Source organism: Coffea arabica, chromosome 4c (genome assembly GCF_036785885.1).
Source record: "Coffea arabica cultivar ET-39 chromosome 4c, Coffea Arabica ET-39 HiFi, whole genome shotgun sequence".
NCBI classification, from domain to species: domain Eukaryota; kingdom Viridiplantae; phylum Streptophyta; class Magnoliopsida; order Gentianales; family Rubiaceae; genus Coffea; species Coffea arabica.
This window is the reverse complement of record NC_092316.1, coordinates 4,370,285-4,594,819: the sequence shown is the minus strand read 5'-3', so window position 1 is coordinate 4,594,819 and position 224,535 is coordinate 4,370,285. Positions and strand designations below refer to the sequence as shown.

General features: G+C 37.5%; 29 protein-coding genes, 1 long non-coding RNA gene and 1 other non-coding gene across 73 annotated transcripts; 20 read left to right on the top strand and 11 right to left on the bottom strand.

Annotated features, from left to right (window-relative positions):
* The first annotated feature begins 2,633 nt into the window (after positions 1-2,633).
* Positions 2,634-12,313, top strand: LOC113739677 (protein BONZAI 1). 3 transcript variants are annotated; one of them, XM_027266965.2, is made up of 16 exons: positions 2,637-2,973; positions 4,247-4,294; positions 5,895-6,043; positions 6,131-6,179; positions 7,590-7,646; positions 8,058-8,246; positions 8,334-8,468; positions 9,188-9,249; positions 9,338-9,440; positions 9,516-9,630; positions 10,653-10,729; positions 10,819-10,956; positions 11,071-11,235; positions 11,558-11,671; positions 11,831-11,924; positions 12,133-12,313. In XM_027266965.2, the coding sequence occupies exons 1-16, from the start codon at positions 2,824-2,826 to the stop codon at positions 12,225-12,227; spliced, it is 1,740 nt and encodes a 579-aa protein (XP_027122766.2). In that variant the 5' UTR covers positions 2,637-2,823; the 3' UTR covers positions 12,228-12,313. The 3 variants fall into 3 exon arrangements, with proteins under 3 accessions (XP_027122768.2, XP_027122767.2, XP_027122766.2); XM_027266967.2 differs by lacking the exon at positions 9,516-9,630 and having other exon boundaries at positions 2,634-2,973; positions 9,361-9,440; XM_027266966.2 differs by lacking the exon at positions 4,247-4,294 and having other exon boundaries at positions 2,636-2,973.
* Positions 12,314-16,302: 3,989 nt separating this feature from the next.
* LOC113738580 (ethylene-responsive transcription factor ERF114-like) lies at positions 16,303-18,086 on the top strand. The gene is made up of 2 exons (XM_027265824.2): positions 16,303-16,766; positions 17,328-18,086. The coding sequence occupies exons 1-2, from the start codon at positions 16,625-16,627 to the stop codon at positions 17,909-17,911; spliced, it is 726 nt and encodes a 241-aa protein (XP_027121625.1). The 5' UTR covers positions 16,303-16,624; the 3' UTR covers positions 17,912-18,086.
* Positions 18,087-27,789: 9,703 nt separating this feature from the next.
* Positions 27,790-30,667, bottom strand: LOC113738803 (mitochondrial import inner membrane translocase subunit PAM16 like 1). 2 transcript variants are annotated; one of them, XM_027266072.2, is made up of 5 exons: positions 30,409-30,667; positions 30,077-30,141; positions 29,593-29,680; positions 28,162-28,292; positions 27,790-28,082 (listed from the first exon to the last, which is right to left on the bottom strand). In XM_027266072.2, exons 2-5 carry the CDS (start codon positions 30,077-30,079, stop codon positions 27,960-27,962), a joined length of 345 nt encoding a protein of 114 aa, XP_027121873.1. In that variant the 5' UTR covers positions 30,080-30,141; positions 30,409-30,667; the 3' UTR covers positions 27,790-27,959. The 2 variants fall into 2 exon arrangements, with proteins under 2 accessions (XP_027121873.1, XP_027121872.1); XM_027266071.2 differs by having other exon boundaries at positions 30,383-30,665.
* Positions 30,668-31,077: 410 nt separating this feature from the next.
* On the bottom strand, positions 31,078-34,200 carry LOC113740106 (uncharacterized). 2 transcript variants are annotated; one of them, XM_027267619.2, is made up of 4 exons: positions 33,888-34,200; positions 33,598-33,735; positions 32,240-32,866; positions 31,078-31,672 (listed from the first exon to the last, which is right to left on the bottom strand). In XM_027267619.2, exons 1-4 carry the CDS (start codon positions 34,023-34,025, stop codon positions 31,358-31,360), a joined length of 1,218 nt encoding a protein of 405 aa, XP_027123420.1. In that variant the 5' UTR covers positions 34,026-34,200; the 3' UTR covers positions 31,078-31,357. The 2 variants fall into 2 exon arrangements, with proteins under 2 accessions (XP_027123420.1, XP_071901728.1); XM_072045627.1 differs by lacking the exons at positions 33,598-33,735; positions 33,888-34,200 and adding an exon at positions 33,397-33,580.
* Positions 34,201-34,941: 741 nt separating this feature from the next.
* On the top strand, positions 34,942-40,260 carry LOC113739712 (glycine--tRNA ligase, mitochondrial 1-like). Its single transcript, XM_027267022.2, has 9 exons — positions 34,942-35,219; positions 35,701-36,083; positions 36,275-36,392; positions 36,966-37,160; positions 37,317-37,541; positions 38,000-38,059; positions 38,142-38,222; positions 38,600-39,005; positions 39,887-40,260. The coding sequence occupies exons 1-9, from the start codon at positions 35,040-35,042 to the stop codon at positions 40,102-40,104; spliced, it is 1,866 nt and encodes a 621-aa protein (XP_027122823.2). The 5' UTR covers positions 34,942-35,039; the 3' UTR covers positions 40,105-40,260.
* A 315-nt stretch (positions 40,261-40,575) lies between these two features.
* Positions 40,576-43,366, bottom strand: LOC113739713 (floricaula protein-like). The gene is made up of 3 exons (XM_027267023.2): positions 42,925-43,366; positions 41,863-42,227; positions 40,576-41,024 (listed from the first exon to the last, which is right to left on the bottom strand). Exons 1-3 carry the CDS (start codon positions 43,364-43,366, stop codon positions 40,656-40,658), a joined length of 1,176 nt encoding a protein of 391 aa, XP_027122824.2. The 3' UTR covers positions 40,576-40,655.
* Positions 43,367-49,762: 6,396 nt separating this feature from the next.
* Positions 49,763-54,098, top strand: LOC113740349 (pentatricopeptide repeat-containing protein At5g50990). Of its 4 annotated transcripts, none has more exons than XM_072045624.1 (5): positions 49,764-50,173; positions 51,089-52,623; positions 52,752-52,910; positions 53,078-53,284; positions 53,669-54,098. In XM_072045624.1, exons 1-2 carry the CDS (start codon positions 50,032-50,034, stop codon positions 52,603-52,605), a joined length of 1,659 nt encoding a protein of 552 aa, XP_071901725.1. In that variant the 5' UTR covers positions 49,764-50,031; the 3' UTR covers positions 52,606-52,623; positions 52,752-52,910; positions 53,078-53,284; positions 53,669-54,098. The 4 variants fall into 4 exon arrangements, with proteins under 4 accessions (XP_071901726.1, XP_071901725.1, XP_071901724.1 ...); XM_072045623.1 differs by having other exon boundaries at positions 52,752-52,966; XM_072045626.1 differs by having other exon boundaries at positions 50,036-50,173; positions 51,109-52,623; positions 52,752-52,966.
* A 126-nt stretch (positions 54,099-54,224) lies between these two features.
* Positions 54,225-57,250, bottom strand: LOC113740351 (uncharacterized). Its single transcript, XM_027267955.2, has 6 exons — positions 56,818-57,250; positions 55,997-56,258; positions 55,867-55,903; positions 55,612-55,717; positions 54,609-54,719; positions 54,225-54,527 (listed from the first exon to the last, which is right to left on the bottom strand). The coding sequence occupies exons 1-6, from the start codon at positions 57,022-57,024 to the stop codon at positions 54,396-54,398; spliced, it is 855 nt and encodes a 284-aa protein (XP_027123756.1). The 5' UTR covers positions 57,025-57,250; the 3' UTR covers positions 54,225-54,395.
* A 5,214-nt stretch (positions 57,251-62,464) lies between these two features.
* On the top strand, positions 62,465-66,737 carry LOC113740175 (probable beta-1,4-xylosyltransferase IRX10L). The gene is made up of 4 exons (XM_027267700.2): positions 62,465-63,008; positions 64,476-64,864; positions 65,156-65,397; positions 65,836-66,737. The coding sequence occupies exons 1-4, from the start codon at positions 62,897-62,899 to the stop codon at positions 66,347-66,349; spliced, it is 1,257 nt and encodes a 418-aa protein (XP_027123501.1). The 5' UTR covers positions 62,465-62,896; the 3' UTR covers positions 66,350-66,737.
* A 1,012-nt stretch (positions 66,738-67,749) lies between these two features.
* Positions 67,750-69,278, top strand: LOC113738742 (uncharacterized). Its single transcript, XM_027265998.2, has 4 exons — positions 67,750-68,141; positions 68,238-68,296; positions 68,694-68,811; positions 69,002-69,278. The coding sequence occupies exons 1-4, from the start codon at positions 67,912-67,914 to the stop codon at positions 69,078-69,080; spliced, it is 486 nt and encodes a 161-aa protein (XP_027121799.1). The 5' UTR covers positions 67,750-67,911; the 3' UTR covers positions 69,081-69,278.
* An 821-nt stretch (positions 69,279-70,099) lies between these two features.
* On the top strand, positions 70,100-73,168 carry LOC113738626 (chromophore lyase CRL, chloroplastic-like). 2 transcript variants are annotated; one of them, XM_027265865.2, is made up of 9 exons: positions 70,100-70,538; positions 70,635-70,684; positions 70,927-70,987; positions 71,098-71,133; positions 71,405-71,455; positions 72,054-72,146; positions 72,523-72,627; positions 72,751-72,843; positions 72,957-73,168. In XM_027265865.2, the coding sequence occupies exons 1-9, from the start codon at positions 70,326-70,328 to the stop codon at positions 73,092-73,094; spliced, it is 840 nt and encodes a 279-aa protein (XP_027121666.1). In that variant the 5' UTR covers positions 70,100-70,325; the 3' UTR covers positions 73,095-73,168. The 2 variants fall into 2 exon arrangements, with proteins under 2 accessions (XP_027121666.1, XP_027121665.1); XM_027265864.2 differs by having other exon boundaries at positions 70,177-70,538; positions 72,748-72,843.
* Positions 73,169-84,383: 11,215 nt separating this feature from the next.
* Positions 84,384-85,912, bottom strand: LOC113740032 (uncharacterized protein At4g14100-like). Its single transcript, XM_027267520.2, has 2 exons — positions 85,213-85,912; positions 84,384-84,791 (listed from the first exon to the last, which is right to left on the bottom strand). Exons 1-2 carry the CDS (start codon positions 85,700-85,702, stop codon positions 84,613-84,615), a joined length of 669 nt encoding a protein of 222 aa, XP_027123321.1. The 5' UTR covers positions 85,703-85,912; the 3' UTR covers positions 84,384-84,612.
* Positions 85,913-86,361: 449 nt separating this feature from the next.
* Positions 86,362-89,400, bottom strand: LOC113740033 (succinate dehydrogenase assembly factor 2, mitochondrial-like). Of its 4 annotated transcripts, none has more exons than XM_027267522.2 (7): positions 89,010-89,400; positions 88,846-88,928; positions 87,849-87,966; positions 87,671-87,766; positions 87,437-87,563; positions 86,825-86,893; positions 86,362-86,738 (listed from the first exon to the last, which is right to left on the bottom strand). In XM_027267522.2, the coding sequence occupies exons 3-7, from the start codon at positions 87,953-87,955 to the stop codon at positions 86,592-86,594; spliced, it is 546 nt and encodes a 181-aa protein (XP_027123323.1). In that variant the 5' UTR covers positions 87,956-87,966; positions 88,846-88,928; positions 89,010-89,400; the 3' UTR covers positions 86,362-86,591. The 4 variants fall into 4 exon arrangements, with proteins under 4 accessions (XP_027123323.1, XP_027123322.1, XP_071901723.1 ...); XM_027267521.2 differs by having other exon boundaries at positions 88,846-88,894; positions 89,010-89,151; XM_072045622.1 differs by having other exon boundaries at positions 87,437-87,551; positions 88,846-88,894; positions 89,010-89,151.
* A 694-nt stretch (positions 89,401-90,094) lies between these two features.
* Positions 90,095-94,007, bottom strand: LOC113738564 (uncharacterized). Its single transcript, XM_027265803.2, has 4 exons — positions 93,702-94,007; positions 92,211-92,469; positions 91,784-91,978; positions 90,095-90,965 (listed from the first exon to the last, which is right to left on the bottom strand). Exons 1-4 carry the CDS (start codon positions 93,794-93,796, stop codon positions 90,570-90,572), a joined length of 945 nt encoding a protein of 314 aa, XP_027121604.1. The 5' UTR covers positions 93,797-94,007; the 3' UTR covers positions 90,095-90,569.
* A 4,862-nt stretch (positions 94,008-98,869) lies between these two features.
* On the top strand, positions 98,870-102,910 carry LOC113740105 (uncharacterized). Of its 5 annotated transcripts, XM_027267617.2 has the most exons (6): positions 98,872-99,263; positions 99,756-99,885; positions 100,085-100,954; positions 101,093-101,248; positions 102,271-102,531; positions 102,617-102,910. In XM_027267617.2, the coding sequence occupies exons 3-6, from the start codon at positions 100,112-100,114 to the stop codon at positions 102,749-102,751; spliced, it is 1,395 nt and encodes a 464-aa protein (XP_027123418.2). In that variant the 5' UTR covers positions 98,872-99,263; positions 99,756-99,885; positions 100,085-100,111; the 3' UTR covers positions 102,752-102,910. The 5 variants fall into 5 exon arrangements, with proteins under 5 accessions (XP_027123419.1, XP_027123418.2, XP_027123416.2 ...); XM_027267618.2 differs by lacking the exon at positions 99,756-99,885 and having other exon boundaries at positions 98,870-99,263; positions 102,271-102,537; positions 102,617-102,719; XM_027267615.2 differs by lacking the exon at positions 99,756-99,885 and having other exon boundaries at positions 98,877-99,263.
* A 2,284-nt stretch (positions 102,911-105,194) lies between these two features.
* On the top strand, positions 105,195-107,938 carry LOC113738764 (uncharacterized). The gene is made up of 4 exons (XM_072045618.1): positions 105,195-106,040; positions 106,586-106,741; positions 107,037-107,300; positions 107,609-107,938. Exons 1-4 carry the CDS (start codon positions 105,195-105,197, stop codon positions 107,741-107,743), a joined length of 1,401 nt encoding a protein of 466 aa, XP_071901719.1. The 3' UTR covers positions 107,744-107,938.
* A 1,828-nt stretch (positions 107,939-109,766) lies between these two features.
* LOC113739675 (calcium-dependent mitochondrial ATP-magnesium/phosphate carrier protein 2-like) lies at positions 109,767-116,302 on the top strand. Of its 4 annotated transcripts, none has more exons than XR_011812935.1 (4): positions 109,767-110,831; positions 114,556-115,447; positions 115,566-115,656; positions 115,768-115,881. XR_011812935.1 is itself a non-coding variant. In XM_027266959.2 (4 exons), the coding sequence occupies exons 1-4, from the start codon at positions 110,387-110,389 to the stop codon at positions 115,958-115,960; spliced, it is 1,512 nt and encodes a 503-aa protein (XP_027122760.2). In that variant the 5' UTR covers positions 109,777-110,386; the 3' UTR covers positions 115,961-116,302. The 4 variants fall into 4 exon arrangements, 3 of the variants coding, with proteins under 3 accessions (XP_027122761.2, XP_027122760.2, XP_071901716.1); XM_027266959.2 differs by having other exon boundaries at positions 109,777-110,831; positions 114,556-115,338; positions 115,768-116,302; XM_072045615.1 differs by having other exon boundaries at positions 110,645-110,831; positions 114,543-115,338; positions 115,768-116,302.
* Positions 116,303-121,116: 4,814 nt separating this feature from the next.
* TRNAS-AGA (transfer RNA serine (anticodon AGA)) lies at positions 121,117-121,198 on the top strand. Its single transcript has one exon. It is a non-coding gene; the product is annotated as a tRNA-Ser (tRNA).
* A 72-nt stretch (positions 121,199-121,270) lies between these two features.
* LOC113739674 (pentatricopeptide repeat-containing protein At5g61800-like) lies at positions 121,271-123,198 on the top strand. Its single transcript, XM_027266957.2, has one exon. It carries the CDS (start codon positions 121,575-121,577, stop codon positions 123,171-123,173), a length of 1,599 nt encoding a protein of 532 aa, XP_027122758.1. The 5' UTR covers positions 121,271-121,574; the 3' UTR covers positions 123,174-123,198.
* A 50-nt stretch (positions 123,199-123,248) lies between these two features.
* LOC113739676 (sucrose nonfermenting 4-like protein) lies at positions 123,249-130,741 on the bottom strand. 7 transcript variants are annotated; one of them, XM_072045616.1, is made up of 14 exons: positions 130,604-130,741; positions 129,705-129,816; positions 129,483-129,570; positions 128,741-128,890; positions 128,445-128,663; positions 128,277-128,336; positions 126,910-126,999; positions 125,664-125,801; positions 125,322-125,463; positions 125,051-125,224; positions 124,687-124,750; positions 124,512-124,581; positions 123,565-123,661; positions 123,249-123,476 (listed from the first exon to the last, which is right to left on the bottom strand). In XM_072045616.1, exons 2-14 carry the CDS (start codon positions 129,770-129,772, stop codon positions 123,385-123,387), a joined length of 1,452 nt encoding a protein of 483 aa, XP_071901717.1. In that variant the 5' UTR covers positions 129,773-129,816; positions 130,604-130,741; the 3' UTR covers positions 123,249-123,384. The 7 variants fall into 7 exon arrangements, 6 of the variants coding, with proteins under 6 accessions (XP_071901717.1, XP_071901718.1, XP_027122762.1 ...); XM_072045617.1 differs by lacking the exon at positions 129,705-129,816; XM_027266961.2 differs by lacking the exon at positions 130,604-130,741 and having other exon boundaries at positions 129,705-130,405.
* Positions 130,742-141,940: 11,199 nt separating this feature from the next.
* On the top strand, positions 141,941-143,545 carry LOC113740445 (uncharacterized). The gene is made up of 4 exons (XM_027268073.2): positions 141,941-142,097; positions 142,202-142,341; positions 142,749-143,033; positions 143,237-143,545. The coding sequence occupies exons 1-4, from the start codon at positions 142,080-142,082 to the stop codon at positions 143,313-143,315; spliced, it is 522 nt and encodes a 173-aa protein (XP_027123874.1). The 5' UTR covers positions 141,941-142,079; the 3' UTR covers positions 143,316-143,545.
* A 722-nt stretch (positions 143,546-144,267) lies between these two features.
* Positions 144,268-145,737, top strand: LOC113740444 (phospholipase A1-IIdelta-like). 2 transcript variants are annotated; one of them, XM_072045613.1, is made up of 2 exons: positions 144,418-144,603; positions 144,696-145,737. In XM_072045613.1, exons 1-2 carry the CDS (start codon positions 144,555-144,557, stop codon positions 145,667-145,669), a joined length of 1,023 nt encoding a protein of 340 aa, XP_071901714.1. In that variant the 5' UTR covers positions 144,418-144,554; the 3' UTR covers positions 145,670-145,737. The 2 variants fall into 2 exon arrangements, with proteins under 2 accessions (XP_027123873.1, XP_071901714.1); XM_027268072.2 differs by having other exon boundaries at positions 144,268-145,737.
* Positions 145,738-150,474: 4,737 nt separating this feature from the next.
* LOC140005166 (uncharacterized) lies at positions 150,475-153,876 on the top strand. 2 transcript variants are annotated; one of them, XR_011812934.1, is made up of 4 exons: positions 150,475-152,412; positions 152,513-152,686; positions 152,758-152,808; positions 153,245-153,876. It is a non-coding gene; the product is annotated as an uncharacterized lncRNA (long non-coding RNA). The 2 variants fall into 2 exon arrangements; XR_011812933.1 differs by having other exon boundaries at positions 152,758-153,876.
* A 2,353-nt stretch (positions 153,877-156,229) lies between these two features.
* On the top strand, positions 156,230-160,038 carry LOC113739673 (calnexin homolog). The gene is made up of 6 exons (XM_027266956.2): positions 156,230-156,523; positions 156,635-156,704; positions 158,057-159,183; positions 159,271-159,342; positions 159,437-159,550; positions 159,660-160,038. Exons 1-6 carry the CDS (start codon positions 156,428-156,430, stop codon positions 159,804-159,806), a joined length of 1,626 nt encoding a protein of 541 aa, XP_027122757.1. The 5' UTR covers positions 156,230-156,427; the 3' UTR covers positions 159,807-160,038.
* Positions 160,039-164,919: 4,881 nt separating this feature from the next.
* On the top strand, positions 164,920-171,137 carry LOC113740323 (PIGF/3-ketodihydrosphingosine reductase fusion protein). 9 transcript variants are annotated; one of them, XR_011812932.1, is made up of 11 exons: positions 164,920-165,213; positions 165,460-166,518; positions 167,195-167,382; positions 167,491-167,556; positions 167,674-167,716; positions 168,221-168,272; positions 168,660-168,708; positions 168,936-169,003; positions 169,125-169,233; positions 170,167-170,385; positions 170,710-171,137. XR_011812932.1 is itself a non-coding variant. In XM_072045610.1 (11 exons), exons 3-11 carry the CDS (start codon positions 166,467-166,469, stop codon positions 170,278-170,280), a joined length of 741 nt encoding a protein of 246 aa, XP_071901711.1. In that variant the 5' UTR covers positions 164,920-165,192; positions 165,345-165,427; positions 165,498-166,466; the 3' UTR covers positions 170,281-170,652. The 9 variants fall into 9 exon arrangements, 8 of the variants coding, with proteins under 8 accessions (XP_071901711.1, XP_027123714.1, XP_071901709.1 ...); XM_072045610.1 differs by lacking the exon at positions 170,710-171,137 and adding an exon at positions 165,345-165,427 and having other exon boundaries at positions 164,920-165,192; positions 165,498-166,518; positions 170,167-170,652; XM_027267913.2 differs by lacking the exon at positions 170,710-171,137 and having other exon boundaries at positions 165,460-165,678; positions 166,435-166,518; positions 170,167-170,652.
* Positions 171,138-183,896: 12,759 nt separating this feature from the next.
* LOC113739672 (ribonuclease TUDOR 1) lies at positions 183,897-191,101 on the bottom strand. The gene is made up of 17 exons (XM_027266955.2): positions 190,852-191,101; positions 188,995-189,160; positions 188,541-188,615; positions 188,331-188,444; positions 188,136-188,240; positions 187,716-187,922; positions 187,402-187,617; positions 187,218-187,325; positions 186,831-187,001; positions 186,537-186,734; positions 186,103-186,459; positions 185,788-186,018; positions 185,517-185,705; positions 185,355-185,432; positions 185,073-185,267; positions 184,555-184,932; positions 183,897-184,444 (listed from the first exon to the last, which is right to left on the bottom strand). Exons 2-17 carry the CDS (start codon positions 189,142-189,144, stop codon positions 184,256-184,258), a joined length of 2,961 nt encoding a protein of 986 aa, XP_027122756.1. The 5' UTR covers positions 189,145-189,160; positions 190,852-191,101; the 3' UTR covers positions 183,897-184,255.
* A 3,684-nt stretch (positions 191,102-194,785) lies between these two features.
* LOC113740154 (uncharacterized) lies at positions 194,786-202,148 on the bottom strand. 5 transcript variants are annotated; one of them, XM_072045606.1, is made up of 14 exons: positions 201,576-202,147; positions 200,262-200,335; positions 200,072-200,180; positions 199,767-199,991; positions 199,571-199,653; positions 199,394-199,494; positions 198,964-199,087; positions 198,726-198,880; positions 198,401-198,537; positions 198,142-198,312; positions 197,845-198,069; positions 196,723-196,956; positions 196,276-196,426; positions 194,786-195,097 (listed from the first exon to the last, which is right to left on the bottom strand). In XM_072045606.1, exons 1-13 carry the CDS (start codon positions 201,735-201,737, stop codon positions 196,289-196,291), a joined length of 1,938 nt encoding a protein of 645 aa, XP_071901707.1. In that variant the 5' UTR covers positions 201,738-202,147; the 3' UTR covers positions 194,786-195,097; positions 196,276-196,288. The 5 variants fall into 5 exon arrangements, with proteins under 5 accessions (XP_071901707.1, XP_071901708.1, XP_027123465.2 ...); XM_072045607.1 differs by lacking the exon at positions 194,786-195,097 and adding an exon at positions 195,484-195,776 and having other exon boundaries at positions 201,576-202,148; XM_027267664.2 differs by lacking the exon at positions 194,786-195,097 and having other exon boundaries at positions 196,073-196,426; positions 201,576-201,884; positions 201,972-202,146.
* A 1,914-nt stretch (positions 202,149-204,062) lies between these two features.
* Positions 204,063-207,877, top strand: LOC113739979 (inositol polyphosphate multikinase beta). Of its 5 annotated transcripts, none has more exons than XM_027267430.2 (4): positions 204,063-204,308; positions 205,912-205,956; positions 206,213-207,149; positions 207,547-207,877. In XM_027267430.2, exon 3 carries the CDS (start codon positions 206,215-206,217, stop codon positions 207,127-207,129), a length of 915 nt encoding a protein of 304 aa, XP_027123231.1. In that variant the 5' UTR covers positions 204,063-204,308; positions 205,912-205,956; positions 206,213-206,214; the 3' UTR covers positions 207,130-207,149; positions 207,547-207,877. The 5 variants fall into 5 exon arrangements, with proteins under 5 accessions (XP_027123231.1, XP_027123232.1, XP_027123234.1 ...); XM_027267432.2 differs by lacking the exon at positions 204,063-204,308 and adding an exon at positions 204,337-204,355; XM_027267431.2 differs by lacking the exon at positions 205,912-205,956.
* A 134-nt stretch (positions 207,878-208,011) lies between these two features.
* On the top strand, positions 208,012-209,055 carry LOC113740102 (germin-like protein subfamily 3 member 4). Its single transcript, XM_072045605.1, has one exon. It carries the CDS (start codon positions 208,362-208,364, stop codon positions 209,028-209,030), a length of 669 nt encoding a protein of 222 aa, XP_071901706.1. The 5' UTR covers positions 208,012-208,361; the 3' UTR covers positions 209,031-209,055.
* A 380-nt stretch (positions 209,056-209,435) lies between these two features.
* Positions 209,436-216,714, top strand: LOC113739978 (uncharacterized). The gene is made up of 13 exons (XM_072045602.1): positions 209,436-209,771; positions 209,921-210,061; positions 210,420-210,543; positions 210,664-210,803; positions 210,895-211,039; positions 211,361-211,539; positions 211,661-211,904; positions 212,519-212,605; positions 212,760-212,905; positions 213,316-213,423; positions 213,762-213,850; positions 214,812-215,359; positions 216,327-216,714. The coding sequence occupies exons 1-12, from the start codon at positions 209,703-209,705 to the stop codon at positions 215,311-215,313; spliced, it is 1,974 nt and encodes a 657-aa protein (XP_071901703.1). The 5' UTR covers positions 209,436-209,702; the 3' UTR covers positions 215,314-215,359; positions 216,327-216,714.
* Positions 216,715-217,249: 535 nt separating this feature from the next.
* On the bottom strand, positions 217,250-224,084 carry LOC113739669 (respiratory burst oxidase homolog protein C). Its single transcript, XM_027266953.2, has 12 exons — positions 223,142-224,084; positions 222,831-222,993; positions 222,617-222,665; positions 222,239-222,352; positions 221,674-222,099; positions 221,181-221,567; positions 220,937-221,032; positions 220,715-220,830; positions 220,291-220,393; positions 219,507-219,580; positions 218,653-219,230; positions 217,250-217,990 (listed from the first exon to the last, which is right to left on the bottom strand). The coding sequence occupies exons 1-12, from the start codon at positions 223,725-223,727 to the stop codon at positions 217,881-217,883; spliced, it is 2,802 nt and encodes a 933-aa protein (XP_027122754.1). The 5' UTR covers positions 223,728-224,084; the 3' UTR covers positions 217,250-217,880.
* Between the last annotated feature and the right edge of the window lie 451 nt (positions 224,085-224,535).

Genomic DNA, 224,535 nt, shown 5'->3' with positions numbered 1-224,535 from the left:
CATATATCATTCGGCTGGGCAAGATGTCAACACAAAAGATTTTCCAGCACTAAAGTCAGAAGATGGATTGCATTAAGCGTTGGAGCATCAAACCCAGGTATGGTTGGCACCACCAAAACTGTTTACTGTTACTTTTGGGTAATGACATGGCTAATTATTACTAGGAGATGCAAGGAGGGGGAATGCTTTCTGGCTTTGTGCTTGTAATTGAGAGATGAGATTACCATCCTAATGGGATTAGCACTACTACGCATGAAGACGTGTTGATTGATATGGTCAAAGTGTCATGCTTCACTTGCAAGCATTTATTGGTTGCTTCGCATGGAAAAAGTTGTGTAGATCTTTGGTTGTGCTCAATTATGACATCAAAACGAAAAACCAAAAAGTTAACAAGTCAGTCAGACAATTGCGAATTTGTGCTTGGTGATGCCAATTGCCACAAAGCTAAGGGAAAAAAAAAAAAAAAAAAGAAGAAGCCCAAATTGGGTTAATTAGAGAATTATTGTAGGCTATATGGATGAGACGACAATCACAAAATTGTAAAGGTTAACAGGACAAAAACATTTTGACAAAAGTAAAAAAGGACAAAAACATTAAGTTCTATGTACAAATATTGTCGCAGAGTTTCATATACACGCTGAAACTAGTTTGAAGAGAGGGATTACAATGACACAAATGTTTTTGGAGCTATAATGTTCTAATTGATGTTCTTTATATATATATATGTGTGTGTGTGTGTTCTGTGGTCAGCCGATGTCAACATTAGTTTGATTTTCTCAAAGGGCCAAAATAGCCTGAGAAAAGACTAGGCAAAGAGACGGAGGCGTCTAATTTTGTGTTTCCCAAAAGCTGGGCAACACTCATGGCTGACCCAAAAAAAAAAAAAAAGAAGAAAGATACGTGTGCTTTTGCAAGTTTCCAGAGTGGTGAAAAATTATTTTATCTTTGTGCAACTAACATATTATCGTTTTCTTTTGAAAAGTCCAGCAAAGATTAGTTCTGGACAATATATTTTTGTATATATTCTATTCATTATTATGTCTTTGGATAATATTTGGAAAGAATGCCCTGAAACTATTGTTACAATTATACATTAAAATCGATCCATGGATTAATATCAAGGGTTTAAGTTTGACTGATTGTTTGCTTCGTACCTCAGATTCTTTGTATTTGTATTCTTATAGATCGACAAGCTATGTATTCATTCTTTGTTTCCTTTGGAAAAAGACAATTAATTGGTTAGTTTGGTCAAAATTTGACGGGAGAATTTGGAAGAAGACAATTGGAAAAATTAGAATTCTAAGTTGGGTGTAAATTTAAATTTTGAGATAATTGTAAGTGGAGTATAGGTTATTGATCGTAAACTATAAATTTATTTTGAAAATGTATATATATATATATATGTATTTACATGTATATTCAGACATGTATATATATATATATTTACAAAAATGCACATCCTTAGTTATTAAGACGGACGTTACAATTCAATAAAGTACGCTTTGTTACAAAGATAATTTAGTCATTTAATAATAAATTTATTATCTATATTAATCGGTGAATAGTAACTCACACCTATTCAAAAATTTATTGAAAGTTACACTCATCATCTTATGAATTTTTTATTTTTCTATTCTCATTTTCTTAATTTTTTCTATTTTGAAATGCGATTAGGACAGCCTGTTCGTTTTTCTCGTGACGTTCATTGGTTAGGTCACGTAAACGAAAATAACACAATTAAGTGCATTCTTTACCCTGAAGGAGGTTCAGTTGTAATAGGATCTGCAGTAGAAAACAAAACAATTTGGTCAATTGACTTTCGAAAACATGCTGACCACTCCACTGGACACTTTTTGTAGTGGTCCGAGATTCAGCTAACCTAAACCAAGTTTGATGGCCAAAACATCCACCACCAAGAACCAGGGGTACAAATTAATTAGCCTATTTGACTCGAGTTCCTGAGTTGTTGAGTCAAACACTCCACTCCACTCGAGTTTGAATGGAAACAATCAAAATTCGATTTTTAGTCTAGTTGTGTATTTATAATATAATTTTTAATTATTTATTATAAAATTTATTAAAAATCAAATTTGAAGATTCGATTGAACTTATCTGGTCGGTTTTGAAGTCGAGTTCAAGTAAGGTAAAAATAAGTTCAAGTTTGAGTTCGAACTAAACTTTAAAAAACTAGACGAGTTCGAACTCGAGCATTTTTATTCGAGTAGCGTTCAAGCAATGCACATGTCGACCCCGTAACAGCTTACCGAGAACTCAAGAAGTTAGACAGAAGGGTATTTTAGTCCAAACACAATATTCATTAGCCAATTGAAAAGAAAGAACCAAGCTTGAACACCCCAACCAAAAATGTCCCCACGGGGACGCAATCCAGGTAATTATTCAACAAAATTAAATTGCCCCAATATTAATTTTTAAACACTACTGAAATGTAACGTTCCTTTCTTGTATTTTACTTTTTTTTTTTTAACGCGGAATTAGCTTTAGTCGGGCAACAATACAACATTTGTGGGCCACCCTATCCATCTTTTGTTTCTGTAACGCCCACAGCCTTTTTTTTTTTTTTTTTTTTTATTTTACTTGAAAGAAAATCTTCATGCATTAATCATTTTATTTTTTATTTTACTTGTATTTTTTTCCATCTAATTTCCCCTCCCTCCCCATGTATGTATACCTGAGTCCTGGCTACTTTTTCAATGACTATTTTCCAGTATTCTTCCTGGATAGCTGAGTAGAGCTGACAAAGCAGACAACCGTTGAAAAGTATTATTGGACTGAAAAAAAGAGGCGGCTGCTGCGGTGACGGAGATGGGGAATTGCTGCTCCGACGTTGCCGGCGGACAGTCGGCGGTCGGCGGCACTGCTTCATTTCAAGCTAATTCTTCCAACGCTCCCAACGATGCCGTTGATGCTTTTCTGAACTCTCGCGGCTACAAAGGACTTTACTCTCAGATCGAGGTTTCCTTTTAACTTAATCCAGAGTAAAATCAATAAATGCATGCGATTTTTTTTCCCCTCGCCTCTCTTTTATGTATCTGCATGTGAAATGAGCTGAGATAAGAGGAATGAGCAATGGAGATGCTTCGAAGTACAGTTCAATTGATAGTTATAATCTGTGTAATTTATTTTAATATTTTTTGGTTGAAGAGTTAAGATGAGAATATGTGATATTTTAGTAAATTTTTGGAGTTTAGGCGTTCCTTACTTGCTTAAGCATTGAGAGAGATGTTGCTTGACATGAAATGTCATTAAATTAAGGTGAAAGATTGCTATATTTGGATTATAGGCGAAAATGAAGCTTCTTTCAAAAAGTGTCAGTTTTGAATTGTTTTTTGCTATGTATATTCTGCCGTATTTGGAATGTGTAATAGTGACGGGAAACAAATTAATGGTAGTCTGTATGGGAATGGTTTACCGTATTGACAACAATATTATGATTCATGTATCGAAAAGTAAATGCAAATGCCACAGATTAGAATACAATGCACTAAATGGAAAGCCTTGTTAGTTGCAATCTTATTGAACTTCACTTCTTAATTTGAAATGGTGGCCTCAACTGATGATAACTGATATGGCCTGAAGCATGATTTGTGTGCTATAGTCCTTCCCTTTTGTGTGTCCATCATGTGAGATGACTGATTCTCCAGTCATTAACAAGGTAATTCCTAAGTTGTGTTGTGCATACACAATACATAAAGGTATGCCCAAGCAGAATGAATGGGTATCTAATTCTCCTCTAATTCTCTGCGGTTTAGCTTTTTGTGATAATTTGCAAGTTGGTCAAATTAGGTCAGGTAGAGTGTTGGCTTCATGCTCTATCTCTTGCGTAAAGCAGGTTTCCCCCTTTTTGGAGAGCAGTAAACTTGTACGAGCTTATGTGTACGAGTTTGTTTCAGTCTAAATGCGGTTGATGGCAAAAATCTCTTGCTGCTAAAAAGACTAACTTTTTGTTCGATGTGAACCATGTTGCTGCTATGTTACCGAGTAGAGTAGTGGTTCCACTAGTTGAGTCCAAATTAAACTTTTTACATGGAAGTTAAATATGATGAATTTTTTGTCAGTCTTACTAATTCTGCTTATTATTAATCTTTTCATTTAACAAACTTACTGGTAAATTAAAGCTCAGCAATCTTTGTAAACATCAACAATCAATTTTCTATCCTAGTCATACTTTTAGCTGTAATATGTTAAAGGTATCTCACACTGAGTTCTTGTTTCCAAATTTGTGTAGTTGTCTCTCTCTGCTACAAACTTGCGTGATCGGGATATTCTATCCAAGGTTTGTTGATCATTTCCTGACGTTTCATGATTATTAACGAATTTATGTTGGGTCTACCATACAAAAAAAATGCTGATATGCATTTGCTTAATATTTCTCAATGTCTCAGAGGTTTAGGAGCTCTATTTTGTACCTTTACAATTTTTGAAATCATTTGTTAATGTTTCTTCACAATGAAGCGCAAAAATGAATGTTTATAGCACTAAAAATTATTTAAAAATTGTCTATGATATCCAATGTAGTGGAGCTTGTCTTCTTTTGCATATCTTGGGATGTGGTTATAGGATGAGTAAAGGGAGGTTGGCCATGCTATATGACATAAAATATTCCTTTTAATTGATCACTTTTCATGATGAGCTTTGTGTAGCCTCTACTGCAGTATCTGCTAGCAGAAGTGGACCTATGTAAATTTAATATGCAATATTGATGCTTCCTGGCCTAGAAATTTTGTAGATATAATGTTATATGACACTTTAAGATACTTGAGGACGTTCAACTATTTAATCAGAGTAGAGAGGAACTTTCCAGCTTCTATTTGGATGCTGTATTTTCTTTGTGGTGTGTTAGGATAAGGGAACAATTGTCTGTCTTATAATGACTTGATAAATAATATTGCGATTGAGTTTGACTAAACTGAAAACCGAGGCATATCAATAAGCATAAGGGAAGTGGATATAATGTGGCCTGTGTTGACATCTAGATGTTGGAGAAACTGAACTAAGGCAAACACAGACTCTCTCTCTCTCTCTTTTCCCCCCTCTCAGGATTAGATTTTTGACGAGCACTGTTTTCGAGAAGACTGTCAAATATCTGAAGCTACCTGTATCCTTGCATTTTGTAATTCTTGTTCTGCCATGCAGTTGATATCAGGAAACTATATAAATCCCTAGATCAGGCAATTTGCCATCTATGGTTGTTGACATCAAACGATAATGGCTTTCCTGTACACTTTATCAAATTAAATGTGCCACATGTAATGTTTACCTTCCTTGTAATTACTGAGGTTGATGCATTTGCTAGCTTTCTGCCCTTGTTTAAGTTGTCAGTAGCAGAATTGGAGACTGAAAGATGCAAGATTGCACTTAAATTCCTTGCAATTGCACCTTGCACCCTTTTCCACCCATCTACTAATATGATCTCAATTCGCATTGAGAAGTTTAGTCTGCATGTATTTATGGTATGTTTGTTTCTATAATGGATATAATAAGGAAATATCTGATGCTTTTCCACTTGGTTTGGTCTTGTTTTGCTTAGCCAGCTTGGATGATTGACAAGCATAGCCAACTCTCATTTGTAAATAGTCGCTTAAGTTGCATATTAACTTAAATTATTCTTCTTTTGTTTGTGCTATCTAATATGAAGAAGTACTACTTCTCAATGATTCTTATGAATTGCACTCAACAATAGTGTCAAATTATGTTTTATACCAATTTGAGAGAGAGTCTGAAACCCCACACTCTTGTGCTGTCAACTTATTCTCTCAGATCTGCTGTTCTCCATATACCACTGAAATAAATCCTTTATTCACAAGCACAGTTGCTGGATTCAGGATTACCATTGTTTATCTTAGGTTAGCACTTACAGGCCTTGTTTTTTCCAGAGTGATCCTATGGCAGTTATTTATACCAAACAGAAAGATGGTTTGCTTCAAGAATTCGGTCGTACTGAAGTTCTTTTGAACTCTTTGAGTCCCAAGTGGATTAAAAAGTTCACTATTACCTACCAGTTTGAGATAGTGCAGCATTTAGTGTGAGTATGGCTCTTTGATCATGGATTTATGTCATGCAAGTACAATTTTCACTACTACGTGTACATTGATTGTAATCTTCATCACAGGTTTCATGTGTATGATGTCGATACACAGTTTCACAATATAGATGTAAAGGTATGTCATGCTGCTCCTGTAAAATTTTCTTCCAACAATTGAATCCTTAAGAGGTTTATCTGTTCTATAGCATGGCATGTGACTTGTTGAACAGTTGTTGATTTCATGTTTGCATACCCATTTTGAACAGTTGTTTTGTAAATATAACAAAGAGAAATAATTTAAGTTGAGGTATGGCAACCAATTAATTTGCTTCTCAATTTGGGAAATTTACCTGAAGCATCTAGATTGTTGAGGAAATGCTAGATTGTTGAATCTTGTAGACCGCGACTATAAAGCTTGTGTTATGAATCATCTGAGTTGCATAGTACATTTCATAAATCTTTTACTGGCAAAACACAAATATGATTTAGATCATATGTTGTGCTCTAGCCCACTAAAAAGGTGAACGGAAAGAAATAGGTATTCCAGGTGAGGTGTAAAATCATTAAAGTTAACATTTATTAATTTGCCATCAATTAGTACTAGTTTTTGAAGCTTGAACAAGGCCTGATCCCATACAGATGTATGGAAATGTGAATTTGAAAGCTTTTAGCAAGTGTGGAATATGAAACATCATATCCATTGCTCCTGGAGATTTTGCTCGATAAGGCTCAGGTCAAGTTGTGGCTTCTTTTTTTTAGCATTCCATCACTTCATGCTTGAAGAAAAGGAACTTACCGGCTTGCTTTGCTGAATGTTTTTCTTCTTTGTTGCTATTTTTTTTTCCTTTGTTGCTATAAGTTGTTAAACTGTATCAAAAATAATTTTCTCTTGTTCTGATACTGAATTTATTCTTTGAAACTTGTAAAGAAATATGCTAATGTATCAGATAACTAAAGCTACTGCTTGACTTTGATACAGAATGTTTACATGAGTCATTTGGATTGGGAGGATAAATTTTGAAATGCCTAAATCTCAACTGCAACGTATAGGAATGTTGAAATCCTTAGGTTAAGTAAAACTCTTATGCTACAACTTTTTTTTTTCTTTTTTCAGTGTAAGTGGGAGATCTCAAACCTGGGACCTCTCACTTACACTCCCTCCCACCATACCACCAACCCATCCTTCTCCCCTGAAGCTACAACTTTGGGAATGTATTTTTCTGAGATGAATCTCTTATAACCTCATTTAATTACAGCTGGGGTATTCAGGTCTTATTATGAATTGTCTACTTCATCACTGGCTTTTGAAGAGATTCTTATATTATCAGATAAATAATGAGTAGCTTCGCTTCTTTCTTGTCTGTTGTTCAACCAATTTTGAGCCTCACCCTGTGTTGGTTTTAGGACAATATCTTTGATTGTTGCTGTTGAACTGCTTCCAGAGAATATGAGTGCTGGGGATATATGTTGCTCATTTAAGTCAATGTCGTCTATAACGACAATGATACTATGAACACTACCTGTAAGTACTATTTGTCCTGTGCAGATGCTTAGGTTGGAGGAGCAGCAGTTCCTGGGCGAGGCTAATTGCACCTTATCTGAGGTGTAGATTGCTCACCCTTCTTAACAATCACTTTTTTACTTTAATATGCTAATTTGTAAATACAGTATTAAGTGTGAATCAGGTTCATGTGCATTGTAACTAGGGGTGCCATCTGTTAGTCATGTGATCTGTAGATTTCATGTCTGAATTGAAACTTGTTTAATCATTTGTTCAGTCTTTCAACTATCTATTCTACTGGTAACTAGAAAACCATGAATGTTTCCTGTAGATTTCTTGCAATCTGATCTTTTATGAAGTCGAAGTCGAAATTGCCTTCTTTATTTTCCATGAGCCAAGTGTAGCTCTAGATGGCTCATCATGGCCAATTAAGTACAATGACCTTTATTTAACCTTCTTTCTGATATTTGCAATGGAAGATTTTTGACACAATATCTTTTTGTGTTATTGTAGATTATCACAAGATCAAACAAGTCATTGACCTTAGACCTTGTAAATAAACCAGGATCTTCTGGTTCTGCTATTCCCAAAAAGCTTGGTCAAATCACTCTTTTTGCTGAAGAGAGTTTTGCATCAAAGACTACAACTGAATTGGTTCTGAGATGTTCAGACTTGGAATCTAAGGATTTATTTTCAAAAAGTGTATGAAGTCTGAGAACCTTTCTCTCTGTTCCCTTTTGGAGTATATCATGGTGACATGGTGAATCTGTTTAATGTGATGACTTGCAGGATCCTTTCCTTATCATATCAAAAGTTACAGAGAGTGGAGTAGCTGTTCCGATCTGCAAAACTGAAGTTTTGAAAAATGATCATAGTCCGAGATGGAAGCCAGTTTTTCTAAGTATTCAGCAAGCTGGAAGCAAGGTACAACATATTGTTTCATCAAGGGGCTGGAATCTGTGGTGGCTAGAGGAGATTTTCTTTTCACCACTCATTTAATCTTCTTCAAATGGAACAAAATGATAAGAAAAATTCAATGAAACATTTTATCCAACCTCATGGATAGCAGGCTTTGGTCATATTCTCTGTGGAGATGTCTACTGTATGAGAAAGCATGACTAGACTTTTGCTGTAATCTCACTTTTGTATTTCCTTATTTTGTCCTGGTTTTGCTGTGCTTAATATCTTCCTTAAGATTAAAAGTAGAAAAACATTACTGTCGTTACCCTATTATTCTTATAAGCTGACTTCGAATTTCTAATTAACTTCACATTTTCCCCTTGCTTCTAGTCTATGTATATCAGGGATATAAAACATCTTTAATTTGCACAAATATATGATATATCATCTATTTTTTAGGGGACACTTATATGCTTTTAACTTTTAAATTAGTTAAAAAAATTCTATGAAGTGAGTTATAGTATATTTTTAAACGTGATTGTTTACATTTAATACCAAAACTTTGATAGACAGCATATACACCTCTCTAGCCTATCAAACAATTACAGCCAGTGAGTTTGTCCTTTCTAGTCTATTGATGATTGAGACTCAGTGGACTAGCTGAGGCGTGCCATTAATCTAGTATTGGTGAAATTTTACTTTCTTCTGCATGCATCTATTCGCTGAATTTTCATCTAATGCAGGACAGCCCATTGATTATAGAGTGCTTCAACTTCAATGGTAACGGGAAACATGATTTACTGGGGTAAGTGGGCGCTTTCTTCTGTTGGAATCTTTTATGTGGTCTTTATAGAATATCAATTGATTTTGCTTGATTAATCCTTGTCATTCAGTAAAGTTCAGAAATCTTTAGCAGAATTGGAGAATTTGCATTCTGCCGGGACAGGATCAAATTTGTTCATGCCTGCTGCATTCGGCCAAAGTCATCCCAACAAGGTTAGAATTATTGATCCATGAGTTTTGTCCCCAAGTTACAGTAGTTGTTTTAATCACCGTGATAATCATAACCAGGTCCTAAAGAGCCAACTGTTTGTTGACAAGTTTTCTGAGAAAATCCAGCATACATTCCTTGATTACTTAGCTGGTGGTTATGAACTGAACTTCATGGTTGCGATTGATTTCACTGGTACAGTTATTTGCCTTCCTCTCATGCAACTTTCTCATTTGCCTCCTGGCATTACTTTTATTGGTCTTAGCTACAATGTAAATCATCAGCTATCTTGCAAACAATGGAGAGTGAATATTCAAGAAAGTGAAAATTAATGATGCCTAAGCAACAAAAATTAGATAACTGAGGGTCTGTTGAAGAAAGTTGATTTTAGCATTTCTTATTATGCATTGAGTATGAGGAAGCCAGGTGCTCTTTGATATAGCTAGTCCCAAGGCTGTAGGCCAATTAGGCTTTTCTTTAGTTTGGATGCAAACCTGATTTTTGTCTTCTTTTCTATTTTCTTTTGCGGAGGGTTCAGAGTGTGCTGTCAAACTCCCACGTGTTGAGCAGCACAAATTATAACTTGAATGTGTTGAAGTAAAGTTTTTCTAAGCATTCTTATAGTGTATTAAAGAAGAAGAAGCTAGGTGCCTTATATGGAACTTGGCACCAGGCTGGAGGAATTGTGCTTGTCTTCAGTTTGGATGCACCCAATATTGGTCTCTGTTTCATTTCCATGGGAGCTGTTGTGAATGTGTTAATTGTTGAAGGATGTTTTGCTTATTCAGTTGACTTTGTCAAATCATGTTTTTAAAATTTCTTTTTGTTGTTGCTAGTTGTCAATATTATCTTTACATTTCTATTGTAAAACCAATCAGGATGTCGAGGCACTTCAATGATATGGGTATTCAGTCTGTTCCACCTAATTATACTTTATCCAGATGGGACTAGGTTGTGTGCTGAATGCCTAAATGCTAATTTATGTCATTTCCATCCAAAATCTATTATCATATAGTAAGTTATAAAGGGAAAAGAAAGATAGCAAGGTTGCTTAAATCAATTACTGTTAACACCGGTAGTTTTGGATGACTAAAATTCACATACTTCACTTACCAAATTTTCCTTTTAATCTTCTGATCTGTTTGGCTTGGTTGGCATATATGGATGGACATTCAGATGTTTAAATACATACCTAATTCCTAGTTTTCATGTTTCAGCTTCAAATGGAAATCCTCGCCTGCCTGATTCTCTGCATTATATTGACCCTTCTGGACGGCCAAATGCGTACCAGAAAGTGAGAAACTTGTTAGTGTTTACAGAACTCTGGTAAAAATCATGGAATCTGAATGTATAACATACCTGGCTAGTGATAATCAATTTCAGGCAATCTTAGAGGTAGGAGAAGTATTGCAATTCTATGATTCAGACAAGCGCTTTCCTGCTTGGGGTTTTGGAGCCCGACCAATTGATGGCCCAGTCTCTCATTGCTTTAACTTAAATGGAAGCAGTAACTATTGTGAGGTAATTCTGCTGCAGCGACAATTGCTGCAGTGTACAGAAGTTTTCAGCTTCTTAAATGTCTTATATACATTTACCTTATCCGTTTGGATTTAGCATTGATTTTCCATGATATAGGTTGAAGGAATTCAAGGAATTCTGGCGGCATACATAAGTGCCCTTTATAATGTTTCGCTTGCTGGACCAACTTTATTTGGACCAGTCGTTACCGCTGCTGCACATATTGCCAGCCAAGGCGTGACAAGCGATCGAAGGAAGTACTTTGTTTTGTTAATTATCACGGTAAGAAACAGATGATGCTCATATTCCTAGCCAAGTAAAAATAAATATCAGGAAAAAGGTAATTCAATTTAGCTAATAATCATTTATATATCACAATGTGGTGTCTATCATTCTCGTATATATGGATATATGGTTGGGTTTTCTGTGGGCTAAATTTTCCTAATGTTACATCCCTCATTTAGTACCCTTTCTGGACTTTACTCTTTGAAGGATTTTATTTCCGGACCTACATATGACTTCGGTTCGTTTATGCCAACTCGTGTAATTTTATGTTAGACCGCTTCTGTAGATTTCTTAATTTGCAATGGTATACCCTTTTCAGGATGGAGTAATTACAGATCTCCAAGAAACTATAGATGCTTTTGTTAAGGCATCAGATCTACCTTTATCCGTCCTTATTGTTGGGGTTGGAGGAGCAGACTTTAAGGAAATGGAGGTGTGCCAATTTATTTATTTACTAATTTATTTTTGGGTTAGGTGTCTGTTATCCAAAGCAGTTCCATGAGCATTTTTCAGAAAAAAAAAGGTTCCATGAGCAGCAGCAGCTTATTGAATCATCACCTTTCAGTTCCTTTAATGGCCTGGTTTTTGTTAGATTTTGGATGCAGATAAGGAAAGACTTGAAAGTTCAACTGGCCGAGTTGCATCGCGAGATATTGTTCAGTTTGTTCCATTTCGTGATGTACAGAGTAAGTCATTGTAGCAGCTTCCGCTCTCTCTCCTAGCTCCCATACGGAGAGCATGAATTGAATCTTGGAAAAGGAGAAAGGAAAATAATTTTTCCCCCTTTTTTTTTTTTGTCATAGTTACCCATATTTCTACCTGATTGATTACCTTTTTCTGGAATTTCTTTTTCCAGTTTCATGTGATTTTTGATAATGTCGCATTGACTTGCAGGTAGAGAGATCTCTGTTGTTCAATCCCTTTTAGCAGAATTACCTTCCCAATTTTTGACGTACGTGAGATCTAGAAATTTATACCCCATTAGCTGAATATACCAACAATTGTACATACAAATGGATTCTCTTCAGTTACTGTGTCAATTAGTTTCATCTTCCAATGCAAATATGCTTTTGTATTCTGTTTATAACAAATTTTTTTTTTTTTTTTTGGGTTTAACCAATGGTTGTTTCATAAGCAAAGCAAGGGACGTTCATTTCATATAAGGGCTTCTACAATTTCAGTCTTGTCGGGATATGCGCAACCAACTGTGTGCTGCACATAATTTGTGTTCATGATCACATGTGTCTAAGACATTGCACAACCACGAGGTCGTACAGGTTTAGATAGATTTTCCAGGCTTTGAATGGGTCGACGAGAAAATTGGTGGTAGGGTGTATTGTATTTTATTGGCTCGTTAGGTATCTTCACCTTGTAATTGGGGACCACGAGGAGATCTTCGTGGCTGTGGGTGGAATAAGACTACACCAGCAACATCAACGCACCAAAGATTGTATAGGAAAGGAGATTATGCTGAAGCAAAATGGAATGCGACAGGGGAGATCTACGACTTCAAGCATTGGAGGAGCGCATGGCTTGTATTTGCCGCTCCTCCGTCACATCAGATGAACCAAAAATGTCTTTCTGGCGGTGCTTCCGCATTATTGACTGGCTGAGTTCTGTTTGTTGGTTGACCAGAGTCACACCTTCCCTCCCAAAATGCTGGAAGCCAAGAAGCACAGAAAACGTCAATAATTTCTATGCAATCAGTAGATTAGATTTTTTTTTTTCCTGCCTTGAAGCTAGGATTTAGACCATGGGGTGGACGCAAGAGAAGGGAAAACTGTTCCAGCTATTCTATTTTCGGCTTTGTGAGAGGTAATTATGCTCTGTCATTTTGTTCGTTTCTCTTATGGGAGGTTTAGGCTTTGCTTGTTGAGAAATTGAAATACATACATATATCGAAGTGATGGTCCTGATGGGGAAGCCTCCTGTCCCTCTCAACGGACGCTCGGGCTGCCATCAAGAACTCGAAAGTCCACACAATCTGGTCAAGGGCTTAGAGGATTGGGCAAATTGAATTCCAAAAGCTTGAAAGTCTATGCCTCCGAATAATTTTTCAGCAGGAGTCCAGTCCGTCCCTAATCATACCAGGACGACTTTTTCTTCTCACGAATTTGAAGCCACAGATTTTTCAATGCTTATAATTCGAGCCCCGTCCCCACCCCAAAAACCTCCAAAGGTAAACATCTTTCTTCGTCGGCCTCTCTGGCTCGTTCAGAACTCCTAATAGTCTCGTCTGACTTGAGCATTGGAATCATGTTGAGAGATTTTTAACTCTTTACCTCTTTCCTAATAGTACTGAGTGTTCGCCGGTAGGAAATTCAATTCGCTAGGTTCGTAGCCATTTGCTGAATGCTGCCATGCTACGCTTTGAGTCCGTAATTAGTACTACACTATCTCTTTAATTCAACCAAATACTGGAGTTCTGTACTCTGGTGATCAGGTAATGCATTTATCTTGAGTTTGGGCTCTACCTGTCCGGTATTAGCTTTTGCTACGAAGAAAGCAACTGGAAGATGTGCACGAGTTCTGGGCCCTCTCGAGCAAAATTTCAGACATATGAAGCGAGTGTTATTATAACAATAAGACGGTAAACGCCAACAAAGGTAAAATTCCATGCCAAAATTTTGCGTGCTTTTCTGATCAACCTTGCATCTCCGAGAGAGTATAATACTAGGAAAGAGTAGAAAGGGGATGCAAACTAAAAAGTCGTAATTTGTTTTTGCTTTGATACGCAAACAAAACAGAATCAGAAATCTCGAAAGTTTCTTGCTCAAACCAGTTTGCGGAAAAATTACCCCGTTCGATCACGTGTGCCGGCCTTTTTCAGTTTTCAACTTTTACGTCGTACACCCATTCTTGCAACTTGCAAGCAGCTGTCTGCCGTCACTAGCCCATTTCATTTTTGTCAGCTAGGATTATTTGCTCATTAAAAAAAAAAAAAAAAAAAGGCCAAGATGAAAATTAAAATGAACATCGATACCAAAAGATTGCCTCATAGATTAGGCACTTCTGAACTTTTAGCCGCTTCAAGTTCTGGACGATTCTTTCTAGTACTATTTTGTACATGGTTACGACAGTGGAATTTCTTTTGCTTTTGCTTAAATGAAAATGGTCTATGCTTATTACACGCAACCCTTTTTTTCTTTTTGGCTAGCTAATCTTTTATTACCATTTCTTTTCTTTGTTTTTGTTTTTGCCCCCTTGAAGATTGGCTGTCCTTGAGCAAGTGGTCAAAGTAATCAATAGGGTAAATTGACATTCTTGTTTAAGAGAGTTGTTTATTTATATATAAATTACAAGACGATATGGGTATTTTTCTCATCCTCATAATAATACGACAATCTCATGTGTCTATATACTGGAAAGCACTCTGATATATCAATAAATCTGACCCATCCACATGAAATTGATGACTTTTGCAACTCATCAATCAATCTGTCGCATGTGCTGAGATCGTTTACTTCGCTTGTTGCCACAATTCAAATAGGCAGTATGTAATTGAGCACATTTATTTATTTATTTATCGAATAATTAATTCTATAGATGAATGAAGCCTGCAAGTAATTCAGACCGCTTAGACACCACTTAATCAATCAGGTGGTACAACAAAATGTCCTTTTGTATATATATATATATATATGTGTGTGTGTGTGTTGAACCTGCTTTTTAATGTAAGCGAAGAAACAATAAGAAAATCACAACAAATGTCATCTATTTATTTGTCGCAATAAAATACAAACTTATAGATATGCTGATATATATTAATAGCTTGTCTAAGACGGATGCCACCTAACAGATTATTCGTCTTAAATAAATAAAAAATAATATTGAACCAATATTAAATTTGGATTTACTTGAGGCGCATTTCTTTATTTTCTTGTTCCTTCTTCTCGGTCAATTATGCTTACTTCCCGCTTTTGACAAATCTTTTGGTCAGTGCCGGAAGAAACAGTTAATTAACACACACAAACTGAGAAATGCTTAAATCTGTTCAAAACGTTGAAAATTCACATTGGACTTGCTGTTTTATTTTGAAAGAGAGGCACTACTTTAATCGGACAAAGCAAGAGATATAACGAAATTCTAATGAATTTTTTTATGTGCGAAATACTAACTAAATGTTGTGAAATGGCGTCCTTTGTTTAATTTGCATTAATCCTTCCTTAAAATTTTTGGGTCAATTTTTCATGTAATAAGTACCAAAAAAAAAAAACCCGCCAAGCTTTCATTGCTTCAGCGGCTATATTCGTTAATTAAAGCATTGATGCAAAAGCCTATCACCTTTTTCCCTCACATATATCAAATCGCTACAGTAATTTTTCCATGAAAAATGACGGAAAATGCAATCCAAACACACTCTAACTTTCCTTATCTCTCTCTCTCTCTTTTTTTTTTTTTTGGCTGAATTTGCATATATTTATTGAAGTATATAAAATAATGCTGGCACACCTCCTTTTATGAGTTTTATCTTCTTGCACACCGTTTGAATGTTTTATTAAGGCCAAATGACAAGTGTACGCGCCCTCGTGTGAATGGTTCAGCGGCAGCGCCTCTCACCAGTGAACCTTAAGGTCATAAAGTTTAAGTTTCCGTTCCGCTGGATTCCTCCGCGCATTTAACGTGTTCGGGCCGGGTTGGGGCGTCGGGCCCGGGCCGCAAGAGATTAATCGGGCCTCGTAAGGATTGACCCGAACACCCCTGTGTCGACAAAAAAAAATAAAAACAAGTGTACGCGTGGTGTGCACGACAGGACGCTAAAGGGCGTACGTACGTACGTGAATACGATCACCTTTAATTTAATAAAAATGATTAATAGTGTAAATCTTTTAGGAAAATAGAGAGAGTGTAAAATTCTTTGAGGGAGATTAATTACTAGTCAAATAAAATTTTAAAATGTTTGAATAGAACAATTATATAATTTATACATATAAAAACCAAAGCTTTTTTTTTTTCCTTCAAATATTGAATTTGAGGCAAATCTATATTCTTTTCACACTTCACTGTTCATTCAAAACTCTAGCTTCCTCTAGTAAACCCTAGGAGATGTTAACACTTTTTTCCATTTTAAAGTAGTATTCCACAATTTCCACAACTTTTCTCTCAAGCTTCTTGTCGGACCCTTTCTCCTTTATCCTTCTTCATTTGCGCATATAGCACCAATTCATTAGCAACCTTTCAACTATTGACTTCAGTCTCGAGAAGCCTTGTATCTCAATCTCAATTAAGGCACAACTGAAAGAAGGGTTCACAAAGGTCTAAAACGGTGGATCGAAGACATGGGAAGAGGCCCCTTTCATCCCGTGAATCGGAGGAGAAAGAGGAGCAACAACCGCAACACCAACATCAATTATTTCCTTTCTATTCAGCTCGATCCCAACATGACATGACTGCCATGGTTTCTGCTCTATCTCAGGTTATCGGGAGTACTGATAACAATAATTCTGTGGCTGTTGTTGGAAATTATCCAGCTCTAGCTGATCCTCAGCCAGCTCCAGCTATAGAAAACCGAGCTCAACAAGAACAAGGTACAAGAAGATTTTTCTTTGAATATGTTATTTGATTAAGAGCTAGGAGATAATGCTGTGCCTGTTTCCGATGTCCCCGACCACGTTTTTGTCGTTGAATGTTACGGGCAATTGGGGATATGATAATCGGCCATCTTCGAAGAAATATGGAAAGTTTTTTAAGGAAAATAATAGAGATGGGGGACGCACTGTTCTGATGTTGCACAGTTGCACTAGTTCATGTTGTTCACCATAATCTATTTTCTAGCATTTTCAAACACAAATCATTTTTAGCTGAAACCCTTGCTCTTGAGGAATTCATTTGACTTCTTTCAGCATAAGATATCAGATTTTAAGTTCCCTTACATTCATACTCATATTTCTGATTACATCTCTTGCGGATGTTAATTTGATTTTGCTTCTTTGTATTCCATTTCTCGCTTATGAATCATTCAAGTTTTAGTGCAACTATCTAAAAAACCAAAAGAAGTTCTAGTGCAAGAAGATGTTAAAGCTAATATATATATATATGGATGCAACACTTACTTTGTGGTCACATATGTTGTTGTATTACTATCGAAGGGAACCAGAGAAGAAGACACTATAGAGGAGTGAGGCAAAGACCATGGGGCAAATGGGCCGCTGAAATTCGTGATCCCAAGAAGGCGGCAAGGGTCTGGCTAGGCACATTCGAAACTGCCGAAGCCGCAGCTCTTGCTTATGATGAAGCAGCTCTAAGATTCAAAGGAAACAAAGCAAAGCTCAATTTTCCTGAAAGAGTTCAAGGGAAAACTGAGTATGGTTATCTTACAACTCGCCAAGACGCCAGAGTTGTAGCCGATCAGCAAGTTTCTCATTCTCATTCTAATCGATCATTTCCTCCTCCTCACGAGTATCCTCATATTCTTCAGTATGCTGAGCTGCTTAGGAGTGGAGATCAAAATAACTTGCATGATGAGGTGATCTCAAGTAGTGCTAGTAGCTTTCCTGGAGGGCCACTTGCTTCACAGTCTTCATCAGGTTCATCATCAAACATGTCATCTCAGGAACAAGGGCAACAGCAGTTTCTTCAGTTCCAATCTCCATACAACGTTGGAAGGACTTCAAGTTCCGGTAATTCGGAAATGTGGGAAGAGTTTCATAATAATACTTATGCAAGAAGGTAGTTTCAATACTTCAATGAATGTTCTCTAAGTTCACTTGGAGAATTGAAGTTGGGAGAATTATAAAATAACTCCATGGCTTCTTGTAAGTTTTCTTTTCGAGCATAAACTTGAGTTTTCGTGTTGTTTCCCGTTTATTTTCGATAAAGGTTCCCAACAATGTGTGTTTTGGTTTTTACTTCAATAATCTTCCGAAGTATATTAATAATTCTTGTTAAAGACTTCTGTCCAAAGATTAAAAAAAAAAAAAAAGAAGTCTTGTTGAAGACTAGAGCATTTTATAGACTCAGAAATCTCTACTATCAAACCACGTTTAGGTGAAATAGCCATTAATATTTTAGCATAATAAGTTTTAAGTATCTGTCATTCATATCATCTTCTAGAGCTTTTCTTAATACAAACATCTAAATATTGAGATAAGGGTTTGTATTGTTGGTAATTAGTATGCTTCTGGTTTGTCTAATCAAGGCAATAATGTTTGATCTGAATTTCATCTCCACTAATAAAATACATTACCCAAAAAAATTCTGATAATAAGAGGTATTATGTCAATTCTTCATGAACGTCATAGGCTGTTTCAGAAACCATGGAACGGTTTAAAAGCTTGATCATAAAGCCGGCTGATAGAGGGACACCAGAATTAATTAAATACCTCATGTTTTGGAGGACTAAACGTGGAGCTTTGAAATTCCCGTTGGACTCTAAGCCAAGGGTTCAATCAAATGGGATCTTCTATATTTCTAACTCTTAAACCCTCCTATATCTTTGAACCATGTGATGTAGCCGGCTAGCTCACTTCTGATTTTCTCATTGCATGTAATTCTGGATTCATTTTAAACCATATAATATGTTGGCATTGGCATCCTAGCTAGGTTGGTCCGGCTTTTTGAATTAGTCATAAATATTTTTTTTCCTCTCTATCTATTCATTGCTATTGCTACTTTAATCTAGTTGCATTAATCATGTATTTAAACCTAGCTAATAACAGCATTTCTGAAGGACTAGATTAGGTGATAAATTAAAATAGGCCATACATACCAATTAATCAATTGAACTTTGTTGACTGTCAAAAGTTCAACTGTTAATGCTGATAAACGAACAGCGCAAAAAAAAAAAATCAGTTTTGCTGAAGTTGCCCTTCCAGTCATAGAAAACTGCAGGTATAGTGTGTATTCGTTTGCTTTTTGAATGACAACAACTTGAAGTATCTTGGACTGCAGATAAAGTAATAGTTTTCTTCCCCAAATAAGTACTTTGATTTTTTATTAAAAAAAAAAAAAAGCGCCTTGATTTTAAATTTAAGGGTAATATGTATCATGTGAATCAAATCCAGTTATGCTGGTTGATACCTCGTACTGAAAAAAGAGAGACGTATGCCTAAAGGGGACAAATGATTAATTAGCTTATGTGATAAAGAAGTATATGAATATCCCAGTAATATTAGTTTAGAGCCTTAATTTTACATGGTTTTATTAAGCAAAAAAACATGGCCATAGCTTTTCCATAGTGTTTTTGGAGTACCACCTCGCATTTTGACCTTGTAATCGTATTTGTAACTCCACTTGTGTTCCATTTTATAACTCCTAATCGTTATAAAGGAAGAAAAGGCAAAAAGAACACCTAGAGCGCCAAAGAAACTAAGTGCAACTCAAACAAATTTTACCCAGAACACAAGCTCAAATTTTACATAGGAATATTAATTATGCAAAATGTAGACAAGGCCAACAGTTTTGAATGCTAGTTAGGCAGCCTTTGACTCTGATCAATCTTAAAAGAGGTTGCAACCTCAATAATAGTCATAGTATTGGCCTACCATCAAGTTGTATCTATACTATGTATGCAGAAGTTAACTAGCTAGTTTCCACGAGCAATTCAAAATTTCGAAACTTTACAAGAGCAAATTATTTTTCTGTGCCTTTTTCCATCATGTTGAGAAGGTTTCTCAGCCTAGCCTACGGTTTAGCATCCTCATAATCGATTATCCCTCCAAACACCCATATACACATATCTACTGCATATTATTCCTGTTGCTTGAACTATTTGAAAAAGGGAAAATTGCATAAACCTCCCTTGAGGTTTTTGACACTAGCACTCGCCTCTCTTGTGGTTTAGAAAATAGCACTGATCACCTTTGAACTTAAGGATTCTGTTGCAGATTCAGTCCATGCAAGAAAAGTTACCATTAAAAATTTGTTTTAAGGAGTAAGATGAGAAATTTATACCAAATTTTGCCCTTCATGCTGCTTGTCAAGTTGTATTAACAAAAGAATGATAATATATGAAAAGTTATTAAGAATTAGTAAAATTCAAGGGGTGTAAGTGCAATTGAATGACGTTTAACAACTATACATGAAACAGCGGTGGATACTAATGGCTAGTTAAATGGCTATATATCTAGATTGTTGTAGCAATGTTTATAAAGAATACACCTCGCTCTTAAAACTCTCTATTAGCAATGTGAATAGCTATTTGTGAGAATAACACAACTGCTTATGTTGTCAGCACTAATCATATATAATTAACAGCATATTTAAACATTACTAAAAGTTACTGAACATGAGATAAGCCTAGTTACAAGTAATTGGAAGTGCACACTAATAAGATAAAGTTGTCTTTAGTAAGTGAAAATTTGTTCATTAAGTTTCTGCAATTAGTTAGGGTATAAAAGTAAATTCATATAATTTATTGTTAGCAATAGGTCTAATTTCCTCACAGGGGAGGTCAGTGCTATTTTAGAAATTACAGGGGAGGTGAGTGCTAGTGTTAGAAACCTCAGGGGAGGTTTATGCAATTATCCCTTTGAAAAATGACCCTTTGTTCTAGAGTTTATTTCGTCTAATTTGTCCAAGATGCAAAAGTCTTCATGCTATAATGCCTTCCTTCGAATAGCCTGCATGACTGTGTGAATATATAGACACTCAAGATTCCATGCAAATTAAGCATGCATTAGAGAGGCTACGAGGAAGGAAGTCGAAAAAGGTTGGCCCTCTTCCACCAGTCCCATAAATTATACTAACCAAAACGCATTAACGTCTCTATATATAATGTCAGTTGGCACAAACATTACATTCTTGGTACTAATATAAAAGTATAAAACAACACTCGAAGAGTCAACTGTAGATAAATAATACTCACTACTCTATATAGGAACTTTGTTTATGGAGAACAAGATACAAGGATAGGTAGAAGATATAAAGAAACTTCACCTGGAAGGTTACTTTCAGATGCCCTTTTGTCATTTCCAAAGTTTGAAAAACGAGATCCGTAGATAATATATATTTGGCTTTGCCAGGCTGAAAGCTGAGTTCTGCGGAAAAGATTTCCGCACGATATGCTGACTACTTTAATCAGTGCTAGTTCTTAGATGCTAAGAGTAAGCTTGCAGCAAAGCATTTCATCCCCAGTAATCTTTATATACACTCCGGAACAAACGAACAAATGTGAAAATGTAGAAGGTTTAGTCAAGTGTTTGAAATTCCTTGAGGTCATGGAATTCGGCTTTGGTTGACGAACAAAATGAACTCAAAGCTAGAACTAGAAGCCAAATGTCGTCGCTATCGAAGCAGCCAAATATTCTCGGTGGTTAATCAGCCCACGCATGCATTTTTTGGTAATTAACTTTTTTGGGCGAAAGAATACAACCAAGTACGCGTTTGCTGAACAGCACGACTAATACGAAACAAACTCAAACTACCACTTATGAATACTACTGGGGGAGAAGAACCTGCGCAAAGAGCCAAAGTTTGGTGCCTGTGGTTAAAGTAAAGAAAATTGCAAGAAGGTTCAATTATTCATCCTATTTATCATCTAAAAACGATCAACAACAGAGATGAATTGAAAAGACTTATTGATAAGGTCAGCAACCTGGAATGATGATTTTCTGTTTCTAGGTTATTGATGAGTTTCTGAACTCTCCAACTGTTCGTTTTGCTTGTTAAAATTCGATATAATAATAATCGTGGATCATTGATTAGTTCTCCCTCGTCGAGATAAATTTACTTTAACATTTGTTTTGTTTGGGCAAGAGATTATTTGTGCTGTAACACTTCTTTAGATAGATGCAATACCTGTGCGAGCCATCAGGCTTCTTCGATTTGCAATATTCACGTTTGTTTGTGTGTAGCTTGTGGTCGGGACGCTAGCTACAAAGCAAAGCACCACCAGGCTACAGGTTATGTTTCGAGGAAAAGCTAAGGTTGTGTTTGGATTGCATTTTCCGTCATTTTTCATGGAAAAATTACTGTAGCGATTTGATATATGTGAGGGAAAAAGGTAATAGGGAAATGTGATCACGGAAAACGATAATATTTTCCGACGAAAACCTTCAATCCAAGCAAAGCCTAAGCTATTCATAAGATTACGAAGGACAAAGAAATAGTTTCAAGTATTCAACATTCACAAAACGGGGTAGGGGGTCTGTTATTATATTGGACATGAATGGATGTACGTGGAAGAACTTATTATACTTTGAAGGGCAAAATCTGCACGCAAAATAATTATGAGGGGCGTAGTACGAAATTCCAGGCACACTTTTTTCACGGACAATAATGTCTGATTTATTAATTTGTGAAAATCATTTCTTTTCAGTCAAGCGATCATTCATTTCTTGAAGGGGGCGGCTCACGGCTGCATGGTTTATTGTTTTCATTTGGTCGATGAAGTCACGATCATGGTTGACATGAAACTGGGAACAAGTTAAGTTGGCGTATTGGTTTGAAGACTTGCGTCTTAGTTGCCCTCCCACGCAGCCGAAATCAACTCTTTTTGTTGTCTCTCTTGATAACAGTAAGCGAGATCATCCAACTACAGATAAGATGTTTGAATTTGTTTAGTTGTCTAGCTTGACTTGGCTAATTAATCCTAACCCCAACCAACGAAAAATAGACAAGTAAAAAAAAAAAAAAAAAAAAAAAAGAAATTTGAATCTTGAATCTCATCATTCCTAGTCTCCTGTCGTTTATTTCGCACTTACGTAAATCAGGACGTGATTAGCACACGGGCCACCAATTATCATTTATCAAACACTTTGAATTCCACTAATCCGACAGATGGGCTTTGTGAAAAAAACTATATATCAAAAGTTGCCGACTTTTGAGGTTAAATTTGGAATTAGGTTTAATTAAACCATTTCTTGCTTCTGTTAAAAAAGGAAAAAGATCCCGGAATGATTTCTAGATTAATATCCATGTATTGAGTTTTATGAATAGTAATATGAAAGCTTCAAATATAAACACACAAAAATAACCCAAAACTAGAGGTACATTAACAGTCGATCACCTGCATGAAACCCGTGGGACACAGACTAGAGAATCAAAATTACTAACGTACACAACACTGGAGATGATAATCAGTAGGAATATATAGTACAGCTAGCTCATCATGAAATTAAAACAAAAGATGTCACTATAATTTATACTCAAATTCACTAATGACGTATTTTGATGATGTTTTAAAACTTTCTCAATCTTTAACTTTACAAACTAATATTTTTCTTGATATGAATAACGAACAAATCCTCATTCAAGGATCATTTTACGATAATCTATCCATTTAGTTCATCACAACATCAACTCATTAGCTGCAAAATTTCATCAAAAAAAAAAAAAAGGGTAGTCTTGACATGCATGATTTTGATGATCTATTGATGCTTGGAGAAATCAAACTAAGTTCATAATTAAGATCGAGGAGTGAACATATGGAGTCAAGAATTATAAGATCGTAAGGGGAGGTATCATACAGCACACGTAAAGAAAAAGAAGATCAAAATGAATACCGATACCCTACATGAGATAGCTGCAATGGTTAACGTCATGATAGCTTACTGTTTCTTCTTGGCCTAAATTGACACGTAAAATTAGCTATCCTTGTAATCTTTTTACTGAAATTAGCAAACTTAACGTATAAGCTAACCTCACAGGAGAGCCCCAAAAGACGCTAACTCTTGGAGTCTCCAATGAAACTTAAATCCTAAATTTATAAACTCCAACAGATCGATGTTGGATGCAAAACGGGGAAACAGGGAGCTATCCTCGTAATAATCTCTGTGTAATTTCTTATCCCAATTCCCACCAACCAGATATACAAACGACAAAAAAGGTATTTGATGCCTCACATTTTTCACAGATCGACACCAAGGACTTCACGAATATGAACACTGGAAAATGAAAAAGAAGGAAAAACAAGAAAGCTCGTGTGTACTTCATTCATCGTACTACTTCCACGAATTTATCAGTTTTCTTTCTCTTTCTTTCTTTATACTCTCAAGTGGGAAATATATGATATGAATAAGGACTGCTTTTGGCTGCCGTCTTCCATCATTCCGAACCACCTTTAGATTTTTGGCACCGCCCTAAAAGTATGTACAGCACACGTGGAATAGTTTGAAAGATGCAACTTTGGTAAAACTCCATTATCTTGATCAAAGGTGAAAAAGAAGTGGCAGCAGAAAAGTTTTTAACTGTTCAAGGATGTTATCTCGTGGATAACTACAGATCTAAACGTTCTGAGCAATGATTTATTTCTCTAGGCACCCACAGGCCGGGATTGGACCTTTCTGATATCTTGTTCCAACTGGGGATGCTTATTGTTTCACTAAAGTTGATTACGCATTGATCGTCTTCTCCCTTTTCACTTTTTCTCTCTCTCTCTCTTTTTCCTTGGCACGGGTGGAGGGGTTCTTCGAATCGAATCATTGAGCCGGGGAAGAGAAAGCGTTGTTGGTAAAGAAAGAGACACATCAACGAATTCAAGCAATGAGGCCTAATTTTTTTTCTCTCCTTTTGTTAGTTTTGAGTTTGCGAAGCGAGAGAAGGAATTCAATTGATATGAACGATGACACGACGAATTTTGAACATTAGAAATTAAATGAAGCCTATTGTTGACGTATAATTTTATCCTGACGGCGACGGCGAGAATATATGCAGATTCTAAAAATCAGGTAGTAGTATGACCTTTGCCCTCGGCGTCCTTTTTAATTATTCTTGTTTGTTACCTTTTAACTAATTAATTATAGCTTGACCACATGAGCCTATATAACTAGTATAAGGTCCCTTGGCGTCGAGTTGATTAATTCACCGTAGAAAGATAATAATATGATCAACTTAATTACCAAAACAAATCACCGGTGAAACAAGATTTGATACATCTGATAGCAAAGCAGAAGGTCCTACCTACTATTCTAGAATAGTTATTAAACTCGATCCAGCCCGATTCAGCAATAATTCAAATATATTGTTTTGCTATATAATGCAATCACTCACTAGTTCAACTATTGAACTCGCAATTGGATCACTAATGTATTCGACCGTTGACCTTACCGGATTAATGTCTGCGCCGGGTTTAATAATTATATGTTGATCAAGAAGTCGTCCAATTTCTCCCTATTTACAAGTTCATTTCAAGCCAAAAATCATTCCACGGTTATTTTTTCCCCTGCGTTGCTTGTTAACGTTAAGCGCAGCAATCTTTGTCCGCCCAATGGCCAAATCCCAGAAGAATAGACAACAAAGTGCCCTCGCCGGAAGTACCATTCAATTGCGATTTTTGTATCCCCACGCTGAAGACTTCTTTGCGGCTAGCGCCTAGCGGGACATATGCAAAATACTTTGAACAAGTCCAAGGAGTGGAAGAAATGAATGTAAAAATGATGGCCATGAGAACAGAGAAACGTGTAACATAAACATGATGACCAAGTTCTAACATGTTGTGACAATTATTACTTCGGCTGCTCGGCGCCGACTTCCTTTTAATGTTGTCGGGGCTCTGCCTTTTCAAACTTTCCGGCAGTCGGCGATGATGTTAGCCTTCCTTAATCCTCAAGTTTTGACTTATTTTTACATGGCATGAACGGTAAGTGAAAGAGTAGACGCGTTTCTACCAAATAAATAAATAAAGAAGAGTAGACACGTAACATAAACTAATGCTTGCTTGATTTTCAAGTTTTGTGAAAAAAAAAATTGTGTTTTCGAATATATTCACGTTTTGGAGATATTTTTGAAAAATTTTACTGTAACAGAATTTTTAGAGTATATTTTGAGATATTTTTAGAATATATTTTGGGATATTTAAGAGTAGTAGAGTTTTTAGAATATATTTTGGGATATTTTTTAAATATTAAAAAAAATTAAACTACTTTTTAGGGTACCGTTTAGAGTAATTTTTTTTATAGTATTTGAAAAACTAATTTTTCAAAAACTGATGGATCCAAACATTTGGACTGATTTTTTTGAGAAGGTAAAGGAAAGGATATGGAAAGAAAGGGAGGGATAAAATCTAGTTATTTTTTCTCAAAGCCGACGGAAAACACACCAAAATTCATGAAGATTTGAAATTTTCTAAAAAACTTATTATGTGTTTATAAATTTTCCAAAGCCCTTTCCTTTCCTTTTCTTCATTTACGTTCAATCCAAACAGTGCCTTAACAAATTTCTCAACTCCTTTTATTTTTTCTAATATCATACACATCATATTAAAAAAAATAACTGCGACGTTATTTTCTAGAAAAAGGTGGGAAAAATTTGTAATTCTAAAATTTCTAGAAGTGTCACCGACTCTCTTCAAAATTAGTTCAGCCATGAACTAAATTAGGTCAACTAAAATTTAATGTTTGTCAACTCTCACACTGATTGATGATTATGTGAACCCATTGAAATGATCGCTGCAAGCTAAAGCTCTTTCTTGCTGCTAAGAGAAAATTCAGACTTAATTTAAACGGGACAAATTTGCAGGCTCCTTTATAAAAGTCCACTGCAATGCAAATATTTCAAAATCAAGAATACAACCCGAGCCCGTTAATGTGGATCGAGAGCGTGTTAATGCTGGGCAAGGTCTTTTGAAAATTACCAACAATCAACTTGGGCCTCATAGAACGTCGCTCAACTTTGACCCAACGCCCTTTTCAAACAAAAAAAATCAAAACTTTGACCAAACACCAATGTGTAGGTCACTGGACCACTTTTGTTCAACTAGAGAGAGTCAGTTTCCTGGGCCGCCCACTGTAACGTGTGGATGAAGTTGGCAATTAGGTCCGGTCACTCACCAATAAGTGCAGCTAATCTACGCCATAAGCCATTCAACATTAATGTTAAATCTTGGTTTGATAATCTAATCCAATATTTAGAATTGATGAGTTCAAATGTTAACATGTTCACTTCTCACCTATTTTGATATATACACTTAAATATATCAAATTTAATACTTAACAATTAATAACTTAATATATTCAAAATTTAAATTTCAGTTTTTAAAATTCAGGTTTATCAAACGCACCCCTTCTTAAGCTCAAATCAATCCAACATGCTGCTTTGATTTCCGTATTAGCGAATTCTCTCCATTTATTTACACCCTATTACTATCACTTTATAAAATCATCCTATTACATCATTTTACCTTTTTTTTTTATTCCTTGATCAACGTACTGAAAATTAATATTTTTAAAAATATATTTTGATATTTATTTCACAAGAAATATTTGAATGGTTAAAAAAATCAAAATTATAATAAAATTTGTGATAATTAATGAAAGGACAAAACTTAGTCAATTTCCTACAAAATTTTATACATAACCATAGAAGTGCTAATAGATCATCAACGGTGTTGATTTTTTTTTTAAAACAAAAATTTCCAAATATATTTTTGTTAATAAGTAATGTAGAGAAGTTCTCTTCAATGCAATGGAGCCCTAAGTTAAAGATCGATCCTCGACTTCATCAGTGTAAAATACTCTAGGCTAATTTTGTATTCATCCTCTTTTCCAACAAAGTAACTGTCTTTGTTGCGAAGAAGACGTGAAACACTAGCTCAGAGCAAAGCAAATGGGCACAAGCCAGAACAGACAGAATCTGAGGCACAGCATTTAGATGGTGGCGTTAGGAGGAGCCGCGGAGGTAACGGATTCCAGTGTCATTCCTTAATATAAATGTCAAACCGGGTTGTGAAAAATAACACGAGGTAAACAAGGATGAACCCTTGAATCACTTGCTAAATGACCCAAGTTGAGCAGAAAGAGAATGGCTCATCGAGTTACGCTCTCCTCGAAAGCAAAATGACTCTCTTAACTTGGCCCCTGCGCTTTCATCTGCTCAATAGATTCCAAACATTCTTTGGCTCTATGAACCTTTGACTGAAGATAAAAGCTCCCATTTGTTGCATTTCTTTCAAACAGGGTATCATACTTCTGCAGGTGGAAGGAACAATGTCAAGCTAAAATGCAAAAGGATCACAACACAAAAAAATAGAATCAACGCAGTAATGACCTGCAAGATATCTTGCCACGATGAATTCTCTGCCACGCCAAGAATTTGCCTTGCTTCTGACTCGGTCATGGTTTTACTTGCTCTTTTGATGGTCTGAACTGCTTCTTGAGCAGCACCACTTCTTGAAGCGTCTGTTGTTAGTCAGGAACAAGTTATTCAACTATTTACTGTAGAAACTTTCCAAAGCAGGCAATAACAGTGCATGAGTTTCAACTTTCATGTATGGAATGATTATCATACATGAAATGCCATACTTCTCCTTTTCATGCTATGCTAGTCAATTTCATTAGCTAAAGTGACAAGAGAACAACACATTATCCTACTGGATAGATTCTTGTTAGTTCTGATCAACCAAACACCAACATGTAATGCAGTAAAAAGCTAGTATCTGAAGGTCTCACCACAAGATATCATAAGCAATGCTTCTCTAAGTAGGGGCAAAATTTCTAAATTGCCCAAAAATATATCTTCAGATTGTGAAGTTTTGGTTAACAATTTATTTCTTGCATCTAATATCAATAAGCCACTGAACCTGGGAAAGTATATAATTGTCCTTCAATTAGTGTTAGTTCATGATTATAATTTAACCTCTCCCTTCAGCCATTTTTCCCTTTTTAATTTCCTTTTCCAGTTCCACTCTGATACAAGAGCAAACCACCACCACCACCGGCAGCCCACCCACCAACCTCTCTCCCATCCCCACCACACAAAAGGTTCACCCTGCCAGCCCCCTATATACATTGCCGTGATGGCCTGCAAATCACCCAACAGCAAAGCAAATCTCAAAGAACTAACTTTAATTTATCAACCGTATTTAAAAGCCTTACTCCTCCCACCAGATTAGAAAGTCCGAAATGTTTCAAGTCAATAACATTCCATTACAATCATCAATTCAGATTCTCTTCCTCCTAGGGCTTTAATTGCTGACTTTATTGTGCAATAATGAAGCTCAAAAAGCACACGTTTAGATTTTCAATGAATACCACTGTGCTCTGTTATATAACAGGATTGCATTTGATTCCACCAAGTATACATTAGAATTGTGAACTCTACACACTACCACTTTGCTCAACCAAACTCTTCCCAGCCCTTGATATCCACTCCTAGCAAGTCAACATGGCCCTTCGGCACCTATAATTGCACTTCCAGAACAACCCCACTCCCCTCTCTTGCCCAGTTCCCCGCCAACGCAACAAGCCCCCCACATCATAAATCACCCAAGTTAGTAGCTACCATTATCAGAGGGAAGATACTACATCACTTTGAATAGTTCATTGACCTATTTGATACAAGAAAAATTGGGTGGCAAATTCTCTGGCACTAGTACGGCCTAGTTAAAACGCAGAAAAATATAAGCTGCAACCCATAACAACTGAAAAAAATATATATATATATATATATATATATATAAGCTGCAGAAAAGAAACTTACTTGCAAGTGCCTGACGATACGCTTGGACAAAAGCACGTGCCATTACTCCTGAGCCAATTACAATTAGATTTGCCAGAATTCTAGCTGCCTGCAACAAGAAGTTAAACGAGGTTGAAGTATTTGATATGTTTGTCAACAGTTGCTAGGAGCAAACAAGAAAATGTGGGTCGAAAAGGACATCGAATGTGAAAAGATGCACAAACGTGTGTAGCAAGGCGAACATAAAGAAGAACATTAATTAAGCCTTTTTGATGCATTGTGCGTTCAGAACTGGAAAAATTTTCACAAAAGTAGACACCTTCATCAGTTATTCAATTCTCTCAAATTCTGCTTGAAGCCAAGCAAAAAGTTTAACTCCAAAAACAAAATTATGCCAAATCTTTTAAATTCATGGTCAAAAGATGTTCATAAAGACATGCAAAAGCTAAACTACAATCAAGTAGAAAGCGAAACACATGTAAACAGAAGTCGGAATACGTCGTACCATCTTTTACGATTAGCAGAGCAAAAGTTCCAGTCTTGGAGAAATTGACCTCAGACACAAAGTACCTATAAGCAATGATAAAATCATATGTATGAGCTTGACAATATAATCTACTTTCTCCAAATCTCTGTAGCTAAAGAACATAATATTGATTCCACGATTAATGACATTCAAAGACCCCCCCCCCACCCTCCCCCCGCCCCACAAGAGAGAAAAAATATTTTTTGGTCAATTTTTATCAGCAGGATGAATAATAAAGAGAAAAGGATAATCAGAGTTTCTTTTTAAAAAATTTTCCTTTTATACCTAAAAATCAAGATTTAAACCCTCACTTGGGACTTGGAACCTGGAAGTGGAAGCTCCTGAGGGCTTTTAGGGAGGAAAACAAAATGAGAGGGTGGTTTGAGGAGCCAACTAAGTTGCTTGGTTGTGATATTGATATGGTGTTGGCGGTGGAAGGTGGCGGTTTGGAGAAGCGGGAGCGGAGGCTGCTTGAAACAGATGGCCAAAAAATGATTCTTAGGCGGCTCCCGCTGTGTGCCGGTTACCGCCAAGTCCGAGACCCTTTGCCCAAGGCACCCCAGTTCCCACGAACAGCCCATAAACGATTTCTTTTCTTTAAACAACTTTGGCCAAATGGTTAGCCATGAAAATCTGTTTTTGGAAAAAAAAAAAAAAAGTTACTTTATTAAAAAGAGAAGGCGCCGAGAGCAAAAGAAATTAAGCCAGCATGTGGAAATTGGGCTTGCTATGAATTAAGCTTTTAGAATACTCAGCTATTGGGCTACAAAAGTAGGCCCAACACGCTACTAAATAATCTCATTAGTATTCACACAAGAATATGGCAAAATACGAGTAGCGCCAAGAGTTCAGTAAACCCGGTTCAACAAGCGTGCCTAGTCAAATGATGGAAAGCTATTTGCTAAAAGAGGTTTTAGAGCATTAGGGGCAGGATTTGAAAAAAAAAAAAAGAAAAAAAAGAAAAAAAGAAGAGGGAATCATACTTGCCATGAATCTGATCATTACATGCTTCCGAGCAAATCAATATCAACCATAAGACGTAGATTCCAATTCCAAGTCATCCTACCATTAGAGTTTACACTTTACATAGAACATAAGAGAGTGCTGTTGAGGTGAAACAAATGTACGCTTAACTGCTTCTGGCAATCACTCTATTTACACTAGGTGAGAAAGAAAGGATAGCTTCCCAAGGAAAAGCCATGTTAATTGCTCCTAGATCAACCAACAAGCAAGGAGCCCAGCATCTGTTCAACCATGTGGTCAGGGAGTAATGCGCTTGCGTGACAGAACTTGATGAATTGTGGTTGAAGGAGAAGAACCCAATGGTGTCCGAAATTCGATCCTCGGAGTTTGTGGAGTTAGTCCTGCTAGTTGGCTAGTTTTATTTGGCCTGCAACTGATTGGAGATACTGCCCTTTTCGATCTAAGATATCTCTCACAGGTTCCAATGCCTAGAAGCTCCTTTGCTCCAAATGGACTGTCAGGTACTTGCAGTTTTCTTTTTTTCCTAAGTAGCTCCCACAGTAGCTTTTCATCCTTAGCTTGATCTTCCTCCGCATATAGAAGCTTCACGGACTAGATTCAGGGGAAACAGTTTAGGATTAGATCGTAAAAGACTATCCATACCATATACTCATGAAGCCCATAAAAATAGAAAGCATCAGAATACAGAAGGTACAATTCCCAGAGTACACTGCCTAAGCTATCTGCGTAACAAGTTGCTTCAGAGAAGATTACTGTCTAGCAATGTACAAAACCTACTTTCAGTAGAAATTGTCAAAACTAATGGCTTAAGGAAACCGACAATGTATGTATTTGATATGATGATGCTCGAGTAATGTGATATTCACAAATGTAAAGTCATAAAGCAGATGATAGAATATCCGTGTTAAACTGAATCAAAAGTATAGTTTGAATATTATGCTGTTCATAGTAGATTGAATGTAGAAAAAGGACATAAAAGAGTTCATTTTTTCCCATCTTTATGGATAAATTTTCTTAGTTCTTTAGCCGCATAATCTTGATTGGTAAAGGAGTTACCTTTACTATATGTTTTACTAGAGTGATAGAGTGATCATGATCTGAAATTTGCAAGGAAAGTATGCAACTTTAATGAATTTGGTCAAAGGAACTAAGGGATACCTTCTCAGAAACAGAATGTCCTCTTGAACCATCTTTTATTTCTGAAAGAAAACTCTGTTCTTCCTTCAACATTTCCATTCTTCCTTCAGTTTCCCTCAACTTATTTAAAGCATCGATTCTACTCTTTTCAACTGCTCTCACCCTTTTTCTTGCTTCCTCCAACTGTAGGCTTCGAAGCCTCATTTCTCCTCCAATCTCCTCCACCATTGCCAGCAGATTCGGACAGGTTCCAGTAACAACATCAGTTTTAAGTTCATTAACATACTGAACCATTGGGTTGCACATTTTATCACCCAGCTTAGTCATCAGGTTTTCCACTCCAATCTCCACTGAACCAAGGGCTGAATCAACATGGTCATACGTGATTTTCAGAAGCTTTACCATGTTGATAGAGGTGCCATTACTTTGACATGATTGGTGAGTGGCATAAACATATGCAACAGCTTGCTGAAATAATTTTTGGATAGATGCCCGTTGATCAGCAAGGGTCTGAAAGATGTCATCTTGGCTAGAATTAACCTGGGCCTCAATTTGTTTCAGAAGCTGCACTAATTGCATTAGCTGCAGTTTTTGTTTATGGATTAGCTCCTTGCATGCTTTGGTGGCTTTAGCGGCAACATTTAGTCCCTGCAAACAAATGATCAGTACAACCTACCAATTGAAACAGTCAACAAGTCGCCATCTCACATCAAATGCTATTGGATGGTTTCTTCACTAGAAAAGCAACCAAAAAGCTGAGAACTCGGTGTAATTTGGGACTGCAGTTGGATAATCCAATAACATTGAACTAACCATATTCTCAGTCTAATGCTTAACCTAATCAGTAATCCCTTTGCATAGAAAACCAATATTTTTTTCCTTTTTTGTTGGGGGGGGGGGGGGGGGGGAGGGGTTTGGTGTTGAGGGACGGGGGGAAGCTCAGGGATTATTAGGTCTAACAGAAATACTATTCAATATCCTAAGAAAGACAATAAGAAAAAGAAAGAGCTGCTTCAGAATGAGAATTCCATAGACAAAAAAACTCCCCTCTGCCATTAATTGTTTACATAGTCCTTCTTCATCGGAAGAAAAGCACACCAGCGATCAGCGAAATTCTTAGTAATCACAACAAGATGAACATTTTCTAACAGGAAGATTATGCCAAAAAAAGAGATCACCTCAAATTTACCAATCCTCAGGTTTTCATCCATTCCCCTCATAGCCACCACCAATCTACTGCATTTACGTCATACAGAAATTGAACAACACACAACACATGAAAAATTCACGCGCACGGGACCAATGTCCAATTTGATATGAGTATGCACTGAACAATCACGACATGAACAAATAGGAGATTAAAATTAGTATACTAATACTTTATAATTCGAAGGATAATAGTTGTTCTTATCATTGATAATAATGGAACTGAATCGTCCTTCGCCCGCCATTTCCCCGGTCTTCAATCCAACAAGCATCATCAATGGAACCGCCAGAGACGCAAATACATCTTCGGCCTTTGACAAGAACATAAATCACACACACACAATTCAGGAGGACAAAAAAAATATAGAAATGGAAGTCTTCCAGTATTTGAAAATGTACAGCACGAAATTTGAATTAATATTTGAAGTGTATGATCAGATAATGATAATCACGACAATAGTACTTCGATCAAACTGGTTCGGATGTGAGAATGGAGATGATTGAATGCGATTTTGAGCTGTTCTTGTTGAAAAGCAATTCGTGAGAGCTTCGATTGAAGATCGGCGATCGGAGAGGGAGACCTAGTTGTGGAGCGATGCATTTTGGCGCCAAAATCCTTAACGCTTGAACAGGCGGAGATTTTTTTTTTTTTTTATACCAAGCAAGTTAAGACTTTTGTGGTAATAAACTAACCGAAACCCGAGTAAACCATAAAAATCAATAACTTTTGTGGTTCCTCAGGAGACTAATATACTACCTCAACCCCCCTAACAGTCCCGATGTGGGACTGAACCCCCAAATAGGGTAGTTGCTACTAGGCCTAAACTTAGAACCGATTATACCAAGCAAGGCTTTAGTCTTTTTTACCAAGCAAGTTAAGACTTTTGTGGTAATAAACTAACCGAAACAGGCGGAGATTTCGGGTGAGATTAATTGATATTGGTTTTTTTTTTTTTTTGAACGCTGTCAGAGTCAGAGTTGGTATTTGGTAGCTGGCAGCTGGTACTTGTTAGCGTGAGTCGAGTCGTAACGACATCGTGTCACTTGTGTTTCTTTTTCTCTTTCATATGTTTTATTTTTTTTTCTTTTGGGATAATGCTTTATTGTGAGCTTTAAAAGTAACATCATTCCCAAAAAAAAAAAGAAAAAAAGAAAAAAGCTCTAACATTTAGAATTTCCAAATTCTTATTTTAGGAAAAAATCATTATTTTTTTCTTTCAAATAAGAGTCTACATAGAATAGAACAAAAAAGAGATAACTAAAAATTCTTTTCAAGTAGGAATTAAACTTATGAGCGCAAGGCAGGACCGCAACAAGATTCATGAATTCCACCACCGATTATTAATGCAGATTCGATATGAACCGGGACAGAAAAGCTTTTTTTTTTTTTTTTAAAGGGCAAAAAGCCGTTTCCAAAATATACAACTTTCTTTCCACAAGGTACAACACATTATGCAATACTAAAAACCCAAATTGCTTTTCAGTCTTTGTCTAAAGTCTAAAATATCTCCAACACTGACAGTAGTAATTTTTTCCCCTTTCTACTCAATTATCAAGTCCACTCTCGAGCTCTGAAATTCTCTCAGCTGAAAGAGAAGGAAAATAAAAGGACAAAATGGACGCTGCTCGAGAAGCCCACAACCGAGAAGCTTTCCGGCAGGCCGTCGTTAACACTCTCGAACGCCGTCTATTCTACATCCCCTCATTCAAGATCTACCGTGGCGTTGCTGGCCTCTATGACTATGGCCCTCCCGGTTGTGCCGTTAAGGCCAACGTCCTCGCCTTCTGGCGTCAGGTCTACTCATTTCTCTTTATTCGTACTAGAATTCTGATTTGGATGTTTTGTTATTCATTTAATTGTCTGCAAGACTGGCTTTTGAGGGCCAATTATGTCTCAGTTTTATGTAATCTGTCTGTCATGACCCAGATGAAATTTGAAATTTGAAATTTGAGTAGAATTCTGATTTTTCTTTCAAAAGTTAGTTCAACTAACTATAATTACGATAATTAGGATTGAAAAACGAAAAAAATCTATGGCTAGATTAGAGCTGGGAGAGCTTGGCTCAGTCGAGATTGGTTCGTCAACAAATCCAGCCGAGCCAAGCGAATGAATAAGCTCGGGTTGGATAAGCACACATTAAAGTTTAATCAAACCAAGCTGAGGCATAATATTAAGCTTGTTCCTCAATATTTTTTTTGTTTTTCCATTTTCGTTTTGGGCCTGGATTAAAATTGATGATTTTGACAATGGGTGTTGTGATTTTGAATAAATTCAGCATTTTGTATTGGAAGAGAATATGTTGGAAGTCGATTGCCCTTGTGTGACCCCAGAAGTAGTGCTGAAGGCATCGGGACATGTTGATAAGTTTACTGATCTTATGGTGAAAGATGAAAAGACTGGGAATTGTTACAGAGCTGATCATTTGCTAAAGGATTTCTGTAAAGAGAAGCTTGAGAAAGAACCTAATCTCAGTGATGAGAAGAAGGCAGAATTCAGGCATGTTCTTGCAGTTTTGGATGATCTTTCTGCTGAAGAGTTGGGTGCTAAACTTAAGGAGTATGGAATTGTTGCTCCAGATACCAAGAATCCTCTTTCTGACCCCTACCCTTTTAATCTTATGTTCCAGACCTCAATTGGGCCATCTGGAACGCTCCCAGGGTAAGAATATCACTAAAACTCTATGCCCCATTTTACCTTTATTTGTTTAGAGCTGCAGCAGATAATTTACAGGGTTTATATTACAAAAGAAAGTACATAGTTTCTTATTTGTTTGGCACTTCTGTTTCCGGGGTTTTGCTTATCTTTCTTTCTTAAGTGTTGTGAAAAAAATTTTTTTTTTTTGGCTGCAGTTATATGCGCCCTGAGACAGCTCAAGGCATCTTTGTGAATTTCAAGGATTTGTACTACTACAATGGGAGCAAGCTCCCTTTTGCTGCTGCACAGATTGGTCAAGCTTTTAGGAATGAGGTTTACAATCTTACTCTAAGATCTATTTTATCATATGTGTTATCATAATTGAATCACAATTGTCTTTCACCTATCATGTTTATGTCCTGCATAAGTCAAAAACCTGTTATGTTGGTTTTCTGATTTTTGAAAATTCTAAATTGACATCTTGAAGCTATAGTTGTCATGAAGAGAAGTGGTTTTCTTTCCTGCTATCCTTTTTTGTACTTAGTCATGCACATGCTCCTTGTAAAAGCATAGAACAGTGTTTTACAATATGACATTGTCATGGCAGTAGTAATTAGTTGTTGTCTAGCAATGGAGGTCAAAGACTGATTATACTTGTGGATTACTTCTAACAAACCACAATAAAAGCACTACAGGAGATAATCATGGTTGAGTACCAAGGAGGACCATAGACATAGGTAGACACGTATTATTGTTATTAGATATGATAAACTGATCAGTATTTGCCATCTATTGGTTAGATTTCTCGCCTGAGTAGTTTTCATGCACCATTTGCTTTTAATATATGATACCTCTTTGTTCAGAATTTGATTTTTAAGTGGTAGAGGTTGAACCATGTATATGCAGATTTCTCCACGCCAAGGTCTTCTCAGAGTCCGTGAATTTACACTGGCCGAGATTGAGCACTTTGTGGATCCTGAGGACAAGGCTCATCCAAAATTTTCTGAAGTTGCAAAGTTGGAGTTTTTGATGTTCCCTAGGGAAGACCAGGTGTCAGGACGATCAGCAAGGAGAATTCCTATTGGTGAAGCAGTTGCTCAGGTTAGTTTGAGAATCATCTACCTCAGACCCTCCCACTCTATTTTTGACTTTTTGCATTGATTTGAAGAGCTGAGCGTGTGCATATATGTGTAACCCCAAAGGGGCTTATACATGTGGTATACTCTGTATTAAGGAACAGTTACTGCTGTTTTGCAGGGGATTGTGAACAATGAAACACTGGGATATTTCATTGGGAGAGTGTACCTTTTCTTGACTTATCTTGGGATTGATAGAGATCGGTTGCGGTTCCGCCAACATCTGGCAAATGAGATGGCACACTATGCTGCGGACTGCTGGGATGCTGAAATTGAATGTTCTTATGGTTGGATTGAATGTGTTGGTATTGCTGATAGATCAGCTTATGATTTGCGTGCTCATACGGTGAGAATTTTTTATCGGTCATTAAGGATTTTTGTGGAATTAGAATATTCATTTCTTGAAATTCCCTTTGTATTGCAAACAGGAGTTGCATGAATGTTATAATCAGGAAATTGGCTTTGAATGATCAGTTTTAATCTGGAAATCTGTTGCAATCATTTTAAGTGTGCCATAATAATATGAACTCTCTATCTCACAGTCTGTTCTACTTTGCAACAGCATTTGTCTTCTTTTTTTTTTTTTTTTTTTTTATGATTTGCAAAGTTCCTGTACCAACTTTGACTTGTTTATCCTTGGTTATGGATGGCTTGGTGGAATAGTCTGACCATTTTATGTTGTATAAATGTGTTCTTGGACAATGGTGTTATGATTTTTGTTGAATGGAAGGACCTTGAAAATCATACCATTCTGAACTTAGCCGTTAAAGTTACATTTTTTCCCCTTTTTTCTTTCTTTGGCAGGATAAAAGTGGCGTCCCTCTGGTTGCACATGAAAAACTTCCAGAACCTAGAGAAGTGGAGGTCTCTCTCTCTCTTCACTTGCAAATTATTTTTGTGCTTCTTTTAGAGTCTCTTTATGAATTCATGTTACGTGCTCTTTCAGAAACTTGTTATAGCTCCCGTGAAGAAGGAACTAGGCCTTGCATTCAAAGGTAATCAAAGGATGGTGGTTGAAGCTCTGGAGGTATGCTTTGTGCCGTTGTGCATTAAGTTAATATAAGTTGATTTCTTTTGTACATGTAAGGGTGTCCCGCTTCTTGGTTGTCTTTTTGCCCTCTGTGTTTTCCCTGGTCCTTTTCTTTCCTTAACTGTTCATTTGTTCTTTTCACCTTTTGACTTTGGAAATGGGGCAAACAGTGATTCTGATTGGAGGAGCAGATTGTTTAGGTAAAGCATTGAAACTTTAGGTTCGTACAGAAGGGTGAAAATAATAGAAGATTGCTTTGCATGCACACTAATTTACTTTGTCACCATGGAACAATATTCTAGCAAGCATGGTGACTTAAATTTAAGGTTTTGCTTTGCTGGAATGATGATTATGATCGCTTTATTTCCATATAGGCCATGGCGGAGAAAGAAGCTCTGGAGTTGAAAGCGACCCTGGAGTCTAAAGGAGAAGCAGAGTTTCATGTTTGTACTCTTGACAGAGTTGTTACCATCAAGAGTAATATGGTGACAATCTCGAAAGAAATAAAGAAGGAACACCAGAAAGTTTTCACACCGTCAGTTATTGAACCTTCTTTTGGTATTGGAAGGATAATATATTGTCTTTATGAGCATTCCTTCTATACTAGACCTAGCAAAGATGGGGATGAACAACTCAATGTCTTCCGATTTCCTCCATTGGTAGCACCCATCAAGTGCACTGTGTTTCCACTAGTTCAGAATCAACAGTATGAAGAGGTTGCGAAAAATATTGCCAGGTCACTGACTGCTGCAGGGATATCATATAAGATTGATATAACAGGTATCCTCCATTGTCATTGATGAATATGCCTTATTTTGAAACTTCTTTATATTAGTATATGTATTTGTTATAGTATACTAAACTGGCTTTTACTTTATGCATTTACCATTACCTCATTTTAGTGGTTGCTTCTCCCCTTTTGTTGTTGAAATGTGAATGCCTGTAAATTAATGTTTTATCTACTTGTGGCTGCTTCTTGTTGAAGAGTTTTGCCTTGCACTTCTATTGGTGTATCTTGAATAAAGATAAGAAGAAAGCATGCATTTTAGAGCACATGAAATTAGTTAAATACCTTAATCGGTATAGATTAGGGGAAATATTGGTTTGTTTGGATAGAGTAGTATTATTTGAAATATTATTTGGAATAATTACTGTAGCATTTTTTGTGATATGATATATGTAAGATAAAAAGGTAATTGGGAATATAAAAATATAGGTTGGAAAATATGTTTATAATACAAGCGAAATATTATTTGAAAAAATGAGATATCCGTGCCATCTAAAATTGATGTTAGAGTTATGAAAGTCATCTGTTGATTTTCTATTGTATGAGAATACAGCCAAAGTGGATTTAGGAAGAGACTCGTTTTCTTCTAATCTGGTGGGCTAGTCCAACTTGTTTATTATTTTATCTACCAGGAGTCTAAGCACCATTGACCAACATTACTGCTGTGCCAAAGATTTTGTACATAATTTGCTGAAGCGCTTTTTAAGCGAAAGCCTGTAGACCTTTGTTAACTTGTAACTACTTCCTTACCATATCTACTGTTCAATAATTCATACCCTATGAGCACCTGGCATACGCATCAAGATTCTTATAGGGCATGACCCTTAATCACGCATTCATGCTATCCTTTTGTAAAATCTGTATGTTGCTGCAGGTACATCGATAGGCAAGCGATATGCAAGAACAGATGAACTTGGTGTTCCATTTGCTATTACAGTTGATTCAACGTCATCTGTGACGGTGCGGGAGAGGGATAGCAAGCAACAGATTCGTGTGAATGTAGATGAAGTTGCATCCGTGATCAAGGAGGTTACCGAGGGCCAAAGCACATGGGCTGATGCATTGTGGAAATATCCTACTCACTCATCCTGATTGTTGATGATTGCATGGCGAATATAGAGTTTGAAGCTCATTTTTCAGTAGTTAAAAACACACATGAAGACGTTATTATCTCAAAGACCTCATTCACACTTCTGAGACAAGTTTATTGAATTTTGAAACGAAATGTATCTTCCTTTTTCCCTGGCAGTTACCCTTTTCATAATTACGGTGGTGCAGCGCAGTGTCCAACTAATCTGCTATTGTTATTTTGACTCGAACACTGCATGATTATTCTGCGAAATCCTAGTGAACTCCCGAACAAATTTGTATGCAGGGTTGCAGACCGTACAGGGTTGGAAGAACGAGCCTAATATTACCGATTTTTGTTCAGCATGAATTTTGTGTAGAGTGGCAAAAGCAAAATTCAAAACGAATTTAAGAAGGGTTCACCCACACAAGCGTCAAATGATGTGCCATTTTTGTTTACAAACACACAAGATCGTCCCCCTTAATGAACTTACACGCTACTGAATTAGTTAGTTGACTAGACAAGCGAATCTAAGCCAAGACCTCCCAATTTCTTCAATCGCAAGCAAGAGGCCCTAGAAAGGCAGCTGGGCAGCGCCGCCGCCGGTGACGGAGATGGAAGCCGCAGCAGCATTGCTTCGTTCAGCATGGCAAAGTTGGCGGAGCTTGGTGGGAACATACCAGATGGAGAGCCGTGGATGTGCGTTAAAGATGGCATCAATATCCCACCCTTGTCGTGCTGCTATGGCTACGAGAGGCTTGTAACAAGCCTGCCTCCATGCTCCCACATTTTCTCCTCGCTCCTTGAAAGCTCTTCTCAGTGCATTGGACGCATCCTCATCCAGGCAGTGCAATGCATAGCAATGTACATAATGCCTCATTTTTGGCTTGTTAATGTAGCTTGCACCGGCCTTTTTCGCGTACCTGAACACCTGATTTGTCACCTGCATTTTGGACGATATGTTAGAAACCATATGCAATAGATGTGGGATCACGTTTAAGGCTTTCAGCCACTGCTTGCTTGGACTGAAATATGCCCCCTTCTTTTTATTCTTTAACTTAACTTATGGGATTCTACGTGGGTTTTATTTTTTTTTTTCCTCTCTTTGCTACGTTAAATGTGGAAAAGCTCATTGAGATTTCAAGATTGGCTTCCCTGTAGATGAATCATGAATGACTGGCTCAGTTCAAAAACATCTCTCTCCTTCATATGAAGAGCAGTTGGCTCAGTTTGATTACTTAGTGCTACAAATCGGCAAAGGCTAGCTAAGAAAAAGGAAATTAAAAAAAAAAACTCACTCAACAAAGAAACAAGCACTTCTGCCCCTATTAGTGACCTAAGCCCCAGACCATCCAGCCATCCAGGTGCCCATACATTAGACTGACACATGTGCAAAAGTAACCAAGACAATTCCCCCACCACAAGCAGCTGCATGACTTGTCAAATTCTCTCTTGGCCATCTATTTGCAATCCACCCAATTAACGAGGATATATTCATACCCCAGAAGCTAAAAGCCAAAAGCGTATGGGCGGGCCTAACCAAGTTAAAGTTTTCCTTCCTCCCAATTTCTTCACCCTTTTCTTTTTTATTCCATTTTGGAGTCTGGTGTGGAAGCAGAAGTGTAGAACTTTAACAAGTGTAAATGTCGAAGTACGATGGTTGCTGCTACATATTACATAATGCTTAACAATCAACATCTTGAGATGATTGTAGAATGTGTCGAGGCAGTCGAAAGAAAATGCATGCTGGATTTAGAATCTTGATGATGATGACTACTAACCTTAGTAGGGCATTTTTCACCTCTTTCTTTGGCAATATTCTGAACTTGGATCAAGAATTCACGACATTGCTCGTAGAGATGGAAGAGATAATCCAGTCCATTCTTCTTCCCTCGAGCCACCTCCCCAGGCTCTGTAACGATGAAGGGATGCTCACGTTGCCTCTCGCTTCCTCCACTACCATTTTCATCTTCCTCAGCTCCCTCACTTTCATCTTCATCCTCGATTGATGTCAAGATTTTGCTAGCTCTCCCCTTTTTCTTTCGTCCCTGCTTCTTCCCAACTGTCTCCCAAGTCTGCCCTCCTCCAGCACCGCTACCACTCCCCCCAGCTTCCTTCTCTTGCTGCACCGGCTCCTCAGACAATCCTACTTCCAAAAGTTAATGTCAAATATGGTCGGAAACCCCAAAATAAAAAGGAAGCTAATCATCAAATAGGATCTTCTCTAATGCTTAAATGCAGCTTTCATCATACGACAATATTTCAAACTTCTTTTTCTTTTCTCAAAAAAAAAATCCATACATAAATAAAACAGGAGAGGGTGGTGTCGAAGCAGCTGATACTCCGAGAGAATAACCCTTTATTATCCGTTATACTTGATTATTACTATTACTAACTTTTTTTTCTCATCTCCCGATAAAATACTACTGTTAACATTTTAAATCTTGTTTTCTTGTCACGTTGGCAGGAGTGTTATACTGTAAATAGTCGTAGTCTTGGAGTAAGGAACTCTGAGATCAGGTCATATCTGGACTGTGGATCATTACTTTTTGTTGCCCAATACAACTGCAAGTTCGGTGACAAATGTCCAAAGAGAAGAAAGTAGTTTTTCTGTAGAGGGCTGGAAGAAATAGTGGAAAGTATTTTAGATCATAAAATCATGATTCATGCATGCAAAATTGCAACCGAGCTACGTATATGTAAAAATCCCAGAAACAAAAGTAAAATTAGAACCAATTCGAAGCAAAGAAGCCTGAAAATTAGTCAAAATTAAGGCCGTGTAAAGCTTAAACAAAAAAAGACAAAAAAAAAAAGGATTAAAATGCTTAAGCTGGTACTCAAACCTTCTTGGGACAGTGCATCGAGGGTATTAGTAGTATCGCCAGTGAGGAGATGGCGCCGCCTTGATTCCTCCTCCTCAAGGCGTCGGCGTTCAGCTCTAACAGCTGCCTTGATTCCATATCTCTCTCCAACGAGTAAATCCCACCTGAAAATTTGAGAAAGGCTATTCATCATATCATCAAGCTCCTCATCTTTCATGTGCAAAAGGGTGTTCATAGTAAATCCCAATTCAGCTATCTTTGCAGCTGTATAATATCTTATCCCATAAGCTTGAAACAACTCCTCTAGCCCTCCGAGGCCTAACTCTCTTGGCCTCACGGAGTACATTGTTTGCGGCGGGGGAGGCAAGGCCGCCGCCACACCTTCAAGAAACCTTGTCGGTGGCGGCATGACACTCCTTGGATCCCACTTAAACAAGCTTGCCGAGAAGCCATCAGGGTCCATTAAAACATACACAAGGTCAAAATATTTGGACTAGTTTTGGTGTTGCTGGGGCTGGAGGTGGCGAAGGCATGAAGGCAAGGAGGAGTGGCTATAAAGACTACAGTTGTTGGGTGTGGGTTTCCGAAAATGCCCCTGTTTGATAGTTGTAGTAACTGAATGGCAATGTGCATTTGCTTTTGCTGTTGTATTGTGTTGAGTTGTATGCAGACAACGTACGAATTGTCTCCAGTGCGTTGCTCTGAGATTAATGTGCCTTTAGTGGTATGGATAGCATAGCAGGTCACTAGAATGGTTCTGCTCCAACTAGAATGTAACTCCACAGTTTGAAGCTAACCAGATTGCCTTCGCAGAATATGACAAGTTAGTAAGATTTCTTTTCTTTTATTTTACAATTTAGTATGTTCATTGCACTTGCCTTATTGAGGTTTCTCATAGTATAGTAGGCTACACTTCCCTTTGAATTTCATGAAAATTGATTTGTCATATAAACTCCCGTTTGACTTTCAATTGAAGTTTCTTTTCAACCTTTTTAAGTTCTGCACTCTTTATTAGTGTATCTTAACAGTTGCCACTTGGTTGGGGGTTAGGATAGACTAGGGACAAATGAAAGTTAATTTCAGTTTAATTTTGTTCTCTTCTTTAGCAAGAAAATTCAAACTTAGGTTGTTGATATGGTAGTTTCGTAGGTATCCAATTGTACATAACTTTGAGGCCATTGATAACTAGGTTCAAATGATGCATAATCCAGAAACTAGTGAGTGTCCGTACAAGTTATTGTGCGTTTGATAAAATTGAAATCTATAAATTGAAATCTGAAATCTGGAGTGTGAATTGATTAAGTTATTGAATTGTTAACTATTAATACATTTAACTGTATACTACACTCAGTGATAAGTTAATAGTTTATCACTTATTTTTAGGAGCAAATTTTGTCTATAAAATTTAGTGTCACTTAATCAATTCAGATGTTCGATTTTTTATTATTAAACGCGTTTAATTATGTCAAAATCTAAATTCATTAAGTTTAAGTGCTGAATTGGATTATCAAACAAGGCTTATAAGTTGCAAACAAGGTGAATTTTGGTAAAGTAGAAACTCGACTATTTTTGACCTAAATTGGCACATAACAGTTTCTAATCAATTGAGGAAAAGGTTAAAAATAGTCATCCTTTTGTACAATTTCCTTGTAGAGTATTATCTCAAATACTACATGATTTATTTATTTATATTTTTTTAGTAAATATCACTTTCATAAGATTTCGTATGCAATTCTGCAACGACTTCAGGATAGACAAGCCTAGTAGCTAGCTTGTGAAAACTGAAATACTAGAGCACTTAATTAAAGAAAGAAAAAAAAAAAAAGGCCAGATTAGATAGGGGTAAGTTTGCGAGTTGTAATGTAACATATGCCAATTATCTGATTAGCCTTCCCACATAAAGTTGCTTTTATATTCTTATCTCTGAGTTTTAGGTTTTCACACCTTCCCATACATATCATAACGTGTCCGGTGCTAATATTATCAACCCTTAGAAATGTATTGTGAAGGACGGAATACTCTTATTAAGGGATAATTTTGGAAACCTCTCTTGAAGTTTTTGACAGCTTCATTTAATTTTTTTGAGATTTTAAAAATTACATATATCTTTTTTGGAGTTATCATTTCAATAACAAAACTATTCAATGGTTAAAATTTTGAATGAGTAACCCAAATGCTCTCATGAACTTGTGACACAAGTTCATCTTACTTTCCTATAAAAAATTTTAAAAAGTTTTGGAACACGTATAATATCATAAACTCACTTTTAACCTTCATCTCTACTATTCTAAAACTTCCCCGTTCCTACATTCCAAAATCAATTCTACCATCTCCGTGACCACTACCACCATTGATCCCTAAATTTTAAAACTTCAAGTTAAAAAAAAAAAAAAAAATAGCACTATTAAACTCGATCAAAAAATTTTAATATAACACCCTATCTCTCAAATATTGGAGTACCAATACTAGCCCCACCTTTCTTAAACCTTCAACCTGCATCTTCTTCTATTCAGCTCTAGATCCACCAAGCAAAGCTAACATTAACTCATAATATGTTAAAATTGTGTTTAGGAGATAATTGGTTATTTTCATGAGTGAATTTTGTTTTCGTTTTGTTTAATGTCTAATTGTGTGAAATGGATTTATATGCACAAGATTAGAAGCGGATTGTTTAATTAATTGCACGAAAAATGTCGAAATGTTAAAATTATTATGGTCATTTTATAGGTTCAGCGGAAATAAGTGTAATATTAAAAATATTAAGGACACTAGGTGAAATTGTCAGAAAGGGAGGCTTCTGAAATTATCCCTAGTTTTAACTTGCATCCTAACAAAGAGACCAACTAATCAGCCCATTTCATTTTGAGCTGATAGAAACTGTTGGTGAATGTCGAAGAATCAAGTGAGGGAGACTCATTCGCTTTGATTGGGAAGAAAACATACTAGCTAGTAATTCCGAGTTGTTTCTTTTGAGTAATAAGTACTGTTCCTTGGCCAAGTAGAAGCATGGAGGCAAAGCACAGACTACAGAGAGCGTCAGATTTGCATCAGCCAACTCCATTTGCCATTGAGAAAAGAGAAGAGGCTGGAGCTCTCTCAGCCTCAAGCCCTGTTCAGACCTGCTCAGGCTAATCTTTCTGAAATGTAAATTAAAAGGCTGTTTTTTCGTACTTTCGAACAAGTCTTGCTTGAATGCTCTCTCACTTCTCAGATTGTGATGCCACAGAAGAAGCGAGCTTTGATTCGTTCACTTGATGAGTTCAGAGGACACTTTAACTAAAATACAGCATACCTCATTGATGGGGACCTGTCCATGTCCATGTAGAGATTCATAGCGAAGCTAATCTAATCAGTTGTGTTGTGGCAGCAGCAGCATGCCAGCATCCCTCCCTCCATCCTTCCCTATGCAAACACGTAGTTTCTCAAAATTTGTACTCTACTCAACCATTAGCATGAGTCCATTTCTCTATGCCCGAATCCATGACTGCCAATGAAACTATCCTTTGCTATTCATGTTACACATAAAGAGGGGGACAGAAATTATTCCTCATATATACTTGACACTGGTCTCTCTCTCTCTTTTCTTTTTTTTTTTTTTTTTTTGGTTTTGGGGATAATTTCACAAACCTCCCGTGAGGTTTCCAACAATTTCACCAAACTCTAGCTCTCTCGATTTTGAAAATTACACTTATTTCCCTTGTCCATATAAAATGGCAATACTAGATTTAGCATTTTAATTATACACCCTTGTTGGGTGTACAATATGCATATACAAAGGATGGGATTTATAATTATTTTTTCTTTTCCTTTTCTCTTCTTATTCCTTTTTTTTATATATATATTTTTGCTGGTGAAATCCTAGAAAACTATGAACAACAACTTTAAATGTTGAATTAGTGATTTTTTAAACAACTTTGAATGCCACCCAACTTTTATTTGTCGATCTTTTTTTTTTTATTATTTATCAAAAGGAACACTAACTCAAAAAAAGGTCAAAACTACTACCAAAATGTGGCAATTCCGACAATCTAATCCCTATAAAGCACCATTAAAAGCATTCTATCATAATGTAAATGTATTATTATAATTGCTTATCAGACAATAATAAATATGGTATTAAAGAACTTGACGCACTTTCCTCATATATATTTGTGCTAAAAGTTGCTTTGGAAAGTAATTAAACTTTATAAACTAGGGATATATATTTTGAGGTATTCATTTAAATTGTCGACCAAATCCAAGATTTGATTACAAAAAGTGTCAAATCAAAGGGGGTGGGTGTAACCTTTGAAACCCCAAGAAAGTTCAGCGAAATTAGCAAAAATTTCATAAGAGGTTAATGAAATTATGAAATTAACCCCCTTTTATTGGTATATTCAACTATTCTTTCCATATCCGCTATCAGCTCAGAGGAAGTGATGCGATGGAATTTAAAATACTAGTAACAGTTATGTTCAATCTCGACGAGGAAAGAAATTGTAAAATACGTGGCATAATGTTTTTGGACTTGCTTGAGATACTAAGTCACTCGTTAATGTGTCCGAAATAGCACAATATTGCAGTTTAACACCTACCATATAGTGTATATACAGCATAAGCTATTCTGTTGAATTAGATTATTCATTTGCATTTGCTCTACAACAACGGTTTCACTCCTATGAAACTGGCATGGGAGCACGTACGCTACTATGTGATGTGTTTCTACATTCTTGTTTTGACAATTATTTCTTTATAGAAGATGTTTGTTAGGTGGGATCAACGTGTTTGTGAGATTGCACAGTTTGCACATCCAGCCCATATTAGAGGGGAAAGAAAACATATATGTACATAAGTTTTTCAGGACAAGTAATGATCTAAGTTGTGCATTTGGCTACAATGGTGAGTGATGCTGTAAGGTATTCATTAGATAGCCTTCTACTTCTATAAGATCTAAGGAAATAAATATGTCAACTTTGTTTGACAAGCCATTTTTCATCAAAAAATTTATACGTTTTCCCTGCACATATTTTTCAATCATTTTTTTTTTATAAAACTCTATAGAAAATTGTAATTCAAACAGGTCAAAACAATTTATGTAACTGCTACATAAAACAGGCTATTTTCAATTGAATGTGATTTTAAGCATATTTAGGGAACTAAGTAATTACCTAAGTTGTGCATTTGGCTATAGTGGTGAGCGAAGTCGTAACTTGTAAGTGTGCATCATAAATTATTTACAAAATTTTATTTACTTCCATCATCAATATATTTTTAGTTATCTTTTTATCTTATATACATTATATCAAAAGGTCTTACAGTTTTTTTTTTTTTGTTTAAAAAAAATTATATCAAATAATCTACCATCCAAACACACAATTAAAGTTAAGCCACAGAATTACTGCTACTATATATTAGAAGGCATCAAGTAGTTTCTTTTTTTCTTTTTCCTTTTTGGCTAGGACGGGGAAAAAATTTAAATAGTTTTCGTTTTATTGCCAGTCCTAGTAGAAGGGTTTGGTCAACCGAGGCAGCCATTAAAGCACCCAATGCAATGTCGACACGTATTGATGCAGTCAGCGTACGGGGCCTCTAATCTAATGTGCTTTGTCCTATGTCTGTTTCAGTGGATGCACGGCCGGGGTTGCTTTTCAGAACGCTGCCGCAGCTGAGCTGCCTCTACAGTATCTGTAGTCTCTTCTCTTTATTTTGTTTGGCATTACTCTGCTTTTGTCTGACTGGCTTCTTTGGAAAATGGAAAATCAAAACAAAATTACTGAAACAAAATCAGGTGCTCTATATTTTAAATGTTGTACATTCTGAAGTGGAGATCTTTGGCCTGGATGGATTCTTTACCGTTTTCCTGTAAATTTAGGTTGTGTTTGAATTGCATTTTCTGTCATTTTTCATGAAAAAATTACTGTAACGATTTGATATATGTGAGGGAAAAAGATGATAGAAAAATGTGATCACGAAAAATGATAATATTTTTCGACGGAAACAAGCAATCCAAACAAGGCTTCCCCAGTGATTGGCAGGCAGAGAGGAGCAAAATCTTGTACAGTAATTTCTTTGTATTACTGCCTTCCTTCCGGAGTTGCTTTACTTACGAACTAAAAGGTTAAAACCAACAAAAGCAGTTAAAATCAAATATGCGCTTCGCTAAATAACATTATCTTAGAAGGAGCACCTAAATAACTTCCATAGTCAACTTTTGATCTTTTATCTATTTTACGTCTTAAACCGATCCCACAATAATTAAAAAAAAAAAAAGTCAAATTTTGATCATTTCATCTATTTGCTGCATGGTTTGAGCCGATGGGTTTAAGGGCAAAGATTTGAGGAATCTAAACAGTAGAAAGAGACTAAAGGATCAAAATGCGACGCATTTGTTATTAATTAAAGAATTAATTTCAGATTTAAAATAGATTAGAAGCCGAAAGAGTTGATGATTGAAATAGTTTAAAGGCTTCTCAGATGATTGAGACTTACGAGAGCCCAAAAGGAAGCCCATAAATTTGCCCTAAATGGTTTGCCTTATCATGGTTGGGCCAAGTGCTGCTTCAATGGGCAACTCCAAGTTTAGCAAAAGAAGTAAGAGAGCTTGAGAATCAAATCAAGAAGCTCCCCGTCACTGGACTAATGTCAAACTTTTTTTTTTTTTTTGGAAAAAAAAGACAATTCTAGTTGTAGAAAGTCCACATTGTATTTGGAAAATTTGTTTTTATTTGTATATTACTGTAACATTATATTTGAAAAACTTGTTAATGGTTCAACCTTTGCTTTTCTAGTTTACAATTTCCACATGTACAAGATAGGCCCACTTGGAGAGTAGTAAACATTTAAACCCACCCAGATGGGCCGGGAGTGCAGTCTTTCGTATCGGCCATTGACACGATTTCTTCAGAACTTGGACATTGCCATAAATTTGGTACCACGCTTTTAGATTTCATTTCCTACTTCCCCTTTTTTTTTTTTTTAGTTTCAAAGTAGATTGGATTAACCAACTTTAAAAAAATGGAGCTGAAACGGGGAGTAGGAACAGGAATTCAAAACAAACACAAGAACGAAGGGGAAAAACAGAATAAGAATGCCTGATTGATTGCAGTTTTTGACAAATCCGGCATAAATCTGAGGAGTAAAAAGTGAAGAATGATGATGACAAGAATAGTGGCTGGAAAATGGAGGTTCTCCATTTCATTGCTTCCATCGCAGTTGAACTACTCGGCCACTTTCATTTCAAGACCTCAACTGCTTATTCCTCCTGCACAACAATCTTATAATTCAGATACAGGTTTCTTTACTCTCTTTTAACAATTTTTGCTTTGTATTTTTTATTTTGAAAAGAACCCCTGTTTTCCTTTGATGCATTGGTCAGTGGTATTGTAATTGCTGTTAAATATTCAGTTTTTATGTAGTTAAATTGGTGCAAGTTTGGAATTGTATGTCAATTTTCTAGTGGGAATTCATTTCTTGTCCACCGAGGTTACTTGACTTTTTTTTTTAAGCTTTTCTAGTTGACGATAGATTATCATTAGTGAAAGGAAAAAGAAGCAAAACTGGATCTTTTTCCTCCCTAATCTCCCGCCCCTTTTCTTCTCCCAGCCAGAACAGAGTTCGAATGAATGCTGTGAGTTGGACACTGTGCTTTTTTCATTTTGTCCTTTCTTATTCACATGTTTGGTGGTGTTACAGTATATTGCTTTCATTTGTTGGCTCATTTCAAGAAGCTAATTTGGGATGAGATTACTTTCTCTATAGTTTCAATATTCCTTTTTTTTTTTGGCTGGGGGTGGAGGAGGAGAGATTGTTTTGGTTTATTCTTGAATTACGCAGGACTTGTGAATTTGCAGCTAGATATTATTGCAACAGTCAACATGTCTACTCTCTGAACGATATTCATTTGATTCAACTGACTACAATAGCTAAAATGCTGCCTGCATAAGATTAAATTTTGTTTTTCCTTGTAAATATTAACAAGAATCTGCATGTCGATATTGATTTTCCCTATTTACCTAGCAACTATATAATCAGGTGAATTTCTGATTGCCCATGTAAATTGTGAAACGTTTAAAGTCATGTGTTTCAGATTTTTGATATAATGTGTTTGACGGATGCAAAAAAATTGTTTCTTGCGTCATCTTCTGTTTTCCATTTTGTTGTCTTCTACTTTTGTTGACATTTAAAAAATTTTTGGTCGACAATTTAGGCTATCAGACACTTGTGCAGATTCTTGAAGCATGCAAGTCCTCTCATGATTTGAGAACTGTGATCGCAATGCATGCTAAGATTGTTAAACATGGGTATGGGATGTACCCATCTATGTTGTCATTGTTGATATCCATATATGTTACCTGTCAATGCCGCAACCTTGCTTGCGAATTGCAGAAGGAAATTTCGTACCGGAATGTTGATATTGTCTCTGCAAATTTAATCATTTCAAGTTTCATGAAGATAGGAGAAATTAATATTGCCAAGAAGATATTTCAGAATGTGCCTTCCCGTGATGTAGTCACTTGGAACTCGCTGATTGGAGGTTGTGTAAAAAATGCTTCATTTCAGGAAGCATTGAGTACTTTCAGAGAGATGTTGAGAAGACAAATTGAACCAGATGGATTTACATTTGCATCTACTATTGCTGCATGTGCTAGACTTGGAGCTCTTCATCATGGGAAGTGGATACATAGTATGATGATAGAGAAAAGAATTGAACTAAATTACATCTTATCTTCTGCATTGGTAGACATGTATGCAAAATGTGGGCAAATTAACACTGCAAAAGAAATTTTTGATGGTGTCCAACGCACTGATGTTTCTATATGGAATGCGATGATTAATGGATTAGCAATTCATGGCCTTGCTTTGGATGCTATTGCAATATTCTCAAGGATGAAAGGGGAAAATGTCTTGCCCAATTCAATAACTTTTATTGGGATTCTAACTGCATGTAGCCATTGTGGCTTGGTTGAAGAGGGTCGCAAATATTTTGATCTGATGAGAACCTTATACTTGATCCAGCCACAGCTTGAGCACTATGGAGCCATGGTTGACCTGTTGGGGAGAGCTGGACGTCTAGAAGAAGCCTATGGAATAATTAAGGAAATGACTGTCGAACCTGATATTGTTATATGGAGAGCATTACTCAGCGCCTGCAGAATGCATAAGAACTCTGAGTTGGGTGAAGTAGCCATTGAAAAGATTTCACATCTTAGTAGTGGAGATTATGTTTTAATGTCAAATATTTACTGCTCCATCAAAAAGTGGGACAGCTCTGAGGGGATGAGATACATGATGAAGGAAAACGGTGTTCGTAAATGTAGTGGAAAAAGTTGGCTGGAATTTGGTGGTGCAATTCACCAATTCAATGCTGGTGACAAATCACATTGTGAGGCTATTCTGATAGACAAAGTGTTGGAATCATTGATCCATAGAACCAAAATAGAGGGGTTTATGTCTGAAACAGACTTGGTTTTTATGGATGTTTCTGAGGAGGAAAAGGAGGAAAACTTGAATTATCACAGTGAAAAGTTGGCTGTGGCCTATGGGATACTAAAATCAAGTCCTGGGGCTGAAATTCTGATATCCAAAAACCTTCGGACTTGTCTTGATTGCCACTCCTGGATGAAAGTTGTATCAAAGCTATTAAACAGGGTGATAATTGTGAGGGACAGGATTCGATTTCACAGGTTTGAGCGTGGAACCTGTACCTGCAGAGACTATTGGTAGTCACTCTTGATTAAGCTGGTGAGGATCTGGTTCTTTGTTTTTCTTTTTTAAAGTATGGCTTGCACTTCCTTTTGTTTTCAGCAGGTAGGGTTGTAGGAAGTTAGTCTTCTGGAATGCATCCTCTGAGCTAACCCACATATTGCCAGGGCCATTATATTTGTGCTCGGACCAAGGAGTTGCCCTGGCTCTTCAGTGGATCTTTGAGATAAGAGTTCCTGATCGATTAATTTTCATGTTCTGCTGCAAAAGAAAGAGTAGAAGATCCATCAATTTGTCAACAACTTGTTGCGAAGTTCATCTGCAGGGTAGAGTGAAATTTTGCGGCTGTCAAGTTACATATTCAATTTAACATGTGAAAAAGGTTTTAGTGTGAGATTGTTTACATATCTTATTTTTGTCTATTTTAAAATGATTGTTAATCATAGATGGTTAAGCCTTTTTATTGATGAAATAGAGCATTATTTGTCTGCAGGTCAGCCTGGAGTGGTACAGCCATTCTGAATTTGCATGTTCTAAAGAGCCCAAATTATATAAAGATAAATGCTTGCTTAATCTGGTAGCTGACTCTGTAACATGAGCATCTGCTATGGAGAAGTGAAATAGATCCCCCAAGTTTGAAAATGGAAGCAGCCAAAGCGAAATAATGAAATGTTGCCAGCTTGAAAGGGCCTGCTTTTTGGTAAGTTACATGCTTCTTTTCCTATATATCTATTGCAGATTCTGGTTGTGTAGAATTAGTCTCAAATGGACTGATGAAAGTAGAACTCCACTGTTCGACACTCACACACATAGGCCACCCACACTCTGTGTGTGTGTGTGTTGCTCGCCCCTCTGTCCCGCTGTTGCCTGCTTTTTCTTTATCGACTGAAATCACCTAGAAGAATCAATGTGGAGTATGTCCAACAAATTGAATACCTACACCTTGCTTTTGTGTTTTTGGAACTATGGGCTTGTTAATGTGCCCTTCCATTTTTGCCCTTCTCCTTTTGCAATGTTATCTTGTCTTCTTTGAGCTAAACTAAATTGAAGCTTACTGTTGCCTGTTAATAAACTGATTCTGCAGGTCCACTGGAGTTGGACTAAATTTGCTGGTGGTCTTTAACCCCATCATGATCCTAGTGACACAAATCGTTTTGTCTCCTTGGAGAGTTGCAGTTTGCTGGAAATTTTTGTGCTTCTTTGGACCTGAGTGTGGTGTTGGTGTAACTGTGCAAGGCTACTTGGAATGTGCTGTTCATTTCTAATCCTGCTTTGTCTTTGTTGTCTGCAACTATATGGATTCACTGCTTCAGCATGATTAGGAAATTATAAACTTATGAGATAGATAGCGTTGAGGGCTTGGAAAACTAGGAGGATCCAATAGTCTAATCTTGTGTGGAGGATCAATTTTATCTTCTTCTTATCAAAGATTCCTCCTCGAATTCCTTTTTTTTTTTTTTTTAAAGCTTCTCCTTGAATTCTTAATTGGATAAACTGATCTTTCTTGTTGCTCATGCAGTACTACAGTTATTGTCGACCTTATATTTGTTCCCAATAATGAATTTTTTCCCTATAATTTTCTTACATATCCTTCCGATAAAGATTAAAAGCTGCTGGGAAACAAATTTTTGACTCAGGAATTATTTCATGTGAGAATGACGGTAATCCTCTCAGCCATGTGTTAAATCAAGTCACAAAATAGTTATAACCACTATTTCAAAGCAGTCATCAATCTTCCCAAAGAAAAATAAGTTGCAAAGACAAAAAAGAATAGGATGCTGATATTGGAAGTAGTGCTTCTAAAGGCATGATTATGTTGTTGGTTGGGCATCTTCATGGATGGGAAGCAGACGTAGTTTGCCTCCATAAGTTTCAGGAAGTTGGCTTTCATCAATGTCTTCAAGTAGAGTCGCCTTCAGCCGTTTGTCCTTCACAAGGATAATCTGTTGGAAAAAAAAAAAAGAGGATATCAGGTGATTCAGAATTTAAAGGCACAAATATCTGAGTGCAGGTCATTTGTGTACCTTTTTCTTGGTATTTTTGTCAATAAATGGGTAAAAAGCCTTCCAGACCGCCCTGAATATGTAAGGCACGTGAATAATCAACAACTTTCCAAGTCTTTCCGGGTAGTAGTCCTGCGATTGAACTTCGAAAGCAACTCCTTAGGTAGCCATTTTTTTTTTTTTTCGCAACGATAATATTTGTATAACTTACTCTAACTTAATATAAGAAAAGGGAGGAGCCGACAAGACGAGTTGACGGGAATTTCTGTCGGAGGAAGCCACAATTAAATGACAAGGGTGTCAAACCCTTGACCTTCCACCCCTACTAAGAGATTTATACCCACAGCGTAACAGACTGTTGGCACTCCTTAGGTAGTAACCATCACCGCATTTGTTGTCACAATTAATACTGACGTTTGAAATTTCAACTCGTGACCTTGTGTTCTTTTGCCATGTACAAAGTTTCCGTTAGTCAAAATTCTGTTGCTTGCCGGCCCGTGACTCGGGGGTTTAAGTTTAGGATTAATTTTCTATACATTGACAGTGTATATACTTTTATCATTAGATGCGTGATACATAATTCAAATATGAATTTGAAAATTAAATTTGACATATGTGTCGTATATTCAACCGTGATAGTATATACACCGTCAGTGTATATAAGATTTACTCTTAAGTTTAACGCCTCTGAGGCACTAATACTCTACTTTTTTTGTTTTTTTTGCCATTTTCAATCAACTAAAGTACAGCTACTAGGTTGAGGTTTAATTATTTTTGGTACAACATATTTCCGTTTTAGGGAACCAAGAGATAACGATAGATGCTATAGCTGCAGTGAGTTAAATCAGGGACAAGTATCTGAGACTGGTGACTTTGAGCGTGTTTAATAACCCCATTAAGTACTTAAAATTAATGGATTACGGTGTTTTCCTATTACGCAAATTGGGCAAGAGTGCCTTGCCATTTTTCTGAGTACTATAATTTATGCTAAAGAATGTGCAATAGTTATAAAGAAATTACTAACCTGCAAGATGGATAGAGCTCCAAGATAGGCACGGAGATCACTGTTACAGTACCCCCATCCTTGAAGATCTGCAATTACTAAGAACTTCTCTTGCCCGGGTGGCATCCTGTCATAGGAATCAAGAAAAAACCAAACATTATCCAACTGAATGATGATTTTTGCAGCATGGAAGTTGCCTGATTTGCTTTCTCGTTGCTGCAGTTCTTTTTTTTTTGACTAATAAACTTCCAGAAAGAGGCAAAGAGCAGTTAGTACCTGGAGCCCAATCTGTCCAAAGTGAAAACTACAAAACCTGGAAGTGAAGAAAACACATTGTAAGATCAAGGAATATTAGCATGTAAATCTGCTGAAGTCTTTTATTGGAGTACAAATGTAACCTACGTACGTTTGAACTCGTCTAGACCTCCAATTTCGTTTTGGAAATGTCTGGCTCCGATGAGTACAGCAATTGGTCGTCCCTTCTTATCTATTCCTTGCACGAACATCTTGTTCTGTGCTATTTCATTTGGAACTTCAGAAGAGGAAATGTGGCCACTGGGAACAAACATTCTTCTCCATTTCAGGCACTTTAGGAGCATATCAGAAGCTTTCTCTACGTCTAGATTCCGAGCACGAAGAAACCTTCGGATTGTTAGATCATCAACCTCCTGCAAAACCAATTCAAGATCAGCTATAATAAGAAAACTCCAGGTGATCACCAGCCCTAGTATATTCAAGAATGTCAGCATGTTACAGAAGAATAATAAGGCTTCTTTACGTCCTTTTTGAACTTTAGCTGAACGTTTCAAAGAAAATAAGGTCTCTGCGACTTAGATCAACTCTTTGTGATCCATTGAAGGAGAAAAGTATCTCAAATATAGGCCCCAGACTGATAAGAGTTCTTGAATTTTAAAGAGATTATCTTTTACAAAGATATAAGTTTGCAGTAGAGCAAAATGCCCCGGCAGGTTGGGTTGGGTGGTAAGGGGTAAAGGATCGTAAGATCTGTAATTTACCCCCCAAAAAAAAAGTGCAAAAGGTCTAATGAGCTAAAGATGAACAAGAATCAATGGTTCTTTTCTTTTTTAGAATCTAATTTAAAACCCAAAAAAAAAAAAAAGAATTCATTGACAGACAAATTAAGAATATGCTTTACCATAATGATGAAAAAGTGAAGAAAAACGTGCTTAATTAATTGCATGAAAGAGTAGTAACATGATGATGTACCTTGCAAGAAGGATCTTGATTTTCAACTACGGCTCTCACGAGGCAAACTTTGTTTTTCTCCACCTCATTGCTCTGATCACCACCTTGTTCGTCCACAGTACCATTAATATCTGCTTCTCTCATTTTTTGTTGTGTAGGAGGGTTGATTGAAGAAGCCTCGCCCTCCCTCTTCTCCACTATTAGACTATTTTTCCCTCCCGTTTCCATTGCCTTTTTTTTTTTGGCACCACAGACAAAGCTGGAACTGAAGTGCTAAGGTGTCCACCACCCAGGGAAGCATTTGCCACCGCTTTTTCCCATATCCATGTATATATCCAGACATGAATTTGAGGAAGAAAGGAGATAGTTCGATAATGATGATGTAACAGCTCATTAATGCTGCAATTGACTTGAATGAAGTTCCTGTTGGTGATGGAAATCAATAATTTTGTACGTCTACAATATGCAGAACAGTCAGCAAGTAATTGCCTGTAAATCAAAACAAGACACATATGCGCCCCCCTTCCCCAGAATTCCAGAAACCCATAAAAAAAAAAAAGCCAAAAAAAAAGGCCAAAGGTTTACTTGACTGAGCATTTTCAAATCGTTCTGTCAAATATATTTCCTATACATGTTTTAAGTATCTCCTACGTGGTTTTGCCAAATATAATTTCTTATTATTAAGTGGAAAGTATTTACCATTGAAAATGGATTTTGACACGGGGGAAATTTGACCTACAAAAATTTACACGAAATGGCCCTACTACTTGTACGCGTGACAATGATATGTCTAATTGTTGGTGTTGTGCACAAAATTATTGGAATTCAATGCTTCACAGCCCAATTAATCGATATGGTGTCGGAGGGTTGGTTTGGTGCCGTGACCATGAGGCGTCCAACTACTTGTTTCCCTCTCTCTTTCCTCAGCCATAAATTGCTTGGCCACAAGCCAGGGATGTGATGTAAGGTCTCATGTGCAATGGAGTATATATACTACTTCCTCCGTTTCACTTTGATAGTCCTGCTTCTTTTTTCACACAGTTTAAAAAAAAGCGATTAACTTTGTTAGAAAAGTAAATTTAGATTGCTATTTTTCTAAAATACCCTCACATTAAATATGATACAACTTTATGGGAACTTGAATTGATGGTAAAAAAAAGAATCAACTCTCATTAAATGGGGTAGATTTATAGTAACAACTACTTACATTAAATAAGGGTATTTTAAAAAAATTAAAATACAACTACATTCTTCAATTAGAAAGTTGACTACAATTTGGGACAGAACAGATGAAAAAGGAATACAGAAATATCAAAGTGGGACGGAGGGAGTATATACAATGGGCATGAAACTATGGAATCCTGCACTTGTGGAACGTTGACTCATGGACAAGTGCTTTTTTTTTTCCGTAACAATGATAATAATTGTATAACATGTTCTAACCTAATCTAAGAAAAAAAGAAGTCGTTGAAGAAAGTCGCCCGAAGGTGGTAGCCATGACAATTTTGGCGGACAAGTGCATTTGCTGTTTGTAGAAACTGCAAAGTTAGTGACGCAAAAATATCTTAGTAATTGTGACGGGGTTAGAAGTTTCATCTATCATGCAGTGCGTCCGCATGCATACAGGTTGGCTGGCTAACGTTGGGCTTCAAAGTTGTATGTTCGTGCACATCCTCGGTGATCAGTCAAATCCAAGTATATGGTAATTTAGAAAGCATCAACCCATCGTACACCACCACCATCTGGGCGTGTATGTATGCATTAATGAATCTTGATAGGTGGTACATAGAGAAATTTCTAAGTTTGTGATGAATTTTAAAAAAATTCTACAAAAGGGGTGATTGTGGCGAGGAATTCTGTCGGAGGGGTCTTCGCATTCGTGAAATGCGAGCTCAGGAGAGTTCGCATTTCACGAATGCGAGCTCTCAACAGAGCTCGCATTCCTGAAATGCAAATTTTTTTGCTCGCATTACAGAGATGCAAATTTTTTTTTTTTTTATCTACATTTTTGTTGCATTTTATATACTATATAACTAGATATGGTTTTGGGTTTTTCTTTTATATTGCACACCGACAAACAAGAAGAAGGATTAAGGAAGCATCTTTGATTCTGAAATTGAAAGGACAATGAAGCAAGTTTGGTCGTATCCCATTCCCATGGGGTGCCGTCAATGTTCATTTGCATCTGCATATACAGTAATAGTATCTATATGTCCCACAAGTGGCATGCATGCAGTAGTGTTTGATATTCATCTCTCCTTAATAAAACGAACACTTGTCACTCATGCACTCTCCTGCGCGACTTATAATATCTTCCCGACTTCATTTTGTATCCCTGTTAGTGTTGAGTTAGGTTCCATTTCCTGGCATTCCATTTGGCCTGCAGTCCGGGGGACATCTTCACTAACAACAGCAAGTAGGAATTGAATATACTTTTAATGCTTCTGGATTCCTAGCGGTTGAACTCTAGTCGTCCATGGACAGTGGGAGCTGGGTAGTGGGAGCTCAGTGAGCTCGCATTCTGAAAATGCGAGCTCATTGAGCTCGCATTTCCGAAATGCGAGCTCACTGAGCTCGCATTCTCAAAATGCGAAGACCCCCATTTACAGAAACCCCTCCAGGAAACGCCCTCGTTGTAGAATTCTTTTTTTTTTTCCATCACAAACTAAGAATTCACCCGTGGTACATATACAAAAATTTGATATTCAAATTGAAAATCAGATAATATATCATGGATTTAGAGTCATCAATATATATATATATACTGACTGTACAAAAAAGATTAAGTTATCAAAGAGTATGGAATATGTATTTGTGTCTACATCTTCCGAAATTGTTCTTCCTAAGTATGCCACAATAAAACTTTGCTACTTATAAGTCAGTAGCTATATATTTATAAATCAATAGTTATGGTTTTTGTGGTGAATATTGGTCATTACAAATAAAAAAATAAAATTTATCACAGCTGAACAGCTGCTTAGCTTTTTTGTCACATATTACCTTTTTTTTTTTTTCGCTACAGGTGAGGTTTGAACTCTCACCTACGATCCCTCTCTAGTGGTCACTGAGCTTTTTTTTTTTTTTTTTTTTTTTCACTAGCGGCACATCTAGCCTAGCCTAACCTACTCCTACTCCTAAGAGGGGGGACTTACTTTTTAAGGGAAGCGACTCTAGAGAGTGGGCCAATTGAGTCGGGAGAACCTGACGGAGACTTAATCACCATCTGACCAGACGAGTGCACCACTCATTCTCATGAATTTAGAACACTCCTCATATTTGAGACGGGAGGTAAGGTTTGAATCCTTACCTCCCATATTTGAATCCTTACCTCCCACCTCACTATATACAGCGGTGGCCACTAAGCTTAGTGGTTTTGCTGCCACATATTACAATGTGTCCAAGATTTTTACTGATAAAAATGGTAAAGATGCGGTTATCCATTGCTATCAGTAATGTCTCCGCTCTCAATGAGTTAAATCTGTTAAGAAATGCCCAGCTGGATTCCGCAATTCCAACAACCCTGTTTTTCTTCGGAATTTCCACTCAAGTACGTTAATTTCGGTCTATTTACGCAATGGTAATTTAAAGATCCGCTGCCATAAATAAATTCAGTCGACCATTTACTTTAGGCTCCGTTGGATAATTCAATTCAATACTTAAATTTAATGGATTTAGACACATTTGATAATAAAAAATTGAACATCTGAATTAATTAAATGATACTGAATTTTTTTAGACAAAACTCATTCCTAAAAATAAGTGATGATTTATTCACTTATCATTGAATGTGATACACACTCAGATGTATCTGATTTGATATTTAACAATTTAATAACCTAACGGATTTACATTTCAAATTTTAGATTTTAGATTTTAATTTCCAAATTTCAGCTTTATTAAACACTCCCTTAGTTCGAAAATCAGGAAACGGGAACTGTTTTGCCATACCGTGATATTTGTTTTCAGAGTTAGAAATCCTTATCTTTTCTTTTTTTTTTCTTTTGGCATCGATTGCACGTCTTTTTTTTTTTTTTTACCTTCAATTAATAGTTAACCCCAAAGAAATTACAGAAAAAAAAAGGGGGGAGGAGAGTGAAACTACATCACAAGTTGACACAACAAGCTATTCGGGCTTTATATATTATAAACCCACAGGTTTAAGTTAGGCCACCAATATTAAATCTGTACACTGTTTTTCATGACTCCGATCATGTAGCTTTATTTGGGCTGAAAGAAATATCTGTTGGGCTGTAAGAAAGTCTGTTAGAAGCCAACTGTAAGAAACCCAAAGCCTTTCATCTCATACTATAACCCAAAAAAAATCCAACATATGCTGCCGAAAACATATATATACTTTTTGCTTTTTGGAGAAGATATCTCTAATATTATATGGCATAAGCTAGTAATTTCATAATCAAATAATATATCTCTATAAATTTGAAAATTAGGATAAAACATTCTGAGTATTCTTGTTATTCTTTTTATCCTTTTGATGGTCCAGATGGAAACAATCAATAAATGACAAGTTCATATTAAATTTCCTGTTGATTGCCCCAAATATTAACTCACACTGATTATGACAAATTCTAAAGCTCTCTTGTTAAAAAAAAAAAGAAGAAGAAAAAATTCTAAATCTCTGCTAGTATGAGAAGTTTTATACAGTCATCATAGAGAGATTATAAGTTAAAAGTAACGAAAACATTATGATTTATGGTGCGAGGTGATAATGGTCTAATAATTAAGATTGAAATCTTAAATCTTAAATACGGGTTCAGATTTCCCTTTACCCTTTCTCATCTCTTAAATCTCACGTTTCTCCAACTAAAAAAGAAATTTAAAAATATGTAAAAAAAAACACACACACACACACACACAGAGTCTTCCATGGTCCAGAATTAAATTAAAGATGATCCTTGTATATGTGAAAAACATGCTACCCCATGGCTGAAGATTTTTTTCCCCCCCTATAAAACATCTCAATCAGAAACTACCTTGTATTCACCAAGCATTTTCAGACAATTTCCCTCTCCTTTTAAATCTCTTTTACAATTCTTTTGGCAGGTCAATAAATTTCGGGCGTTAAAACCAAAATTGGCTTTAGGCCGAACCACCGACATGTGATAGAATACTCCATTCCTCAACCTATTTACACTAACCATACCAATTTCGTCAAAATGTTTTCACCAAAATACTACAAAAGCAACAAAAATCAATGCCGACCCAAAAAAAAGAAAAAAAAAAAAAATTCAATGCATTCATTATGTATCGAGTATTTGCTTAAACATAATTGCCACAAAAATAATGCCAACTTCATTAGTGAGCAAACACATAGCAACCTTCAACACCAACACCACATGAAAAAGAGAAATAAGCAACCAAGTAGTAATAAGAATGAAGGAGATGGAATATTAAACTAGAAATAAACAGCAGAGCAGCCTTGACTATGAGCTTGGAGCAGCATACTTCGTAGCAGGGGGTTTTCATTGAAGTGGACTTCTTATCGAACCCAAAGAAAATGAAAAGCTCCTTTCATCAAATCTTCCCCGAATCATATGTTTATTAGCTGTATATTACACTAATCATCAGTAGATCTATATCCCCAGCAATAAATATAAAAGAATATATAGAAATACTACTACTCTATTACTCGTTTGTTTCCAGGAGTGTGTATTTTAACAGCTGCTTGGCAACCAACTCTAGACCAAACCAGTACCATCCCTCCCTTCCTAGTTCCTCCTCCAGGTCTTTCCCTGTTTCTTGAAGCAAATTTCTCACAAACCCTTTTCTCTATCAATTTCATTCCTCTGATTTTTGCTTAAAAAAAAAATAGAAAAAGAAATTGCAAGATTTCATTTTCTCTGTGGTGTGTCAAATCCCAATTTGCAAGAAAAGCCTTTCAACAACTACTTTGCCTAATGACATTCCAACTATTTCTTCCTCCTACTTGTTATTAAGTAAATTGATGCCGAGGCCTTTGTCTTTGGTCTTGGGGCACTTATGCGGTTAATAAAGGATTGATCTTTCTGGGCCATCCTAGGTTCCTCAGTTTTTTGTACTGATTGTTTTTGGAGTCGCAGATTTGAGTTGTGAAGAAAGAAAAATGAGGAACTGGAGATGGGGTTTAATTGGGATTGTTTTTCTTGCTTTTGTGATCAGAACTGAAGCCTGGAAGTTTAGCAAGGCTCAACATGAACACACTGAAAGAATTTCAGGTAACTAGAGTCCCGCCTTGGTTTGTTGAAAATTGTAAAAGGCATAAAATGAAAAAGTACTGAAGCAGATTTCTCTTCCTGTTCTTACTGGGAGGAATATGATGTGTTCATTTTCAGTTGGAATATGGCTGTTAATTTGGGTTGAGTTATCTCTGTGTACTGGATTTTGGTGGAATCATTGAATTTTAGATTGATATGGGTGTTATCTTGCACAGTTGCATCTAGGAATTCTGGTATGATTCCCAGTTGTGATTTACCATATTTTGTAGCTTTTCTTGTGAATTGTAGTTATGCCATTGAGGTTAAGAATTCATTGGATTTATGTACCTGTCCTTGTTTGGTATTGGGGTTATTGTAGTACTGGGATTTGTTTCACCTGCAAAATTGTCAGTTAGAAGTTGGCTAACGTTGGATAGATTTAATAGTGGGCAGGATGGTAGTGTAATGGGTTGGTATGTATGTGATTTCATTCTACTCAAGCATGTTTCCTTGATGGCTGCTGACCTCTGTTTGACAACGTTGTTGGGGTTTAACTCAAAAATACGGATCTATGTAATTATTGAAGCCAATAATCCATGATTTTGGTTTGCGTTGGCTATGTTTTAGAGGTACTTTTTGGTTATGCTGCTAAGGATTAAGGGTAAACACTGAAATTAGTAAATCTAGTGAACTAATTTCTGTAATATGGATGGTCTTTCTGGGGCTGAACAATGTTGTCATGTGATTGTTCATTTTGACCTAGCTAATGCTTCATATTGGATGCTCCTGGTACTGGTTTATATTGAATGGTAAAAATTGATCAACAAGCTATTATTGGTGTTTGGTGGTTTTGTTATAGATTGACACGCTAAGATTCCACTTATTTTAGTTGACCTGCAGATAGTTAACGACCACTTTTATTAAGCGCTACCCTTTGGCAGAAGGGAGAGGCTTGTTTCTTAAAACAGTCATCCTCCCTGGCACATAGCGTTGGTGTTATTGAGACTGAACTTGTGATGTAAGGTATATATGCTGAAATCTAGTAGGTGGTAAAAAAACCAGCTCTTTTCAAATATCACATGTTTCACCTGTAGAGAAATGTCGTAGGAAATCTTGGATGATGTGCTGCAAAACACAGTGGGTGTGTTTGTAGGAGATTATTTGTAAAAATTATTTAGCCTAACAGCATAGTAGTTTTTGTGATGTGATGTGTGTGAGATAAAAAGGTGATTGGGATTATCAAAATGTGATCGAAAATTGAGTTTATGATGCAAGCAAAATAAAATTTGGGAAATTTTTTTTCCAAATCTGAGTATCTCAACGATCCCAGGGTTTTGTCAGTTGATTTTTGTCGTTTTGTACATGTTTTAAGTATCTACTGGAGGGTCAGGAGCTGAAACTACATACTACATTCGTGGTCATGTTTCTATCTTTGTTGCAATATGACTGCTGTGTTTACTTTATCATACTTTTATTTTGAAAATTTAGGTAGTGCTGGTGATGTCTTGGAAGATGACCCAGTTGGAAGGTTAAAAGTTTTTGTCTATGAGCTTCCCAGCAAATACAACAAGAAGATCCTGCAGAAGGATCCCCGATGCCTCACTCATATGTTTGCTGCTGAAATATATATGCATCGTTTTCTTTTATCAAGCCCTGTTCGAACCCTCAATCCTGAGGAAGCTGATTGGTTTTATACCCCTGTCTACACAACCTGTGACCTGACTCCTAATGGCCTCCCCTTACCCTTTAAATCACCACGTATGATGAGGAGTGCAATACAGCTTATTTCTTCTAACTGGCCTTACTGGAATAGAACTGAAGGTGCTGATCACTTCTTTATTGTGCCCCATGATTTTGGTGCTTGTTTCCACTATCAAGTAAGATGTCTCTCCTTTTTTTGCCTCCCCCACGTTCCCAACTTTTGTTCCTCTTTAGGAGGAAAAAAGAAACAGTGGATGGAATCTCTGCTAAAAGATTTATGAATCTCCAAATAATACTGACAGCAGATTCTACTGAAAGTTATCTGGATTGTGTAATTTCTAGGGGGATTTGATATAATTATGATATTTTTTCAATTACATGAGAAATGACTGGTTGCGAAGGGGGGAGAAGATATTATATGATCTCTGTTTTCATCTGATGTTGACCATTATTTATGACCATGGCAGGAAGAAAAAGCCATTGAAAGAGGGATTCTCCCATTGCTTCAGCGTGCTACGTTGGTCCAAACTTTTGGGCAACGAAATCATGTTTGCTTAAAGGATGGTTCAATCACCATTCCTCCATATGCTCCTCCACAGAAGATGCAAGCCCACTTGATCCCTCCTAACACTCCTCGATCAATATTTGTTTACTTCCGAGGGTTGTTCTATGATGTGGGGAATGATCCAGAAGGTGGCTACTATGCAAGGTACCTCTCGCTATTGTGCATGTTAGTGTTTGCTTGTACGATTGTTTCAAAGTCAAGTGCTGCATCAGGTTTTCATAGTATTAAGCTTCCAGCAAAGCCAAAATCAGTGTGGTTTTAACTGAATAATTGTGTAGTTTGACTGGTGTCAAACTCCTGAAAACTTCACCCATGTCCTCCCCTCCGCCTCAAAAAAAAAAAAGGCCCCCATAAAAAGGGAGATAATAACTACAGAATAACTTAATAATCGTTTATCTGTAAAGTTTAGCAGGGGAGTTAAAATAGGCAAATGCAAAGAGTGAATAAAAATCGTCAATTTGGGCCAAGACATACCTAGAATGTGAAAATCTTCGCTCATAGCTTTTCAAGTTTTCTTAAGTTTCATGTGAGACACTGACAATATAGACTGAGATGGCTAAATCTACCTTTTCTTTTTGGCAGAGGCGCTCGAGCATCTGTGTGGGAGAACTTCAAGGACAACCCTCTCTTTGACATTTCGACCGAGCATCCAACAACCTACTATGAGGACATGCAGCGAGCTATTTTTTGTTTGTGCCCGTTGGGATGGGCCCCATGGAGTCCTAGATTGGTTGAGGCTGTAATATTTGGTTGTATCCCAGTGATCATAGCAGATGATATTGTGTTGCCATTTGCTGATGCAATACCATGGGAAGAAATTGGGGTCTTTGTAGCAGAGAAGGACGTCCCAAAGTTGGATACAATACTCACTTCAATCCCAACAGAAGTGATACTGAGGAAGCAGAGATTGCTTGCAAACCCTTCAATGAAGCAGGCTATGTTATTTCCCCAACCGGCTCAATCGCGTGATGCTTTCCACCAGATCTTAAACGGACTTGCTCGGAAGCTGCCACATGACAGGAGCACTTTCTTGAAACCCGGCGAGAAAATCTTAAACTGGACAGCAGGCCCTGTGGGTGACCTGAAACCTTGGTAGATGGTTTGACACTGATACTGGAAATTAGCGTGGCATTTCCTCCAACGTTGTTAGCACCCTTGCAGCTGTACTCACCTGCTGTTGTCATACTGCATCGTAGATTTTGATCTTGCAAATGCACGAGAGGTTGCATTTGTTTCTGAGCAGCGCATGCCGGAATTTGACAAATTTGGATGTTGCAGACCACAAACAACTCCCAAATTAATAGGGAATCAAGTACAGATGTGTTTATTCTTGATTTTTTTTTTTTTAACTGATCATCAATTCAGTGATTCACTACAGCGCACCATTTTCTTTCTCCCAAAAAGGAAGGGCCCCCAGTAGTTTTTTGATTCGTCCATGTCACTTCAATAAACCATTTTGGAAAACATTAGAGATTGAGATGGCAGCTAGGGACTTGATTTCCAATGACCCTTTGCATGAAATCTTCTTGCGAGCATGTTAGGCTAAGTGTATACTCTCCGCTAGCCTCAATGTCCGTCCAATGCATCCTGAAGTATATGAAATGTCATCCTTGATTAATTTCTACTTCTGCACAGAAAATTGTTAAGTAAATTTTGCAGTATACTCAAATGACGTGCTGAATTTAGACGACTAATCAACTTTTTGCAAATGGCTCGTAACAAATAAAAATAAGACAAGTCGCCTTTTATTTTTGGGCACTAAAAATTTTTTATCCACAAATGGAGATTCAAGAATCTGAGGCGGTGGACTTAATCGACTTGTTGTCAAAAGGAAATTGCTGATCCACTAGCAAAATATTTTATACACTGTGTAATCAACTAGTAAAACTAAAATTGGGATACTCTTGTACAGTCAAAACCAAATCGAGACTGTCAAGTTTGGGATAATTTTTCCCTTTATCTTCGATTATAAGCAACTCAAGTCAGCAAATTGTAATCATGTAATGCCAAGAAAATGGTGCACGAATGAATAGGGAGAACAAGGGATTAGCATTTAAAAGTCCAAAATAAATGGTTTAAGAAACCGATTTGAACACCACAAATTTTCAGGAGTCTTGAATCTCCAATTTTATACTATACATATTTCTCTAGCAAGGGTTGGTTGACTGCCAATTACAAGTTTAAAATATATAATTTCAGGATGAGATTTATCTTGAATAATAGAGTATTATTTGAAATAATTATTATACTATCAATTTTTTGTGATACTGTATGATTTATGTGAGATAAAAATATAAAAAAAAATGAATTAAAAAATATTATTGGATACATATTATTAAAAAAAAATTCTTGGATACATATTATTATTATTATTATTATTATTATTATTATTGCTTTGTTACGGGCTACGGGCTATGGGCTTGGGTGTTGGAACGTTGGAGAAGATAAGAAAGATGCAAAGGTGAAAAGGAGAACTTGTGTGGGGAGCATGACAGCCACACTTCACCCATTACGCAGTCTACTCTAATATTGACAACCAATTGCTACATTACACAAAATTTTACATTATCGCCTCATCTCTTCCTCTTTGCTTCCACAACTGCTGGGCAAAGACTCGACTCTCGCCAGAATTGGGAAGGAAGCTAAAGAGCAGTGGAAATGGCCCTGCAGCTACCCGCCAAGACCATACCCTCGCCTTCTTCTCTAGCCCCGACGGGCAATGCTGGCCTCCGGCGACCCGCCGATGCTTTTGCTCTCAAATCGTCCTTCCTCGCCCCTTCTCTTCACCTCCTGCTTCCTCCTCATCAAGGGTCCGGCGCTCCTGCAACTGCTCCAAAATTCTCCATGCGGGTTGCCTCCAAGCAAGCCTATATTTGCCGCGATTGCGGGTAATTTTATTTGCCTGCTGACAATTTTGTTCTTTCTCTGCTTTACTGAGTTGTTCTGTTACTAGATTGTAAATGCGATTTGTACGACATATGCAGGTATATCTACAGTGACAGAACGCCCTTTGAGAAATTACCGGACAATTTCTTCTGCCCTGGTACATTTTTCTTCATCTCAAGCTACCACATCCCTTTTATCCTGCATTATCAGATAATTGTCCTTTTCCTAAAGCTCTGAAAAATCGTTCGGTACTCATTTTATTCATGTTAATTTCTTTGTTCCCTTAGAATTTAACGTGATCCTTATCAAGGATTTTTCTTTCTGTGTTAGATGCTAATGAGGGTGGTAGTTGGAACAATTTTCGTCAGCAGACTGTCAGTAGAACTTAGAATGTGCACAAATTGCTTGTGCAACTTTTTACTTGCATCTTTTACGTACTTATGATTTCAAATTGGAGTTTAAAAATTTGTGGGCTTTTTGGAATGTTGTAGAAATGTTTTGTCCAGTCCTCTATTGGCAACACGACCATTGACTATTGAGACTGAATCTTGCAGTTTGTGGTGCTCCAAAACGAAGATTCAAGCCATATGTGCCCAAGGTGGCCAAAAATGCTAATGAGTCGGATGTTAGGAAAGCCAGAAAAGCACAGATTCAAAGAGACGAAGCAATAGGGTAAGCCATTGGGCTATGGATTTTCCTCCTTGAAGCTTGGTGGAATTGTAAAATCTTTAGCATTAACTGATTTCATGCTAATTTCTTGATTTCCTTCTTGGCTTTTTTTTGGTTTTGGTGGGGAGGGCGGGACTCGGGAGCAAGATGTATATGCTTACAGCCTTACACATGTTTTTTGTGGCTGTTGCAGGAGAGCATTGCCCATTGGAATTGCGGTTGGAATTGCAGCATTGGGTGGTTTATATCTCTACTTAAATAACACCTTTTAGGCTCAAAACACAGCAACACAAAAGTTGTGCTCAAACTTCTTGAGACTGGACCAGTTATTACTTTTCATTTCATCATTCAATATGGTAGTTTATTGGTTAAATCCATTGAGATAAAAAAGAATCCAAGAATGAGAGGACTACTTGGTTGTACTCTTCAACCTTTTTGTGCTTAATCCAGCAACGAAAATTTTGCCTCTACTTTACTGCCAATATGTTATTTTCTCTTGCTTTTAATGGCAATGATGATTTAATTGTAATCGTGTGCGTGATCGTTCACTGCCCGTTCAATTCATGGCAATGAATAGGAATCACATTGGAAATCAAAGATTACATCAACGCCAATCAATCAGTAACATTGCGCGAATTACTTAGATTTGAGAGTTTCAGATTTTAGCTTTATCGAACACATTCTAAATCTGTTACGTTTGAGCACGTATCAATGATGAGTGAATAGCGTATCACTTTTGGAGCAATTTTTGCTTAGAAAATTCAATTGGTTATCAAGGACCTTGTTTGGATTGCTGTTTTCCGTCGAAAAATTACGTCGTTTTTCGTAATCACATTTTCCTATTACCTTTTTCATTCACATACGTCAAATCGTTACAGTAATTTTTCCATGAAAAATACGATCCAAACACACTCCAAACGTGTCTGAACATGTTACAAGTGCTAAATTAGACCGGAGTCTGAACATGTTAAAATTTTTATTAAATTTAAATATTGAATTAAATTATTAAATTCAAGTGGAATCTAAACATATTAAATTTTTATTAAATTTAAATATTAAATTAAATTATCAAACTCAAGCGGTATCTTACTAGAATAAGGCCATACGTAAATACTTAAATTAGACGTTTCAACAAAAAAAAAAAATTTTTTTTGGAACCTTTTTGCCTGCACTAGCTGATTCCCCAAAACCCCAAAAAACCAAAAGGGAAAGGGTTAGTTTTGTCAAATCGTCTCAATTGAATATGTTACTGAATACTGATAACTAGTGGGGGTAGGTAATTTAATCTAATACTGCTAGTATTACTGCCAGTGACCAACTAGCCACTGCCTCCTCGCCGGCGTCCGACACTTTTGCCGGAGCATAATTTCTGTCCCCCTGAGATTTCCCCGAAAAAATTGAACTTCGAACTGACTATAGATTTAACAAATTGGAGATATGGATGAATCGATTGGTTGAGTTTTCACTGTAACTTACTGAGTAACAGAGCAAGTAATTACTAATAGTATATATCAGTGATGAGCACGGGTTCGGGTTCGGGGTCGGAGTCGAAGTCGTCGGAGCATGACTTCAACCCGAACTCGAGCTCAAACGGTTGGGGCAAGGCGCGGGGAGTGGTGCTTAAGTCCCTTGTGTTAATCGGAGGTGCCCTGTTGCTCAAACGCCTCACCAAGTCCACTACTCGCTGGGACCACGCTCGCATCGTAGCTCAATCCCTCGCCGGTGAAAAGGTAATCTCAAATTCTTAAGCTCTAAATTCTCAATTTTCTCTTTCAATTTTGGAAAATTTGAATTTATTTTTCTATTAAAGTTTTAATCTTTTTTAGTTTTCGAGGGAGCAAGCGTCTAGAGATCCTGATAATTACTTTAATTTGAGGTACAAATCCTTTCGTTTATTCATTTTTCGACATTTTGGGTTTTGCAATTGTTAGTCGTTGAAATTATTTGGTAAAATGATATTTGGAAAAATCTGTAATTGCATTTTTTTTCCTTTTTTCCAATTAATACACCTTATATATTTGAGTAAAAGAAAAGAATGAAAGAAAGAACTGAACTTTACTGGCAATTCTGAATGTGAATTATCAAATTTCTTATTTCTAACTAGAATGAGTATTTTAGATGGCTATCATGCCCAGCTGCCGAAATGGTTGATGGTTCGAAAGTTTTGTATTTTGAACAGGTTAGTATTTGGAATTGTGACTGGAGCTGTTTCAGTTGATGCTCTTGATTTTTCACGATATTGAACGTGTCAATTCCAATTATATAATGAGATTCTATTTGTTGTGGCAGGCATTCTGGAGAACTCCTCATAAACCATATCGCCAGGTTGATAAAGCGTGTATTTATTGTTTGTAAAACTTATTTCTGCATTTTGCTTATAGTAGACAAGCCCAGTTGCTCATTTCAAGAAATTCTGGTGGCTTTATGTCTTTGATATCCGAGCAGTTTATCAATTTGAATGCTTCTGGGAATTTTTGTTGCCGCCAAAGAAATGCTTCCCCAGTTTTCTTGCTCCTTTCTTCTTGGTTTTAGCTATAGCGGTTTAATTTTCTTATTGACATTAACTGTTCACTGAATTATATGTGGCCATTTCCAGAGATTCTACATGGTAAAGCCTTGCCCAAAGGAGATGAAATGTGATGTTGAGGTACTCTTAAAGTTTGTTTTTAATATTTATTCTTGGTACCTTTGTTGTTGCCACATTAAGCCTTAAAGAGTATAATGGTTCACTTGTTGAACTTGTACCATGTAAGCTAAGTGAACAGTTTTTGTGTGCATAGCTATTTGTTTAAGTGTCTAACTCTTGTCTTCAATTGATTACATTTGTTGGGTTAAACACAAATGCCATAGTTTTTTTGTGGTTGGAGACGATTGGGGATGTAGCTATGCAGATTATTTTATAAAAAATGACTTACAGGTAAGATGACAAAAGGTTTCAACTGTCGTATAGGGAAGAGACATCCAATGTATCAATATTCAGAAGCTTTAGCAGTTTAGCTGGCTGTCCACATTTTTTCATGATTTCTTGTTAGTTTCTGTCTTTTGCCCCCCTTGGAAAGAGAGACACTGAATGGGTGCAGGGAGGGGGGTTTGAAAGAGGAAGCTAAATAGCAGCTAGGATTCCAAGCTTGGGATTTTCGGTGCTACTTTACTAGCTAATAGTTTTCCTATTTTATTGAGTTTATAAAGAACTTAGATCTATCAATGCTAAAGATTTTGCCACGTCTCTTTCATACTAATTGCAGGTAAGTACACATGCCATCAGAGATGCCGAAGAGTATAAGAATTTTTGTGATCGCCCGAAGGACCAGCGGCCAGAACCTGAAGAAGTTATTGGGGTATGCTTTTAAGCAGATTTTTGCCAGGTTTATGAATTATAGATTATCTCAGCTTCTGATTGGCTACAAAGGCCTTAGAGTGAAATCTCGAAATAAATGAAGAAAATGTCTATATTCTATAAACAGCATAAAAAACAGGTTAACAAACCCCAGAATGTCATTGGGCTTAACTTCACTTTTATCTAATTTTTTCATTCAAATGGATATTTGAGGATCTCTTTTCCTGAAAAAGACGTCACTTTGTTATTGTATGACGCTGCCATTTCAATCTGACTGGTCAAGGATTTATATCTTCTCCAGCTCGATCTCTCTCTTGCTCTCTGATTTGAGGCCTTCTTTATTTAATTGTGGCTTTTAACTTTGATTTTGTATGAAGGACATTGCTGAGCATTTGACAACTATTCACCTCAAACGTTGCGACCGTGGAAAACGCTGCTTGTATGAAGGTTCAACTCAACCAGATGGATTCCCTAATACATGGGTATGAATCCCCATAATTTTTCTCAAACATAATTTTCTACAATCTGCATGTTATGTGTATCATGTGTTCGTCTCCTCCTCCTATATTTCTTTATAATTTTTAAAACTCATTGAATCTTAGCAGAATGGTGCGGCATACTGTACATCAGAACTCTCTGTGTTAAAGAACAACGAGGTACACATTTGGGATAGAGGCTATGATGAAGAAGGAAATCAAGTTAGTTTTCTTTGCTTCTTGAAATATTGTCCCCAAATGTGATTCCTTGAAAATGATGTTGGAAGCTTCTCTTAACAAATTTCCTTTGCCCAATTCTTTTAACTGATTTACAGGTGTGGGGTGCAAAAGGAGGTCCTTACGAGTTCAAGCCAGCTCCTGCTTCAAGTTTTGATGACATGTTCTCTCCCTTGAATTTTCCTCCTCAACCTTTAGAAAAGAGGATACAAGGTTCATTTGTCCTTCAAGAATGATCACTTGCTCTACAGAAGCGGAAAATGTAAATACAACTTCACATCCAATATATTAAGAGTTTCTCTTTTGAAAATTTTCCCTTGGGTCATGTATATTGTGGTCATCATGATTGTACGATGAGGAATGCCAATTTGATGAAGTAGTCAATCGCACTACGAAGTATAGGCATTGAGTCTCAAAGTCTCAATTTTGTGAAAGAAAGCATTTCGATTAGGAAAACAAGCTAGGAATGCATCGATGAGGTTTCAGTACTTGCTGGATAAGCCAGAATTCCTGGTTTATGCTGCTTTTTCACGTGAGGCAAGAGAACCGGTTTCTGGGCAACCACCTTTCAGGGGCCCGAGGGAGTTAGTCAATAGAAAATATGGATCACGGTCCTGCCTCATCTAACTGTTTCTGTAAAAGGGCCTGTTTTCTGGTTTGCTTGAATGGCGTCTAATCTTACGTCTTTCGTTAGAATGGACGCTCCAGGAATTTCAGTTGAGCTAATTCACATTAATCTCGGTATTAGTGTTGGAAAATAGAAAATTCAGTTATCTTCAAATTCCATGAAATCTTTTTCAAACTCCATGAATCTGATCTCCCGTTGCTTTTAGAATCTATCTCCTATCAACGCAACGTATAATGGTTAACCTCTAAGTCAGAACTTTTAGGTTCCCAAGTAGTGGATATAACGCAGGAGAGATCATCATCATCATCATGAGTAGTTCATTTGCAGAGCACAACAGCAGAATAAACCAGCAGCAGCCCTGCAACAGATTAAATCACCCGGAGGTTCGTGTCCATCGTTTAGACGACGACGTACGCTGTCTATGTCTAGAGAGGATCATTTCTGTATGTATACTATGTATGCTGGCGTTCTTTTTCGTTTGGTTGGTTCTCGTAATCGTTTGTGTTCGAAGGGAATCCTGAATTCAAGACCAGCTCCATGTTAGTTTCTCCTTTCAAAATATCCAATTCTCAGACGTCAACAAATTGGACCATTGGATTACTGGTCACAAATACCAATTACCTGAGTTCTACTATCTATGATGGTTTTGACGTACTGGTATATCTAGACAATGGGCAGTATCTCTGTGAGACTACGTATCCCGCATTTGAGCAAGGATCAAGGGAACAAACGAGTGTGATCATCATAGGACCAAAGGCGTGCGCGCAGGTTCTCACAGGTGCGGCTGCAGAGAATATCAATGGTGGAGTGGCCTATTTCGAAATCAGAATATGGGTTCGCTATAGGCATGCCATGGACAAGCATATGAGTTGGATTTGGCCAGGCAAAAATTGGAAGAAGAGCAACGTCCATTGCAAAAATGTGGAGGTCTGGTTTCCATCTAATGGCACGCAAGGCAGAATGGTAGGAAAAATGAAGCAATGCATACCATAAAATATTAACACTGAGGTACGCAAATTGTTATTAATATCTAGATTAGTGATGAAAACCTTATTCCCCGTAGCTTGTTATATATTTGTACATAAGTCAAATATATTGAATATGCACATTCATTCAATGCAAAAAAACACTTTATATTTTTTATTCACCAATTAAACGTCAACATACAAGTTTTAATATATTGTATACACTAAGAGTTCGCATTGTATGTGCTATCGTAACCAAAAAATATATATATATATATATATATATCTAATTAGGACGGTTGAAACTGGTAACCACGCGAAAACATTGAATATTTCAAATTAGTGCTGCTAAAACAATACTTCCAACCAGTTTCATTACTTTAAGTGGATGCGAGAGTTGTATTAGTGGATGTTTTATAAGAACGTTGTAAACGATTTATGATTTTAGGACATGCTCTGATCCTTAGTGATAATCAGAGTTGAACTCACATAAATTTTTTCTTGCCAAAAAAAAAAAAAAAATCTTAAGTGGATTAGAATTTAGGCACGCCCCGAGCTTGAGGGATTTTTAATAATATTCATTGTGCAATTGGAATTTGGCCTGGCCAGGTAACCTTTTCCTAGTCCACTACTAGAACTACTTTAGCTGTAATTGGATTTTCTTGTCAAACTAGGATTCGGGTTATTCTGAAATTCTATTAATCGAAATCTACCCTTATAATAATAATGCTCTATCTAGCTATTTTATTGTCGTACTTATAGTTCAACTCTCTCTAATATCTAGCTATTTTCTTGTTGCCGCCACCACCACCACCACCACCATCACAATGGGCAGCACAAGTACACAAAACGCATTCAGAATTACTCAGCAGCCACCTTCTTCTGTCGTCTATGGCATCCCTGTGGATGGTGCCGCCGCCTATAATAACCGAACTCCTAACCCCGTGGCTGGTGCCGCGGCCTACAATAGCGGAGGTCCTAACAATGGCAACTGCTGCTGTGGCTGTCTAGTAAAGCTTGTTTCAGCGGGTATTTGTTTCTTGTTTTTCCTTTGGTTGTTGAGTGGAACAAATTTATTATTTACAAACGGCCCAGAATTCTACGTCAGCTCAATGCTGGTTTCTCCTTTCAATGTAACCCAATCTGGAATAATAGCAGCAAATTGGAGCATTGGACTGTTAGCCAACGATAGTTCATACATCCTCGGCGGATTTGAGGTGTCGCTATTTTATGACAATAAGAAATATGGCGACAATAAGCAGTATCTTTGCGACGCTAAAGCTGCGGACCTTATGGCTTCTGGGAAAGATCCAGGATATCAGAAACATCTATTGGCAGGGCCGAAGGCTTGTTGGCAGCCTCTGACGACTGCAATTGCGCCCGAGGACATACGCAGTCAAGTCTCATATTTCGACGTCTATTTGGAGGGTCGCTATAGATATGTTAAATCCAACTTCGAACGGTCGTTTTGGCCTGGAAAAGGTTGGAGGAAGATCAGTCTCAACTGTGCCGAGGTGGAAGTTTGGTTTCCCTCTAATGGTACCCAAGGCATAATGTTAGGAGGGATGAAGAAGTGTGAGTAGTTTCTTTTTTAAATTTCATGCTCGTAACTTTAGTGACCAATGCTTGGTCGTTTGCTTCTTGTAGTTGATTATGGGCATCACCTTACCAACTGCACCTGATTCAAAAAAAAATATTTTTTTTATTTTTATTTATAGTGCTCGTAATGTTCTTGTTCAGAGTACTAATAATGTTATGTACATGAACATATTCAATTTTTTATGCTAAACTTTTTTTTAAAATTTTTATTAAATAGAGTTATGAGATATATGCAATAAACGATAGAGAGAAAAATAAGAGAACAAATAGGGGGTGGTCTTTTTTCTTTACTTATATACTTATACATTAGTAATACTTTAAATTTTTTTCCAATCATAGGATAATGGTTGTTTAGAAGTTTAATCAAAAAAAAAAAATTTATGTTATATCTGGACAATAACTTGAATAAGCAAACTATTGGCACTGTATTTTCAAAATTGAAATCTCCAATCATAATTTTGGATTTTGCAACATCTGATTTATCAAAATCAAAATTTATAATTAGCTCATATAATCAAAATCTCCTTGCATAATTTTAGATTTTGCAAAATTTGATTATTCAAAATTAAAACTTATAATTAGCTAACATAATCAAGCCTTGGCCTAATTAAGTCACGTACTATATTTTTTAATTTTGAAATCTCAAATCATAATTTTAGATTTTGCAAAATTCGATTATTAAAAATCAAAATTTATAATTAGCTTACGTAATAAAGCCTTCTATCAATCAAAATTTACTATTAACTAAAATAATCAATCGAAAACAAGCCCTCTATCAATCAATCGAGCTCTTTTCTTATCTTTAACACATTGCTGTTGAGCATTTATCGCACTTTTTTGGTCCAACTCTTTGGTTAAAAATAAAGAAAAAGAAAGCGTGGTCATCATCATTATGCGCAGCATAGATCCAAACAACGCATTCAGAATCAATCAGCAGCAGTTTCTTCCGTCTTGTCCCTTCTGTCATCTATGGCTACCCTGTGGATCCTGCTGCCCCCTACAACTACTAAAGTAAATCCAATGGGAAAGTAACTAACACCAACTTAATTATGACATGCTAACAAATAGAACTATAAATAGCTAGTTTGGTTTAAGACTGTGAAGGTCCCTGCCACGAAGAATTCTTCCTTTGTCTGTTTTACTTCATTGCTTTTTTGCTGGGTTTATTTCCTACAGATCCTGCACTTTTTATTGTTGTTGTTATTATTTTTTTCTTTTCTCATACTCGGAGAATGAGCTCCGGCGATGCAGAAGTTGGACACCCACAGCCGCGGGATAATCAGCGCATATATTACCTGGCCGTGGACGTTCGACCGGTAAATTTTCCGATAGCTAGGACCGTCGTGCAGCGCCCACCTCGTGGCAACGACAACCAGGTGGTGCATGACCATAACCCTGACCCTGGCTGCCCTCTTACGGTAAAGATAATGGCGCGCCTCGTTTTGCTAGCATTGATTGTACTTTCCTTGTGGTTGCTGATTGCTTTTAATTTGAAACCATTTACCAAACATCTCTGAATATATGCATTCAATGTTACGTGCCAAGTCAGCAGTATTACTAAGTGGAACTACGTAGTTTTACATTAAACAAGAAAATGAACAAATATAATGAACAGAGGATCTCGTTTACTTAACACAATCGTCTGTGTTATATGTTGGCGACGGAAAATAATTTATATATTGACTCCACTTTTCATGTCCTAAAATTTCCTATTTTTTCTACATTATATAAAATGAATAAGTTGGAAGGGGATAAATTCACACCCCTCCATTCTAAATCCATATTTTTAATACATTATATAAAATAAACTTCTTCAAATTTTCTTTGCCAATTTTCTAATCTTTCTTTGCAAGAAAGTTGCACTCTGAGGTTGCTTTGACCTGCATTGGAATAGAAAATGGCTTTTTTTTGGAGGCATTTTATCAATCTGGGAAGCAATAAAACAATGAAGCCTGTTTTGTATCTAAAATCCTACCATAGCTGAATAAGTGAAGCTAAAGTGCCGCTTAGACTAAGTGATAACAAAAGGAAAGAGCAAGCTCTTTCATGTTCCCTAGATAAAGAATTCCGAAGAATGTGACGTCATACACTGATCAACTAACCGAGTTATTTTCTCCAATGAATCATAATCTCATCTAGGCATGTTAATGGGTAGACCCTACCCAGACCCAATATATTTGGGTGGAGTTTGAATTTAATTTCTCAAATCCAGACTCTACACAAACCTAGACCCTGTGAGAGAGTCGTGGGTCTGGGTAGGGTCTAGTTTTCTACAATTCATATCCAAATTTAGATCCATACCAGATCTTACCCAGACTCATATATATTTAATTAAATAATATATATTAGTAAATTTATAAAATAATATAATATTTTATGGCTATTAGATCGAATATAGTAAGATTTTATGGCATCAGAATCTGCATTTAGTGTTGATAGTTAGATGATTGATGAAACTCGTGCCAAATTATTTCTAGATATGGTTGAAACATTAGTGATTACTAATGATTGAATTGAATAAAAAAAATGAGTAGGTGTTTATAAATTTTCCTATTCTATTATTCATTTGCTATCGGTCCTTAGTTAAATGACTTTTATCTCATTCACTATTTTAGTACTGGATTGCGAGACATTTACCAACATTAAGGTTTAAATAAGAAAAGAGATACAAAATTACATTTCTTTAATAAAACTAAATATTTATTTATGTTATGGTTGTTTTCTTTTTTAAAAATTAATCTTAGTTGTCATTGTAATTGGTACAAACTTTTTCAAGAAAAGGAGAAAAGATAAAGGCAAACAAATAAAATATTGGATGTGGATGCAGTTGAATCTTTAAAAATACATAGAAGTAGTCAATAGTAATTCTTTCTTTGATTTCACAATATTGCATTCAACTTGTTGAATGTTAATTTTATTACTTGAAAACAAAAATTAGATGGTATTTATATTATTTATGAACTCTATATATTTTAATTACATTTTTACTTTAGTATGTTCAGAAAATACCCATGGATACCCATTGGATACCCAGATCCATAAGGGTTTGGATATGGGCTTACTTTTTCAGACCCAAAAGAGTCTGGACCTGGGTTTGGGTCTAACTAAATTAAATGAGTTTGGATCTGGATCAAAGGAATCCAACCCAAACCGTACCCATTGACATGCCTAATCTCATCTAATGTAATTTTTGTTTTCAGTACATAAAACTGGATCAATAGTGATTTTTCACTTATTCCCCTTGATAATTCAAACCTATGAATTGTCGATTACAGGTGAAACGTCTAACCAACTAGGTTACAATTTTATTATCATATTTAATGTAACGTATATGCTAGTTGGGATGCAACTACAAAGGTTTTTTTTTTTTTTGGGGTACCAAACTTGCTCTAAGAAACCACTTAATCCTTGTGCCTTCATCCATGTTGTTATTTTCGAAAAGTACTAAATAGCCAGGATAATTTTTGGGTACAAATTAAGTTTCTTTTCTACTATGCCCAAACCCAAAAAAAAAAAAAATTTCTTATTAACCACGAATCAAGTTAGCTTCTTACATTGATCTTTGGTGGTTTTTTTTTCCTTTTATACTTTGGGTTCATCTAGTGTAAGTAGTTCTCTTGTTTGCTTCGCGTATTGAACATGTTTCGCCTCCTAATTCGGAAAGGATCACTTTCTAATTTCAAGTTGACTATAAGTAGTCTTAATTTCACAATATGTATTTGTATAGCTTATTGTCATGAAATTATTGAGCACAAAATACTTTGATTCATAGTCAAAAACACACTCGTGACTCAAAAACACAACAACGATGATTGCTGAACAATGTTGAAAAGTTTAGTTGCTTTCTCTTTTCTAGTAATCTTTCGTTTCCTCCCGTCTTAAAATTTGATGCCAAAAATATTAACCTCCCAATGAAGAAGAACGAGTTGGGCATTGCCACATTCATATAAAAAGTTTTGGCTGCATTTTTTTTTTTTTTTTGGTTTTTTGCTTGGACTAGGAATAAAACAGTTAGAATAACAAGTTTTTATGACATTACAGGTTGCAAACATGATACTTCTTAATCAGTGGAGAGTGCAAGTGCAGTAAAATTTTGATAAACAAATCTCATGGGGTATATATCCAACTATGTCTTTTGCAAATAATTAGTGATGGACAATATTCCAATTTATTGAGGCCACTTTTCACGTCCTAATATTCCTATTTGTTTAACATTATATAAAAGAGCTAATAAAAACATCTCCATGGGTTTCCAAAATATGAGGCCAAAAATAAGCGCATTTTATCCAATTCAAATAATCACGAACAAAAGTAGAGGTGCATAAACACAACAAGTGGAGCGGATAAATTATTTCCCTTATAATTTGCTAGGTATGTTGATGATGCAAAAACTTTTGAAATTTTTCAATATGGCTGAATATTTTGATTTGCAACTATTATTTGGAGTGATTGATGAAAAAGAAATGGTTATTGAGAGTATAAAGAACTTGAGACATAAATAAATAAATTAGCCTCAACTCCTTATTCATAAATTTTACATAATAAAACATGGAAAATTGTTCAAAACATCCTTTACATTTTGTAAACTGACTTTTTTCATCATTCACTTTTAAAAGTATAATTTTACGTCCCTTATAAATTCACATTAGTTAAATTTGATCCTTACCTAGGTTTTCGACTAATTTTTTTTTATCGGAATCTATCACGTTCCTTGCATGTGATCATTTTTAAAAAGCAAAAATGTCAAATCAAATTTTACATAACCCAATCCATAATCCCTCCCATTTTACAAAATGAATTTTTTCGTCCCTCACATTTCACAAAATGAATTTTTCTATTTCTCATATTTTACAAAATGAATTTTTTTATCCCTCATTGATCATGTGTCCGAATAGTTTTTTTTAAACCTATGTATATATTTATTTAATTTCATCTAAATAATATGAATATCATGTAATATATCTCTATTTGATTTCTCCTTAATGTAATGTTCAGGTAAAATCAAATAGATATATACATGAGTTTAAAAAAAAATTGTTAGTTTTGAACTCATGTTTATTTCTTTTTACTCGAAAATTGAAAACAAAGAAGACATTTAATCCTAAACATTATTGAGTATTTATATCGAATTAAATTTGGACAGAAAAATAAACAAAGGAAAAGTATGATAAAAGGAAGTGATTGGCACTTTGAAATCTTAAAACAATTACAATACAAATAATTCAACAGTTGGTCTTAAAAGTGTTGAGTAGAAATTTCAGATTTAAATTGCAATTTGTTATCATGACTATAGAATTCGAATTAGAACCCACTAATTAGATGATCTTATTGTACAACTCAATAAATGAATTATTACCACAAGAGAAAAGGCCACAAAGTCACAAACATTGAATAGGTTCGCATGGTAAAACGAAATAGATATATACATGAGTTTAAAACAAATTTGTTAGTTTTAAACTTATGTATATATCTATTGAATAGTATGTGTACAACTACAATTAGTCTAATTAGGTGAAATTAAATAGAAATATATTATATGTTATGCGTACTATTCAGGTAAAATCAAATAGATATATACATAGGTTAAAAAAAAATATTCATGTACATGGTCAATGAGGAATAAAAAAATTCATTTTGTGAAATGTGAGGGACTATGAATCGGATTATGTAAAATTTAATTTGATAATTTTACCTCTAAAAATAATCACATGCAAGGTAAGTGGTGAATTCTAACAAAAAACTAGTTGAAAATCTAGATATGGACCAAATTTGACTAATGTGAATTTGTAAAGTACATAAAATTACACTTTTAAAAGTAAGGAACGAAAAAGTCATTTTATAAAATGTGAAGGACATTTTGAATGATTTTCCCGACATGATTATACTAGTTGATCAATTAATTATAACAATTAAGGTGTGCATGTCAATACGGGTATGGGCCCGAAGTACACAAAATCAACCCCCTACCTCAACCCATATTATTTTATACGGTGTGCATTAAGATGTTAGATGGATACCAATGAAAAACACAATAATGAATTTGGATTGGATTTGACTAATCCCAACAATTTGACATGCGTAGACTTAAATTCGATTAAATCCATTTGCGTTTCTACGATTACCAATGGGAGATAATTTACGCGTTGACTCCACGTTTGATATAATTTCTTCTTGATTTTCTATTTTGTGAAAGAACCTAGTAAAAGATTGACCCACCAGTTGCCAAAATATGAGGCATAGGAAAAGGGATTTTCATCATTTTATAGGATCGATCTTTACCCATTAATTTCTTTGGGTCGACTTAGAACTCTATCTCACATCAATCTGTATTGCTAGAGAACCAAGCATATCTTTGGGTCGACAGAGAATCATGAGAAAAATTGTGTATATAGGGAATACAATATCTATTTATACATAAAAATATTTGCTATTATACTAAGTAAATCTCCTATAATTATGCTAAACAAATCTACTATAATCATGTTATGAATATGCTAGACAAATCTCCTATAATCATGCTAACAGTCCAATTGCCAAGTGCAAACATACTCAGTCAAGATGAGTTCTTCTGCACCATCTAAACATGGCTTCCGACAGGTTGTGGTTCCCATAGTTGATAATCGACAATTCATGGGTGCCGATCCCAAGAATCCCCATGCGGTAGAAGCTGTGCTGTTGTTTCGTCTAATGCAACTGAAGATGGGATGCTGCTGCTCGGAGGATCAAAACAATGTCTGATGGCGGGCTATCTTGAGATCCATACATACATGTATTAACTAACTATGGAGTCGCCTATTCTATTTACATTTTGTATTTTGGCTTTTAACGGAGAATCTGATTTTTGATGATTGTTCAAGTAGATGAGGGATACCTGATTTGCAGTTTCTGGATGTGATTCGCAAGTCAGTTTAGTCATTAGCCTTTGGTTTTTCGCAGTGGTCTATTGTTCTCGTAATACATTCGCACTTATCTAACTATGGTTTTTTCTTTCTTTTTTCCCCCTTAATAACACGATGAAGTATGTATGGCTACCATTGTGTAATATAAGATAAGGGTCCCATCTTTTGTTATCCTCTGTCTAATGATAAAGAGATTTGAGCTACAATCTTGTTTATAATCTGTTTCAACTTATCCCTTCTTTTTTTTCCACCCACAATCATCTGGTCTCCTCAGTCTTTATCTCTTTCCTTTCTGGTGCTTAATTTCTATGTACATGAGCATTGCAGCTTAATTTCTGTGGTCCGGTCCGGTCCGGTTTTCAAAACAGCCGACTGCAAAATGAGAATCTGTTGAAAGGGTCGACCAAAATTGTTCTGGATTTGATAGCAACTAGCAATCAAGAAAAAACAGCCGACTGCAGAGATAAAAGTGAAGAGGAACCGAGAAGCGAATAAAATTGTTTGGAGAAAGAGCGCTTTCTAGTGTGAAAATTAAGTAGGAAGGATCATGTATTAATACTAAATTCCGGGTCTTATATGCAAACCTGAAAGAGATAGTTAAGTAGTGGTCCTATGGTGGAAGAGAGCCATCAAAATTTGGGGCTTTTCGTAAAAATTATTGGAGGCTGCAAGGTACTTAGTTAGGAGCTTCCGGACGTAAATACTTTTGGACCGGCTAACACTTGGAAATACTTATTGGACCGGCTCACAATTGGGTAGACCCGATCTTCAAATACCTAATAATGATTCAAATTGTGCCACACCACCGTCTTGTCAAATAGTGTGGCGCAACCTGAATCATTGGATTTACAAAGATCAAGTTTTGGCCTATTAGACCTAAACTTGGGTAATATTACGACCTCCCAATGGTTCAATTTTTTCCTTGGGTAATATTTATTATGTCTTCAAATACGACCTCCCAATGGCAAGGCATCAATTTCCTCCTTATTCACACCACATGCACACGACAGTTACGAAAATACATTCACCAATATATTATAGACACAGGTAAATTCAGAGACACTGACGGATGTAATGTAATGTAATAAGCTTGAAATTTTCAGAAATCACTTTTTCTGCCCCCCCATTAACATGTATAACACGTTACATGAATCTTGACTATTCTTGTAATTTGGTGAAAGAAGTAAACAAAAAATAAAAAGGGTACCATATTTCTAAAATTTAAACACCACTTTCAAGTCTTTAAACTTTCCAGTTGCAAACAAACTTCCATTTGACCCACAGCTTGGACGTGGGTTGGTGACTGAGATGAAGTTTCTCCATCGGATTATGCAACGCAGATTCAGCAAGGATGTGGTTTGCATGTTTTATGCTAATGCTGCAGAGGGGGCTATGCTATTGCCAGGAGGGCCAACTCAGTGTGCAACTACATAATAAAGAAAAACTGGTAACACAATTTCTATACTTATTTTTGCTTTCCCTGTCCTGGAATTTGATTCCAGAATTGCTAAGTTTCATTTCACTTCCAAGTCTTTGGTTTGCTTGCGATGAAGAAATGTTTACTAGTTTGATAACCAGAAAGGGAAAACGGAAATACCCGAGAAGAAAGGACTGAAAATCATCCAGCTTCATCGATAATTACTTGCAATAAAAAGACATTAATTCACATACTCATAAGTTTTCCTCCCTTCATCAGACTTGCACGAGAAACAGGACCGCCCAAAGTATCAAGCACAGGTTTTGTTTCCTCCACGGCCTCCGTAAAGCAGTATACAGGAGCTTGCCACTCGGGGTCTTCAAGGACACTACCAACCTCAAATGTCATCACATGTGCTACCATTCCTACAGCAATTTCGACCACCACACATATAACAACTATATAAAACAAAAAGGGTGCAAAAGTCCAAGATGTTGAGACACCTTTAAACTGGAGCAACAGATGCTTGTGTATAAACCTTTCTAATTTTCGCTAATATTTACATTAATTCCACGCGGCTACATTAAATGCTTGTGCATTCCTAGAATAATGAATGATCATGCGCACATTACGAGCATCTGAAGCATCAATCTCCCCAAAACCAGGTCCACACGAGTTTACCCTTTTGGGGGGGGTGGTGGAACCCAAGGGAAGAAATGCAACAGTTTTTCAAGGTTAGAAATATGACCGTCACCAATTCAGATTTTATGCAAAGCTAGACTAATAATAACACATCTTACAAGCTTCATTGATACAGAATTAAGAAGAATAACAAAAGTCATTTACCTGTGAAGAAAGCCCAATAAACAGGTCTTTTGGTGGCCACATCCTCATAGTACCAAATGAAATCAACCTTCTCCCACACATTACAGAGAAAACCGTCCATGTATTTCTGACCAAGATATGTTGCACCATCGAGCCAATTTGGTCTTAGAATTCCCACTGGGAAATGCAATACTCTGCATTCTTTGTTGGAGTCCAAGGTGTAAATGTAAGAGGTGCCATTGTCCCATTCCAAATCATAAAGAAGCTTTCCCAGCTGGTACTGAATGATGTTGAAGTTTCTGCCTCCTGGCCAGTCATACCACAGGTCAACCTTTTGTAGAGATCCCTCACTGTTATTCACGAAAAGAATTGAGTGGAATTGTTCTGGCCATGGGACTGGAATTGGGTCTGTAGATTCTGAGGCAATCAAGGAAAAGCAGAGGGAGGATTCAGAGAGAAGAGTGGTCAAGAAGTAGTAGAAGATGAACTTGTTAGGAGAGAGCTTAGGCATTTTCTTCCCCCCCTTCTCTTTCTCAGATGTCAGTTTTCTACTGAACTTCAAAGACTCCGTAGACTGGAATGTGCAACGGTCACGGTCCTCAGGGAGAGTAGGAAAAGGAAGAGGTGAGAAAGGGGCTTTAATGTTGATAAGGTTTTTCACACAAATGAGAGATTTGTCTTGTGTAAATAATTCGCCTGCGTTCTTTTATGTGGGCCGCATAACATAAGGTAGTCAGTCAGTCGGTAGATATATTTCGGTTTGTCCATTTTTTGACAGACACTACTGTTTGCCCGCATCCTCTGCGTTCTTCGTTTAATGCAGCAAAAGAAACATGGGATTCCTAGTGCCTTGCGAGCTTAATTATGCTATCAATGATTTCTTTTACAAAAGTAGAAATGGGAATTTTAGTAAATTATCAGTTATTTATGCTTAAGCATCAATGGCTTCCCTGACAAAAGTCGGGATGGACGCATACCGATGTTTCAACTTGCCCGCTTCCGCGACGTCCAAACTCTTTTTTCTTGCTCCAAAGTGGCTCTGCATCGCAGCAGTGTTGGGTAGGTAACTTGAGAAAATTCTCCCGTCACTCGTGTAAAAGTCAGTAAAACTTTTCAATGGAACCAGTGGCTAACTTGTTTGACACCCACAATACAAATTGCTGCATCATGTAGAAGACGATAAAGGCATAGCTTGTCATGGAATGCTATTACGTTTTGTACTTGTTACAGCGTGTGTTTCAAATCTAATACAGTCTCCCTCATGCACAGCCTTATCACAAAGTAAAAAACACAGTACTAATAACATGATTTATTTTAGGTAAATATATTCTAGTGTCGCTCTATGCTACAGCCGGCATGACAGAGAACGGCAACAGCTGGCCCTTCAGGATCAAATATCGTTACTGATTCCCCACCGCTGGGCCATCACGTCCTTTCTTGAAATCATCCCACCCCCTCACCCATGGCTGCCCAGGAGTTGCTCTCGTCTCTGGAGAAGCATGGCTGTTCAGATTGTTCACTACCCTTTTCTGCACATCAGCAAAAACCTGCAACCACAGTTTTAGGGCGTCAGAGTGCAATAAATGGCATTAAAGAATAAAACCAAAACAAACAACTTTCAGTTTTAACTCACAGGATTCATTCTTACTGCCTCTGGAGGTTGCCCCTGACCAGTCAACCACTTCCATAAGTCCGGATTTTCCTGCCAATACATATGGAAACAACAATGAAGAGGGGAGCATAGTCAACTAAATCAAGTCAAAGTGGCTATCCAAAACCATAAAAAAAAAAAATATATATATATATAGTATTAATTTGAGCCAGACGAATCAATTATCAGTGCTTTGTTTGTCAGAGACCAGAAGCTCAAGAAAGATGAGCACGTAATTAAAATGGCAGAAACTGTAAATCCTGGGCCAGGTCAGACATTACGTGTCTCATAAGACGGAAACCTAAACTGACGTGTGCTATCATGCATACCATATACGCTGAGCAACATTTGCGATATCCTAGAATGAAACAGCCAAGTCATCCAGTGGTAGGATGAACATTTCAGACGAGTCAAACCAATAAGATATCCAGACCAACAAAATGCCACCTTATAACAAACATGAAAACTAGAAGACGAGGCTTAATACAACTTAATTTCAATCAAATGGTGAAGGGCCTGTAAAGTTCCAATCATTTGAGGAAAAGTGAGATTGAACGGTTGAGAAGCAGAAAAGTCAAGGACAAACGAAGATACCAAGTCAAGGACATGAACAAGGGCTTTAATTCCATTTTCATCCATAGAATGAATATGATCTTCAACCCATCTCCCCAGAATCAAATCCAGCTCCAGGAACCCTCTTTGTCTGCTCCTGTAGAGCAGCCTAAAATTTAGCAAAGAGTATCAGTGAAGCTGGACTACACAAAAGAAAAATCAAATGGTAAAAAGGACAAAATAAACAAAAGGTATAATCAATACACAACAGAATACCTATTAAACAACCGCCTCTTGCTTTCTTCATTGGAAAGATCAATATTCAGTGCCTGATTTGAAGAATAAAAACATGGCAATGAACCAAGAATTGGCCTAAAAGAGCAGAAACAAAAATGATCAAATAAAAAGTAAGCATATAGATATAGATAAAACAATATTGTATGAGGTCTCTAACCTGTAAATATTGTGAGAGGACATTGTGGAGGTGGCAATTGAGGTCTGATTCGAGGAATTAAGAATGCGAGGAATGGTGAAAAGAAGAGCCCTTCTCAAATTTGCCATCTTGGTAAAGGCTGCATATTGGCATGTCCAATTTTCAGAACTAAATTAGAAATCAGATGCTATATCAAGTTATTGTATGATTTAAAAACGACACCCACTAACTCCCATCATTTGGCAAATAGTACTTCTAGTTGCACATTTCCTTGTAAGGGTCACAATAGACTGCTGATCTTGAGAACCCTAGAGAACTGGAATTACATGCAACAACTACCATTTCTAAATCTACATCTAACCTAATCTGCATTTTTGTTTCACTCAATTCTGGATTAGAGTTGCATCAAACCAAATATCATCATATAGCACTATCATTTACATTATTAAAAAGCGTTCCTTTCTAAACTCCTTTCACATACAAGCTGCAAATTTGCTTCCAAACCTACTGCAGCTAAAAGGAGCCTATATGAAGTATCCTTTTCCTTCCCATTCAGTATAGTAGATTTACACAATAAACGCATCTAAGCTCAAATTCGCAATAAACAACTATGACAAATTACAAAGATAAAATTATCCCCTCTACAGCATTTTCCTTCTAGGCTATTGTAAATGAATGCTACCAGAAGCCCAAAATTAATATGTAAATCACAACATCAAAATGAACTGAAAAAGAAAAACTTGTACAGTAAAGATCATTGCTTTACTATCAAGAATAGAAACCAATCCTAGCAAAACTCAAAATTTAATAAGGAGAGAGAGAGAGAGAGTGTGTGTGTGTGTGTGTGTGTGGAAAATACAACAAAATGGACAGAACAATCATATCAGTTTAGAACCTCCAACTCCGGCAGGATTCTAAAACTCATCGCGATATTCAAAAATTCAACCGGTAAAATCAAGACATGGATGGTGGTTGATGGAAAGAGGGAACAAAACCGTAATTTCTGGTATGAAATTACCTCAGACGACGCGACTTTGAAAATGTTGGAATGCTTGGGGTTCCTAAATCTTCATCCCAAAAAAAAAGTTCAATGACAAAAAGCTTCAAAAAAAGGGTCAGAAATATAATCTTAGGCCTAACAACCAACTACTAACCAAAAATTGGAAAGGAGTTTAAACTTACATCTTGGGCCTCCGTGTAGAACCTTCTGCTTGAGGTTCTAAAGCAAGAGAAGTCAGGGAGTGGATGATTAATTTCTGTAATTCTCTGAATCTGGAGGAAATTGAAATTGGGTTCTTACCTACTGCTCTTTTGAAGGATAAAGAATTCTAAGTTTTGGGATGCTATTAACGATCACCGACGGAAATTGGGATTTTTTTTTTGTTTTTATTTATTTTGCATCGTACATTTGGGTAAAGTGCGTATGCGGTGTTAGCGTGGCTTTGTAATGTCCAGTCCGCCTGGTTTCCCGGGAAAACGCGCAAATTCCTCTCGCAGCTCACTCAATTGCTCATTCGAGCTGAAGCTGTCAAACTTTAAATTAATGCATTCGACTCAAAAGTTTGTGAGCTTTGCAAAATTTTCACATACACATGTATATTTGATAGCGAAACTATAAAAATCTTTATTACTATTATTATTATAGAATTTGTGCTCGACTCAAGTTTAAATTCGTTTTATTTTCTTGAGTGAGTTCGAGCTCTTTAAAATTTTTTTAAGTGAGTTTGAATATAATATTCGTCAAATTCGAGCCGAGTCAAAATTGAATTCGATGTTATTGACTCGACTTATTGCTATCTCTGGTGATTATTATATTAAATTATTTTTTTAATCAAGAGTGTTTTTACAAGAATATATTGGTTCAAAGGGACATTAATTGTTAATGGATGTTAGTAAAAACTGTCTTGTTGGGATTGCTTGTTTCTGTCGGAAAATATTGTCGTTTTCCGTGATCACATTTCTCTATCACCTTTTTCCCTCATTTAAAATATTTTTTTCATGAAAAATGACGGAAAATGCAATCCAAACACATTGCTTTCTGTGGTGCATTCCTATGCCTGTTGAATGTAGATGATTTAACAGGAGAAGAAATGACAATAATGGGTAGTAAAAGTACAATGGTGATCTGTTGAGTAGATCAACTCAATGCATCACTTTTAACTCCAATTTTGCATGGCAATACTTTTTTTTTAAAATCAAATTTCCTTCCTCCTAATATACCAACCAAGAAATTACGCATAATTTAACTGTAACATGGTGAGCACATATTGTGTCACTGGACAAATATTCCAGAGGAATCATATTATTGTAACAGGCGAATAAAAAAAAATTCATAGTGAGGATACACTATTCGAACCTCGAGTATTTGCCATTGCATTTACTTGTTGAGCTGATTGGTTTCTAAAGCAAAACATGGGCAAAGGAAAAGAAACTTGCACAACTGAAAAGAAAACCTATTAGTGCTAGATTGAAATTGTCTTGCATTTCCTTCGGCTCTTGCCTCCATCCATCGCCATGTTGCCCGAGTTAGGTTGGTATGCGACCAAAAATCTCTATGACAGCCCGGTAGATTCTTTACTCCAACAGCTAGCTAAGTTGGAAACACTGCAGTTTCAAAGGCAAATCCTAGCACAAGTCTCTGAACGGATATACTTTCCTTCTGTTGTTTCTGGTTACGCCTGGTCTTGGCCAAACACAAAGTAGACTTTAACTCAAATTCAACAACAATAGTCAATCACAAGTTTAGAAATTGATTTCACGTCTCTCTGCAAAAAACTTGCCGCTTACAGACAGCTCAGGGAGTAGTGCAAGCCAAACTGCTGTATCAGCCCCATCTTCAGGAGGAATATGCCCAGCCCAGCCAGTCATGGCAGTCTTAACCCATCCTGGGCAATAGCAATTGATGTATATTTTATGACCCTCAGGCCGATCGGACAGAATTCTCGCCATTAGCCTTGTGTAGGCATTAACTGCTAGCTTTGACAACGAGTAGTCTGTATATACCTGCGGCCATCCGCCAGATTCCCAAGTACCATCTTTGACTTGTTCCAAAAATTTGTTCATAGTGCCATCAATTAATTCCTCAGACAACGAGCCCACATCTTCCAGTTGCGCTCTCAACGTAAGATTTCCAATTCTCTAGCAGAAAATAAGCAAACACTTGAATGTTTGATGCAGGAAAATGTATTTGTAAATTAGAAAATCAAGAATAATGTGACTAAAAAGAAGGTGATCTCATAGAATTCTCACACGATTTCTCAACTCAAAGGATATATTCCACAATCTCTTGTGGTTATTTACTGCTACCATGTGTAGGTATTTAACCACTTGATTGGTGGATTATCCAGAATTGCACAGATTGCCAAGGAACTCATATCAAGAAGCAGACTAAGCTGCTTGACTTGATAATGAATGAAATAGAGAACAGCAATCTTTTTTTTTTTCCCTTCCTGCAGGGGTTTTGGGGGCTGAAGTCAAATGGAAGGGAAACATAACTTTAGGCTACAGTAACAACAGAAAAACATTAAGAAATACATATTCTAACAAAAAACGCAAGTCAGAGATTATGTGAGAAGACACACAGAATGAAAAGGATTCCAATTTCCTATTTAAGTTTAGAACAGCAGAAAAAGAAGCACATATGCTTTGCCACTACTTGTGGAGGAATATACCTTCCAACAAGTATCACAATTATCATTGTGCATGCTACAGGTACCTCTGTTATTTTGGCCTTAAACATTACATTCATCAAAGCAAAACAAATAGATGTTTTTGGGACCAAAATCATTCCCTGGATCCCAAAGAGGTACGTACATAACCCAAATTTATTTATTACGGATAGCACAATTACCCAATCAAACAAGTTAACAGGTAAGAAACAAAAGTTCAAGACAGATTTCAGAAAACATGAATGCAATACAAATAGAAATACATGGAAGTATCAAAGTATTACTTACATTTCGTCGGCCGTTTAACCTTCCCAAACGTGAGGTGACACTAACAATACGAGCACCTGAAGCTGAAGGCCTAAGTAATGGAATCATAGCTTTAATCATGCTTTTGGTGCCAAAGTAGTTTGTCTCAATAACCTTTTCAGCATGTTCAACTGAGTTTTCTGACCCAATATTGATATTAATTCCTGCATTGTTTACCTACAAATTCACGTTAACAACTGAAAAGTAGCTTAGCTTCAATCAGAGAGGATATGACAACAGTAAGGTAGAGTGAGAACACTTTAATAGATAATCAGCCTTCTTCTTATCTATAATCCCTTATTTTCTTTTCTTCTTTCTCTTTTCTTTCCTCCCTTCGTCCTTGATGAAATTAATATGTCACATGCATCAATTTTAGCATAAGTACGTATTGAAATGGGTTCCATCATACCAGTATATCCAAGCCGCCATAATTTTGTTGTATCCATTCAGTAAATGTCTCAATTGATGAAGGATTCACTATGTCCAATTGATGAAAGACCACATTTAGACCCCCTTCTTGCAAGACCTTTGCTGCCTCTTCACCAACACCAGTCTCTCGTGATGTGAGAATGACGGTCAATCCATGCATTGCAAGTTGGTGTGCAATCTCAAAACCAATTCCCCGATTGGCACCCGTAACCACAGCAACAGTATCAGAAGACCACCATCTGAAATACCAACATTTACAGATCTTATGTTCAAAGCTTTTTTCTCTAAGAAATGTATTTTCCGATGTTGTAATTTGTCTATAGTTCCACACACACTCACGGAAGTTGTTGCAAGTGAGGAATAGGCCTAACTAGATAAATTATGCAAAAGGATAACTTAATAGATGACCTGATACTGTGATCAAGAAAAACATTTTTGTTCATTAAAACGTCACAAATTAATAGTGGCTTTATCCAGTGATAACATAGTAATGGAGTTAGTTTAGTGGAGTTCATGCACTTAATAAGTGAACTGAAATCTACTCCCAGATTCATGGTTAGGAAGTCTGTGTTTTTAACTACTTCAGAATTATCTAGCATTTGATTCTCTTTATTAAATTGTTCAAATTTACAAATAGTTTAACACTTCTCATGTACAAGTCAGATTCATAAGCAATGGACATGAGACATATCAATGAACAAACACTTTATCCATGGAAAATAGAAAGTATTAAATGAGTTAAACAGCTGCCTGTATATTCTAGCCATGTCTATAGCCAAAATGCGACCATGTAAAAACATAGTCAATGACATATGACTAACTTCATAATCTTTAAACATCCTTCCAGTTATGGACAGGAGATTAGCATACCTCTACTAATTCAAAAGAAAACTGGCATTTCATGCATACATAATTATTCAAGCCATAATTTAGAGGCTAAAATGGGTCAATCAAACTATGCTTTTAAGCGCCATAATTCCAGCATTAACCTTACTGCGTCTAAATACCGTGGCATTCATCCAACCCTACAAAAGTTCCCATTTGACACCCCAAATCCTCATTCAAACTGCATTATCCTAAAACCTCCCCAACCGCTCTTAATAAGATATGCATTAGATTGAAACAATGAGCTAATCAATTATAAATCTCAACCTAAAGAGAACGCACCGAGAACAACAGAAGATAAAAGGAAAGAGAAAATAGAATACCATGTTCAACCTGAATCCTAATGCTTTTGTAATGTATGAAATGCTGCAATATGCAATCAGCATGCATATCAGAAGGAGCCCATTATCGAAATCCAAGTAAATTTACATCCTCAATCAAGCAGATAAAGAAAATTAACCCGTTTTAGCTTGAACAGATTATGTAATTTCAAGGGCATACAGATTTACAACGATCAATTATTCAGGATTTCTAACAGATACATGAAAGCAGAAGAAATTGCTCCAAGAGTAACTAAAAGAATTACCTTTGATGATCGGAATAGGGAATGGTGCGGAGAAGAGAGATCTCTTGGCGCCTCATTTCTCTTTTCTCCCTTGCCCTTTCTTTTTTATCCATCATTGTAATTCTGGATTCAAGGCTCTGGGCTGTTGGGATTCGTTTGCTCTAGCTTTTCACTCAATTTTTCTTTCTTTAAATTTGTGTTTCTTTTCCTTTTCGTCTCAGATTTTCTTTTTTTTTTTTTTCCTTGGATTGAGATAGAAATGGAGGAGTGCATAAAAGAACAGAAGCTGCGGTTTTTGTTCCCGGCATATTGGGAGCAGACCCTTAGACTCCGCCTCTTTCTTAAACAGCCAACAACTGCCTCGTCATTCTCCTACTTGGTCAATCTTCATAATCTTTTGGGATAATTTCAGAAACGTCCCTTGAGGTTTTTAACAATTTCATTTAGCTCCCTCAAGGTTTTTAAAATTATACATACCTCCATAATTATTTAAAATGACAATACTACCCTTAAATATTTTAATAAAATTCCCTTGTTTGGTATGCTTATATTTAAAATGACTTTTAAAATTATTTTTTCATTCTTTGTCCTTCTTATTCCTTTTTATTTTAATTTTTTATCAATAAAACTGTAGAACTACTGCTATTATCTCTATTTTCTATTGTAACAAAATGTTGAACTAGTGATTTTTTGGATGAGTTAACTTTATACATAATCTAATGTTTTTTGTTAATCTTTTTTTTATTTTTTGGTATTAAAATTAACAATAAATAAAAAAATAGCCCAAAATCACTATTAAATTATAATAATTTCACTACTCACAAAATTCAACTTTAAATCCATTATTTTGACTTTTTCTTTTCTTTTTTTTTTAAATCTAAAGCCATAATAATACTATCAAAATTATCCTATCATAGTGATAATTTTATTATTATTACAGTTGTTTATCAAATAATAGGTATGGACATGAAAATTTTGACACATTTTCCTTATAATTATCTAGATAATCTTATAATTGTATAGGGAAGTAAATTAAAAACTCACTACACAAGGGCATTTTTGGATATTCTTTTAAAAAATTTGACTAAGTCAATATTATTTTAAAATTTTACTACTAAAGCTATTAAATCAAGAGAGGTAGGTGTAATTTTTTAAATTTTTAGGGGAGCTCAGTGAAATTGTCAAAAATCTTATGGGAGGTTTCTGAAATTATTCCTAATCTTTTTGTTCTATAGACTTCTAGCCTTATAGGGCTCTTCTTTTTTTTTTGGATAAAATAAAATTTCTTGAGGCCCTTTGATAACGAAATTTAGTGTGACATTGAATTGATTAAGCACCACTGCTTTGTATACAAACATTCAAGTAAAACTCTACTTACTAATTTGTTGAAACTAGCATTTTGACCCGTGCTGTGCACGGACTTATTTTTTAGTTCAAAATAATAATACATTTTTATATATTGTAATATAGGATAAAATATATGACAAAGGCTAAAAAATTATACTAAATTTATAATATATATTACAGTTTATAACCATATATCAATATTTATAATATAAATAACATAAATTAGGACTGATTTATTTTCCACGATTTTAGAAAAAAAAATTCTCCTATCTTGTAGTCCTAAAATTGTTAAGTGCTTGTAAACTAATGCTTTTCATAGATTTTAATATAGATTAAAAAAATATTTGCAAGCTGTGTTTCTAGAGTTTTTAGAATTATTGAAAACTATTATTATCATTTTCATTCTCATTTTCAGTTCCCTATCCATTGTCTCATATGACCTTCACACATTCAATCACAGTGCAATTCCTCCTTTCATTTTTTATCACCTTTGTCATACTCCACAATTTCTTTCTTTCTTTCCCTTTTTTCTCTGCCCAACTTAGTAGTTCACTTTCATTTCGACCTTTTCCGTTCTTAGTATTCCATTCCTCTCTTCTCTAATTTCCTACCCCTAATTTTTCACATCTTTTTCTTCATCATTCTTCCAAACCCTTAGACAGCCCCTCCAACCTCCATCCCTCACGCCCCAACCTCCTCCAATTCTTTTTCCCTTATTTCTCTTTTCTTCTTCCATTTGGCCAAACCAGAATAAAGTAATATTACAATTTTTCATTTAAGATATATTATGCTATACAAAATCTATAGTTTTCTCTTATATGCTTATGAGAATTATATGTACATATATGTATATACTATGTTGTGTTCGTGTTGGAATTTTCTTTTTTAAATAATAGTAATTACGATTGCCATTTCCTATCTCTATTGGTCCGAGAGTCTTAAATTTCTCTATTTTTTTTTATTGAAAACATATAATTTAACATATTGTCAATGTTACACTACTATAAAGTAAATTTGGCGAGTAAAATATAAAAATGAAAATTCAATACAAAAGTATAAAAAAATGCCAAATTTAGTTATTTTTCATATTAATTTTGACTTGGCCACACACAAAAATATTGAATTAAATTATTTCAAATTTTCAAAAGAGAAATTTTGTGATTCATTCCATATTCAACCTCCAAATTGAGGGGTTAAACTTTGAAGTAAAAGAAAATTTTCCATAACTTGTAATTTGGTTTTACATTTTAAAATGTACTGATATATGTACTTTCAAAATAAAATTGGAAAGATAAAATTTGAAACAAAAGAAAATCATAACTTGCAATTTGGTTTAACATTTTGCAATATATTTAATTTTCCCTCTCATAATATGAAAATCATATAAAATTGAAAATTGAACACAATGGTTGCAAGCATTGGCATCTAAAAATGCAAACGAAAAACTGATAATATCTTACAATACCCTTAACTATTACACACACACATATAGCAGTTACATATTTACATATGAAGAAAACAAAAAGAATACATAAAATAATGAATAAGAGTCAAATTTGGATAAGATATGTACAAATTAAGTAGATGCAGTTTATGGTCAAATGTTATATATATTTTCCACGTTGAAATGCCAATATGACTTTGTTTTTTATTTAGTGATTTCATAATTTAAACTTCGTGAATGGTACCATTCTTGAATTTTTAAATCTATGACTAATGAATATTATTTCCTTTTTGTTTTTTTTATATAATTTGCCATTTTAGTTAAAATTACTAAGTTGAAGGGTAAAATATTGTTATTTACTTTTTTACTTTTAATAGGTGTGCTAATGTTTCCTTTTTATTTACCCTTATATTAATAGTTTTCAAACCAAATTCCTATATAAGTGGAATATCTTCTTACATTTTAAATTCAAAAGGTGTGAAAAGGATATATAACACTTAAAAAAAATTCAAAATTCTATAAAAAAAAATGAGGGGTTGGAAGCATTTATACTTAACCATGCTACAAACTCCTTCTCTAATTTATATAGATATAGATGTTATACCAAAACTCATTCAATTACTATATGCAAAAAAAATTATTTAGACCACACATTTCTATTCACATGTGCATGCATATTTTCACACACACATGTATGTGCACACATTCTTTTCTATTCACGTGTGTATTCATATCGTCTCTCTCTCTCATGCATTTTTTTTCCTTCTCTCGTTTATTATATAGCAATTTTTCATACTCTAACCACATAAAATAAGAGCTATTTCCTGGGTTTTTTCTTCCTGTTTTTGTGCAAGCCAATAAAATAAGTGAAGGAGGCTTTTTAATGTCTTTCGGGACAAGTAAGCTAGGCCCATCCGATTGAAGTAGACTTCTTATCAATTCTCCCATGTTGTGCCCACAAAAAGATTCATGGCCCAGCAGCGCTTAACGTGGTCAATTCTATCATGCAAAATAAAGAACTTGGCTTGATTTATAAAAGTACAAAATGATGGGGCTCTATCTACACGTGTACTTGTCTGTTTTTGCTTCACGGTTAAGTATCTTTCCCTTCTGCGTAGATCTTCCACCTAGACTTAGATATTTCCGCTCATCAAAAAATATATTAGTTTAAGCTTCTCTCAAGTCACTTTGTCAATTTTTTTGAGAATGGCATAATTTATAGGGAAATGTCAATCCAAGGGCTTCCGACTAAAATTTCAATCCAATGACCACATCCTTTTGTTTTAATATTCTTCTTTCTTTACTAATTAATTAGGTGTAAAATTATATGATAATAAAACAACATAAATTTATAGTAAACTAATAAAATAACTCCAAAATCTAGAAGGCTATGGAAAAGAGGCTATTTTTTAACTAAATATTGTCATTAATTATTGACGGAATTTTCTCTGTTTTTTTTTTTTCATGGAATTTGGCTTTTTTTTTCCCTCAAAAACTCAGAAGATGCTGGTGAACAAACATCACATTTTCTTCTTGGTTTGTATGAATTAAAAATTATTTGTCAAAATTTATTTATTTGTATCATCAACATATTTTTTTATTCGCCTATTATAGTATTTTTTTTAGTTGTGTTTGGTTTACACTTTATTTACACCTTATTTACTTACGTATACTGACTTGATTGCATTATTATCAACACATTTTTCAACCACTTTTTTATCTCGCATACATTACATAAAAAAAATGCTATAATATTTTTTTTTTCAAAACATTATCTTAAATAATCTTCTATTATCTAAACACACTACTAGAGTGTGTTTGGATAGAAGATTATTTGTCCAAATTTATTTGTTTACGTCACCGTTATGCTGCCGCTCCCAAATAATCTCCTATTCAAATAATCTATTATCCAAACACAATCATGAAAAAAGCTTGACGCGAAGTTTGGCTCATTGCTACTTAATGCCGCTCCCCTCTTTGTCCCCGAATTCATTATTAATTTTCACAAGGTCCATACTTTCATCATTGTTGTTACTTGGTCCGAGTCTTGGAAGCTGATTGATTGTCAGGTTGCAGCAGTCGGAATTCTCTAGCAAATGCGAGTGGAACACACCTACAGAGAAGCTAATGGAGGAGCAGAGAGCTGTGGCAAAGATGGAATGGAAAGCTTTTGTGCTCCTTTTGACTCCTTGATGCAGGCCCTCCTGGATTAGGAAATATTTTTACTGATTATTTTGCTATTTATGCTACTATTGTCTTATTTTACCAAAAAATAATAATAATAATAAATTTCCATGTCTAGTAAGATGCCCCGTCGCTTTCTGTCTCAGCAGAAAACCTTAACAGAGAAACTTGTCATTTGTCAAAAACTTTCCAGGCAACGACGAAAGGGGCATCCTGTATATCAAATCCAAAACGCAATAAACTTGTGAAAAAGTTTTTTTTTTTTTTTTTAAAAGAAAAAAGAAAAGACCTGCAAAAATACTTCCTACTAGCGGCCGGAAACAAGAATAATCCGCCGTCTCCTATTTCACGATTTGGATTGAAAGATCCAGGGTAATGAGCTAAGCACTGGCCTCAGCAAATCGGACACGTCGGCATCATTGACTGCGCAAATATCCATCCGCCACCCAGTTTTTTTCCGCCAATGTTAAAATAATGATTGCTCTCAAGACTACGTAGCATGCCCTTAAAAACCCGTTCTTTACATTCACATGTTCTCTGCTGCGCCAGTCTCTTGTTTGAGAAAAAAATTGAAACTTTCTTCTTTTGCAGATGTGCTGTGAAATTTGGTAAGCTGTTTTTACATTCTTGATTGTTATAGTTTTGATAATTGTTCGACTTACTACTGAATGCTGTTTTGTTTATATGATTCCAAGAAAACATTTGGGTGTCATAAACGTAGACTGTAGGTAATAAATATTCAAGGGAAACAACTAGAGCAAGAACCCATCATCGCTCTTGGTTAGTTTTCTGAAAGTAAGTTACCCAAGGAACAGTAGTTCTCTTGTTTCTGTTGCTACTCTCTCTGGTGGAGACTGGAGGATACTTGGATTATGGTCAAAGTTTATCATTTCTATTTCTGTACTGTCTATTGTTATGGAAAGACATATCTTTACAGTTTTGTGGCCCGGAAATTTGAGAATTTTTATGGGTAGTTTTCTGTTGCTAACTTGCTATTGCTGGTTCGCATATGCACGAATTTGATTTCTGGTTGTAGACTCTTTATTTTCTCTTTTATTGTCCGTAATTAGCCACCTAAGTTAAAGCCACTGCACTTGTAGGTGTCGGATGCTGCTGTTTCCTTATTGTGATGTTCCTACTTTCCTTTTTTTTTTTTTTTTTTTAAATGATCTAAACAATTTGGTCCATGAGGTGAAGAAGAACAAGGAGAATAGGAAGATCCTGCAACAAGTTAAGTATGCGATAATCCGCATAGTTAAATTAATGATCCTGCCGCTTTTTTGTTTATCTTGGTGTGTAGCTATGCAGTTTAATGATATGGGTAAGCTATGTTTGTTGAAGGTGATGCAATTGGATGAGATTTTTTGGAACAATTTGGCTATTACTGACATAATTTCGTCATTAAGCTTTTTTCCCTAATGTTATACAGATATATTAAAGAAGTGAGAATAAGAAGATGGCAAAGGGTTCGAAATGCCAGTTCATTTTCCTGGCTACTTTGTTATTGGTGGATACTATTCAAAGTTTTTTAATGTCTGGGACAGATGAAAATGGGGTGAAAACTCTTGTCTATTTGTCACCTAAGTTTGAGCTCGGACCAGGATCAGTGATTAATAAGTATTACTATGACATTGATTTCCCAAGAGGCCATATTGCTGTTAAGAGTTTCGATGCTGAAGTGATTGATGAGGCAGGAAACTCCATCCCACTTTATGAAACTTATCTCCATCACTGGGTTGCTGTAAATTATTACCAACGTAGAGGTGTTGAAACGCCCAAATACCATAGCAGGGTTGGTTTTCAGAAGTCAGATTACATTTCAGCTGGGAATAATGGGGTCTGTGCACAAGTACTTTCCCAGTTTTTTGGCCTGGGATCTGAGACACGAAAAACAAGCAACAATGTACCAGATCCTTATGGTATAGAATTTGGTAACCCTGCAGTGATACCAGCTGGGTATGATGAGAAATGGCTTCTCAATGTGCACGCAATTGATACACGGGGTGCAGAAAATAGGTTAGGATGCACCGAGTGCAGGTGTGATCTCTATAATGTTACTGTGGATGAATATGGCCATAACCTGGACCCAAGTTACGTTGGAGGCTTGAGATGTTGTTATGATGAGACCAGATGCAGGTTGAAAGAAGGGTTTCAAGGTGTGAAGCGAAGCCTTTACTTGAAGTACACTGTAACATATGTTGATTGGCATAGCTCCATTGTGCCCGTTAGAGTGTATATATTTGATGTGACAGATAGATGGAAAAAGTCTGATGGAATCAGTTCAAGACATGACTGTCTGGTAATATGTCAAGTCCTTCTATTTGTTATTCTATTTATCCACAAAGAAATTATATATTAAAAAAAACTTGTTGATGGGTATAGTGAAATTTTTACATGCCATTCAGGATTTAAAATATTCTGTACTACCTTGAAACAGATTGAGTATGATGTCGAGTCTTGCCCAGCTGGTGTTACAAAAGGTGGTTGTGTTCATACTAAAAGTGTAAGCATAATTCTGCCTGCTGGTGGTAACGTGATCTATGGTGTTGCACACCAGCATACAGGAGGAGTTGGTTCAACTCTTCATGGAGAGGTAGTTTTATTGTTTCACGTTTCACTAGCTATACATCAAAATTGTTGGCAATTGATTCTGCTTTCTGACATAATAACCATATTCGATAAGTCTGCTCCTTAATATATTTCCTACTTTTTTTGAAAAGAAATAAAGGTTTTCCTGCATTGAAGTAATTTAAGATATGTATAATGTTCCTAACAACTAGCCAGCAATTGATGTATCCCTGAATTTGGTATCTTTTCATCTTTACATTTCAATTCTATGTAAGGAGGAAGTTCTAGATGTAATTTTAGTAAAGCAAAGAGATGGATGATTATTACTTAAAAAATTTCCAATTGATTTTGTGTTTTGAACCTTTCACGCAACTGTATATCATTTATCGTTCACAGATCTAATTTCAATTAGGGAAAGACCTGCCTTTCGATCTTATGATTCTTCAAGCTTCTTCTGCCTCTTTTCTGTCTTTTGAGGCTTGAAGCAATAGCCTCATTAGTGTGATGCTCCTTGATACTGACGTGGCATGTCTGTACTCTTAAGTTCATGGCTACAAGTTGCCTGTCTTGAGTATATCTTGTCATTTCTGCTTCTATATATATTTTCTTTTTAGTACAAAGGCAAGAGAATAAAAGGGAAAGGGCAGAATGAATCTCTTGTTGAACTACATGACTTTGTGCAAAAGTCATATTGCTAGTAAATATTTCCTCCAAGATTATTGTTTTCCTTCCTTTATACTATAGAAGGCTAATGATGACAAGAAACGCGCTGAGTAGTTGCAAGTATGCCTTTTGTGATAGCTTGCTGCCATTGGCTTTTGCCAATAACTGGCATCTAATTATGAAATTGATGCTAAAAATCAAATTAGTTCATCTATTGCTTCTGTCTAGTTTCGCGGATCAGTTAGATGTGTTCATATAATTGATTCTTGTTTACTTTTATGCATTATGTTGAAATCTCCGTTTATTGGTTGTTGATTAGGTGGTCTCATAGTGAATTCCCTGCTTTCTTTTTTTTGAGTCTTGATTCTCTGGTGGATTATTCAGGATGGAAGAGTTATATGCTCGTCACTTCCAATTTATGGAGAAGGGAAGGAACCAGGAAATGAGGCTGGTTACATTGTAGGGATGTCTACGTGTTATCCTCAACCTGGTTCTGTGAAGATATCCAATGGGGAAACTCTGACTGTAAAATCTTATTATAGCAGTGAACAAGGGCATACAGGAGTCATGGGACTTTTTTACATATTGGTTGCAGATTCAGACTCGTCCGCAAAACTTAACTCTTCCCAGCATGCTCCAGTTGGAGTATGAGTATATTCTGTTTTCCTCACGAGCTTTTTAATTAACCAATTTGGACTGAAACTTACTCTCATCGTTCTGATTTGTGCAGATACATAAGAGAGTGTTGACGCTCGATTTTATCGTGGGTATGGCGCTGCTAGGAATTGCAGTTCTTGCTGCTGTTATTGTTGCTTATCAGAGAAGAAACCAAAGAGGGGATAACTACGAACCAATAACGATGTGAGCTTGTCTATCTTAATTTTGATGTCTGTTGTATCACCATCTTTAGATGGTTTTAAGTTCTCTCTTGTCTCCTCCATGTCCTCTTTGTCAACAGTGTAAACCGCTTCGTATACATGTACTTTCTGTGGCAATAATATGGCAAGAATTTGTTTGGTTGTAACTGGCAGCCATATGTGTGTGTAAAAGCATGGATCTTCTTTCAGTTGTTTTATTGATCAATGAGCACTTTAACAATACGAGGAAACAGTTCACCATGGCATCAGCAGCTGAGAATTTGATACTCGCTTTTCACGTAGCATTTTCAGATACTGCACAAGGTGCAATCCTCAAAGAACGGAGAGAATTTTATGCAAAAGCTATCGCTAGTGATGGCTCAAAGGAAGAGCTCTGACAGAAACCGGACTTGTCATAGCATTTACATCCAGTGTGTGTGTGTGTGTGTGTGTGTTTAGTGGACAGTGTAGTTCAGGAAACGCAAACCATTTTGTCCGAGGTAACAAATCATCTGTAGTAAAGGTTGGATAAATGCTGGATTCTTTACAAATTTGCCAGTCTTCAGCTGCAACCTTCCAGTTCCAGGATGATTTACAATCGTTTTACAACTGCAACCCCATTCCTACATTTAGCTGCACAAAAAGTCGCCAGTGTTTAATACGAATCAAACACACACGGTCTCAATTCCCTACATTCAGGAGTCTGTACCCATCAGAAAGCGATCCTGTGCTAGTTTGAAAGCCGCAGTCTTTGAAATATTAGAACGCACAACCAAGCTTCTCTACTTCAAAAAATTCATGGCTTTGACTTTCAACTGATAACTGATAAGCCACTGGGCATTGTCAAAGTATGGAAGTAGTGCGGAATGGAGAATGACCACTCCCCCAAAACTAAGAAAGACTCGCTGAAGAAAGACAAAATGGATTTCACTGTCCCTGATGACAATTGAAAACGAACCACCTTTTTAAAACTGTTTTCTCCTCTTTTGAGTTTTGACCATTTCATTTTTTTATGTCTAACAAACTTCCCCACAATGGTTTCAGCAGTGGTTGTGGCCTGTGGGTATATTCAAAGCACTCCATTGGAGGCTCTAGCTTCTAGGTGACATATTAATTTGACTTTTTTTTTTTTTTTTTTTTGTCAAACGATCAATTTGACATTTTCCAATGTTCAAACAATGGGTATTTGAATAATCTTAAAAGGCTCGTACAAACTTTGGAGAACGATCATTGACCTCATTTGGGCTCTTTATGTTCATCATTTCCAGCTAAAGCTGCTTCCCTGGTTCTTGCTTCTGTAAGTATACCCATTTTGAGAATTCAAATATGGCTCTAAATTATATAGGATGTGAAAATATGAAAGTAGTACATCCTTTAAACTTGATTATAAATATAGCACACACCAGATGGACGTATGCAGTCAAGAGTTTTAATACTATCCATTTTCAGTTAATCCTGTTTATTTCCCCCAATTTTTCTCTTCTACGTGCTTTAATTCTTTATGTGCTTGTTTCATATGTCTCGGATTTTCAAGAACTACTATGTGCTTGTTTCTTATGCCTCGAATTTTCAAGATAACGGTCCAAAGCTTGAACCATTTGCTTGTCATATTTTTCTGGGATCTAGAACATAAAATTGTAATTTGAACTTCTACGTGCTTGTCAATAGCGAAGTAGTTCTCTACCTCTCTCTGTCTCTGTAGATACGTATCGTGGACGGAATTTGAAGTTCAGTCTGTTTTCTTTCAACCTGGAGTTTGCTAACTGTTAAGACATAGTACTATGCTTTGAAGCTGATATCACTACTTGGATTCCTCTGCATTCTTACACGGTATGTTCAACTTTCCCTTTTCTTTATTTCCAGATTAACAGGATTTCATCATTCTTGTGCATATCTCAGTCGCTTAATGTCAAAATGTTCCAGATCTTTTGGTTTTTTAGTGCGATAAATGCATGTCTGATTCTGTTCCATCCATTAGCTGGTTGATAATAATTGCTTGATCCAGTTGATCCTTATTCATTTATTAAGCTGGAAAACTGAATATTATTGTTGTGATGCATTCAAGCCCAACAAATACTTCTGAATTCTGAGATACATGACAATGAGGAAAAATTAGCAGAGTGTGAAGTACTTGTTCTTCGTCTGCTTTCAGATTTTTCTCGCTACTGGTATGGGTAGCATATCAGCCATGAAGTAGCCTCAAATTCTGACATGCAAATTTTTTAATCAAATGAGTAATAAGTATATGACTGACTAACAAATTTGATTTCATGGGACTTCAATTGATTTATCTGGTCTTGTAACTCATTTCATTTTATGCAGAGAAGACTCAGAAAATGAACTGCAATTTCTGGGTAAAAAAGAAAAAAAGAAAGGAAAATGAACTTTAATGTCATGTACTAACAGCGAAAATAATGGTTTTACCTGATATGATGACAGAAAGGGACGGAAATGTGTTCAGATTGCTCTTTGCTATTCTCCTTGGTATTACTGCTACTGATGGCAACAGTTCGTTCTACCCAAGTTCATCTAAGCAACGCTAACGGCATCAGAACTGCTGTATTTTTGTCACCTAAGTTTGAGCTGGAACCAGGATCAGTAGCTGAAAAGTTATTTCACAATATTGACTTTCCAAGAGGTCATATTGCTATAAAGAGTTTCGATGCTGAAGTGGTTGATGAGACAGGGAATCCTGTACCTCTCTATGAAACTTATCTACACCACTGGATTGCTATGAGATACTACCGACCGAAAGCAGTTGAAAATTCAAACAGTTCAAGCAACCAGAGGGCTGAAAAATCAGATTATGTTGTCATTAAGAACAGTGGGATATGTGATGACCTTCTTCCCCAGTACTTTGGCCTTGGATCTGAGACGAGAAAAACAGCAACAGTTGTGCCTGATCCTTATGGAATAGAAGTTGGTAATCCAGCGGAAATTCCTGCAGGCTATGAAGAAGGATGGACACTCAATTTGCATGCAATTGATACAAGGGGTGCAGAAGATAAATTGGGATGCACAGAGTGCAGGTGTGATCTGTATAATGTTACTCAAGATGAGGATGGCAATGCTTTGGAGCCAGAATATATTGGGGGAATGAGATGCTGTTATGATGAAACAAAGTGCAGACTTATAGAAGGGTACAGGAGTCCAAGGAGAGGCTTCTTCATGAAATACACTGTCAAGTATGTCGACTGGGACAACTCCATCTTGCCTGCTAAAATATATATACTTGATGTAACTGCTAGATGGCAAAGATCGAACAATTCTAAAGAATCAAGTGGTCACAACTGCCAGGTGATTGACCACTTTCGTATGAGCCGTGCATCTTAAGGAATAACTGCTGCTCTGCCTCCAAAATATGCAGAGGCGGCAGTTTTATCATGTTCCCTGTGTATAACAGGATGAGTGAGAGAGCCTACATGATGTCTCCTTAGGTTTGAAAAGAACTTGTGTAGGCCAAACTAAAATTGACACAAGTAGGAACAGGTCATTAATGGAATTCAAGCTACATTTTGATTGTGATGGAGTCCATCTTAAAGATCATACGCCTATATACAGGTCCTACGAACTTGTCTGAAATCATGAATATTGTGATTAGAAAGATTTACTACTCCTGATGACTCTAATACTAAAGTCTGTTTTCAAAAGCAATTGGCTATTGCAGATGTTATATATCTTATTCAAGAACCTGTTAACTTTATGATTAATGGTTAAAGTTCTACTTTATCATTATTATCATTATCAAAGTACACGGTGTTGCCACAACCATTTTGCTTTCTTTTAGTGCATTTCCTCTTCAAGTTTTTCAGGGAACTAAAAGGTTTTATCCATCTTGACAGATCGAGTATCTAATCGAGTCCTGTTCTACAAACACAGCTCATGATGATTGCATCCACACAAAGAGCGTATCCATAGTTTTGCCATCTGGGGGCGAGGTCATCTATGGTGTTGCACACCAACATACAGGAGGTCTTGGTTCAACTCTTTATGGGGAGGTAATTTAATTCAAACTTTTCCTTGTCATGCTCATGTGATAGATACATGACAAAATTTTTTCCTTCTCTTCTAGTTCTATCTTCTATCCTTTATGAGATGCACCTAGGACTATGCAGCCCATTCACGTTGGAGTATTCCAGGTTACATTGAGAGGGGAGCTCTCTTGCATTAGTTGAACATTATTATCCTGTATTAGCTTGCAATGCTAATTACAATCACTTAATAAGTTTCCTCGACATAGTAATGTTGTTTTTCTGAATTTGAATTTCTGTTCTTTCCCGTCAATTTTGTTAGGATGGACGCGTTATATGCTCCTCCATTCCAATATATGGGCAGGGAATGGAACCTGGAAATGAGTCTGGCTATATAGTTGGAATGTCAACATGTTATCCTAAACCTGGCTCCATTAAAATCTCCAGTGGGGAGTCTCTAACTCTTGTATCCAACTATAGCAATGCTCAAAGGCATACAGGCGTCATGGGACTCTTTTACATCTTAGTTGCTGATCCTGATCAACACTCACCAAACGCTACCTCTGCTCCTCATGCTTCAGTTCATGTAAGATCCTGCTCCACTTTTGTGATCTATCCCATTATTCCCCTCTAGGATTACTTGAACACACGATCAATCTTTACGTGGCTTAAACAAATCTTCTTGAGGCAGTGAATGTCTCCGCAGGAAGAGGGGGGGGGGGGGGGGGGGGAGAAGGACTGCCAATTAGTGAAAGATGTTAAATAGAGTGTTATGAGAGTATTGATATGCTGTCATGTGATGTGGTTAAGAGTTGTAATTAGAAAAGGTACTAATTTCCGAAACTTAATCAGCTTCTCCTGAGATTAACTATGCAGTTACTTGAGATTATGCAGGAGCACAAGAAAACGAGGCTACCCCATTATGTTTGGGTGGTAATTCTTCTGTTTCAAGCAGCACTGGTTCTTGCTCTTGTCATCACTTATCGAAGGAAGTGTAGAAAATCTGGATACGAGTCTATAGCGACCTGAGCTTGGCTCACCAATCTCCCCTCCTGGGATTGGGAGCTTCTGAAGAATCACACTTGTTAAAGAAAGGCTGTAGTGAAAGAAAGGCCTGGTTTTTATTATATACTATAATAACACAGGATACTGTTTTCTTGTTCGTGCATGATATGCAAAATGTGATTTTGACTTGGGGCATGAATTAAGTTCCCTCTTGTTTGATTTGGATTCCAGCAGAAATGCTGCGATCGTCTGTCTCATTCCAGCTGTGACCAGATGAGAAGCGAATTTGCTTTCCACTCACCCCAGACTCCGAAAAGCACTCATTTTGGTCCATCTGGAAATGGAATAGAATAAGAAGAGAGAATTACGAGTTTTAGACCCTAGAAAAAGGTGAATATTTGTGGGAAAAGCACACCTATGCGTGTGCAAATTAAGAAAGAATTAAGCCCTTTTTTTTAATTTATTAAAACTAGTTGAAGTTATTAGAAGTTATAATTTCTTTTAGCAAACAAAACAAAAACAGTTATTAGAAGTTACTAAATAACACTATCTTTCGTAAATCCCCTCTTCATGCTTAGGCTTGTAAACTTAGGGTGGCGTTTGATAAAACTAAAATTTCAAAACTGAAATCTAAAATTTGAATCTATTAAATTATTAAATCAAATAAATTTGAGTATATATCACGTTCAGAGATAATAATAAGTGAATAACTTATCACTTATTTTTTAGGAACAAGTTTTGTCTAAAAAATTCAGTGCTACTTAGATGTTTAATTTTTTGTTATCAAACGCATCTGAATATATTAATATCTAAATTCATTAAATTTAAGTATTAAAGTGAGCGATCGATCAAACAAGGCGAATTAGGCTTGTGGCGTGGAACAAGTTCCGTCTTGTTTGATTAGGACTTAAAACAGTGATGCTGCAATGGCTCCAATTTCCAAATTAAGACCGGATCAGACGCGAATTCTGCAATGTCTCTTTTGGTAGTAATTCTGCTTTCTGGCTCCAACTGGAAAATGAGAAAAAGAACTAGAATAGGGGAACAGTTACTACCATTGCGTTTTATCATCCTCTCTGGTTTTCTTTACCAAATTTTCTCTTCGCCGCCCACAGAAAAGCAAGGGAATAAACCGCTTTAATCATCTCAATTTGGTAAAGTAGAAAGAGAAGAATGCCCATATAAATGTAAAAGATGTGCCATCAGTTTTTTTTTTTTTTTTTTTTTTTTTGATAATTGTGCCATCAATTTTTTAATACAGCAACTTTAATGAATCCAGTCAAATAAAATACTTGCGGTCAAATGTCAAAACGAGAGGTTCTCGAGCCCAAACTTTTCAGAAATGGTCTCCAACTCGCTGGCCCACCATGATATCACCTTTCCAATCTCCATCCAACAATGCATCCATTCTCAAGTTGCCAGCATCCCAACCTTCCAGGCTTCCTTCCACACACATTGGAAAAAATCCTGGACTCCACTTTTCTTTCCTCGCTCAACCCCCCTCAAATGCACAATACATATTTGACACACGTACATTAAAGATTGCAGCCTGCCATCTCCGTCCCCACCCGCCACAACCATGTCATCGTCAACCCCCCGCCCCCCTCCCAATCAATAATACTAATTGCATTTTGCATTAACGTATATGCTAGTTTGAAGCTGTATACATTGGCAATACTAAAACTTGATGGTAAGGGCATATATATTTCATTCACTCATGCAACAATGTAGTAATAAGTTGACTCAATTGATAAGGACGTATCACTTTTTTAGAAAAAAAAAAAAAAAAAGCTCGTGTTTGAATTACGCTGTTGATATGAAAATGTTATTGATAAGGATATGTACGAACGTCATCTGTAAAAATGCCGATCAATGATTCGAAAACGCATGTAAATGATTGGTGATTCCGAAATCATATTATCACCCACGGTGGTGGTGATTGAAATCAAACTCATCTAAATTTTTTATTACTAAAGTGGGAAAATTTTTTTTTTTAAAAAGAATGACCTTACCTTCTTAGTCTCCTCAATTTGCAACCTCCAATTTGGCCATTTTCCCCGAAATCCCAATATTCCTTTCCAAGCCTCCATCTTCCAATTTCCGTTCGGTTACAATTTTTACTGTCCCCGCTTCCCTCCTTTCTGTCGGAAACTACAGGCCCAGCCAGCCATTACTGTTTCTTTGCCAAAAAGAAAAAGAGAAAAAAATTGTCCGTCCCAATTTCCACCGGCCATCCCGGAAGAATAAAGCGACTACCATTTCCAAGCATCCCTCGTAATAAACACGCTTGTGCAATTTTGCACTTTTACCCCTTCAAACTTGGCACTCTTCTTAGTATATATTATTCCTTTTTTTTTTTTCTATTGACCCGAAACCACAAGTAAAGATCCTGTTTAGCAAACCGGGTCAACCCTTCGGATCTTCCTGGAAGGAGATCCTCACCAGATATTCTCTTCTTTCACCTCTTCTCACTCCACTTTCTTCAACCCAATTCGTTAGTTATTAAACTATAAATATTCTTCGCTCTCGCATTTGGTATCCCAATTCATTTCTCGTCTGTAAATTCAATAAATTCATCATATTTACGGGTTGGATGTCTAGATCTACAAAAACGTTGAACATCTTGAGACTCGTGGTGAAATTGATAAACCCAGAATTCTTTTGTCCATGTCTGGGGCTGGAGAGGCTGTGGGGCATGTAAATTTCCCTGCAATGGCAACAAATGACCCGTCCGGATGCTGCAATCCTGTGAAGAAACCCGGCCCGGTTTCAATGGACCATGTCTTAGCAGCTCTCAGGGAGACTAAGGAGGAAAGGGATTCAAGAATTAAGAGCTTATTTAATTTTTTTGATTCAGCTAATGTGGGGTACTTGGACTATACCCAAATTGAGAAGGGCCTTTCAGCTCTGCAAATTCCAGCAGAGTATAAGTTTGCAAAGGAGCTGCTAAATGTTTGTGATGCTAATAGAGATGGAAGAGTGGATTATCAGGAGTTTAGGAAGTATATGGATGATAAGGAGCTGGAGTTGTATAGGATTTTTCAGGCTATTGATGTAGAGCATAATGGCTGCATTTTGCCTGAGGAACTCTGGGATGCTCTTGTCCAGGCTGGTACTTTACTTGTACTTTATTTTCTTTGACACTGCATTGTCCAATTCAAGTTTCGACTTTTATGTGTTCTATAGTTGTGGTTTCTCTAGTCTATGTGTTTCGTGTGCATATGCTTATAATTTGTATATCTGGATGTTGGAAAGAGATCATCATTCAAGAGATTCTAGAACACAGGTTCACAGAGACTACTAATGTGGTTGCTTTTGGTAGATGGTAGTGGGATACTTAATTTGAGAGTTTGCTCTTCGGCAACCACAAGTAATGCTGCAGTGAAAGAGGTTGATTTATTATGGTTGTTAGGTTATTAATAGTGTCATGTATTAAATTCTGATTGCTATATACCTGGATTCAAAGCTGAGCTACGTTGTTTTATTTCTGTTTAAAATGGCATGTTAGTTTTGAACAGAAATAAGCCGTTTGGCTCCTCATGTGGTAGGAATTGGCTGATCTCTTATAGTCTTAAGAAGCCCTGATTGGGTTAGCTGGATACCGACGAATATATCATTGTATCGCTCTTGTTATATCCATCACTTTGTGATCAATCAGTGGCAGAACCTGCACTGCTGGAATAGATTAGTTTAATCTTAGACAAATGACCTATATCGCAAATTTAACAGTATATCGTAATTTTTGTTTGGTTTTGTATTACTGTCTTGGCAAAAATAGAAACACCTATTATTACAGCTGTAGGTTGAACAATTAAAAAGGAAAAAAAAAAGACACGCTCCTTCATAAGATGCAGGTAATTGTAAATCAAATTAAGTTGCTGTCATTATTTCGTAAGTACTGTAATTGTGACCTGTCAAAAGATAATGTAACAAGGATTGAGGCATTACATATATGTTTGTGTGTGGTGACATGGGAGAAAATAAAGTGTTGATGTCCCAGTAGGCTACTGCCAAATAGTAAGATTAAGAAAATGGGTGAAGAATTTGCATAGAACTCATATAATGCGAGTCCTCTCAAGGTTAAGAGTTCAGAATAAGTAAGCTGGATTGATTTATATGATAGTGTGCCCATATTTAGTGAATCTATTAATTTTTGTGGTGAAGATTTGAGACATGATCTATGGTGTATCTGAGTCCTAAAGACACTCTTGAGAGATACTAGGTTTGATGTTTGGAGAATTCAGAACATTTTGCAAATGTGTAAAGGGACTAGTGTGTATCTTTTTACTGCTAGTGTTCAAACCTTTTGGCTTCTAAGATGGAAAGGCTAGACTTGTGCCTATTTGTAATAACTCTGAAACAGTGGAATTGGTTTTTATTTCTGTTCAATATCTTTCTTGAGTCCTCATATCCTATGGTGCATTGATAGTTTAGATAGTTTTCCTAAAAACATTAACTTTGGCTTTAATTGTCTGTTTCCATTGGTCTTACTATGTCAATGATAATGGTGACTAAAGGAAGAGTCGCTGATTTATCATTCTTATCTGAGGGTTGGCACATGGGTGTCACCGTTTTTATATCTGTGCTTTTGGAAACAACATTTCTAGGTCTGCAAAATGACAAGAATAAGTTTACTCGTGTATTATATTTGATGAATAAGTTACCTGAAATTTAGAACAATTTTCATAGCTGCTATGAGCCTTTAGAAGAAGAGATAAAGGTCCACTTCAATCTCATTGAAAAGGTTACAATCCCCTGTTTACATAATTTGCCGTATGATATGAACAAATATTTAACATTCTTATTGGTATTGGATGTACTTTTTGTATCAGTGCATGAGATTCTCCCATATATGCTGGTCTTTAGGTACTATTATGGATCTTTTAAATGCTATGATAGAACCTAAAAGTGTTTCTTTCAACTTTAGTATTTTTTCCCCATGTTGACAAATTAAATGGTGAACTTTGAGCCCTGTTTTGGATTTGCTAAGTGATAGAGTATTCACCAAAGTATGGAACAAAGTAGATTGGTAAATGACTTTCCTGAGTTGAAGAAATGCTCTTTCTTCATCATGGCCAACTGATTCAGGTAAATTGTCGGGAGATCTTAATGTAAATCTTTGATGAGATACTGATTAAAGGAAAAAAAGAAAAACTTTTTCTAGTGCTGAAAAGCCATTTAGTTGTCTGGCTATCTAGAGTAATGGTTTTGTCTACAGGCTTTGGTATCTGAGCACATATAGAGGGTTGTTTGGAAGATCATTATAAAGACAAGTTCTCTAAAATATCTTCATATAAAATTTCAGGTCCTATGGCTCAACGGTTAGTCCAAAATTAGTGCATATGTGAAAATAACTCTCCCACAACCAATATAATACATAAAACTTCTTCATTCGCATTCCCTGAAATTCATAGAGGGTCTGTTTGGAATGCGGGATTTGGGTGGATAGGATTTTAAACCCTTTACCCAAATCTCTAGCTTTTCTGTGTGAAGTAGGAGCAATTTAGATTTGACATTCACCAAGAATTTAAGACTATAATTAAGTGGATCCAAATTCACCCAAAATAGAGGTTATCGAAATCCATACTTTAACACCTCTTCCTTTCTCTTCTAAACTATTCATTTTTGAGCTTATATGGAGCAAAAGTCATGCCTCCAACTGCTGTTGACCATGACACCACTTATACGGAGCTAAACTTGGCCTGTCAACTGCTGTTGACTGCACCAGCGGCATTCTCTTGCTGGTAGTGAGAGTGCTGGAAAAAGAGCATCTCTGTTAAGTGGCGTTTGAGCCATTCAGTGTGAGTTTGAGTAACGAGAAAATATCTGGTGAGATTGCCATGACGGAAGGATCTATTGATGGTAAACAGAAGCAGCAGGAAGGTGGGCTTAGGTTTCAATGTTCTGTGATAAGAAGGAAGAAGAAATAGAAACTTTTAGCTCATTGCTTTCTTTAATTGTAATTTTCTTCACCCTGGGATAATTGCTAACCATGTGTTTTTAGCTAATGTGAAAATCTTTCCTTGGATCCAACTCTTTCTGTTCAATTCCATCCCATCATGTCTTCCATAGGATCCAGATCCATCTTTTCAAATGGATCCAAAGAAAAGACCTTGGCAGAAACACAAGGTTGCTGAGGACCTGAGTGTCATGGGTCTGGGTAATGGGAAAAACCCTTCAATGTTGGAATGAGACTTCATACTCTTATATTCCTTGACCTCTGAATGGAGTGATCTAAATATACTGCGCCTTTTTAATTATTGATGTGCAAATAGAATCCTTTTTTCCCTATCATAAAAGGGGAAGAAGCTGATTTTGCATGGCATCAAATCTGAAGCTCTTTGATCACCTTGGTGTTGCAGCTTGTAAGTATCGGTCCTTCAAATACTGGCTTTTTTGTTATAAATTACAATTCTTCCTCTGAGCATCCCTTCGGAATTTTCAGAATATTCTTTTATGTGATCTTTTCAAATTTCTTGCATATTGATCCGAAATTAGTAGGTTGTGTAAGATTGAGGATAAATATGATTGCTTTTCCAAGTTTGGACAACGTATGCCAGAATTTGAAGATAAGTCGCAAGTTCAATCTCCAAGTATGACTAGAGGAAGCTCTTTCTCACTTTATGAAAGCACCTCACGTTTTTTTTCATCTTCTTCTTGGGACTACTGTTGGTTGTTATCATTGAGTGATTCTATGTTTCAAGTCCTTATGAACCAAGTATTTAGGCCTTCTGAGTCTGATTTTTCTGCTAGATTTTCCATCTTTTCCCAGAGCCATTTACTTTAATATCATTATATGTCTTCATCTTATAAGTCATGGCAGTTTCTTTCTTCAGGGATAGAAATGGATGATGATGAACTTGCTCGCTTTGTGGAGCATGTTGATAAGGATAACAATGGTATCATAACTTTTGAAGAGTGGAGAGATTTTTTACTGCTCTATCCACATGAGGCAACTATTGAAAACATCTATCACTATTGGGAAAGGGTATATCTAGTTGATATTGGTGAACAGGCTGTTATTCCAGAAGGCATCAGCAAGCATGTTCATGCTACAAAATATTTAATTGCAGGGGGAGTTGCTGGAGCGGCTTCACGTACTGCAACTGCACCTCTTGATCGTCTGAAGGTGGTTTTGCAGGTTCAGACCTCTCGTGCATCTATTGCCCCTGCAGTTAAGAGCATATGGAAGGAGGGCGGCTTATTTGGGTTTTTCAGAGGCAATGGGATAAATGTTTTCAAGGTTGCTCCAGAAAGTGCCATCAAATTTTACACTTATGAAATGCTGAAGAATGTCATTGGAGGTAACAAGGAGGACCACCGGGATATTGGGACATCAGGGCGCCTGGTTGCTGGTGGTTTGGCTGGTGCTGTTGCACAAACTGCTATTTATCCAATGGATCTTGTGAAGACCCGATTACAAACTTATGCTTGTGAAAGTGGGAAAGTTCCAAATTTGGGAAAGTTGTCAAAAGATATATTGGTTCAGGAGGGACCTCGGGCTTTTTATAGAGGACTGGTACCATCTCTTCTAGGGATTATTCCTTATGCGGGCATCGACTTGGCTGCCTATGAGACACTTAAAGAAATGTCAAAGACCTATATTCTTCATGATAGTGGTATGGAATTTATGCTTTCGTTTTTTAATGTCTCAAGACTTCTTTGATCGTTTCCTTTTCTGTGTTATGGGGATATTGTCTTTTCTACATCATCAAACAGATGTCTTTGGTGAGAATTCCTTGTGGTTTAAATTTAAATGGTTATTGGAAAGCTAGTAGGATGTGTAATTTATTTAGTTTTACAGGCCTTTGAAATCTTGTTTCCTGGAAATTCGAATTTTATGCAGAGCCTGGTCCTTTTGTGCAACTTGGTTGCGGTACAATTTCAGGGGCCCTGGGAGCAACATGCGTTTATCCTTTGCAGGTTGTCAGAACAAGGTAAAACTTCATTACAATATGCTCTTGCTGCAGCTTAATTTGTCTGTCGGACATTCTAGATTCAGCTCGTGATTTGTCTTAAATGCTAATGCTTATTTTCTCACTTTGTAGAATGCAAGCTCAGCGATACAACTCTGATGCTGCTTACAAAGGAATGTCTGATGTGTTTAGGAGAACGATTAAACATGAAGGTTTCAGGGGATTCTATAAAGGACTATTCCCAAATCTTCTTAAAGTTGTTCCTGCAGCCAGCATTACGTACTTGGTTTATGAAACCATGAAGAAGAGTCTAGATCTGGGGTAGCTGACGCTTTACCTGCTGCTCGTAATTGCGCATTTAGAGATGATGATGAAGAATAAGATTTTTAATCCCATTTGAAGGTATCATTGGTGGTGATATACACTAGGTATTGGTTCTCCCGGGGATAGAGTTTGCTGAAGAGCTATCCCTTGGGATTGACTGGCTAACTTATTATTACGCCCGGAATTAAGGATGGTATTTAAATACAGCGTCTGTTTATTTGAGTTCTAGGATGTCCTTGTATACTCTAGTTAGATCATCACGAGCAAGATGAATAGATGAGGTTGAGACCTTGCCATTTTTGTCATACCAAATAAGTAACGTGGATGAGTGGAAGTTCCAAAATTTCTCCTTTTAAGGATGGATACTCATGAGGTTTGATTTTGGTTTGCCTGTTGAAAATCAGCACACATTTTTATAACCAGCAGTTACCCGTGCATGCTTTAATGGGCAACTAAGACTAAGAGCTTAGCATGGATTGCTGATGCGATTCTTTCATTGTCTGCAAATTGAGGATGTCCAGGAAAACAGTTCTTCAACGATGTCAGGGCTATTATAGAATGCTGCAGGGAGTCTGTAATGTGATAATGGATTGGTGAATGTTGTAAGGGGTGAAAGATACTCATCAGGTTTTTTCGTTGCAGTGATGTGCATCGTTTTGGTTAACAGGAAAATTAAAAAGAAAAAAAAAAAAGGTTGTAATTATTGTTCTTTGATGGATAGTTTTGGCTTCAATTAATGAGATATTTTTATTCGAAGACTTTTTGAGTGGCTCGTCGGTCGTTTTCATGAAGGTTGTCAGCCCTTCCCAGCTTGAAGAGCCGAGCAACGCATAATAATAAGTACGCCAACTTTTACTGTAATGTTTGAAATGATTTTATATCGGCAGCGGTTATAATGCCCATGATTAGTTATCTTAACAATGTGTACGTACAAGTAATTAAAGTAAAAGTACTCTTCATCATAAATAAAGCGACAATAAATACTTATTTTTGCTTCTTCCTTTACGTACGCTCTCGAGATAGCTACCACGCTTATCTTGCAATTTATTATAAGCACGGCAACTTCATGGGAGCTTCTTTTTTGCTTTATAACTTTAAAGTCAATCATTTCATTCTCTCATTGTTGCGAAAGATTAAGATAAACCAACATGTAATTACTAATTAGTACTCTGGTTCGTACGTTAATCATGCATTACCATTTGTCCCAAATCATCAACCAATGATTAATGATCTGGGCATTTTTTTATATATATATATATAAACCAGAAAAAGTTATATACAGATGCTGAAACCTTTTGAGTTACTGTATGCAGAAAACGTATTATTTGAGTTAGTTACTACCGTGCTTGAAGTCACTGCTGTTAACTACCCGGGTTTTATTGATGTTATCAGGATTCATGTTTGTATCGATATAGCGTTGGAGACATTTTACACAGGAAGAAGACCTCTCGAGGTCGAGGGGCAAGATTTTTCATTTTTCTGCAGAATTTTTTTTTTTTTTTTCCTTTTTGAAGCCAATTGGAGAGTATTGCAGATCAAATCGGCTGGTGGTATGAACGTGAAGGTTGGACCTGATGGATATCTATCTGCATTTGAAAACTGCAATCGGATCAAGAACGATAATTCTTCTGCTCACCTTCTAAATTCAACAATAAATTATCTTGTTTAGTAAGTGGAATTATCCTTTGCATCATCAACATCAAGCAGGGATTTAGTTAATTTGGCAAGTGAAATGGATCACGATCTATCTTTTTTGTTAGTTTCACCGAATCGGGACAAGGGGCACGAACGGTTGCTCCTTGTTCTAGCGATTTTGACCATTTTTAACAGCGCGTAATTTTAATTGCATACGGAATAACTTTATTTGCACAACGTGTAACTTTAGTACACGGTATTAAAATCGATGCACAATTTGTGATTTGGACCGCACAAATTTTTTTTAACCAAATCATAGCCATTAACTGTTCAGGGACGGCCCAACCCCTTGTCCCACCGAATCATAATATAATGATAAGTTACATACGGACGTACGGATAACAAATCAATCTCTCAATCATAAGCCATTATAATGTATTACACTACTGATCTGATTAAAACTAGCATACGATCTCAAAATTGATTTTTTTTCTTTCTTTTCTTGCAGTCAGTCGTCTCTATTGCGAGCTTTACTTTTGGTAAGGTAAAGTGCAAGGTTGATAAGGTACAATAAATAATCAGTCACCTCATCTGGGGTGGTCGGTCTTACCGGAAGTGAAAAACTAGTACAGCTGCTATATACACAAAAGAAATTCACTTCATTGGAGAATTCATTGGTTAAAGGACCATTAAGCATATACAGCTCTGGTCAAATAACATCGGATACATTGATTAGTTGAAAATCCAAAAGAAAGAAACGCATCCCCCAAAAAAACAAGCAAAAAAAGAAAGAAAAAAAAAAACCTGGAAGAAAGGCGTGGCCTTCCCTTTGCCTATATGACTTGCCTGTGTACCCTTTGGCATCCATGAAATGATGATCAAAGGGCAATTGCATCCACGTATAAACAAGTCATTTTCAGCGTCTTCTTTCTCTTCTTTCTCCACATATCTCCGCCACCTTTCTCAAGACTCTTTTTTAAGATTTTAAGCTGCAAAACAAACGAGCTGATGATATGATATGTTTCTTGAATATCTATCTCCTCCCTCAAACCCCAATTTATATATAGTGACATTCTCAATATGAGGTAGAAGTAGAACTTAGTTATAGATGGAAGAGGTCATGATGCCAGCCTTCGTCAAAAGGAAAAGAAATTTGCTGGTAGCACAATGTAGAGGATGGTGACAAATTTGCATGGTCCCCTCCCTAGCATTATTCTTCTTCGAAGTCATACTTATCCACTAACAAAGAATGCTTTTATTATTCTTTTAACGCAAAATTAGGTCACAAAAGATTGAGAAAATCTTACTCATTCCATGTGGAAAAAAGTGAAATTTAAAGCGAGTGAAAGAATAGGGATTGCAGAAAGGTTTGTCAACAGGTGGCATGGCATGCAATGTGACAATTTTTATTTTTATTTTTTTGTTTGGTTGTTGTTGGTGGTTAAAGTAGTCATAGGCTATGAAATAGAAGTGCATGTATAGATAAATAGAGGAGGAATATTTATATACATTCTTTTCTTGCATCTTTATGCCTTTGTTGTAGAGTACAATCACCTTGCACCGTCCACCTCTTAACACCTCATTTGATTGGAATCTGAGAATCTTTTTTAGTCCAAAGGCACTAATCAAATTAGTGGGAGACATTGCCATTATTATCTGACCAACGACCTCAACGCGGAAAACATGGATGCCATTGCCATTGCCATTGCCATTGCCATGCTTGATGAATTTCCAAAATTTATCTTTTTTGATGAGACGATAATGCTTGGAAGCTGAAGGGCTTTGGGATGGTGATAGCACGGACCTCTCTCTTTAATTGCTTTTCTGTCTGAACCTTGGTTTTTTAACAAGTTTGTATAAAACTAATTTTTTAATAACTTTTGCTATAGGAATTCCAAAAAAACTTATTAAAATTTTTAACCTACACATCCATCTAATACACAAAAAATTTTCCTTCAAATTTTCTTCTTTTCCCTCCCTCACCCGACCCACCATGTCCTCCCGCGCCAGCCACCGCCTCCACCACCGCTCCCTGCGCCGGTTAACAATTCCGGCACTGCCTTCCTCTTTTTTTTTTTTTTCTCTTCCTCTCCCTCACCCCCTCTCCTCTCGTCCTCCCCTCCCCTCTTCCCCTCTCCCTCCCCTGCCACCTTCCCCCTCCCGCGGGGGAGGGTGGCGAGGAAGAGGGGAGGAGAAGGGGTGACGGGCAAAAGCTAAAAAAAAAAAATCCATGGCTTCCATGTGTGGCTGCTGAGGGCGACGGGGATGAGGGAGGGGGGGAGAAAAAGAAGTGGCGGCCAGAGGGGGGTGGCGGGGCAGAGGGAGAAGAGGAGTCGCAGGGGAACGAAGGGGAAGGAAGGAAAAGAAAAAAGGAAGAAAGAAATAAAAGAAAAAAGAAAAGAAAAGGAAAGAAATAAAAGAAAAAAAAATTTTCATCTCACAAAAATTTTTTTACAATTTTTACAGTAATCTATAATAAAACTTTATACTAATACTCAAAAAACTCACCTTCAAACAGCCTTGATGTAGTAAAATGCTTCAAGAACTTTTATCCTTCTATTTCCTAAGCGGGCAAGCACTGAAGGGACAGTTTGACTGTTGCGGGCGGGCCGGGGGGAGGGGAAAGTGAAACTAACCTGTAAATACTACATTGGATTAGGTGTAAATTGACCTTTCCAATGTGGCTTTCGCAGACCTCCCGTATGAGGAAATTCTCCCAGTTTCTTCACTTGGTATAGGAGTATAAGTTTTGAAAAATCACTGGATCAATGGCTCAGTGGCTCTTTCCTGAACTGTAGATGAGGGTTCAAATTTCATCTGCAGTGAAAAAAATCTAAAAGTTATGTCATAGCACTTTTTTGATTTAGTTGGATCTGTATATCTATTAGTCCCCTACCACAGCCTCTTTAGGCTTCCCCTCCCCTCTAGATTAGGATAGAGTAAGTTATACAAATGTATCGTTATTGACAAAAAAGAAAAAAGTATAAGTTTTGAAACCTTATTTTCGGCTATAACCAAGCATACAAACACACCAAGATTGCCGTTCTCCAAAAATGCTATTAAAAATTTTATGGTAAAAGTTTTTCATCTGCATGTACTGTTACAATAAAATATTTTTAAGATATCTTCAAAAACAACTAATTCAATTGGATCCCAGTTTGTTTGGATAAGTCCAGTCCGTTAAGTTTTCATGAGTATATTTTATTCCTTTCCCTGACCAACCTCCAATGAGAGCGAGACTACCCATTTTTAATCTTCAAAATTCTATTACTACGCTCTCCATAGATTTCTCAAGTGCTATTAGCTTCTAATTTTGAAAAATCTAGCGTCTGATGTTGTCTTCGACTATTTCTTCTTTCAGTTTTTAGCTTCTTTAAAGCTAAAAATTAAGAATTAGAAAATTATAGTAATTTACAAGAGACCGCCTACTCTATTGAATTCTAATACTATATAAAGTTGCCCTTCAAAAGTCAGAATCTCTTAAAAGTAAATGTTATATCCTTTACCGATCTAACCACCCAGGTGGACGTGCCGGAGTGGTTATCGGGCATGACTAGAAATCATGTGGGCTCTGCCCGCGCAGGTTCGAATCCTGCCGTCCACGCTTTTGTGTTATTTTCCTTTTTCACTCCACTCATGCATTTTTCTTACCACTACAGTGTGATCACAAATTGATAACCTAATCCCACATATTCAACAAGTTCAGTTCAGAGACTCCTCCCAGTCCCAGCTGAAGCTAAAATTCCAGATTGCATCTTCTCTTCAAAGCCAATTTTTGACGTTAACCAACCAAATTGAAATTCATACATTGCTATGTAATTTGTTTTGAAATAAACACACACACACACATTACCAACCTACCAAAGAAAGCCAAAATTCATACAGGGCAAAAGCCTCGACAAATGAATCCCCCTTCTCCTTCCGGAGACGGAAAAAAATAGAAGGAAAAACCCGCCCACATTCCACAAAGACCGTTAATAATGCATAAACTATCATCGAAGCTCATTAAAACTCTCAAACTGGACTGCAAAACCATAAAACAAGTCCACCAAGTCCATGCCCAAGCTATCACGACAGGCCTCATTTCTTTCCATCCTCCTACTCCCTTCCTCGCTCAAATCCTCCACGCTTTCACTTGCCTCCTTGCAACTTTTTCGCCCTCCATCTCCACCGATCCAACTTTCTCATCCTATGTCACCGCCCTCTTCAATCTCATTCCTGACCCATCAACATTTTGCTACAACACAATCATTAGGGCCCATACCCTCCTCTCTTCCCCTGAAACAGCCTTGGCTTTGTACGCTAAAATGTGCCAACTCTCCATCCCACCTGATACCCACACCCTCCCTTTTGCCCTTAAAGCTTGTGCCCGGATGAATTCCTTTTCACTTGCCAAAGCCCTTCACTGTCAAGCCCTCAAACTCGGGTTTATAGCTGATTTATTTGTTTGTAACAATCTCATTCACGTGTATTCTACTGCCGGCGATGTTCACAATGCGTATAAGCTGTTTGACAGGAGTTCCTACCGAGATACCGTTTCATATAATGCGATGATTGACGGATTTGTTAAGGCTGGTGACACCGTGAAGGCGAGGGAATTATTTGACCAGATTCCTAAAAAGGATGCAGTTTCTTGGGGTACCCTTTTGGCAGGGTATGCAAAACTGGACCGGTCCAGAGAGGCTATTGACCTCTTTGATCAAATGCTTGTGTTAGGAGTTAAGCCTGATAACATCGGACTGGTTTGTGCACTTTCGGCTTGTGCACAGCTGGGAGAACTGGAAAAGGGGAAAAGAATACATGAATACATCTTGCAAGATAGGATTCAAATCGATGCATACTTGGTCACTGGTTTGGTGGATTTGTATGCCAAATGCGGGTGCATTGAGACTGCTAGGGAGTTGTTCGAGTCCAGTCGTGAAAAGAACTTGTATACATGGAATGCAATGCTGGTTGGATTTGCCATGCATGGTCATGGAAAGCTCTTGTTTGATTACCTCACCAGAATGGCTGATGCTGGTATAAAACCAGATGGGGTGACATTTCTGGGCGTATTGGTGGGGTGTAGTCATGCAGGTCTAACCAATGAGGCTAGGAGGCTTTTCACGGAGATGGAGGGTGTTTATGGAGTCCCAAAGGAACTGAAGCACTATGGTTGCATGGCGGATTTGCTTGGACGCGCAGGCTTGGTTGAAGAGGCTGTGGAGATGATAGAGAAAATGCCCATGGGGGCAGATGTTTATGTGTGGGGTGGTTTGCTTGGAGGTTGTAGGATGCATGGCAACACTGAGGTTGCTGAGAAAGCCGCACAGCGTGTGATAGCCATAACACCTGAAGATGGTGGGGTATATTCTGTCTTGGCCAATGTTTATGCAAATGCAGAGAGGTGGGATGACTTGGTGCGGATGAGGAGATTGAGTGATAGAACAAGGGTCAATAAAAGTGCCGGTTGTAGCTTGATTCAATTAAACGGGGTATCACATGAATTTGTTGCTGGGGATGATGCTCATCCTCTTGCTGAGGAGATACATTTGGTTTTGAATGTACTTGAGCAGCATAAATCTGAAGGTGTCTGTTAAAGTTTGAAAGACACAGCATGTGAAATTTGTCTGGCTTCCTTGACAAAGAAGGTGGCTTAAAACAAAGCGCGAGAATTAGGTAAATATTGCATCATGCCCATTAATTAGTGCCAACAAAAATATTTGGCCGAAGTGTAAGATCATGTCTATCAAGACTGTTTTCGCCGGGAGGCAAAATTTTGATACATGCGAGAGAGAATTTACAAGAGAATTAAGCTAAAAAGTAACTAAAAATGTCTCTTAAGGTGATTATGCCTTCTACTTGTCGGCTGCTGGCCTCAATGACAATAACACGCCGCACAGCTGGAATGAGCGTAAGACAGGATGAGTTAAACTTAATATATAGAGCAGTTCAAGAAGGTTTAACAAACAGGACCAAGAATAAGTGAACCTTGATCTGAGAGAAGCTCCATCACCCTATACAAGGAATCAAAACGAGTACAGGTCTGATACCGACTTTGGCTAGTTACATCTGCAATCTCCAGCGCCTGAATCACAGAATCAGTACAGGAAATTCAGAAACTTCTATAAGGACAAAATACTCTCCTCGCCTCTATTGTTCAGTGTCAAATGTAAAAGGTGCGATTACATGTCTAAAAATGGCTCAATGCAGAAACCAACCACGTCAAGACTAGGCCAGAAGTCAAAATGAACGGACATTCACTGAAAATCTTTAAATGTTTGTTTATCATCAGATTCAAATGATAATTCTCCTGTAGACACCTGGGATTTAAGATTTTTTTGTATTGCTTTGTTCAATCTCCAGAGATGTGAAGTTTCTGGTGGATTTCATTATGATATTACTTTGTGGTTTCTCAACATACCACAAATCTCAACTGTCTACTTGACCTCATTTATCTCAATAGCTTCGTCCACACCACACATGCTTTATCTTTCAATGGAGTCACCAGATACAAATTCTCATGGATATGGTATCTTGAAGTACAACATGACTCATTTCAGGAATCCAATTACTTGAAAACAAAAAGCAAGTAATATAGCTGCTTAAAAAGTTGCTAGAAGGAACAAAAGCAGCACAGGAAAATGGTATTTTAGGTTACGCCCAGATCTAAAGAGCACGTAAGGCTGCTACAAATATATGAAATAACACATGGTGAACCTTTCTTCCATTCAACAGATCCTTTTGAGTGTTATGAACTGTTACTGCCTTGTATGCAATACATCTGAACACTGTCTACTGATAAGTCAAGAGATCTCTCATCTTTTATTAGGATCAGATGCAATAGATGGGAACTACTAATATGTCAAAGATGCTCTGGTCACCCACAAGGTTTAAAATATAACAGATGCCAGAAAGTATGATTCATGTCAACTTACTTGAGATATAATTGTCTGATCAAGCTGAATACGAGTATAACCATTGCTGTTTGCCAAGGAGGTGATATCACTACATGAACATAGTCATGTTACCATTTAGGAAGTTTATACAAGTGAAAGAAATTGATGTTTTAGCCATTAACCTTAGTAGATTTGTAAATACTTCGGTAGTTACCTCCTACAGTACACATCTACAAGAATCCCATTGTCATCAACTATAGGTACAGAACTTACACGTGCTGTCAAGAAAAGATCAAAAATCAGAAAAGGTATATACAATTTAAGCGAATAAGATAGTATCATAATAATAAGATTTAGAGAGTTCAGAATTATAGTGATCTCCATGCAAGAATAGGAAAGTGAAGGAGTGACATAATGATCAACTAAATGGGACACTGAAAGATACACAATCTTTCTTAACAGGAGATGTGATTGCAAAGTAGCTCGTTTCTTATAATGTTTTCAGTGTGCAATAGCGTTCCAAAGAGAGAGAGAGAGTTTAAAGTATACAGTAGGAGAAAAAGAGAGTTACACTGCACCTTGGATTAATAAATTAAGAGCTGAACTAAGTGGCTCACTGGCTCGCAATGTTAGCAGTAGACGATCACCGCTCTTCCCAATTTCTCTAGCCCACGTACCTAATGGCAGATTACCAACTGGTTGCTGCAGTAGAGGCAGAAACTCCAGATGTCTTCGAAGATGCCTGCATATATCTACAATTTAAATAGAATGTTAAAAAATAATGGTTGACGTCAACAGCAGACGAAAGAATTAATTGAGTACTAGACATCAAAGGTAAGGAAATCTCACGTTTTAGTATTCCGGAGAGGCATGCTATGAATAATAAGTTAGGACAAGACCCATCTTCACTTGAACTTAAAATTGGAACTGCAGAAATCTTGTTGTGCAGAATCCTCAAAGCCACATCTTTCAACGACTCATCTGGACCAGCCTGTTGGTTGCACCAAATGAACATAGAAAGGGGTTTTACCTGCTCTTTGTAAACTGGAGGTAAAAGTTGCTAAATAGTCGAAACCAGAAAACTGAATCTTCAAAAACTTTGCAATGAGAAATACGCTTGGTTTCCTGATCCATGAACCAAGAAAAGAAGACAAAATAACCATGATACATCATCTTATTAAGAATATTTACTTGGATTAAAGCCGTTCGGCAAAGCGGCTGTGAGGTCCCACTGACTTCTCTATGATGTCGAAATTTTATATCTTTCCAAGCAGAAATTGTGTGCTCTTCAATTTCTTCATCAGTCAGTATAGCACGATTACGGTCAAGCTGCAGAAAGTTTGAATTTTATGCAGTCACACATGAACGAAAATGGTAATATTGGAAAATTGCTCGAAACAATGACATGAAGTGTATGATAGGAAAAAGAAAAGAGTCAAAGACTATCAATCATTTTGAATCATCATAATGGCTTCGATACAGGTAATCAATTTCATTTAGGATTCTCATTATATTGACAAATCATAAGAACGATTATGCTATTTCTCAAGTATCACCAGGAATAGGAAGCCTAAGATCAAAAGATTTAACTGCAGAAAAAATTGTGAACTTAGGAATTTTGACGCTTTACCTTGACTTTTATAAGTAAAACTTTTGTTGAGTTGCATTATAACAAGGTTAAGAAATCCCTTTACATGCTTGAGATTAGGATACCTACCTGAATGTTTTGGTATCCAAAGTCTCAACAATAGCTAAATTGCAGTAAGTTAGATGTTGACAGTATGATTACCTACTCCAAGATGGTAAACAAGTTGCCCATTGAATCCAGCACTTGATTCTTTTACATATTAACATGTGCAGAACCATTATGTAGTTACTTTGTACTATACATTGCACTGCATAAGATAGTAGCACTACATGTTCACTCCTCTCTTTCCTGTTTGAGAGATTACCTGATATCCTTTAGAATTTCTTAACATTGATACTTGTAAAGGTAGGACTTGTCCACCTTGGAAAGTGATAAGTGATTCATATCACAACAGGTTAACAACTTAAGAGGGCGAAATTAGATTCATCTCTGCCACTTGGTAATCATTACAAAAAAATAAATAAACACAACTTTTCTCTGAATATTAAACTCAGATTGTTAACTTTGGAGTGTTTAGAAAATCCCTATTTAATTTTCCCTTGGTTTTTTTATTTTATTTTATTTTTTTTAGGGGTGTCCCGCAGGAGTGAACCCCACAGACTATTCCCCACCCTCCACAACTTGCTGGCGGCAAGGTTCAAACCAGGGACCTAAGGCTCCATCTTCAGCAACCTCAACCACCAGATCAAGCCCTGGAGGGCTTAATTTTCCCTTGGTTATGAAAGCTTAAATAGATGATTCAATTACTCTTAATTCCTAGGAAGTAACAGCTGGAATATGAAAATATACCTGCAACAAAATCGATATGAAATCGGAGGCAGTCAACATCCCCACAATCTTTGTGTTTTGTTCATCCCACAGAGGAAGAACTGCAACACCCTGAAATCAAATAATTGAAAAATGCCACAATGTTAAATAATTGGAAAAGGGTTAAAAAATAAGAAAGAGTTTCATAAATAGAGAAAAGGATTGAAGAAGAAACAAGAAAATAAGAAGCTTTTAATGGTTTTTGCATTTACCAAGAATAAAACTACATAACAGTTCAAATTGATTGACTTGACTTATCCATAAGGCCTTCCTATAATTCATTAAACAGTTGTTACTTTCCAAATTAAAGAAAGAGTGTTACTTTTACGGTATCCATAAGTATATAGAAGTCCATTTCTAGGAAAGCGAGTTTAAAGTCTCTCTTTAAAAAAAACACTGAATTTAAGAAATCAACTACTCCCTATCCCTCCTTCACTGTTATTTTTCTTCTCTTCTTTTGAAATTCACATCTTTATTCTCAAACACATTAGAAATCATCAAACATCATCCAATCCAATCTTCCCAAAGCATATGAAGATTCAATGATGCATCTTCACAGCTGGTTTACCCTTTCAAACGATAAAAATGAAAATCAACCACAATATACTCTTAAGGTCCAAAACCAATGACAATTAAACGACAAAATATTTATAAGGGCCAAAACCCAAAATCATATTCACCTATAAACTTTCTGTAATCCTAATTTATGGGTTTGGACCAGCCACTGCACACTAATGGTGCCTACAGTACAATGCAATGTAGGCTCTTGACCTCGTATTGTTTGCAATCACTGGGTCCAATGAAAGGTTTGAAGTTTTGCAAATCATTTGTGTTGGAAAATTGGTGGAAGAAATTGGTATCAATAATTACTCAGTTATTGGGATCACTTATGGTAAATTTGTGGTGAACCCGTGGATGCCGTCTCCGGTTTGTGCAACTTCCATAATCTGGAAAATGTCCAGCTCTTAGAAATCGACTTTAAAGTTGATTTTTGAGAAACCAACTTCCATAATCTGGAAACCATATTTAGTTAATTTGGAATAAGAATATCAATATTGGTCTAAATTGCCCATTCATCAAATTTCATAAATTCCGCAGGACCAATAAATTTCTGACAACTCAACTACATTACTTGTAGCATTGCCAATAGAACGAGTGTCTTTTATTTTTACCTTATGATTCGTGATACTCTTTTTCAGGAACTCAACCTCCAAGAGCAAACCAATATATAAACAGTGACAGAGAAGGCTGGCCAAATAAAAGAGGTTCTTTAACTAGTTATAGCCTACTATGCATACAATAACATAAACAGGAATTTACTTGAGTAGAGAAAGGCAAAGAGATTCTACCTCTTCATACATAAGATGGAATGCCTGCTTCACTGCAGCTCCAACATCCAAAGCAAAAACCTGTTTTTAAAGCAACACCACCGTAAGTAATCACTAACAAGGCAATAGCTAAAACATCATTAAAATAAAAAGAAATTTGGATATAAGTAAAGTAGAAGGCCTTCAAACCTTGCCTGAGTCAGGCATCAAGTCATATACTGTAGATGATGACAAATGCAGTGACAGACGGTAACGCAAAACATCAATCTCGTTGATTGGCAATTGAAATACAGGTTTATGAAGTGAGCCACCAGAAGGTGTCCCCTGGTTGGTTAACAACCAAACAAGCAGCAGATCACATACAAGAGTCAATGAAACAGGAAACCCTGTTTTGAGTCTTGAGTATTCCTGTATCAGTCTTTGCATGAATGTATGTGCATAGAGAGAGAGAGAGAGAGAGAGAGAGAGAGAGAGAGAGAGACTACTTGATTCTGATGTAAAGATTGAGCAGAAAAGGAAGGACATAAGATTTCTGTTTCCTCCACATAAGCCACGTTGTTAATCATTCCAAACCCATCCTGAACACAATGCTGTTCCTCATCAACTCGCCAGACATCATCAACCAAGTACTTATACTGCATTAACACATAGTACTGCATTATATCTGATGTAATGACATAACAGATTTACCTAGTATTATGTCACTAGAGAACATTATGGTATGTGTGAAAGTTCAGATAAATCACCAAACCAATTTGAACTAGCTCAGAAAGACATGCACACATTTGCGCATAGACAAGGATTAACTTAAGTGCTACATGTCCATGAATCTGCAGATTTCTATGATGAGCTCCCACATATACATGTTAATGCACATTCTCAATAACACTAGGCGTATATTTGCTGGAAACATACTGATGCATGTCCAGGAAGAAAGATTTTAGCTAAGTTTATCACCATATCCAGGAAGAAAATGCAGAAATCAGATTGTGCAATTCACAGAACCATGGCCAACTCAGGCTTGCTGCTTTCTACTTCTCGTGAATCCAACTAAATTTCAAATATTGCAGCACATCCTTCATCTATAAGTCCACAATTCTATCGAAAACATAATCACAAATACCACCTTTGATTGAGCACACTTAACTACTTTTACTTAAACTAACACTGCTAGCCCTATCAAACATGACTGCATGAAGATGAACATCGTAAAAATCCAATCTTTACCTGATAATAACCCGGCTGAAGATCCAAAATCCTCTGAAAAACAGTAGCACAACCCTCCACATTAATCATCTGTATCCTCTCTGTCCACCTAGAAATTTATATGAATAGATACTAAGCTGAATTAAAAGATCTGCTGAAATAAAGCTCAAAATTTGCTGAATTAAAAGATACTAAGCTGCAAAGAATCAGATAAGAAGTTTAATGAAAGGAATAAAAAAGTACCCATTAAAGGAACCACAAAGAAAAACTCTCCCGCCCCCATAACGCCAGGTAAAAACTTTGTGAACCATTTTAAAATCTTGAAATTCGTCAGCCGAATTTTGGACCAGGTTTCCTGAATATGTACATGGATGAATGCCTTAATTTATATGGGAAGAGAAAAACTGTGAAAGCAAGCTGGGTAAGAAACTTAAAAATATTCTGGGCCGTGAAGAATCCGCCTGCAAACCCCACTAACAAAAAATTAGAAGTGAGGAAAAGTCAGTCTGGGCTTCGATTTTTCCGATGGAGCCAACCAAAACTAGTACTAGTGAAAGTGAAGGAATCATTAAGTTATGAATTGGAGCTTGTCAGAATTTTGGATACAATCTTGCTTTGTGGATACGATGAGTTCATTAATATAGGTCTAGTGAATTTGGAGTTTGTGCTGGGAATAGTTGCAAAGATTCTGAGAGTTTAGGTTCTTTCTTTTTTTTTTTTTTTCCCTCTCTTTTGATTCTTCGTTCCACTTTCCTCGATGGGTTTTGGGTTTAAGAATTCGGTTCGACTAAGCCGTGCGATAAAGGCGTGATAATATGATTTAAAAGTAACCCGCCTTAGAGCGTGCCAGCTTCAAAGTCTAAAGGCGCGGTTGAAATTTTTATGCAGTAGAGACACGTCAACATTAGCCCAAGGGGTGAGGTCCGTAACAGATAAAAAGGGTGAGATTTATGAGTCACCCCTTAGATTACATGCAAATACATTTATTCTCGCAGAACGCGCCCAGATGTCACTTGCAAGTTGCAACCCTCAATTATCTTCCCAGACCAAAAAAAAATATTAAGAAGCATAAATGAATAAGGATGCATGGTAAGAAGGTGAATTCCGGACGGGCGAGCCGAGTCGAATGTATACGAACTCACCTGCCAAGAGGGAATAGTCGAAGTCTTGTTCTCCGATCTTACTCTGATACTTAAATTCGATATGGATTAAGTATTAGACGAGGAGTAAAGTAGTACGAGTAATAAAGAATATGTACCTGTGTTAAGGAAGAGGAGGTATTTATACTAAGAGCATTGAAGAGGTGATTTTTTGTGGGTAAATGGGCCGACCTAAATCAGTCCTCTCCGAGATGAAGTGAGGTGAATTCTCGTGTTCGAAGTGAACCTTTTTGTCCGAAGTGAGTGGCGGGGCTTCTCCCCTGGGATCACTCCGACGATCAAGTTAGTATGAGAACGAGAAAATGCTAAAGTATAAACAAATGAACAGTGTGCTTACTTATTGGGGGTGTATGTGGGGTATTTATAGGAGAGTAGAGGACAGGGCGGAAGGCTCATGCTAGTGGGACCCACTCTCTGGCATTACGGCTCTGTCTACTGTCAGAAAATCTGACCCTGACACTGTAGCCTACCGGGTATGATGACGGCGAGTACTGTGCAGGTGCCATTAAGTGCCTCCAATGCTTTTCAGATAAAGCACTGGTCCTGGGTGATGTCAGGTGGCTTGACATCATCAGCGTGCAGCTGAGGTGGAGGTGCCGAGGTCACCTACACGGTAGACCAGGGATCCGGCCGAACTCAGGAGTTATGCTCAAGACACGGGTGAGCTCTGATGAGGGACGAGGTGGATTCACCTTGGACATACGGGCTGGCCGAGGTGAGCATCCTCAATACAAGACGGGTGAGCTCTGATGAGGGACGAGGTGGATTCAACTTGGACATGCGGGCTGGCCGAGGTGAGCATCCTCAATAAGCCCCCCAAGCCTCGGGAGCTCCGGGCCAGGGAGGTACCGAGGCTTCCATGTGCCGAAGTCATAAAGATTCGGGGTCCCGAAATTGCTCCGGAAGATGCGGGGACGTGACACGTGGGCGAGTCAGTTGACAGGACGTGGTCACTGGTAACCGTCGTGTCGTGAAGTAAAGGGACGTTTCGTGCAAAGAGAGTGTCAGATGAAGGGACGGGACATTAATGAGGAGAGAGAGAAACACGTCCTTTTGAATTCGAACGCGGCTGCCTCTTCGCATCCTTGCCGCCTCTTCGGATTCTTGTCATCCCCTATAAATAGGGGTCCTTTTCACCGCATGGCCCATCACTTTCCCTTCTGCTACTTGCAAAATTCGTGTGTTGCCGAGATCGATCCTGCCAGCCGAGATCACCGCCGAAGTCATCACCGCGTCCGATATCGTAGTCAATAGTAAGTATCTTTCTTTCTTTCCATCTCGTCTTTCACACATGGCAAAAACAGTTAAGACCCATAAAGAAACCGTGTCACCGAGCTACTAGACCGAGGTGAGGCCAGACCCTGAAGAAGTGACGACGTCCAGCTCTGAGGGGTCGACGCCGAGTTTTGAGGAAGGATCAGCCGAAGTGAGAGCCGGCGAGACAGGCTCGGGATTGGAGTCGTCCGAGATGAGCGAGGGTGGTTCCGAGGTCGACTACGATACCGAGCTCGGGACCGAGATACCTCGTGACGAGGGCGTACCGGAGCCAGTCGCTCCAAGGGACGCGGCCAACATCGACTTCGGCAAGATGCCGAAATTTAGAAGCCGCATAGGAAGAGATAGGGCCGAGAAGGTGATAAACAAGTACCCTTTCCAACCGGGGTACAAAATTACACCGCCCGGGGTGGATGACTCAGCCGAGAAGCCCCCCTATGACGCGGTGGCCATTTATATCCAACAGCTGGAGGCCGGGCTGAGGATGCCGACGTCGAGGTTCTTAAGGGATGTACTTCGTCACTTCGGCGTGAGGATTACTCAACTCACCCCGAACGCTGTCCGCATCCTTGTAGGCTTCGAGATGCTGTGCCGACATCAGGAGGTGACTCCTTCTATAGACCTCTTCCGCCGATGCTACACTCTCAAGGCGCACGGGACGGACAAGGGATGGTTTTATATCTGTAATCGGAACAACGACATCCCGAAGTTGGTGATTGGTGCTCCCAACTCGATTAAGAATTGGAAGCGCGATTACTTCTTCGTATCCGGAGTGGACTTCCCTAGGGGTTTTTGGTGGAGGCCAATCAAGGCAAAGGCCGACCCCTCTGCGGGGGACGCCGAGGAGGAGTCCTTCCAGAAGTTGATGAAGTCTGAGCTTCGGCTGTTCAGCCACGACTACCCCGAAGCCGTGCTCGTTGATGGGGGAATAAGTCGAGCCGTGATCAATACCACCAAGACTCCCTTCTTTTCCACTAAACTTGAGAAACCTTGTAATTTTCTTTCATAACTTTGCTTTCACTTCGGCTAAGACATATGATAATATTTGTTTCTTGTGCAGTGACTAAACTGTCCGACCTCGTCGTATCGGGCTCGTCCGAGGTGGCCAAGAGGCCGAAGAGGAAGAGCTCTGATGAGACGTCGGCCCCTCCGCCGAAGAAGAAGTCACAAGGGCAGGCTACCAAGACTTCGACGGCCAAAAACACTCCCACCTCGGCAGGACAAAGCAGCTCAGTCGCAGCGGCTACCGGGTCCACCTCGTCTGTGCCAGAGGGGGTGCCCCTCGGAGTCGTCACGGCACTCCCGCCTCCTCAAGGCCGAGGCAAACAGCTGAAGCCTCCGGTAAATGCAGTCTCGGGGACTTCGCTATGGAATCGTTTCCATAGCCCCCGGTGTTTCCCGGGGAGGAGAAGACTCACCCCGGTGAACATTGGTGTCCGAACTGGAAAGTGTCGGTCAACGACAGGTGTGGCCATTCTCGGGTTGCACAAGAGCTAGTAATGCACTCCACCTTGCCAAGGGATTTGGAGTTCATGAAGAAACTGAGCTCGGCCGAGATGGTTCAAAGTCTCATGGTGACCACGGCTTTCAACTCAGCCTTTGTGGCCGAGATGACACACCGGTATTGCGCTCTGGTCGAGGAGCAGGACACCGGCAAGCTACGAAATCAGATCTCCAAGTTGGAGAAAAAACTGGCGGTGTTCGAGTCTGAGAAGGCCGAGTTTGAAAGAAGGATTAAGGAGGCCGAGGTGAAGGATGAGGAGGCCGTAGCTACCATCAACAGCCTCAGATCGGCCCTCGAGGAAGAGCAGAAGATGGGGGACGAAGTGAAGAAATCACATGAGCAAGCTCTCGAGGGTGCTGGAGTCTCGGCCGTGGACGCTTTTCGGAAGTCCGAGACATTCATCAGGGACCTCGGCCAACTGCTCACGCCGAACTTCATGTTTGGCTTCACATCAGCCATAGACGAGGCCGCAGCTCACCTCTCCTCCGAAGCCTTGGAGTCTTTGAAGAACCATGCCAGCTACAATGAGGACTCGAAGGAGTTATGCGACCGGATGGCCGAGGGCATCCAAGCTGGGAGGAACCTGGCCGAGGTCCAGGACGAGTTCAACAAATGGCTGTCCGAACTCGATGAAGTGCTCGAGGAGGGCGAGGAGGAGGATACTGAGGGAGACCTCGGCGCAAAGGTGGGCGAAGTTCCTGGAGGAGATGAGCTTCACCCCGGCGGGGAAGAGACCAGCGAGAAGGCTGCCTAGGAGGGAGCCAAGACCGTGGATGGAGCTGAGACGGGGGTCTAGGCTTGTGGGTCTTAAAGGGGTGGCCGAGATGGAGATTGTTTAGTAGCGTTCCGACCTTGGCCTTGTATTTTTTGTAACACCTCTTTTCTGTTGAATGAAAGTCTATTTCTTCTCATCTCAGCACTTTAATTTCTTATTTTGACTTCGTCCCTTGCTTGTCCCCCTTATTTTTTAATAGCGCAATATCGATGTTGAAAAATAACATAACATTCGAAGTCATAACTTGATTAAGAATTCAAGCATAATACAATTTGAGATTCTCGGCGTGCCAAGACCTCGACACTAATGAGCCATCTCGGTAACTCAGTTTACAATATCCCTTAAGGTCAGATTCCACAACTCGATAAGGGCCTTCCCATTTCGGGCATAATTTCCCTTGCGGTTCAGCTTGACTGACTGAGTTTTTTCTAAGAACCAAGTCTCCAGGATGGAATCTACGGTGTCTGATACGGGCATTGTAATAGTGTGCCAGTGTGTTCTTGTAGGAAGCTATCCGGGCTAAGGCGAGATCCCTTCGTTCATCGACGAGGTCGAGATCCAGCTGCCTCTCTTCGTTGTTCACCTCGGCGGCATAGGCCGCCAGCCGAGGGCTGGGGGTAAGGATCTCTGCCGGGATGACAGTTTCGGCGCCATAGGTCAAGGAGAAGGGGGGTCTCTTGCGTAGCTGACCTCGGCGTGGTTCGATACGACCATAGGACACTGGGGAGTTCCTCCACCCAAGATGACCCAACTTGGTGGAGTCGGGTCTTGAGACCATGCAAGAGAGTTCGGTTGAAGTTCTCTGCTTGACCATTGGCTTGGGGGTGGCCTACCGAAGTGAAATTTTGTTTGATGCCAAGGTTTGCGCACCAAGCTTTAAAGGGGTTCTCGACAAATTGCCTTCCATTATTCGAGATGATGACCTGAGGTATGCCGAAGCGGCAGACGATGCATTTTCAAAAGAATTTTTGAATTGCCAGCCCAGTGATGGTCCTCAGAGGCTCGGCCTCAACCCACTTGGTGAAGTAATCCGCAGCAGTTACCAGGAAGGTATAACCCCCGACGGCTCTGGGGAAAGGTCCTATGATGTCTGTCCCCCATTGCTCGAATGGCCAGGGTGAAGTGATGGGAACCATGAAGTTTGAGGGCCGGTGGTGCTCGGGTGCGTGGACTTGGCAGGAAGGGCAACCGAGAACGAGATCCTGGACGTCCTGCCGAACAGAGGGCCAGAAATATCCAAGAAGCAAAGCCTTCTTGGCTAGCATTCTGTGGCCGACGTGAGCTCCGCACAGGCCTTCGTGGATCTCGTGGAGGACGTGGCGTCCTGTCTCGGGAGTGACACACCTTAGCCATGGGCCGAGGTAGGAGCGTTTGTACAGCTCTCCATCGCGGAGAGCGTACCGAGCCGCCTTACGTTGTATTCTTCTCGCCTCGACTCGGTCTTCGGAGAGGGTTCCCTGACCCAAGAAAAGGATGAACAGGGTTATCCAGGTTTCTTCAGAGTGCACGGGGCAGGCCACCTCTTCCACGTATTCCGGTTCATCCAGCACTTCCATCAAAACTGTCTTGTTGAGGTCAGAGAATGAGGTGGAAGCCAATCGGGATAAGGCGTTGGCTCGCTTATTCTGGGACTTTTGGATTTCGAAAGACTTGAAGTACGCGGTGAGTTGGCAAACTTTGGAGAGGTACCGTTGCATGGTCTCATCCTTGGCCTCGTATTCATCGAGAACTTGGCGTACAACGAGTTGGGAGTCACTGCGAACATGGATCTGTTGGGCGCCGAGTCTACGGGCTAGCTGGAGTCCAGCGATCAGAGTCTCGTACTCGACTTCATTATTGGTGGCCGGAAAGCCAAAGCGGAGGGCGTACGAGCACGCTTCTTCCTGGGGGCCCTCCAGGAGCAATCCAGCTCCGCTGCCCTCTCCATTGGAGGATCCATCTACATACAATGTCCACAGGGATGGGATGGACACCTCGGCAGAGGCGGAGGTGGACCCTGGACCTTCCGTGAAGATGAGCTCGGCCAGGAAGTCGGCTAAAGCTTGAGCTTTAATGGCAGTGCGTGGCTCGTAAGACAAGTCATATTCTCCCAATTCGACAGCCCACTTGGTGAGACGACTAGAAGTTTCAGGTCGCACCAATATCTGGCGGATGGGCTGGTCGGTCCTGACGGAAATGGGATAAGCTAAGAAGTAGGGTTTCAACCGCCGAGCTGCGTGGACTAATCCCAGCACAAGTTTCTCCACCTGAGTGTATCGAATCTCCGGCCCGCGGAGAACTCGGCTGACGTAGTAGATTGGCACTTGAGTGCCCTCATCCCGGATAAGAACAGCGCTGACAGCCTCGTCAGCTGCAGAGAGGTAGAGGTAGAGCTTCTACTCGGGCCGAGGTGAATCGAGAGTTGGCAGGTGATGGAGGTACTACTTCAACTTGTCAAAGGCAGCCTGGCACTCCTCTGTCCAGGCGAACTGATCAGACTTCTTCAGCACCTTAAAGAAGGGCAAAGATTTCTCAGTAGATTGGGACAGGAAGCGGTTCAGCGCGGCCAGGCGCCCATTTAGTCTTTGGACTTCTCTGAGGTTCCGAGGTGGAGACATGTTCTGAATGGCCTTGACATTGTCGGGGTTGGCCTCGATTCCTCGGCGGGAAACTAGATATCCTAAGAATTTTTCGGAGGTGACGCCGAAGATGCACTTCTTGGGATTCAACTTCATCCTCGAGTCCCGCAGCACGCCGAAGACCTCCCTCACATCGGACAGAAAAACCGAAGTAGTTAGGCTCTTGACGAGAATGTCGTCCACGTAGGCCTCCACATTGCGGCCGATCTGATTTTTGAAGAGGCGGTTAATCAACTTCTGGTAGGTCGCCCCGGCGTTCTTTATCCCGAATGGCATGGTAGTATAGCAATAAGTACCTCGGTCAGTGTAGAACGCCGTTTTCTCTTGGTGCTCTTCACTCATCCCTATTTGATGATACCCTTTGAAGGCATCTAAGAAGCAAAGGATCTCGTAACCCATCGCCGAGTCGACGAGGGTGTCTATCCTTGGGAGAGGATAGCAGTCTTTAGGGCAGGCCTTGTTGAGGTCGGTGAAGTCCACACACATTCTCCATCCACCGGTGTCCTTTTTGATCATGACTGGGTTGGACAGCCAGGTGGAATATTGAATCTCATGGATCATCTTGGCGGGCAAGAGCTTGTCGACCTCATCCAATATGGCCTTGCTACGTTCGGGGCCGAAGTGCCTTCGCTTCTGCCGCACAGGGCGGGCCTGTGGATTAACATTGAGTTGGTGCGTCATGAGGTCGGGTGGCACTCCGACCACTTAGTCCGCGGACCACGCGAAGACATCTCGGTGGTCCTTGATCAGGGAGATCATTTCTTCTTTCAGGGGTGAGGGGAGTCCGGCGCCCACTTGGACCACCTGGTCAGGTCTTGACTCATCCAAGACTACTTGTTCCACCTCATCCCCCGGCTCAAACCTGTTGGATTCTCCGGCCTTCTGAGGGTCGATGCAGTCTATGGAGAGGACCGCTGGCCTCTTTTCTTCTGACCTCGGCGAGGGCCGGGGTGTGACTGCTGCTTGAATGGTGGCGAGGTAGCATTCCCGGGCGGCGCCCACGTGACTGCTCATCTCGGTCACCCCCGCAGGTGTCAGGAATTTAAAGCTCAGGTGGTAGGTGGAGTATACGGCTCTCAAGGCGTTGAGCGTGGGTCGGCCTATCAGCATGTTGTAAGGAGAGTCCGCTTTGACCACCGCAAAACTGACAGGCACAGTTCGGCAGCGGGGATGGCGCCCGATAGTCACCATCAAATTCACCATACCCTCCGGGTGGACGACGTGTCCCCCGAATCCAACAAGGGGAGTTCTGACCGGAGTGAGTTGCTCCCGGGTCAGCTTCAAACTCTCGAAAGTTCGGTAGTACATGACGTCTACCGAGCTTCCGGGGTTAACATAGACCTTTTTGACTATGTAATTGTTAGTGAGGACCTCAATCACGAGAGTCTCGTGATTGCTGGAGGCGGCGGGGACAGGGTCACGGGGACCATAGGTTATCACCTCGGACAGTCTCGAGCTCGGCTCGGCCACATCCATGCCGGCTTGGCGGTAGGTCCGCTTCCGGGAGTTCTGGCTGTCTCCTCCCGTTGGGCCACCTGAGATGGTGTTGATCACCCCGACAATGTTTGGGCCGTAGCCCCGCGATCCATCGTGTGGAGGCCTCTGATCCCCCTTATGGTCCTCAGGACCTCGGCAATGAAGCTTGGTGTCTCGCCTGTCTTCTCGGCGGGGACCCCGGCTCTCCCGGTGGGAGGCGCTTCGGTTGAGACCCCCATCTTTGCGGACGAATTGCTTCAAGTGTCCTTGTCGAATGAGGTTTTCGATTTCTCGCTTCATGTCGTTGCAATCTTCGGTCTCATGCCCAACGTCTCGGTGGTAGGCACAGTAGAAATTGGAGTTCCTCCTATCCCTCCTTCCCGAAATCTCAGGAGGTGTTCGGCCGAGGTGGTTTTGCCTCATCACCGCCAAAACATGAGACCGGCTAGAATTGAGCGGGGTCAGCTTGGCGTCCGAGGTGGAAGATCGGCCTTTTACGATTCGGTCAAAGACACTCCGGCGGTCTCGGGGTTGGTTTGAAGTGCCACTTGGGCCTGGTTCACCTCGACCGGTGTCTTTCCTTCTCCGGGGATCTTGCCCCATACGAGATGCTTGGGCTTCTCGCTTCATGCGATTTACATCCTCACTTCGAATTCCCTGGTCCACTATTTTCCAGAGTTCCCGAAGTGTACGGGGGTAATCCCGATGGATTTCGGTGTTGAAAATCCCTGCCACCAACCCGTTGGTGAAGACGGCGATAGTTACCTGCTCGTTCTGATCAGGTATCTGCACATTCTCATCGTTGAACCTTTGAGCATACGAACGAAGTGATTCACCCTGACCCTGTTGCAGGTTCAGAGGTAAGCTGAAGTTTTCGTGATTGGTCGAGACGACACAAAGCAGTGGATGAACCGGTCTATCAGCTCGTCCAGGGAGGAAATGCTTCCCGGTTCCAAACTCCAGAACCACTTTCGGACAGTCTCATGTAAAAAAATGGGGAAAGCCCGACAAATCACGGCGTTGGGGACGCAATAGAGTTGGAAGGCGGAGATGAAGGCGCGGAGGTGATACTCGGGGTCACCTCGACCATCATAGGTGTGCAAGTTTGGAAGCTTAAAATTCGGGGGCACCATCTCCCCATTAATGTCATCAGTAAAGGGCGGAGCCCTTATGTAGTCAGAAGCCAGGCCCCCGGGGTGCCGAGGTGGGTCCTCGGCTCGTTTCCCCAACAGTCCCCGGGAAAACACCCGGGAGATGGAGGCAAGTTTAGAGGTCGCCTTGGAGGAGGCACGCCTGGAGGCACTCCGAGAGAGATGCCCCTCATCAGAGTCCTCGCCTGAGGGCACTTCAGGAGACTTCGTCAGCCTCCTCTTGGAAGATTCGGCCTTTTCTTTCCCCTGTCTTTTGAGGTATCTTCCTAGCTCCTCAAAAATGTTGGGGTTGTCTGATACGAACTCGGCCATCTTGGCGATGGCGTCCTCGTTGTTGGGTTGGGTCCTTTGGGACCCTTGTTCTTCAGAGATACGATCATGCTGGGCTCAAGAGGTCTGCCCAGCCCCGTTTGAGGGAACTCTTCCGCTTCTGGAGCGCGTGGATCTCATTTTAGTAATAGTCTCGTTCCCACAGACGGCGCCAATTGAAGAGGTGATTTTTGGTGGGTAAATGGGCCGACCTAAATCAGTCCTCTCCGAGATGAGGTGAGGTGAATTCTCGTGTCCGAAGTGAACCTTCTTGTCCGAAGTGAGTGGCGGGGCTTCTCCCCTGGGATCACTCCGACGATCAAGTTAGTATGAGAACGAGAAAATGCTAAAGTATAAGCAAATGAACAGTGTGCTTACTTGTTGGGGGTGTATGTGGGGTATTTATAGGAGAGTAGAGGACAGGGCGGAAGGCTCATGCTAGTGGGACCCACTCTCTGGCATTACGGCTCTGTCTACTGTCAGAAAATCTGACCCTGACACTGTAGCCTTCCGGGTATGATGACGGCGAGTACTGTGCAGGTGCCATTAAGTGCCTCCAATGCTTTTCAGATAAAGCACTGGTCCTGGGTGATGTCAGGTGGCTTGACATCATCAGCGTGCAGCTGAGGTGGAGGTGCCGAGGTCACCTACACGGTAGACCAGGGATCCGGCCGAACTCAGGAGTTATGCTCAAGACACGGGTGAGCTCTGATGAGGGACGAGGTGGATTCACCTCGGACATACGGGTTGGCCGAGGTGAGCATCCTCAATACAAGACGGGTGAGCTCTGATGAGGGACGAGGTGGATTCACCTTGGACATGCGGGCTGGCCGAGGTGAGCATTCTCAAGCATCTCTGGCAAAATGATGAGATCTACTGACTGTCTGACGTTGCATGATAATCTAGGGCGACGGTGTCAGAAACAGGACAACAATAGAGTGGCTGTCAATCGCATCAAGTCACCAGTCATTCGTCACATCATCGACCGAGGCGTTAGTAATTATGACAGTTTGGCCAAGGTGGCCAATGATATCAGGGTGATTTAGTCAAGGTTTTTGAGAACATAGGGACCGGGGTGATTTACCTCGGAGTTGTCGAGGTACCCATACATGGAAGCAAATATTTGGATAGATTCGGTCTATATAGATCTAGCGATTCAAAATTTATCACACCGTCTCATTAATTCGAGTATTAAAGATGTGGCAAAATTTGGACCACTAAATCTACAAGACAAACGCTTGGATAAACTCGGTTTATGTAGACTGTGGGTATCATCTCGGCCGAGATGGTACCTAAGCTCGTTTGCTCCGTGAAGATCCCTGCCCCTGTCGTTTTGAGTTGAGAATCACCTCAGCCAATCATATCAGTTTCACCTTCATTTCAGATCCCGTCATGAGCCCAACACCTAGCATCTCGAAGATGGAGATAGCTAGCTATTATCAGGTTGATATGACTACCTGCCGCGCTAGTGGTCAGGGTTAAGACTAAGCCTACTGCCATAGACTGTCATCTGACAACCAGTCAGGGTTAGGCGTTCATATTCTATCTATAAGGTTCTTCTTTATAAATACTCCCCATCATCTGTAAATTAGGTATGAAAAATCAACTACGGACATTCTAGACAACTCTCTCTTCACCCCTTCACTCTGTCCCTAAATTGACTTTAGCATTGAAGTGTGGATAGGGGGATATGACCCCGACCACTATGTATTTTGGCAGGTGAGCATGTGCTATCGACTCGCCTCGTCTGCTTGAAAATCATCTCGTCATAAACTTATTGATTCAAAATTTGTCACATCATCTCATCAATTTAACTATCAAAGATGCAATAAAATTTGTACCACTAAGTCTACAAGATCGGATCCACCGTCAGCGAAATGATTATCTCATTTTCAACTTTAGGCATGTATCATTTCGAAATTGCAATTGGCAAAATGATCATGTGTGCCTCTTATGGAAATGATGACCGGGCTGGGCTGGTTTCACTTGTTTGTAAATCATTTACGAATTTACCATATAAAGGCCCACCGCCACTCCGATTTTCACTCAATCCTCGTTTGAAAAACTCGGACCAAGTTCTGGAAAGATGACGCGGAGCTAGGAGACATGCCCGAAGCGGCGGTGTCCTCTTAGTATTATGACACGTGCCCCAAACTGCCAGCTGCTGCAACCCAAGCCCATGAATGTACCATTTCATAGGCCGTCTATATGACATGAAAAATGTCAATAAAGTCGGTACTTGAAGATAATTTCTGGCACATCTATCAAGATTTTGAGCGTAATTTCTTAGCAGCTTGCAAATTCGCGGAAGATTTTCTGCATAGTTACTGCTAAAAACTTGCTAGCGATCATGGCCTTGAGGTCCTCGGTGAGTGTGTCAACTGTAATGTTACTTCATTCAGAGCCGATCTTGGCTGTGCAGAATGTACCTTTTTCATCAATTAACTGGTTTGATCGATTCAATTTTTGCAGGCTCAATTGAAATATTATTTCAGTCGCTTGAGAACTGGTAGCGGAAATTCAGGTTTTGCAACATCAACCATTCCCAAAATGAAGCCTCATGCCCCAACAGCTGATATTCATACCCATGAACATGCAGACACGAAACTATGGTAGGTTTTCTTTTTTGTGCATTATTCTTGTGCTAGAGGGAAAGAGGTTATCGGATGTTATCAAAACAAGGGAGGATTGGTCTGACCGAAGTTAAAGTAGATTGTGGCAAATTTCGAAGGAAAAACCCGTTGGCTAACATTTAATTGCTAGTACTAATTAAAGTTTCAAAAGATGTTATATATGATACTTGAAATCTTCAAGGCAGCATTTTTTATTCTAAGTATCGTTGTAGTCTTCTTAGGACGTAGATTCTAGGTTTAACTATTCATTTTTCATTCGTGCCTCTTAAATTTGAAAAGAATAGCATGTAGTATATAGGATACAGTAAATCTTTTGACAATAACCAAGTGATGATTCTTTTTACTACTTTTAAGTAGTTTTTGGATTAATTTTATTTTAAGTGCAGGCCATTGAAGGCAGAGTTTGTTCCAGTATACGTGGCACTTGGGTTGATAGCTATGTCTACGAGTTTTGGAACATACACGGCATTGCATCAGCTGAAGAGGGCTCCAAATGTGTATGTGAAGAAATCAAGAAGGGAAACCGTTCCAGAGGTGGCGGAGCCGGAGCGGGTGGCGGAGGATGTCGATCAGTTCATCAACAAATCTTTCTTCAGGAAGGTGGCTCATGTCCAAGATTCTGACCGCCAAGACACCGTGCCTAATCCCATCGCCGGAGATGTCTATGCATGGTATGCAGCATGCATGGACCATTTATTCCTCTCACATGTATCAAATCGTTATAGTTTATTCTTGTACAAAAATTCCTAAAAATAGCAATCCAAACGTTACCATATTCTACAAAAATTTCCACTTCCGAACACAAGTAATGTTAGGGAATAATTATAAGCACTTAGGTTTACACAAAATTCTAAGCGATCAATTGCAAATGCAGGAAGCCACATTTCAAAGCGGCGACATTGAAAGATGTTGGAGCGGAACCACCGAAAGATAAACCACCTAAAGATGCTTGAGCGTCCTTGATCCTGCGGGACATTTGCTACTACTTTTTTGGCTCTCCGTTTCTGTTAACTTGTGGGCCAATGAGTACTATTTTGATACTTCTCCGGGATGTTTGGTGGAGTACTGCCTTTTTCGATCAGTTTATTGGGTCTTTAATTCCGAACTTACAAGTCAATGAGTTCTATTTTGATGCTCGACTGTAAATTGTTTTGAATAACATGAGCTGAAGGGATTTTCTTTAGGATGTAAATCCACCCTATTGGTGCTTTTTTTTTTCTTGGGTTTGAATCAAGGAAAGAGATCAGATTATTCTGTTTTTGAATAATTTGTTCGGTCTTAATCATAGAGAAGAGAATAGTAAAAAAGGAGAATTTTGGTCCATCATACATATTTTGGTCAAATTTGAGCACGCTAATCATTTTTCATGTGGTATGGCATGGCATGTCAATTTCAGAGCTCCGTTCAACGGCATCCATCAAGAAGTCAGGGAATCAAAAAATTCTTTTTGACTAATTTTTCACCAAACAAAAAAAAAATTAAGTAAAATTGACTTTTGCATTGTTTTCGCAAATTGAGCGATCTTTATACAACTAGGCCAACTTCTAAAAGAGTAATCATCTTACAATGTATAGTAAGCATCACTTTCATGTCATGATACATATTATTTTCCATAAAATTCTTCATGATATTATGACGCCAAACAATTTTCTAGCACTCACATATTATTATTTCTTGAATCTTGACCGATGAAAATTACAGTTGGGATGATCGCAAAGCATTTGTTTGGTACCATTTTTTCAAAAGATAAAACACACAATTCACATTTTATTCACTTCTGCCTTGTCTGGCTGGTTCCTTGCACTTACTCTCCCACATCATCCTTTTATTTATGAATTTTAATATGGGTATATTATATCGTCTGGTTTATTTATTTAGTAGGAAACAGGGAAGGAAGGTCCTAACAGACAAGGAATATACTGTTTTATCTTGGTAGACTTGGCTCCTGTCCAAAGTCAACGCTCTCAACATCACAGGCATCCATCGAACAATCCCTGATAAAATACCAGCTTTCCCATTTGTTTTTTCAGGCAATAGGCAGCGTTTCTCCTCTATGAGCATGGGGTCGACCGGAGGAGAACCAGCATGGCCTGAATTGCTAGGAAGCAACGGTTGGGAAGGCCTTCTTGATCCATTGGATGATAGTCTCAGGGGCCTGATTCTTCGCTGTGGCGATTTTTGTCAGGCAACCTATGATGCCTTCAACAATGATCAGAATTCCAAGTTCTGCGGCAGCAGCAGGTATGGCAAGAAATCATTTTTTGAAAAGGTCATGTTGGAATCAGGATCAAATTACCAAGTTATTGGTTTCATCTATGCCACGGCTCAAATAGGTGCACACAAGGCGATTTTTCTCCGTTCATTGTCCCGCGAATCCTGGGACCGTGAGTCCAATTGGATTGGCTACATTGCTGTCACAACAGATGAATACAGCCAAGCTATAGGCCGAAGGGAAGTTTACATAGCATTTCGCGGGACAACAAGAAATTACGAATGGATCAACGTGTTAGGTGCAGGGCTTAAGTCTGCAGAGCCACTCTTACGTCCAAAAGCTTGGAAGAAAAGGGAAGATGGAAGTGTAAGCACCAGTGATAGCGATGGAGATGATGAGGAGAAGATGCCAAAAGTTATGCAGGGTTGGCTCAAGATTTATGTTTCCAGTGATCCGAAATCGCCTTTCACATATCTAAGTGCCAGAGAACAGCTTCTGGCCAAGATTGAAGAGCTGAGAAACCTATATGAAGGTGAGGATTTGAGCATTACTTTTACTGGGCATAGTCTTGGAGCAAGTTTATCAATTTTAGCTGCTTTTGATCTGGTTGAAAATGGGCTTCACGACATCCCTGTGGCAGCAATTGTTTTTGGTAGTCCGCAGGTGGGAAACAAGACGTTCAATAACAGATTGAAGCAATTTCCAAATCTTAAAGTCCTCCATGTCAGGAACAAAATCGATTTAATCCCACACTATCCGAGCCATTTGCTGGGGTATCATAACTCAGGAATCGAGCTAGTTATCGATACTAGAAAATCGCCCTTTTTGAAAGACTCGAAAAATCCTAGTGATTGGCATAATTTGCAGGCAATGCTACATGTTGTAGCTGGTTGGAATGCAGCTCATGGAGACTTTGAACTGAAGGTAAAGAGGAGCTTGGCTTTAGTAAACAAATCTTGTGGATTTTTGAAGGATGAATGTTTGGTCCCAGAAAATTGGTGGATTGAAAAGAACAAAGGAATGGTGCTTGATGAAAATGGAGGATGGATTGTTGCAACACCTGCAGATGAGGACCTACCGGTCCCTGAACATTGATGTAGAATCCTCATAAAGATTAGATTTGAGTGGCTACTAATGAATATAATTTGTTCTTTTGCTTTTTCTTTCTCAGTGGTCTTTGTGTATCCCTATCTACCCTTCATCTGCATATGATATTGGACTAAAATTGTCGGCAAGGCTTGAATTGTCACCATCGACTTCAATGTTAAAGTAAAGAGCTGATTTAGTCGAAATCTGAAATAGGATTGGCAGCCAATTTGTTCTCTTACGATGTACAAACAAACTTCTAAAATGCACGTCAATTTAGAAGGCTTAGGTAAAAAATAATAGCATGACTTCCACTTTTATCAAAGAAATTTGTTTTGAAGTTTTGGTATATGCAGAGAGCTGTTACCTTTGGGTGATTGGAGGATGGTATGCTTCCGAGTTCCAACTAATTTTCAGTTTGAAAGGTCTAAGTTTCATACTGTCATGCATTCACTAGTGTGTCACCATGATACATCAGCCAAAAAACTTCAAAAAAAAAAATCAAGTTTTCATTGTGCCTTAAGTTTTAACTTTGGTTGATTTCCTGATTACGAGTTACCTTTAAGTTTGTTGTGAGAGGCCACTCAATCTACTACTCCAAATCTCAGGATATGTCATCATATTTTACTATTTTTTTTCAAAAAAAAAAGTAAATTTCATTAACGAGATTAGGGCTGCAAACGAGCCGAGCCGAGTCGAGCTTTGAGCTAATCGAGCCGAGACTCGATTAAATTTTACCAAGCTCGAACTCGAGCTCGACGAGCCGGCAAATTTCGAGCTCGAGCTCGACTCGAATCAAGTCGAGCCGAGCTCGAGCTCGAAAAAAAATAAAAAATAATTATTTTATTTTTTTAAAAAAAATAAAATAATATTTTTTTCTTAATAAAAAATAAAATATTAAGGATATATACGTAATTTTACTATAAAAATAAAAAATAAAAAAATATATATATATAATATACGTAATTTTATTATTAAATAAAAATAAAAAATATATATATATACCCAAACTCGCGAGCTAACGAGTTTAATATTTTGAGGTCGGGCTCGAGCTCGAGTTTGACTCGAGCTGGCTCGAGCTCGACTCGAGCTCGATTAATAACGAGCTCGACTCGAGCTTGACTCGAGCGGCTCGCGAGCGGCTCGATTCGTTTGCAGCCCTAAACGAGATTATTAGAAATCGTTTAGCATAATTTGATTTACATTACAAATACTGCACTAATAGAGGTTAAACATGTACAAGAAATAACATACCTATAAAAATTTGAAAAATTATGAACATATCTGAAAAATATTTAAAAATTTTCAGAATATCTTCTAATAAGATGAATTGCTACAATTCCCTTCTCTATATATCACAATCATCAAATCTACTAATTAACTGCTTTAAGATCCAATAATGATGATGAAATCTGTCGAGATAAACTTAAGATCTTAAAAATTTTCAGATTTAACAATCATATCTAATAATAAATAAGAAAAAATTACATAATAATTATTAGGAACTCCTGGGAGAGCAAAAAAAAATTACTCATTAGGAACTCCTAGAGGAGAAATAGAGAACTCCAACAAAAAATACTTTAGGTGAATTTTTATTAGAAAAATAAAATAAAAAAGGAATTTACGGAAAGAGAGACCATGATAGTCTCCCTCTCGAAGAGAAATGCCTTTTGAGAAGGAGAAGAAATAGAGTGAAGAAGTTGGTGAGGGGAAGAAGTAGTTTTAGAGGCCCGGTTTGAACGCCCTATCACATATTTTACCATTTTGGTAAGGATTGCGGGTACAAGAGAATCAAGAAGTAGTTTTAGGGGAAGAAGTAGTTTTAGAGGCCCTTGGTAATGTTAAGTCATGAGCAAAATTTTAGGCTGAATTATATTTTTGGACCCTTAAACTATAGATTCATTTCTACTTTAGCCATTCAACTTAATTTTTTGGAAATTTTACCCTAGGGCCGGGTATGCAATTCATCCATTTTAAGTTTTAAATCTCAACTTTAGACACTTTATACTCTAAAATATGAAATTCAGCCCATAAAATTGTCAAATCTAACAGAATAAGACATAAGTGGCGCTCATAGTTGAAACATTGGGATGACTTTTACACTTTGGGTGGTAAGGCATCTAAAGTTGAAATTTGAGAACCAAAATGGGACAGATTTCATACTTGGAGTACTAAAGTGAAAGTGCTTAAGGGTCCAAAGTGAAATTTAACCAAAATTTTAAACCATGGTTGAAGCAATGAAACATGTTGGAGCTTCCCGGACGGACATCTCCAGAGCCAAAGAGAACTGGAACCTCATCATTGAATGGGATTTTTCCCACAAATATTTTTATGGGAATCAGCCTTCTTGTACATGACAGATGATAGTATAGACTATAGATAATGTATTTCTGCAATGTTTCGGTAGCTGCTGCGCTTCCACCCAATGTAAGCTTCCCTTCATTTAAGGAAAAAAAAAATCCACAAAGCTATATATAGTCACCCATGTTTTTAAGATGGGCAAATTATCTGATTGGCCCTTTAACTCTTTGTCCAGGTAAAATTAAGCCTCTCAACTATTTTTTGATGACTTTAAGCCCTTGAACCTGCAAAAGTGGAAAATCGTGGCCCTTTTACCCAATTTCTCCGGTTTTGCAACCGGAGGACCAATTCACACGCATGCAAGTGTGCTTCTTCAAAGGGCATTTTTGTCCGCCTGTTCTAAACAAAAAGGGCACAACTCCTTCCTCCTTCTTCTTCTTCTTTTCTTTCTTCTTTCTTCTTCCCGCTGCCTCTGTTTTGCTCTGTGCCGCCGCCCGTGCTCGCCGCCAGCTCCAAATCGATCTCGCGCTTCGCTCTCCCCACCACCAGCTCGACATCACTCCAGACGCCACCTCTGCCCCAGCTAAACTCTTCCGCCACCAGATCTGCTGCTCCCACGAACCCCCTGCATCTGCTGCTGCTCCTCTGCCGCTGACCAGTCGCGCGCCGCCATCTCACCAGCAACCCCAGCCGGCCGCGCCCCAGCCTCTGTGCCGCCGCCGCTCACTCCCAAAGCCACAGTCGCGAGCCCCCTCTCCCTTCGCGCGAGCAGCCCGCCGCCATTTCGCTCGACTGAGCCCATCGCACGCCATTAGAACAGGCGGACAAAAATGCCCTTTGAAGAAGCACACTTGCATGCGTGTGAATTGGTCCTCCGGTTGTAAAACCGGAGAAATTGGGTAAAAGGGCCACGATTTTCCACTTTTACAGGTTCAAGGGCTTAAAGTCATCAAAAAATAGTTGAGGGACTTAATTTTACCTGGACAAAGAGTTAAAGGGCCAATCAGATAATTTGCCCATTTAAGATTAATTTACAGTTTTCCCTACTTAGCACTATATAAAATCATCATAAGACACATTTCTGAATTCAAAGACATGATCAATATACCTTTACACGCATTTTATACGAAATTTATGTACTAATAAGTTTAGAGGTGTCAATCCCCTCTTCTGTCCACACTGGCCACTTCGTCTGTTTGTCAATTTTCTATATTCATTTAACTGTCATGCATGATTCTCTACTTATCCTATCCAGCATAGAACAAGGAATAGAATATATGTATATTGGCACTTCATAACACTCAAGAGATCATGGACAGTTTTGTGTTAGTTTTATGATTATGGAGTATATATGTCTTTCCCCCGTTGACATTAAAATGGTTCCCAAAGGTTACATATCTATGCACTGCCATAGGCCGGTAGAGATAAACCCAATCCTGCTTAGTACGCTGATTAAGACACCCAAAGAACATTCCAAGCCTTTGCAGTGATGCCTTTTTGTAAAGTCTGGTGTCCTATACAAGAACCCAGAACAATGCACAGAAGATCTGTAAGTAGCCAAAGAGAAATAGAGAATACTCGTTACAAGTATTAAAAGGTGGCGGCCTTGACCAGGGAGTGCGTTTTGGCGTCCTTGATGGTGGTCCAGGAACCTCACCATCAAAACCATAATATATGCGCAATAATCGTACTGTATTTGGCTGCATGACCACTAAATTAACATACTTCAGTGCATTCCAGACTGATTAATCCATATTTATGTGTTCAGCACTGGCACCGGTTGTCGTTTGTCGATCCCTTCGAATTCTTGATACATATAACCATGCAATGTTTCACGAATAACTGGATGTGAAGACTGCTAATGGCACTCAATTATAGTCTCATAGCTGAATCCTTGTGATATTGTGGAGGAAATTAGAGTCATCGGGGGGCAGGGCTCCCATTTCTCCTTCGAACGTAACCAAATGCGAAAGAAGAAAGAATTAATCTTTCCTACGCTGACAGTATATACATTGTGAGCGTTGGATGAATGACAACTATGTAAAATTTGAATTTAAAATTCAACTTTTGCACATAAGTCATGAATCAAACGGTGATAGTGTATGTAAGATTTACTTGAGAAGGAAATGACTACAAAAGTAAAAGTCGCGTTATTTTTTATTCCTTTTTAACTCGACCCTTGGTTGAGTTAAGAGTCGATTCTCTTATTCCCTCATAAGATTAAGCCGATGAAGGTTGATCTTTGGCATATAATAAAGACACATGGATCTATGAACTTTATCATCTTGAAGCTTTAATTAAGCTTTATAGACTTTTTGGGACAAGGAACAAAATGACACGTTGGCTTTGCCTGGTTTTACATGGCCTAAAACCACCACTAGCTGCAAGTGATCGAAAAAGTGATTCAAGATTGTGATGCAAGGCAAATTATATCAGCAATCAAGTGCAAACAGAGAACCATTTCGTAGGTATAAAAGCCCAGCCATGGTTAGTGCCAATGGCATAGCTGCGAGAAAACAATTCAATTAGAATTAATTTCCCAGATATGATTGGAGGAAACTTTCAGCTGCCCTCAAAGGCTTCCAGTATTCTACGTTATACAGCTATTGATAATGGCTAATAATGTTAGAATATGGTTGCCCGAGGGGGCAGGCTGAAAACTTGCTCCATTGACTCGGAAGGCTTACATTTTTGTTCTTTAACTCGATCGACCATCAAGCATCACTATTGGCGGGGCAGAAATTAATTCCAGTCGCCTCTTCAGTATCGTTTTTCCAGGGAAAAATGAACTTAACTTAATAAAATTTGCTTCCGCGGCTTATTTTATGTATTTGCACAGGAAAACTTGCATTTCTATTTGAGTTGAACTTGGGTGCAGGTATCAAGCTGGACTTATCAATACACATCAAGAATCACTTCCTGGAATGGAGAGCTATTCCTATATATGTTATTCCTAGGTAATTATGTGGTTTGAGTGATAACCCATATATGTAGTGTGACTGTTAAATTACATTATTCATCGTTATTTCTTGAACAAAACAAAGTGATGAAATTGTTAGAGGAATTAATTGCCTTCGTTACCATGATGAAGGCATGGCTTATTGAGACCAACCTAATCTCAACATTTCCATGTTAATACAGACAACCTAATCTGTTGTTCGAGTCATATAATACTGGTACATACCTAGAAAAAGGGCTAATCAAGCTCCTTTGGCCCGAAAGTGATACTGGTTACTTATTGTTGACAACCTTTTACTACCATGTAACTAAGTAGTTATTGGAAGGTGAAGTCTCAATGTTTTGGCAGCAATAAGTGAACCGCTTAAAAAACAGGCAAATCCTAGTGTGGAAAAATTAGCAAGGAGGAAGCTTGAATTGTTAGGAAACTCTCTTGTTTTTTTCCACTTCCTCCAAAGTTAATTAGTTTGAGTATATATCAATTCCTTCCCCATCAAGTTAAGCCTAATTATTCCAACTTACACTTAGAAGTTCCAAAATAATAAACTCATTTCTTCTTGCTGTCCTCTCTGGATGATGAGTGGCCTGGCCAACTTTGTCGTCCTCGTCCAAGAAAACAATCTCTTATTGACGGCCCCTTCAAGGAGGTGGAGTATCTTCTATGCAGCATCACTTGTCAATACTTGATTGAAACTTGCTTCCACGGATTCACCTGATCTTTGTTATATATGTTTCCTGCATTGAAACTACTCCATGGAAAAACAAGGTCTTGTTTAGTTCTTTTAATAAAGAAAGCCACTAAGCCTTTGTTTTTATTAATTTTTTTCCTTGCATACCATGCCTGGAATATCAAGGGCATATTGCCTGGCTTCATGAATTTCTTGTACCCTGTGACGCGAGGAGCAGAAGCACATGTATTTTCATATAATATTTACTAAACAAAATTAGCTAGAACTCAAACTGCAAAGGAGTTTGTTGGAAAGAGCAAGGAAACTGCAGCCGGAGGGGGCATATTTTTCTACGTCGTTCAATCAATGAGGTTCACAAGATGCTATATATATGGAGGCAGCTCAAACCCTTTTCTCCCATCTCTCTTCTTCCTCTCTTCTTTTTTTTTTTTTTCATTTTCAAATAAAACATGCGTTAGTTAGTAGTAATGTATGGATTATCAAGAAGTGTTTGGTGATCCAAAGTCAGAAATTATTTTGAAACTAACACATTCTTGAGTTTATGCTAATTAAAATGACAGGAAATCGATCAGAAACTCAGCTTTCTCTGAACTCTCTCCCTCAACGGCTCTCCGTCTAGCTTACTAAACAATGGTGGCTTAGACGCTTGACGTAGGAGACGTTGAGGTGATGGTTCAGTAGAAGCTGATTTTCTTCATAGTTTTGAGTTGCACTGCTGCATCCACCCGGTGATAATATTATAGGGGTCATCATCAGTGTACGATAAAACAGATGGTAATGTGACACTAGCTGCGCACCAAGATGGTAACTTTTCAATTTGTGTGATATCTATAGTACAATTTTTGGACTAAGTCATGAGCTATAAAGTTGGTTTTTTTTCTGTTTTTGTTTTTAATATAACCAGACATTAGTGACTCAAAACCATGATCATCTGGGCATGCTGCGCTCCCAAAAACTCTCAAGAATCAGAATTAGTTTTAGAAGAAGTACTTCTAATGCTGACTTGTGTATATGAAGATCTGCACCATTTTATCACAGCCTTTGGAGGAAGCAGTTGCAGGAAGCCCATATATTGAAGGTATTCAATTTTTATTATCTTTTGTATTCAAGTTTTTCTTTCTTTTACTCTTTTTTTTTTTTTTTTTGTAGTTCTTTTCAGGAGCAATTACTTCTTTGGTCTCTGATCTTACATATTTACAGGTAGACTAACCATGCCCTCTTATCATATTAAGACAAAATAGGAAAAAAATTGCACATGTGGCTCATCATTCGATCTAGAAGTAAGTCTAATTTTCTGCCGTTTTATATCTTACACAACAGCCGATTTCACCATATTATATGATATAACCCGGAAAGATATGACGAATTAACAACTTTTTTTTTTTTTTGTTCATAAAACTGAAATCATCAGTTCAAATCCTTTGGTTATATATCCATCATTTGGAAACCCAATATGGTGCAATTAATAACGTATAGAAATATCATAAGGTGCTGATGCCATTCCATTTGCAACCTGTTTCTGATTTCTTAAATAATCAGCCTATAGTGCTATCTACTTACTCTCAGAATTTATTTTATAATTATTTCCTAAGGAAAAGAAAATTAGAATTATCGATCAGTACGTAAATTTGTGCAGAAGTACCTTATATTGCATGGCTAAATTGTCCACTCAGCCACTAACAGCTAAAAAAGAGTTTAATTTCACAAACCTGTGTTCGAATGGAACTTGGAGATCAAATGTGCCTGGGCAGGTCCTGAACAACGCAACTGATTGAAGAAACAATGGCAATCAGGAGTGCACCACCGGTTAAAGCAAAGTTGGAAGGGTGGAGATTCAGACAGATTGTAAAGCAGCAGTGGAGAGAATTATGTTGGGGAACACTGCTGATCCAAAGATTGGATCAATCCTGCATGATATTATCAGGTCAGGTGGTGCAGAGCGATTTTAGAGAGTGTTAGTTACTTCTCTTTTGCTCGAAGAGAGGGCAAACATGTTAGTCACAAGTTAGCAAACTATGCCGTTAACTTGATTAGTGAAATTAAGTGAAAGGACTCCTTCCCTCTCTGATTAGTTAATTTAGCTAGAGCAGATATATGTAGGAGCAGTTGCTCCAAATTAGCAACAGTTTTCGGTTTTTAAATAAAATATTATCGTTGGGAAAAAAAAAAAAGGAATGGAACTTGGAGAAGTAATTTACCCCACACTTACTATAAATCACTAGAGTTACTAGGGTTTGTTTCATGTTGTTGTCACCTGATACGTGCCAAGAAATTATAAAAAGAAATTAGCGCACTTGTCTATTTTAACCTTATCAACTTATTTTGGATAAGTTTCCTTTTTGCATTTATATATGTTGTTGGAGATTACTTGTACAGATCAGGGCGACATATATATAGATATATGTGTGTGCGCGCACGCGGCCTGGATACAACTCTGCACCGTGGAGTAGGCCGCTCTTCTAGTTTATCCCCGTCCGTTAATGAGGGCAAATTCGCCACCTTTTTTTATTATAAGATATGAGATGGATGCAAAATGTCAAGGGAAGTAAATGGATTATCCGCTTGTCATCTTCTGGTTATTGTCTTCAATCCTTATAATTCTACTCATAATCTACTACAAATCATCTTATCCTACATTTATAAAAACGAAAGAAATTGTGAATGTGTTGATTGGTGTTTGGCCATGCCAGCCTCCTCGATCCGACCAAGGAAATTGAAATTCCTTTTACGGCAGGCAATGGATAATGGATGTCCTCCGTCTTTCGCAAAAGAGGGCATCAAATCCACATTTGGTATGGTATTAAGAACATTTGTCAATCTTTGAAGCAACTTTTTTCCACTCAGTTGTGTCGTGTCGGATTGGCTAGTAAACATCAATTGCTGCGATAACTTTACAATTAAGAGAAAGTTTTCATAAATAGTAAATCTTTTCTACACTGACGGTGTATACACTATCATCATCGTTGGATTCATGACATGTGTGTAAATTCAAATTTTGCATAGTTGTCATTCATCCAACACTGAAAGTGTATACACTGTCAGTGTAAGAAAGATTAATGCTTTTATTTAAATTCTTTCTCGTTTACACAGGGCCAAGAAAGAGAGATATATATATATATATAGGCTAGGTATAAGTTGAGGATAGGAAATGTTGACTCACTCAATTTCATGTTGATAATTAGGCTCGATTAAGAAAATTCAATTTACAAGCATAGTTGTTGGATTAGTTGTGGTTGGATTCAACAATTCCTGCTTAATCATGTAAAAAGCTTTCTCAAGGTTATTGTGAATCGTAATCATTCTATTCCTCTTTCAGGTGAAGCCGTGGAAAAAGTTCCATCTTTATCAAATCAGTGGCGTGCCTCCATTCGTTAGAGAATAACTAAATAATCAAATGGACACCCAGTACTAGTGACAGACTGGATAAAAAGCCCACCAGACTCCGGAGTCCAAGTGCGATTTAATGTGTGTTAGTATGTGAATCTTGTTGCTCAAAAAAAAAATAAAATTTTTTTTTTTTGTAACATGTGTTAGCAGAATGATCCTAAATCATCAAAGTGAGATGTTGCACCAATGTTATGTACGAATACTTTTCGAGGGCCCAAAAATTTATTGTTCAATATGCATGTGACAGTTGTATTTACCTTAATTATAAAGAACAGAATTTTATCAAAGAGAATTTAAAAAAAAAAAAAAAGTAAAAGAACCTTATTATAATCTTAAAAATGATATATCTAACTCCACCTATTACAAATTGAACCTATTACAAATTGTGGGTTTAAGGTGTTATTCGTTCATTCATTGTGACTTTCTATGAGGTCATATTACTTCTTTTTAATTACTGGGAAATTGGAATTTCTTCAGGGAACGATTACAGGTGCTAGCGAGTCGAGCTGGTCGCAAGCTGTTCATGAGTGGCTCAAGTTCGAGCTACTTGTTCAGTTATTACAAATCTCAAGTTGCGCGAGTTTGAGTTCTCTTGTAATATATTTCTTTTAATTATAAAATGACCGCTATGTATTTATATTTACACAAAATTTGAATTTTTGTTAAGAGCATTCAAACTCGATAAGACTCGAGAAGAAGCTCGAGTTTTATCAAGTCGAGTTTGAGTTTATATACTATCCTTGTGAATCAAGTCAAGTTACAAGTTCTCTTACTCAATCGTGTAGAGCTGAAGCTCAAATAGTTTAGGAATTCAATGAATTTGAACTTGAGTATGAGCACTACTCAATCTCGACTCGACTTGTCACCAACCCTACAATTGTTGAATTTAATCCTTCCTTCTTTGGGTGACAAATCATAATTTTTTTTTTTGTTTTGTGATTGAAAAGGGGAATTATACATTTCTTGAAGGAGTAAGTAGGAATGTTCTGTTCTCACCAGAAAAGATCAAGTCAAGCAAGCTAAAAACAGTGGCCCTACACATTGGTCGGATCAACCCATTTCGAACGGTGGATCTAATTCCACTGCATCACGACTACTAATCTCGTCACTACTAATTACGTGTCATTTTTTCATTCGCCCACCTCACGTGGCTCCAAATATCATTGGCTGAAACCACTGAGCCTCCGTGCTTTCCACGATCTACGTATATATATTTAGATATAAACTAAAAATCTCCTAATTATCAGTCGAAGCTCTCACTTTGCCTCTCTCTAGGCCAGGATACAGAGCTTCTGGAGACTTCTTCTCATCTCCTTCTCTTTATTTTTCTCTTCAACCCGTAATAATCGATCGGCTCGGCATTAATTTCGAATTTCGTTATTGAGTTCTTTTCTTTTTCCTGAGAATTTTTTTGGAAATTTGGTGGTAAATAATGGAAAGAATGAAGCGAAAACCTAATCTGCGGTATTTGCTGCTGATGCTTGTTGTCGGATGCTTTTTCTCGGAGCTCAAGGCGTCGTCTAATTCTGTAAGTGTTGAATATGTGAATGTATGATTGAGTTTTTTGAGGTTCTAGCATTGGATCTGGTTTGGAAGTATGAATTTTTCTGTGTAACAGCTTTCTTGTTTATTTTTTCAGGAATTTTACGAGTCGTTTGAGGAGGCAATCGAGGGGAGATGGGTTGTTTCTCAGAAGGAGGATTATAAAGGTAAAATTTTCTTTATTGGATCTGTTTTTGAATTTCTCGGTTTTAATTTCAAAGTTTATTTGTCATTCAGCTGTTTGATTTCAGTAAATATAGTTTGTGCAGTCTTGTTTTTGCAAATTTTTTTTTCCGAATTTGTATGATTTGAATCTTTTGAGGTGGATGGAAGTGCCTGATGTTTAACTTGAGATAGTGCTATTAGATGTTGAATTTGTATGTTGTTCTGTTTGTACATGTTTAGTAGACCATGAGCCGTGGGCTTGGCTGGCATGATCACTTTGTTAGGATTAATCATTAGTGGATCTTTGACTTCTTAAAGAGCTAACTTTTAATTGTTTTGAGTGAAATTGAGATTACGTGCAGCTGTTTTTATAGTCCTCTTACCTGCAATTGTGTTGTACAATTAAAAATATTTTTTATGCTGGACTTTAATGGATTTGAGTTGCATTTTTAGCACTTGTTAGGAGGATTATTTGCCGACTGTGTGCAGATTTATGCCCTTGGATACTAGTGTAATAGTGCATTCAAAGATTCTAAAGATATTGTCATTAAAGCTCCACAAAAATGAAAATTGACATTGCAACACATGATAACTTGTGGCATGTCGTGGCTTGATGGTTTTAAGTTTATCCAACATTGGCACAGCTCTTTATACGAATTACACACACTAGAAATCATTCCAGAAAAATGGAACCTTGTTTTTCTGTTTGTTTTGGTTTGGGGGAGGGCGGAAGAAGCAACCTTTATTCTCTATGGTTCTGGGTTTAGATAGATAAAAATTTAATTGTTCCTTCAAATTTTAATCTGAATTAAACTTGATGTGAATTTGACTAGTCTGATCCCTGAAAGCTGCTCACAAATTTGCATGGACTAGCATTGGTTTGTTAGTCATAGCTGTATATAAACCAAGCTAGGAAGATTTAGTGAGTCCTGAGCATCTATCCAAGGCATAACTGCTGGCTTGAAAATTTGTACTGTAGTAATCAAGAATACAATACTTTGTGCTTACCCATGAAGTTTAAATTTATGGGCCTGTGCTCGTTTTGATGTATACATGTATTTATTGAGAACAGTGTGAAAACAATTGTCTGCCTGTCCCAACACAAGTTGCTTGTCTCATTGAAGCCAGGCGTGTTTTGTTATTTGTTGTTTCCTGTTCTGATAAAAATTGTTTGTCTCATTGGAAGCAAGGCATAGTATGTTCTCTGCAGTGTAGTAGTTTATCTAATTAATTCTGTTGCTAGTAGTTATAGAAGCCTTACAAAGTGGCATTGGCATTAGCTCTTTGGACAATGTTGTTAGGTAGCTCTCCTATTTTATACTTGCTCTTAACTGATGAGTTTTTGGCTGCATAGGTGTATGGAAACGTGAAAAGAGTGAGGGACATGATGATTATGGGCTTCTTGTCAGTGAGAAGGCAAAGAAGTATGCTATCGTAAAGGAGCTGGATGAGCCTGCTGATCTTAAGGATGGAACTGTTGTCCTCCAGTATGAAGTTCGCCTTCAGGAAGGATTGGAATGTGGTGGTGCCTATCTTAAGTACCTTCGACCCCAGGATGCTGGGTGGACGTCCAAGGAATTTGATAATGAATCTCCATACTCCATTATGTTTGGACCTGATAAATGTGGAGCCACGAACAAGGTTCATTTCATCTTGAAGCATAAGAACCCCAAGACTGGAGAGTTCATTGAGCACCATCTTAAGTTTCCACCCTCTGTTCCTTCTGACAAATTAACTCATATCTACACTGCCATTTTGAAACCTGACAATGAGTTGCGGATCTTGATTGATGGAGAGGAGAAGAAGAAGGCAGACTTTCTCTCAGCTGAAGATTTTGAACCACCACTTATCCCTTCCAAGACAATTCCTGATCCAGATGATAAGAAGCCTGAGGACTGGGATGAGAGGGCCAAGATTCCAGACCCTGATGCCACAAAGCCAGATGACTGGGATGAGGATGCACCACTTGAAATTGTGGATGAGGATGCTGTAAAGCCTGAAGGGTGGTTGGATGATGAGCCTGAGGAGATTGATGATCCTGAGGCAACAAAACCAGAAGACTGGGATGATGAAGAGGATGGTGAGTGGGAGGCTCCCAAAATTGACAACCCCAAGTGTGCTGAAGGCCCTGGTTGTGGTGAGTGGAAGAGACCAATGAAGAGGAATCCTGCTTATAAGGGAAAATGGCATGCACCAATGATTGATAATCCCAATTACAAGGGTATTTGGAAGCCACAGGAAATACCAAATCCAAGCTACTTTGAGCTTGATAGGCCTGATTTTGAGCCTATTGCTGCTATCGGCATTGAGATTTGGACAATGCAAGATGGTATCTTGTTTGATAACATTCTGATAGCAAGTGATGAAAAGGTTGCAGAATCATACCGAACAACTACTTGGAAGCCAAAGTTTGAGGTAGAGAAAGAAAAACAGAAGGCTGAAGAAGCAGCTGCAGATACAGGTGCTCTTAAAGGCTTCCAGGTAACTGATTGTACTGCCTGTTTGTTCATTATTTTCTGTATATGCATTGCTGCTTGCCTCTCATATCAGTGTTTGAATAATTTACAGAAGACAGTCTTTGATCTCCTCTACAAGGTTGCAGACCTCCCTTTCTTGGGCGAACACAAGCTCAAAGTCTTGGTGAGTCATGGGCTCATGTTATGTGCTGTTTTATAATTCTTTGAATTTGGATTGTGTGTGTGGCTAAAGCATATATGCGTTTATATTGTTGCAGGATCTTCTTGAAAAAGCTGAGAAACAGCCAAACCTCACAATTGGTGTTATCATCTCGATCATAGTTGTTATCTTCACACTTCTGTTGAAGATCATCTTTGGCGGGAAGAAGCCTGTGAGTCTTGAGCAATTCTTTTATTCATTTCATTCTCTTGATAGTAAAAAGTCTCTGCTTATTGGAGCCTTTCTGTGGCTCATCATATGTTGAATTGCTTTATCTGTAGGCTAGAGCTAGGGAGGAGCCAGAGAAGACTGATGCTCCCGAGTCTTCAAGTAATCAAGAAACCACTGAAGAGACCACTGAAGAGAAGGAAGAGCCAAATGAGGATGCAGGTGCTGCACCACGTAGGAGGATCAGGCGTGATAACTGAGAACTGTGTCGGATGCTCCGGGGGGGCAGACTAAACACTTTTTTGGCTTTAGATATTTGGGTTTAGTTCTTTTGCAGTGTTGAAATATTCACTCATCGGAATCTTGAGTTTTTCCCTAGGATTATTTTGACAGTCAATGTATGACTATGTATATGAGACTATTGGATTGGGATCAGCGGGTTGCTTTCCTACGTAGAGAGGTCATGAATTTCACATGATTTAAGTTTTTTAATTGCTGACGTATTTTGGCAGATCCACCACTGAGTTCCGTCGAGTCTCAATAATATCGGGATTAGCCTATGTTGATTAGCCCATTCCCTCGTTGGAATTGGAACTGAAACAAGCTATGCATTTGATAGCTTCAGTTGCCGTTGTGCCAGAGGGCGGTGTTGCACAACTGATAGGATCTTTGTGGTGGTTAGTAACGATCACAAGTTGCTAAGCTCTGCATGAGACAGTTGGTTCGAACTGCCAATCTTTAAATACTTCTTCCATTTTACTTTAATAGTTCTGAATTTTTTTTTAACACAGTTTAAGAAAAAGTAGTTAACTTTGTTGAAACAATCAATTTAGCTAGTTATTTTCTTAAAATATTTTCACATTAATTAGAGTACAAAATTTAAAATCATATTCTTTTATTGAAGTTTCATTAGAAAAATTGTGGGAATATGGATGGTTCTGAAAAGTTTCATTACAATTTTTGTAAAATTTTAACATCACCATACTTTTTAATAACTTGGACTAACATGGAAACAATTACTAGGTAATTCAGTTTTGGGTGTTTTAAATCTGTATTTGCTAAACATGATGTTCCCTGTAACATTTTAGTATGATTAAGTTTGGAAAGTCCGATTTTTATCACCAATTTGTAGTACTTTGTGAAATTGAATTCAACTGAAAAAGAAACCTAAACAGATTAATGGAATACATATAAATTTCGAATTGCCAATTGAAAGATTCAATGAGGTGAATGTAAAATAGATTTTCAATCTGCCTTTAAGTTTTTCTACAAGAAAGAACTTAATCGAACGAAATGTTACTTTTGAAGTAGATTTGCTAAACTCTCTTGTAAATTTCAATAAGATGCATAATCCGTGCCAAAATATGGCATCCGGATGTTCTAGTAGGAGAAGATCCCTCTACTTTGAGAAAAATGGTATAGACTTCTTTGCAGAATCTTAAAATACAATTATTATTTCATCCACTTTTGTTTTAGGCTGAGGCATATATGCCATATTTGCCTCAACCTTAATCAACCCCTATATAGGCTGAGGCATATATTTAGCCTCCTGCCAATCCCTAGATAAACCATGTATATCTTAGAAATATCTAGATCTATTTCGTTTCGACACTGTTTCTAATGTATAAATTCTTAAAAGTTATTTTTCCCTTTTTTTTTTGGTTTTTTATGTTGCTTTTCTAAGTATACTATCGATTGTTACAGGAAGAAACACATAATTTTGAATTCGACATCTTGGAAAACAGTTGAAGCTGGTAATATTCATTTGTGGTTTACTCTTTATGTTGTAAGCCATATTATTCTTTTCCTACAAACTTCTCTGATCTAATTTGATCTTCTTTTTTTTTTTTTTTTTTTTTTTGTTATTCAGGTTTTTGTCAAAGAAAGGATAAAAGGGGAAGGGGAAAGGGGAGAATTTCGTCTGGAATTTTGCGTTTCTAGGTTTATTGCGTGTATCAAAATAAATTAGTTGTTAGTATGTTTTTCTGTTCGCTAATGTTTTTTCTTCCGTGGGTAGTGAACATGATGAGCCTGTTATTGGAACTTTCTCAAGATTAGGAAAACTTTCTGACGAATTCTTCATTTTATAGTTGATTTTTCTGGTTTTATTGTTTTAATGTGCCAAAGGTCAAATCATTATCATGACTTTGTTGAATATGTTTTGATCCAGTCTTGATTCATGAAGTATGCTGGATTTACTAGGTAAAATGAAATTTCGAATGTAAAAGTAATGTATTCTACCATCAAAATAACGCCTTTCCCTTCATTAATTATAACTAATCTATTTTGACGAATGACTTGAATAAAAATGTGCAAAATTTGGGTACACTTCACATAATTGTGACATGACTTTGCACTTTCTGGAAAAAAAATAAAATTTGGAGAGAATCGGAGGCTTCAATCAAGTGTTGATCCATGATTTCAACCCCAAGTTTCGCAAAAATTGGTTGAAAATTTACCAAATAAAAGTAACCAGTTTTGGCCTTCTTCTCCATTTGCACCCAAATCCATCAAAATTCATGAACTTCACAGGAAAATAATGCCTAGAAAAACATTTATACCAAGCACCAAGGACACTTGACAACATAATCACAATGTCAAAAGATGATGCACATGGTATGTGAACCAGATTTTAAACGGTCTTGATTTTCAACCTTCCCTCTTTCTGTTTCGTCTTTCCATCCTGTGATAAAAATCTTATCACCTTGAACCTCAACATTGAGTCATATTACCAAAATTAGCTCAACACGACACAATTTTCAAGTAACATCAGTTGAACTGAAGGAACTATCTTAGTATGGGGCCAGTCTAACCTGCTTCCCTGGTAAGTCACACTAGGAAAGCTTCTTGTCAGACAAAACAGAAATAAAGAAAAGCAAAAAGTGGAGCCAACATAGATCACTAATATGCAGTCACCCAAAGGCTAAACCAGAGCATTTTGGGCAACAAAATGCCAAAAAAAACAAAGAAAGAGAATTTTGTTTAGCACTCAAGCTCATCGAGAGCCAACACAAGCCATTGGCCAACAAGCCTAGCAGTGGCGGGAAAATTTACCGGATGATAACAAGCCTCCGGTTCTGTAACTCCGCGTTCTCGTCACGCCATGTTATGCTTACGTGCATGCTAGATTTTCGTAAAAGCCCTTAGGCATTCCATCACAATGACAATATTGCCCCAACAGTGACCAAATGTCGTGCCATTATAGGCTCGTCACTCGAACTGTCACAGCCGATCAAGCTTCCGGAACTGCCACATCAGCGACGAGCTCAACCCGCGATGCCCCAGATGGGGCGATTTTCTAAGAATATTGTTAAAATAAAAAAAGTTCAGAAAATTGGAGTTCCGTGGGAAGTGTTTCTGATTAAGGAGTCGCCGCAATTGAGATGTGAGGCTACTGGCAAAAAGAGGTTTAATTTCCATTTATTTTGGTTTCCTTTCTTTGTTTGGTTCAATGTCAGACTACTTTTTGACTAAGGAGGCATTAAATATTTTTTTTGTATTATTTAAAATTTTTTTTATTGACGCCGCAAATCAAATTTGCGGCGTCAAGTAGGATTTATTTTTTTCCACCGTTGATCACATGTGATCAACGGACGCTGTCGATCAAAATATTTTCTTTAAAGTGAGCTGGTTTAATTTAATTGAAAAATAATGTTTTAAAATAAAATCGCAAATCTTGATTGCAGCGACGGTTTTTCAACCGTCAATACCGCCTACCCAACATATCCAATGGTTGTCATTGGATAGAAAAAAGTTAACGGACATGCACTAATTTTTTTTAAACTAATCTAATCAAAGTTCGGCATTTAGTCAAAGCATTACTACAATTATTTGTTTGCGGACAATAACTATTATGCTTCATTTTCACGGACAACTTCAATATTTCTCTATTCTCTATATATTCACTTGAGAAAACCTACTTCCTTCGCTTTCTTTCTCTTTCGGAGGTCATATCAGTGACACACCTACTCCCATACCCGTATTTGGCTATACGTCCGCTGCTGCACCGTTGTCTACAATGCTTAATACAACAATGTGTCCAGAAATTCAGCTTTCAGGATAATCTTGATCAAATGCACCATTTTCCAGGGACCTCAGCTGGTTTCTCACCTGTTTTGCATATGGACGACGACAGTGTTCCCATTAGTGCTTCTTTCATAGCACCTATACATGGTTCTTGTCCTAGATGCGGTCAAACTCCGGTATTTGATCCCTCCGTTGATGATGATGATGATCCAACACCTGAACAAGTTCATGCGCTACCTCGGAGGTCCGAACGATTATAATTAGGATGAGATATACCACATAAAAGAATTCATTGGAAATGTGATTGTTTTACCACTCCGTGAGATAAAGGCAAGAGGCGCGTTGATGGATGAAATAATTATCAAAACTCTCATTTTATTGCTAATTATTACATTCTATAAATATTGTTTAATGTTGTATTATTTATTATTATTCAATTTAGCATTGCCATTAAAAATTTTAAAAATATGACTTAGGTAAATTTTAGAATATTTTTAATACCATATAAATTATTTAAATCCTAAACTCTAATTATGCCTAATTTATTATTATTTAAGTTTATATAGTAATTATTACATTATGTAAATATTGTATTATTTATCATTATTGATTGCAATAATATTATTATAAAATTTAAAAATATGATTTAAGTAAATTTTATTAGTAATTTAATAGCATACTCGATTATCATGTTAATTTATAAGTTTCTCATTATTCTAATATCATATTTTAAATTGTTGATAATTTTGGTTTATAATAGAATTTTAGTAATATGATTTAAGAATTTTAATTTAAAAAGTGTTACATTGTAATTTGAAAATTAGTATTTCATGTAAAACATAAAATTCTAATTACACCTATTTAAGGGTTACGTAAAAATGATAGGAAAAAACTTGATCGCGCTACCTTTTATTAAATATTAAATAACTTATTAAAAATTACATATAAAATAATAAAAGGTAGGAAGAATGGTTCATAAAAATAAATAAATTAGAATGAGCGGCGATACTTATTAAAAATTACATATGAAATAATAAAAAAGGTATGAAGAATGCTTTGGAAAAAAATAATAAAAAAGATAGGAAGAATGTTTCGAAAAAAAAATGTAAGGACAAATGCTTCGCCGCTCAACTTCATGAGCGGCGAAGCATTGGACCAAAGATTCCTTCGCAGCTCATGAAGGTCCTTTTTTTAAAAAAATAAAAACCGACCCAAAATACGTGAAACTAAAATAAATGAAAATTAAAAGAATTTTTATTAGTAGACTCATCTCTCAATTGCGACGATCCTTTACTCAACATTCCACCACGGATACCCCAATTTTGTGAACTTTTTCAAAATTAACAATATTCTAAGAAATTCGCCCCAGATGGCCCTCTCTTTGTTACACATGCAACGGAGAAAATTGCAAAAATGGGCCCTACAACCGAACCCTTTAAAACTCTCATGGAGCCCTAAGCGCCGAAAAAAAAAACCCCACCTTACCCCGACCACTCCGCTACCCCCAGGCCACTCTCAAGTCACAACCCCCAAATCTCTCAAAAACCACCTTCACTTTCTCTCTCTAGAAAATATCGCTTCTTTGAAATTTCTCCGATCATCTGTTTCCATCATCAGCTGGTACCTCCACTTCATCAACTGGTACTTGTTTTTAACATTTCTATATGCATATGGGTTTAGTTTGGGGCTTGGGAACTAGAGGAAAATTTCTGGAGTTTGCGATAGTGTATGGTCTGATAGTGCTTAAACTAAATGCTTTTCCCCTCGTATAGAATCAATTAACAGCAAAATGGACCAATATTTTTCGTCTGCTATCCTTGAATGAACTAGCACAATGAAGTGAGCAAATTTCACGGTAAGCATTTACTTTCTACTATTCTTCTGCAGGCCATGTATCTTCTCCTTACAAGGTTAATTCTGCACAGCATTTTCGAAGCAGCAATTATCCCAAGAGTACCAGTCTTCTGATTGCAGAGGGTAGTGCTAACAAGCCTGCTATACGTACTCCATTTCCTCGAAGGCTAGGGGTACAAATTGATGATCCTGCTGCTACTCAATCCGCTACTGGAAGTGTATTAGCCGAGAATATGGAAGCCCAGACTAGGAGTAAGTAATTCTCAATTCAAAAGCAGCTCAATCCTTTTCATGATGCAGTTGAATATCATATCCTATGGGCTGTTTGATTTAGTATATTGGGCTGCATTTTTTCTGTTTTGTCCTTCTTGAGACCTTAACAAGAATATTGCTTTAAGGATGACTACAGCATTTTTGACACCTCAATGCTTGAAAAAAGTTCTCCACCCACCAGAACCCCCCAAAAAGGGGGGAAAAGATGAGAGAGAGAGAGGGGTTTTTTTTGGGGGGGGGGGGGAGGGTGTGTGGAGGAGAAGAAAGCACCAGTTTATTTGAGTTGTGAATTCCATAGGCTGGTTTCTAGCAGTCAAGTATGCAAAATGCTCTGGTTTAGCCTTTGGGTGACTGCATATTAGTGATCTATGTTGGCTCCACTTTTTGCTTTTCTTTATTTCTGTTTTGTCTGACAAGAAGCTTTCCTAGTGTGACTTATCAGGGAAGCAGGTTAGACTGGCCCCATACTAAGATAGTTCCTTCAGTTCAACGTCCTTCAGTTCAACTGATGTTACTTGAAAATTGTGTCGTGTTGAGCTAATTTTGGTAATATGACTCAATGTCGTGGTTCAAGGTGATAAGATTTTTATCACATGATGGAAAGACGAAACAGAAAGAGAGAAGTTGAAAATCAAGACCGTCTAAAATCTGGTTCACATACTGTGTGCATCATCTTTTGACCTTGTGATTATGTTGTTAATTGTCCTTGGTGCTTGGTATAAATGTTTTTCACAGGCATTATTTTCCTGTGAAGTTCATGAATTTTGATGGATTTGGGTGCAAGTGGAGAAGAAGGCCAAAACTGGTTACTTTTATTTGGTAAATTTTCAACCAATTTTTGCGAAACTTGGTGTTGAAATCATGGATCTACACTAAAAACTGAACTCATCCTATAACTTTGGAAAGATTTCGCTATTCTATGGTGACAGCCGGAGGTGGAGGTGGAGGTGGAAGTGGAGGTGGCAGTTGTGGCAGGGAATTGCCGCCGCACTTCCATGGCTGCTACTTTAAAATATTTTAAAATTTAGCGAGGAAGAAGATTAATATAAAATAAAAAAGAAATAAAAAGAATTAAATGGATTTCTTAAAAGTAGAAAACAATAATATTTAGGTATTGTCAAATTATTTCCTCATGGAATTAAAAAAATATATAATAGTCCAGTTGATACCAGTTGGGCATTTAGTCTTTACACCAGTTCCATCTAAAATATTAAACAGACATTACCTAAGAGGCCTAGAGGAGGGTATTTGTTATTTGGCTAAACCTTGGGGTTTGTTTGGAAGTTTGGCCCAAGCTTAGGGGAGGTAAATGTAATTAGCCCAAAAAATTACAATAGGCCTCGGGGAGCCGTAACTTGTAACTGTTGTCCTAAGAAAACGATTTCTTCCTTTCACTAGAGGTCTAGAACCACGCTTTTTTAAGATGGTATGGCTCAAAACAGAAACAAAGTACAGTCCCATTTTCACTCTTTAGCGCGTATTTCTTGAAAAACAGACAAAATGGCGAAGAAGGAGACTGGAGCTTCTGATGTGCGAATTGACAGCGTAGTAATAACACCATGGAAGGCCCTTCTAACACACGTAACCTGCGGAGTAGGCTTAGGAGTAGCTTTCCATGCTGCCCATAATTTCTACTCCATCAATTTGATTCAAAATCCGGCAAAAACCCTCCGTCTGATCTGGGTACTGACCATCTCTATCAATTCCTGTCAACTCCAAATTGATTATTTCTCATTTTTTTAGTTTTCTAATCTCTCTCTCTTTTTCAATTGTTGGTTTACTTTTTTGAAGGTTATTGAAGCTCCAGTCGTGATTCTGCTGTACAGTCTCTTTCGACATCGTCCAAATCAATGCTCTGTAATTCCAATTAATTCCATTTCCTCGTCTGATTAATTTCTTTTGCTTGTTGGTGATTTTTATATGTTAATTTCTTCTTTTTAACTATTAAACGAGGTTTTGATGTGTATTGGACAGTACTTGAAAGCCGTAGTACGAGGTTTGTTGGCACTACCTGCTGGTTAGTCGTTCATTGCTTTTTTGTTTTTATATAATTTAATTAACTTTTATCACTTAAAAGTTTTGGTTAAGTGGTTGGGATTTCAAAAGTTGCAATCTTTAATTGCTCTGTGCTCTTTATTTTTGTTTCTTATTATTTTTTAAAAATTTATGAAGTTATTTCTTTCTTTGAAGGTTAATGATGTACAAGTAATAGATAAAGTTGAAGGCTTTGAGAAGTAATTTTTACTGTAGTAATTTATACGTTGAAAAGAGTTACGTTAGCGCTGTTTAGCACCTCTACCTGTAAAAAGATAGGTTATTTGAATATAGAACAAGGATATTACTTGAGGACTCATTCTTTCACAACTTTCTATCTTCTGTTTCAATATTTTGGCTGCACTAGTGGTATAATAGCTTTATAGCTGAATGTTCGTCTGTCAATGTTTGCTTAACATTTTTTTGTTGTTGTCTTTTTCATTATATTGGATTCTAAGTATGTTGGTTTTTGCATGTAAATATATAGGGGCAGTAGTGAATGCACTTGGAGCTATAGCATTGGGATCACCCATGATTCAGTATGTAACTTATCTGAGTTGTTTCCAGTCTTTTTATTATGATTTTGAGAACTACTGAGGTTAAACTTCAGGTTGGACAAATGGTCTCTGTTCTATTCTATCCAATGGTAAATAACTGCTTGTCGATGTTTTGGAGCATAGCAAATCCTAGACTATCTTGTCACTGAAATGGGTGAATAGTAGTAACCATTACTATGATGAAATAGACATGTGCAGAACAATACAAATCCTGAGTAGCAAGCATGAAAAGGAGTTTTTATTTTTTTTTAATTATAGTTCAAGAGTTATTTTGACACTTCACGAGTATTTTGTGGAACAAATTGAGATAATTTTCACAGTTTTTATCATTATCTTAGATCAGATGTTTTATTCTGTGGTTAATTCCAGGAACTTCAACAGGACCCTCCACTGGTCTCTTCTGATGTCAGTGCTTACTGTAAGTGTTTCATTTGACATCTCGTTTGTCATTTTGTAACTCATGCTTCAGTAAACTCCTGGATCAACTGAACTAGCTCCGAAATTTGTGCTGGAAACCTAGTAATTTGATGTAAAATTTGCTTTATTTTTATAAGTAATCATAGATAACCATCAAATTTTCCTCTGTGCCATAAGGATCTTAATCAGTTATTTCCTGGTCTGTAAAACTTCTGCTGCTGTTGGCAGTGTGTCCCAACAGCTTCTGTGTTTGGTTCTTCTTGGGCTGACTGGCACCGCATATTTGCTCACACAAAGTAAGCGTATGAAACTAATGTGATTTTATTTTGCCGACATTATTCCCTTTTTGTTTTTCTAGCATTGAGAATTAATACTCGTGTTATTTGACTTCTGCAATTGTTCGTAACCTTTTGGTAGGCCAAGTGGACCTGTAGAGTACATGATCTGCCTACCTGCTCATGGAGCTGTCATTGGAGCATGGTTTGGCGCTTGGCCAATGCCACTTGACTGGGAAAGACCATGGCAGGTAGGCTTACCTTCCTATCGAATTCCTGTCATTTAAGACTTAGATGATTTTTGCATTCCTTTTATCTGCATAATTCATCTGGTTATCTATGTGATTTTTTACCACTTTAAAGATTAAACTCAATCTACTATAGGCTTTTTTCCAAAAATTAAAAAAATTTCTTGTAAAATTCTAGTATCGGTTGCAGAGAAAAACTTGAAACAGTTTTTCGTTTTTGGATACATATTGAAGTTTGTTATGCTGAAACTGTAGCTGAATGAAGTTGGTAAAAGGTCACAGGTTTTGACTCTCTCTATTTTTTTTCTTCTTTTCTTACTGTGTACATCAAGAGTTGGTTCATCAAGAACTTAGTAGTAAGAGTGGCTCAGAAACCATTGACACCTTCAGGTTGGTCTACCATCACATGGCCAAAAAATAAACTCTTGTTACATTCTCCAAAATAACACAAAGTAAAGTATGGAACTTGATATGTTAATGCAGCGTATGATACAGTCACGATTCCCAGTTGACAATTCAATAATTGATGCTTATCTTTCATGGTTAGATTGTTGTGTTGGCTCTGATATTCTTGTTGTTCACTTTGCCTTTTCATATAAAGACGTCATATTAACATTGTCTTAGTATGAATCTTAGACCTTGCACATGAAATTGTGTCTTGAAAAGCACTGGAGAGATGGTGAGGGTTTATGCATTGTAGTCCTGATGCGGTTCTGATAATTCCATGATGTAGTGATGTGTTGATATATTGTTCCAAGTATAATCTCCTAGGACATGTTAGTTGCAATGGTTTTGGTAAATGTACTTGACCATATATGTTCGAGCTTGGCAATTAGATTCTAACTGTTGGATATTGTTCAGCCTTGGTTTGCAGCAGGTGGTTCAGTTGTCATGCTTTGCACCCTGATGCTGAAATTATTTTGAATTTGTTTGTAGGACTGGCCGGTTTGTGTGAGTTATGGAGCTTTGGCTGGGTATTGTGTCGGGATGGCAGCAGCTTTTGGTTTTGTCTGTTTCGGAAATAATCGAAGGCATGTAAAAGGAGACTAATGATGGAGAATTCGACATTAATCTTTTTGGAGGTTGCTATCGATGACCTTATTGATAGACTGAGTTGCATCCAGCTGACCATAGCACCTCACCTGCTGAGTGGAGGTTTTGTAATTTTTTTCCCAGTAACATTACAAAACTCATCCCTTCCCAGAACTTTTCTTTTTGCCCGGGCAATGCCTTTGGTTCCCATTGGAAATTCATTCTTTACCCTTTCTTTTTTCTTTCTTTTTCCCTGTAACTATCTATTTCTTCCATTATGATCTGCTACTGCCTTCTAAAGGGAAAATCCTCGTCTGGTGTATGTTGAGGTTGTGAACAAGAAGGATGTTGTTATTTCTGAGAGATTAGCATCCATGGCACATTCCTCAATTTTTCGCTTTCCATTGTGAAAAGCTTGAATTACTGAGTCCTGGTTTTTGCTTGCAGGTGAAGATGTTTCACAGCCATTGTTCATGTTTTGTCTTTGAAATGAACTTTGGGCAGTTGGGACACTTATACCTTTTTTTAACCCACCATGGACCATCTTTGTACATTTCCACTTCTCGTTGACTCACTATGACTTTTGACAAGGCTAAGCAGAGACGCAAACCAGGTCACCGCTCATCACCCGTCACTTGCTAATCCGTCTCAATTGGTGCTATCATCTTGTAATAGTGCTGCAATTAATGATGCAAGGACCAGTATGTATCCAAATTTTATTTGTCCATTTTCTAAATCTGCCCAAGAAAAAAGTAGGTACCTACCAAGTTAGGCCCGTTTGGATTGTATTTTTTTGAATTTTTTGTAGAAAAAATACTGTAGCGATTTGATACATGTGAAGTAAAAAGGTGATAGGAAAATATATTCACAGAAAACGTAATAAAATCGCAATCCAAATGGGCTTTTTTCCTTTTTATCCTTTACCATGCTACGAACGAGGGATTGGGCAACAAAATGCCAAAAAAAACAAAGAAAGAGAATTTTGTTTAGCACTCAAGCTCATCAAGAGCCAATACAAGCCATTGGCCAACAAGTCTAGCAGTGGCGGGAAAATTTACCGAACGATAAGAAGTCTCCGGTTCTGTAACTCTGTGTTCTCGTCACGCCATGTTATGCTTACGTGCATGCTAGATTTCCATAAAAGCCCTTGGGCATTCCTTCACAATGACAATATTGCCTAAACAATGACCAAATGTCGTGCCATTATAGGCTCGTCAATCATCGAACTATCACAGCCGGTCAAGCTTCCGGCAGCGACGAGCTCAACCCGCGATGCCCCAGATGGCCCTCTCTTTGTTACACATGCAACGGAGAAAATTGCAAAAGTGGGCCCTACAATCGAACCCTTTAAAACTCTCATAGAGCCCTAAGCGCAAAAATACAAAACCCCACCTTTCCCCATCCCCTCTCCTACCCCCAGGCCACTCTCACGTCACAATCCCCAAAATCTCTCGAAAACCCCCTCACTTTCTCTCTCTAGAAAATATCGCTTCTTTGAAATTTCTCCGATCATCTGTTTCCATCATCAGCTGGTACCTCCACTTCAGCAACTGGTACTTGTTTTTAACATTTCTATATGCATATGGGTTTAGTTCTCGATTTTAACATTTCTATATGCATATGGGTTTAGTTTGGGGCTTGGGAACTAGAGGAAAATTTCTGGAGTTTGCGATAGTGTATGGTCTGATAGTGCTTAAACTAAATGTTTTTCCCCTCGTATAGAATCAATTAACAGCAAAATGGACCAATATTTTTCGTCTGCTATCCTTGAATGAACTAGCACAATGAAGTGAGCAAATTTCATATTGACCAAATTTGGTTTTTACCTAGGTTTCTGACTAATTTTTGGTCGGAATCCACCGTGTGACTTACATGTCATCATTTTTTAAGGGTAAAATTGTCAAATTAAATTTTTACTTATCTGATTCATAGTCCCTTACATTTCACAAAATGAATTTTTTTCATCTCTAACAATTTACAAAATGAATTGTTTCATTCCTCACATTTCAAAAAATGAATTTTTTCATCTCTCACATTTTTCAAAATGAATTTTTTCATCGCTTATTGATCATGTGTACGAATAGCTTTTTTTTCTATAAACCCACGTATATGTCTATTTGATTTTATCTGAACAATATAATAACATGTAATTTATGTCTATTGGATTTCATCTAAACATGCTAATCGTAGTTATACACATTCTATTCAATAGATATATATAGGGGTTTAAAACTAATAATTTTATTTGAAACTCATGTATATATTTATATGATTTCACCATTTGAACCTATTCAATATTTGTAATCTTTCTCTTTTAGTAATAACTTATTTCTTGAGTTGTCTAATAAGGTCATCTAATTAATGGGTCCTACTCGAATTCCATAATTGTATTAACAAATTTCAGTTTAAATCTGAAATTTCTATTCAATACTTTTAAGACCAACAGTTGAATTATTTGTCTTGTGATTGTTTTAAAATTTGAAAGTGCCAATCACTTATTTCTTTTTGTTATACTTTTCTTTTGTTTACTTTTTCTATCCAAATTTAATTCGATATAAATACTCGATAATATTTAGGATTAAATGTCTTCTTTATTTTCAAATTTCGAGTAAAAGAAAATGAATATAAGTGAAAAACTAAGAATTTTTTTGAACCAATGTATATATCTATTTGATTTCACCTGAACAGTACGAATAGCATGTGAAAGTATATATCGATTTGATTTCACTTGAGCAGTACGAATAGTATGTAATATATCTCTATTTGATTTCACATGCTATTCGTACTGTTCAGGTGAAATCAAATAGATATATACATGAATTTTAAAAAAATTATTCACATGCATGATCAATAAAAGATGAAAAAATTCATTTTTAAAAATGTGAAAGATGAAAAAATTTATTTTGTGAAGTATAAGGGACGAAAAAATTCATTTTATAAAATGTGAGGGATTATGAATCGAATTATATAAAATTTGATTTGACAATTTTGCCCTTTAAATATGATCACGTGATTATAGACCTATGATTAACTGAAGTGATAAATTAGCTCCGGGGAGGAATACGAATCACCCCACTAGGTGAAGACCTACATAGGAGCAGAGGGGGAAAAAAAAGAAAGAAAACTCGTACTAAAAAAAATGATATAAAGCTTGATTTCCTATTAAATGTACATCATCATAGAGGACCTGTTGAATTATATGATTTCACGGGACAAAAGATTCGCAAACAGTATTCAATTTTTATCTCTTTCATAAACTAAACATGGTTGCCTGCTTCTTCTTTTTTTTACTTCTTTTTTTGTTTCTATAAGTGTGAGGTTTTGAATTCAAAATCTCTTATTTATAATCTCTTTCATCTTATCATCCAATCTAATTCTTCACCAAGGTTACGTGTTTAATAGAAAAAACATACCATATTGATGCCAAAAATTTTATGTTTAATCAGCATACACAAAACACTAATTACCTTGGACTTTTTCTGATTCATGGCTTGTTTTACATGAAATAATCCAATTGTACTAAATTTTTGCAGAACTTTCATGGCTAGGAAGGTAGAGTTATCTGAAAGGGAAATTCATTTAAAACGTCTCTCACATTTTACAAAATAACTTTTTGGTCCCTCACTTTTAAAAATGTAATTTTACGTCCCTTACAAATTCACTAAGGCCTTACAAATTCACTAAGGATATAAAAGGTGAAAAGGAAAATAGCAAATCGAATGTTAACCAAAAATTCTAAGCTGAGACTCATGAATACATGGATCCTTAGAGCCACGGAAACAAACTTCATATTTGACAACTACATAGTGGTAGTTACATTTATAAGGGAAAAGCACAAGCAGCAGAAAAGCCTTTATTGCTTCAAGCGGCTACTACAAGTAATACTAGAACTTAGACAAGAAGATCTTCATGCATATTCACGGTCCACACCTTTGATCATTCAGAACAAGCTTTAGCTTGAGGCTAGGAAGGGATTTGGAGGTGATTCATAGACTCCATGTCTTGCTTCATGATAGTGAGTTGGTGATGCTGGCATTGGTGGAGGAGGAGGTGAAAGAGTCCTTCCATAGCTGGTTGCCAAGGACGGTTGAACCAGATGTAAGCCTGGCGTTTGCTCGACTCCATGGCTTGCTTCATGATAGTGAGTTGGTGATGCTGGCATTGGTGGAGGAGGAGGTGAAAGAGTCCTTCCATAGCTGGTTGCCAAGGACGGTTGAACCAGATGTAAGCCTGGTGCTTGCGCGCAAGTTACGATCATCCTCAACAGGACTTTGTCTACACTCTTCGGAGCAGGAGTTCCGTAATTTGACTAGACCATAGAGGTGTAACCATGCTCTGCAGCGCAAGGAAATCGTTAGGTAATCAAGCTAATAATGTGCAAAATCAAAAAATTTTAAACCATCCATTAGTATTTTCCAGGAACTGCATGGTACCATGCACAATATATCAGTAAATTTTGAGATAAATGGATGAACCTGAAAATAGTTGGCATAAGAATCATTGATTCGTACAAGGAAAGAATGACTTGGTAGAAGGGTAAGCATTTAATTAAGCCTCCAAAGATATGATAACAAATTAGAGCAGAAATAACTAGTAATGAAATTAGTTATGCATTCGTTCACATATTAATTAGAGGAAAATGTGGAAAGTGTTGAAAGGAACCTGCCGGGCAGCTGAAATCAGTGAAGACACCAGATCTCAAGATCAAGTATCATGAAACAGTAAGATTGAATAAGAAAATCCACTGCAAGAATGAGTGTGAAGTATACTGACTTGAACATTTTAGAGTATTTGCCTCGCTAATTCCAACTTATATAAAGCAGTAGCAGCACAGAGACAATGGTATGCCATTGTTGTTTCAGGCTGCTTAGTAATAGATTTTAAATTCGAGGAAGCATAGTTAGGAGTTGAAACGTGAAAGTTACCTAGCAAAGGTCTTGCTTGAATTCCCAAAAGAGAAAAGAGGCAAATCAGAAACAAAGCTCTCATACCGAGAATCGTCATATTAACTTAGACTAAGAGACACAAGCCTTCTATTGAAGGCTTAGTGTATTTATAACCAAAGAATAGTAGGTAACGCATGCGCAGCCCAAACAGTATGAAAAACAAGATATATTTTTAAGGTTTTACTAGGTTTATTATATTGCCGGCTTAATCATGTCACAGAATCATATTGTTTGATATGTTTAACGTACGAGAAAAAGTTCTATTGGTTGAACCATGGCCAAAATCCAAATGCATGCTTGGAAACGATTAAAACAGTCCATAGATTGGCTATCATTTTCGGAGAGATGTCACTCGCAGGTAATCTTGATTTCTTCCCCCGACTTCTTTCACCTGTACGTGGCCATATCTAAGTTGTTCCTGCATGATTGATAGCCCAAACATTAGGAAATTTTGTATGTAAATCTTTACGTTTTATCCTCATTAAAATATCATCTGATGCAATTATTGACTGCCCAGCATATCTTTCAAATATAGACCCATGTTTTCAATAGTGGCAAGCTTATTACGACATGCTCACGTTGCTGAAGTGCCTCTGTTTGAGGAGTAAATACATCACGTGGATATATATTGATCAACTTGTTCAGTTGCCCTGATCGAAATTCACTAGTATGGAGAATGCCAAGACATGCATGTGCCAGAATTTTCAGTTTGATGGAGAAAGGCATAAAACCATCAACCATCAGATGTGCTGATACTTGAGCACAACTTTTCCACCTCAAGTAAGATGGAGGTGCCCCAGTCTCTTTTCCAGAGTTAAGAGTGCTTCCTTTCTTCTTGTTTATCCTTGTGGTTGCCGCTGTATTTGCCTGAATATCGGACTCAAAATGTGGCAAGAAAGCATTGTACTTCATCATGATCTTCCTTAATGCATGAACTTTCTAGGACCAGTTTCCTCGCACTGATTTGTGTTCCATACCGTAAATACCTCCAACAGCTTTTAATCATCATTCAGTTAAATACTATCATTATTTGTTGCAGGGAGAGAGGGGCTATGCGTATTTTTCTTTTTAAATGACGTCCTAATCAATTTCTTTGTTAACCCCAAATCTAAAATTGGCGTCGTCTGCCAAGTCCCAAGTGAATTAAAAAAAAAGGGGGGGGGGGGGGGGGGAGGAGATTACTTGATATCAAACTAACTACTCCATCTCCTTACTTGGTTTTCTCTTTTTGCAGCAAGTAACAAATAATTGAAGTCGGGGTGTTAGGTGATCCGAGCAGTAGCTAATGACCTGCCTGACAAATCTCTCTCTCAATTTGAAACTTGTGAATCATAGGATAAAGACCCTTGAGATTATGATAAATAAGTTGATTAAAATTCTCATTATGTGAAATCCGATATACACATGTCAGAAAGCGCATGTATTTCTTGAATACTGTTGAATGCTGTGGAAGTAAAGTAATAGTACCAAGGATGCAAATTCCCACATATTAGAAGGCGTGCATCATACCTATCCTGGTCATTTTGTGTGTTGATTTTAGCTGGCAGACACTCAAGTGATAACAAGAATGGAGAAGTTGACAGGTTGATGTAAAAGAAGATGGCAAGTTAATTTGAACCACTGCTTCAGCAAGATGTACTCAGAAGATGTGGTGATGACTCTGGATTTGTTAGCGTTTATAACGTTCATAATATCAGACATAGTTGAGGTCCATTATTCCATTTTGTCGAATAATTTCTTGAAGAACACTTGCGTGTGTTAAACAATGAAATCCGAGTGTTCCAATGTATTTTCTTGGGTATTATTTTCCTTCTGCTCACTCACGAGGGAAGGTGTCAGTTTTAGAGAAAGGGTTGGTTTGGATAGTAAAATAGGAGAATTGTAAGTAGGTAATTCTCGATTCAAAACCTTTCCTTTATAAAAAAAAAAAAAAAAAAAGGAAAAAGAAAAAACTGTATGCAAAAAGTTGAAGTGTATTTGTTAATTGGGAACTTTTTATTTTAATTTTTTCCCTAAAGTACAACAAATTCACTGCTGAAAAATTCGATAATAAATTTCATGCATACGCACGTTTAGGCTTGTAGCAACCCGGCAATGGACCAACTTCATGTTGTATGGTTCAAAATACACAAGCTTGCCTGCTGCACGATTATTAGATATGATCAAGGAATCTAACCTAAACTATCTCAACCAAACAAATATCCTTTACCTTTGAATGGAAAAATTATACAACTTATTTGGATGCCAGCTCAGGGATTGTGGAGTTTCTCTTTATTCTTGATAGGTTAACTATCTAACGCGAAGCAGAAACAAGATCAAGACGTGCAAGCCTGCAAAAATGCATTTGTTTAAGCAATTTAATTTTGTTTTTCAAAGTATTCGTTGACAAAATTTAAAAGCCAATAGCCTAAGTCTCTCATCTATATCCTTTTTTCATTATTTCTTTTTTCTTGTTAAGTATCTGTTCTTTGTCTTAGATATTTCACAGTGTCAGTCTTATTTCGTGAAGCAAATATACTTTTTTTTTCTGGTGTTTCCTCAAACAAATCTTTTTTTTTCCTCATTACTTTTACTTACATAAACATCTAAAATTATTAATGGAGAATTAGTTAGATGACCGTGACATCCAATTTTGAAGCCCTCCCCCTTCTTCCTTACAAGGCTTTAAATCTCCCCTTAAGAAAAAAAAAAAAGGATTAATGGAGGCAACATATCATACATTTTCATGGTATTTGTACAAAACTCTTTGCGATGCCATAGAGTCTGGAAGATGCTCAATATTTTCAATATATTGTGAATACATTTCTTTTACAGTGAAGTTGGTGCTCTAGCTAGAATATGCTAATTGAACGATTGCATCAATTATACCAGATAATTGCATATTTGATTTATGAACACATTTCATCTCTTTAATATTTCACTCAACTACTAGTTTGACTAGAAGAAGAAACAACATGTGACGAGTAGCCTTTGTGTGTGTGTGTGTGTGTGTGTGTTTTTTTTAACACTTGGAAAAATTTTACTTCAAGAGAATAGCCCAAGTTCTTTTGTCACTTGGTGTACATTTTGTTTTTTCATTCTTTTTGTAGCTCTCCTTCTTTTCTTGTACCTTATATATATCAGAATTAGTTTGAATAACAATGGTGCAACTGAAAGCACAAAATCCTTCCCATCTTATCAATTTATATTGAATAAGGGTATTTTAGAGAAATTAAAATACAACTACATTCTTCAATTGAAAAGTTGATTACAATTTGGGACAGACGAAAAAGAACAACAGGACTATCAAAGTGGGACGGAGGGAGTATCTCAGTAACAGTAATGATTTTAACTAACATTAACATGGGATGACTTGAAAAAAAAAAAAAGAACTCAAAAAATTGTCGTTAGAGATATATTGACATATCCGAAAAAAAGGGATAACTTAAAAATTTTAAAAATTATCATTTTAGATATATTAACATTATCTGCAAAAATGAAGACGATGGTTATTTACCAACATGCGACACTAAAAATAACACAATATTAGATCAAATAGCTCTGTTTGGATCCCTAAAGTTTACCACTAAGGCTCTGTTTGGATCCCTAAAGTTTACCACTTGTGTAGAACTTGGCAAAGTCTTACATTCAACTCCATCAAGAAAAAATATTTGACTTTTCAAGAATTAGCTATTTTTGGAGTATTTTTGAAAAATTGTATTGTAATAGAGTTTTTAAGAGTATATTTTGGGATATTTAAGAGTAATAGATGTTTTAGAATATATTTTGGGATATTTTTTAAACATTAAAAAAGATTTAGACCACTTTTTAGAATATCTTTTAGGGTGCGTTTGCTTCTATAGAATTAGAATTGAATTAGAATCGAAATTCTATAGAATTGGAATTCTATGAATTGGAATTCCAAGTCATTTCAATTCTTTCGTTTGGGAAATACATAGAATTGATACGGAATTTATTTGGAATTCCAAATTCTTTGTTTGTATAAGAGAAGAATTCATTAGGAATTAGAATTGTTTTCAAGAAAATGCTTACATAAAATTTTTCTTTTTTTCTTTTTTTCTTTTTTTCTATATTATAATTTCTTTTTTTTCTTACATTTAGCTAATTTTTACTAAAGATTTAAAAGAAAAAACCAATTTGTGCCTCTAATAATTTATTTTTTCTCACTCTCATATCAATTTCTTTGGTGAGCATTTCCTTTAGCATGTTTTGATCCATTATCCCTTTTTGTGAAGAAATATTTCCCCATCTCAGCCGTGGTATTTTCAACTGTGTTTTGATATATTATAATAAAGCAAAATTCTTTCTTATTTCTAATACTTATGCAAAATTCAAAAAAGATTTCATCAATCATAATAGCTATGCACAACTAAAACTCCAACTCCTCTATTAAGTACCAATGGCATGATAAAAATATGAGAGAGGAAAAGTTGAAGCAATTTTTCACTCATGTGACAATAACTACAAAATCAAGAAGCAATATTTCATGAAAAAAAGGTAAGAAAACAATCAGTTACAAATAAATCCTACATATGTAACAAAAACACTTGATCAAATGCTTCAACTGCATAAACCAAAAAGCTAAAAACTATCAGTTACAAATAAATCCTAACTCAAGAGGCCAACTGTATAAACCAATTTCTGCTTCTCTCGTTTCCACCCCTACTCCAACCGCCTCGTCTTGTTTCTGTCTCTGTTTTATGTTCTTCAGTAAATAAATAGAAACTTAAAAACAAAAAAAATTCCAGCCAAAACACATATCTCCAAATACCCCTTTGTTTGTTCATATCAATTCTTCACTTAGGTAGCTGCGCATTGAGCCGTAAGGAGAGTTGATAGCCATGAATTGTATATGTTCAGGCATAACTCTGCAGATCAGAGGTCAAGAGAAAGTACTTCAATGAAGCAGCAGATACAACATAGGTATATTGCTGAGAGGTTTGATGTAATGATTGAGAAGATCATAGAGGAACATCAAGAGACAAGGACGAAGCGTCGGCATAACAATGATGCAAGTCAACAAATGAAGGATCTACTTGATATATTGCTCGATATATCTGAAGATGAAAGCTCAGACATAAGATTGACAAGAGAGAACATCAAGGCTTTTATCCTGGTAAAACTCATGGCTGCCTCCTCTTGTTTACTTTTACCTTTTATTGTCGCAGTTGATTTATGAAATGGAACTAGATTTCTGCAACAAGAATACCGTATCTACTACCATCAAGGTAGTCAATACATCAAACACAGATGTTCATCAAAATATAGTCAAAGGTTGAAAACTAGATGATTGTTCATTTGATCTGCTCAAGAAATATACAGTACACACAATAATTTTGCAGTTAAAGACTTAAAGTGTACTAAATGCCCTGTTTTTGTGGCAAGTGGAGTGAGAGTGCTTAAATTTTCTGCATGCTCCAGTGACTTAGGAACTTTTTCTCGTTTCCTTGCTTCCATGTCCATATCAGTGGCATGCTACAAATATTATTCATTTTCATACTAAAAATACAAAAAGTTTCCCTAACAAGTAAATTCCTCAATTTTTCCAACCCACAATGATCAACAAGCAAAGAATATAGAAAAATAAAAAAAAATAAAAAAAAAACTTCCCATTTTTCATGCTAATTTCAAAAACACATGGAGATGAATACGCATCAGCATCTAATAAAATATTTCACAACTACTTTACCAGCAATTGATTAATCATACAGAGGAGGCAGGGGAATAAACGTATATATTTTGAAAATTTTGTCAAATAAATTTGTTGCATATGACCTGTAGAGATTGAGCCCCCGGAGATCCTGAACTGCCCTGTTGTTCAAGATGGCATCCCAAACAGCTTTGTCACAGGAGATCGAGGCCACCACGTTCTGCAATTTAAGTACGCACGCTTTAGAGACAGAACTGAAAGAAAAATTCATGTGAAAATGAAGTTAAAAAACTTTCAAACTATAAGCTGATGTCTTTTAACAATACATTCGATCCAGTATCATACATCCATTTTTCTGAGTAGAAGAGCAACAAGAAGGGCAGAAATGACTAAGTCATCAGCAGAATGAGATTTTAGAGAATTACAAGGTAAGTGCGTCAATAACAAGAAATTACCCTCAAATCGATAAGGCCAATAATGGAGAATCCATGTACAAGGGATGCCCACAACATGTCGTGCTGAGAAGGCCATCTCCGGCGGTCATCTTTAGCTACAGCTATTGGATTCACTAGATTTGAGCCAATTTACAGAAAGAAACCCTATAATTTCGCTCTTAGCATGCGTAAATGAGAGTACATGTTCAATGGTGGGAAGAAGCAGATGAGGAAGATGAGTAAGAGGAGAGACGAGGTGTCAACGATGGAAGTACAGGTGGAGGTAGAGGAGGAAAGATGGGAGGAGGCGGAGAAGGAAGATGTGGAGGAGAAGGAGCTGCAAAAGAAGCGATGGTTGGTCTGTGACGAGAGAGAGAGAGAGAGAGAGGACTTTAATTTTCATTTTTTTTTCTTTGATTATATAGAGACCCGTTTTATTGATTTAATCCACTTAGGATTCGCATACTAACCCGAATAGGAGGTGAAATTATGGAATTAGAATTGTGATTCTTAGGTCTTACAATTGAATTTGTGGAATTGGTGGTCCATAAAATTCGAATTGAATTCTAATTCTCTGGCATTGGCGGTGTCCAAACTGAAGATTTGGAATTGGGACCTCAATTCCAATTCTAAACCCCAATTCTATAGGGAACCAAACATTTAGAGTATTTTTTAAAAATTTTTATAGTATTTGAAAAACTTCCATGGCAGATCTATGCGTAATAGATGCAGCAGTGAGTTTTTTCGAAATGGGGGGGAAATGGTGGATAGAAATTTGAAGAATTTTTTTTTCTTTACTTTTTGTGCTTTGCGCAAGCACAACATATCCAAATGTATGAAATCTGAATTTCTTTGGCTGCGACAAGAAAAATCCCTGTCCGGGTTTTGGAGGGTTGTTGCAACAGCACGTTAGGAAAGAACACATTATTTAGGAGACAATAGTCAATGGATAGAAAAGAATGGCTGTATGATTCTTCTTGTTTTTATTTGATAAAATGGTAAAAATTAAACTTTGTCAACTATGCTCATTAGTTGTTCAGTTGACAAATATTTAATTGGTTGCTGAACAAGTTATAAATTATGCAATGATCATAGTAAAACTTGTCGGGCTATGCAATTACATGCATTACCATATGGATGTTTTTCAATGGATAGTCATTAGCATAAATAAGTTTGCTTTCCGGCAGACTTGGATTGTGATAGTTTTAATTTCATGCTCATCTTTTGCCATGATCAATTCTTCAATGTAATATATGGACAATGACATCTATCAATTTCTTTTGTTTACGTCTGATGACTGTCATCTAGTGATGTTTAACATTTATATTTTATTATCATTCCGACTCAGTATTCATTACTGATTATCTGGTACGAATTGAAGATTTTTTGATATTCTAGTGGCCAACATAGTGGCATCTAGAAGACACGAAATCTTTCTTTTTATTTATTTATTTATTGGGTATAACAACACAATTACGTATGATAAGAGTTAAGAAAATTTTCGTCAAATGCTCTGGTAATCCTGCGCTGCAAAACACAAGCCAAATGCTCTGGTACATTCTTCTTTTCTTTTTCTGTCTTCAAAATAAAACCAACTGCCCGAGCATCCGGTTTTGCTTTTCCGTGGGTAGGCGTTGACATTTTCTAAAATAGAGCAGTAGTAAAAAACTTGGAATCCTCCTACTGTCTGTGCCGCAGAACCCAAAGAGGAGAGATAAATGCAGGACACATTACAGGCAGCCTTAGAAGATTTGCTAACAGTTATTTGGTCGGAGTAGATGAAAGGACATATTACAGCACATATTACAGCCTTAGAAGATTTGGAGACCTCAATTATCCCAAATAATATTTCGTTTGCACCATAGACACATTTTCCAACCCAACTTTTTATCTCACATACATCATATCACAAAAAAAATACTACAGTAATTATTTCAAATAATACACTATCCAAACAAACATGTAAAGATATTGCACCGCTCTTCCTAAAACAACCGAAACTCGCCGTAATATAGCACGGCGTACCACCACAATTCCCGGTGCATCTGCCTTGTTAATGGATCTCTCCTTTCATCTCTACTCTTACGATGAGGAACACGATCCTTCAGGGAAGAAGTTTGAGAAGGGTTAATCAAACTCGAATAGAAATTATCAGAGTAGAAAAATGATCTCCAAATCAGAGTAGAAAAAGCCCATAGCCAAGTAACTGAAGAAGGTTCAGCTTAGCTGCAATTCACCTGTGAGTTCGGTGAAAAGAGCCACTTTGCATAACATGGGTTCCACACTACAACCACAAGAACAAGATAACCACTTCCTAACCCTTAATGTTTACGAAAACTCTCTTCCAGTTCCCCAGGATTAATGGGGGAATATTTGAAAAGAGGGCATTGTAGAGATCATCCCATCCAACATAGCCATCTTTAAGCAATTAACTGGACTTTCCAAGTATGTAACCCCACGAATCCAGCCTGTACTAAACTTGTATCCTTGACCTGCAACCTTCCCCCTGAGCTGATACTCAAATTACAGGCAATTGTTTCGGACATCCACATGCCATTACAACATGTTGACCCAATTTTGACACTTCTTTTTCAAGGTAACAAATTATAATAGGAAAAAAAACTGTTATTAAAAAAAAATTGATGTATGCCAATATTAACTTGACAATCTCTGCTACACTTACAAGGAGAAGAACGCGATCTGCTGGAGTTCGCCTTATTGAGAGTGTATAAGTTTAAAAAAATGGGAAAAATAAAAAAAATAAATAAAAGGAAAACAAAATTTGTCCCCTCTCCTCCCCAACAACATTTTCACGCTAAAAACAGTTACAAAATTGAAAGATGAAAGCTACTTTAACAGTTGATGTTTTTCTATTTTTATAGCACTTCATGCCTGTAACTTGTACTCATCTCCAGCTGGCACAATAGTCCTTCTAGATTGACTCAGGCTACAAAACTAGTTTCTTACCGCTTGCCTGCGGCTTTCCGGATTGGAGGACCTATGTCCTCATCATCGGACTGAATATCTCCATACTCCCACATCCCAAGTCGTTTCTCCCGTGCCTCAGTCTGGTACTTTTCCAATTCATCCAAGGCCTGCTGTCTTTCTTTTGGTTCCCATCTTCTCCTTTTCTCCAACCTAGCAAGCCCATCCTGGAAAAATTTTTCAATGGAATTAGAACCTCATTACCATTTTTGATAAACCATAAATAAAGAAGGGGTGTACCGGTTAGCAAATGGAAATAAAGCATAATCATTCAAACCTGTAACATGATGGCATTTATGCTGGTGTCACTTTCTGTATCAACCAAGGTAACCATAAGTATATTTCCGGTTCCTTGTCCTTTAACTTTTCCGCCAGAAAGGTCTCGGTCCTCAATCACGGCCTTGAATTCTTTGGGAGCACTTAGCAAGTGTTCACTCAGGCGCACAGCTGCTTCTTGCCCGTAATCCTCCTCCAGGCTTGGGACCTTCAAGTATGCAAGCGAGCATAGCTGGGCAAGGCCAGGTGCAGAGGATACAGAAGGATCAACGGGTCGCAGTTGACTATAAGGAACAACTTCTTGGTTTCCGTAATCAATATAGAAAACTTCGAACTTGTCACTAGGGGATGCAACAGGACCTCGAGGAGCACTTACAATCTTCACAACATTCAATTAGAGAACATTAAGAAAACAAGTAGGTAGAAGTATAATTTGACAGAAGTTGAACATAGTTGAGAGAAATTCAACACAAAAAAAAAGAGAAAAAAACAGCGAGTCAGCCATAATCGTGAACTCACTAAAGCACGGTTCCAGGAGTTATCTGCACTAAACTGAGCAAGAACAAGGTCACCCTTCTTGGGATTAAAGGCACCAATAAGAGGAGCATCTTGAAAATTCAAAGCAGCAAGTTGTTTCTGAATAGATGCTACTTTCTGATCAGCAACTGACTGAACATAAAATTTACCGCCTTCAAGAACTTCAGTCACAGTCACCTGAAATACATGAAGCAAATAGATAATAAAACTCTTTCAAGAAATAACATATGACCAAACTATTGTTCATCTAGTGCGACCAGCTACCTTGAACTCTTCTTTCTGTCTTCTTTCGGAAGTCGGATTGTTAGAAACCTCCTCTCCTTCAACAAAATTCTCCCATATCTGCATGCAATGTGTATCAGAAATATGATAACAGGACTAATCCCAGTTATCAGAAATATGTTTCAGAGAGTTCTCACGATTCACCTTCAATTTTTGCCTTTTTGCAGATTGCTCAGCCTGCACAAGGAGATGGGCATCTGGGATACGGTCGGTCCCAAAGGAAGTTTGAAGCCTTGCCAAGCCAGCTTCCAAAAGGGTTACAGCCACGTTGGTTTTTGACTCCCACAATGATCCCAGGAAGGTCCCGGTTCTATCAACAGTTTCCACTTCAATCTGAGTGAAAAAGGAAGAGTTAGATAACGAGGAATCATATTACAGGCAGCTAAACACTCTGATGAACGAACAACTGCCCTACCTCAACATCCCTCTGCATTATCTTCCGCCTCATCAGTGCAATGGCTTCATCTGAATAAGGCTCATCACGACCTGGGCATCTGACTCCAGAAAAGGAGAATGCAATGCTGCATGTTTCTTTAGGTATTAGCAGTTTAAACCGATGACCACTCAGGACATACTCCACCACAGCAGGCATCCTCCTATTCCTTTGCAAAAATGGCAAGAAGTCTCTGGCTTTCTTTGCTGAAGCCTAAGAAATTAAAAGGAAAAATACCGGATCAGCAACACGAGTCTGTCAAAACTAGACAACTGTATGAAGTTTAATGAAACTAACCGTTAGCAGGTCTGTAATGTGCATGGTGGGAGGATCCTTGGCAGAATGGATACCCTTCTTTCCAGCAATAGCACGAGATTCAGCAGAGAGAAGGGCATCATAATAATTTGATCTTTCCTCGAAATCCCGATGTCTGATAACAGATGCAAAGCCCCGAGAAACTAAAAGCTCAGCAACGTTCACCCCAGCCTGCTGACCGCCAGCAGATGTAGCAGGTGGAGCATCTTCCCCATCCTTAACTGGAGACACCAGGAAAACTGAGCCAAAGTCCATCACCCTTGAATCTGCACCAGGAGCTGGAGCTACAGGTCCCTCTGCCAAGCTCACCTTCCTGGAATACTCCATTGAAACATGTACCTGAGATGATACAAGATCTTTCAAGCTCCACATCTTATCCTCTCAGGATATTTAGGGCCAAAAAGGTTGTTACATACCTGACGGCCAAGAAGGCGGGTTCTAAGAAATTCCTTGGCTTCCCTGGCATAGGGAGCAGGTTTCTCATCCCTACGAGGATTCCCTATTTTTGGACACCTGATACTAGAGAGATTGACTCGTCGCTCAGCTGATGGATCTCCATATGGCACGGAATCATCAGCTACAACAATGCAATCCCCACTAACAACCTCAATTACCTGAAAGGCAGATACGAAGATAAGCGAACTCCAACACTAATAGTACGAGCCAAGCAAAGCAAAATTGCAGATGATTATGAATCAACCAATACTTACTTTTCCTGTGAAATTCTGGTCATGGATTGCCTTTGAATTTGTGGCGGGGGGAACATAATTTGTCCAATATCTCAAGCGGCCCTTCTTTGCCTGAAGTTCTGCATTCTTCAACTTCCGCTTGGCATCATCCTCCAATAAGCTTGCACTCCACTCAACATATTTGGCTAAACCCTATACCGTAATAGACGTAACAAGGGAAAGGACAATTAGAATCACTCAATGAGGACTGATAAAGTTAGAAAATCTAAAGGAAAATAAACTTTAAAGATGACATCGAAACAACTAAAGCAAGCAATTAACACAAGAAAAAAAATCATCTGGACTACATCTTGCAGAAGCTCATATACTCAAGCAAATGGCAATACAACTGAAACTTTTATACCATACATGTTCAACAAGCTCCAATGCCAGGTCCTTTGCTGAATCACCATCTTGATAATATACTGAGCCTATCAAATTGCTAAATTTGTCAACACCCTCCAAGACAATCCTAACCTGAAAGTCATGAGATTAGAATTGATACAACAACTCAAAAAGCATGAGAATGAATTATAACTGTCCAAATACTCACATCTCTATTCAGCACACGAATTTCAGTGAAGTGTTTAGCTTCTCTCCCAAATGCATCAGGCGCAACTTCAGTGATAGATGCTGAAGACGCTGCAAGTCTCTGGGCTGATGTTAGGGGTGCACGAGGCTCAGCAGAAGAATCACCATTTTGTTCATCAGAGGCAATCTCACTTTCCACAACGGCTTCTGCTGTAGCTCTTCTTCCCATAGATGGTGCCTGGTTTCGAAAGGGCAATAAAAATCAGATCACATGGAACTGGTAATTTCATAGCCAAAAAAAAAAGGAACTTCACCACAGAAGTTTAAAGCTCAAACCTGAATGCCGGGAACAAATACTTGAACAAATCGAAAATCTGGAAGCAAATAAACACGAAGTGTGCTTCCATCACGAATCTGCTCCACAATGGCTTCCATTGGCCTCCCCTTATTTGCAGAAAGGAGTCCCATTGCATCTAGGTTACTGGGATCACCAACAGCAGAGGGAGGCAAATTCCTGATAGATGCCTCAGCGGCACCTGGTACCTGAAACCACCAATGCAATGAATGCGTTGGCAAACAGTTCTATAAGCTTTTTGACAAATATTGTTGTACAACAAGATGACAACATCCGCCTAATCCGAGAACAAGAGCATCAACAATGCAATCCTAATATCAGGTACTTTTTTATATAAGATAGAGCAGTTAGATGTGTATCTCAGGTATATGGCAATGCGTATTAAAGTTTCTGACTCTCACCTTGCTCCAACGACCAAGACCCTGCTGCTTGGCTTGTTCTTCAAGATGCTGTAACTCAGCCAAGAAGGGACTAGCTTCTGCTTTTTGTTGTCCCTGCTCCCTAACCTGCAGCAACCACTTCAGATTAATGCTTAATAACTCAAAAGCTACAAATTGTAAAACATGTTCACAAGGAAACAAATATTCAAGCTCAACCTTTGCCCAGCCTTCAGAAACTACAAGCAACGCTACATTCTTATCTCCAAGAAAAACAGAGCCAAATTCTCGGCCTATGGATGGTACTGTGTAATCCACTCGGAACGTGACTTCCTGCAAGAAAATAAATCATGGTATTAATAAAATTCTCATCTTTTAAAAGGAAGGAAATATCACATGCAGAAACCAGAAAGATCAATCTTTTAGCACCTTCCCAATGCAAAGCTTTCTCAGATACTCTCTGCTGGCCCATGCAAATGGCTCATCGACACTACCTCTACGGGCCTAGAAGAAGAGAAAAGTTAATCAACAGAAAAGCAGAATCTAGTATACATCAACCCAAAGGCCTCAAACAGAATAGCACACAGATTATATAAGAGCATAGCTAATGGGGGGAAAAAGGCAAATCCCAAGTCCAGAAACATAACAGGACTTGAAGCACAAATTTTATAAGAAATCAGTAAAAATATGAGCTCAAGGCTGATCAGTCTAAAAAATTCAGCTAAAAAATCCAGGTCTATCTTTAAATCTTGATATGGTGAGAAGTTATTCAAGCTTATCAAAAGATCAGGAAAGGCCCAGAGAGAGAGAGAGAGCGACAACAAAGAATACCATAGTTTACACTACACAAAAGAATTCAATATCTCTGTCTGAGAAAGAATACCAATTTTGGAGCAATCAAAGATGACAAAGTGATCGTCTTTTCAGGAGGTATTTCAGCCTTGGTGCTCCCAACTATAACCAGACTGTCTCCTGATGGAACAGCTTTCACTTTTCCTCTCAGCCAACCTGTTGCTCCAGCTGTTGACGCCATCTCAACAGCTAAATTGCTGCAAAAACATAAACCTGGTCAGCAGCCTATTAAATCACCATCCTTTAAAAAAGAAATGCACTTATATAACTTCAGTACTTTATCAGAAAAGACCTCCACCAAGATTCACCTCCCAATTGTAGGCACTATATATCTCAAGTAATTTAAAGCCACTTCGTGCTTATTATAGGCACTATGTATCTGGATATCTCATTCAATCCATTTTCAAAACGGACAAAAATGATAGTATCCACCAAATGGACCAATGATTTTAATTTTTTGAACCCCAATGCTCTCATGCAAGCAGCAGTCACCACAACAGAGCAAAAGGTGAAGATGAAAATGTCTATGTCAAACAAAAATGTCTTATCAGTTAAAGCAAATAACTCCACATTCATATACAACCATGTACAAAGGACAGATATAAGACTAGGATGTCACAGGCTAATTAACAGATGGCACAATCGCATTAATTTTGCCCAACAAATTGAACCAAACATAGCAGTAGCAACCATACATCTGGAGAGCTACAATTCGAATCTTTCACTAAAAAAATCAGCCAGTAGTGCAATAATTTAGCAAAACAACATATTTTGATTAAACTTTGCACCAAATGTTTTTTAACAACTTATCAAATCTAACCATTCGATTTGACTTTTAACCAACAGTAACAGAAAGAACAATAGTTATCAAAAAGAGAACTAGATACCATTATTCCAACAGCATACTCCAAATTTATACGCAATGGAAGTTATTAAGTGCAATCATATAGAAAAATCCGTTGAAAATAACTAAAACATTATAACCACAAAAATAATATCTTTGCAACCAAAGAACCAAGTTGAAATTGTGACATTGAGATTTCAGATACAATACTATATAAATGAAGTGCCTTTGATTCATCATAAAATCAATGACAGTTATCGAAAATATGCATTCACGTTAACTCCATAAGATAAAATCCAAATCTTCATTGAGGGAAACATATTGAAGACATAATTCCAACAATAATCACATTGGATGCATAATTCCGACAACAAACGAATCTTTTGCAGCAAAAGTTATCAAAATTAACAATCATTAGAAACAAATCCTTGCAAGGAAAGTACAAAATCAGTCATTCACTATCTCCATAAACAAACATCTGCCAAAAAAGAAACTTGAGATCCAGTAAAACAAAATCTCACAACTTCAGAAACAAACCATGAATTTATCCACAAAATTATACCACATCATATAGACAATTTTATTAGAAAATAAAAATTACCTCCCTGACAGAACCAAAAATCTATACTTTCAACAAAGCTCAAAAGATTTAAAAATTTTTATTCATACATAAAACTACTTTTCGTTCAGGGATCATGCACCATCAGATTGAAAAATAAAATTAAATCACACAGATAGTAACTTGCATTAGATTTGGCAAAAACGGGAAGAAGAAAAAAAAATCAAACCAGAGTATCTACACATGCATTTTACAAGTTAAAGCATATTTCACTATGTAATAATCATTATTTCTTACATGAACAGAAAAAGATCCGCAATTTACACATCAACGATCAGCTGAATTAAACCTTAAGCCACAAATATAAAAAAAATCAATAAAAAACAAAAGCAGCTCAATTCACTCCGCAAACACGCATGCAAGCATATATAAGCATATATACATTAACGAAAATTCATACATAGACAGAGATCTGAGACTTTTACCTCAATGATCAGTGTGAAATCAATCGATCGGAAGCGGAGGAGCGAGAGGAAAAGATTAAATCGATCCGGTTGAAGTTGTTCTAGAAACTCATGGAGATTGACCTTCGGATCGATAAATTCAAATTCCCAAGGATGGAGGACAGACTTTGGCCGGAGAAAGAGAGTAGAGAGCGAGAATTGAGATGCAGCGGTCGGACGGCGGATCGGAGAATATACATGTATGAAATAGGAATGGATATATATATAGTGTGAGAGAGAGAGAGATGGGGACAGTGAAAGAGATATAGAGAGTGAAGGAGGGTAAGATTCGGATTTCACCTCCATTTTGGGTAAATTTACTCAAAATGCCATGAGGGAGTTCGTGTGGGAGTGCAATACACTACTGTTAGCAAGAAGTACATAAAATCTATCAAAAGTTTGTACTGCTACTCCAGTCAGAATTTCGGGGAAAAATACACTTTTCATCCTCAAAGTTTGGATTATTAATCATTTTCATCTTCAAAGTTTCACTCAAAACACATTTCATCCTCAAAGTAACGTAATTTTGATCAATTAAGGACAATTGACGGGAATTGGCAAATTTATCGTTATAACCAACTGTAAACCCAATAAAAATGGGTAAAATCAAATGGGGCAAAATTAGTTAGCTAAATTAAAGCTCAACTATTAAAGCTCGGAATATCACATGGTCCATCAACCTAAAAAGCCCATGGTTTGATAACCAAGTCGGTTATTAACCGATCCAGTTCCCCACCAATAGCTGCGTGTGAATTACACAGATATACCACGCACCTCAGAATCATTCCACAGTCTTTCTCAGCTCAATTTCAATTTTCAGCAAAGAAGAGAAATAAAAAAACTACACATTTCATTGTTATCTTGTCCATCTGAGATAGCAATAAAACCCAAAAAATGGGGCTGGGTTTACTCACCTCCCGGACTCTCTTGCAATCCGGAAAACTCCGGCCAGGAAACTTCACTCTTCTGCTCTGCCGCTCCATCGTCTCCACTAGTGAGCTCCAAAATGCCGAAGCAGTCTAAGCCCAACCCAATTCTCCCCCCCGGATCTTCCCAAGAGAACTCCCGTTAACGGGGCCTGAGTCTACTTTCCGAACCCGGAAGATGCTATCGAAGTCTTCATAGATGGATATCCAGTTAAAATCCCTAAGGGCATGACAGTCCTTCAAGTCAACATTCCTCGTTTTTGCTATCATAGCCGCCTTTCTATTGCCGGAAATTGCCGTATGTGCCTCGTTGAAGTCGAAAAGTCTGCCAAGCCTATCGCCTCTTGCGCTGTGCTGGCTCTCCTGCTAAACTAAACTAGTTGATAATTGAATTAATTTTTTGTTGACTTTATTGCTAAAATGGATTTATTACGAACAAAAAATTTAGATTTTTTGTTGCTTAATATGAGAAAAATGTGGACTTTAGGGTTTAATGTTAATGTGTGAGGATTGGTGCTTTATAATTTAAGAAAAGAAAAAGAAAAAGTTGTTTGCTTATGTTGAGCTTGAGCTGGATGTTGCATTCTTTGAGAAACTAATTGCTTAATTTTGAGCTATGGATGATTTTGTTATGGAGAGTTATATTTTTAGCTGTGATTAAATTTTCTTCGGCAGTTGCCAAGGACAAAGGAGAGGGGGAAAAAACATTTTGTTTGGTTGTCTGTTGGTTGTGTATTGATTTTGATGATCCGTTAGATTGCCCGATTTGTGATGAAGGTGGGGAATGCGGCCCTATTGGGTTTTACCCATTTTTTGTTGGATTTACAGTTGGTTCTAACGATAAATTTGCCAATTCCTGTCAATTGTCCTTAATTGGCCAAAATTACGTAACTTTGAGGATGAAATGTGTTTTTAGTAAAACTTTGAGGATGAAAATTGTCAACAACCTAAATTTTGAGGATGAAAAGTGCATTTTTTCCCAGAATTTCGGATCACCGTGTTCAGAAAATTGCTTTCGTGGTCCTTCATATTTGGAAGGTTCTTCTTTTCCGGACTTTTATAATTGACATACAGCAATTTGGTCCTGACATTTTTTTTGGGGCTAAGTTGGCCTTGAGCATTATAGTTATGGTTTTCTCTCTATGTTGTTGATGGCTTATATGTTGATTTGCTGAAACAAAGTTTGAAACTCAAGGTTCAATTGTTAACTATTTAATGAGTACTTATCAAGTAGGCAAAGGTATTTTCAAGTAGATTACACTTGAAAAACTAGTTTTATATAAATTTTCAAATGAATTGGGGTTTGAACTCAATTTTTTCAAACACGAATCTAGATAAGGGATGTGAATGAGTTTTTTCAAATGATATGATAGAAAGAATTATTCTAAGAATGTCTCATAAACCCAATCTATTGATTTCTTCTAATAGATTAAAGGACTAAAAACAAAAAAGTTACTGTGGTATATATAATACATAGAAAAACTCTCAGTAGTTTTAAAACATACAAAACAACAACTCATGTCTTGAACTAAATTGTAAACTAATAGAATTCGTTAAATTTAACGAAATCCAATAAATTTAACGGAAAACTTAACAGAATTCAGTAAATTTAACGGTAAACTTAACAGAATCCGGTAAATTTAAAAGCCGAGATCGTCATTTTGCGTTAAGTTTAACAAATTCTGTTAGTTTACAATTTAGTTCAAACACATGAGGTGTCGTTTTGTATATTTTGAAATCATGACAGGCTTTCCTTTACATTAGATATACCACATGAAACTTTTTTATTTTTAACCCTAGATTAAATAAAAACCTTATGTTTCCATCATTGAAATATTGGTTGTATATTTTTCCATTCAAAGACAATAGGGAATGAACTTAAAGGCTTTTTTTAGGAATCTTGGCACGGGGCTTTGAAGTCTTAATCATAGTTTAGAAAGATGAAGGAATTTAATTTGGTGAGATTTAATAACCCATTACCATAGACAATTGAAATCACATGATCAATTCGACTTAAGGTCTCATAGTAAGATAAGTTATTTATTTTTTATAGTAAAAAAAAAGGTAGGGCAATTATATATTAGTGATAGGCAAGTTCTATGAGATATATATCAATTGAATGAATGTTGAAAATCGATATAATATATAAGATTGCGATGACGTCTTCATTTGGTGGCCAAAAGAATTTAGCTTTTAAACCCAAAAAAAAAAAAACCAAAACTATGGTGCATGTAATTTTAGGATAAATATATAATCAATCGCTTCCATCCAATTTGAAGTAATTAGATAGGATACATAATTCTTTTGTGTCAGAATCCATTGAATTCGATCAAAAAAGACATATTTATTGAAATCTTTCAAATTTTATGACTTCACTTTATGAAAAAGGCATATGATTTCACTCTCCAATTATGTACATATGACATGACCGCCATATTTTCTTTTGCATGACAAAAATAATTAACTATGCATGGCACTAAAATTACTATGTTTTAAATATCCAGACTAAATATTTATATTTTATAGGTGTGAGGGACTATTCAAGAAATTTTCCATTTTCAATATGAGGGCCGAGGGGGCACTTTTTGTCAGTTGTAGACTAATTGCTTTTCTGGATTTCAGTTGAGGATGTGTTCAACACAAAGAAGGAGGTGGCCACCGGCCCGCTTTATGACGACAATGAAGAGACACGTCAGCCGGCGGACCAAATAGAAAACTCGCACGTGGATTTTTCTCCGTTACTTTTGCCATGTCATCACCACGCTGGTTGGCGCGTCGCTCGCACTTACGAGGTAATGAGCTCTTTGCAATTTGAATCTACTTGCGGTTAAAATCTGTTATGCTTCTTTTTTCTGGGACGGTACTTTGTTGATGCGAGTGGAGTGAGCTGACCAGGTGAGTTCGTTCGTTGTTTGGATAAATGGGACGACCGTCGAAATTGGCATCCCCGGAGATTTTTGCTGTAGGTGTTTGCATCTCGCTAGGATGTCTTATATTCAAACAAATCCCTAGAAATCTTTCACTTAAATTGTCATCTTTTTTTCTTTTTGTGGGATGAGAATTAGGGTTGTACACTAGAACTAGAAAGTGGAACCCACCTCAATTTTTGTTCCATAAAAAAAGGTTAAACTTATGGAATTATTTGGGGTTAGATTAAAATGGTCATGCCGATGATCTCAGGGGCTTGGTCTGGTGGTTGAGGTTGCGGAAGATGGAGCTTCAGGTCCCTAGTTCGAACCTTGCTGCCAGCAAGTTGCTGAGGGTGGTGAATAGTCTGCGGGGTCCACTCCCTGCGGAACACACTTAAAAAAAAAAAAAAAAAAAAAACCCAGAAGTAAATTGTTTTTGCCCAGTCATTCCTTACATTTCATGAAATTACTGATCCTTTTCTTCTGTAACCTTACCTATATGGCCAAAGCATTACTTCTCGAAAAGAAATTAGAAGCATTACATATTGAAAAGAAATTAGAGACAGCAAAATTCACAGGCCCTGTTTGATAATATAATCTCACAAAGCTTAATGAATTCAAATCTTAGCATGTTCAAAGCTTTTGGCGACCAAAAATAAAACAATTGACAAGACTTTCTCAAAAAAAAAAAAAATAATAATAAATGCTACGTTATTCACTTATCATTTAATATGATATACATTCAAATATATCAAATTTAGTATTTAATACTACTTCCGTAACTTAAAAACTTCATATTTCGAATTTCATATTTCAAACTTTCGTTTCAAATTTCAATTTTATCAGTAGCACCCCAAACGTTTCAAATTACTGATCACTTGCAGTAAAATTCATCTTTAATTCTCTATTTCATTGACATGGTTTTTGAACATGCTCAAGAAGATTTTGTTACTAGTTTTACGGATTTAAAACATGTCCCAAGCAAGTCATTTTTCTTTTTAATTTCACGTCATGAAGCAAAAGTTCCATTTCAACATCCACTTCTTCCGCTCCCACATTTCCTCCCTGCCAACTGCCATCGGAAAAAAATAAACAATAACCATTAAAGGACCAAATATTGAATTCCCAAAGTTCTGAGTAACTCCCCCAGTTCGATTTCTACTAGATTATCTTACAAGGATGCCCATCATGACAGGTGTATGTTCGACTTCGACCACCCAGTTAAGAAGCATCCTAAAATGCATTTGACCAGGCACCCTCTAAAGTCTAACCTCACATGGTAATGTTGCGCAATTCCAACTTATTCAACTCAAGCACAGGACCCTTTTATTTATTTAATTAATCGGGGGCAATAAACTGGACCATAAATGTTGAAATGGGGAACGTCGGGATGCTTAAGCCAATTTAAACAATTCTCAAAATAAATTTAAGAATTTAAGCAATTCTCCAAAAAAAAAAAAAAAAAAAAAGGAAATTTCTTTAGGTCAAACAAAAATTCAAAAATTCTGATGGTACAGTCATATTGACCATTATGCATCAGAAGTTATAGACTATAATAAGAAGAGGGGTACCGGATCAATAGCTTCAACCGCGTAATTGCCTTGGAGGTATTTGTTTAATGGGTGGATTAGGAACCGAGTCATTAGGTCCAAGGTCATCAATAGGAGGACGCTGTTTGTGATGATCAGTTACTGACTGGTAAGCCATTGCCAATGCGAGAGCCTGCAAAATATGTACTATTATATATTGTAGGAGAACATGAGCTGCTCCTAATCAAGGTCAATCCTGTGCAAGAACCAGTGTAAAGGTAAACAGGCATAACATTCATCGCATGATATCAAAGTTCTTCCGACTTCTAGGAAGCAAAAGATCATTTTTGGCAAAGATTCTTACGTAAAACTCTCAAGTGTATTAGATGATATCTCATCCTGTTTGAACCAAATAGTAACTCTGCCACACAAATGATGAAAGAAATTGTACTTATTTCAGTCTAAAGGATTATGGGTCAGATTACTTACAATATGGTCGTGCGCTGGCGGAGCATAAATACCGGTGGTGATTGTAGTCCTCCTTCGGGTGTCTGCTGTTGGTGGATCAGATATCTTCTTAAATCCTGCAGGAACAACAATAACAGGCATACCTACAAGGTTGCCCACACACACTCTTTCCCAATCTGTGGCATTTCCAACAAATGCATCAACTCTGAAACTTTCTTTGACTTCCCGTATAAGTTTCCCCCGCGCTCTTTGTGCCTGCAAAGGACCATCAAAGTTTTTACCGCTCCACAATCATTATCAACAGTGCTGGGTCTTGATTTGTAAGCTATTTTTAATCTTCAAAGCATTTGGCAAGGACTAAGAGTCCAGAAATGCGGTCGAGTAGTCAATCTAAGAAGTTCGATTGTGTGTACTAAATTGAAGCCACTGAAATTTGGCATTAGCGATTAGAAACAGGAGAAGCGGATCCTATAAGCATTCTAAAAAAGCAAACAAAGTCCAAGACCTGTTAGAAAGTACTGAATATATGATTTGACGCTAGGAACACGGAAACTCAGATATTTATTGTGCATGAGTACAGGAGAAAAACCGAAAAATTTACATATCTTTATAAAAGAAGATACAAGAAAGGATTCAGTGGACTAAAGAGATCAAACCCTGTTTGGCTTAGTTGCTCAAAGTCAAATGCCTAAACAGCCTTAGATTTTCATAATATTGGCCAATGCTGGAGTAATAAATAATAAAGTTTATCCACATCTATTCTTCCCCAGCCCAATTAAAAAGATCAGAACAACTCTGAACTCTGTTAATCAAAATTTCAACCAATAACCGATCAAATCATCATGATAGATGCCATCGAGCCAATTAAACTAGAAGTCTAACAGTTATGCATATTTCAAGGTGTCCTGCATTAAGAATATCCATCTCCTCCAGATCCAATGATATAGGCATTTTACACTATATTACACAAACCACATTAAGTGGCCGTGATGGCACATTAACTTTTAATATTTGTGCTTCCCAACTCAGAAAAAGAAAAAGGAAAGAACAGAAGTACCCAATAAGAAGAAGCTACCTTTTATGTAGATTTTCCCATAATTGTTCATTTTTCAGTTTTGATGAATCACTTAACAGATGACATACCTGCACATAGTCTACTGCAGGTATAACACGTGCTCGTTGAAGTTCAAGAGGCCACTGATCCTGAGCTTCATATTGATCATCCAAGTTAGCACGCTGCCATTCATCAAAGTGGGCCAACATGTCAACGTCCATTGTAAAATTCAAGATGCCTTGTGCAGATTCAACAGTGTAATTCAGCTTAAAGGGGACCATGTTCACCCCCTTTGATTTAAGCACATCAACAACCTGTAATTGACACCCAAGGATCAGAAATAGGACTACGAAACTTAATTCAGGTAAAGGACATATTTTGCTCACTCCCATCTCAGCATCCTCCAGATATCCAACAGTTAGCTTTGTTATGTCCACTGTAAATGGATCCACCAATGGAATATCCTGGGATGAAAGATCATCCGGATCCTTTCCTCGTATCATATCCAGAATGATTGTGCAGTCTGCTGCACTTCTGCAGAAAGGGCCTAATTTATCCTGTCAAAGAAAGAGACCTTAATTCTGAAACTCATAGAAAATGGAAAGAAAAAGAAAAAATAAAACTGTATAGCAAGCAAACTACTACCAAGCTCTCAGATATGCTCATAACACCAGTTCGACCAACAGTTCCAAATGTGGGACGCAGTGCAGTCACCCCACAACGAGCAGCAGGGTAAGTTAAGGAACCAGATGTTTCTGAACCAATAGCGAATGGAACCATACCTATATGTAAAGGAAAGAGAATGTCCAAGTTGAACGTGTGAAGCTCCAACTAGTTATGGAAAGTGCTCACTAATGACAGAAATACACCTCACCACATGGAACACATTTTTCACCCAAAGAGAACAATGTTATGCTGGTATAATACAAGAAACCAGTGCCATACAGAGCACCATAATCCAGGAAGATACCTGCAGAGGTGCAAGCAGCTGGTCCAGCAGATGAACCAGTGGAGTATTCCTCAATATTCCAAGGATTCCTTGTCCTGCCTCCAAACCAGATATCATCGTACGCCAGTGACCCTGAAACGAGTTTTGCAACAAGAACTCCCCCAGCAGACCTCAGCCTGTATCATCCAGAATTATCCTTTATCAATACAATGTCAAAGAGTACTAGTTGTAGCATCTGCAATATTCTAGTACCAGGTACCTTTTATACACCCAAGCTTCAATATCAAGAACTTGATCTTTAAAAGTCTTTGAGCCCCAAGTCGTCCTGTAATGTGGGACTGCAATGATGTCCTTTAATCCATATGGAATCCCATGTAGAGGACCTATGCAAGTCAATATTTTCACATGATATTAGCTATAATGTGGTTTGGAAGCAAATTCCAGAATAGAACAAATAAGAAAATTAGAAACACGTGCAGATGACAAATAAAAACAACTGCTGCTCACTTAACTGTTTTCTAAGGTTTCTAACTAAATAAAAAGTATGGAAGCATGATGGTGATTATGTTTTTGAACTAACCCTATACTTTAAGATCTTTGTATTCACAGGCATCTGTTAAGATTTGCCAGTCCATGGAAATATATATCACTGCAAATCCAGTGTGGAATTAGAAACAATGGATAATTACCAAGGTATTTGCCTTTCACAAGTAAATGATCGGCCTCTTTTGCCTGCTTGTATGCTAATTCCTCAGTGATAGTGACTACTGACTCAAGGACAGGACCATACCTGCCACAACAGCACCAGTAAAGAGTCTTCTAAATACTAACAGATGATACTAAAACACCAGAAAGATTGGTGATACCTTTTCAATCTCCTTATAAAGATCCCCGTTAGCTCCTCTGATGTAATTTGTTTTGTTTTAATGAGTTGCCCCAATTCAAGGACCTGAGGCATCCATAAATTATATTTGAAAATGGAGCAATTAGTCACAATATATGGAACTGAATGCATGATCATATGCATCATGCTTTAAAACTATATGGATATTATGGACCTACACTCATGAAGGCAATATCTTCATCACTTTTTGGCCTCCTTACACCTTCAAGAGAAGGATGACTGAACCTCTTGGTCGCCTGCTGTAAACTTTCATTTGTCCGTGCAGGGTTGAAAACCAAATAAGATGGATAATGCAATCCTCCATTTTCAGAAGCCACTAACTTTCGATTGGTTTTGATAATTGGAACATTAAACTCTTTTGCTGCCTTTTCAATCTCGTGTACCTTGAGAAAACCAGCACTTGCATATAAGAAACACCAAATGAACATCAAAATATACAATTTGTTAAACGTCAGCAAAATACCTTATTATCACTAAAGAAGCTAGCATCAAGTATCTTGAACAGACTTTGGAGCTCAGAATCATGTTTAATCTTTTTCAAGCATTCACTACTGTGAACATCCAATTTCCTGCTGTCCTGGTCAAGTATTCTCAAGAACATCAACACAATAAAATAATTAACTTAACATCATCCTAGCTTCCAAATGCGCTACCTGCACATACAGGTCGAGGATTGACCCCAGACTCCCTGATATACAATTTCCCAGATTTTTTTATATGAGCTCACCTGTTTTGCAAATGTTAGTGGTGCATGTTCGGATTTTTTCAAAGATCAAATGACAGTAAGAGTAATAAGATATACCCCAAAATAAGTGTCTAAACTTTTAACAACATGAACTCTATAAGTTGGTTTCAAAATTTTCACACACTAGATTTACCAACTTCAAAGAACCTTGCTGAAAACATATCTCCACATTTTAATGATACTCCCAAATATACATAGATAGATGCTAATGCATCAAGCTGGACTTAGCGCCAACAGCTGGCAGAATAAAGATTCCTTATTAACTTTAGTAACAGGAGAGCAATTATGTGACCTCAAGCAAATGGTTTCAAGTCTCTGGAAAAATGAAGGATACCATTTGATGATCAATGTGGCCCGAGATCCACTGTGAAACAGTTCTATGTTGAAAGAATGGAATCATATAATTTAAGATATGTTATTCAGTGCTCCAAAAAAAAAAAAGGAGTGAGCGAAGAAATTGGGATGACAGTGTAGTGACAGAGGAACGAACTCTAGCAGGAATAGCATCTATCTGAGTAGAACCTCTACTAAAGCAAATGTGAAGTTTAACCAATCAACCACTGAAGCAAATATGAAGTCCCCAGCCTCCGTAATTATAAAGAGCAAAAGTACAGAACTCAGAAATGACTGGTCTGTAGCTTTCTTGCATAGTAGTCTAATAACAAGTAAAGCCTCCTTGTACATCTTCTGTTTAATCCATCAATTAACTTCCAAAGCTTCATGCTACTATCACTCAACATTTAGAACAAGGTTTTTAACCAAAAATATAAGCCATATACTAAATTTTGAGCGCAGTACTTTTTTTTGGGGGGGTATGTTCACACTTCATATCAGACTCAAGTGAAAAGGAAGATACATGGTGGCTTTCCAATGAAAACAATTACTCAAGTATCAAAGCCAACGATTAGAAGAAGTCAGAACTACTAATGACTTCTTCCAAACACCCAGAAACAGACAATCGAGGGGAAACTTGTCACTAAAAGACAAAGAAAAAAGGAAGAAGAAGAAGAATCTCTTATTTTTACTACACTAGAACATCTGTTGCAGGAAAAATTCAGATGCAGAGTGCAGCAACGATGTAGAGTCATACTGCACAACAAACCATACACATTTTCTAAAGAAGCTGCTTGTTGGGTCCCCTTTAGCCTTTATGATGATTCATTCACTTATAATATGAAAATAGGAACCGGAAGAGAGACAGAAATTGAAGTTCAAGAAGTACCATATTTGTACGATTGGCGGCAAGTACCCGGTGATGGTCGTCTTGGAAGTCTGAAGCTGTGCAAGCTTCATTCTTGGCTGCTGTACCACCGTTAAGGAGTAGGACACAAACTGCAGAAAACTCCAGCAGACGTGTCCATCCCAGAAGCCTTGTACGACACATGGTGGACTACTAAGTTTACCACGTTATCCAACGAGTGAAAGAGTTCAGATCCCTCCTCGTCTTCGGCCTCTGCAATTAATCAGTCACCGGTCTGCTAATTTGTAGTTTGGAGCTCAATTCTTGCTCGAATTCCAGCACTTTTTCGTACTGAAAGTCAAGATTAGACTGATTAGGCCGGCGGAAGTTTTAAGGGAATTTGCACATTAGGTCCGCCAGTTTCATGGCTTATCTTACCATAGGATAAGCATAGTACAGAGAAAGTTTCTTCAGTCTCTTGCTTCTTTCCCATTTGGTAATATGATTTTTCTCAACTTTGACCTCAGCATGTGTATCCATTTATATCTTATTGTAATGGCATAAACAATCTCTAACATATGATCAATCTTTGCCTATTAGAAATTTAATAATATATCTCAACAATCTATCTTGGTAGTGTTTTTCTTTTGGGTCCAATGGAAAAGCTATCTTGATATTTGAGTAATGCTAGTAGCTTTCCTTAACCTTTTTCGGCAAATAAAACGTCACTCTCTCATAAGCAACCATTTATGATGTTGAGGTCTAAACTCTAAAATGGATGCATAGCGACTTTGTTTGGATTGTGAATTATTTGTCAAATTATATCTGCTTGCATCGTCATTATAATTTCCAACGCACCTTTTTATCTTCCTAATTACCTTTTTATCTCACATATATCATATCGCAAAAAGTACTACAGTAAAAATATCTCAAATAATTCACAATCCAAACAAACCCTCATGAGTTAAATTACTTGAACTTCTTCAACTTCCAACAGCTGCCTTATTTTCAAAAATAAAAAAATTATTAGCTGCTTCATGCGACAAGTTGGGGGAATTGATATTTGTATTTCTCAATTAACCTCTAGAACTCTCAGGAGATATATTATTTATTGAATGGATTAGAGTGAAGTGGCTAAAATAGTAATGTGAATATCAATTACCCAAGTAGGGCCATTCTCCAAAAGGGTACAGAGAGTTTAAAAAAAAAAAAAATTTTTGTCAAATTGATCCCTCACATTTTGAGAAAAAACTTTTTTAATTTCTTACATTTAAAATCAATTATAATAGTCCCTTACATATAAAAAGAGTTTGCCTGATTGGTCCCAAGACTCATTTTTGCTACATTCTTTGACCAAAAAGTGCACTCCTCTCTCATGCACCCATAATGTCAAAGGCAAAAATGATAATACATTTAGTTCCTCTTTTTTCAAGTGATATGATCCCCTAATACATGGTATATTAGTGTCAGTAATACAATCGGTTGGAAATTGAGAAACAAATAAGAATTCAAAAAGAAAAATTATTTTGGACTGCTTTGCTTATTTCTTGAATGCGCATTTTGCTGATTGCATTGAACAAGAGTTCAATTGTATTCTAAAGAAGAAACGAAGCATGTAAGGTAAAGGCAATATTGTCTTTGCATCTTTGTCGCTGGTAGCATTGTCGGCATGATATTGAATAATGAAGAAGTTAAAACCTCCATTGTTTAATCGAGATTTATATTTAGGATTTTGGCTGCTGGAGCATTTTTTAAGAGAAAATAAAGTATATTTTTATTTTTGTCCTTGAAATTATGGACATGCAAGAGAGATGCATGTTTTTTGGGCAGAAAAGTGAACGAAAATGAGTTTTGGTACTAATTGGGCGAATTTTTTTTCATATCTGAATGACTATTGTGGCTAATTTTAAATGTGAGGAACTAAAACAGTTTTTTTTTAAAAATGTGAGGAATCCATTTAGCAAATTTCCCACAAAAAAAAACTAGGGATAATTTCAGATACCTCTTCTAAGGTTTCTGACAGTCTCACTTTCCTCCCTTATGGTTTAAAAAATATCACAAACCTCCTCTGTCAGAATTTAGGTTCCATTTCTTACATCATCATGGCTAAAAATACTTAAATACCCTCACAAGTCAGCTAATATTTCGTGATTATCAGGATAAATACATTCCAACTCACGTAATTATTTTTTTCTACGCTATATTTAATCTCCCTTTTACATGTATACATAATCAAATAACTAACACCTAACATGATGTATATTTTTTTAATACATAATTATTCCAAATTTATGTGTACTATTACACTACCTTTTATAGATATACACAGTCAAGTAACTAACATCTAATATAATGTGTATATTTGTTACAAAATCCTAAACCTCAGGGGAGGTTTGTGATTTTTTAAAATCATAGGGGAGGAGAGTGAGACTGTCAGAAACCTCAGGGGAGGTTTCTGAAATTATCCCAAAAAACTATCTTAGCGTGCACAAGCAGCACAAGTAGCTTTTATATTCGTTGAAAGCCTGTATACGTTGACCACCGTCCTTTCAGGGTTCCAGTTAACCACCGGCGATAGCATCCAAGAACGCAATTGCTAAAATAAAAAGAAAAAACCTTAGAAAAGTGAACAAAAAGAGGATGATGGGCCCGGTTGTAATATCCGATTGATATTTGACCTGGGCATTGCCGAGCTGGGGCTTTTTCTACTCCTTGAATGCTGGCCATTTCTTTGTTTAAGCGGGGAGTGCATTGCTCAGGAATCTGCCTATAAAGGTTCTTCCTTGACCATCTTTAGTTCTGTGTTTACATTAATTTATTCGGTAAGTTTAATTCTTCACCCTGACCGCCACTGAAAAAGTGAAGAGCTACCAGCTTTATATCTATCTATCTATCAATCTATGTTTGTGTGTGTGTGTGTGTGTTTTTTAAAAAAAAAAAAAGAAAAAGCTTTTTTCCCTTTTTTTTTTTCTTGTTGATCGTATTTTGGATTCTTTTGTTTTAGGACTGTTTATGTCATCTATAGATTTAAATTGATGATTTTGTTTCTCCTTTTTTTTTTGTTTTATGTCTTGGGCCGTGTGGCTTTAGAGCTAATTGTTTCATCTTGGTAAAGTTAGATTTAGGTGAGTTCCAGACAGCTTTTAATGTTTACAGATTTTTCACATTTGTGGGAAATATATGTCAACCATGAACGAGTGATTGTAGTTCTAAACCCATACCTGGAAGCCTTTGAAACACTTTTTCGTTTGAATTACATCCATTTACCAGTTCTGGTGATTGAGTTACAAAATAGCAAGGAAAAGTGGTGCCAGTGACAATAAGGGTCAGGGGTGTGTCGTGTTGATTGGAAAGGTAATAGGTGGCTAAACAATAACGTTTAAGAATAATAAAGTATACTCATCTTGGAGCCCATCTATCGAGGGATATTGCCATGCTCTTAAATGTGTATCTCCCATAAGCTTGACGCTCGACGCTGGAGGGTGGAGGGAGGGAGGGAGTGCTGGAGCAAAAGGGGGAAATGGTTGGACTAAGGTTGTGCCGGATGTTAATAAAATGGGTAGACTAAAATTTCATTTTTCAGTTGTCTAGGTAAAGAGGAGTAAATTGTTTATGCCTTTTATATGTGGAAAGTACTTTCACATGAAGAGAGTACTAACCAGAAAAACTTGTTCTGGCATGTCTCTAGCATGGCCAATTGAAGGGAGGACATTTTGCTACTTTTGGCTAGCGTTTGTAGCCATAGAATGTGCTACAGGGGCTCTTTTGGCTCGTGTTTGCAGTCATAATTTTCCCAATCATGCGGCACTCAGATTCCTACTTCCTTTAATGCTATATCTAGTGGATTGCATTTTTTGAAAAGGGGCTCTTCCTGGCAATGGTTGCTTATGATAATTGGAACTGATACGTTCGCTTAAGACATTTAAATATCCCAGACCTTTCATTTCTAGATTTTGCCAAGCAGCTACCCTTGATATTTGGCGTTAATTCAATTTCACTAACATTTGTAAAATTGAAGCCCTACAACTTGCACTGAGTAGTAGAGGCAAAATGCAGCTACTTAATGCAGAAGCAAAAGCTTCAAAATTTGAATCTTACCTTTAGAGGAGAAAGCCATAGACAAACGGAAAATTCCGTTGGAGATTTTGATTCTGAATTATCATCCTTGTGTTAATTTATATACTCTGGCGAGCAGTTGATGATGAACTTTCTCAGTTAGTTTGGTTTTGCCTATGATTCCTTGTTTGTGATCTTTCGTGGTTTATTTATTTTTTGGGAGTGTTGGGGGGGTGGGGGTGGGTGTTGTTTGCCCATTGTTAATTTGTTTGTCAGCTGTCAGCAGCTTTGCTTGCTTATGGTTTACTTTTTCTGTTAACAGATTGGCAAGATTTTGCTGTGACAACCCAAGTTTTGGCAAACCATAGTATGTCTTATCCTCCCTCAAAAGATTTTTGGGGTTGTCCTGGGTTTTTCCTTTTGTAAACTCTTAGGATAGGTGGAGAAATTTTGTAAAAGACATTATTCACCTCAGATTTCTGTATATCAACTTCAGTAGTTCTTACTGTTTATAAGAAGATATAATGTTTTTCAATCATTTAGGGAAGCATTTCGCAGTTTATAGTTTCAAAGTATTCGACCACAAGAAAAGTTTGTACTGAGAGGTTTGTCATTGGATGCAGACATGCTCAAAGTCCCCCAAAATCAGGTTGCTGGTCACCAAGCTGGTGGGGGAAATCTTGGGCCACTTGTAGATGACTCTGGGCACTTTTACAAGCCTCTCCAAGGAGATGAACGCGGATCTAAAGAGGTTGCATTTTACACTTCATTTTCTTTAAACACTAAGGTTCCAGATGAGATCCGCAAATTCTTCCCGATCTTTTATGGCACTCAGCTTGTTGAGGCATCTGATGGATCTGGCTTAAAATCTCACCTAGTCTTGGAAGATCTTACTTTAGGCCATGTCAATCCTTCAATAATGGACATCAAGATTGGCTCCAGAACTTGGTCCCCACAAGCATCCGAGGACTACATAGCGAAGTGTTTGAAGAAGGATAGAGAATCATCAAGCCTCCTGTTAGGATTCAGGTTATCAGGTCTACAGTTTTATACCAACAAAGAAGCAGTATTCAGGAAACCTACAAAGAAATCTGTTCAGAGTCTTTCTGCCGAGGAAATTAAGTTAGTTCTGAAAAATTTTGTTTCTTCTAACACTTCTACAGAGTTGGAATCAAAACCAGATTGTGCTTTTGCATCAGTTGTTTTTGGTGGTCCCAATGGTATTTTGTCACAGTTATTTGAGTTGAAATCATGGTTTGAGGATCAAACTCTATACCATTTTTATTCTGTCTCGGTTCATATGATGTATGAAAAGCAGCTTGCTTCAGAAGGAAGGAATCCTAGAGCAGAGATTAAGCTTATTGATTTTGCACATGTTGATGAAGGCAGGGGTGTCATTGATCACAATTTCTTGGGTGGGATCTGCTCTTTAGTAAAGTTCATTTCTGAAATCCTTAGGGCTACAGATGACTGCCCAATCAAAGCTTGTTCAAAAGATGCTCAGAAGAAACACTATATTACGGATAATGGAATAAACTGATTGAAGTAAACTATCTGCTGGTAAGGGCTTTTAATCTCTATTTTCTGCTTGTCATCGGTTTTTTTTCCATTTCCTTGTGAGTGCTATAATCTGATGGTGTTTGATGCTGAATACTTCAAAATTTTCTGTAGATTCTGGAAAAGTGTAAAATATCATTCAGAAACCAAAAGAAATTCAACCAAATGTTCATGTTAAGTTCCTTTAAAACATTTAGGCCTTAAATGAGCATCGCAGTCTTCAAACTTTGCTTACTTAGATAACATAATTTTTGTATTTCCACATGAATTTTTCATCTACGAAATATGTAGTTTTCCACTTGCAGTACAATGGACCTTGAAAATTTGTAGCAATTAAAAGTGTTTTGTGGGCTGTTTTTTTGTTTTTAACTTTACCTAACTCAATTTGTTTATCATGCAGGGTGATGAAGTGGAGAATCTTGTTCTTTCCCTCCGTGACAAGTTACAGAAGTGAAAGATCAGATCGAGCTGTTGGATTTTGCTGATTCGGATATGGTTAACTTTACTTAAGGTCAGCTATTGAACATGTTCAGAAGATGCTAGTTGGGACCTGTTGCTTTATATTGTACTTGGTCAACAAATATTTAAGGCCCTAACTCTGTTCGCAGTTTACTTACCACTTCTAGCAAGCTTTTCTGATTGGTCCTTTTATAATACAGTCTTTTGGATTATTGTATTGCAGCTACGGTTAATGGACGAAACTTTCCCACAGTCAGTGACTGCATTTTTTATTTTCCCGCGTAATGGCGTATCTAATCTAGCCTATTCTTACTCCTACTCTTTGGGGTGGAGGGGGGAACCTATTCTATGGGTGATTCAACTAAGTTCGGAGAATTTGATGGGAACTGAACCACCATCAAATCAGATGGGTGTATCACACTTTCGTATGAATTTAAAACAAATTTCGTATTGAGCCACATTGACGGGAGAAATTCACCCCTCTTTTTCTTTATTTGATGACTAGGTGGCTTGGTAGTTTCTTCTCTGAAACATTAACAAGGAAAGAGTAGACTGGAACATAATGTCTCAAACGTAGGGACATCTAACCTTTCGACAAGGGAAAGTCACCTCCATTTTAAGCATTGAATGAGAAGTGAAGTGAACTCCAAACTTCTCGATGTTACCCCTTCTGATGCAACTCCCGTACTTTATATTCACATCGAAAACAACTCAATTTGTTAACCACAAATATCAATCTTTGTAATAAAGACAGTAATGAATTCACCTCCTCTCTCTCTCGGTACCTTTTTGATAGCATGCTTCGTTGTCTGCCATTACCAATGTCAGGCAGCAGACACGGATAATCTCCATGATACTTGTCCGACAGATACAGCCCAAAAGACCGTCTTTATCAATGGCTTTCCATGCAAGAATCCAGGCAGTGTTTCGGCTTCTGATTTTAAATCCTCCCTGTTGAATGAGAAGGGTGATACAGACGATATTTTTCGTTCCAGCACGACTCTGGTCACAGCTGCGGAATATCCAGGGCTCAACACTCTCAGCTTATCAGTTGCGAGGACTGACTTAGAAGTGGATGGCCTGGTAATGCCACATGCTCATCCGAGGGCTTCTGAGATGCTCTTCGTTAGTACAGGTGTGGTGATTGCAGGATTTTTTGATACCAATAATGTCATGTTCCGGAAAGTTCTTAGAGAAGGGGATGTATTCGTCTTCCCAAGAGGTCTTCTGCATTATTGCTTGAATAATGGGTTTGAGGATGCCACCGTTTTCTCGGTGCTGAATAGCCAGAATCCTGGGGTTGCAAGTATTCCTGGTGCCGCCTTTGCACCTCATGATGCAGAATCTATGAAGAAATTGAAACAGAGATTAATCTCTGTGTCACGATTGGACCATGAACGGCTCGAAAACACGACTTTCTTCTAGTCAACTTCTTATTACTTCTTGAAAATGATGTATTTTTCTTGTAGATGTGGAAAAGATCAATTACTTTTACCTTTCTTTGAGAATTATAGTATGCAGTTGCTTGATGTGAATTTTGATATACGAACATGTCAGTGGAGTTCAAAAAAGTGCTTGGGAAAATTTGGAAAGCGCCTGAAGAGTATTTTTGAAGGCTGAAGCAAAGAAATGATATCAGTATCACCATAAAGAAATTCTTGTTAGCTAATCTAATCAAATCAGAAAAACCAAAAAAAATCATACCAAGTAAACAAGAATATGCTATAATAGTTTTTTATGTATTAGTTAATCAATCAACTTACTTGAACTCTACTAAGAGCTTGCCTTGATTATTTTATGATTAAACTTTTAGTTGAATTATAATCAAGCTTGCAGTTTTGGACCCGCCAATTCTACCAACACAAACGAACGAACCATTTGCCTGTTTTATCTACACAGCTTTAGGAATTGTGCCAGAACGTAAAGACAAACGCTTTAGGATTTGTCAACAACTTTACGCGCCAAAACGCACCTATAAATAACTACCTATACAGGATGCGACTGTCCAGAGAGAGAGAGAGAGAGTCAGAAGAGTTTTCTGTAATCTGCATCTCGTAGACAAAGAAGTCACATTTCTTTCGCGAGAGAGAGACGAAAATGGGGATTCTCTGCTTCGTACTGGATTTGAGAAGCCTCTCGCCTTCTCTACTTCGAGACTTAAAGCAGGTTCTCTATGCGTCGCGACATTTGAATCTTCATCGCAGCGTTCTCAAATTTTAGCCTTTATTTGATCAATTTCTTCTTAACCGCAACTACGATGATTTTTTTTTGGTAACCTAATCTCCGATTCCTCGGCTCATTTTCGTGTTCTGCAGTCACTATTGCAGCTGGCGAACTACTACGCTATCTACACTCCGAGCGGCGGCAATAGCGGCCTTAGAACTCAGTCAAAGCCGCTGCTTGATCGAATTGGACTTTGCTATATCTTCACTAATCGCATTTCATGCTCCGTCGAAGTATGTAGCTAGCAATTTGCAATTTTGATAATCATTCCACACAACTAATTATATTTCGGTGTGCTTCTGAGTAGTTTTGCTTAATTTTTTGATATACGAAATGAAGCATGATTGAATTCGTTTTATTTGAAATGTTCACGAGGCCACGGTTTTGGAGATTTATATTGACGTTTGGAAAGCCTGAATTTTGTTCCTCTTTTCAAACATTGACGTGGCGTTCAGTGGTGTAAAAATAGAAAGAAAAAGGAGTGAATAGCTAATTGATATTTTGAACTTTATAAAGTGCTTTTTTTCGTCTTTGTGATAGTGCAAAAAAGGATTTGCGTTGATAAACAGTGATAGTTCATATGTTGTCCAGCTGAAGGTCGCCTATAGTCCAACAGGAAACTTCAGTCTCCGTGGTTTTCACCATGCTGTGAACAATTTGCCTACTGATGCTTTTTCTCCCGAGTTTGACATTTCTGGTTCTCTATCTTGTACTGGTAACATGACTAATATGAATCAACGTTATATATTTCATGTATATATCTATCTTGAAGTGTCCATAATATGTTAAATCACTTCTATTTCTGATTTATGGATTTACTTGATTAATGTAACAGATATGAAAATTTCAAGCATTCTAAGTGATAATGTTCTATATTCCTGGGGAGGACATGCTAGAGATATTACAAGAAAAGTGTTTTTGATTAGTGCTTGTATAGTTCAGCATCTGGATGATGATACCAAAAAGGTTCTCATGGTGAGTAAGCTGGACCAATGTCATTAATCTGTTATTGCACTAATGCAGTTATCTTAGCTCTCAGTCCAAATTTGATGGCTTTCTTTACCAGGATGCAGCAGACATGTGTGTTTCTGTGGAGTTTATTTTCATTCAGCACATGGCAAACCATCTTGGTGATGGTGTTGAGAATATTAACAACTTCATAAAGCAAATTGGTGATCTTGAAAATTGCTCATTTCGATCCTGTCTTTCAGGTTAAGCACCATCCTTGCCTATCAAAGTTTCATCTCTTTATGCATTCCTGATCTTGCTTGTCTTGGGGAATGGAGTTGAGCATGTATGGTGGAAACTTGACTATCAGCTCTCTAAACCTAAACTGATTCCAATTCTCAACCACCCAAACACAAGATACACCTCTTAATTAAATCTACAACAACTCAACAGGATCTTCCTTTGAACATTGTGTATTATTGATGGGAACTGATAAAAAAAATTTGAACTTACTGCATATTAGGAAAGAATTGTGGATGAATTATTACAGAACTATTTCATATTCTAAAAGAGTAATTTTGCAGATGCACATGTGTTTTCCGGAATGGCGAAACAATGGTTTCAGGAGCTGAAAGATGACGTGGAAGGATCTCTACACTCTCGGTTTATCTTCAAGTCCAATCTGCTATACAATGTCAACCAGTTGTTATGCAACTTGTGTAGATGTTTCAATCCTATAGTTGATGGGTTCATTCCTTGTCAGGTAAATAATGCATACCTAGAACATCAATTGTTTTATACTCTTACTCCTGACAAAAATGAGATAATCATATATTTAGTTTGTTTTCTAATGCGCCTACTTTTCATGTAATTTTGGCCATCAGACATGTTGGTGTCACGGCATTCCACTTGACAAATCAAATGTGGACCAGAGCAAGGGTTCTTATTCTTGTCCAGAAACTGGACAAGATCTTCGAGAATTGGATCTGAATGAAAACTCTGTCAAAATTGGAGAGAATACGATCTTGTTTATGCCCTCCTTTGAATGCTGTCAGAAGCTACCACAAATTGTTTCACCAATTGATTTCCATGTCATTGAACGAACTCCTCTAGGGTCACTAAATGAAGGTAGTTTTGTCCTTTTAAATAACTGCATTTCATTCTTCAATCACAAAAGAAAATCAGTCCCTGGAGCTTGTTTTATTCCTTAGAGGGGAAGGATTATCCTTATACCATGGGTTGTCTTTATTGGAACTTACATAGACCATCTCAGTTCTTTCCTCCAGAGCTTCTGGCCTGTTCATTCTTGATTAAGAGTTGAATGGTGTTACTCGATTTTCAATTGCTTGCAATTAGATTTTCAATTAATTTCTTTTTAAAAAGTAGTTTACTCTGAAAATTTTCTCTAGAAAGATAAGTATGAAAGTCAGATACTCCACAAACAATCTATATAAAAAGAGCCCAAAGATTGAGTTTTAACACTTATAGTTTAAGATGGATGGGGATCACTCTTTCCAGGTCAGTCGTATGCCACTAGATATCAGTTGTATAAGAACATTACTTAATCAAGGCGAGGCCACTTGATCTTGCTTCCAGTTGTTATACTGCAGTCTACTGATGCTGTAGTGATCCAATGAGTTCACTGCTTGTGCAAAAGATTTAGAGTCTTGCAGGATTTTGGTCTAATAACTCCTCAGCATAGACTTGCAGTTAATTTTGTTTTTTGTTGTGTTATGGAACAGGGTTTATTTTTGGTGCTTCATATGTTGTTGCTCCATCAACATTTAATGAGTTTGATGAGACTGACAAGTCAGAGCAAAACAATCAACGTATGGACAGGGATTTCCCTATGTTTTATATGTAGCAATGCATCTCTTGTGTCAGATGCAGATCTTGGTTTTAACTTTAGTTGGTTAATTGTGGGTGATTATTGGGAATGGTATTTTACAACTCCTTTTCTGCTTTTGCCTTGTTCTGTGGCAGTTTTTCAAGTGATCTGTCATCTACTAAATTCCCTTGATCAGGGTTTAGTTTGTTCTTCAAATTGCAATGTTGAAACTATGAGGGAGACTTCCTTTCTCTGCTATTACCTTCTACTGCCTTCAGATAAAGGGATGATGCTTCTCCGGGTAATTGGTCTGATACTCATTGGTATATGTTTTCTTTCAACTTCTAGTTACATTTTCCTCTTCTGCACTATTTCTTCCTCTCTGTCCAATCTATTGTAATCATATTGTTCGCTATTGAAGTTTTGCGTTGGATCATTTCCTTTGTCACTGATAGTGTTTGAGGAAATACTTGTCAATAAGATAACAGTATTGATATCTATAGAAAATTAAAATTCTTTTTATGTTACTTTCTTAATAGATTCAGATTGTCTTCTCCTAATTTTTGTATAGTATAGAAGAATTTTCTTCCTGCTTAATGCCCTATTTGAGATTGGCAAATGTGTGTTCTTTCAAGGGTCAGCAAATTTTTTTATTGCTTTTTTTTTCTGCCTCATAGTTGTTCTGAGTAATGTATATCATGGACTTTTTAGCGGCTTGTGGCATCAGAGGAAATCTTGCCTGTTGTTGATGCACATCAATTTACTTACTCTACAATGGCCAAAGAAATGGAGAGCTTGGTTCGGTCCTCTTTGCTTAAGGTTTTATTCTTTCTCTCAATCCTTGCACTTGCACCCACACACACTTACAGATGTGCATGCACACAAACAAACAAACACGCACGCACACACACATACATGTCATTGTTCCTTTTCCTCATACATGCAGGTCTATAAAGATTACATGTGTGTTAAGGTGTGATGTATATTAATTTTAGATGTTAATTTGAGATGATTTCTTTACTTTGATGAGAGAGAACATAAATACATCAACATGCATGCTAAAAGCAAAAGAGAAAACTCACCGCATTTTTTTTGGACAAGGAATTGGTCTTTCTACATTCTAAAACTATAATTTTCATGTCTATCATTGTGCCAAGATTGAAGCAAGTACCTACAGTCCACAACAGCATGAGAGAGGCTTCCATCAGAAACTAAACTTCCTTGTAAAAGAGAGTCTACAATTTGGGTAATCATCTTGTCTTTAATCCTTTAGCATCATTGTGACTGTGCATACGATTTAGTTGCAGATTTCCCATTATTTGATTATGGATGACTGGTTCCTCTAAGTGAAAAAGGAGTCCACCTGCCATTCAGGGTTTTCACTTAATGGAAGTGTAATATTTTGCAATGTTCAACAAATAATTCACCATCCTTTTGTCTTCAGAAAAGGTATTTTTGGATATCAGTCCCTTCACATAAATAATGAGTTGCCAAAGCCAGTGGTTTTAACATTTTAGGCTAGGAGTGAAATTCTCTGCAAATGTGAAGTTGTGTAGCACAAAATTGTCCTGGTTTCTGCAGTTGTATTATGCATTATGTTTCAGCCATTTCTGATAGATGAAATACAAAGCACTTCTCATATTGCATACTTCCAGAATTACCATTTTGAGTTTCTATTACAAAAAACTGGTGCATTTTCTGAATTTTATATCTATTGATGTGCTGTACTATTTCTAGAACATCTTACTGCACTTTCATTTGCATAAGTGCAATCTTAATAGTAGTGGTTGTAAATGCAGATGCATTTTTGAAGGTACAGCATTAATGCTGGGGAAGATTTTCTTCTTTGATAAATGAAAATTTCTTGTTACTATAATATTTCCATCTCTTCAGTTAGTTGTTTACAAGGAACCAATATCGTAGATTGCCTTCCAAGTTGGTTATATGAGCAATACCTCTGATGTTTGTAAGACCAGGCTTGTGCAAGTTGGACTCAGTAGATGTATGGTGATTTTCTTCTTTCTTCCATTTTTTTTTTGGCGGGGGTGAAGGGGGGGGGGGGGGGGGTTGGGGATCTACTGCTTTTGATTATTTCCTGATCAAAATTTTCTTTTTAACTTGTGTTTATTCGGTTTCATTTGTACTATCAAACTGTCCAATTTGTTCTTGACATATCAGATCACTAACTTAAGATTTGATTAAATCAGGGCAATTCCTCCTAAGATTAGAGAAGCACCTGTAGACTTTTCGACTTTGAATGACTCAGAAGAGGCTGTAGAACCAACCCAAGCAGCTGCTGAGGTTGTAGAACCAACCAAAATGCCACCATTAAGTGAAGAAGTTCAGGAAAACGAAGCCAATTCATATATTGAAGAGGAATGGGAACGATTGATTGTCACTGAACTACCCCAAATACATTCACCCATACAAGTCTCCAAGCCAAAATTGGATCATCCACTCCCATCACCATCACAGAGCAATAGGAAAATAGATGAAAAAACTTCAAAAATCCTGGAGAGATTGGAGATTCCCAGGCAGTTAAAGAAAAAAGCAGTTTCACCCAAAACCCCAGGCATTGGCACTTCTCAGACATGCATGCTTACTAAGAAGCCTCTTATCCCTTACGGGCCGTCTCGTGCTGATGATCAGAGTACATTGGCAAGCCAACCAATAAAGCCCAATTTCCAAAAGCTAAAGAGAAAAAGATAATTGAAGGAAATTCTTATGTCGAGTCCAACGTAGCCCTGCACCAAAGGTTGGTCTTCTCACTCTTTTTTAGATGCATCATGCATGATCTTCTACCGTGTAATATCTGGTAGGCATCTGAAGAACAATGAGGTTCACCTTTTATTGAGGGCATCCAAATTAAAAAAAGAAAAAGAAAAACTCACTACTGGCATGTAAGATGCAAAAATCACAATCCAATCCTATGTACTGAGCATTAGTTTACTTCTCTATTCAGTTGTTTCAAGTGCAGCAACGAGGTTTGATCATTTATTTTGCAGTAATTTTCACTTCTGCTCCTTTCTTGTTTACCATTATAGTTTCTCTTTTATTTGTTGTTGTTGCTGCTGTTCTTATTTTTCTGGTATCTCTATACAAGACAAAGAGGAGAGTACCCTCAAACTCTTGCATGAAGGAACTGTAAATTCCATTTTTAACCTAACTGGAGGTACGTTTTGAAGTTCAATTCATCTCTATGCCATGGCTAGCATTTTTTTCTCTTTTATGCACATGCAGTGGCATGAATTTAATCTTCACCTGGCATATCACATTGCTTAAAATAGATAACATGTTAGCCATGGCATAGAGCTCAACCTAGAAAATCTGGACATCTTAGGAGTTTTGGATGATGTCAAGATGTCTCTCCTCTCTCACATCTCAAGCTTATTGCCTAGTTTGCAAGCACTAGCCTGGGAAAGCGGACAAAATTTAGACATTTATTTAACTTGCACAGCGACATCAAGAAATCTGGATGCGTGCATTATCTGCAAAAGATAGAGATGAGAGTTTTACGGCATAGCGAAACGTTAGATTGATGTTGCTTTTTAAGTTTTTGAGTTAGACCATTCCATGATTGAGCTTCTTTTTCCAAATAATGCTGTGTGATTGAAGGCCCATTGGTCCTGAATAGAAAAGTGGCATCCTTTAAGTGAAAGAAATATCATGTTGGATGACACTAATACGAAGGTGACATGATGCTCATAAGTTGCTGATTCCAGAATCAGGAAAGGTGACGTAGGACTGGAGACGTGTTATGACCATCTGTGTAACTACCTGTCTGGATGCAGATATTCCACTTTAGATCAAGATGATTCGTTTATCGTAATAGTAGTGATTGTGGGAAATTGCATCTTGTAATTCGGCCCCACACGTGCTGTTATATGCGTTAGGGAGGTTGCGGGATGGACGATCCTGTGCTTCCGCGTCCCCATCAATCTTGTAAAGTTAAGCAGGCTTCCCTGTCGACTTGTTGAATCTGTAACTGGTAGGTGCTTGCTTGAATCCATTTGCAGTGGACATAATATTTGTCTATGTTCAAATAATTAGAAGATCTTTTAGATCTATCGGCAACAACCAGAGATTTATTATATTTTATATATTTTTTAATTTTGAAACGGGTCAAAGTTACTGTCCTCGTTGTAAACCTTCAGCCTCAAATGGGGCAGGTATAACTAAAAGCCGACCAAATTGCCAATTCATTTTCTTCATAGGATCAGATTACTTCCGCCTCTTGGTCCACCTTTACGTGCTATCTTGGCCATGTTTTAGTATCTCGTCGTTTAGCAATCATCGTGCCCGCTGGCAGATGCAGGCACTACCGTCGCATTACCAATGTAGAAACTGTCTGTCACTCACAAGCATGTATGAAGTGGGTATTGAAGCAATAGCAATATTGTGCATATTATTTCGTTAGGAAGCCAGTACGAAGTGTGAACCAGGTGACTATTATTTCGTTAGGATAATAAAACAAACATGCATGAATCGTGAAGACATTTTATTGATGAATGATGAGTTTCTGGAAGCAAAAGAAAGCGGAAAAAAGAAAGTGGGAATACAATACGCAACAATATTTGGTGCTCTTTCATTTCCAAGCGGATCATTACATTGCATCTTTATTCAAGCGGAAAGGACAAATCAACTCTTGTATACAACAATGATAATGCTTGTATAGAAAGATGTACATTGTATTACATTTACACGGTCAATAATTTGGGGCGGGGGTTGATCTTTTCCATTACACACTAAACATTACAGTAGTGCATCACCATTATCTTTATGCCTCCTCCATATAGTAGTGTATTAAACAAACAGTATAAAAAACTAATTCAATTGGGGGAAAAAAAAAAAAACTCAGTGACTGCAAAATGACGCTTTCGCCATACTGCTTGTCAAGCCAGTCAAAACTATACTATACTATACTATATAGCATCTACTAATACTCTGTCATCATCTGCTATACTCCAAGTTTCAAAAAAAAAAAAAATAAATAAAATCTGGCATACACCACCAAATGACGGGGTGGGCCACCAACTAAACAGGACCAATTCCACTAATGCTCTCGTCCTCCATTTCTCCTTTTCTTAAAGTCGTGATTGTCCGCCACTCCTACAAGTCCATGGTTGGTTGTTATTTATAACACATCACAAAGCCAACACGATAATAATAATATTTTCAAACTAATCCGCCATATCGTCTGTACAGGGTCGTGAGAGAGAGTGGAGTCCAGAGGGAAGGGCTTTTCCGGAGCCGTACGCGTTGAAAATTCCTTCTCATCAAAAGTTCTCTTTGTGGAAATCAAATTTGGTGGAGGTCTTGTGAGAAAAATCGGAAGCTAGCTGCTTCAATTCCTTGGTAAGTGCGGGTGCCCCACAGTAGAAGACCCCTGAAAATTGTGGAGACAAAAAAAAAAAAAAAAAACTCCAAATTAGGAAAGTAAATAAAGTAGTAGAATTTTGAACAAAAGAAATGTAAAACTGCTATAGCTCCACATAAATATTTTATGTGAACGTAAAACACGATTCCAAGCTATCAATCATCAAACAAAGTACAACCACTACATTAGGAACTGATATCCTTTCCCTCTATCTTTGTTTTTTATTATATATATATATATATATATATATATATATGCTTTTTCTTTTATAAAGGCTGTGAGCAGTGTTACTTTTATCACCTTTATACATGTTTGGAATGGATGTAAAGGCTGGTAGGGAAAAGGCTTAATGTATGTTCCATACCAAGGGGAAGTCTTAATCTTAATGCAAACCTATCTCATAAAACAAAGTTAGAATTCGACATTAGACGACCGACTTTAACAAGCATGCGTACACCTTTATTTATTGTCTTCTTACGAGAGAAGGGGCTTTGGATGACGCCAACAGCTAAATAAACTCCTAGGAAAAGCACTTGACAAAATGTGAGTAAGGACATCTCATAATGAGAACAAGGATGTATATATATATCCATTAGGTGAAATTAAATACACTAAGAGCTTCTTTTTTCAGAGGAAATATATATAAACTAAGAGCTTGAATAGAAACTTACCAACTCTTGCGCTCGTATGATTGAGAGCGATGCGTTTGTATACGTTACGCCAGTTTGGCTTGGCAAAATGAGACTTAACGCGGGTTCCGGAAACAATATCAACTCCATGCTTGGCATGGTTGAGTGACTGAAGCATGGTGATCAGGGCGGATCGAGCATCACCTTCTTCATAAACACTAGTACAGTAGTTATGCATCTCTATCACTCCCTTCTTGTCCATTTCAGCAGCTTCGTTCATTATTCCCTTGAACCAATCAAATGAACCTTGTTCTCTTGTGACCCAATAGAAATACGCCCTTTTTGTTTTGAAGCTCCCTCCACTTCCTGACCCTGATTTTCTCTTTTGTGTCAAGGAACTGGAATTTGGAGCAACAGGGCCGCCGTCTTCTGCTGCTCTGGTGCCGTCCTCCAAAGAGCTCTCCTCTGCTTCAATGGCTTTCATGTTGTTCACAATATCTTTAACTATGCTGATCATCGGTGTTGCCCCGATTCCCAGCCCCACCAGCAACACCACGTCGTATTTCTTGTAGTCTTGTGCTGGCGCTCCGTATGGTCCATCAATCAACACCCTTGGGAAACTGTTGTTCATCACGTTTGTCCAAACATTAGAGTCAAACAATCAATGCACAATTATATGTTATCTTCCACATGGCACAAACTAGAATCTTTTCACTCTCATATGCCCATTAGACAAGAAATTTAAAATTGCAAAATCTTGACTCGTGAATCACGAAATAGAAAAGGCACCAATAATAGGTTACTTGACGTTTCCCTCCTTCAAACTGAAGTCTTTACTTTATGGGTCTCCGTACTTTAAATGCATGAACGTGAAAGTTGTAAAAGTAACTACTTACTTGGGATTGTTTTCTCCTTGCAAACAATCAGCTCGGAGGAGTCCGCTTTTCCCTGTAGGTGGAGGCTGACATACCTAACCAAGATCACATTGCCAAAGCAATAGTATATAATTTAGTAACATTCTCAAAGAAATCAATAAAAGTACCCCCAACCTCTGATAGACTAAGGTAAACGTAGATCACACAGTATAAATTGTTTTTTCCTTCTATCCAATACTTGAATTCTAAAATATCCTACTAAAATATATTTTCCTCTTTTTTTCCCACCTGGCATTTTGTACTGCATGGATTGGACCTTCTAAATCAATATATACATATATATATATATATATTTGGTCGAGGATATGGGAAAAGAGTCAGATATTCTGCTGCAATAATTGCGAATGCAATGTGTAAAACTGGTTAGTAATACTAGGACCATGGTCTGTGATTATGATGGTTTGTTGGGATCCTATAATTAAGGTGCTAACTTCAAAGATCTGCAGGATAATCGTTGAAGCTTAAGATTACTACTTAAACATCAAATGTCATTTTCTACGTCGCTATTAGTTGTTACTTGTTCCCTTAATATAATAGACTTTTCAAAGAAAACTGTACTCGAAAGCTCAAGTAGAATGGATGAGTACTAGAAGCAAGCATTACAGCTGTAGCAACTCCAATAATGGCATATTATTGCTTTCTATATATATATAGCAAATTCAATTCCATACTGTTACATAACATGGGAGAAAAAAAAATTTCGAAAATGGGAGGAATAGATAGGAAGCCTCAGGCTTAGGCTCACCTCTGAGAAAACAGTTCTGAGTTGTCTGGTCCAGTCACCCAGAGTTCGAATATGGACGCTCAAGTAGTCATCTCTAGGGGCCGAAGTTATGGAGAATGGGTGCCTGCATATATTGGACCACTAAGGGTTAGAAGAAGCATACGCGTCGTTAAATCTAGGCTAGAAAAATTAAAGGGTTCACCCCGGAAATGGATTATAAACTATACTATGTACAAAAGAGGACTAAAAAGAAGGGTCCTATGCCCCAGCGGAATTGGAGTAATCACTCTCTTTTTTTTTTTCATAGAAAATTCCTTGAAATTGTTCTTCATGTAATTTCAGTCATATGGTTAATATTTTACATGTGTAATGAATAAGCAAAATTTGGAAAAATTGGAATTATCACAATTCACGAGTAAAAGTCGACTGAAAAAAGATCACCTACCATTCGAATGGAGACACAGCGGCGCAGTTGACGAACATGTACTGCCCACTTTTGTATTTGAAGCCCTGCGGCTTTGACATGTGAAGAGCCAACACGTTCCCGGGATAAACAGCCACCTACCAAAACAAATTGGTTGCACCAAAAATTGTTAATTTTTTTTTTTCCTTTTCTATAGTTGAAAGGTGCAAGTAAAAAGTACGTGGATGGTAATCACATAATTACCTTGAGTATTTTAACAGCCTTAATACTTGACCTAAATGCTCTGATCAATCTCTCACCAGCATAAAGTGCGATTGGAACTGCCAGGTACATCCATGTCTGCCAATGCCAAATTAAAATAAGAAGAAGAAGAATACGTGCAAGATTTCAGGGAACTGAATGCTTAATTTTATGCCAATAAAAGATTTGATATGATATGATGGAAATATCATGATCGAGATTTTCAAGAATGAGAAAGTGTACTCACCGTCTTCTTGTACCATTTGTGGGTCAAATAGAGCCTGACACCATGAACGATGAGGAGAGCGTAGACAATGACAAAAAGGTGGTGGGAATACCAGAAGGCGTTGAAGCCAGTGAGTTTCTTGAAGGGTCTTGGTAGGTTGACCCTGTTACGCCTAAACCATGGGGTGGCTAAGGTGAATGCTACTGCCATCAGGACCACCATTATGATCCCGGTTACTCCCTCCACGCTCTTCACAAAATGCCAATAGCTTGCAGGTTGTTCTACTCCAAAATAAGGCTTCAATGCCTCGTATTTTGCAGGAGATGCATGCAGGATCCGAGGGAAATCACACGATAGATGAGCAATTGCATGTATTCCTACACCGATTGCTATTGCCACCGCTATCACCTGTAAGAAAATTCATACACCCATTAGCCTAATAATTTATTGTCCAACCCTGCGGGAAAACTAATAATTACTATTAATTAGTAAGGTTTTAACGAACATGACTTACTTTGTGAAAATTGAGGTTGTCATCAAATGGAACAGCAGCACCTAATCTGGTCTTGTTTCTAAGCCAGGTGATGGTGTTTCGACAGACCGGTAACAAGATTAATGCCATGTTCAACTTCAATGTTTCGGCCGCCCCCTTGGCCATGCAAACACAAGCTCCCATTACGTCATATGCTGGTTTTTTCCTTTTGTACTGAACATACTTCCAAGAAAATAGACCAGCCATGACCCCAATCCACAGGGCAATTACCCAGACTCTTTGCCAGTTATCTAGCAACAAGTACTTCAAATCTTGACACCATCTCCTTACAAAACTGTGGTCCGTTGTTGGTTTCAGTTTCTGGCTTAGCATTTGACTTAGGTTCCTGCTTTCACCTCTTACGGATTGATTTGGAGCTTGTAACAATAGCATCTCCAGATGTTCTATCTGATCAAGGACAAAAAAGAAATTAGGTTCATCACACCAGCATATTTATTGACAAGATCAGGAGATGGTTTCCCAATATCGTTTACCCCGTCAAATCAAGCTAACTAATCTCTTAAAACATATTAAACTAGTTCATTACCAGAATAAATCCACAGTTGTTTGGGTCTAACTCTTCCATGATCAATGCAGCATATTCATCGGCCTGTCTCTGAATGTTTGAAAGCTTGTTGGCTGAAGCACTGAGGGTAATAATCTGCAAGTGAATTTTTTTTCAAAAACAAATGAAAGGTAGTAAACAAATTATGCATATTTCACCAAACCAAATCACCTGTCAATTTCTTTTCACCTTACCATAATTGAATTGCCAAAAGTCAAAAAAAAAAAAAAACACGGAAAATTCTTAATTAATTTGTGTCATCGCAATTGTATACCAGCTGGCTAGATCAATATGCCAATTCCTCGAGGAGAAAAGAGGAATTAATCATACCCACAAGAAAGAGAACAAAGAAATAGTTACCTCTCTGACTTCATCTTCCGTAATTCTGCCATCTGCATCTTTATCAACCCTGCATTATATCATCATATATACAATTAATTAATCATAAAACACTACCCAAATTGTTAAAAAAAAAAAAAAAAAATCACGGTGGAAAGGGAAAAAAAAAAGAAGAAGAAGGAAGAATTGTGTATGAAATGATGTGGGTTTAAAGATTTATCCCATAGACACTTACATGTCAAAGAAAGTTTGAAGTCGAGAATCAAAACTCTGATCAGAAATTTGGTCCCAAAACTCTTTAAGCTGTGCTTTATTGATCGAACCTCCGGTAATATTCCGCCTCCGACCAAGAGCATCAAAAAGCTCCCCAGCAAATTCTTTAGACTCCTTGTTCATACCTGCCATAGCAACATTCACAGATTTTCCCCCGTAAGAATCAACAAGTCCAAAAAAGGATCCACCAAATTTAACTACTTACCGACCAAATTGTGAACGAGAAGCTTCATAAGGTTCATGGTAGTTAAGACTATTTTCTTCCTTGCTTACCTATGCATTCACAAAAGAGTGAACGAGGAAGCAACCCATTGGTGGTGTCTGTGAGCTCATCAAACCGCTTCTCCACCGCGGCCCAACCGGCGCCACCATCAGTTTTGCTGATGAACTTCAAGCCCTTTAAAGCATGAGCCGCAGCTGACTTAGTCCTATCAAATTTTCCCATTTGAGGCCTTTTTGATAACGAAGCCAGACGCTTGAGCTCCTGTGAAACCTGCCTAATCTTGGACGAGGCATTTCTCACCACTGATGAACCAAATGATGATTTCTTCTCCAACCCTCTTGCCAACAATGCCAACTCGGAGTCTTCTATCGCAGCTCCGTCGGCCGTTTTTACGCTGTGAACCGCCACGGAGTCATCGCGAACGTCGAGAGTGATCTCGACGTATGCATCGTCGTTGTTGTTTCCGGAGCTGGAATTGGCATTGCCGGCGGAATCACTGATGTTGAATCTTGCACTTTTTTTGCCGGTCCTTTTGTTCAGAGGTCCGCTCAGCGGACCGCTGTAGCTTGTTCTATCATTGCCGATGATCTCATTGTCCGAGTGGTGATGATAATGCTGAGTTTCCGGGCTTTGCATTTTCTCCGGCTTGTTTCACAAATTCTTCGACCGAAACACTAATTTAAAAAATTTCCAAACCAGCACTAGCATGCAAGCTCAATGCTTTTTCAGCATAGATAGGGAAATAACACCCCGAGAGGTTTGGTTATGTCGTATATAAAGCAAAGATTGGAAGGAGGACAAGTTAGTTTGTGGAGTTATATTTATATATGTAGGGAAGAGTTTTAAGGAGAAGGATATAATTTTCAATGGTGAATTACTAAGGAGAGGAAAGTTGAAGAAGTATGGAGGGCTGGACGCCAGGGACAGACAGAGTAGGTAGTTCTTGGGGTTTTTTTTTTTTTTTTCAGAGTTTTCTTCACCAACCTTGAGTTTCTTCAGAAGTGAGGCCTCCCACCTATATATTTGTTGTTGGAAGCGGCGGCCTTTGGAAGCATAGAAGATAGTTCTGCCGACCAACAGGCCAAGGACTGGTTTTTTTCTTTTGATTTTTTTTTTCTAATCTGTATGTTAGTTGAAAAAGGTGGATTATGTTTGGATTAGGATGATTTGAGAAAAAATAATTTGTAATACAAATTTTAATATAATTTTTTATTTCATATACGTCATATCATAAAAATGTTACAATAATTATTTTAAATAAATATTTCAAACAAATTCCTATCCAAACACACTTAGATATCTGTAAAATTGAATGGGAGTTTAAAGAAATTCTTGACTAACACGTATGAGCAATGACAAATTTAACCGCTAAATGCTTTGTAAGAAGGGCAGGATTTATATATAGGCGTTCTAAAATTAGAAAGTTGGTAATATTCAAAGAAAT

Bases quoted from the DNA above. Each gene is read 5' to 3' on its own strand.
- LOC113739677 (XM_027266965.2), top strand. From the start codon at position 2,824: ATGGGGAATTGCTGCTCCGACGTTGCCGGCGGACAGTCGGCGGTCGGC. The intron at 6,180-7,589 runs GTATGTCATGCT...TGTCCTGTGCAG, and splicing joins TTCACAATATAGATGTAAAG to ATGCTTAGGTTGGAGGAGCA. The intron at 9,631-10,652 runs GTACAGTTATTT...TTCATGTTTCAG, and splicing joins GGTTGCGATTGATTTCACTG to CTTCAAATGGAAATCCTCGC.
- LOC113738580 (XM_027265824.2), top strand. From the start codon at position 16,625: ATGACTGCCATGGTTTCTGCTCTATCTCAGGTTATCGGGAGTACTGAT. The intron at 16,767-17,327 runs GTACAAGAAGAT...TTACTATCGAAG, and splicing joins CCGAGCTCAACAAGAACAAG to GGAACCAGAGAAGAAGACAC.
- LOC113738803 (XM_027266072.2), bottom strand. The intron at 28,293-29,592 runs GTAAGTTTCTTT...GACTAACAACAG, and splicing joins GTATCGTCAGGCACTTGCAA to ACGCTTCAAGAAGTGGTGCT. The intron at 28,083-28,161 runs GTCATTACTGCG...TTCCACCTGCAG, and splicing joins CGTGGCAAGATATCTTGCAG to AAGTATGATACCCTGTTTGA.
- LOC113740106 (XM_027267619.2), bottom strand. From the start codon at position 34,025: ATGCATCGCTCCACAACTAGGTCTCCCTCTCCGATCGCCGATCTTCAA. The intron at 32,867-33,597 runs GTATTAGTATAC...ATTTGTTTGCAG, and splicing joins ATTATCCTTCGAATTATAAA to GGACTAAATGTTGCCGCTAA. The intron at 31,673-32,239 runs GTATCCCTTAGT...CCCTGAATCTAG, and splicing joins GACATTCTGTTTCTGAGAAG to TCCGTGAAGCTTCTATATGC.
- LOC113739712 (XM_027267022.2), top strand. From the start codon at position 35,040: ATGGACGCTGCTCGAGAAGCCCACAACCGAGAAGCTTTCCGGCAGGCC. The intron at 35,220-35,700 runs GTCTACTCATTT...GAATAAATTCAG, and splicing joins TCCTCGCCTTCTGGCGTCAG to CATTTTGTATTGGAAGAGAA. The intron at 37,542-37,999 runs GTGAGAATTTTT...TTTCTTTGGCAG, and splicing joins ATGATTTGCGTGCTCATACG to GATAAAAGTGGCGTCCCTCT.
- LOC113739713 (XM_027267023.2), bottom strand. From the start codon at position 43,366: ATGGACCCTGATGGCTTCTCGGCAAGCTTGTTTAAGTGGGATCCAAGG. The intron at 42,228-42,924 runs GTTTGAGTACCA...TTTTGGAAGTAG, and splicing joins CGATGCACTGTCCCAAGAAG to GATTGTCTGAGGAGCCGGTG. The intron at 41,025-41,862 runs GTTAGTAGTCAT...TCCAAAATGCAG, and splicing joins GTGAAAAATGCCCTACTAAG to GTGACAAATCAGGTGTTCAG.
- LOC113740349 (XM_072045625.1), top strand. From the start codon at position 50,032: ATGATGATGACAAGAATAGTGGCTGGAAAATGGAGGTTCTCCATTTCA. The intron at 50,174-51,088 runs GTTTCTTTACTC...TCGACAATTTAG, and splicing joins ATCTTATAATTCAGATACAG to GCTATCAGACACTTGTGCAG.
- LOC113740351 (XM_027267955.2), bottom strand. From the start codon at position 57,024: ATGGAAACGGGAGGGAAAAATAGTCTAATAGTGGAGAAGAGGGAGGGC. The intron at 55,718-55,866 runs GTACTAACTGCT...TTCCTATGACAG, and splicing joins TTGGACAGATTGGGCTCCAG to GATGCCACCCGGGCAAGAGA. The intron at 54,528-54,608 runs GTACACAAATGA...TTTTTCCAACAG, and splicing joins ACAAAAATACCAAGAAAAAG to ATTATCCTTGTGAAGGACAA.
- LOC113740175 (XM_027267700.2), top strand. From the start codon at position 62,897: ATGAGGAACTGGAGATGGGGTTTAATTGGGATTGTTTTTCTTGCTTTT. The intron at 63,009-64,475 runs GTAACTAGAGTC...TTGAAAATTTAG, and splicing joins ACACACTGAAAGAATTTCAG to GTAGTGCTGGTGATGTCTTG. The intron at 64,865-65,155 runs GTAAGATGTCTC...TGACCATGGCAG, and splicing joins GTGCTTGTTTCCACTATCAA to GAAGAAAAAGCCATTGAAAG.
- LOC113738742 (XM_027265998.2), top strand. From the start codon at position 67,912: ATGGCCCTGCAGCTACCCGCCAAGACCATACCCTCGCCTTCTTCTCTA. The intron at 68,297-68,693 runs GTACATTTTTCT...TGAATCTTGCAG, and splicing joins GGACAATTTCTTCTGCCCTG to TTTGTGGTGCTCCAAAACGA. The intron at 68,812-69,001 runs GTAAGCCATTGG...TGGCTGTTGCAG, and splicing joins CAAAGAGACGAAGCAATAGG to GAGAGCATTGCCCATTGGAA.
- LOC113738626 (XM_027265864.2), top strand. From the start codon at position 70,326: ATGAGCACGGGTTCGGGTTCGGGGTCGGAGTCGAAGTCGTCGGAGCAT. The intron at 70,685-70,926 runs GTACAAATCCTT...TGAGTATTTTAG, and splicing joins GATAATTACTTTAATTTGAG to ATGGCTATCATGCCCAGCTG. The intron at 72,147-72,522 runs GTATGCTTTTAA...TTTTGTATGAAG, and splicing joins AACCTGAAGAAGTTATTGGG to GACATTGCTGAGCATTTGAC.
- LOC113740032 (XM_027267520.2), bottom strand. From the start codon at position 85,702: ATGCCTAAGCTCTCTCCTAACAAGTTCATCTTCTACTACTTCTTGACC. The intron at 84,792-85,212 runs GTAAATGACTTT...AAATTGCTGTAG, and splicing joins TTATTGGGCTTTCTTCACAG to GAATGGTAGCACATGTGATG.
- LOC113740033 (XM_027267522.2), bottom strand. From the start codon at position 87,955: ATGGCAAATTTGAGAAGGGCTCTTCTTTTCACCATTCCTCGCATTCTT. The intron at 87,564-87,670 runs GTATTCTGTTGT...GCTAAATTTTAG, and splicing joins AAGAGGCGGTTGTTTAATAG to GCTGCTCTACAGGAGCAGAC. The intron at 86,739-86,824 runs GTGAGTTAAAAC...CTGTGGTTGCAG, and splicing joins AGGCAGTAAGAATGAATCCT to GTTTTTGCTGATGTGCAGAA.
- LOC113738564 (XM_027265803.2), bottom strand. From the start codon at position 93,796: ATGATGGATAAAAAAGAAAGGGCAAGGGAGAAAAGAGAAATGAGGCGC. The intron at 91,979-92,210 runs GTATGATGGAAC...GTGAATTTGTAG, and splicing joins ATGGCGGCTTGGATATACTG to GTAAACAATGCAGGAATTAA. The intron at 90,966-91,783 runs GTAAGTAATACT...ATTTTCTGCTAG, and splicing joins GGTTAAACGGCCGACGAAAT to AGAATTGGAAATCTTACGTT.
- LOC113740105 (XM_027267617.2), top strand. From the start codon at position 100,112: ATGGCAAAGGGTTCGAAATGCCAGTTCATTTTCCTGGCTACTTTGTTA. The intron at 100,955-101,092 runs GTAATATGTCAA...ACCTTGAAACAG, and splicing joins GTTCAAGACATGACTGTCTG to ATTGAGTATGATGTCGAGTC. The intron at 102,532-102,616 runs GTATGAGTATAT...TGATTTGTGCAG, and splicing joins CCCAGCATGCTCCAGTTGGA to ATACATAAGAGAGTGTTGAC.
- LOC113738764 (XM_072045618.1), top strand. From the start codon at position 105,195: ATGTGTTCAGATTGCTCTTTGCTATTCTCCTTGGTATTACTGCTACTG. The intron at 106,742-107,036 runs GTAATTTAATTC...CAATTTTGTTAG, and splicing joins GTTCAACTCTTTATGGGGAG to GATGGACGCGTTATATGCTC. The intron at 107,301-107,608 runs GTAAGATCCTGC...GAGATTATGCAG, and splicing joins CTCCTCATGCTTCAGTTCAT to GAGCACAAGAAAACGAGGCT.
- LOC113739675 (XM_027266959.2), top strand. From the start codon at position 110,387: ATGTCTGGGGCTGGAGAGGCTGTGGGGCATGTAAATTTCCCTGCAATG. The intron at 115,339-115,565 runs GTATGGAATTTA...AATTTTATGCAG, and splicing joins CTATATTCTTCATGATAGTG to AGCCTGGTCCTTTTGTGCAA. The intron at 115,657-115,767 runs GTAAAACTTCAT...CTCACTTTGTAG, and splicing joins TTGCAGGTTGTCAGAACAAG to AATGCAAGCTCAGCGATACA.
- LOC113739674 (XM_027266957.2), top strand. From the start codon at position 121,575: ATGCATAAACTATCATCGAAGCTCATTAAAACTCTCAAACTGGACTGC.
- LOC113739676 (XM_072045616.1), bottom strand. From the start codon at position 129,772: ATGGTTCACAAAGTTTTTACCTGGCGTTATGGGGGCGGGAGAGTTTTT. The intron at 128,891-129,482 runs GTAAAGATTGGA...GTGTTAATGCAG, and splicing joins TTCAGCCGGGTTATTATCAG to TATAAGTACTTGGTTGATGA. The intron at 125,464-125,663 runs GTAAATATTCTT...TGCAACCAACAG, and splicing joins GCCGAACGGCTTTAATCCAA to GCTGGTCCAGATGAGTCGTT.
- LOC113740445 (XM_027268073.2), top strand. The intron at 142,342-142,748 runs GTAGGTTTTCTT...TTTTAAGTGCAG, and splicing joins CATGCAGACACGAAACTATG to GCCATTGAAGGCAGAGTTTG. The intron at 143,034-143,236 runs GTATGCAGCATG...TTGCAAATGCAG, and splicing joins GCCGGAGATGTCTATGCATG to GAAGCCACATTTCAAAGCGG.
- LOC113740444 (XM_027268072.2), top strand. From the start codon at position 144,416: ATGAGCATGGGGTCGACCGGAGGAGAACCAGCATGGCCTGAATTGCTA.
- LOC113739673 (XM_027266956.2), top strand. From the start codon at position 156,428: ATGGAAAGAATGAAGCGAAAACCTAATCTGCGGTATTTGCTGCTGATG. The intron at 156,524-156,634 runs GTAAGTGTTGAA...TTATTTTTTCAG, and splicing joins TCAAGGCGTCGTCTAATTCT to GAATTTTACGAGTCGTTTGA. The intron at 159,343-159,436 runs GTGAGTCATGGG...ATATTGTTGCAG, and splicing joins AACACAAGCTCAAAGTCTTG to GATCTTCTTGAAAAAGCTGA.
- LOC113740323 (XM_072045611.1), top strand. From the start codon at position 166,467: ATGGATTTGGGTGCAAGTGGAGAAGAAGGCCAAAACTGGTTACTTTTA. The intron at 169,004-169,124 runs GTAAGCGTATGA...ACCTTTTGGTAG, and splicing joins CGCATATTTGCTCACACAAA to GCCAAGTGGACCTGTAGAGT. The intron at 169,234-170,166 runs GTAGGCTTACCT...ATTTGTTTGTAG, and splicing joins ACTGGGAAAGACCATGGCAG to GACTGGCCGGTTTGTGTGAG.
- LOC113739672 (XM_027266955.2), bottom strand. From the start codon at position 189,144: ATGGCGTCAACAGCTGGAGCAACAGGTTGGCTGAGAGGAAAAGTGAAA. The intron at 187,326-187,401 runs GTGAGTATTTGG...CATGACTTTCAG, and splicing joins TTCGTGTGCTGAATAGAGAT to GTTAGGATTGTCTTGGAGGG. The intron at 186,735-186,830 runs GTAAGTATTGGT...TCTGCCTTTCAG, and splicing joins ACCAGAATTTCACAGGAAAA to GTAATTGAGGTTGTTAGTGG.
- LOC113740154 (XM_072045607.1), bottom strand. From the start codon at position 201,737: ATGTGTCGTACAAGGCTTCTGGGATGGACACGTCTGCTGGAGTTTTCT. The intron at 199,992-200,071 runs GTATTTTGCTGA...GGTTTTCTCAAG, and splicing joins GCTTCTTTAGTGATAATAAG to GTACACGAGATTGAAAAGGC. The intron at 198,538-198,725 runs GTATCTTCCTGG...CTTTACATATAG, and splicing joins AGCTGCTTGCACCTCTGCAG to GTATGGTTCCATTCGCTATT.
- LOC113739979 (XM_027267431.2), top strand. From the start codon at position 206,215: ATGCTCAAAGTCCCCCAAAATCAGGTTGCTGGTCACCAAGCTGGTGGG.
- LOC113740102 (XM_072045605.1), top strand. From the start codon at position 208,362: ATGAATTCACCTCCTCTCTCTCTCGGTACCTTTTTGATAGCATGCTTC.
- LOC113739978 (XM_072045602.1), top strand. From the start codon at position 209,703: ATGGGGATTCTCTGCTTCGTACTGGATTTGAGAAGCCTCTCGCCTTCT. The intron at 209,772-209,920 runs GTTCTCTATGCG...CGTGTTCTGCAG, and splicing joins TACTTCGAGACTTAAAGCAG to TCACTATTGCAGCTGGCGAA. The intron at 211,905-212,518 runs GTAGTTTTGTCC...GTTATGGAACAG, and splicing joins TCTAGGGTCACTAAATGAAG to GGTTTATTTTTGGTGCTTCA.
- LOC113739669 (XM_027266953.2), bottom strand. From the start codon at position 223,727: ATGCAAAGCCCGGAAACTCAGCATTATCATCACCACTCGGACAATGAG. The intron at 220,831-220,936 runs GTAATTATGTGA...TTGTTTTGGTAG, and splicing joins AGGCTGTTAAAATACTCAAG to GTGGCTGTTTATCCCGGGAA. The intron at 217,991-218,652 runs GTAAGTTTCTAT...CACAATTTTCAG, and splicing joins TCATACGAGCGCAAGAGTTG to GGGTCTTCTACTGTGGGGCA.